The 288,358-nt window shown below is 42.4% G+C and overlaps 1 protein-coding gene across 2 annotated transcripts; it reads left to right on the forward strand.

Moving 5' to 3' along the window:
• The first annotated feature begins 59,114 nt into the window (after window positions 1-59,114).
• MYBPC2 (myosin binding protein C2) lies at window positions 59,115-178,929 on the forward strand. 2 transcript variants are annotated; one of them, XM_089652567.1, is made up of 30 exons: window positions 59,115-59,263; window positions 97,874-97,942; window positions 100,990-101,019; window positions 103,655-103,732; window positions 106,651-106,799; window positions 112,798-112,915; window positions 114,587-114,632; window positions 118,404-118,463; window positions 118,854-119,029; window positions 125,166-125,298; window positions 127,732-127,856; window positions 129,419-129,524; window positions 129,690-129,856; window positions 131,106-131,271; window positions 135,285-135,391; window positions 138,838-138,867; window positions 140,523-140,662; window positions 141,489-141,648; window positions 141,741-141,845; window positions 144,281-144,469; window positions 146,458-146,592; window positions 148,812-148,979; window positions 149,717-149,805; window positions 149,904-150,099; window positions 154,078-154,217; window positions 158,482-158,641; window positions 163,510-163,646; window positions 168,331-168,517; window positions 174,355-174,397; window positions 177,831-178,929. In XM_089652567.1, the coding sequence occupies exons 1-29, from the start codon at window positions 59,242-59,244 to the stop codon at window positions 174,363-174,365; spliced, it is 3,399 nt and encodes a 1,132-aa protein (XP_089508693.1). In that variant the 5' UTR covers window positions 59,115-59,241; the 3' UTR covers window positions 174,366-174,397; window positions 177,831-178,929. The 2 variants fall into 2 exon arrangements, with proteins under 2 accessions (XP_089508693.1, XP_089508694.1); XM_089652568.1 differs by lacking the exon at window positions 100,990-101,019.
• Window positions 178,930-288,358: the final 109,429 nt, after the last annotated feature.

Genomic DNA, 288,358 nt, shown 5'->3' on the forward strand with positions numbered 1-288,358 from the left:
AGAAAAATCTTCTCAAGGCATTGATGAAGCTTCAGGTAGATAGAGACTCAATTACCTCAATGTGAACTGCTCTGGTACTCATACAAGAGAAAAGAACAGCCCAGCGTTTGCTCTCTGCACTGCCTCCTCTGGTCTTGCGAGAAGAAATGTTCCAAGGACCAAAAACGTCTAGGCCCACATTTGTGAATGGAGGATCTGAAGCCAGCCTGTCTGGAGGTAAGTCTGACATCTTCTGGACTTCAAGTTTTCCTCTGATTTTCTTGCAAGTTACACATTTGTTAATCACACTGGAGACTAGTCTTTTACCTCCTAGGATCCACAATCCAGCTGGGCGGACTGCTCCTTCAGTGAGGTGGCGACCTTGATGTGCAACTTGATCGTGGTGATGTCTTGTCAGAAGAACGGCAACGTGATGATTCTTGGGTATGACAAAGGGATGTTTTTCTAGAATAGTCATATCAGCTGCGGGTAGACGACCTCCAAGTCTCATCACTCCATCTTCATCAAGGACAGGGTTCAACTTTTTGAGCGGGCTGTGTTTAGAAAGTTCTTCTTTCTTGAGAAGACATTGAATTTCTTCCTTGAAGGCTTCCTGCTGAACACATCTGATAATGGTGACATTGGCTTGCTCAAGATAGTCATTGTTACCCTGGTCAACACTGGCTGTTTTGCTGAAGGATCTGGCCAAGCAGATGAGTTTCCCTATGGCACAGATGAGTGACTTCCAGCTGGAAAACCTTTCGAACCTACATGAGCCAAGACCTTCTCTGTTGGTTACTGAGGAAGTCACCAGGGTCTTCTCTGAAGCCCGCCTCACTACCTGCCCCCTAGACCCTATCCCCTCTCGACTCCTCCAGTCACCCCCCTCTTCCCTCATCTGCTCCCTCACCCACATCTTCAATCTCTCCCTCTCTACCGGCGTATTCCCCTCCCCCCTAAAGCATGCGCACATCACCCCCATACTCAAAAAGCCCTCCCTGGACCCCTCTGACCCAAACAACCTCAGACCCATCTCCCTGCTGCCACTCACTTCCAAACTCCTGGAGCGCTTAGTCTACAACCGCCTAAGCGCCCACCTAACTGACAACAACCTCCTTGATCCACTACAGTCCGGCTTCCGTCCCCTACACTCCACCGAAACCGCCCTCCTCAAAATCACCAACGACCTACTTACCGCCAAAGCCAAAGGCGACTACTCTGTCCTCCTCCTCCTGGACCTCTCCGCGGCCTTCGACACAGTTGACCACCCCCTCCTCCTTAATAAATTATTCTCCCTTGGCGTCAGAGACACCGCTCTCTCCTGGTTCTCCTCTTACCTATCCCGACGCTCCTTCAGCGTTTCCTACAATGGTGCCACCTCCCCTTCCCTCCCCCTCTCTGTTGGGGTCCCCCAGGGCTCTGTCCTTGGACCCCTTCTCTTCTCCATCTACACCTCCTCCCTTGGCAAACTCATACACTCCCACGGCTTCAACTACCATCTCTATGCTGATGACACTCAAATTTACCTCTCCACCCCTCACCTCACCTCCACTTTCTCCGCCCGCATCACTCACCTCCTAAACGACATCTCTGACTGGATGTCGCTCCATTTCCTCAAACTCAACCTCTCCAAAACCGAGCTTCTCGTCTTCCCTCCTGCCCGCGCCCCCCCCCCCATCCTATCCATCACTACTAACATCACCACCATCAATCCCGCCCCGCAAGCCAAAGTCCTTGGGGTCATTCTGGACTCTAACCTCTCCTTCCAACCTCATGTCAAATCACTGACAAACACATGCAGGCTCCACCTCCGCAATATCGCCAAAATACGCACCTTCCTTACCCCAGACACCGCTAAACTACTTGTGCACTCCCTGATTATCTCACGCCTTGACTACTGCAACTCCCTCCTCACCGGCCTACCCCAGTGCAAACTCTCCCCGCTTCAGACCATCCTGAACTCAGCTGCCAGACTCATCCACCTCACCAGCCGCTCCACCTCTGCCACCCCCCTCTGCCTCTCCCTCCACTGGCTCCCTATCGCCCAACGCATCAAATTCAAACTACTCACTCTGACCTACAAAGCCATTCACAACACTGCCCCTAACTACCTCACCGACCTGATTCCCAAGTACCACCCTACCCGTACCCTTCGCTCTTCACAGGACCTCCTTCTATCTTGCTCCCTGGTCTCCTCCTCACACGCACGTCTGCAAGACTTCTCCAGGTCCTCCCCCATCCTCTGGAACTCACTACCCCAATCCATCAGACTGTCACCTTCCCTCCTCACCTTCAGGCGCTCCCTGAAAACCCACCTCTTCAGGGAAGCCTACCCCACCCTCACCTAACTGCTGCTCTCCTTCATTCCTCCTACCACTCCATCCCCCACAGCCACTTCCTCCTGTACCACTACCCCCTCCCTCCCAGATTGTAAGCTCGAAAGAGTAGGGCCCTCTTACCCCTCGTGTGCTGTTCGTAGCTGCTGTAATGTTTCATGAATTGTCCCCCCCTCTATTGTACAGCGCTGAGCAAACCCTTTGGCGCTATATAAACTCAATGTAATGTAATGTAATGTAATAATGGTTAGAGTCTTGTAAACTGCAACTAGAGGTCTTACCTCTTTGTCTTGGTCTGGTTCTACAAGCTGAAAAGTTCCTTTCTGATCAGTCTCTTCAGTTTCTGGTCCAGTCAAGAAGGATGGACCTGTGAACCAGTTAGTCTGTTTGAGGATAGCAGCTGGTACCAGTCTAGTCCCATGGTCAGCAGGGTTCTTGTCTGTACTGATGTGATGCCACTGTTCTGGACTTGTACACTTTCTGATACGTGTTACTCTGTTTGACACGTATGTGTAGAATCTTCTTGAAGCGTTGTGGATATAACCTAAAACAATCTTGCTGTCTGTGTAGAAGTTCACTGCATGGATCTCGATGTCCAGTTCAGCAATGAGTAAGTCTGCCATCTCCACAGCTAGGACAGCAGCACAAAGTTCTAAGCGTGGGACCGTGTGAGCAGGTCTTGGAGCCAGTTTGGACTTTCCCAAGATGAATCCTGCATGACTTTGTCCCTGAGTGTCTATGACTCTAAGGTAGGTTACAGCTGCTATAGCCACGGTGGATGCATCTGAAAACACGTGTATCTCTCTTCGTTTTGTAACAGACAAAGAAACAGAAACGTATGGTCTTTGGATGCTAAGTCGCTCAAGCTCCAGCAAAGAGTCTTTCCACAACTTCCACTGCATTTCTTTCTTTTCAGGTAGAGGTGTGTCCCAATCACTTTGTTCTAGCTCAGTTGTAATCTCTCTCAAAAGAGCTTTGCCTTGCATGGTGATGGGCGCTACGAACCCCAAGGGATTGTAAAGACTGTTGACCGTAGACAAGACACCTCGCTTTGTGAAAGGCTTCTCTTCCCTGGATACTCGGAAGGTGAAGCTGTCAGTCTTCAAGTCCCAACTAAGCCCTAAGCTTCTTTGAAGAGGTGGTGAATCTGTACCTAGATCTAAGTCTTTGAGGTCTTTTGCACGGTCTTCTGCTGGGAATGCTTCCATGACTTTGCTGCTGTTGGAAGCCACTTTGTGCAGTCTTATGTTAGATTCTGCTAGCAAGTCTCTAGTGCTTTTCAAAATGTCAATGGCTTCTCCACTACTGGAGAAGGAAGCAAGTCCATCGTCTACATAAAAGTTTTTCATAACAAATTGTTTGGCTTCAGGGTTGTGTCTGTCACCTTGCTGCGCTGCTCGTCTCAAGTTGTAGATAGCAACAGCTGGTGAGGGACTGTTCCCAAACACATGTACTTTCATTCTATACTCTGATACCTTTGTTGAGGTCGTTGTCTTCATACCATAGGAACCTCAGGTAGTCTCTGTGGTCTTCACGGACAAGGAAGCAGTAGAACATCTGCTGTACATCTGCTGTTACTGCAACAAGTTCTCTTCGGAATCTGATAAGGACTCCAAGAAGTGTGTTGTTTAGGTCTGGTCCACTGAGAAGTACATCATTAAGGGAAATACCTTCATGCTTTGCACTGGAATCAAATACTACACGTATCTGACCTGGTTTTTGAGGATGGTACACTCCGAATATTGGCAAGTACCAGCGTTCTTGTGTTTCATGCAGTGCTGGTGCTTTTTCAGCTTGATCATTGTCAAAGATCTTCCGCATGAATTCTTGGAAGTGTTCTTTCATGCCTGGCTTTCTTTCAAGAGTGCGCTGCAATAGTGCAAGGCGTTTCTCTGCTTGCACTCTGTTGTTGGGAAGACGATGCCGTGGTGTACGGAATGGTAGTGGGGCTACCCAACTGCCTGCTTTGTCTTTGAAGACTTCTCTGTCCATGATTGCAAGGAAGAGGTTATCTTCAACAGATGGTGCTAGTTTGTCATCATCTTGAGTTCTCTCAAACACTTTGTGGCCTAGCTGATCTGAATCTTCAGCTGAGGCTGTATCTTCCAGGAACCTCTGGATGTTCTGGGGATGTGTTGGGTTAGTTTCTCTTTAATCTGCATGCTGTTGTTACATGGGCAAAGACATGATGTGCGACCGTTCTGCAGCAGATTTGTTCTGTAGACATTCACCTTTGCGGGTTTGTGAAGTCCGTCCAGACATACATTTCCAACGATAACCCATCCAAGATCAAGACGTTGAGCAAATGGTGCATTGTGCGGCCCACTGTATTGTTCTCTGACCTTGTGCACTCTCAGTATGTCTCTTCCTAGTAGGACGATTGCAGCATCTGGGTTGAGTGTTGGGATCTTGTCTGCTATTCGCACGAGATGAGGGTAATGACGTGCCACTTCAGGTGTGGGAATCTCTGACCTGTCATCTGGTATCATGTCACATTCTATGAGGGTAGGAAGAGTCATTGTGTCTTTCCATCTAATGACTCAATGGTGTAGTTGTTTGCTCTTCTCCCTGATGTCTCTATAACTCCAGAACATGTCTTCAAGGTGTATGGAGTTGAACTTCCTTTGTCACCGAAGAGGTCGAAGAACTCTGTCTTTGCTAGAGACCTGTTGCTTTGTTCATCTAGGACTGTATACATCTTCACTGCCTTTTCGCTGAGACCGTTGGGATACACTTTGACTAAGCATATCTTGGAGCATGATCTAGAGAGTCCTGGTTCTGTACAGATCTCAGTACACTTTGAAGTTATCGCTGGTGTTGCACTTTCTTTTTGCTCCCCACCATGATCTTCTTGAGTTGCAGGAACTTCTGATCTCCATGGTGGTGGTCCTGGGTGCAGTGCTGACAGATGTCGGTCATTGTTGCATTCTGTGCACCGTATTTCTCTCTTACAGTCTTTTCCAAGATGTTGCATTGAGGCGCAGCATCTGAAAAAAAATGTGATTGTCTTTAAGGTAAGCCTTTCGCTCCTCTAATGTCTTACTTCTGAAACTGCAACATTTTCTTAGTGGATGAGGCTTGTTGTGTATTGGGCACTGTTTGTCTGGATCCTCAACTTCCTTGCTTGTGTTGTCTTCCTGATTGGCTGCAGCCTCAGGCGGGATTTCTGTCTTCCGCACAGACACTGTTGCTCTGCGTTCTTTGTAGTGTACTGGCGGCTGCTTCTCTGTCCTTGGGGAGCTTGCAACTCTCTTGTTCAGGAAGGCGAAGCTTGGGTCATTGCGTGTCTTAGCTTGGTCTACAACGAATTCAGCGAGGAAGGCAAACGGTGGAAATGCAACTCGATAGTCTTTCTTGTATCTGGATGCTTGAGAGACCCACCTTTCTTGCAGGTTGAAAGGGAGCTTCTCGATTTTGGGCTCTACTCCACGTGCTGTGTCTAAGTATAAGAGACCTGGCAGAGTTCCACTAGTCTTTGCTGCTTCTATCTCTAGGAGTAGGTCTCCGAGCTCTCTCAGCTTCTGATTGTCTTTGTTTGTCATTTTCGGGCAAGTTTCAATTTTCTTTAAAAGTGCTTAAATTACTTCAGGTGACCCATAGCAGTCTTCCATTCTCTGCCAGACCATCGCAAGTCCTGCTGTTGCATCATGGACATGCACTGACCTGATTCTTTTGGCCTGCTCTGAGGACTCTGGTCCAAGGTATTTGGCGAGTAGGTCGAGCTTCTCTCTGTCTGTCAGCTCTAAGTTTTGGGTGCTGCTTAGGAAGGATGACCTCCAGGCCCAGTAGTTTTCAGGACGATCGTCAAACTTCAAGAGACCAGTGCTCACCATCTCACGGCGCATCAGGTATTTCGACACGTCTGTAACCCTTGCTGTGTCAGGTGCATTTGTTCTGGGTACAAACGCGGGACTACTGGCTGATAGTGACTGATGGGTTCGTTGAGGTATTCGACTAAGTCTATTTTGGTCAGATGGTTGCTCTCCTCTATTGTAGTCTAGATCTGGTTTTGCACGAGGAGAGGTTATATTGCCATCTACTTGGTTTCTTAGCGTGTTGGCGGTTTGGTATCTGAGCCTGTGATTGGTTGACTTATCACGTGGCGGTTCAGGTTCAGTCTTGTAGTGATGCGTAACATCAAAGCTGTCTGCTCCCAACTGTGTCCTTGATGGTTTTGGTGCGTCACTAGACTGTTTATCAGGGTACAGGGTTGCTTGTGATTGCACGTACTCACGGGTGCGTTGGAATGTACTGAGAGGTGTTATCAGGGTTTCCAGTACATAGCTCTCTACAAACTGAATATCTGCAGCTCTCGCGAGAACTTCGGCTTCAGCTATGGCTGCTGCAGCTATTTTCTGTTGCTGAAGTATGTGTAAAGAGTCTTGTACTTCTGCCTTTCTCCTAAGCGTTTCTGCTTCTCTCCTTTTCATTTCAGCTTCCCCTTCGGCTTGTCTCTTTTTTATTTCAGCCTGACTCTTCTTTATTTCAGCTTCCCCTTCTGCTTGTCTCTTTTTTATTTCAGCTTCCCCTTCTGCTTGTCTCTTTTTTATTTCAGCTTGACTCTTCTGCTGCTCTTCATCTAGGTAGCCTTGCTCTTTCATAAGCTCTGCTTCCTGTATGGCATAGGAGGCCATGGCGCATGCGGCCTCAGCCTTGGCTTTTGCCCTGGCGGCGATAGCGCTGACTGAAGACAAGTTTGTGACGCTAGAATGTCTGGAACTTGTATGCTTACTCCTGGCTGCCCCAGCACTGACTGACAATAGGTCTGTGACGTTTGAATGCCTGGAACTTGAACGCTTAGATCTGGCGGTTTCTGCTTTGGATGACGACAGATCCAATTTGTTATAAGTTCTCGGCATGCTGCATTGTGACCTAGTTTCCAGGGTACTGTGCATATTTTCTTCCTGTTTGCACGAGATTTTAGGAAGGGTTAATTTAGTGATATCTTTCATGAAGCTGAGTTAGTTTCACTTTGCTATGCCTTAGACTGGCTGTGCTGTGGGGATTTCACACACACGTGCTGCTGTATTAACAGTTAAGAGTATTTTCTGTGTTGTGGGGCTTGCTGTAGCGTTTTCACACAATGTGCTCTGAAGTAACCGTGTAAGTCTTTTTACTGTCCTGCCTTCTCTGCAGTTATGAAAGAGTTACAGAGGGTAACAGGCAGTATAACCTTTGATGTCCACACAGTAAAGAGTCGATGATTGATAACCGATGATCTTTTACTGATAACATGTGACATAGTACATGAAGTGTGGATATGAATGAATATGAATGAATGTGTGGTAAAACTGGAATACAACAGAATAAACAGATATGAGTACATATCTAACTACCTAGCAATATGCACAACATTCCTCAGTACATAGGAGGGGTACTTACAGACTTTGGGGGTCTAATCAAGCCCATATATGAAGAGAAAACAGCATCCCACATCTACTCTCATAGTAGAATTTCTTCAGTCTGAAGAGATGAGGTCACTTCCTCCCAAGTTAGCAGACAGGAAGTCTCTGGCCTTAAAGGGGACAGACACTGCTGAATGCTAAAGAATGCCTTGTGTAATACAAGGCAGCACAAGTGCAGTGCAAATATATCAAACTCTTATACGTCACCCACCAAAAATGTAAAAAATAAAAAAGGAAGGAATCAAATGTGGAATCCAAAAATTGTGAATTCAGTAGTTCTTCAATTATGAGGGAAATTACGGATGTGGATATCAAACACCACCAAACTACTTAGTGATAAAGCACACAGTACCTCGATGTACAACAGAGGGAGACTTACCAGAATCATATGACCCCCAATTAAGAGTGGTCAACCAGCACTTGTGTATCAATCCAAAGATATCCAGCTTTCCTCATAACTACATGCCAAACGATGGTACTGCTGCATTATATCAGATTGCTGTGCATATAGTATATACTCAGTTGGACATAGTAACATGAAAAAGAAAAGACATGCTCTCCTTTGTGTAATCCCAATTAAAACACCAATTTAATGTAAATGCTCTGACAATGAAAAGATGGCAACCAAGCACTTCATATCATATAAACAACTCATGTCCCAGAATCCAAGATGGCCACGGCGGGATCACGTATGTATAGTGGCGTGTGTTCCATCTCTGCCCTGCTAGTTTCATCAAAGATGACATCATCAAAGATGACATCATCAGAAGAAATAATGATATAACGCAGCAGTACCCTCATTTAACATGTAGTTTTGAGGAAAGCACTGGTTGACCACTCTTAATTCAGGGTCATATGATTTTATTTTTTCAATTTGTGGTGACATACGAGTTTAATATATTTGCATTGCACTATTGTATTTCACATGCATTTTACATTTACCCTAGCGCTGCAATTATGTTTTGTAAAATTTTGCTAAAGCAGTTGATACTGTACATCATAAAGGTTTAACTTGTTTAGCACCCTCCTAGTTTAGCTAGGGGGAGTTAGATCTTAATGGTTAGACAGGAGCTGTTAGCAGCTCAGGTGTAATAGCCAGAGGGGTCAAAGTGTGGTCAGGGCTGAGAGGCTCTGCAGGTCAGCCCCTCTGGACTTTCCCCCTGCTCTGAGGCTTTCAGAGGAAGGCCTTGGAGGCAGTGGGTGGATCTGAGGAGTGGCTGGTTGCACTCTTGAGGGTCCTCATCCATTTCCCAACAGAAGGCTTGGTAAGGTACTGGACTCCCTTAAAAGGTCGGCTTGCTCCTATCACCGCTTAGCACCTTCCAGGTCCTCCCTAACCCACCCTCTCTTTCCTTCCCCTCCTTTGAGGTGCACTGCATCCGACTCTTCTCACCCACCCCCCTAAGGATCGCAGTGATCTACAGGCCTCCCGGATCCATAGCCCGCTTCCTGGATGACTTCGCCGCCTGGCTCCCCTTCTTCCTCTCCTCTGAGCTACCGACCATCATCCTCGGGGACTTCAACATCCCCATCAACGACAACACCCCGGCTACTTCCCAATTCCTCCACCTAACCTCCTCCTTCGCGCTCACACAGCACACTCAATCCTCCACCCACATCGGAGGGAACACCCTGGACCTCGTCTTCTCCCACCTTTGTACCCTCAACCAGTTCTCTAACACCCCCTTCCCTCTCTCCGACCACCACCTCCTCACCTTCTCCATCTCCCCTTCCCCCAACTCCCCCCCTCAAAAATGCCAAACCATCACCAGCCGCAACCACCGCAACCTAACCCCGGCCCCCCTCCACTCTGCCGCCGACTGCCTACACGACAGCATCCTCCCACTGTCATGTCCTGACATAGCCACCACCTTGTACAATGACTCACTGTCAGCTGCCCTAGACTCTCTGGCACCCCTAACCACACGCATCATCAAACCCAGACCGCTTCAACCCTGGCAGACCGACAGCACTAAATGCCTCAAACGTCGCAGTCGCGCACTGGAGAGACTGTGGCGCAAAACCAGGTCCCCTCATACTTTCTCCCTCTACAAATCTGCATTTCTTATCTACACCTCCTCCCTCCACGCCGCCAAGCAGGCCTACTTTGTTAACCTAATAAACACCCTCTCCTCCTGCCCCCGCCGACTCTTCTCCACCTTCAACTCCCTGCTCTCCCCCCCCCCTCCTCCACTCAGTACCTCTCTCACCGCCCACGAGATTGCCACCCATTTCCACAACAAGATTGACGCTATCCGTAAGGACATCGTCAACTTGCAATCTACCTCCCCACCTAGCCTCCTTGCCCCCGTCACCCCTTCATCTCCCCCCTCCTCTGCCCTCACAACCGCACTGCCCCCCTCCTCTCCCAATGCCCCGCCCACCATAACCCCCCCGCACTGCACTCCCTCAGCCCTGTCACTACTGAGGAAGTCGCCAAAGTCCTCTCAAAAGCCCGCCTCACTACCTGCCCCCTGGACCCTATCCCCTCTCAACTCCTCCGGTCACCCCCCTCTTCCCTCATCCGCTCCCTCACCCACATCTTCAATCTCTCCCTCTCTACTGGCGTATTCCCCTCCCCCCTAAAGCACGCGCATATCACCCCCATCCTCAAAAAGCCCTCCCTGGATCCCGCGGACCCCAACAACCTCAGACCCATCTCCCTGCTGCCACTCACCTCCAAGCTCCTTGAACGCATAGTCTACGATCGCCTAAGCGCCCACCTTACAGACAATAACCTCCTTGACCCTCTACAGTCCGGCTTCCGTCCCCTACACTCCACTGAAACTGCCCTCCTCATAATCACTAACGACCTACTCAACGCCAAAGCCAAGGGCGACTACTCTGTCCTCCTTCTCCTGGACCTCTTTGCGGCCTTCGACACAGTTGACCACCCCCTCCTCCTTAATAAACTACTCTCCCTTGGCATCGGAGATACTGCTCTCTCTTGGTTCTCATCCTACCTATCCCGACGCTCCTTCAGTGTCACCTACAATGGTGCCACCTCCCCCTCCCTCCCCCTCTCTGTTGGGGTCCCCCAAGGCTCTGTCCTTGGACCCCTTCTCTTCTCCATCTACACCTCCTCCCTGGGCAAACTCATACAATCTCACGGCTTCAACTATCACCTCTATGCTGACGACACCCAAATCTACCTCTCCACCCCTCACCTCACCCCCACTATCTCCGCCCGCATCACTCACCTCCTAAATGACATCTCAGACTGGATGTCGCTACATTTCCTCAAGCTCAACCTCTCCAAAACCGAGCTCCTCATCTTTCCCCCTGCCAACACCCCCCCCCCCATCCTATCCATCATCGCCAACAACTCCACTATCACTCCCGCCCCGCAAGCCAAAGTCCTTGGCGTCATTCTTGACGCGAACCTCTCCCTCCAACCGCATGTCAAATCACTCACAAACACATGCAGGCTCCATCTTCGCAACATTGCCAAGATACGCTCCTTCCTCACCCCAGACACCACCAAACTTCTTGTACACTCCTTCATCATCTCACGCCTTGACTACTGCAACTCCCTCCTCACTGGCCTACCCAAGTGCAGGCTCTCCCCGCTCCAGACCATCCTGAACTCAGCTGCCAGACTCATCCACCTCACCACCCGCTCCACCTCTGCCACCCCCCTCTGCCTCTCCCTCCACTGGCTCCCGATTGCCCAACGCATCAAATTTAAACTCCTAACCCTGACCTACAAAGCCGTTCACAACACTGCCCCTGACTACCTCACCAACCTGATCACCAAGTACCACCCTACCCGTACCCTTCGCTCCTCACAGGACCTCCTTCTATCCTGCTCCCTGGTCTCCTCCTCCCATGCACGACTGCAGGACTTCTCCAGGTCCTCCCCCATCCTCTGGAACTCACTGCCCCAATCCATCAGACTGTCGCCTTCCCTATTCACATTCAGGCGCTCCCTCAAAACCCATCTCTTCAGGGAAGCCTACCCCACCCTCACCTAACGGCCATCCTCCCTCTTTCCTCCCACCACTTCATCCCCCTCAGCCACTTCCTACTGTACCTTTACCCCCTCCCTCCTAGATTGTAAGCTCGTAAGAGTAGGGCCCTCTTACCCCTCGTACGTTGTTTGTTGTTGTTGTACTGTGCCATGTATTGTCCCCCCTATTGTACAGCGCTGAGCAAACCCTTTGACGCTATATAAACTCGTAGTAATAATAATAATAATAATAAGGTGTTGGAGCCTGCTCAGTGGCAAGAGTGTGTGGTGGAAGAGTTGGAGGAAGAAGTGAAGATGAGGAAGGAGGCTGCCAGGAGGCCTAGTGGGATGAGGCCTGCCTGCGAGCCTGAAGCTGGAAAGGAGGAAAGCTCAGAACTCACTGCCCCGCTGAGCGAGAATCACCTGTATGGCAAAGAAGGAGCAGCCCAGCTCATAGGCCTGTAGCAGCAGCCAAGCCACAAGCGGTACAGGAGAGGATCTGAGTGAGTACATCTGCACCCCTGGGTAGATAGGGGAAGAAGCACTCTGATAGGAAACCAGATTAGCATCCTACTAGTGGCTGTTCACCCATTTAAAGGAACAGGAGCCTGATCCCCTGCTCAGGAAACCTCCAGATTGCTGGGTGAAGAGAAGCATTTCATCAGAGACTGTGTTGTTGCAGAAGAGAAGTTTGTGAATAGTTCCAGGAAGTTTGTCCTCAGTTATCGGTTCCCTTGGGCATCCTATATTACCCCCCCCCCCCTTATCCTACCCAGTTCTAAATCCCCTCAATAATCAAAACAAAAGCTCAAGGACTGGTTTCTGACTCTAATGCAAGCTTCTGTGGAAGATGCAGATTGCCTGGCTGTGCAGGACTATAGGGAGACCCAGATCTCTTAGCAACCCCCAAGGGGGTGGTACTACACTTATAAAACAAGGTATGTTAACATCCAGACAGTAGTGATATATGACTCATACGCTGAATGGTCCAATGTTGTATATTGTGTGCCCCAGGGTTCTGTCTTGGGGCCAAGGCTGTTCAATATGTTTATTAAAAATGTAAAGTTAAGTTTCACTGTTTGCTAATGATATCAAATGCAGTGAAATAAATTGAGCACACAGTGTATCATCATTACAAGTAGACATTGATAAAATAAAGGGTTGGGAAGCTACATGACAGATAAAGTGCAATACTAAGAAATGTAAATTATGCACTTAGTTGCCAAACATACAGTACATATTCAAAATACAAATTAGGAGGGGCTCCCCTGGGAGAATCAGTGATGGAAACGATCTGGGATCTTCCAGACCACAGACTTAGCAATGGCATGCAATGCCAAGTCACAGCTAACAAAGCTAGCTTTCATACTGTCATGCATTAAAAAGAGCGTACATTCAAGAGATAAATCAATAATTCTACTGCTTTACAAAACACTGGCTTGGCTTCATCCTGAATGTACAATTCAGTTTTGGTCACAAATGCTCATAAAACACATTTAATTCAGTTCAGCAAAGGGCAAGAAAATTAATAAAGGGGACAGAAGACCTCGGCTATGAGGTTCAATTGCATTGATTAGTGCAGTGTTTTTCAACCTTTTTTGTGAAAAGGCACACTTTTTTCATGAAAAAAATCACAAGGCACACCACCATTAGAAAATGTTAAAAAAAATTACCTCTGTGCCTATATTGACTATATATAAAGTAATTCTCTTGAATAGGAATCAAACACAAAAATTATTTTATAATTACTTTATTATGAAATAATAAAGTATTTTATAATTGGACCCGGGGGCCGGACCAAGAGTAGATGAATGATGTGTATGTGTCATCCATAGTAAGTATAGTAATATTCCCCCATAGTAAGCATAGTAATTAATCCCCCATATAGTAATTCATCCCCCATAGTAATTCATCCCCCATATAGTAATTCATCCCCCATAGTAATTCATCCCCCATAGTAATTCATCCCCCATAGTAATTCATCCCCCATAGTAATTAATCCCCCATATAGTAATTCATCCCCCATAGTAATTCATCCCCCATATAGTAATTCATCCCCCATATAGTAATTCATCCCCCATATAGTAATTCATCCCCCATAGTAATTCATCCCCCATAGTAATTCATCCCCCATATAGTAATTCATCCCCCATAGTAATTCATCCCCCATAGTAATTCATCCCCCATAGTAATTCATCCCCCATAGTAATTCATCCCCCATAGTAATTCATCCCCCATATAGTAATTAATCCCCCATAGTAATTCATCCCCCATATAGTAATTCAGAGGTGGAGGTGGAGCCTAAAGAGAAAGGGGTGAAGTTTGCAGATGAAAGGGTGAGGCAGATTTAGATGCGGGGGGGTGCCGATTTTAGTCTTGCCTAGGGCAGCACAAAACCAAAATACACCACTGTATGTATATATATATATATATATATATATATATGATATAAAAAGTCTACACTCCCCTGTTAAAATGTCAGGTTTCTTTGATGTAAAAAAATGAGACAAAGATAAATAATTTCAGAACTTTTTCCACCTTTAATGTAACCTATAAACTGTGCAACAAACTGAAAATGTTTGGGTAGAGGGAAGTAAAAATAAAAAAAACTAAAATAATATGGTTGCATATGTGTGCACACCCTTAAACTAATGCTTTGTTGAAGCACCTTTTGATTTTATTATAGCACTCAGTCTTTTGGGGTATGAGTCTATCAGCATGGCACATATTGACTTGACATTATTTGCCCACTCTTCCTTGCAAAAACACTTCAAATCTGTTATACTGGGAGGGCATCTCCTGTGCACAGCCCTCTTCAGATCATCCCACGGATTTTCGATCAGATTCAGGTCTGGGCTCTGGCTGGGCCATTCAAAACTTTAATCTTCTTCTTGTGAAACCATTCTTTTGTTGATTTGGATGTATGCTTTGGGTCGTTGTCATGCTGAAAGATGAAGTTCCTCTTCATGTTCAGCTTTCTAACAGAATCCTGAAGGTTTTGTGCCAATATGGACTGGTGTTTGGAACTGTTCATAATTCCCTCTACCTTGACTAAGGCCCCAGATTTAGCTGAAGAAAAACAGCTGCAAAGCATGATGCTGCCACCACAATGCTTCTCTGTGGGTATGGTGTTCTTTTGGTGATGTGTTCTTTTTGCGCTTAACATATCTTTTGGAATTATGGCCAAAAAGTTAAACCTTGTTTCATCAGACCATAACACATTTGGGATACTTCAGGTGTGTTTTTGAAAAATTTATCCGGGCTTGGATGTTTTTATTCGTAAGAAAAGGAGAGTCAAGGAGAGGCAAGAGTCTTGCCACTCTACCCCATAGCCCAGACATATGACGAATACGCGAGATTGTTGTCATATGTACCACACAGCCAGTACTTGCAAGATATTTCTACAGCTCCTTTAATGTTGCTCTTGGCAGCCTCCCAGACCAGGTTTTTTCTCGTCTTTTCATCAATTTTGGAGGGACTTCCAGTTCTTGGTAATGTTACTGTTGCGCCATATTTTCTCCACTTGATGATGACTGTCTTCACTGTGTTCCATGGTATATCTAATGTCTTGGAAATACTTTTGCACCCTTTTCCTGACTGATGTGTTTTAACAGTGAGATCCCTTTGATGATTTGGATGCTGCGCACCATGGCTTTTGCTGTAGGATGCAACTAAAAAAATGTCAGGAAAGACCTATTAGAACAGCTGAACTTTATTTGGGGTTAATCAGAGGCACTTTAATTGATGGCGGGTGTGTACCGACTCCTTTTTAACATGATTTTGAAAGTAACTGCTTAATTCTAAACACAGCTACATCCCCAGTTATAAGAGGGTGTGCACACTTATGCAACAAAACTATTTTAGTTTTTTTTGTTTACTTCCCCCCTAAAAGATTTCAGTTTCTTTTTCAATTGAGTTGTACAGTTTATAGGTCACATTAAAGGTGGAAAAAGTTCTAAAATTATATTTGTCTAATTTTTTGACATCACAGAAACCTGACAGGGGTGTGTATATTTTTTATATCCACTGTATATATAAAACCTTGGCTGCGCCTACCCTAAAAGCATAATGAAATCTCAGTGTGCAATGTAATATCAATAAATAAATGATAAATGTGAAATAAATCAGCTTATATATAAATAAACTCAGTTCATATCAAATCATCAATAATAGTTTTTGTGTGTCAATAAATGTGCATCCAAAAAAGAGTACAAATATTAACGAAATAAATACGTTCAAAAAGTCTCAATTTATATAATGTCAATCTTCATTTATTGATTTCCTGTGTGTCTTTCACCATCCGTGTTTGTAACCATATTCAGTGATTCCCACCACCATTAAAAATTTTGCTCACCAGAAAGAAGTTCTCATGGTGTAGTAAGTTAAAAGCAGATAAATTTATTAAAAGTATTGCACTTCCAATATAATAAAATTCACAGGTATGAAACTGACAGACAGCGGGGCCGTGGGGCCATGGGTCCCACGTCACTTCTGGTCTCGGGACAGCACCCAACGCGTGTCGTCACATTACTTCTTCAGGGGTACGGGCGGGTGCACACTTTCTTAATTCTACCTTGTCGTGATGGCAGTCTTCATATATTTTGGCCAAAATATAATTGCTTACTGTTAAACCTTGAAAGCACTGATGACTTGGAATGCACTTTTCATTTTCATATATTAAGTTGTAAGAGAGGGTGGGCTTTGAGGAATAATGCCTAGGAGGAGCCAAGGTCTTAAGCTGTGTAAGGGGCCCCAAAATTTCTGTTCACCTGCATCTTGCTCTTCGCATTTTGTAGGGTATACACAGCACACAGCTGAGACATTCATACAAAGTCCTCTCATATGCATGCCCTTAGTCTGCAGTTTGCTGAACATTCACTCTTTATAGAATAAGCAAGCATCTTCGCCATCCATATTTCCCTGTTGGGCTTCAGCATGGAAGATGAGTGGTTTACAGGCAGCTCCACACTGTGCCCCAGAGAACGTCAGGTGTGACGAAATGCATCGATCAGAGCTTGCTGTGATGTCTTCGCGAAACTGGAAATATGCGGGAAGCAATTTTTTATGTTACTGGCCGATGTTTACAAGCGCTTTTACTTCATTTTAATTTGAGTGGTTTACTTTTAGGGGTTTATTGAATAGTACACATATGTGGAGCTTTTTTCTCTATCTTTGATATGTCATATCGGGATGGACACGTAATTGAGGAACCTTCCCCAAACATCTTTGGAGACAAATATGGTGTCTTCTGCCCTCTGATCACTACTAAGATCTGTGAATTATGCACATGCTGACCTTTCTTTAACCAAAAAGTCATACATTTCTGGTAAGTCTTGCATGGTGTTGCCTGGTAAAGGATCCTTCTGTTTTTCTGGGAGATACTCCCATCATATAGCTGTCATTTGGAGCAGCATACTATCCATCACTATTCCAGCCTTTGGGAATATGTTATATATTTTACATTGCACTGGCTGATTCGGACATTTATTGTTTGATGCACAGTTTTTCTATATTTATTTCTAACACGTTTTTGGAATTAGCGCAACACTTAATTAATGCATTTTGTGACTATGATAATATTTCATAATGTGTTTGCAGCTTTTCTAGGGTTTTTATCATTTTTAATTTATCCATACACATAGAAGCATAGTAGCTAGCCTCCAATTTGCTTATTTATGGAAAACGGGTCCAAAAAAAAAAGTCAGATCAAAATGTTTACAAATTTTACATTGTCGTAACAAATTCTGATTGCCATGATGACCACACTGTCTAATTTATAACCTCTATACAATTTTAGTCACATTTTATGGGTTGGTTAAATCACATTTAGTGGAAAAAGGTGGGTAAAAATGTGTTCAGGTTTTTATATCAGTGTCTGTGTTGCTATTTGTGTACACGTGGAGAGATTCTCACTTGCCTCCTGTCTGAATGATGGTTGGTAATGGGAAAGAAAGTTGGGGTAAATCCAAGACATGATAGTTGTCACTTAAATAGAAAGTGATGGGAAATACTTAATAGGGACATTTATTTAGGTGATAATGTATAAATGTTTAACCTCTTGCAGCATATGTAACACATACATGCTTTATTACCCACATGTCACACATATTCATCCATGGCAATCCCTCCACTGGCTTCCGATTGCGCAACGGATCAAATTCAAAATCCTAACGCTGATGTACAAAGCTGTCCACCATACTGCCCCGAACTACATCACTGACCTAATATCCAAGTACCGCCCAGCACGCACACTCCGCTCCTCACAAGACCTCCTTTTCTCTAGTTCCCTGGTCTCCTCCTCCCATGCCCGCCTCCAGGACTTCTCCAGGGTGTCACCCATCCTCTGGAACTCCCTGCCCCAACCCATCAGATTATCACCTACTCTCCTCTCCTTTAGGCGCACCCTGAAAACCCATCTCTTCAGGGAAGCCTACCCCACCCCCTGCTAACTTGCCGACCTCCTCCACTCTTCCTACCACTCCATCCCCCACAGCTATCTCCTCCTGTGCCACCATCCCCTCCCTCCTAGATTGTAAGCTGAAAAACAGCAGGGCCCTCAATCCCCTCATGTTTTGCATTGTATTGGTATTGTTCTGTCACGTTCTGTCCCCCTTTGCAATATACAGCGCTGAGCGAACTATTGGCGCTTTATAAATACTGTATAATAATAATAATAAATGGTATCATAGATGGCACAGGTCTCTAGTAATGATCGGGAGTGAGCTGGACTGACTCCTTATTCTGTTAGAAAAGGGTAATGAGAAATCTCCTCAACACCGATAAAGGAAAACATAAAAACAGAGAACTAACCCCCCCACTCTACTAAATCCACAAAAAAAGTAACAAGGAAGCCAGGATAATATGTTTTAATTAGGTTGGCATGAAATCACGGAGTGCTGAACGACATACAGGGATCTATTTGGTGTTCAGAAGGCATTTGAAATATAAATATTCCAGCTTGTATTAACAGGTCATAATAATACTGTGGTTGTCTTAAATCCAAATGCAGGAAAAGACTTTATGGACAACCTTAATCTTCCAGCAATTTTTATGGACTGTCTGTAAATATCTGAACGATTGGTTATACTGCATGAAATATGGGAAAGCACTAATGTGCAAATATCAATAGAGAAATAGTATAGGATTATGAGATTTAGTTTACAAGTCTGGTTATAAACTGTGATCCAGATTCATACACGACAGGATAGTCTAGGTTTTCTCATAAGATATATTGTACGGTAAGACTCTATTATCGGCGCAGACCAGCAGGCTATAAAACAGACCCTGTTTCAAAATTCTCTATACTTGAATTACAAAGCACTTAAACAATACTTCTTCAAACACATTCTCAGAATAAAACTCCTACCCTGGGTGGTGGCACAACTCTCAAGCCTGTCGCATTTAAATTTGAAAAATCAGAAGGAGGAAATGCTGCACACCTAATCCAGGTAAAGTCTTTTTATTGACATGAATGTTTTACTCTAATCTCCACCTAAGATCTTCTCTCTGAAATATTTCACCCACATGTCTGGGGAGCACAGTGGCTAAATGGTTAGCCCTTCTGCCTGGCAGTTCTAGGGTTGTTGCTTCAAATCCCAGCCACTACTTCACCTGCCTTGAGTTTGCATGTTCTCCCTGAGCCTTTGTGGGTTTCCTCCCACACTCCAAAGACATGCTGGTAGGTTAATTGGAACCTGTCTAAATTGGCCCTAGTATGTGTATGTATGAATGTAATTTAGGGACCTTAGATTGTACACCCCTTGGAGGTTAGAGACTGATGTGAAAGTACAATATACAGTATATGTAAAGTGCTGTATAAATTGACAGTGCTATATAAGTACCTGAAATAAATGTCTCAGTTGTAGTAACTTGTAAGATAAAGATGATAAGATAGCTATGGCTGGGTACAAACATCCTCATCATTACTAAGAAAGTCTAGTTAAAATACTAAAGACTATATTAGCTATACCAGTGTTTTTCAACCCTTTTTGTGCAAAGGCACACTTTTTTCATGAAAAAAATCACGAGGCACACCACCATTAGAAAATGTTAAAAAAATTTACCTCTGTGCCTATATTGACTATATATAAAGTAATTCTCTTGAATAGGAATCAAACACAAAGAAATTATTTTATAATTACTTTATTATGAAATAATAAAGTATTTTATAATTGGACCCGGGGGCCGGACCAAGAGTAGATGAATGATGTGTATGTGTCATCCATAGTAAGTACAGTAATATTCCCCCATAGTAAGCATAGTAATTAATCCCCCATATAGTAATTCATCCCCCATAGTAATTCATCCCCCATATAGTAATTCATCCCCCATAGTAATTCATCTCCCATAGTAATTCATCCCCCATATAGTAATTCATCCCCCATAGTAATTCATCCCCCATAGTAATTCATCCCCCATATTAATTCATCCCCCATATTAAGTCCCCAAGCCCCCCCCCCTGTGTCAATTCACTTACCTTTGCTCCGCGCGTTCCTCTCGCCGTTCCGGTGTAGCATGAAAATCTGTCTCCTATGAGGATCTGTCCCCCTCGACGTATCTGCGCATGTGCCAGTTTCAGGCATTAGCAGCCAATCGGCGATCTCCGGCACATGCGCAGATACGTCGAGGGGGACAGATCATCCTGACAGTATCACACTCCGCGGGCCGGATTAAAAGGTCCGCCGGGCCGTATACGGCCCGCAGGCAGTAGTTTGCCCATTGCTGTTCTAATGATTGGTCTATTTGTGAGCCGAGGCCACATGTTACAGATGAAATTGCAATTTTTCCCACGGCACACCAGACAATATCTCACGGCACACTAGTGTGCCGCGGCACAGTGGTTGAAAAACGATGAGCTATACCATGGCCTGAATAAATTAAAATATTCAGTGATTTACAGTATTTCCCGAAATATGTTAAATGTAATGGAAAACCCACATTCCATATCCAGCTTAAAATCGTTTTTATTGGTACAAATGAAATAAATGGTCTACACTAAGCCTGCCTCACCTTATATCCTCTCACTTCATGCTGTATATGATCTGTGGCATTTTCTGTGTTTAAAGTTTACTTACCTTTCATACACTAGGTAAAAAATTTTTTCCATTTTTATAAAAACAACGTTCATCGGAGTGTGGGTCTTTTAATGCAGTTTAACCACTTGCTGCTCATTGCATTTTTGAACTTTTTCACAGGCATGTTAAAATCAGCATTTTTTGCTGGATACTCACTTAGAACCCCCAAACATTATATATCTTGTGAAAGCAAAGGCCCTGGAGAATAAAATGGTGGTTGTGGCAATATTTATGTTGCACGATATTTGTGCAGCCATTTATCTATCGCAAATTTCAGGAAAAATTACATTTAAATTAATTTGGGTGCACACAAACACAATATAACACCCATTTTTGGTAAAATGTTAAAGATGATGCTACATCAAGTAAATAGATACCAAACATGTTAAGATTTAAAATTGTGCATGCCTGTGAAATGTCAACAAATTATGGTACCTAAAATTATGCATAGACAACACTTTAAAAGCCTTTACAGGTTACCATTTAGAAATCAAATGTGAGCTGTGGTGCTAGAATTATTGTCTTGAATTATTCTTAAAACACTGATGATTGTGGCAATACCTTACATGTGTGGTACAATCACTGTTTGCATAAGTGTGCAGGACTGCATTTATTTGTGAGTATGGAAGGATGGGGGAGCTTTAATTTTTAGAATGTATTTTATTTACATTTATTTTTTTACACTATTTAAAAAAAAAAGTTTTCATTCAAATGTATTGCTATCACAGGGGGTGAACACCACTCCTTGTCAAAGCTTGGGCAGTGACAGGTACGTTTTATTGAAGAGAGAACGTTGCAAGGTGGATGTCTACACCAACCAGACTGCTGTACCTCTGCAGTGCAGCAGCAACCTTTAGCTAGGCTTGATGAAGTCACAGCAGAAAGCAGCAGGTCTGGATCTCAGGCAGCTCTAGTATTAGGCCTCAGGATGATCCCCAGCTCCAGCGGACAGCAGTACGGACAAAGTCTGGACTCAGCAGACTGCAGCAGCTTTCTCAATTCTCCAAAATTGGCAGACATTGCCTCTCATATCTTCCCCTGTATCTTCATCCCTGTCTCTCTCTCCAACAGGACCTTCCCTTCTCCACACAACAGTGTTTCTATCCCATACTGTCTCTGATTTCCTGGGTCTTATAATTTATATGACCCCTTCTGCACACAGGAATGCTGGATTTTGAAGTTTCCTGTGTCCGCTTAGTAATGGAGTTCCTTCTGGCTGGGACCACAATTCCCAGAGTGCAATGCTCTTAACTGAAGATGAATCAGAGTCCACAAAGAAAGAGGGACCCTTTTTCAGCAAGTATTAACTATGATAATGCATTAAAAACCTGCACATTTCAGTTACAATGAGCCTTGTTATACAGGTCTCTGACTAGTCTTGTCGCCACCCCTCCAGCCAACATCATTACATACAATGCAAGACCAACCAAGGCCAACATTCACCACTGGTCATATATTGTACATTATAATATAGGTGTGTCTGTTCCCATTGCAGAGCTGGAGAAAAGAGGACCAGACTGGCGGCTGTTGGTGGACTGTTGGTTGAAATGTGTGTCAAACCATAATTTTTTTTCTCCAAAGTGAGGGAGGATAACACCTCATGAGATATACCTGACAGGGGTTCTAATCCTTTCCACTCTATCCAATGCTAATACAAACCTATGGCTGGACATATACTTTAAAATCAGAAATACTTTTTTTTACCATATCCACTAGAAAAAAAACAGGTATTAGATTTGGTTGGTGGTAGTTTTATAACAAGAACGAAAAAGATGGAAAAAACCCCAGAAACAATGGAAAAACAAGAAGGGGCCACCAAAATCTTGAAATAAATTTATTCAGGATAAAGTATTAACAAGAATGCAAGGTACATCATAAATATAAACATATCACAAAAACACGTTAATCTTATGTATATACCATACATGACACAAGTGTAAATCTCAGTGGTGCACCGAAATGAAAATTCTGGGCTGAAACTGAAAATTCAGGATGCACTTGGCTGAAAACCGAAACCAAAATGGACAGTTTTAAATATATTTTATATATATAATTATGTTATATTCAACTTTTTAATTAATATCATGAATGTACATTAATATGAATTTACAAAATACAATCCAGTAATGTAAAATAATTTTATTGAAAGTAACACAAAAATATTGGACAGAAAATAAAATTAAATATATATAAAATTCAAAAACTTAAATAGAGGCATTTTTGCATTGAAGTCAATAGGGGGCATTTTAGCATTGAAGTCAATGGGATATGATTTAGTATTGAAGTCAATGGGATGAAATTTTGCATTGACATCAATAGGACGAGATTTTGCATTAAAGTGAACGGGATGCGGTTTTGTAATGAAGTCAATATGGGGCAGTTTTGCATTGAAGTCAATAGGATGCAATTTTGCAATGAAGTCAATGCAACACGCTTTTACATTAAAGTTGATGGGATGCAATTTTGCAGTGGAGTCAATAGGGGGTATCTTTGCGTTGAAGTCAATGGGACGTGATTTTGCATTGAAGTCAATAGGAAACGACTGCATTATTACCATTATTGCCACCTTTTTTTCATCTAAATGCTGATAACCCTATTTTCAGTGCATCACTAATAAATCTGGTATATTATAAAAAAGGGGGACTATTCAAAAACAAGTCTCATACATAGTTCCATTAATACTATTATATTTCTAGGGTGTGGTGGACTTTACCATATATGAGTAGAAATTCAGTAGGAGAAGAGAAATGCCAGTTTAGGGAAAGAAAAGAAAATTGAAAGGCAAATGGAGGGGAGAGGAACTGATAGAGGAAGGGTCAGAGAGATAGGGTATCCCCCGTCTTCCACAGGCAGTACTAATAGGATGTTATATTAAAGGGAAAGCATTCTTAGATTTGGTTGAGTGTGAGAAATCCAAGGTGGTAGCCAGATTATGAAAACTTTTTCCATATCTGTCAATTGCAGAAAGCTTCTCATTCACCGTGGTGTCAATGAATTGAGAGAGAACTTCAGAGAAGTTTATTGTAGGTGATTTCCAAGAATGCGCAATTGTTTGTTTTGTGGTGTTAAAGAAGTTATTAATTTCATAGAGGCACGTGGCATATTAGATGGAGGTTTATTAAGTAAAGCTTCTATTGGGTCTTTGTGTAAGTTACAGACCAAAATTGAATATATTAAAGTGTAGACCTTGGTCCAAAGTCTTTGGATCCTAGGAAATTCCCACCAAATATTAACCATTGTGCATTCCTGACCACATGGAGAACCATTAGGCACCTATTTAGCAATTCTAGAGGGTGTAGGACACGATCTGAAGATGGATTTACAAGAATTGTCTATGCCTAAGATATTAAAGGAAGATTTTGCAGTAGAGGACCATATTTCTCATTCATCTTCATCAGATTATGTTTTCCCAAGTTCCTCTTCCCATTGGAGAATACATTTACACTTTGGATTAGATTTAGAATTTCTGACAGAAGTTAGTATCGTGTAATATAGTATTAATATTTACTAACTTTTCAAATGTTAATAGAATATATATATATGCATGTACAGTATATAACAATATGTACCCCTGTAGTTACACTGACCTAAAGCTACCTGTGTGTTAAAGTGGTTGTAAACCCTTACAAATACCCAGTGAAGTGATTGTCCCCCTAGATAATTTGTGCCTGTTTATCTGCAGTATTCTATTCTCCGCATCTGTTCAAAGTGCTTAATTTTAATGCTTGTCTGAGTGTTCAGAAAAAATGGGGCAGAGAGCTGAAATTACACTCTGAGCTCAGCGAGGAGAGTTCTTATTCAGTTGAGGCTATCACTCTTCTGCAGTTCTCTCCCCTGTCACCATTTTTCTCTTGGTGTCAATAAAATTTGTCAACAGCAGACAGAAATGACACTTGAGCTCCTAATTGAGACAAGTGCACACTTTGTTCATATTTCATGTCTGAGAATTACTACTTTAAAGTGAATTTTGTGTTGCATTGAAATTTTATGTCAAAACAGTTGAAGTCAGTATTCAGATAACAGAAAACCTTCCAGGGAACTTCTTGGCTTGGTTCACACTAGTGCGGGTGGAAGTCACTGGGGGATTAGCAGTTCAACCAAAGGCAACCACCAGCACACAAAACACGGGACCCACAGGTGGCTGCCATTAATCTTAATGACACACCGCCCGTATTATAAATCATACCTTCACTGGGACCTTTTTTTATTTTTGTGTCATGCCAATACAAACAAAAGAAATAAACATGAGAATGCCTAAACATATGTAATTGCAACAATTTTCTAGGCAAAGTGGTGCATTATCTGACACTATCAAATGCAGGGTTTCCAATATTTATGGCCATGAGTGTATGTGGCACTTTTTTGATGCATGAAACCAATTGTTTTTTAAATATGTTATTTATTAGTAGGTATAATCTACAGAAAACATAACATTTTTAAATTTTCAAGAAACACAATAATATAAGGAATTGTTAAATTATTTATGTTTGTGCTTAATTTTTTTCTTGCTGAAATACTGGCCTTGAGTTTTGTCTATGCGTTGTGCTATAGATGAGCTCAGGTACGTAGCAAGCCACGTCATCTTTCACTGGTTAGGGTTGTCCATTGGATTAATCAGACAAAGAGAATGTCTGTAGAGTCCACAATCTCCATTTTCCTGTTCTCTGCATTATGATTTTACTGTATTGTAAGTTAGAAATCTTGTTGATGCATGGGGATCAGATTTTTTACAAGATGTCCAATTCAGATATTAATGTGAAAGAAGTTTGTTCCATGTTTCATGTAGTCCATTTCATTTTTTCCTGCAGTTCTTGTTAAGAAATCCTGTTATAACACATCTGACCTCTGTATAAATTTGTGCTATTAATTCACTAATGTGCTTTACTGGTCCAGGGATCTTCTTGGCAAAGAGAGACATCCAGGACTCTAGTTGAACAGAAGTGATCAAGAAAGAATATATAAATGTAAAACATGTTGACCACAACTGGTAAACAACACCACAGGCCCACCAAAAATGTGGAATATCTACTGACTGACAACAACCTCTGAAACAACTGCTATCTTAGGCTCCGTTCACACCAGTGCGTTTTTTAGTGATTTTTGCAGAAACACACTACAATCCCTTTAACATGGTTTCCTATGGTACATGTTCACATCTATGCTTTTTTGAGCTGTTGCGCTTTTGGAAAGGGTCAAGGACTTTTTTGAAAGCAAAAGGCAGTGTTTATGCTACAATAGAGTTCAATGGAGAAGCTCTGAAATGCATGGTAGTGCATTTTTGCCATGTTTCTGTAGCGTTTTGCATTTTTCTTCTGCCCAGCAACAAAACAAATTTCACTTTAACAAAAAAAAGAGTTGAACAAAATGTAAAAGGCTGTAAAATGCATTAAAAACGCATATAGAAAAATGCAAACTGCAAAAGCACTGGAGAACGCATCAAATGCAAAATGCATATATGTGAACCAAGCCTCTTTGAGGCTTTGTGTGGCATTTATACTATTCCTATAGGGCTGAATAGTCTTTTTTCTTTTTTATAATGTATAATGAGACCTTTCACCTTTAGGAAAATACACCATTATAGTTTGTATAACGTTAGTTTCCAATCTTTCTTACCATTTAGTAATAGCATCTATGTATTTTGTTTGTTGCATGCCATATCAGAAAATATGATCATTTGGCCTTTCCCAAATGGTTGTTTTGAGAGTCTTTCTTGAAGCCCATGAGTCTTAAGGGGGAATATAATCATAGTGTATTACGGTATATAGTTTAGCTAGGATTTTTTTTCTAATTCTAGGAGTTCTGAAATGCCACAAAAAGCAGTGATATGTGTAGCAGTCAATCAAGTTTGCTCTTATAGACAGATGGGCATAGAGCCAAACAGATAAAGTATCATGGAGAGCATGTTTATTTAAACGGTATTGTAAATTATTTGTTAAGGGTGTGGAAGGCTTAGTGTCAGTGGAAATGTAAAGACGGCATCATCTGTGAGGGGGGCAACTTTGTATTCATTATCTTGTAGAGAAGAATAATAGGGAGCCTTGACTTGTACCATGTCTAATGGAAAAAGCTAGATGAGAATCATCTGATGATCTGAAGCTAGATGAGAATCATCTGATGATCTGAAGCTAGATGAGAATCATCTGACAATCATGGTGTATAGATGTATGACCGATTTGAAGAATTGGTCAATGAAACCATAGTTTTAGAGAATCAGATTTTGCCCGCCAACTCTTTTAAAAGCATTCTCAGCATCTAAAGACAGAAGCAGGGAAAGTTAGATACCGGATTTTAGAACTGAATTGAACAGGATAGTCAATTATATAGGGAGAGGAGGTTTTTACTGTAATATATATATGATAGGCATTCAAGTGAAACTGGGACTTCACAGGTATAAAGAGGGATAAATACACTGCTCAAAAAATTAAAGGAACACTTTTTAAACAGAGTATAGTATCAAGTCAGTTAAACTCCTGGGATATTGATCTGGTCAGTTAACAAACAGAAGGGGTTGTTAACCAGTTCCCTACCTTGCTATAGCTGAAGGACAGCTACAGCGCAGTTGCCTGGTTCTGTGACGACGTCCATGGACGTCATTCCAGAACACCCCCCCTGCACACCCCTTAGCAGCGTGCACCCCCTGGCGCTGGAGATCTCTGTGTCCTACAGACACAGCTGATCACGGGATAAGGTAAACTGCCAATCACGGCTGCCTTTTACCACGTGATCAGCTATGTCCAATGACACATAAGATCACCAGTAAATGCAGTTGCCGGTTATCGGCTGCACTTTCCTCACGCTATCACAGGTCAGAGAAGTGATCGGCACTGATCATCAGGGCACTGATGATCAGTGCCCAGCAGTGCCACCCACCTGTGCCACCCACCTGTGCCCAGCAGTGCTGCCCACTTGTACACATCAGTGCCACTCATGTGTGCCACCCACATGTGCCCTGCAGTGCCACCCACCTGTGCCCAGCAGTGCCACCCACCTGTGCCTTGCAGTGTCACCCAGCAGTGCTACCAACCTGTGCCTAGCAGTGCCACCCACTTGTGCACATCAGTGACACCCACCTATGCCTAGCAGTGCCACCCACCTGTGCCCATCAGTACCACTCACCTGTGCCCATCAGTGCCACCCACCTGTGCCTAGCAGTGTCACCCACCTGTGCCCAGCAGTGCCACCCATCAGTGCTGTCCAGCAGTGCCGCTCATCAGTGCAGCCTCATCAATGCACAACAGTGAAGAAGAACAATTACCTGTTTGCAAAATTGTATAATAGAAATTGAAAAACTTTTTTTTTTTACATTTTTTGCTCTTTTTTTGTTTATAGCGCAAAAAATAAAACACCCAGTGGCGATTAAATACCACCAAAAGAAAGCTCTATTTGTGTAAAAAAATGATAACAATTTCATATGGGTGCAGTGTCGCATGACTGCGCAATTGTCATTCAAATTGCAACAGCGCTGAAAGCTGAAAATTGGCCTGGGCAGGAAGGGGGTAACAGTGCCCAGTAGGCAATTGGTTAATCAGTTTCAGCTGCTTTGATGTTAATGAAATTAACAACAGGTGCACTAGATGGGCAACACTGAGATGACCCCAAAAACAGGATTTTTACAGGTGGAGGCCACTGACATTTTATTTCCTACTCAACCTTTCTGACTGTTTTTCAATAGTTTTGCATTTGGCTAGGGTCAGTGTCACTACTGGTAGCATGAGGCGATACCTGGACCCTACAGAGGTTGCACAGGCAGTCCAACTCCTCCAGGATGGCACATCAAGGTTCGCTGTGTCTCCCAGCACAGTCTCAAGAGCATGAAGGAGATTCCAAGAGACAAGCAATTACTCTAGGAGAGCTGGACAGGGCCATAGAAGGTCCTTAACCCATCAGCTGGACCAACTTCTGCTCCTCTGTGCAAGGAGGAACAGGATGAGCACTGCCAGAGCCCTACAAAATGACCTCCAGCAGGCCACTGGTGTGAATGTCTCTGACCAAAGAATCAGAAACAGACTTCATGAGGGTGGCCTGAGGGCCCGATGTCCTCTAGTGGGCCCTGTGCTCACTGTCTAGCACCATAGAGCTCGATTGGCATTTGCCATTGAACACCAGAATTAACAGGTCCACCAGTGGCGCCATTTGCTTTTCACAGATGAGAGCAGGTTCACCCTGAGCACATGTCTCGTGCAATTTTAGTCAGACCACACTCTTATGGTGAACAAATGAAGTGTTTATTCACATCATACACATGCATGGGCCAGTCCAGGGGAGGACTGGCCAACGTTTGCTATTTTAGAACGGTTATTTATACTGTGTAGGAGGCACAAATGTGGTTGGTCAACATTGTTAGCAGCTTGTCACCATATCTAATTTGGAGTAAATGACCAAGTATGGCATGTCACATTATAACTAGACAACAAACAAGGTGCAGGGCAACCTTTGACATATGTTCCCAAATGGTCATGTCAGAAAACATTTTTAGCGTGCTTGTTTTAGCTATTTTAAAAGCTTCTGATGAGTTCATGACCCAGGTTTAAACCATAATATTTAAACCAGCAGTTACAGTGTAGTTATATATTTATTTGATATCTCCTACTTCCTTAACAGTTCCTCCTTTGTTTGCATCTGGCAAACATAATACTCATTCATACAAAATTTGTGTCTTTCCTCAGTTTGTCATCTGTAGGCCTCTGTTCCTCAAGGAGTTCTCCTGGTCCCACGATTTAGAAAAGTTCTGGTTCTAGCAACTTTATTCTATGGGAGGACATACCTTCTTACCTACCCATAGTCCTGCTAAAGCAGCGGCACAGTTGCCAGAGAGGAAATTTGTTTATCACATAATCAAAAATACATTTTCCAAACAGTGAGTTTATCTACTCAACCTAAGGACTTTCTCCAATAAAATATCAGTAAAAAAAACATTTTCCTATTCTTTCATGAATGCAATCATCTTACTGAGCATTCATTAAGATTAGAGATGAGCGAAGAAATGAAAAATTCGATTCGACTGATTCGGCGAATTCGTGGACAATATTCGATTCGAGTCGAATAAATTCGCTGTGAATTTAACTTAAAAAAGGGTGTTTCTAGGCTTCAGAGAGACTTAATATTAGTGCAGAACACTGTACCTTTAATTTAAATGCCCTTGGAGTCTGCTGGGGAAGAGAAATAATACTGTCAGTCAGTATGACATGCAGATGAGTGCCGTCGATCTTAGAATCACCGCACACTTCACTCATTTGGGCAGTCACGGGGCCAAAACCAGAGTGTGGCGGTGGAGGCAGCAGCAATGGGAGGCCATACAGCACCCTATGACAAAAATGGAAACCACCAGCAGTGTGAGGAGACCTGAAAGTGGCACATGGCAGAGTGTGGCGATAGAGACAGCAGCAATGGGAGGCCGTACAGGGACCCATGACACACTCTGGACCTGGCAGCAGCATGAGGAGGCGGTACAGGGGCCCATGACAGATTACGGGCCTGGCAGCAGCATGAGGAGTCGGTACAGGGGCCCATGGCAGATTACGGGCCTGGCAGCAGCAATGGGAGGCCGTACAGGGACCCATGACACACTCTGGACCTGGCAGCAGCATGGGGAGGCGGTACAGGGGCCCATGACAGATTACGGGCCTGGCAGCAGCATGAGGAGTCGGTACGGGGGCCCATGACACACTCTGGACCTGGCAGCAGCATGAGGAGGCGGTACAGGGGCGCATGACAGATTACGAGCCTGGCAGCAGCAACTTGGACAGGAGGACGTTCAGCTTCTGCACCGTCGGGTGCGTGCTCGCAAACTGTTGTCTCTTGGAAACGGATTCCAAGAAAGACTGCTGACGGAATCCGTGAAGAGGAGTAGCAGGAGAAGGAGCATCTGAACGAGCGGAATATGCCAACAAGCGACAACAGTGGCCCATGACAGATTACGGGCCTGGCAGCAGCATGAGGAGTCGGTACGGGGGCCCATGGCAGATTACGGGCCTGGCAGCAGCTATGGGAGGCCCGTAATCTGCCAGCACCCTATGACAAAAAATGGAACCCACCAGCAGTGTGAGGAGACCTGAAAGTGGCACATGGCAGAGTGTGGCGATGGAGACAGCAGCAATGGGAGGCCGTACAGGGACCCATGAGAGACTCTGGACCTGGCAGCAGCATGAGGAGGCGGTATAGGGGCCCATGGCAGATTAGGGGCCTGGCAGCAGCTATGGGAGGCCCGTAATCTGCCAGCACCCTATGACAAAAAATGGAACACACCAGCAGTGTGAGGAGACCTGAAAGTGGCACATGGCAGAGTGTGGCGATGGAGGCAGCAGCAATGGGAGGCCGTACAGGGACCCATGAGAGACTCTGGACTTGGCAGCAGCATGAGGAGGCGGTATAGGGGCCCATGGCAGATTAGGGGCCTGGCAGCAGCTATGGGAGGCCCGTAATCTGCCAGCACCCTATGACAAAAAATGGAACACACCAGCAGTGTGAGGAGACCTGAAAGTGGCACATGTTTGGGGCATGATTCATGGCGGATTTAGTCAGTTGTGTCAGGAACTGGTGGTTTGAAATCCAGACTAATCCACGCCTGATTCATTTTCACAAACGTGAGTCTCCCCACACTTTGGGTGGACAGTCGTGTCCTCCGCGGAGTTGCAATACCTCCTGCCGCACTAAACACGCGCTCCGATGCCACGCTACTGGCCGGGCATGACAGCCTTTCAAGGGCAAATTCAGCTAGTTGGGGCCAAAGGTCAAGTTTCGTTGCCCAGTAGTCAAGGGGATTGTCTACCTCGGTTGGCAGGGTGCTGTCCAAGTAGGCCTAAGCCTGTTGTTTGAGGTCCTGCTCCAGGTCCACCTGATGCTGCTGCTGCTGCTGCGGCTGGTTAGTAGTTTCCTCACTGCGCTGGTGAAGAAAGCTACTCATCATCGACTGCAGACTGAGGCAGCCGCTGCTGGTGGAGCTGCCACTGCTCCTACCACCCCACCCCTCCCCTGCTGCCATGGCAGCGGAACACGAGCGCACAGGGCCCACAGTGTCTGAGGATGGACGTTGGCGCAGACAGGCAGAGACCAGCTGACTACATAGGTGTTTTTTATAGTACGTTATTTTGGCCTCCCTCTCAGCAGGTGTGAAAAAGGCCACCATTTTTGAACGGTAGCGAGGGTCCAACAAGGTGGACAGCCAAAAGTCATCCCTCTGTCTGATGGTTATTATTCGGCTGTCGCTACGCAAGCAACCGAGCATGCTATGGGCCATTTGTGCCAAGGAATGCGAGGGACTCCCTGCCTCCATCTCCACAGCATACTGCCACGGTGCGTCTAGGTCCTCTGTCTCCTCTTCCTCCTCCTCTACCAGATGCTCCTGCTCCTCCACTCCTGTCCGCTGAGTGGAAAAACCACCCATTTCACTCAATAATTCCTGAGCACCAATGTCCTCCTCTACCTCCTCCTCTTCTTCCAGTCCTGCCCCCACAGGGGCCATGTGGCGTTGAGATCTGTGCGCCACGTCTACCGCACCCTGACCAGCCATTGTTAACAGCATTTGTTCCAGGACGTGCAACAGAGGAATGACGTCGTTCATCCCATAGTCCTGCCGACTCACGAATAGCGTGGCCTCCTCAAAGGGCCTGAGCAAGCGCAGGTGTCACGCATGAGCTGCCAATGGCTGACATCTAAGTTACACAGGGAGTACCTTTATCTGCTTTTAACATCAGGAAATCTGTGATGGCCTTTTGCTGTTCGTAAAGGCGGTCTAACATATGTAGGGTTGAATTCCACCTTGTTGCAACGTCACAGCATGAGGAGTCGGTATAGGGGCCCATGGCAGATTAGGGGCCTGGCAGCAGTTATGGGAGGCCCATAATCTGCCAGCACCCTATGACAAAAAATGGAACACACCAGCAGTGTGAGGAGACCTGAAAGTGGCACATGGCAGAGTGTGGCGATGGAGACAGCAGCAATGGGAGGCCGTACAGGGACCCATGAGAGACTCTGGACCTGGCAGCAGCATGAGGAGGCGGTATATAGGGGCCTACGGCAGATTAGGGGCCTGGCAGCAGCTATAGGAGGCCCGTAATCTGCCAGCACCCTATGTCAAAAAATTCAACACACCAGCAGTGTGTGAGGAGACCTGAAAGTGGCACATGGCAGAGTGTGGCGATGGAGACAGCAGCAATGGGAGGCCGTACAGGGACCCATGACAGACTCTGGACTTGGCAGCAGCATGAGGAGGCGGTATATAGGGGCTTATGGCAGATTAGGGGCCTGGCAGCAGCTATAGGAGGCCCGTAATCTGCCAGCACCCTATGTCAAAAAATTCAACACACCAGCAGTGTGAGGAGACCTGAAAGTGGCACATGGCAGAGTGTGGCGATGGAGACAGCAGCAATGGGAGGCCGTACAGGGACCCATGACAGACTCTGAACTTGGCAGCAGCATGAGGAGGCGGTATATAGGGGCCCATGGCAGATTAGGGGCCTGGCAGCAGCTATAGGAGGCCCGTAATCTGCCAGCACCCTATGTCAAAAAATTTAACACACCAGCAGTGTGAAGAGACCTGAAAGTGGCACATGGCAGCAGAGTGTGGCGATGGAGACAGCAGCAATGGGAGGCCGTACAGGGACCCATGAGAGACTCTAGACTTGGCAGCAGCATGAGGAGGCGGTATATAGGGGCCCATGGCAGATTAGGGGCCTGGCAGCAGCTATGTGAGGCCCGTAATCTGCCTGCACCCTATGTCAAAAAATTAAACACACCAGCAGTGTGAAGAGACCTGAAAGTGGCACATGGCATGAGAGACTCTGGACCTGGCAGCAGCAGGAGGAGGCGGTATAGGGGCCCATGGCTGATTAGGGGCCTGGCAGCAGCTATGTGAGGCCCGTTATCTTGCAGCACCCTATGTCAAAAAATTTAACACACCAGCAGTGTGAAGAGACCTGAAAGTGGCACATGGCAGCAGAGTGTGGCGATGGAGACAGCAGCAATGGGAGGCCGTACAGGGACCATGACAGACTCTGGACTTGGCAGCAGCATGAGGAGGCGGTATATAGGGGCCCATGGCAGATTAGGGGCCTGGCAGCAGCTATGTGAGGCCCGTTATCTTGCAGCACCCTATGTCAAAAAATTTAACACACCAGCAGTGTGAAGAGACCTGAAAGTGGCACATGGCAGCAGAGTGTGGCGATGGAGACAGCAGCAATGGGAGGCCGTACAGGGACCCATGAGAGACTCTGGACCTGGCAGCAGCAGGAGGAGGTGGTATATAGGGGCCCATGGCAGATTAGGGGCCTGGCAGCAGCTATGTGAGGCCCGTAATCTGCCTGCACCCTATGTCAAAAAATTTAACACACCAGCAGTGTGAAGAGACCTGAAAGTGGCACATGGCAGCAGAGTGTGGCGATGGAGACAGCAGCAATGGGAGGCCGTACAGGGACCATGACAGACTCTGGACTTGGCAGCAGCATGAGGAGGCGGTATATAGGGGCCCATGGCAGATTAGGGGCCTGGCAGCAGCTATGTGAGGCCCGTAATCTGCCTGCACCCTATGTCAAAAAATTTAACACACCAGCAGTGTGAAGAGACCTGAAAGTGGCACATGGCAGCAGAGTGTGGCGATGGAGACAGCAGCAATGGGAGGCCGTACAGGGACCATGACAGACTCTGGACTTGGCAGCAGCATGAGGAGGCGGTATATAGGGGCCCATGGCAGATTAGGGGCCTGGCAGCAGCTATGTGAGGCCCGTTATCTTGCAGCACCCTATGTCAAAAAATTTAACACACCAGCAGTGTGAAGAGACCTGAAAGTGGCACATGGCAGCAGAGTGTGGCGATGGAGACAGCAGCAATGGGAGGCCGTACAGGGACCATGACAGACTCTGGACTTGGCAGCAGCATGAGGAGGCGGTATATAGGGGCCCATGGCAGATTAGGGGCCTGGCAGCAGCTATGTGAGGCCCGTTATCTTGCAGCACCCTATGTCAAAAAATTTAACACACCAGCAGTGTGAAGAGACCTGAAAGTGGCACATGGCAGCAGAGTGTGGCGATGGAGACAGCAGCAATGGGAGGCCGTACAGGGACCATGACAGACTCTGGACTTGGCAGCAGCATGAGGAGGCGGTATATAGGGGCCCATGGCAGATTAGGGGCCTGGCAGCAGCTATGTGAGGCCCGTAATCTGCCTGCACCCTATGTCAAAAAATTTAACACACCAGCAGTGTGAAGAGACCTGAAAGTGGCACATGGCAGCAGAGTGTGGCGATGGAGACAGCAGCAATGGGAGGCCGTACAGGGACCCATGAGAGACTCTAGACTTGGCAGCAGCATGAGGAGGCGGTATATAGGGGCCCATGGCAGATTAGGGGCCTGGCAGCAGCTATGTGAGGCCCGTTATCTTGCAGCACCCTATGTCAAAAAATTTAACACACCAGCAGTGTGAAGAGACCTGAAAGTGGCACATGGCAGCAGAGTGTGGCGATGGAGACAGCAGCAATGGGAGGCCGTACAGGGACCCATGAGAGACTCTAGACTTGGCAGCAGCATGAGGAGGCGGTATATAGGGGCCCATGGCAGATTAGGGGCCTGGCAGCAGCTATGTGAGGCCCGTTATCTTGCAGCACCCTATGTCAAAAAATTTAACACACCAGCAGTGTGAAGAGACCTGAAAGTGGCACATGGCAGCAGAGTGTGGCGATGGAGACAGCAGCAATGGGAGGCCGTACAGGGACCATGACAGACTCTGGACTTGGCAGCAGCATGAGGAGGCGGTATATAGGGGCCCATGGCAGATTAGGGGCCTGGCAGCAGCTATGTGAGGCCCGTTATCTTGCAGCACCCTATGTCAAAAAATTTAACACACCAGCAGTGTGAAGAGACCTGAAAGTGGCACATGGCAGCAGAGTGTGGCGATGGAGACAGCAGCAATGGGAGGCCGTACAGGGACCCATGAGAGACTCTAGACTTGGCAGCAGCATGAGGAGGCGGTATATAGGGGCCCATGGCAGATTAGGGGCCTGGCAGCAGCTATGTGAGGCCCGTAATCTGCCTGCACCCTATGTCAAAAAATTTAACACACCAGCAGTGTGAAGAGACCTGAAAGTGGCACATGGCAGCAGAGTGTGGCGATGGAGACAGCAGCAATGGGAGGCCGTACAGGGACCCATGAGAGACTCTAGACTTGGCAGCAGCATGAGGAGGCGGTATATAGGGGCCCATGGCAGATTAGGGGCCTGGCAGCAGCTATGTGAGGCCCGTAATCTGCCTGCACCCTATGTCAAAAAATTTAACACACCAGCAGTGTGAAGAGACCTGAAAGTGGCACATGGCAGCAGAGTGTGGCGATGGAGACAGTAGCAATGGGAGGCCGTACAGGGACCATGACAGACTCTGGACTTGGCAGCAGCATGAGGAGGCGGTATATAGGGGCCCATGGCAGATTAGGGGCCTGGCAGCAGCTATGTGAGGCCCGTAATCTGCCTGCACCCTATGTCAAAAAATTTAACACACCAGCAGTGTGAAGAGACCTGAAAGTGGCACATGGCAGCAGAGTGTGGCGATGGAGACAGCAGCAATGGGAGGCCGTACAGGGACCCATGAGAGACTCTAGACTTGGCAGCAGCATGAGGAGGCGGTATATAGGGGCCCATGGCAGATTAGGGGCCTGGCAGCAGCTATGTGAGGCCCGTAATCTGCCTGCACCCTATGTCAAAAAATTTAACACACCAGCAGTGTGAAGAGACCTGAAAGTGGCACATGGCAGCAGAGTGTGGCGATGGAGACAGCAGCAATGGGAGGCCGTACAGGGACCATGACAGACTCTGGACTTGGCAGCAGCATGAGGAGGCGGTATATAGGGGCCCATGGCAGATTAGGGGCCTGGCAGCAGCTATGTGAGGCCCGTTATCTTGCAGCACCCTATGTCAAAAAATTTAACACACCAGCAGTGTGAAGAGACCTGAAAGTGGCACATGGCAGCAGAGTGTGGCGATGGAGACAGCAGCAATGGGAGGCCGTACAGGGACCCATGAGAGACTCTGGACCTGGCAGCAGCAGGAGGAGGTGGTATATAGGGGCCCATGGCAGATTAGGGGCCTGGCAGCAGCTATGTGAGGCCCGTAATCTGCCTGCACCCTATGTCAAAAAATTTAACACACCAGCAGTGTGAAGAGACCTGAAAGTGGCACATGGCAGCAGAGTGTGGCGATGGAGACAGCAGCAATGGGAGGCCGTACAGGGACCCATGAGAGACTCTGGACCTGGCAGCAGCAGGAGGAGGCGGTATATAGGGGCCTATGGCAGATTAGGGGCCTGGCAGCAGCTATAGGAGGCCCGTAATCTGCCAGCACCCTATGTCAAAAAATTCAACACACCAGCAGTGTGAGGAGACCTGAAAGTGGCACATGTTTGAGGCATGATTCATGGCGGATTTAGTCAGTTGTGTCAGGAACTGGTGGTTTGAAATCCAGACTAATCCACGCCTGATTCATTTTCACAAACGTGAGTCTCTCCACACTTTGGGTGGACAGTCGTGTCCTCCGCGGAGTTACAATACCTCCTGCCGCACTAAACACGCGCTCCGATGCCACGCTACTGGCCGGGCATGACAGCCTTTCAAGGGCAAATTCAGCTAGTTGGGGCCAAAGGTCAAGTTTCGTTGCCCAGTAGTCAAGGGGATTGTCTACCTCGGTTGGCAGGGTGCTGTCCAAGTAGGCCCAAGCCTGTTGTTTGAGCTCCTGCTCCAGGTCCACCTGATGCTGCTGCTGCTGCTGCGGCTGGTTAGTAGTTTCCTCACTGCGCTGGTGAAGAAAGCTACTCATCATCGACTGCAGACTGAGGCAGCCGCTGCTGGTGGAGCTGCCACTGCTCCTACCACCCCACCCCTCCCCTGCTGCCATGCCAGCGGAACGCGAGCGCACAGGGCCCACAGTGTCTGAGGATGGACGATGGCGCACAAAGGCAGAGACCAACTGACTACATAGGTGGTTTTTATAGTACGTAATTTTGGCCTCCCTCTCAGCAGGTGTGAAAAAGGCCACCATTTTGGACCGGTAGCGAGGGTCCAACAAGGTGGACAGCCAAAAGTCATCCCTCTGTCTGATGGTTATTATTCGGCTGTCGCTACGCAAGCAACCGAGCATGCTATGGGCCATTTGTGCCAAGGAATGCGAGGGACTCCCTGCCTCCATCTCCACAGCATACTGCCACGGTGCGTCTGGGTCCTCTGTCTCCTCCTCCTCCTCCTCTACCAGATGCTCCTGCTCCTCCACTCCTGTCCGCTGAGTGGAAAAACCACCCATTTCACTCAATAATTCCTGAGCACAAATGTCCTCCTCTACCTCCTCCTCTTCTTCCTGTCCTGCCCCCACAGGGGTCATGTGGCGTTGAGATCTGTGCGCCACGTCTACCGCACCCTGACCAGCCATTGTTAACAGCATTTGTTCCAGGACGTGCAACAGAGGAATGACGTCGTTCATCCCATAGTCCTGCCGACTCACGAATAGCGTGGCCTCCTCAAAGGGCCTGAGCAAGCGGCAGGTGTCACGCATGAGCTGCCAATGGCTGACATCTAAGTTACACAGGGGAGTACCTTTATCCGCTTGTAACATCAGGAAATCGGTGATGGCCTTTCGCTGCTCGTAAAGGCGGTCTAACATGTGTAGGGTTGAATTCCACCTTGTTGCAACGTCGCAGATCAGGCGATGCTGTGGAATTCCGTTCTGCCGCTGCAGCTCAATGAGGGTGTTCTTTGCGGTGTAGGAATGGCTGAAATGCATGCACAGTTTACGTGACATTTTAAGGATGTCTTGCAGTGGGATGGTGGATTTTAGGAACCGCTTGACAACCAGATTGAACACGTGAGCCATGCATGGCGCATGGCACAACCTTCCTTGACGCAGAGCAGACACCATGTTCTTTCCGTTGTCAGTCAACATGGTTCCGATTTTTAGTTTGCGCGGAGACAGCCATCTGTCGATTTCTCTGTTCATTACACTCAGCAGTTCCTCCCCTGTGTGACTACGTTCGCCAAGGCATACCAGGTGCAGCACAGCGTGACACCGTTGCGCCCTGCACATGTGATATGCCGGTCGGGTAATGGGACTTGGCACGGGGGTGGCGGCTGAGGACACGGCGGAAAAAGAGGTGGTAGAGGCGGACATGCTTGCTGGACCAAGGACGTGCAAACGTGGAGGCAAAAGCGTCGTGACCTGTCCAAGTTGCTGGTGCGGCTGTGCCGGCACCACGTTCACCCAGTGGGCCGTAAATGACATGTACTGTCCCTGACCGTAGTTACAGCTCCACACGTCGGCGCTGCCGTGCACTTTGGCAGAGACCGACATGCTCAAAGACTGGCCCACCATCTCTTCTACATGTGAATGCAGGGCTGGCACTGCCTTTTGGGCAAAGAAATGACGGCTTGGCACTCTCCACCGCGGCGCGGCACAAGCCATCATTTCTCGGAAAGGTGCTGAGTCCACCAGTTGGAAAGGGAGGGACTGCAGCACCAGCAACTTGGACAGGAGGACGTTCAGCTTTTGCACCGTCGGGTGCGTGCTCGCAAACTGTTGTCTCTTGGATACGGATTCCAAGAAAGACTGTTGACGGAATCCGAGAAGAGGAGTAGCAGGAGAAGGAGCATCTGAACGAGCGGAAGATGCCAATGAGCGACAACTCCCCTCAGCAGAGGTGTTGGAGCCTTGACTGGCTGATAGAGGGCGATTGACGACGTCGGGTGACGGAGCAAGTAACGGAGCGGGTGATGGAGCGGGGGCTGGGGCAGGCAGAACCGCCGTATGTTTATCACGGTTTTCCCAGGCCACCGAATGGTGACGCTGCATATGCTGACGCAACGCTGTAGTCCCAACATGGGCCCCCTGGCCACGCTTGCATTTCTGGCCACATAGTCGACATACGGCTACGTTTACTTCCTCGGGCGGCTTGAGGAAAAATTGCCACACCACCGAGTAGGAAACTTTGCCCCCGCTACTCTTCACTGGCTGACTGCTACTTCCTCCGTGCGCACCGGCACCACTACTGGCCGTGGTGGTAGGCTGCAGTGGAGCTGGTGCTCTACTCCGTGGACGTTTGGCTCCACTGACACTGATGCGACCCTGCTGCTGTCTCCTGGGCAACCCACCGACTGTTTTGCTCGCTGCCAAGCTGCCACCCTCTTCTCCTGATGATGCGGAAGAAATTGCCTGATGACGACGAGGCTGCCAAGTGCGATCAACCTCCTCATCATCAAGTAGGGTCTCCGCCTCACTACTAGCCCCCTCGGCTGCGTCTGGGTCAGGAGACAGACCTGTCTCTAGACCGGCTACCGAGCCACTCTCCTCGCCAGTACTTGTTCGCTTGGCTGCTGAAAAGGCCGATGTCTCCCCCCGTTCCTGACCGCCCTCTGTTAGCTCTTCCTCACTGTACAGTGGGGCTGAGCCCACAGCATGCGATACTTCGCTTGGTGAGGGAACAGCAAAGGACAGGGGCAGGTAGAGGACACGTGATTTCAGTGGGCTTGGTCCCGGGCCATGCCAACTAACTGTTGTGTCTGACGTACCCACCGACCGTTGGCTGTAGGTGTCAGAGGTGACCTGGGAAGAGGAAGACGACCGAGCCAACCAATCAATGACGGCAGGGTTGTCGGTGGAGACACGACCGCTGGATGACACCGGGAGCACTGGCCTCTGGCTGCGAATACTGCTGCCTCGACCCCTTCCTCTGCTGCCACGTCTGCTCGCTCCTAAAACATTGCCTCCTCTGCCACTCCTCTGCATGTTGTCTGACATACTATTTAATTCAACGATTAGGTGTCCCTGAGTAACAATTCTCTGGCACTCAGTAACAATTCTGTCTGTCCCTGAGTATGAATTCTGTGGCCCTGAGTAACAATTGTGTGTCTGTGCAAGTAACAATTCTGTGTCTGTGCAAGTAACAATTTTGTGTCTGTGAGAGTAACAATTCTCTGGCACTCAGTAACAATTCTGTCTGTCCCTGAGTAACAATTCTCTGGCACTCAGTAACAATTCTGTCTGTCCCTGAGTAACAATTCTGTCTGTCCCTGAGTATGAATTCTGTGGCCCTGAGTAAGAATTCTCTGGCACTCAGTAACAATTCTGTCTGTCCCTGAGTATGAATTCTGTGGCCCTGAGTAACAATTGTGTGTCTGTGCAAGTAACAATTCTGTGTCTGTGCAAGTAACAATTTTGTGTCTGTGAGAGTAACAATTCTCTGGCACTCAGTAACAATTCTGTCTGTCCCTGAGTAACAATTCTCTGGCACTCAGTAACAATTCTGTCTGTCCCTGAGTATGAATTCTGTGGCCCTGAGTAACAATTCTGTCTCTGTGCGAGTAACAATTCTGTGTCTGTGCAAGTAACAATTTTGTGTCTGTGAGAGTAACAATTCTCTGGCACTCAGTAACAATTCTGTCTGTCCCTGAGTAACAATTCTCTGGCACTCAGTAACAATTCTGTCTGTCCCTGAGTAACAATTCTCTGGCACTCAGTAACAATTCTGTCTGTCCCTGAGTAACAATTCTCTGGCACTCAGTAACAATTGTGTGTCTGTGCAAGTAACAATTCTGTGTCTGTGCAAGTAACAATTTTGTGTCTGTGAGAGTAACAATTCTCTGGCACTCAGTAACAATTCTGTCTGTCCCTGAGTAACAATTCTCTGGCACTCAGTAACAATTCTGTCTGTCCCTGAGTATGAATTCTGTGGCCCTGAGTAACAATTCTGTCTCTGTGCGAGTAACAATTCTGTGTCTGTGCAAGTAACAATTTTGTGTCTGTGAGAGTAACAATTCTCTGGCACTCAGTAACAATTCTGTCTGTCCCTGAGTAACAATTCTATGGCACTCAGTAACAATTCTGTCTTCCCTGAGTAACAATTCTCTGGCACTCAGTAACAATTCTGTCTGTCCCTGAGTATGAATTCTGTGGCCCTGAGTAACAATTCTGTCTCTGTGCGAGTAACAATTCTGTGTCTGTGCAAGTAACAATTTTGTGTCTGTGAGAGTAACAATTCTCTGGCACTCAGTAACAATTCTGTCTGTCCCTGAGTAACAATTCTCTGGCACTCAGTAACAATTCTGTCTGTCCCTGAGTATGAATTCTGTGGCCCTGAGTAACAATTGTGTGTCTGTGCAAGTAACAATTCTGTGTCTGTGCAAGTAACAATTTTGTGTCTGTGAGAGTAACAATTCTCTGGCACTCAGTAACAATTCTGTCTGTCCCTGAGTAACAATTCTCTGGCACTCAGTAACAATTCTGTCTGTCCCTGAGTATGAATTCTGTGGCCCTGAGTAACAATTCTGTCTCTGTGCGAGTAACAATTCTGTGTCTGTGCAAGTAACAATTTTGTGTCTGTGAGAGTAACAATTCTCTGGCACTCAGTAACAATTCTGTCTGTCCCTGAGTAACAATTCTCTGGCACTCAGTAACAATTCTGTCTGTCCCTGAGTAACAATTCTCTGGCACTCAGTAACAATTCTGTCTGTCCCTGAGTATGAATTCTGTGGCCCTGAGTAACAATTGTGTGTCTGTGCAAGTAACAATTCTGTGTCTGTGCAAGTAACAATTTTGTGTCTGTGAGAGTAACAATTCTCTGGCACTCAGTAACAATTCTGTCTGTCCCTGAGTAACAATTCTCTGGCACTCAGTAACAATTCTGTCTGTCCCTGAGTATGAATTCTGTGGCCCTGAGTAACAATTCTGTCTCTGTGCGAGTAACAATTCTGTGTCTGTGCAAGTAACAATTTTGTGTCTGTGAGAGTAACAATTCTCTGGCACTCAGTAACAATTCTGTCTGTCCCTGAGTAACAATTCTCTGGCACTCAGTAACAATTCTGTCTGTCCCTGAGTAACAATTCTCTGGCACTCAGTAACAATTCTGTCTGTCCCTGAGTAACAATTCTCTGGCACTCAGTAACAATTGTGTGTCTGTGCAAGTAACAATTCTGTGTCTGTGCAAGTAACAATTTTGTGTCTGTGAGAGTAACAATTCTCTGGCACTCAGTAACAATTCTGTCTGTCCCTGAGTAACAATTCTCTGGCACTCAGTAACAATTCTGTCTGTCCCTGAGTATGAATTCTGTGGCCCTGAGTAACAATTGTGTGTCTGTGCAAGTAACAATTCTGTGTCTGTGCAAGTAACAATTTTGTGTCTGTGAGAGTAACAATTCTCTGGCACTCAGTAACAATTCTGTCTGTCCCTGAGTAACAATTCTCTGGCACTCAGTAACAATTCTGTCTGTCCCTGAGTAACAATTCTGTCTGTCCCTGAGTATGAATTCTGTGGCCCTGAGTAAGAATTCTCTGGCACTCAGTAACAATTCTGTCTGTCCCTGAGTATGAATTCTGTGGCCCTGAGTAACAATTGTGTGTCTGTGCAAGTAACAATTCTGTGTCTGTGCAAGTAACAATTTTGTGTCTGTGAGAGTAACAATTCTCTGGCACTCAGTAACAATTCTGTCTGTCCCTGAGTAACAATTCTCTGGCACTCAGTAACAATTCTGTCTGTCCCTGAGTATGAATTCTGTGGCCCTGAGTAACAATTCTGTCTCTGTGCGAGTAACAATTCTGTGTCTGTGCAAGTAACAATTTTGTGTCTGTGAGAGTAACAATTCTCTGGCACTCAGTAACAATTCTGTCTGTCCCTGAGTAAGAATTCTCTGGCACTCAGTAACAATTCTGTCTGTCCCTGAGTAACAATTCTCTGGCACTCAGTAACAATTCTGTCTGTCCCTGAGTAACAATTCTGTCTGTCCCTGAGTATGAATTCTGTGGCCCTGAGTAAGAATTCTCTGGCACTCAGTAACAATTCTGTCTGTCCCTGAGTATGAATTCTGTGGCCCTGAGTAACAATTGTGTGTCTGTGCAAGTAACAATTCTGTGTCTGTGCAAGTAACAATTTTGTGTCTGTGAGAGTAACAATTCTCTGGCACTCAGTAACAATTCTGTCTGTCCCTGAGTAACAATTCTCTGGCACTCAGTAACAATTCTGTCTGTCCCTGAGTAACAATTCTCTGGCACTCAGTAACAATTCTGTCTGTCCCTGAGTAACAATTCTGTCTGTCCCTGAGAATGAATTCTGTGGCCCTGAGTAAGAATTCTCTGGCACTCAGTAACAATTCTGTCTGTCCCTGAGTAACAATTCTCTGGCACTCAGTAACAATTCTGTCTGTCCCTGAGTAAAAATTCTGTGGCCCTAATAACGTTTCTGTGGCCCTAAGTAACAATTCTCTGGCACTGAGTAACAATTCTGTCTGTCCCTGAGTATGAATTCTGTGGCCCTAACTAGCGTTTCTTTGTCCCTAAATAACGATTCTGTGGCCCTCATTAACAAGTCTGTGTCCCTGAGTAATGGTTCTCTGTCCCTAAGTAACTTCTCTCTGTCCCCAATTCTCGTTTCTGTGGCCCTAACTCTGTCCCTGTCCCTAGTACAGAGCGGTCTGCCTCTGTTCAATGACTGCAGGCAAATGAAGATTTCCAAAATGGCCGCTATATATACCTCGACCATTACACAGTGCTGGCTGGCTGGCTGCTGATTGGCTGATGCGATCACATGTCGTTGAGGAATGCATTATGGGGCAGCGCGCCTTGTCTGCGCGCCTTCCCCGACATCCCCGCTCCGTCGCCGCACATGTCAGCCGCCATTTTCGGAAAAATTTCGATTCGCGCGTCCGAATTAGGCTGTTTTTCGGATTCGGCACGAATCGAAATTTTTCCGAAATTCGACTCGAATTCCACTTCGGATACTTCGATTCGCTCATCTCTAATTAAGATATGCAGAATTGGGGTAAGGCTAGTTTCTCCAGAAATGTGAAGTGTTCCTACTACACAAAACATCCCAAGAGAGAGAGTGCACCCATTTAGAGTTCAAATAAAAAGAATCACGTTTGATGAAAGTCCACTTTTGCAGGAAAATGGCTACACACCTTACCGATAGTCCGAGTTCATATGTTTAATTGCACCAAAGCATTGATGTTCCACAGAGCTTGAGCAGCAGCTGGAGACTGTAGCAAGGTAACAAGGACATCCATTCTTCACCGTATGAAAGGCCCACTCGAGACAGGGCAACATGAAATAAGCGACTAGCTGGACTTAAGCAATTTTGTCAGGCTAAAAGGCAGTAGATAAGCAGCAGCAACAACAGCTTTCTTGGAAGGCCCCGTTTAGCTCAGGAAGCAGCTTGTTTTACCAAACAGTGACATTTCCTTTTTGGCAGGTGACCAAATCGCAGAAATCCCCTGGAGGCTGTCATCTCAGAAGGGGTAAAACTTTTCCACAATAGGAGGTGTGAATCCAGGTGGGCTTAATTTCACCCTTTACATAGCAGTAGTCAGCAAGACCTGGTGAATTTCCTCCCAATTGAGGCTGCAGAGGCTCCGCAAAGTGCTGCTTGACCATTTCTCCGTCTGTTGACGACTGGCCGCACAGCAGGAGGTAAGCAGCGACCCCTGACCTGGACAGAGCTAACACAGACCACGGACGCCGCTCACTTCCCACTGTGTGGCTATGTCTAAAGAAGGACCAGCAGGAGTTCACTGAAGGGACAACAGTGGCCTCTCTCCTTCACTGGCAGGCACACTATGACAGGTCTGTAGTGGCGGTGGATTGGGCTGTCTATTTGCTGGATGGGCTGTCTCTTTGCTGGATGAGCTGTCTCTTTGCTGGACGGGATGTCTCATTGCTGGACGAGTTGTCTCTTTGCTGGACGGGCTGTCTCTTTGCTGGATGGGCTGTCTAATTTCTGGTTGAGCTGTCTCTTTGCTGGATGGACTGTCTCTTTTGCTGGATGGGCTGTCTATTTGCTGATTGAGCTGTCTCTTTGCTGGATGGGCTGTCTCTTTGCTGGTTGAGTTTCTCTTTGCTGGATGGGCTGTCTCTTTCCTGGATGGGCTGTCTCCTTGCTGAATGGGCTGTCTCTCTGCTGGACTGGAATGTCTCTTTGCTCAGTTGGGTCAGGCAAAGAGACAGCCCAGTCCAAGAAGGGACATCCCCATCCAAAAAAGAGACATTCCTGTCCAGCAAAGAGACATCCCTTCTCTTTGTGGATGGGGATGTCACTTTGCTGGATAGGGATGTCACTTTGCTATATGGGGATGTCTCTTTGCTGGATGGGGATGTCTCTTATGTCTCTTTGCTGGATGGGGATGTCTCTTTGCTGGATTGGGCTGTTTGAATATATATGGGGCACTGTGATTAGAGTTCTAGGAGCACTGTGATATAAAGGCAATTGCGCTGTAAAGGAGCAATCAATACAGTGCCCCTTTACAGTGCAGTCCCCTTTATATTACAGTGAGGAGGATCGACTCCATGAATATTCTGTCACCACCTGCCCCCGTGAATGCCCTTGCACCCCCCCTCCCAGAAATTGACTGTTTAGCCTAAAATGCCCAGGCCTATTTTTTGTCCCAGTCCGGGCCTAAGTCTTAGTACTGAGACAGCGTAGAATGTCTCTTAGCTCAGCATCTGGCAAAACACTTTGGAATGCTGGTCAGTTAGTGCATGACACAAATGCATTACAAGTCTACTCGAAACTTCAAAAGATGTCAGTTATGAGGAAAAACAAAGTCCAGTCTCCGGTCCTTTATCAAAAAAGGTCGTTAAAAAGTAAAAAGGCTTCCTAGGTGTGTGCCTGATAAGTGTTAGCCTCAGTGCATCCATCCATTTTCATTGATTTAGCAACTTGATCTTTTCAAAGCAGCAATATATCTGTCGATTTTCTCACAAATCTAGAGGGGACAACACATTTAGGGAAAACTGCTAAACCCCCTCCCACCCCCACCCTTTTATAGTAGTTCAGCTACTACATCCTAAGTCATAAACTACTTCCACATACACAAAACATACATAGTCTTAAACTCTAATGAGCAGGGCCCTCTGTTTCCTCTTGTACCATATTGTATTGTAACTGTAATGTCTACCCTCATTTCGGAAAGCACTGCGCAAGCTGTTGGCACTATATAAATCCTGTATAAAAATAATAATAATGAATAGTCATAGAAACTATACTTATTCATTGCCTTTCTCTTTTCCTTGCATTATTTCCCAATACCTTACCTCATTTACTTTGTAAACTGTATATATATATAAATATATCTATGTGATATAAGAGCATATGCAACATAACTTTCAGAACTAAATTGACCAATAAACATAGAGGAAAAAACTATAGATCATTATCAACACTTTCCATACCCTGTGTGATTATCATAAGCAATGAGTAAAGAGTAAAGCATCATTTATGACAACAAAGCCCAACATTTGAGTTTGGAAACAGACCATGAACAAACTACACATGCCCATTGTACATTTCAGAAAATGTACAATTTTGTGATTGGCTCCTGTATTTCTTGCATTAACAAAAGAGAAATTTAACTTCTGCAAGAGACAACTGGTGTGGTCATTTGAACACTCAAAGTTGTACCCATAGATCAGCAATGAATGTACTGAATGGTGCAAGTAAGATCAAAAGAACACAAACTTTGCGTCCCATTTGTTAAATACTACTTAAAATACGCTGAGGACATTTTTACCCCATAATCATATTAATACCTGACTAAATGTCATCATTTCAATTACTTAAAGCGGAGCTCCACCCAAAAGGGGAAGTTCCGCTTTAAGGACTGCTCCCCATTAAGGATTGGCACCTTTGGCGGGCGGGGGGGAGCGGGCACCCGGATTTGACAGGTACCCGCTCCCACTTCCGGTCCGATCGCCTAGGAGATGGGAAACGGAAGGTGTCCTCCCTCCCTCCCTGTAGTCTTTTGGGACACGTGACATTCATGAAGTGCAGCACTACTCGAGCATGCGCAGTTGGTACCCAGCTGTGAAGCCGCAAGCTATCACAGCTGGGTGCCCACACTGAAGATGCCAGCCTCCTGGAATACAGGATGGCTGGTGAAACGGGCTGCGGGGGACACACCTCAGGACCGAGGGACACACCACGGGACCGAGGGACAGGTAAGTGGCTATTTTTTAAAAGACAGGAGCTACAATTTTTGTAGCTCCTGACTTTTATTTTTTGACAGGGTGAGTAAAACTCCGCTTTAAGCAATCAATCAGGGTCCTTTCATAATCAGTATTTACAGGTTTTCATAATTTCACATGCTAATGGTTGTATGTTTTTTGACCAATCTTCTTAATACCGCATATCATTTAAATTTCAATTCATACACAAAAAAAAACTTGCTCTATTAAACCTATTTATAAGCATTGGTAAAACACCAGTTGAACTATTATATCACTGTCAGTGTCATTTCATTGTCCCTCATGAATCAGTGTAAAAAGTTTCCACACTTGAAAGGGGGAGTTCCGCTTTAAGTCTTTGTCCCCCGCTCCCCATTAAGGATTGGTACCTTTGGGGAACAGGTACCCGAATTTGACAGGTACCTACTCCCACTTCCGCTGTGATCACCCCTCCCTCCCCGTAGTCTTTTGGGGCACGTGACAGGTCTCAGAAGACTACGAGACCATTCACAAAGCGCAGCGCTTCTCGTGCATGCGCAGTGGGCACCCGGCTGTGAAGCCACAAGCTGTCCCAGCCAGGTGCCCACACTGAAAATGCCGGCACCAGGGAGAGAAGACGGCCAGTGAAACCAGCGGTGGTGAGGACACCACTGGACCGAGGGAAGGTAAGTGACTGTATTTTAAAAGTCAGCAACTACACTTTTTGTAGCTGCTGACTTTTATTTATTTTTTTTTTCAGGTGGAACTCAACTTTAAGGAATAAAGCAATAAAATAACACTTCACAAGTTAAGATAACAAAAGAGAACTCTCAGTAGATAAATGTTCACCCCATGTGAAAAAATAAAGGTTACGTAATTTGTTGACACTTTTGCCTGTAAATTGGATCAGGTAAAGTATGTTGTAATGTCTTAGTAATTTCTCCATCTTGAATCAAACCCTTTGGGGTAGATTTACTGAATCTGGAGAGTGCAAAATCTGGTACAGCTCTGAATAGAAACCAATCAGCTTCCAGGTTTTATTGTCAAAGCTTAACTGAACAAGCTGAAGTTAGAAGCTGATTGGCTACCATGAACAGCTGCCCCAGATTCTGAGTGTTCCAAGTTTAGTAAATCAACCCCTTTGAGTCTAAAGCAGCATCGACAAACTTTGGAAAGGATACCTATCTTCCATAACTGTGTCAGTCTCTCATTTCTAAATTATACACATTGACAGATTAAACAATTTGCCCAAGATTTACATTATGTACACTTTCTCTGTCTGTAGATCAGGTCTTTACAATTGTTTTACACAACCATTAATTATCAATTAGCAAAATGAAGGTGACAGATTTTTAAGACGTTCCTATAATTTGACAGACCAAAATATCCGTCAAGCGCAACACAGGGGTCAGAACTCTGCCTTCTGCAGCACCTGTCAGCACTGTCAGCTGTATCAATATTGTCACTGATCTTAAGTATAGAATTGGCCTAAATTAAGGACAAGAATACACAGGCTGGAAAAGGGAGGTTAAGCTTCATGTCTCATCTCAGGTCCTCCACCAAATGTCAGCAGTATAGGCATGTACATTTTAATATTTCTTTTCAGGCTTATTACTCTGTCCCCATTAGCTAATCAGCATTTTTTGAACATATCAGACCTTAGGCCCTCATTGTAAATTCTATGTTCTCCTGTAAAAACAATAATAATCATAGCATTTTATATTACTGTAGAATTTGTTTCTTACTCCTTTACACCATTATTCTATTACACTACTCCAAACTTTGGAATTCAGCACCTCTTTTCCCTTTTTCTGCAGAACTACAATCTCAGCTTGTCAACTTGTCACAGTTTACGGTGGAGAAGACACTCTGATATATTCTTACAGTCTGGGGGGTCTAGTAAAAAGTCACACATAGGCATTTAAAAACAATGACACCCCTCCCCACCCCCCTATCTCAAAGTTCTCTGTGGCTTAAAGCTGAAGAGATTGGGCACAATAAAGTTCAGACATTACAAATTGCTGTATCCCATTGATATAACAACTACTTAATAGGCAGGAGAGAGTTTCCCACCAGCGCTTTCATACAGCATCAAACACTGTTGGCAATACATCCACAAATTGCATTAAAAAAAAACTTGATAGCCACTATGGCTTTGACTGAATGCAGCAACATATTACATAATATAAATAAAAGAAGGGACCTAAACAGTCTTCCATCTCATCATATTTATATTATTACAATACTATTACTATTTTTATGGTTCCATCTGTACAGTTCTGCTGTACTCGGGTGAACACTGATTTAGGGTTATAGGCTGCTCTGCTTTTCACAATAAAAGAGAGCAACCCCCAAAAATTCATACTTTAAACATACAAAAGAGGAAACATACAAACGTACAAAGGAGGAAAACTGCCTTGCAAATTATGTAAATTCCCAAACCTACAGAGTATATATAGCAGAAATGGAAAACTGTTATGTTCTATGAAATAAACTATTTAGACAATTCTACCATCAAAAAAAAAAAACATAAATTGTCTTACGGCACCACCTGGTTGGAGTTTGCATGTTCTCCCTGTGCCTGCATGGGTTTTCTCCAGGTACTCCAGTTTCCTCCCACACTCTAAAGACATGCTGGTAGGTTAACTGGATCCTGTCTAAATTGGCCCTATTATGTGTATGTACGAATGTGAGTTATGGACCTTAGATTGTACACCCCTTGAGGGTTAGGGACTGATGTGAATGTCACACCAACAGATCGTCCCAAAGAGACTTGGCAAGGAGAGAAGAGATTTAAAGGTAAAAAGCTTACCTTTCGGTGCAATTGTCTTATCCTCTCCTGCAAATCTCTCTGAACTGATCAGATAGCGATGTAAGTGCCCAACTATTCTCCACCAAACTGTTGTGGAATTTTAGTCAGACCACACTCTTACAGTGAACAAATGAAGTTGTCACATTATAACTAGGCAATAAACAAGGTGCACAGTAACCTTTGACATATGTTCCCAAACGGTCATGTCATAAAACATTCTTAGCTTTTCAGTTTTAGCTACTTAAAAAGGTTCTGATGAGTTCATGACCCAGGTTTGAACCATAATGTTTAAACCAGCAGTTACAGTGTAGTTATGTATTTATTTGATATCTAAGGCCTACTTCCTTGACACATGTGACAGATGTGAAAGGGTCTGGAGAAGCTATGGAGAATGTTATGCTGTCTGTAATATTGTTCCGCATGACCGTTTTGGTGGTGGGTCAATGATGGTCTGGGGAGGCATATCCATGGAGGGAGACACAGACCTCTACAGGCTAGTCAATGGCACCCTGACTGCCATTAGGTATTGGAATGAAATCTTTGGACCCACTGTCAGACCCTACTCTGGTGCATTGGGTTCTGGGTTCCTTTGGGTGCACGACAATGCCTGGCTTCATGTGGTGAGAGTATGCAGGCAGTTCCTAGAGCAGGGGTGGGCAAACTTTTTGACTTGAGGGCCGCAATGGGTTCATATATTGGACCCGGGGGCCGGACCAAGAGTAGATGAATGATGTGTATGTGTCATCCATAGTAAGTATAGTAATATTCCCCCATAGTAAGCATAGTAATTAATCCCCCATATAGTAATTCATCCCCCATAGTAATTCATCCCCCATATAGTAATTCATCCCCCATATAGTAATTCATCCCCCATATAGTAATTCATCCCCCATAGTAATTCATCCCCCATATAGTAATTCATCCCCCATAGTAATTCATCCCCCATATAGTAATTCATCCCCCATAGTAATTCATCCCCCATATAGTAATTCATCCCCCATAGTAATTCATCCCCATATAGTAATTCATCCCCCATAGTAATTAATCCCCCATATAGTAATTCATCCCCCATAGTAATTCATCCCCCATATAGTAATTCATCCCCCATAGTAATTCATCCCCCATACAGTAATTCATCCCCCATATAGTAATTCACCCCCATATAGTAATTCATCCCCCCTATAGTAATTCATCCCCCATAGTAATTCATCCCCCCTATAGTAATTCATCCCCCCTATAGTAATTAATTCCCCATATTAAGTCCCCAAGTCCCCCCTGTGTCAATTCACTTACCTTTGCTCCCTACTCTGGTGCATTGGGTTCTGGGTTCCTTTGGGTGCACGACAATGCCTGGCTTCATGTGGTGAGAGTATGCAGGCAGTTCCTAGAGCAGGGGTGGGCAAACTTTTTGACTTGAGGGCCGCAATGGGTTCATATATTGGACCCGGGGGCCGGACCAAGAGTAGATGAATGATGTGTATGTGTCATCCATAGTAAGTATAGTAATATTCCCCCATAGTAAGCATAGTAATTAATCCCCCATATAGTAATTCATCCCCCATAGTAATTCATCCCCCATATAGTAATTCATCCCCCATAGTAATTCATTCCCCCTATAGTAATTCATCTCCCCTATAGTAATTCATCCCCCCTATAGTAATTAATTCCCCATATTAAGTCCCCAAGTCCCCCCTGTGTCAATTCACTTACCTTTGCTCCCTACTCTGGTGCATTGGGTTCTGGGTTCCTTTGGGTGCACGACAATGCCTGGCTTCATGTGGTGAGAGTATGCAGGCAGTTCCTAGAGCAGGGGTGGGCAAACTTTTTGACTTGAGGGCCGCAATGGGTTCATATATTGGACCCGGGGGCCGGACCAAGAGTAGATGAATGATGTGTATGTGTCATCCATAGTAAGTATAGTAATATTCCCCCATAGTAAGCATAGTAATTAATCCCCCATATAGTAATTCATCCCCCATAGTAATTCATCCCCCATATAGTAATTCATCCCCCATATAGTAATTCATCCCCCATAGTAATTCATCCCCCATAGTAATTCATCCCCCATATAGTAATTCATCCCCCATAGTAATTCATCCCCCATATAGTAATTCATCCCCCATAGTAATTCATCCCCCATATAGTAATTCATCCCCCATAGTAATTCATCCCCATATAGTAATTCATCCCCCATAGTAATTAATCCCCCATATAGTAATTCATCCCCCATAGTAATTCATCCCCCATATAGTAATTCATCCCCCATAGTAATTTATCCCCCATACAGTAATTCATCCCCCATATAGTAATTCATCCCCCATATAGTAATTCATCCCCCATAGTAATTCATCCCCCCTATAGTAATTCATCCCCCATAGTAATTCATCCCCCCTATAGTAATTCATCCCCCCTATAGTAATTAATTCCCCATATTAAGTCCCCAAGTCCCCCCTGTGTCAATTCACTTACCTTTGCTCCCTACTCTGGTGCATTGGGTTCTGGGTTCCTTTGGGTGCACGACAATGCCTGGCTTCATGTGGTGAGAGTATGCAGGCAGTTCCTAGAGCAGGGGTGGGCAAACTTTTTGACTTGAGGGCCGCAATGGGTTCATATATTGGACCCGGGGGCCGGACCAAGAGTAGATGAATGATGTGTATGTGTCATCCATAGTAAGTATAGTAATATTCCCCCATAGTAAGCATAGTAATTAATCCCCCATATAGTAATTCATCCCCCATTGTAATTCATCCCCCATAGTAATTCATCCCCCCTATAGTAATTCATCCCCCCTATAGTAATTCATCCCCCATAGTAATTCATCCCCCATATAGTAATTCATCCCCCATAGTAATTCATCCCCCATATAGTAATTCATCCCCCATAGTAATTCATCCCCCATATAGTAATTCATCCCCCATAGTAATTCATCCCCATATAGTAATTCATCCCCCATAGTAATTCATCCCCATATAGTAATTCATCCCCCATAGTAATTAATCCCCCATATAGTAATTCATCCCCCATAGTAATTCATCCCCCATATAGTAATTCATCCCCCATAGTAATTCATCCCCCATATAGTAATTCATCCCCCCTATAGTAATTCATCCCCCCTATAGTAATTAATTCCCCATATTAAGTCCCCAAGTCCCCCCTGTGTCAATTCACTTACCTTTGCTCCCTACTCTGGTGCATTGGGTTCTGGGTTCCTTTGGGTGCACGACAATGCCTGGCTTCATGTGGTGAGAGTATGCAGGCAGTTCCTAGAGCAGGGGTGGGCAAACTTTTTGACTTGAGGGCCGCAATGGGTTCATATATTGGACCCGGGGGCCGGACCAAGAGTAGATGAATGATGTGTATGTGTCATCCATAGTAAGTATAGTAATATTCCCCCATAGTAAGCATAGTAATTAATCCCCCATATAGTAATTCATCCCCCATAGTAATTCATCCCCCATAGTAATTCATCCCCCCTATAGTAATTCATCCCCCCTATAGTAATTCATCCCCCCTATAGTAATTAATTCCCCATATTAAGTCCCCAAGTCCCCCCTGTGTCAATTCACTTACCTTTGCTCCCTACTCTGGTGCATTGGGTTCTGGGTTCCTTTGGGTGCACGACAATGCCTGGCTTCATGTGGTGAGAGTATGCAGGCAGTTCCTAGAGCAGGGGTGGGCAAACTTTTTGACTTGAGGGCCGCAATGGGTTCATATATTGGACCCGGGGGCCGGACCAAGAGTAGATGAATGATGTGTATGTGTCATCCATAGTAAGTATAGTAATATTCCCCCATAGTAAGCATAGTAATTAATCCCCCATATAGTAATTCATCCCCCATAGTAATTCATCCCCCATATAGTAATTCATCCCCCATAGTAATTCATCCCCCATATAGTAATTCATCCCCCATAGTAATTCATCCCCCATATAGTAATTCATCCCCCATAGTAATTAATCCCCCATAGAGTAATTCATCCCCCATAGTAATTCATCCCCCATATAGTAATTCATCCCCCATAGTAATTAATCCCCCATACAGTAATTCATCCCCCATATAGTAATTCATCCCCCCTATAGTAGTAATTCATCCCCCATAGTAATTCATCCCCCCTATAGTAATTCATCCCCCCTATTAAGTCCCCAAGTCCCCCCTGTGTCAATTCACTTACCTTTGCTCCGCGCGTTCCTCTCGCCGTGTTCCCGCGCCGTTCCGATGTAGCATGAAAATCTGTCTCCTATGAAGATCTGTCCCCCTCGACGTATCTGCGCATGTGCCAGTTTCAGGCATTAGCAGCCGATCGGCGATCTCCGGCACATGCGCAGATACGTCGAGGGGGACAGATCCTCATAGGAGACAGATTTTCATGCTACACCGGTCTTCAGGGCGGACTGTGAGAGGAGCCTAGCTCCCCTCACGTTCGTCACGCTGCCCCGCCTACACACATCCTGACAGCCATCCTGACAGTATCACGCTCCGCGGGCCAGATTAAAAGGTCCACCAGGCCGTATACGGCCCGCGGGCCGTAGTTTGCCCATTGCTGTCCTAGAGGATGAAGGAATTGATACCATTGAATGGCCCCCACGTTTGTCTGACCTAAATCTAATAGAACACCTCTGGGATATCATGTTTCAGTCTATCCAAAGCCGCCAGGTTGCACGTCACACTGTCCAGGAGCTCAGTGATGCCCTGATCCAGATCTAGGAGGAAATACCCCAGGACACCATCCGTCGTCTCATTAGGAGCATACTCTGATGTTGTCAGGCATGCATACAAGCACATAAGGGGCCATACCAACTACTGAGAACAATTTTGAGTTGCTGCAATTAAATTTCAGCAAAATGGACTAGCCTGCTGCATCATTTTTTCACTTTGATTTTCGGGGTGTTTTTGAATTCAGTCCTCTGTAGGTTGATAATTTTCATTTCCATCAAACGATGGGGCATCCTTATGTTCCTAACACATTACCCAGTCTATATCAGTATAAATATAGGAAAATGATAATTTTCCCCATTGAGATCTGATGTGTTATATATATATATATATATATATATATATACACTGTATATATCTGTATATATATACACAATATTGCCAAAAGTATTGGGACCCCCTCCAAATCATTTTATTCAGGTTCCACAGTCAACTGTTAGTGCTATTATAACAAAGTGGCACGGCCACTTTACCAAAGCAACTCAGCCACGAAGTGGTAGGCCACGTAAAATGACAGAGCGGGGTCAGTGCATTCTGAAGCGCACAGTGCGCAGAAGTCACCATCTGTCTGCCGAGTCAATAGCTGAAGACCTCCAAACTGCATGTGGCCTTTAGATTATCACTGCAACAGTGTGTAGAAAGCTTCATGGAATGGGTTTCCATGGCCGAGCAGCTGCATCCAAGCCTTACATCACCAAGTGCAATGCAAAGTGTCGGATGCAGTGGCATAAACCATGCCATCACTGGACTCTAGAGCAGTTCTCTGGAGTGATGAGTCTCACTTCTCTGTCTGGCAATCTGATGGACATGTCTGGGTTTGGCGGTTATCAGGAGAACAGTACTTGACTGACTGCATTGTACCAAGTGTAAAGTTTAGTGGAGCGGGGATTATGGTGTGGGGTTGTTTTTCAGTCATTGGGCTTGGCCCCTTAGTTCCAGTAAAGGGAACTCTTAAGGCGTCAGCATACCAAGACATTTTGGACAATTTCATGCTCTCATCTTTATGGGAACAGTTTGGGGATGGCCCCTTTCTGTTCCAACATGACTGCGCACCAGTGCATATGCAGATTAGCACAACAGTATGTAGAGAGCTTCATGGAATGGGTTTCCATGGCCGAGCAGCTGCATCCAAGCCTTACATTACCAAGTGCAATGCAAAGCATCGGATGCAGTGGTGAAAAGCACGCTGCCAGTAGACTCTAGTGCAGTGGAGTCGTGTTCACTGGAGTGCCGAATCACGCTTCTTTGTCTGGCTATCGGATGGATGTGTCTGGGTTTGGTGGCTGCCAGGAGAAAGGTACTTGACTGACTGCATTGTGCCAAGTGTAAAGTTTGCTGGAGGGGGGATTATGGTGTGGGGCTGTTTTTCAGGGGTTGGGCTTGGCCCCTTAGTTCCAGTGAAGGGAACTCTTCAGGCATCAGCATTTGAAGACATTTTGGGCAATTTCATGCTCCCAACTTTGTGGGAACAGTTTGGGGACGGCCCCTACCTGTTCCAACATGACTGCGCACCAGTGCACAAAGCAAGGTCCATAAAGACATGGATGAGCGAGTTTGGGGTGAAAGAACTTGACTGGCCTGCACAGAATCCTGACCTCCGCCAGATAGAATACCTTCTGGATGAATTAGAGCGGAGACTGCGAGCCAGGCCTTCTTGTTCGGCATCAGTGCCTAACCTCACAAATGTGCTTCTGGAAGAATGGTCACACATTCCCATAGACACACTCCTAGACCTTGTGGACAGCAGTCCCCCTAATACATTTGAAAAGCTCTGGGCCCCCTGGTTGGATAACCCAGGTCTATGCCTGATCGATCTGGTTATGGTTATTCTCCGTGACTAATGTATACTCAGGGTTATTATGTTGTTTTGCATACATATCTCTGCCTAGCCCACCAGGGCTTAAGTTAAGAGGATGTCACTTCTCTTGTTGTCTCAATAATAGTGGTCAGTGTTAATAATGCCAAACTTTTTTATCCCTGTATTGTTCATTACTACGGAGTAACAATAGATATGCTTGCTTTACATATGTTCTATTGACCTTTGTAATTGCTGTGGTACTGTTTGTTCCATGTTTTTTACTAATTTTTAAAAAATCTCTGATGTAAAAAAAATTAAAAAATTACAAAGGAAAATGTCAGATGACATTTTCCTTGTGGCTTCTATTTTAAAAGGGGTGTATGTGCTTATGTAGACTCCCCCATCCCTCTTCTCCCAAACGTTCCTTTGGATCTGTTATATATTTTAATGGGTGACCCCAAGTGAAAAAAAAATGTCCCCCTAAAAATCCATAACCAGACCCTTTATATAAACATGCAGCTTGGCTTAGGGTGTACGAGTGTGTCTGAACCATACCAGGCCACATGCCGTCAACATCGGAAGGGTGTTGATGATGACCAAGGCCTCTTCTCCACAACCTTGGGACACTGGCTGCGGGGGTCTGCTGTTGCGAGGGCTTACTGGAATATATTTTAAAATAAGGTTGCATCAAGACACCACCAACACCCACATGAATGAGAAGGGATACAAAGTATCCCTAGTCATTCACAAAAAAAAATTGAATCTAGAAATAAAGACAGTCAAACGCTGTGACAAGTCCTTTATTATGAATAAAATCTCCCAAAATGTCCCTCATTGTAAATCCATTGTCAGTCACAATGCCCACTGAAATTAAAAACCCAATGGACCCCCAGTACACATGCCTGATTCTGACTCTACTGCTCTCAGAAGTCATTGACCATCAAATTTGACCAATGATCATATTTGGCCAGTCGTGTCCCTGCCATCCCAGCTCCTTTGCTAACGTCACCAGGGATTTCCAGCCATGTAAGCCAATGTGCCAGTGATGGCGGTGGTTTCCAGAACCTGCTGCTTCCTTAGGAACCATTGACAGCAGGAAGCTGCCATATATAGAAATGGTATAATATATAGCTTCTATATATGATGCTTGGCTAAAGCAACTGAATGGGCAATAGTCTGAATGCCTGAGCAGCCAAAGTTCAGTCTGCACCTAGGCTTGGCTCAGAGTGCATCATGTCAACAGTGCTCCCTGTATAATCAAAGACTGCTAACTGCCTGGCAAAATGGGAGAGTACAAAATCCGATGTAGTTGTGCATGGTAGCCAATCAGCTTCTAACTTCAGCTTGTTCAATTAAGCTTTGACAAAAAAAAACCTGGAAGCTGATTGGTTTCTCTGCAGAGTTGCACCAGATTTAGCACTCTCCAGTTTTAGTAAATCACCCCCTGTGTGTCATGTAATGGGCCTAAAGACATACCTACATGGGGGGAGGCTGAGGGAAAGAGGGCTGATTCCAGATTTTAGCTTTAAGATTTTCAAAGGGTCTTATAATATAGGAATGGAGAGCTGAAAGATGGGCAGTGTACTATGATCAGCAGGAGTCACATAATGATGTTTGGATTAACCTAAAATAGCTATGAGTAAACATGTAGTTTTTGCAACAGTATCTTTAATTACTTAGACTGCATACGAATTTTCACTCACCCAGCTGGGTGTACACAGGAAGCAATTATTGTAAAAGTTTAACTAGCTTTCTTAACAGCCGCTCAAAACAGTTTCTACCTGTTTCATTATTGTTTTTATTGTTTTCAAAATTAATTTACATTGTAGGGAGTGCTCTTACAGACGCACATGTTTTTTGTGGATATTTATGACCACAGAGAAATCAATAAGCTGCAGTTTGCACCCCCTCCTCATTCTTTTCTGTCTCTCAATACGTTTATGTGTAGGAGCAGCTGGTTCTTCTATCACACTTATAGCTCTTCTGCTCAGCTGGAAGCTTCTTACAGCTTTTCATGAACAAATTCAGATCCTGTCTCCTCCACTCTGATACTATTAAGGCCACAGCAAGCATCCCCCCCATCAAGAGTTTTAGGGAAGTTTATGGAACAGCTTAGGAATTTTGGCAACCAGCTCCAGGGGTCAAGTGACATTTATCAGCGTCTCCCAGGAGAGGAGAGACTGTCTTTAAAGAGACTAGGAGAACCTTGACGAGGGAGTTTGTGCCTGGACCCAAGAGGAGAGTGACACAAGCATGCCTGAACCAGCAAAACCGGGTAGGATAGTCTCTCCTGTGTCCATTACTGCCTTAAAGACAGAAATAATTACTCAAGCTTACTCTTAATTGCTGAGGTGGAACCTGGTATCAAACAGCCATCATCTTTACAAAAGAAGAGCCTGCTGGAAAAATGTAATGAAGTTTAAAGAGCAATGATAATGCACAGTTACCCATAACAACTGACCAGACATCAGTTTCCATGAGTTTATATAGACTAGAAGAGTGGATGAGGATTCCTGGTCAATTGCTAGGGGGTTAATAATTTTGCACATTGCTCTCTGCTTTACTAATCAGCAATATAGATTTTTTTTTATTAGAACCTCTGGGAAATACAGTTTGGAATTGCAGCACTGACATAGGTCTGAAGACTGTACAGTTACTCTGCATACTGGAGCCTCAGCATGGCATAATAGATTCTGCAGACACACAAACATATGTTATGACTGCATAAGAAGTTACTTGGCCTATTATTAACAGAAAGGTTTAGCCATGAGATATGATTTTTTTCATAATCGTATACTAATATAAATTACTTTTTATGCATCTATAAAATGTTCTACACATCTGTATACATTTCTTCATAAACTTCTGCAAACTAATTCAGTAAGGCAGTGGCAGAGGACTTCAGGTGTGCAATGGGTAAAGACCCAAAACAACTAATCACATTTCAATCATTTTATTTACCAGGATCTAAATGTTGAAACATTACTTCATAGGGATGAAAGAGGAGTGTTTTCCAATAATATGCATAGTTTTATTATTTTTGTAAACTTTATACTCAGAAAATATAGAGGTTTGTCAATTTATTTCTGGTGCCTGGAATTATGACACTAAGCTTTTTAGTTACTGCAAAACAGAAATCCAGGTACCAATAGATCTTCTGCAGCTGAATAGCTTTCCAGAGCGAGCCTGTCACAAATGTTTAAATGTCTAGTTAGTATGGAAAATTTAAATACAATTTCCTTAATAATCTATACGTACTGGTATATTTTCACAAATCTGATGAATATAGAAGTGATGGCTGAAGCAGGATTCTACTCCTTTTTCTACTCCAAAGGGGCACTGGCAGAACAGGAAAAGGTGCAGGATTACTTACATAAATGTACTGTATGAAGAAATCCATTTCCATGTGTACATTTAACTAATTAACAAATATACTGTATATAGCTGCTATGTAATCTATTAATCAATTACCCATATGTTCATGTTGTTAATATTTTTTTAGTAATGTTGTATGTTAATGAATTAATCAAGCGTATTTGTACCAGCAGTTCTTGCCAAATTATGCAGTGTACATAGAAAAAGGCAGAACTTTACATTTCCTTCCCAGATATACTCACAACTTACAGTTTTTATGTTTTTGAGGTTTTAGAATTTTTTTTATGTAAATGGAACATGTTGTTGAAGGGTAAAGATTAATAGCCTAATTTTTTTTAGCTATGATATCTCTGCTTACAATGATGTAATGGCATGTGACAATGATCATTTAAGTGCTCATATGCTTTAGGTGCATCTGCTTTTCATTTCATTCTGTGACTTCCATTCACAGAAGAACAGAGTAGGTCACTGGAAAGCCCACAAAAAGTATCAAATAAGAAACCCACAGGTTCCTCCTAGTCGTGAAATGTATATCACATCAACAGACAGGTTTGGGGGCCTAGGAGCTGCCCCTTACCACAGGGGCCCACAGTATTTCACAGTATTTCCATGACTGTTGTGTTTGAAAATCTTGATAAGTTATGATGAATCATAAAGCAATGGTTTATGACATACAGCACATGGAAAATACATGTAGTGATCATTTGCAGGGATGTTGTTTATATAAATAGTACATTACAATATAGATTTCATTGCATAGTGGTTTGAAATACCAGGGAAGTTGACATGGTGTCATAGGACCTCGAGTGCCATTCTTTCCACTGAACTCCTAGTGAAAATGATATAAAGAGGCTCTTGAACTGTGGGTGATAGCATGGCATATAGAGATGAAAAGAAAAGCATTGTTGTGTGGACAGGTGATAAATTCCAGAAGTAATTAGTGTTGTCAAGTAAATCCTCCCCTGATCAAACATACTTCTGAATAAAGCCAAAGACAATTGTAGGATGTAAATAGGCTACACAGCTTATCCCCCAGATCCTGGCAGTATTTGGATGAAGTTGTCCTTTGGCAATATTGAAATGACTTCTGACTGTCACTTTGCCATTGTAAACCTTTTTGTTGAGATGTTTATTTAAAATGCATATGTTTCAGAGATACAGGCCATTACCGACAATGTGACATTTTAATTAATGTGTATATTGGTATTATGTTCTGCAGTACTTTATATGGAACTATCCAACTTGGTTTTAGACCAGTGGGGTTTTCAGTCCAATCTCTTCACTACACACTTTCATAGAAGCACACTTACATGCCATTTCATTTAAAAGGTCAGTCCACATGAAAGTGATATTTTGGATACTTGTAAAGCCTTATGGGCTCAATTAGCCCATGGCACCTTATGTCTTGGATATCCAAAAGCAAGATCTCTGTTCTATAGTCCCCAAATCTTGTGGTCTTGTTAATGGAGGATTTTTGGGTGTTTCCACTTACCCTAGGATGTTCCAGCTTCTTCTGTTGCATACTCAATAATATAAAACAATGATTATATTCAGCTTGAAAGTGGGAGCCCACCAAAATGACTTTCACAGATATATTAATATTACAGTGTCTGAGAGATATAGGAAATTGTGATGTGCTTTACTGCTCCTTTATCTACCAATAGGTGATTTATCTGTTTTGGTCAAGTAACCTAAACAGTTTTGGCGTTTACAAGGCAATAGAAACTAAGGGGTTTATTTACTAAAGCTGGAGACTGCAAAATCAGGCTCACTTCTGCATGGAAACCAATCAGCTTCCTGGTTATATTGCCAAAGCTTCATTGAACAACCTGAGGTTAGATAATGATTGGTTTCTATGCAGAAGTGAGCCTGATTTTGCACTCACCAGTTTTAGTAAATAAACCCCTATGGGTCAATTTTTTCCCCACATCCATGGTCTTATTTAATGATCAAGCCACAGTGTATGAGTAAGCTGTGTTAAAAGGAAGGAACAGGCTGTAAAAAAAAGTTCACTACTCTTATATGGAGTTTCTTTTTTTTCTGGCCAGCCTGGCATCTTTGTCTATATAGCCAACAGAGCTGTATGCAGAACAGGCACTGTGACTGTTGATAAGAGTCACAAGACTTTCTGTAGCTCAGGAAACATGCTACCATCTTCTTTTCTCTCGTTATGTGGCCTTCATAGTTAAAAAAGTAGTACTGCACACAAGATATGGAGCCTGTAAAAAAAAAAAACTTTTCCCATGTTTTTCTAGAGTAGTATGACACTTTAAAAGACCCTGAACACTAAAACTGGGAGTGTTTTAAGACAACAAGCCAGCCAGTGTTCCACCAGCCAAAGCTAAGAATGTTGGTCTTGCCATTTTTTATTATTTGCAAGCACAGCAATTCAGCAATTACAAAGTGGTATGACTTGTAACCCATGAGTAAAAAAATATTATCAATGTAATCCCAGTTTATCCAAGATCATTTTTTAGATATTTATAACTTATAACTATGAATGCAGGTAGAATAAGATGGAAAAAAGGGCAATCTCTGTATTACCTGGTTTTCAAGACTGGTAGTACAGTTTTGCAGTATAGGTGTCTGTTTATGACACAGAGAATAGCTGCGATTCAGAGGATCACAGCTATTCTCTGGTCATTCACAGTTTATGACACTCAGGAGATCAGTGCAGAACTGTTCAGCTCTTCACTGGAGATCTGTGTTCTCCCTCCACATTCTCTAGCCCAGAGCTGGAGAATCGGAGGGACCGCAAACTAAGCAGCGATAATTTACCTCTGCTTAGTAAACTGATCTTTTACTGTAATCTCGCGAGATTATAGTAAAATCGGCTGTTTTCCACCGTTTGTAGACTGTTCTCCAGCATTTGGAGACCGTTCTCCCTTCGTTCGGAGAACTGCTTCATAAAAGGCATTCACAGGAGAACTGTGTTCTCCGAGAATGCCGGAGAACTGAGCAGCTATCATTTATCGCTGGTTCATAAACGGACACCATAGTGCTGTATAGTGATTATTCATTTGAAAGGTTTTCTGCATTTGGCGTTATTACAACTTTTAAAATTCTAATCAAATTATGTCACAGTGGGGTTTATTTACTAAAGCTGGAGAGTGAAAAATCAGGCTCACTTCTGCATAGAAACCAATCATCTTCCAGGTTTTATTGCCAAAGCTTAACGGAACAAGCTGAGGTTAGAAGCTGACTGGTGTCCATGCAGAAGTGAGCCTCCAGCTTTGGTAAATAAACTCCAATATGTCTTTTAATCTTACCAAATCTGTAAAGATTAGCCCATACTGGTGGAAGATTGTATTTCTCCTCTACTGTGGGTAACACTATTTCTGTTTTGACTTGTTTAAAGAAATGTTCTCTAATGACGACAGGTACTTATAGTATTACTTTAGGTACTTATAGTATTACTTTAGCATTATTTTAGTTATGCGTTCTTTATATAATTAGTTAGGCTACATGATGTTCCTTTCTCACATACTACTATTCAATTGATGCTATCATATGGGAGCTCTGTGGATGATCGCCGCAGTTTCTGTTATGGGATATGCGTGACATTATCTTGAGATGCTGGCATTCCATGCTCCACAAGAACCAGCTTTACAGTGCACAGGGTATGCTGAGAGTTTTAAGAGCAGCTTGGCAAGAGGCTTAGGAAGAAATCAAATACATTGGTGGCATTAGGTAGTCATAAATCAGAAAGATAGTATTTCAGTTTGTTTTGATGTGCCTTTTTGGAAATGGTTTTGGAGTAGCTGTGACATTTTAAGAAACTCATGACACTAGCAAAATACAGAGTACTTAAGTCATTCAAATAATGGTTGTTAAAATGTGAAAATTATAATTCATCTATTTCAGTAAATGCTGTTGGATATATTATACCATATATAGTCGAGTATAAGCCGAGTTTTTCAGCACATTTTTTGTGCTGAAAAACGGCCCCCTCGGCTTATACTCGAGTCAACGTCTGCAGGGGGGGCGCGAGGCTCCATCAAGGGGGGTGCGTACAGGGGTGGGCAGAGGGCTGCTGTCTCTTACCTGGCTCCCACGATGATCCATCCAGGAAGCGCTGCTCCTTCCGTCACTCCGGCCACTCCCTCACTCCTGCCGCTCGGCTCCGCCTCCTCACCGGTGATTGGCCGCCAGAACTGTAGCTCAGGAAAGGTACACAGGCGGCCAATCACGGGCGAGGAGGCGGAGCCGAGCGGACCCGCGAAAATCGAGTGAGGGAAAAGCCGGTAAGTGTGCAGTGCAGAGGTGCTGCTGCAACCACATATGCTGGCTGCAGCAGCACCATACTGCAACAGGGGTCAGCAAGTGTCATTGGTGTCAGTGGGAGGAATAGTGCCGCATCATTGGTGTCACTGATACTAATGATGGGGCATTATTCCTCCCACTGACACCAACGATGGGGCACTATTCCTCCCACTGACACCAATGATGGGGCACTATTCCTCCCACTGATACTAATGATGGGGCATTATTCCTCCCACTGACACCAACGATGGGGCACTATTCCTCCCAGTGATACCAATGATGGGGCACTATTCCTCCCACTGACACCAATGATGGGGCACTATTCCTCCCACTGACACCAATGATGGGGCACTATTCCTCCCACTGATACCAATGATGGGGCACTATTCCTCCCACTGATACCAATGATGGGGCACTATTCCTCCCACTGACACCAATGATGGGGCACTATTCCTCCCACTGATACTAATGATGGGGCTTATACTCGAGTCAATAGTTTTTTCCCAGTTTTTTGTGGTAAAATTAGGTACCTCGGCTTATATTCGGGTCGGCTTATACTCGAGTATATACGGTATTCATTGCAAGACGTCTGCCTTTTAAAGACATTTTCCAGTAAATTATTCCAACTTAGAAGAGCTTTCTACCTCAGGGTATACTGTTCATTAGCAAAATATAAAAGTTGATGTTGCTGACCTTTTTAAAAATACTAGTTCCCCTTCTGGTAAAGCAGGCTATACACCAAAGGATTTTTGTTTGCAAATTCTTGTTTTCAGAACTTCCGTTCCAGTTTCCAATAGTTATTGGACAAGCATTTTCAGTCGTAGTGATCAACAAAATCAAAGAAGCAGGTTGGAAACTTTTTCTTGAATGAATGAAATCCTAACAATGTACAGTATGTGGTTGTTGTTTGGGAAATTCCATTCATTCTAAAATGGAATGTTAAAAGCAAACTCAATTTTAACAACAAAAATGGTCAAGTCTCTGGTATTTTTAAATGTACTGATTAGTTTTTTGTATATGAATACTCACATGAAAATCTACCAGTGTATGGTATGGTGTGACTTCAATACTTTTAGTCACTGACCAGGAACAAGTATACTCTTGAGAAAATAGAAATATGAGAACCTATGTACGTGTTCTGAGGCTCAAAGTATTGAAGCCAGAGGGCTAGCATGTCCTTTTCCATCTTTATAAAGTTCCATTACCTTGTTACGCAGGACGTTTGACAGTTCTTGTCTGATCCCCATGGCTCAGTATCTAGCCTAGTTAGTGCTTCCATGTAACTAACAAACTCATTGACTATTTATACACTGACACTAATTGCAATTTAAAAAGCCAAAGATGTGGGACATTAACCTCTAATTGGCATTTTAACCCGTGTGTGTCACCTTGTGTGTCTGTACCAAGGCCAAACATTCCAGAGTATGTAAACTTTTGATCATGGCCATTTGGATAATTTCTGTTATCATTATGATTTAAAAAGGAGCCAAACAACTATTTGATAATAAATGGCTTCATATGATCATCATCCTTCAATAAAAGTGCATTTGTTGGCATGATCAGTCATATTTTCAATATCAGCGCCAAAATGTCACAATTTCTGCCAGAGTATGCAAACTTTTGAGCACAACTGTACCTATAAGTCAGGAGCTGCACATGCGCATTAGCATACCACCAGGGCATGCAGCGGTGAACTCCTGTGACCACTATGTCCATCGGATACAGCGGATCACAGTGCTTGGAACCTGGCAGCTATGAACGGCCAGGGTATCATGTGATTGCTAAGACCGCTCATAGTGATCACATAATAACAATGTAAACAAACTGTCATGAATGAATTTCCATTCATGACCAACTTGTTTATGGTTGTGATCTGAAAGCTCAATTTGTTTAAAATAAATTATATAAATTTAATTTGGGTAAAGTGCTGCATTACAGCACAATTGCCAGTTAAAATAGCTCAGTGCTGAATAGCAAAAAAATGTTTACCTTATTTTGGTTCCCTTTCTTTCCCAATGTTCTCTGTCACCACTTACAACATACTTGCTCCTGAATGCAGAAATGTCTGATTTCATCTGCAGAGCTGCTCTGGGAGTAATAATGTATGGTGGCTCACTTTAGCAGAATTAATTAAGGCAAGGAACAATATTCAAGTTAATCAATATATAATATACTATTGAACTCTACCACTCACTGATAGTATAGTCAGCACAACGCTTAAATATGAAATGGGCTCCAGTCAAAAACACAGAAGTGTGTTGTTTTATGAAAATGTGATTCACCATGACTGTGAAAATTGGTGGCAATGACTGATAAAGTGCTGGCTGCTTTACTATTGCTGGATCTTCACATGAAGCCATGCCTGCAATGCACCATAAGTCTAGGCTTTCTGGAAGGGATTGATGACTTCTCTTTTTTTCTACATTGGTAGACCAACTTCAGACAATTGAAATCTGCTTGGATGGTGCCAGTTATTACATATTTTGCTTTGCAAAAGCATACAGAGTGTGCATGTCTATCTTACTGTCACGCAAAGGAAAGATCTTCCAGCAACTGGATTGTGCTTTTGTGTCTTACAAATGTCTGTCTAAATGCAATGTTACCCATTGTCCTAATCTGACCATTATTTGAGTATGTTGCTTTAGACAGGGTTGAATAGTTATGTTTTGAAGAGGGCACAACAAGAAACTCCCCTTGCAAGTGGGACTCCCCCCACAGTGCAATGGTTATTTATTTAATTGTTTTTATTTATTTATTTTAGGTATTTATATAGTGCCGTCAATTTATGCAGCGCTTTACATATATTGTACATTCACATCAGTCCCTAACCCTTAAGGAGTGTACAATCTAAGGTCCCTAACTTACATTCATACATACAAGGGCCAATTTAGACAGGATCCAATTAACCTACCAGCATGTCTTTGGAGTGTGGGAGGAAACTCACACAGGCACAGGGAGAACATGCAAACTCCAGACAGGAGGTGCTGTGGCTGGGATTTGAACCAACGACCCTAGTACTGCCAGGCAGAAGTGCCAACCATTTAGCCACTGTGCTGCCCACTAGTTTATGCCTACGGGAACAGGAAAACGTTCTTAACAACCCTGGAGATATTCTCGAGTGTATCCCGGGGTAAAGTTTCAGCACCACAAGCGGTAACCTCGAGCTAAACTTGGGATTACCCTGCAGCGTTGCTCTGGGATTCCTTCTGCACTTACCTTGTCCTTCGCTCCCGCGATGTCCCCCCTGCAGAGTCCCCAGACATGTCCTCCGGCCGGGAAATTTAAAAATGTTGAAAAGTGACATTCACTAAATACACTAGAATCACATAGTAAAACATTAGTGTATCAAAGCATTTCACATACATTTTGTCCCTAGTGCCTTGTCCTGTGTCCTGCCTGCATTTTTACTGTTCTTTCTGCCTTGAAACTGAGAAATGTCCATGGCGTCCAAAAAGCGTCCCTTTAAGTCAAAAGCGGTTTTAGCCTGGCTAGAGAACAGCGATAGTAAATTAGAACCACTTGCCCAATTGAGTGATAATGATTTGTGGGGAAATTCGTCATCAGACACTGAAAATGATTTTGCGACTTTGCTCAGTGATGTGCGAACTTGGTGCTATATTTCAAATTTCAGTGTTTTTGGTTTGATTATATTATTGAATTAAATTTATTATTATTATATATGATTATTTTTTTGATTATTTATTAAATTATAACTTATGATTTCGTGTTTCAAATTTTAACATGTTTACTAGCCTCTTGTTCGGACAGATTTCAGTGAGTTATTCCTAAAAATTACAGGCCTACAATAAAAACAAACTACATATTTCCATGCAAAAAAATGTACTGCTTTGAGCACAGAAATACTGACATAATCAGACCACTAGGGAGGCTACACTCTAGTCTGTGGGCAGTCCCTTGGCATCCTCACTTATAATGCAGGGTCATTGGTCCTACATTGTATTTGATGATGTGACATTGCCTATGCCTGTTGGAGCGTGAGCATGTTGGAGGTGCAGGACCTGGTCAAACAGCATGGAGGGAGCCTGAAAGAGTGAGGGATCAAATAAATAAAAATCTTTTTTTCTAGGAACCATAGGCATAAACAGGCATTGAACCCTTGCAATGTGGGGGAGCCCCACTACAAGGGGAGTTTTTTGTTATCCCAGGAGTTCAGCTAATCTAATCTGATAGACATGGGGGGGGGTTTACTAAAACCAGTGCACTCAAATTCTGGTGCAGCTGTGCATGGTGTCTAACTTCAGCTTGTTCATTTACTGTAAGCTTTAGCGATAAAACCTGGAAGCTGATTGGTTTCTATTCAGAGATGCACCAGATTTTACACTTTCCAGTTTTAATAACCCCCCCCCCCCCCTCTATATATGAGCTTCTACTGCTAACCACCTTCTCTGGATACAACTTGCCTGGCTGCCTCTGGCTTCAACATTTTGACTCACAGATACAGAACAAGCATGAAAATTAGAAAAACATTTATATTACAAATAAAGGAAAAAAAGAAGAGAAATATGTTATCCACACAGTTCATAACAAAGTAAAATAGAAAAATGCCATATCTGAACATTACATTTTTTAAACTCTAAAACCTTTAAAAAAGAGTTGACGATCACTGTTATTGATTGCCTCTTTGCTGGAGCTCATTTACTGCACGAATATGTCTTTTTAGCAATTATGTAGGTTAGCATATTGCAGCTGTTGAATATTGTAGTAGGTGTTTATGAGTTACATATCGGATGGCACTTATAATTGGAAAGTCTTATGTTCCTAATGGTATAGATGAATGGTGTCTACATGTTACAGTCCGGGGCTTCTTTTGCTATGACTGTATAGTTACAGACCTCTAAATGTTAAAATAGTTGGAGAAGACACTTGCTGATGTCAATTAGGAACTGGGACATGAACACATTTAAGTACAAGTAGAGTTTCTCTTGTTAAACACCTGAATGTGGCAGGCCAAACAGCACAGGTCATTTAACTTAGCACTCAGACAAGGCCTTTGTACTGGGCACAGAAAAAACACCTTTCATAGTGTAGCAAGAGGTCTACTGCAAAGGAGGAAGCCTTGAAAATTAAACTTGTTTCCTCCTACTTTGAAGAGCTTTTGTTCATTGTTTTAGGTTGATGGTACTGGTTTATACTATATGCGCATGTTCCCACACGTTTCAGTTTTGACAGCAAATTCATTTCAATAGGCTGCCAAATATACCGAAATGCTAAAAAAGAACTGCAAGCACTATTTTTTCAGGACACGCTGCACCAAACCACATGGTACTGTGATGCATTTGTGAGATGTGTTATGTGCTTGGGTGTAACTTTATTTTTTTGCAATAAAAAATACATTTTTTTTTACTTAACTATACTAAGACCCTGCATGTCTCCTCTGGCCTCCACTCAATGTATTGCTATGCAGACCGCATTGCTTCTTGGTTGCTGTGCTAGCCAATAAAAGTGGCAGCAGTGACCCGTACGTGACATCACACACATCGCCTTCCAGGTCACACAAAGAAGGGGAGGAGAGCAGATGTTTGTCCATTCTCCTCTCTCCTCTCCTCCTGCTGGCACCAGCCATGGTGCTCCCTGGCCCGTAGGTAGGCAAGCTGGGTCGAATATATGGCGGGAGTGCACGCTTGCAAGGGGCACCGGTACTGGGGGCTGTGGAAGCAATCAACGACAGCGCAGCCACCCGACTGCTTCCCCCTGACAGGCAGGAGTCTGCCTGTCAGTTTTATAGACAATCCGGTGGCTGCCACCTGGCAGCGATAGGGTTACATTTCTAAGGACTATACATCCCATGATACCTTGCTGCCTGCAAGTAGGGATTCCTATACTGTGGCTTCCTCCTGAAACTCCTCCTCTCAGCACCTCTGTAGCTCAGAAGGCAGACTCTGCGAATTATGTGACACAGCAGTGCCTACTCACAGGGCATAGTGAATACATGTTTCAGATTAATAGAAGAAGGCTAAAAATAAGTGAAATGTAGAAATTGATTTTGATTTTACATTTTGTATAGATTTGGATATTTGGATAATTGGATACAATTTTAATTACACCCAACAACCAGAATATTTCGTTGTTGGCACATGAGTCTTGGCTTGTGTCTGGGAAAATGCATGCATAGATTTGTCGCAGGCTAAATGAAAAAAATCTAATAGATTCCTTCATCCGTGCTAAACAGGGTAATTGGAGGCATCTCCAAGCAGCAGTGAGACTCACCAAACTATTTTCATTGCCAAGTTATTGGGCAGCTGGGAGCGCTGTATCATACTGTAGTAGGAACAGCTATTTACAGTATGCAATACTTTGTTCTTCAACAGTATAGGCAGCTTATCATCTGCTACCAGAACAAAATCGAGTCAGACTGAGTACTTCTCAATTAATACAAAGCTTTCTCTGATTGTCAGAGGTGGAGTTTGTGATATCATTTGCCCACCTGTCCACTTCGACCAATCAGAAGAAGCCTAGTATTCAAAACCTGGGCTTTGACTTTAAGTGGCTATGTGAATTCCAGCATCTTGGCATCTCTTGGATGTTGTTGTTCTTATTACTGCTTCTTTTTTGCACAGCAAATGGAGCTTCATGTCTCTAGAACAGCCTTTTTCAACCAGGGTGCCTAGGCACCTTGGTGGGCCTTCTGTCTTCTTCAGAGGTGCCTTGGCAAAATGCCTAAAAATTGTATACAAGTCAGCAAGTGGATCAATCCTGCCTTTTAGTACACAAAGTCACAGATTTTCATTGTGCACTTCTATGACCTTCTAGTTGCCGGCATTCTAACAACTAACGACATCATCAGTTAATAAGGAGGATCTCGGGTGCATACACATCATTCTTGTTTGACTCTCCCCTGCCCCTCTTTGTCAGCCCCTGCCCCTCTCCATAAGCCCCTGTCCCTCTTCATCAGCACTGGGGTCACATTAGCAGAGTGAGGGAGGTAAAATGAGAGAGACGCACTGGAATAAAAGTCAGTACCAGTGTACAAAGGTGTATTTGCTTTGGAAGAATAAACCACCTCTAAAGGTGGGTGTACTGGATGTGTGTAGAATAGTTTTTTACATTTTAGATTGGGGATTGAGATTGTGAAGAATTTTAAAAGGTGCCTTGAGATTATCCATAATTTTAAAGGGTGCCTTGAGATTATCCATGATTTTAAAGGTTGCCTTGACTGAAAAAAGGTTGAGAAATATTGATCTAGAGAAAGAAGGAATGCCAGGTTTATCCATTTTTGGTATCATCTAAAAAGCTTTCCATAAAGGGTAAAGTAGATGGGGATACCACACAGACATAATCCAAATTTTGCCTTCTTTTTCCTCCAAGCAACTGTTAGAGCTAAAGGAAAATACATGTTTTCACACAGGTTGGGTTTCCGAAAAATTGCAGTGCAGCTTTATTAAGGGAAAAGTTAATAAACATTTCCTTGCTATATATACCCTCCTTTATTTTATCAACCTGATAAAACAGTATGACATATTGCCAATCAAACTTTTGAATCTGTATATGCAAACTTTATGTGCTCTGCTCACAGCTATGACCTCTTGTATTGATGGAAAGAGGGGAATGCCTTTTCAGTTCTATTGCTGTCTGCTTTGCCCTTGTACAATAGTGATGTTAATAGACATGCTACAGGTCATTAAACAGTCTACTGTCTAACTACCTCAGGGATTTACTGAAGTGTAGACATGACCTTTAACTTTTACTATGTTATAATATCTTTGTGATGGCTATGACATACCCAAAGATAGACAAAGGTTAAATAGGCAATAATATTGTCAGACACAAGATGAAACGTTGAAAGGTTGCAATAATAGTATACTATTTCTGGTTTAGTAGTTTCATCTCTCACATTAATACTACCATCTAAGATGAGACACATCTGTGTATTACATCATAGAAATGATGACATTTACAACATATAATAAACACACTGAATTTAGAGCTCCACAAGCTCACTCTACAAGCTCATCAGTACTATGGATCATGTTTATCAGGTCTGGGTCCCTGGCTTTAAATTCTACCCAGAAGTCTATTGCATTGGCATTTGCACTTTTTTTCCTTAAAAAAAAAACTTTTTTTTATCTTTTTGAGTCTCATTGAATATCAATGCTGCTAATAGACATGTGCATGCCAGAAATTTTAATTTAGTTTAGTTTGGATGCATTTGTTCATTGAAAAGTTTTGTCATGTTTGTTGAATCGATTAGTTTTCAGAATCCGTTTTGAACCCTGGCACTTGTTTCATTATTATTGTTATTATTATTATTATTATTATAATACAGCATTTATATAGCGCCAACAGTTTGCTCAGTGCTTTACAATACAGCAACAATACAGTTCAATACAAGAGGGTTTTTGAGGGCCCTGCTCCTTGGAGCTTACAATCTAAGAGATATATTTGTTGGTCTGGGCAGATTTGAAAAATGTAGCAGTTTTTCCGGAAAATTGCTATATATTCAATATATTATTGAATCAGATGAATTGGAATTGGAAGAATTCAGTATTTTCTGATGCTAGTCCAACCTGCCAAGAAAAATAGCATGAGCTGATTGAACAATATGGACTGGTGTTATGTGCATCAGAATTAACGAATGGAATGAAATTCAGATCCATCCTCTATCTGAATCTGAATTCTATTCTTGAATGTATTCTAATGAATTAGAAAATGGAATTAATTTCCCCATGGGTGTGAACTACGATCGCATTATTTAATGTCATCTGAATAAAACAAATGCATTTGTTAAACTTGTTTAACTTTTTCCACATTCATTGACATTTGATACTATGTCCATTCGGAGATTCGTATACATCCAAATCTCCAAAAATGACATTTGTGCCTGAAAAACAAATCATAATGAAACAAAACGCACATGTCTATTTGCAGGAGCAAATTGGATCATGCTTTTCTGGGGTTTTTTTTGCCTTCTTCTGGATCAACTGTGGGTATAGGATTATAACTTTTTTTTTCTTTAATGGTTGAACTGGATGGACGTTTGTCTTTTTTCAGCCAGACCAACTATGTAACTATGTCTAGCTGCTAATCTTATCCAGATTTTTTAATACACTTGCTTACATGCACTTAATACAATGATATTTAAACTTCTTGCTAAAAAATTCCTAATGTGAAATTTAGACACAAAATCAAGCTCATGCATGTATTAGGAATTCTGGCATGAAAAGTGAAAAAAAAATAAATAATTGGAGCCAATAAGGAAGGTTTCTTCCTGTTTTCGTCTAATTATGGAAAAACGTGGATAGTGTTCCCCGGCTGATACGTAACTTCCTGTGATGTCATGTCCTGTCCTTGGAGCACAGGCCACTTTCAACTTTTGGAAGGGCGACAGCAATCTTCCAAAGCAATGATGAATGTACCTGGTGCCAGTTAATAGACACAAATTCATGTGTATGAGTGCATTGCAAAAAGTTGTGTATATGTTTTAATAAAGTCAGCTGCTTTGTTCAGATAACATCTTTCCCTGTTATTGTCTTTGGAGTGGTGGTTCATAATACTAGGAAGTTCTGAACCCTGGCATACCTGAATTTGTGGGTTTTTTGCAAAGAGACACAGCAGGCTTGTCCCAAAAAGCATAGAGAGACCTATCTAGCAATAGAAGGTCAAACCCTTGTGGTGAGTGTAAATCCATGGGGGGGTCACTGAGCACATTTGAAGTGGGCACGTGTCATATTTATTTATAGGCACATGAGCATCTTATCACAATTATTGGACTACAAGCAACATACAGTATACATGTGGGACTTATTGGCTCATTGGACATTATCTGTTTCTCTTTTGCAGTTTGTCAAGTGGTTTCATGTGCCTATTATTATAATTTCATCAGTTATTTATTGGTAATAATAATATTCACAATTTTGTAGTGATTGAATTGCTAACACTTTTCTACTTCAGCAGCTCTGTCTGTTTATGCATTTATAAGGTTTATTCTTTGTTATATGTGTCTTACTGGGGGAGATTTCCAGTGTCCCATCTAATAGACACAACATGATGTGAGAGGAAATCTGTACCAAACAAGGGGAATTCTCCTTTGAGGCAGTTGACACCAGAGCATGTGTCCCCATTTGAAGATTTTACCTCCATTCTCATACTGGCGACAAATGTAAACTTTTCTATTTTCCATCACTATCTGTCATAATAAAAATGGTTACCACACCAAGTACAGGAGACACAGGTAGCCATAATTTTGACAGGGTTTTTTTCAAAATTAAAAAGAAAGTACATATGCACTTTATGTAAATAAACACGTTGTTTGTGGCAATTGGCTGTTCAGCATTTCTCTATTTAAATCTTGAGACTTGAATATATTGTAGGCAGTTTGCATACCTCTGGGCCACCAATATGTACATTTTAAACTCGTATATGGTATGCGTGCTGAGAGAAAACCTAATACCATGTCACAAGCTCTTTTTTTTACTCCAAACATTGTCTCCTATTTCAAGATGCCATTAGCCTGATGTCTATAGAATGGAACTGAAGACTATGTGATGACTAGAGGTTAAATGTCAAAAAGATTATGATTACTCGTACTGACAGGGGATTTGATACCAAGCAATATTTTTACATACTGGTCTGTGTTTTTTAATTTTAGATATTTCTATCATTCATTTTCATATACTTACTTAACGAATGATGAAATCGTCCAGGTTGAACCAACTAAAGGAAATAATTTTTTGTATATAGAGGATATTTTAAATCTCATGTCTGATAACTTTTAATATTTAATATTAACTTATAATTATCCAAATTTTTTTTTCTTAAATTAGAAGTTTATTTGACTTTATCACAAAGACAGCTTTGTTTGTTTTTCTCTATTCAGTATATTTGGACTCCCCCAGTCTTTTGAGGGCAGCAAGGTGTGCATGGGCAGCACAGCGGCTAAATGGTTAGCACTTGCGCCTGGCAGTACTAGGTCGCTGGTTTAAATCCCGACCATGGCACCACCTGCCTGGAGTTTGCATGTTGTCCCTGTGCCTGCATGGGTTTCCTCTGGTTTCCTCCCACTCTCCAAAGATATGCTGGTACGTTAATTGGCTCTTGTCTAAATTGGCCCTAATATGTGTATGTATGGATGTGAGTTAGGGACCTTAGATTGTACACTCCTTGAGGGTTAGGGACTGATGCTAATGTACAATATATATGTAAAGCGCTGCGTAAATTGACGGCGCTATATAAGTACCTGGAATAAATAATAATAATAATAAATAATGTGCATTATGTATTGACATGGAAATCAAAAACTGTAGTTGATATATTTGCTTATTTATTTATTTCAGGTACTTATATAGTACTGTCAATTTACGCAGCGCTTTCAATATATATATATTGTACATTCACATCAGTTGCTAACCCTCAAGGGGTGTATAATCTAAGGTCTCTAACTTACATTCTTACATTAACATACTAGGGACAATTTAGACAGGATCCAATTAGCCTACCAGCATGTCTTTGAAGTGTGGGAGGAAACCCATGCAGGCATAGGGAGAACATGCAAACTCCAGGCAGGTGGTGCCATGGTTGGGATTTGAACCAACGACCCGAGTACTGCCAGACAGAAGTGCTAACCATTTAGCCATTGCTGTAATTCTCTTACACATTAAGTCAATTTTAAAACTGGGATGCATTGGCATGTATTTTCTTCTGATACACCAGCAAATATCAGAAGCATTTATTCTCAAATGTCCAAAGTGTATGAGCACCATTCTACCTTGGAGTATACTCCTTCTTTTAAAGTACAAGTATGTCCCCTGCTCCATTCTTCATATCACAAAATAAATTAATCCAACAGAAAGACTGTTCTAAGCAACTGGACTAATTTGAAAGTCAAAGAATGCAGATTTTACTTTTAAAGTCCTCATGAAGAAGAAATAATCTGTTTTTAATCTTCCAGCACTTACAAAATGTAAATATCAGTTTTGGGTAGAATGGACCTTTAACCTACACATTGCCCAATTACAGCAAGTGACACTCAGAAGTGTGAATCCTCCTTTTACTTAGGCTATACCCCTATGTTGATGGGTGACCTATGGTGGTACTGGGGCTGACAATCAGGCAGGTTAAAAAACCTGGCTTGACTCCTACTCTGATAAGCTGACGCCAGCTTCTGCCCTGCCTGCTCCACTCACCATAGGATAACAACTCATTTCTAATCACCCAGCATGTGTGCAAGTCCACAGAATGTTCTGCTGAAAGGTTGCAATGGTGGCAGTCAGATCATGTCTATATACAATCGATTATGTAAGGTGAGATTTTTAATTTCAGCAGTTGTTGATCAGAGAGGCTAGCTACCAAAAACAGAGATGTAGAAGTGGAAAACCCAGATACTGCTGCGCTTAGGGATAGACTCAATGTCATTAGGACCACATAAAAAAATTCTTGGGATATTATTATTATTTATTATAGGTACTTATATAGCGCCGTCAATTTACGCAGTGCTTTACATTTATATATTGTACATTCACATCAGTCCCTAACCCTCAAAGGGCGTACAATCTAAAGTCCCTAACTTACATTCATACATACACATACTAGGGCCAATTTAGACAGGAGCCAATTAACCTACCAGCATGTCTTTGGAGTGTGGGAGGAAACCAGAGTACTCGGAGAAAACCCATGTTGGCACAAGAAGAACATGCAAACTCCAAGCAGGTGGTGCCATGGTTGGGATTCAAACCAATGACCTTAGTACTGCCAGGCGGAAGTGCTAACCATTTAGCCACTGTGCTGCCCATGCATGCCTTGCTGCCCTCAAAAGACCGGGGGAGTCCAAATATACTGAATAGAGAAAAACAAACAGAGGGCGCACCGGCCCAGTGCATTACCTTAAAAGTATGTTTATTGAATGATAAAAATAGGTGTTGTACTCACAAATAGTCAATAAATAAAAGGCACATCATGAAGGAACAGCTCTAATTTGCACTGCGTGTCTGTCTGTAATGAGAACTCTGGACATCCAAAAGGTTGACGCGTTTCGAGGACTAGCCTCTTCCTCAGAGCTCTGACTATTTGTGAGTATAATACCTATTTTTACCATTCAATAAACATACTTATAAGGTAATGCACTAGGCCTGTGTTTGTTTTTCACCAAAAACAGAGATTTACAGATTTACTAAAGGCAAATATACAGTTCACTTTTTTACCCAGAGCTAAGTGAATGAAGCAAAGCTCTGCTGACTTCCATAACACAACCATGTGCAAGAAAATATGCAATTTTTATTTTGTTTTGCTTGCTATTAAGTAAAAATGTCACAACATTCACTAAATTCTGGTAAAAATTCCCTAGCAAACTGCTTCTTGCCTTGAAAAGTGAACAGCCTATTTGCCTTTAGTAAATCAATCCCAGAGAGAGACACAGAAAGTATGCAAAAATTGTGAATCTCTCATAAAATTTATATGGGGGTTGAACATAAACACAACAAAAAATATATGCTCATTGAAAATCCACTTTTGTTTTTCCATAAAGGCAAACCCCCTGAACAGCTAGAAAGCAGGCCACCTATACTGACTGCAGCTGAACTAATCCTTCACAAATTTTATTATGTCTTAATGGATTTGCTAATTAGAGATGTTTACATTAACAGCAGCAAACAGCTAATTATATCCTGGTTGCTTGTTTTACACACAGACTGTCGCCAGGTTCTCTCTGTCCCAAATAGGCGAGAACTCAGAAAGGCAGCAATCTGAGAAGGGGATCAAAAGGTCAGCCTGGTCTGAGAGGAGGAGTAGGGGCTCTCCTAAGGAATAGAGACTTTCAGGTGTGGGGACTTTAATTAGCTAAGGATAGACTGGCGAAGTATTTGCCACATGAGACTCTATCTTATAACTCGATGCTGCAAAACTGAACTCATACTGCAATCCATGCATTCTTACTGCTGTAACCATTTAAGTGGATTGATTACATATTATTAAAGACAGACAGATGAAAGGAAATTATATAGTTGAATATGGACTTCAGAAACAGAACTGAAGGTGTCATTTTAAATTTACGTTTAGTCAGTGTAGTGGCTGATTTACAGCTGAACTCCATTCTGCCTAAAGAAAGCACAGCCTACAGGCATTGGGCATTAATAGAGCAATGTGTAGAAATAAATGTTTTTAGGTGTGTTTTCCTCTTAGATTGTAAACTCTAACGAGCAGGGCCCTCTGTTTCCTCTTGTACCAAATTGTATTGTAACTGTAATGTCTACTTTCATTTTGTAAAGCACTGCGCAAACTGTTGGTGCTATATAAATCCTATATAATAATAATAATAATAAGTGTGTTAAGTGGCCTATTTGTCTTATCAAAGTTTGGGTAACAAGATACAGTGCCATAGGTGTAGATTACAAGCTGGCTCACAGATTGTGATTAAGCATGATCTCAGGCACATTTGGATCCCACTCTAAACCTACCTGAGCTACCCCACCAGGAAGCTGTCGCTGCACGAGGCCAATCAAAAGTAGCCAAGACATTTCACACTTTAACCACTTGCCGCCCAGCCACTGTACATATACAGCGGCAGGGCGGCACTTGCAGGCAAAACCACGTTTTAAAACGTGTGTTTTGTAAACAAATAGGGGCACCCGCGAGGCGCGCCACCGCCCTATCTGTCCCGCCGATCACCACCACAGATGTGAGTCGCTGGGTCACAGCCGCTCTTTAGCGGCTGTTTCCCGGTGATCGGCGGCAAACAGTGACAGACAGCACAGCTGCAGTAGCTGTGCTGTCTGTCACTTCCCTGTCAGCTCGAGGATGAGCTGATCAAGAAAGAACAGTTTCTCTTTCTCGATCAGCCTTGTCCCGTCCAGTACACACCCCCGGCCCCTAGTAAAACACTCCCCTCACTCCTATAACCCTTCCCTGCAAAATAAAGTTAACCCCTTCCTCCCCAGTGCCATTAGTACAGTGTCAGTGTTTTTTTTTTTACACTGATCACTGTATTAGTGTTTTTGAGGATGTCAGTGACCCCAAGTCAGTACCCCCCAATGTCAGAATGTCCGCCGCAGTCCCGCAGACCCGCCATAGGTCGCTGGTTGCTGCCATAAGTCCCTGATCGCCACCATAATTCGCTGATCGCCACCATTATTAGTATAAAAAAACCCTAAAAATCCCAGTATCCTTCCCGACATTGGTAAACGCTATAACTTTCACGTAAACCAATTAATTTACACGTATTGGGTTTTTTTTTAGCAAAGACATGTCGCAGAATGCATTTTGGCAGAAATTTATGACTAAATTTGATTTTTGCATTTTTTTTTACTGAACATGTTTTATAGCAAAAAGTCCAAAATATTGTTTTTTTTTCCTCAAAATTGTCATCCTTTTTTTTATAGCGCAAAAAATAAAAACCGCACAGGCGATCAAATACCACCGAAAGAAAGCTCAATTTGTGGGGAAAAAAAGGATGTAAATTTCATTTATGTACCGTATTGCATGACCGCGCAATTGTCCGTTAAACTAGTGTAGCGCTGTATAGCAGAAAAATGGCGTAAATTGCAGTATTTATACCATAGTTTGTAGACGCTATAACTTTCACATAAAGCAATCAATATACACTTATTGGGATTTTTTTTTACCAAAAACATGTAGCAGAATACATTTTGGCCTAAATTTATAACCAACTTTGAGTTTACTATATATTTTTTATAGCTGAAAGTAAAAAATATTGTTTTTCTTCAAAATTTTAGGCCTTTTTTTGTTTATAGCGTGAAAAATAAAAAGCGCACAGATGATCAAATTACACCGAAAGAAAGCTCTATTTGTGTGAAAAAAGGACGTAAATTTCGCTTGGGTGCAGCATTGCATGACCGCGCAATTATCAGTTGAATTAGTGTAGCGCCGAGTAGCAAAAAGAGGCCTGGTCATTAAGGGGGGTAAATCCTCTGGAGCTCAAGTGGTTAACAAGGAGTACATATATATGCAGCATCAGAGCGGGGAATGCCTCAAATGCTTAAGGCAGTGTGCAATGACAGTTATTATTATTAATATTATACAGGATTTATATAGCGCCAACAGCGCTTTGTTCAGCGCTTTACAATATAACGGGAGTCAATACAGCAACAATACAGTTCAATACAAGAGGATTAGGAGGGCCCTGCTCCTTGGAGCTTACAATCTAGGAGGGAGGGGCTAGTGCTACAAAAGGTGACAGTTTCCTAGCAAGATATCTCAGGTGGGTTCGGATCTGAACATGCTTGCTCATCCCTACTTGTGATATCAAAAAGCACTCCTGCACCCATTTCCAGAGGCAGCATCTTATCAGATGGACTGTGAAGAGGAGTTTTGCCCCATCACTATACTGTTGCTGCCATTTTTGAACTGAAGCTACCAGATAGATGTGCTCTATACAGTGGTGTATTTAGGTTTTGTGCTGCCCTAGGCAACACAAAAATTGTCTACCCCCACGGACACCGACCAGCACAACCTCCCCTTCCCCCTCCCGCGGAGAGAGCCTGACATTGACCAACAACACCCCTGCCCCCCACCCGGGAGAGCCTTCCACTACCCCTCCCCAACCCCAGCGATAGAGAGACACTCATTTTCACAGTTCTGAACATCCCCGGGAACAAGAGCCAGGCTCTACATACACCATCAAGCAGCCCACAGCCTCTCTCGGATCCCACCTGATTCCCATCGTGCACGTGTCCCTTCTTTTATCCCTTCTTCTGGGGGCAGGTGCTGCCCCCCTGAAAAATGCCACCCTAGGCAAGTGCCTTGTTTGCCTTGTGGTAAATATGCCCCTGGCTCTATGCTCTTGGCCAGGGTGGGAGATCCCACACCAGAGAAATTGGACCTCACCTAACCTTGTTTACATGCTGCCATCTTTCACATGTTTGTAAATTATTTTAATCCTTTATTATTAAACAACTTTTATTCTACTATTACACTATTAGCTTCTTTTGCGCTGCTTTTTTTGGCTTGCCTTTTACATGTAGTTGTACCAGAAGCCCCAGCATCTAGCTACCCAGGTGACTGTGCGCAATCATTTTCCTGTGGATAAAACTATAAATAGGAAAAGAATTTAACTGTGTGTACACTCTTTTGGGTTGCTTTATTAAAGGCAAATAGGCTGTTCACATCAAAGACAGTTGTATTTGTAAGAGAATTTTCCCCAGATCTTAGTAAACAAGAAGCTCTCTTGATTTCCATCATCCAATCGTGTGCAAGCAAAAATACTATCTTTTTTTTTCCTTCATTCACCAAGCAAATTCCCCTGCAAAGTGAACAACCCATTTGCCTTTCGTATATCAGCCACTATATGTAATGATTTGCAAGCTTGGTTGTTGGTTCATGGGCTAGCTGTGTGGATCTGCACACTTACCTCCACTAACTAGACATTCCACTGTATTGCAGCATGTTTGTGCACCAAGCTCTACACCTGCCCCTAATCAGCATTTAAAGTGATATAAAATCATTGTTTTATTTATTTTTTTATGTTAAAAAAGAAGCCTAGAGCAACCTAAAATAGTGTTCCTTTTCCCTGAAATTTGTCATTTCCATGTCTTCTAGCTGCTCCCCTGACTGACTCCCTATTTGTGGGCTTCTTCTTAGCTGGCTGGGTCTTAAGGAGACCCCCATGCATGTTTGCCACCAGCCAGAACCTGAGCTGGACTGTGAGCATCCATAGACACATGCAGCATGTGGCAAGCCAAGTACCTACTTCCTCCTCCTCCCAAGCCTGTCACTCCCTCTACCCTCAGAAAGGCAAGTAAGGGGAAGCAGTGCCATGGGACCTGGAGCCAGTGGCAATGAAGAGAGGAATACGTCTTTGCTTTTTGAGAGGCTTGTATAAAGTATGCAGATGGCATTATTTATCATACTTATGTGGATACATTTAGGTAAAGAACACCATGCTTTAATAGCTACTTTAAAAGTGAGGGCAGTTCAGCCCTTGCTTTATGGTTACTATGTGCTTTATATTACTGTCTGGTATTGACTTAACTATGTTTTCTACCTCTGCCTGCCACCTTCTCTGTACCCATAATACCTCTACACCCCACATAAAATCATTTTATAAATTGCGTTTTAAGCTGGCCATAGCTGGATAAAAATTCAGTGGGTTCATTTAGTTAGATCAACTTCTGTTTTATGAGAATGTTGCTGTTGCTGATCAGCTGCAGCCACTGATCAATGGTGTTCCTGCTTTCAGAATACAATGTCCCAGTGGGAAGAAGTCCTCTATCCCCCTCACTTGTGTGGATGGAGAAGTACATTTTGTTTTGTTTTTTTTTCAGTCAGCTCACTGATCTTCGCCATTGTACACTAGAGTTCTACATTAGCAGAAGGTGACATTGCACACTTTCCAAGTTACACCCATTTTCCAGACAAGGCACGTGTCCCTTTGTTCAACATAGGTAGAAAGAAAACCAAACAATAACTCCTGAGAATGCCCACACGTGCTTTATAGCTGTAGAGATAACATTGCCTCAGAAAAAATGGGGCAGCATTATCTCTAAGCCCTGGTTCACATCTGTGCAGTAGTGCGGGCGGCGATTTGCGTGGGCATGAGAGCCCATCCATTTGAATGTACTCCCATGCCCCGGGACACACAGGGAAGAGGTCCCTGCACTACTTTGGAAAGCGCAGCCCACATGGGAACCTAGTATCATTAGGAATAATGGCACCCACCTGCGGGTCCCGCATTCCTCTGTGTGGGTGGTGTGGCTGCAGGTATTTGTGCGGGTACTGCAGTGGCACCACCCACACAGATGCTCTTTGCCTTACCTTGTCTTACCTGACAACATTACATGGCTAACTCTCATGGACCTATCACTATGCTAAACAATCTCCGCAGTCTCACCAATCTTTCACACATGTGATAAGAGTGAAAGTCCACATGACTTACTCCTGCTAGTGGAATAATCTCAAATGTGTCATACAAATTTGTGAAATTGCCACATGGTGGTTCCTCTTGCAGTGAGCTTGTTTTTTGCTATCCTGCTAACTTGTATATGAGACTCAAAATAAATGATCTCCAACAGTTTTGTTTTTAGCAAAGTTCTGGAGCCACAGAAAAGTTCCACAGGGTAAAATCAATTGTATTGTTCAGTACAAGCACAGACACTCCATCAAGGATCCTCCATCCAGGTTCTATGGTTAAGCCCCCTCATGATGATGTTGAGACAACTAAGAGAACTGTCATATAGTGCTGGAAGATGGTCTCCTAGGTTGGAAGGCACTCATCATGCTACTAGGGAAGAGCTGATGGTCACCAAGAGTAAGCCCAGTACTAATGAGATTGATGGATTAAATCAGACAGGACATCTTGATGGAGATGGAGATGGAGATCAAAAGCTGTAAAGACATCATCACCATAAGAACATGGGATGTATGAAGTATGAACCAAGGACAATCAAAAGTTGTTAACCATTTGACCCCCGGCCAATAGCCGTATGGCGTCTGGAAAAATGCACTAGCTTTCCAGGAGGCCGCCATATGTCGTACTCCCGCACATGTGCAGTTCGTGAGCTTGCAGAGCCTCGCAGCGGCGCGATCTGTCACCGGCCATGAACCTCGGACACGGCCGATGACAGATCTGAGTGTCGGCCCCGTTGCTGGTACCATGTGACCTGCTGTGACCAATCACATCAGGTCGCGTGACAGTTGTATACAATGGATGGCTTCATTCATGCCATTCATTGTATACTAGTGTCTAGCTGTGAATGGTCACATGCACATGTCATGTGATTAGCTGTGGCCAAATCACAGCTAAGCACAATAAAATAAAAAAAAACCCTGAATGCATCAATGGCATTCAGGTAAATGGTAACATTGTACTACTTTGGATATAGTGAAATATGAAAAACAAATCTTAGAAAAAAATATAATAAAAAATTTAAAATAATAAAAAATTAAAAAGAAAAATTAAAAAAAATATATATATTTTTTTTCACACTGTCACCAGTCAGTGTCCCTGATCACCGCCATGCCAGTTATATGATGACGCTGTACTGCACTGGTGACAGTATGTAAAAAAAAAGTGAAAATAATTTATTTTATTTTTTCATTTTCCGAAAAATTATGACAAAAAAAATACAACTTCAAAAAACTCACCATGCCTCTTATGAAGTACGTCGGACTGTCTACTTTGCAAAAAGGGGATTTGGGGGATATCTGTACTGTTCTGACATTCTTGGACCTCAAGAAATTAGATTGGCTGTCAGTACTTCAGGATTGATCAATATTCAGATCTATACCATAGTTTGTGAACTCTATAACTTTCCTACAAACTAAAAAATACATCCTAATTTGGGTTATGTTCACCAAAGACATGTAGTAGAATACATCTTGGCCTAAATTTATGAAGAACAATTATTTATTTGCAAACTTTTATAACAGAAACAAAGAAAAACGTGTTTTTTTTTTCAAACTTTTCAGTCTTTTTTTGTTAATTTAGCAAGGGATAAAAACCCCAGCGGTGATTAAATACCACCAAAAAAAAAATCTCGTTGTGTGAAGAAAATGATAACATTTTAGTTTGGGTACAATGTTGTATGACCGCGCAATTGTCATTCAAAGTGTGAGAGCGCTGAAACATGAAAATTGGCCTGGGCAGGAAGGTGGTAAAATGCCCGGTATTGAATTGGTTAAAGATCAAATGGATAAAGCCAACATCGATTTATTAGGAATCATGGAACTCAAATGGACAGAACAGGGACACTTTAAAATGAATATTGGATTTGCTTTTCTGGTCACGATACTTGCAGGAAAAATGATATGGCATTCATCCTCAATATTTAAGCATTCGAAGAAGGTACTAAAGTAAAATAAAATCTACAAGGAAACCACTGTGTGCTACCACTATCTTAATCTTAGGCTTTCTTCCAAAAAAATCTAATATACAAATGAGAACCTAAAACAAATAAACAGAGCTGCTGCAAATACAAATGTGTTCCCACACCACAAATGATAATTAGCAAAGTACTGTGTTGCACTGCACAAACACAAATCTTCATATGCAAACAAAATATAAATGTGAACATAAGTGCTGCACTCAAAACTGACTAAATATTTAAATACAAATTAACGTGAATAAACAAACATTAAGGTAAATACAATATCAGATATACCGAATAAAGATTTTCTTTACTCTAGCCAAAATTGAAGTGCTCTACCTTCAATCTATTTTAAATATTCCACAAGCATCTATGATACCAGTGCACAATATAAGTAGCATGCATCAAAAAGATACAAATCAAAATGTGTTTACAATATTGTGCTCCACCCAAAGCTGAATATTCGCGCAGAATTCATGAGATAAAAATACAAGTTCTTTATAAAAGACCTTATGACGGTGAAATATTTCCATGCTCCGCCCTAAAATAATTGTGCTCCTCCACTGACATAAATGCTCACTCACCTGGGTACTGGACCTCTATATATGAACCAGCTTCAATAAATAAACCTTATTGCTGCACACAAATAACTAATGCCAGTAAATAGAGTTTGTAACCATGGGAACTTAACCCAAATAAGCAGAATACATTGCCACCATGTTATTAAAGTAAATAAAGTTGGTAACCATGGGAACCAAACCAAAAATAACAAAACAACATGCTGCCATAATACCAAGTAAGATGGCTATTTGCAAAGGCCAATAAACCACAGATGGTAAAAATTAGTAAACACAAACAAAATATGATTAATAAACAGCAGTATATAAGTAAATTAAACAAAATACTAAAAAAATTAATATATACATGCACAATTAATAAACGGTGTTGTAATCTAATACCACTAGACATAGACATATATCGATATGATAACCTTGGATAACCATGGAAACCTGCTAACAGCTACAAATAAAGCATGACAATAATAATAATTACTAATAAATTTATGTTAAATTACATGCAACGTGAGATCATAAAAAATATATTATTAGATAAAATAAGATATTATATTTATTTATGAACAACTTCCAAATGCAATAGATCTAGCAGAGAATCAATATTTACTGATTAGCATGGGAGACTTCAATGCAAAAGTAGGATGCCCAACTGAAGAGATGCAGTGGTTGGAAAGCAAAGTCTAGGAGAAAGACATGAAGCAAGTAATAACTTTGTACAGTTTAGTAAAACTAATCAACTGTCCATCATGAACACACAATTTCACACAAGCATCGACTATACACATGGACCTCTCCAAATGGCAGGCATCATAATCAAATTGACTACATCTGCAAAAGCTAGAGATGGAAATCTGCAGTTTTGACAGCAAGGACTAAACCTGGAGCTGATTACAGAAGCAACCATGAGCTTTTGACATGCAAGGTCAAGGTAAAGCTTCGCAAGAGCATTAGAGGCCCTCCAATATATGACATTGAAAATATTCTACAAGATCCCTGGATTAAATTAAAGAACAGAGTTGCCGTTCTTTATACAGGAGATAAAAAGCCCAAAGACTTATGGAATGACATCAAACCTATAATTAATGAAGCAACTGAAAAAACATTACAGATGAGGGAAAAAGCCAAGAAGTCACCTTGGATTTCGGAAGAAACTAGGAAAGTGGCAGAACAAAAAAAGACAAGCCACAATTTCTGGTGATAGAGTGAAAGTATCACAAATGAATATTTTGACACCAAGTTCGGAAAGATAAAGAAGGATATGCCAAGGATATTTTTAAGAACATTGAAGATGAGCATGTAAAAGAAAAAAACAGTTTAGCTTTTCAGGACATTAAGAATTTTAGTTAAAACCTAGATTCCTAACCTACTGATACTGATTGATCCAGAGAACATCAAAAGGAGATTATACTGAAAATTTTAATAAAAAAAGCAGCGTAGATAACATCGAAGAGCTGAACCAGAAAGTGATGCTGAAGATGAGCCAGATATCCCTAATGAAAAAGTCTTAGCAGCATTTGATGATTTATCGGACAATAAGTCATTATGTATTGATGGTATCCCAACTGAGTTAATCAGAGGCTTTGAAGGTGTTAACATGGTCCTTACTCAGATGTGCCAACAGATCTGGAAGGAAAAAACATGGCCATGTGACTGGAGAAGATCACTGTTAATTCCTATACTGAAGAGAGGCGAAGCCAAAGTTTGTAACAACTACAAAAGTATTTCATTAATATCACATGCAAGCAAAGTATTGGTGAAAATAACGTGAGAACTACCTGAAGCTCAGGCTGGGTTCAGAGAAGGCCAAGGAACAAGAGACACTATTGCCAATGTTAGATGGATATTAGAGAAGTACAAAGAGTACCAAAATACCACATACTTTTGATTCATTGACTACAGCAAAGCGTTTGATTGTGCGGAGTATGATAAATTGTGGAGGACTTTGTTGAAAATGGGAATACCTAAACACATAACTCATTTGCTAAAGAGTCTCTGCAAAAAATCAAGAAACTGCAGTGAGAACTGAATATGTCAACACTGACTGGTTTCCAATACTAGAGGCCTCAGACAGGGATGCATCTTGTCACCTTACCTCTTCAATATACAGTATATAAGGAGGCCATCTTCAGAAATGCAAATTTGGAGGAAGAGTCTGTTGGTATCAAAGTTGGTGGCTGAAACATAAACAACCTGAGCTATGCAGACAACACAACACTCATTACCAGCAGCAAAGAGGATATGCTGTATTTACTGAGAAAAGTCAAAGCTGAAAGTTGAAACATGGGATTAAAATTGAATATAAACAAGATTAAGATCATGAACACAGAAAATGATGACAATTTTGAGCTTGATGGTGATAGAATAGATGTTGTAAAACATTTAAATCTCCTGGGCTCTTTCACAAACAAGGAAGTAACTAGTTGTGACAACATACTCCGCAGAATAGCACTTGTAGCTACACAATGAAGAGTCTTGACAAAGTATTCAAACGTAAAGAAATTATTCTTAAAACAAAGATCAGATTTGTCCATGCACTTATTTTCTCAGTTGTCAATTATGGCATTATGGCTGTACACAACTAAAACTGGACATAAAGAAGATCAACTCAATTGAGCTTTGGTGCTGAAGGATGATTTTATGTGTGCCGTGGACAGCCCATGGGACTAATAGATCAATTTTAAAAGAGATCAAACTGGCAATGTCACTAGCAGCCAAAATGATGAAGTTAGGACTGACCTATCACTGTGTTACACTGTATTAGAAGAGAGAGACCACTGGAGAAGAAAATAATGTTTGGGAAGATCAACGGCACCAGGCGAAGAGGGAGACAAGCTACTAGATGGTTGGCAAATTGACTACAGTTGTGGGGATGACACTGGAAGATCTCACCAGACTAGCACAAAACTAACTTCTTTTTAGATATTTCATTCATCAAGTCACTGGGATTCAGATTCAAGTTGACAACACTAAATAAAACAGACTGGAATGGTCCATGGCTGAGGACCATGAAGTAGCTTAAGTACAGAGAGGCATACTGAAACAATCCACGGTTCCATGAAGTAGCTTGAGAACAAGTAAAGAGGCTCTACTCACAGGATCTCTGGTGAAGTAGTTTAGTATTCAGTCCAAAGGGCTCCCTCCTTCACAGCTCACAAATCCATACCCTCAGTTTGGGTAAAAAGACACTCTCCTAAGGGCCCAGGGCAATTTAACAGCATCCTAGCTACTATTTTTGCATGCCTCCCCAGGGATTGGGGGATTGGAACGGCTTTGCTCAGTATTCAAGCTGGTCATTTGAACTCTCCCGCCCTAACTTCAAGAAATGTATTCTAGAGACAGGGGGAAGCAATTGAACTCTCAGCATGTGATACCCTGAACAGACCAAACTAAACAACCACTGCTCCTCTGAATACAGGGCAAGCCAAAAACTAAATTTACCTAACAACCTAACTGGGAGGGAGCGCCATATATATGAGCAATCTTTGTTACGTCACAATATTCAATCTCTTTTTCTTCTTGTGTATCTTAAGGAATATCAGCAGCCATATTGCACCTGAATACCCTAATTCTCTGATTGTCCTGTGCCTTGTTCACATTTAGTAGTGTAGAAGGACCAATAAAATTTGTTAACAAATTGGTTAGTTGGTTGGAAAGTATGGACAATCTTTTTTATTTTCTAGTCATACAATGATATTACATTATTAGTGTCATTATTTAATAGTTTTTGAATAAAAAACAAATATTAACTGTTTAAAGGTTGAACTCAAATCAATGGAATGCTAGACTAGAATATACAGTCAGGTCCATAAATATTGGGACATCGACACAATTCTAACATTTTTGGCTCTATACACCACCACAATGGATTTGAAATGAAACGAACAAGATGTGCTTTAACTGCAGACTGTCAGCTTTAATTTGAGGATATTTACATCCAAATCAGGTGAACAGTGTAGGAATTACAACAGTTTGCATATGTGCCTCCCACTTGTTAAGGGACCAAAAGTAATGGGACAATTGGCTTCTTAGCTGTTCCATGGCCAGGTGTGTGTTATTCCCTCATTATCCCAATTACAATGAGCAGATAAAAGGTCCAGAGTTAATTTCAAGTGTGCTATTTGCATTTGGAATCTGTTGCTGTCAACTCTCAAGATGAGATCCAAAGAGCTGTCACTATCAGTGAAGCAAGCCATCATTAGGCTGAAAAAACAAAACAAACCCATCAGAGAGATAGCAAAAACATTAGGCGTGGCCAAAACAACTGTTTGGAACATTCTTAAAAAAAAGGAACACACCGGTGAGCTCAGCAACACCAAAAGACCCGGGAGACCACAGAAAACAACTGTGGTGGATGACCAAAGAATTCTTTGCATGGTGAAGAAAACACCCTTCACAACAGTTGGCCAGATCAAGAACACTCTCCAGGAGGTAGGTGTATGTGTGTCAAAGTCAACAATCAAGAGAAGACTTCACCAGAGTGAATACAGAGGGTTCACCACAAGATGTAAACCATTGGTGAGCCTCAAAAACAGGAAGGCGAGATTAGAGTTTGCCAAATGACATCTAAAAAAGCCTTCACAGTTCTGGAACAACATCCTATGGACAGATGAGACCAAGATCAACTTGTACCAGAGTGATGGGAAGAGAAGAGTATGGAGAAGAAAAGGAGCTGCTCATGATCCTAAGCATACCACTTCATCAATGAAGCATGGTGGTGGTAGTGTCATGGCGTGGGCATGTATGGCTGCCAATGGAACTGGGTCTCTTGTATTTATTGATGATGTGACTGCTGACAAAAGCAGCAGGATGAATTCTGAAGTGTTTCGGGCAATATTATCTGCTCATATTCAGCCAAATGCTTCAGAACTCATTCGACGCCGCTTCACAGTGCAGATGGACAATGACCCAAAGCATACTGCAAAAGCAACCAAAGAGTTTTTTAAGGGAAAGAAGTGGAATGTTATGCAATGGCCAAGTCATTCACCTGACCTGAATCTGCTTGAGCATGCATTTCACTTGCTAAAGACAAAACTTAAGGGAAAATGCCCCAAGAACAAGCAGGAACTGAAGACAGTTGCAGTAGAGGCCTGGCAAAGCATCACCAGGGATGAAACCCAGCGTCTGGTGATGTCATGCATTCCAGACTTCAGGCTGTAATTGACTGCAAAGGATTTGCAACCAAGTATTAAAAAGTGAAAGTTTGATTTATGATTATTATTCTGTCCCATTACTTTTGGTCCCTTAACAAGTGGGAGGCACATATGCAAACTGTTGTAATTCCTACACCGTTCACCTGATTTGGATGTAAATACCCTCAAATTAAAGCTGACAGTCTGCAGTTAAAGCACATCTTGTTCGTTTCATTTCAAATCCATTGTGGTGGTGTATAGAGCCAAAAATGTTAGAATTATGTCAATGTCCCAATATTTATGGACCTGACTGTATAACTGCATGTATGGATGGGTTTATATTTCATACTGCACTAGGCCAACTGTCTTGTTCCACCCTAGAAGATTGAAGATTAGCTAGCCTGACTATTAAAATTAGACATCTTGACACATGCTAATGCATGGGTGGAGATGCTGTGACCGTTTCCCACATTGCATCAGCCAACCTAGCCCAACCATTGGAAAGGCTAACTGACACCCAACTCTACTAGCAGTTCAGTTTTAATATACATAGAAATGTTGGTCTCATTCAGTAACATGATGTGAGTGGCTGTGTGCCAGCCCCTTGAATCCTTGAAGACCTCAGCCACAAATTAGGACATCATCATGGGAAGAAAGGGAGGCAGTCATGTTTCTAATTAAAGTCAGTAGGATGGGAAATCTACAACTGTGTGTTTATGTGGACAGTCCTGTTCTTTTTATTTTCCCTGCATAATTCCCACTCAATACATTTGGAATACAGCATGTAAAGCCTAGTGCATATAGCTGATTGAAGAAGGTCCCACAGTATCAAACAAAGCTTAGTTTATTTTGATTGAAAATGTTCCTAATATTCACTGAGTCCTGAGGGCAGCATTTCTGTGCTCACAGAACTTGCTATATAGTTATATGCAAGCACATAGAGCAAGTGCTATCCATTTGCACCAAGCTGTATTTGGAAGTGTCCACATACACATCAGTCATGTTTTGAGGGCTCAGTAGATCCTATAAACAGCTTCAGCTCAGCTGCACTAGACCTATGGTAAAAGGAGTTTGACGGTACTAGTCCTTTAGAGTTCATGGAAACTTATCTCTACTAATTCTAATATGACAAGCAAATCTGCAGTATATATTGGACATTAAACTAGCAGGAATAGCACATTCATGGTAATGAAATCTTCATATATATTTCATATATATAAAGTTCCAGTTAACATCCCACAGCGGAAATTCCAGGATCAGCATGTATTAAATCCATCCCAGTTTATTTTTGAAGTCATGAGCTAAGATATCAAGTTTATTGTGTTTGGCAAGCATTATATAATACTAGTTGTCAGCAGCTGATTAAAGCAAACGAGCATTTATGGGGAAAGTTTTTTGAACAAAATTTGACTAACCTTATGCAAAAGTAAATACTATTCTTAGTACCTACCATTTCAATGTCGTAATCACTCACACTTATGAATTAGCTGTTCACGAAATGCAATACATGGTATATGTATTTGCAGTGCCATTTATTTTAAATGGAATCACACTGCACATCTCCAATGCACCACAATAAATGTGCATTTCAGTAGATTTCAGAGAAAATCTAATCTTACATGGATGTCACCAGACCAGAATACCACTGGGAAATGTATCTTCATCTTCTGTTCCAGTGAGAGATATAAAATTTTGGGCTTCACAATGTATAACTGGGCAAATAGGGAGGGTGAACCTACCCATCAGGGACGCAGACAGCACTGACAGGGGTCCTAACCTCTTTTCAAGCAAAAACTTAAAAAAATTGGACTAGAAAAGTTTAACTTAACAGTACCAAGATGTATTAAAAATAAATGATGCAATATATAAAACAGGCTATTAACTTTTGCCCTAGTTCATCTCAAACCATAGAGATGTCAGAGAGAGAAAGCTCAACTGGGCAAATTCTTCTACTTTGCAGAAGCTTGATTTAAGCATTCACACTCCCTACGTTGGCATCCTCATATTTCACTACAGCGGAGCTGTTGCACAGACATTCAATATTCACAAAACTATAATGTTCTGTAAATCAACATTGTGAAAAGCATAGGTTTAGTGTGGATTAACCAGTATAAGTGGTTGAAAAGTTTTCTTTCCCTCTAAACATGACACCTTTCCCCCTCTTTAATCTGTAGTGAGTAAAAAAATGATAAACATGTGAAACATTCATTGAAGTTCAGCTATGGACTTTGTGGCAGCATGAACAGGCAGGCACTGCAACAGCTGCTTGTTCGTGTTGGGTATCTCAGAAAGAAGAAAGAGGAACAGAGAAGAGGACGTGCAAGGAAATCTGTCTACTTCATTGTATGTAAAGCGTATGGAACTAGACCGCATACCTAAAAGCATGCCTTGACTTATTTGGAACCTGTAATAAAGGGGTGTGAGGTAAAGAGCGGATGGTAAAGAGCAGTTATTGAAAGCAAGCGTTATTAATACATCTCTTTTTCTGATGGTTCAGCAATATGTAAGATTAAAGATGCTATTTTAGGAGACTTGCATCAGCGGAACATTTTAACCAGACTAGTCTGCATCTCTTTATTAATATTTAAGAAATGCAATAATAAAATGTATATATTAATATTTTTGGAAGTTAGCATACAATTCTACAATAATCAAATTAAAACTAAAGTTGAATATTATTTAAACTTCTTATAAATAACTTAGAAGTACGTGATTCCATATTTTCTGCAGTGCTTCAGGATCGGAGTTTAAATAAACAGTTTTTTTTTTCCAGTTTGTTGAAAAAATACTAACTATATACAGATAAATACAGATGATGTACAATTTTAAAAATGTAAAGCCAACACTTTATTTTTTTGGGTAGAATAGGAAAAGGTTAAAACCCTGTCAGTTTTTTTTTTTAAGTCAGTGTTTTGTTTTGTTTTGTTTTTTGCAGAAATTACTTATTTTTTATGCTGTACATGTAATAAAGCTAATTGTGGCCAGCTTAAAATATGAATTGCTCTGTAGATTTTTGCTGGACCTTGTAAAAATAACATGAAATTACAAAATGGCATTGGTATCAATAAAAGACTGCAAGTCGTAAAAATCTTTAAATAATGAGTTTTGTCTTAATATGCAAAACATAAGATTAGTAGAGTGTCATATCAAGGCATTCATGCACTATACTTCACACACAAGAGATGTAACCAACTTAGACTGCACCAGACTGAAAACTTAGAGCAGCCTTTCTCAGCCAGGGTGCACAGGCACCCTGGGGTGCCTTCAGGCTTCTTCAGGGGTGCCTTGGCAAAATGCCCAAAAATGGTATACAAGCCAGCAGATGGATCAATCCTGCCTTTTGATACACAAAGCCACAGGTTTTCATTGTGCACTTTTATGACCTTCTAGCTGCTTGCATCCTAACTACTAATGACATCATCAGTTAATAAGGAGGGCGTCGGGTGCATGCATGTCATCCTTGTTTGGCCCTCCTTGCCCCTCTACATCAGCACTGGGGTCACATTAGCAGAGTGATGGAGAGAAAATGAGAGTGACACACTGGAATAATAGTCTGTAAATGTGCAAAGGTGTATTTGCTTTGGAAGAATAAATCACCTGTAACGTTGGATGTACTGGATGTGTGTAGAATCGTTTTTTTACATTTTAGATTGGGGTGCCTTGAGATTGTGCAGAGTTTTAAAGGGTGCCTTGAGATTATCCATAATTTTAAAGGGTGCCTTGACTGAAAAAAGGTTGAGAAACACTGACTTAGAGTTACAAACTTTTGCATGATGAGGGAAAGACTGTGATATTTGGCTGCATCACAAGGAAAATTTTACTTGACAGTGCCCATACCAGTACCCTTTTTTCAGATATTGGCTGATTACAGTATTTCACTTACTTTTGAATCATTACCAATAGCAATTAACCAGCATGAGTAATGATGTGACCTTGCTTGTTCAGCACAGGAAAGAAAAAAAAGAATGCTATAATGAAAAAGTACAAAAACTTTCTTAAACTTTTCCATGACCAGTAGCTCATTTGGCCTCCTGGCTGCCAGAGGTTTGATACGCTTCAGTTTGCTTTCAATCGGTGGGTGCTGAGCCTGCTTATTTGACAGCTTTGTTTAGAATTTTCTCTCCTTCTCTGCCAGTGATCTGAAGAATTTCTGTGAAGTTTAAAGACTCAGTCACCTGTCTCCCACGTATTAAAAAAGGACTCACAGATTTGAAGAGCGTAATACAGTTTGAATCTTTATATAGACTTTGACTCAGGGGTCTACCATTAGAGGATGCAGCTTAATATCAGTGGTGACACAACAAAGACATTGCTAAATGCTAGTGATGTTACAATAGCTTGCTGGTAAATATCAGGGATACTTTAGTATGATGTTGCTAAATGCTTACCATAAGTGTCTCTGCTTAAAAAAGCAAAAACCTGAAAACAAAACTGCCACCTCTGAAACAAGTACATCAGACTGAAGCTGTCTTTTCCTGGACACAAAGGGGTCTATGTATAACATCTATGAATGTGACTTATACCATATATTCTCTGGCAGATAATCTTCCAGGTCTGCATGTTTTTCATAACAATTATTGCTTCTCCACCAGTGAATGTTTGGTGAAACTCACATCCATTGCTTTATAAATTGACCCAAAAGTGTTGGTTTAGCATGGTTGCATCAAGAGTGACATTATTGTACAGTTCATTGTTACACTGATCTGGATGCTTACAGCAGAAACATATTGGGGGGAATTCAATAAAGCTGCTGTGCCACTTTTCTGATGCTTATTTATTTATTTCAGGTACTTATATAGTTATTTTACACAGCGCTTTACATATAAATTGTACATTCACATCAGTCCTTAACTCTCAAGGGGCGTACAATCTAAGGTCCCTAACTTACATTCATACATACAGATACTAGGGCCAATTTAGACAAGAGCCAATTCACCTACCATTATGTCTTTTGGAGTGTGGGAGGAAACCAGAGTACCCGGAGGAAATCCACACAGGCACAGAGAGAACATGCAAACTCCAGGCAGGTGGTGCCGTGGTTGGGATTTGAACCAACAATCCTAATACTGCCAGGCGGAAGTGCTAACCATTTAGCCACTGTGCTGCCCACATATAAAGATATGATGTTAATTCCTCTTGTTGCTGTCTTACCCCAAATTCATGAAGCATTTGCGAAATGTTTGGTTTTGACTGCGACTTGTTCACCAATTTCAGGTAGTTCTAAAATGTACAACTTTTACATTGTATCACATTGAATGCAACGAATTCAAAAGTGGAGCTAATTAAGACAAACCATTTTGCATAGAGAAACACTGTCTCAGATAGATTTTGCAAACGTTTCTCAAGTGCATTCTAAATGTCGGGCAGCATGAGCCAAATTCAACTACAGGTTCTAGACAGGTACATGAATTTGGCACAGTCTTTACCACTTTTTGAACACATGAGAGACACTTTCGCACAATCTGTCTGTGCTACTCTTTATGAATTCCAGGAAATATTTTTTCCAATTAGTGAAATGCTGCTTATGCAATCTTTCATTGGTGACACTTGTAGTTCAGAAGATCAATTTGTATTAATATCTCAAAATAAGAACCAGTCATTTTTAAAATGAAACGCTAAAATAAAAATACAAACTTAAAAACACAACTCAACATAGCTACGACTATTTGCAGGTATGCATGTAAAACAATCCATATCGGCACATAAAATAAAAAAATTCACAAATTTTGAATAACTTTTTACAATATTTTGAAAAAACGTTCTGAATACTGCTACTTGTGAATCTTTGGTTTGTAAGTTATTATAACATTTTGTCATTTGTTTTATTAAACTCAAAAACTATAGGAGAAAGCTCAGAAATTTCTGAAAGTGTTTGTTGCTGAACCACTGATTTTAGTTCTTCTAAGTCACTGGTCTAAAACAAGTGTGCAGATCAGTAAGCGTAGAGAAAAGTCAAAAGTTCTTATCTGCATGCTTGTTCTATGTCAGTGACTAAGTACTAAACAGAGGGTCAACATGACAGCTGGACAGCTAGCATTTTCAGGAGAGGTCATCAGTGAAATTCTTTTTGTATGAAAGGTTCTCCTTCACATCCTTTTCCAAGGGTCTGCACTTTTAACTGTCCTAGAGTAATTCCACTTTTGCCTGGAAAAAAGAAATCCCCTCTGGGTGATAAAATGTACATTGCAGAAATGTTAACACATTTTGTTGCAGATTCCTGACAGTTTCTGCTCTGAAGAAATAGCCTTTGTTTCATCATATGCTTTGCAGACTGATTCTGAATGGGAGGTCCTGGTTTCATTATAATAACCTGGTGCACTTTTAGTGTTCTGATGAGAAACTCTTCAGGGACTGTATCCCTTCAGAAGCATTAAACCCTTCTGGAGAGGTAATATCTCTCCAAAGCTGAAATTCCTATTGCAAGAGATGCCTAAAACGTGACTTGTTACTTAGTGCAGACCTCTAGTAAAATCACTGAGCCAGGCACACAATCAGAAATGACAATTTTGGGTGTGTTCTGTTCAACAACGCTATATAGAAAGCCTCCAGGTTGCCATATTGCATTGAATTCTAGAGAAAATTACAGCTCTATAAATTGAAAAGGAAATTTAATTTTTGTTAATAGACAATTACAATGTATTATTTTTTTTCCACAAAAGTGCAGTTATTTTGTAATGATATTCAGTGATTTCCAGCTCCACATAACTTTAAATCTGCTGTGAACAAATCTACCTTTTGCTTTCTTACTTGTTCGCTGACTGTTTTTTTTTTTCAGGTATTAAAAAGGCTCCTGCTCCTGGGAAACCAGCTGCAAAACAGCCGGCCCCAAAAGAGGAGCCGAAAGGTAAGCATCCTTGGAACAATAACTTTGTATTTTTGCAAAGCTGTAAGAGATGATCATGAACTTCCAAATTAGAAACACACTGAAAAGTGATAAAGAGGCGATAATAAAACTGAATATAGATTTGATTTTTACATGTTAACCTGTCTAATAAAACCAATATTGAAATGTCTATATACAATATGTCTAATATGTCTATAATACAAAATGTCTAATAAAACCAATATTGAAATGTAACTGTTAATCTGGTTGTGATGATTTATTTGTTATTAATGGTAACCTGTGCAACACGGTACTATGTAACACTATGTATTATGTTGTTTTCGTTGCAGTTTATATTTGTATTGTATATGTCTAATTTTTGGAAATGAAAACAGCTGTTCTCCTGTGAGTCTGTTCTGTTGATATGGTATGTTGAAGATTAGTATGTGGTCAATCATATGTACAGTTGGTGAAATGTTCAGTGTTCAATTTGTTTTGGAATATCAGCTTGATGTCTAGCTGAGATTGTGCTATTTTGTAGCTAAAATAAATGTAGAGAAATGTAAAGTAACATATTTCATAGAACAGTAATTTACTCATAGCAAGCTGGTTCAAATTCCTATGATGCAGCCAACATGATAAAGGGTTCTTCAATTCTGTAGTAAACATGGACCTCTGGTTCGGACCCTTCTGTTTAAAACAACATATTCAACATACAGCATTAATATTTTACTGTGAAGATAGAAAAAGCAAACTCTACTCAGTAGAACCTCTAAGCAAGGTAAAATTATACAGAAAGACTGCATGCTGGCAATCTAGTAAGAGCATGCCACCAAAGAAACATTCCAGGCTTTAAAATATTTCAGTAAACTGTCTAGCTTACTTCTAAGTAGAAATGCTAACTGTCGATCATGAAACGCCAATGCCAAAGATGGGGTTTCAGTTAGACTTGGGTTATAGCGGCAGGACATTCTATAAGTTTGCTGATTTGTTTTTCCAGGAATATTTTTAATTGAGTAGTTACCCTTTTATTGGAGCTGTGCATTTTGATGGACTGGGGTAGCCTGTTCCAGAGAATACCTTGGGAGCAAAACCCAGTGGTTACTCAAACAGTATTTAGTAAAGATATAGTTTTAAGATTTATAGAAAGTTGTACAAACGTTTTGATATTATGAAAGGTATGTTACATTTTATATTGCATCTATGGTAAAATGGACAGATCGTTCAAACTACAATATATGATAAATGTAGACTGTGCCTTCCAATACCTCCCAGATCCTCCATCCACCTTATAAAATTGTACAAAGTACAGTCATCAGATGCAGATAGATGAAAGTCCTTACTCTCCCACCCACTTACCCAGGGCATTATTATTGATTGAGCTCAGCTATACAGAATATTGCCCAGCCTGGTTGAATGCACAAAGCTGAGGATGAAACCAATGCATCCATGGACACTTCAAAGAACAACAAAACCTTGAAGTATTTAGATATGATCCTTCGCAGACAGTGAAAACTCTGACTTAACTGCATCTGAGGCCTGCACTTCTATTTTATGATTTGATGGTAAAAAAGATAGGGTTACAGAAATTAATTCAGTAAAAACAGAAACACATTTATTAAAATAAAAAAAACTTGTTTTTATTAGGAGTGAAAGTAACAGTTTACAGAAAAACTTCTATTCTCTGATGACATGATAAAATATTTATGGAACTTGGTGCATAGGAACTGTATTCAGTATCCGCCAGATTCTTGTTAACAATTTTCTCTTTTTGTTACTTAAATGAAACAGAGCTTTGAATATTATTATACTTATTATACTTTGGCCAAAACCAGTAAATTGGGCCTGAGCTGGTCAGCCATCTTATAGGATTAATGCAAATCCCATGACTGTTGATAATCCAGAATCAGGCAAGTTAAATGTAATTGGTGGTGTAATGCCTGCTTCTACTATTAAAAAACTGCTTCAACTATGTTTCTGTTCTGGAAAGTCATAGTGAAGTTGAGTGTCTGGGTTTAACAGATATATTCACAAGCATTTATGAGAAAAACTGGTAATGATTTGATGGCCCAAACTGGCCATCGAGCTCAGACGGTCTTTGGCCACTTTTATTTCCCCTGTGCACCCTTTCATAAATGCCGTCTATTAAAACAGTTTGACCTTGGCACATTAATAATACACAAGGAAGTTCAAAGCAGAGCATGCATTATTAGTGTGTCCATTGTATGTTTTGTGTGTTTTTTTAATGTTTAAAATGTTAGTCTTGAACTCAACACTGTTGAACTAGCCTTTCGTCTTTTCCATCCTACTCTTTCTCACACCACAGCAAGAATGTATCTCACAATTAATTAATAATGATTAATACCTAATAATAACAAGATACTACAAGTCATACTTCATTGCCTTAATTACAGTATGACACCAACAGGCTTATTTTAATAAAGCAGTGCAAAGAACAGCAATCATGCTTTAAGTGACAAGTACCAATTAGATGTCAGTTTCCAACAATCTATAGTAGAAACAATTAAGATTATTTGAGTCTGCACATTGCTCTTTTTTTTATTAAATAAGCTCCTATAATATATAACTACAAAATTCACACAGATTACGTGTATAGCTGGCTGTACAACAATAGAGTAATATAACTTTATATACAGTATAACTTTATATTACTTGTTGTATTTCCTTTCATGTGTTGGTTTGTCAATGTCTTAATACATGTGCCTGTAGTTTGGTGCTATATGTGCATGGCTGCATGTAATGTTTCGAATGTCATCAGTGAAGTCCCAGAAGACCCCAAAGCTTTTTGATTTGGGTGATGACTTTGAAGATCCATTTTGGAGTCGGGTCTGAGTAGTATCTGCTGTCACCATGGAGGACAGTGAAAAGTTGAAGGGTTCAACACATCTGAGGGCCAAGGTTTCATGCTGCTCGGTTTTATGACGTCATTTCCAGCTGTACAACTTGATTCTTCACCTTGTGTAGAAATAACAGGGTTTAAAATACAAGCCATTCCATTTCATTTGGTCATCAATTCATCATGTCAATTTTCATTCTTTAATTTACAGAAGTCGTTGATGAAGAACTTCCACCAGATGGTAAGTTTCCCAGCACCAGATCAATATCAACAGATAAAAAGTCCAAGTCAATGAAATATTTGCTGGGGTACTCCAAGGCAGAAGAAAATATGCCAGGAAAATTCTTATCACATCAGCTTAAGAAGACATACATCCTTGCGGAACTCGTCTTTTTGAATGTGACTACTGGAGAAGTTTTCCACCTGCTATAATGTTTTGTTAAGAGAAGTGTGTGTTGGATCAAGAATATAAGTTTTTTTTGTGGAAATTTTTTTTGGTCCAAATAATTTTATGTCTTGAACTGCTATCAGTTGTTAATTGACAAAACATCAGTATTCATCTCACTGTTATAATGAATCTGAAAGGGAATTTGAACTTTGCTCCCAAGCTCACCAATATGACAATTCAGTTCATGCACTTTAGTCATCTATGGATGGGAACAAATTATTGATACATTTGAATGCTATCAAGCATTGTATCTCAGTGATACATTTAACTTGGTAAAAAAATGAAGTACAAGTATGCGGATATAATTATATGAAAAACTATATTTTGTAACATGAAGCACTGATCAGGCAGTATACACAGTAAAGCTTTCTTGAGCACTAAATGTGCTCATGAATCATGTCTATTAATGAATATTCAACTGCAGTACTAAGTGAAACAAGAAAAAGAAATCTTTGCAAATTTAGAGGAAGTCCCACCTTTGACAGCCGTCATGGGACCAGGTGTCTTTATTGGGGGAATTCCCGTATACTCCTTTCCTGGCAACAACTGTAAAATGTTAATTTCCTTTTAAATTCTGTGACAACAGTGAACAGGTTAGAAAGTGACAACAAATGTTTCCAGCATATTGACAGTAATAATTAAACCCCCCCCACACACACACAAACACTCGAAAATTGTAAAAATTACTTTGGTTGGATCTCCACTAATAATGGAAAAATCCCTTTTTCTGCAAGAGCGTAGACAACAGCCTATGCTCTCTGCTATCTGACTCAATTTACTGCTCATCTTAGCGCCATGTCACAATAACAGGCTATCTGACAGCTACAAATCTCTCAGCTTTATTTCTCTGGGGATTTGTAGCTACCTACAGGGTCAACTCTTCACAGGGGTGGGCGGACTGACAAGTCATGGGGCCCCCGGGCAATAGGGGATCATGAGGCCCCTGTGTCCTCACTCACACTCATACCACACCCACAAAAGCCTATGAAAAGGTACTAGGGGCATCTCATGGGGCCCCCTACTGACCCCGGGCCCTCGGGCAGTGCCCAAGTGCCCAAATGGTCAATCCGCCCCTGACTCTTTACACTGCTTATAATAATATACATTTCTAATATTAGGCACAATAGACAAATAACACCTCATATTTTAGATAGAGCTTGAGATTTGACTAATATATCCTTTGGACTAAAGTACATAAAACCCACCACATAGATATACAGTTATGTATATGACCAAAAATATTTCCCATCCTAAATCTGTTTTTCTTGCTGAAGGATTTGTAATTTTCTTCAGGCAGAAATGTGATTTCCTTACATACTTCCCTTCTCAGTGGACACAATTCATAATTTGAGTCATTGGAATTGATTTTCTGATGAAACCCAGGCTGTTCCCTTAGTAAAATGAATATTTACTTTGCAAGGAATTTATCACCTTAAATGTTACAAGATAATACATGCAGTATACATCAGCTTTCCATTATACTTTCTTTCCTTCTGTTTATTTAGAATTCAGTGTATTAGTTCTTATAAATACCTTAGTTCAAAAGATCCACACCTACCTTGATTTTCTATATACCTGTGTCTACAATGTATTCTGCTCTCTCAATATTCAGATAAATCAATTCAGATGCACTGAGAGCAGAGACTACAAGTATAGAAGGTGATGTACACTGAGGATTCCTGTTATTCGTGGAATCATTCAATCCTTGTTTTATACAACTGCTGTCCAATACACCTCATTATTTACAATTGCTTAAGTCCTGATGAAGGGGGAGTTGTGACCCCCTGAAACATGTTGGCTATATCCTGTGACTTGTCAAAATAAATACATTTTTTTACTTGACATAGTACAAACCCGTGGCACTCTCATTCTTTTATACAGTATATTGTTTTACTGCTCTGGAAACTCTTGGGGATATCCTGGTTGACAAAGAGCTGCCTTTAATAAGTATACATCATATTATTTTTCATCTATTGGTGGGTTCAGAGCTACACCAACATGTCTTTTGAATCTTGTACATAAGGAACATCTGAGATCCTGTACTATGAGAAACGAAAGGTGAGCCTAGGAACAGTTACTATTCACCCCTGATCTGTCACTGCATAGATCCTGTCCTCTAACACACAGGACAAGGGCACTGAGAATCTATCCCTTTACAGCAGAATTATAAAAAACATTTTATATTCACAGTATTTCAACTGTGCACCTAGTCCCCTTTCAAACATGCTTTTAAAGTATTATTAGAAATCCTACTAGCATAAATTTACAAAGATGTGGAGAAGCCACTTGCCAAAAGCTATATGCCAATAAACAAGCATGGCCCTATTCCAATGAGAGAAACAAAAGACTTTTATACAAATGGCATATTTCATCCTGCTATCAGTCATTCCACTGAACTTAACTAACATTGTTGCTATTTGATTTCTAGACACAAACCCAGACGACCGTGCTCCTGAACTAACTGGGCTGTTTCTGCATAAACCAGAAAATATAAACATAGAAGCCGGTATGTATGGAGTAAAGAATTTAAATTACTTGGATGTTATAGTATATCTAAAAACTAACTAGGTCATTTTTAGTTTGCTAAGCAATGTGCTTTAGGACATTTGCCATTTTGTCAAAATAAATCACAGTTTTTACCAATGTTTTCATGATTTCTTGTATCTCAGTTGTGCTCTTTCAGTCATTTTCTGTCTTCATGAATCTAGAATCAGCTACACATCCTTAGCCCAGGATGGGGTTCTTGATTGTGATAAAGGTGGACCTTGCTTGTCCATTATGTTTTAGCATGACCATTTATTGCCCCCATTGGAAGCTCATGGTATAGGGTGACAATGCTGGTGCACAATCAGAATTCAGATGTCACACCATAGCAGGCAGTTCTTAAACAAAGGCCTTTTTGGGATAATTGCCAGGTATTATTTTAATTAAACCTGCAAATTCAAAAAGATTAAAAACTTTTTAAACTACATTAACATACAAGGGTTGTTCCTAAAGTAATGCAAAAGTGGGTATGAATTTATATAGGTCATATAAATTTCACATTTTGGTAGAGTAAGTCTTCCTCCAAAGTACCCCTTCTTCCTCCGCCTTTTCATTGCAGGTTAATAGTGGATTCCAAGTGGAAAGAATGTGCCATCATTGATTTCCACTCTCTGACAATTTGTATTAGTGTTTACAGTTGATGTTTTCCCACTGTGTGGTTTGTCTTCAGTGATGGTTTTTCCTTCTTTAAACTTCTTATTCATATGTGCACATTGCTTTTGTCACTGATGTCATCTTTAGAAACATTCTGTAGCCTTCTATAGATGTCAAACAGCCTGTACCCCTCCTTCTTCAAAAAATCAATGATGGCAGGTTCTGCTTTGATTCCATTTTTTACCTGCTATGAAAAAGAACACTATACTATAGAGGAAGAGTTAATCTACCAACATGGGAAATTTGAAGAACCTATATAAGCTAATAAAAAACTTATTCTCACTCTTGCATTACTTTCAGTACAGCCCTCATACAGTACAGCTTATATGAGATTTTAGCCACAGTTGCCCACCCCTAGTATAGACCCAAATATGCTGGTAAATATTGTAATATGTATTATATACCCTGTACATAAATTGTACAATAAAAAATATCACTCTACCAGTCAATTACATGTTTGTCTAACCAGCAGAGTTGTTCACAAATTGGCCTCACATGTCAGAAGGGCACAACAGCTCAGGACAAGATTTGATTCCTTTCTATTATAACTACAGGGGCCCTTACTATTTTATTAGGGTCTGCTGATAAAATAAATTTTTCGAATATTACCAAGTGTTGAAGAAGAGTTGCAGGCCTAAGAGATGGCCTATTATACCTGAGCTGATTGTAGCCTTATTAGTGCACTTGCAACCTGCTCCTGTGGTTCTTCCAAGTATATTGGTGCTGGGTTGTTTGGGTCGAAGTTTATATTAATATGTATACAAGTGGTAAGGATACATTATAACAGAGCCTTCATCAATTCATGAAGAAGTGGACATTGCATAGAGACTGCATAAATCCTGTCATGATAGGTCTTGACTGTAATATACACATGGAAGCAGCTATGCCTGTATTTGCTCGTTAACCAAAATGTGTAAAGATGCTTGACTGATGATACAAATGTACGTAGATGCTTGAGGCGTAAGGGCTTAGGCCTATTATATTATAATACAAAGACGGTATTGGGCTCCTGGGATGCTCCTGTGGTTTTTCCAAGTACAGTATATTGGTACTGGGTTGGCTGGGTTGAATCTTGTATTGATATATAAACAAGTGGTATGGATGCATTATAACACTGCCTCTATCAATTCATGAAGAGTGGCTATTGTATTGAGACTGCACAAATCCTGCCTTGATAGGTTTTGACTGTAATATACACATGGACGGCAACTATGCCAATTTTTGATAGTTGACCATATATATAAATGTACATAGATGCTTGAGGGGTAGGATATTGTTGGAGGCAGTTGGTTATATGTACCTCAATACTGATGTAATATTACTTGATCATTGGTATTTTTTATTGTATGATTTTATTAGGATGTATAATAAATATTACAAGTCTTACTTTTATATTTAGGTCTATACTATTGTAGTACCATAAAAAGTTCCTTTGCAACAAGGTCTCAGGTTATGTCAATCAGTTTGGGATGGAGGTACTGTGAATTTGGTGGCATCTATACCCCAATCATTACTTTACTAGGTTAGACAAAAATCTAATTTCTGTGATTAGGGGCAGAGTAGGAGATGGGGGTGGATTTAGGCTAAATTGCATTTAAGGAGGAGGAGCTTAATGGATAGGGCCATAGTCAAAGTAAAATACAAATACAGCATATAGTCACTGTCTAGACTGTGTGTCGTGTTTCAAGAAACTCAGAGCTAACTGTCCTACACACCTAACTTCCCTAATATAGCCTTCATCAGGGGTGGACTGACCATTTGGAAACTCTGGCACTGCCCGGGGTCAGTAGGGGGCCCCATGAGATGCCCCTGGTACCTTTTTCATAGGCTTTTTAAGTTTGGGCAAGGACACAGGGGCCCCATGATCCCCTATTGCCTGGGGGCCCCATGAGTTGTCAGTCCGCCCCTGGCCTTCATCATTAACATTCATGTTTGGGTGACACCCCCTCCACCAGCATTAGCATATACTGTATACACACATATTAGCAGAGTAACAGAACATCTTTTCAGGGAAAGGACTAATATGAATTTTCTGTATAATGATGTGTAATATGCTGCTATTCCATAAATGCAGAAAATAAAAATAATGAAATAAAACAACTATGATGTACTATAAATGCATTGGTTCAGCTTATAAAAATTTTAAGCTTATAAAACTCCAGCTAAATAATATTTCACACTAAAATACAGAAAGGAATTGGTAATGCGAATGATTTATTTTTATAGGAAAAGATATCCTTCTAAGTGCGAGTGTTGATGCCAGCCAGCTGATTGCGAAGCCAACAATAAAGTGGTTTAAGGGCAAATGGCTCGAACTGGGAAGCAAAAGTGGAACCCGTTTCCAATTTAAAGAAAATGTTGAGAAGGAGAAGAAGGTAATAACGTATAGAATGATATGATCGTACCAAATACAACTTGCTATCTTTTTTTTAATTTTGTGCTAACTATGAAATCACATAAATGGTTTTCCCCTAAAGAAAACCACAAACAGTGTTAAATATATTAGGTCAAAAAAAAGCTTCCATCCATCCCTTTGAATTTTCTTGTTGCCTGGTTGGCCCAAAAAATGCAGCCCAAGAGCTTACAGCTTGAAATCTCCTAAAACTCCAAAATATCATTGCAGGACGACATGTAACACAACAGTTGTTATTAAGGTTTATGCATCTAAAAGCCTTCTGGAACAAAGTGCTTTGGACTGAGAAATCAGAGAGTTGTGGGCCCCAAAAACAGAAGACAAGTTTGATGCAAAATGAAAACAGTATTTCAGGAGAAGTTCCTCATACCAACTGTGAAGCATTGAGAAGGAAATGTTATGGTTTGGTATGCTTTATTGCTTCAGGGTACATTCATGACGTAATCTACGATATCTGAATCATATCAAAGTGTGCTTGATGTGTAGAGATGAGCTGCATATACCTGAATTCATTTTGAGACAGGTTCAACATTACTAAAGTTCGGCCAGTAATGACTGTTTTTTTGGCTTGTAGGACAGGGATGGTCAAACAAATGGCATGGGGGACTGAGCACTACCAAAGCAAAAAAAAAACTAAAGCTTGGCAGATCAGTTGCTTAAATGGCATCTTTAAAAATGTAAAATGTCTTTAAATAGCATGCCTGGGGGGGTGGCCTTAAAGTGGTATTACACTTAAAACCAAACATTTAATATATTGCAGCTTACCGATCATAGATAGATGTGGTGGCTGCATTAGTTTTCTTTTTTTGGGGCCTTTTCCTTCTGTTTTTACCTGGTGATCTGAACAGTAACAGACAAGGGACACAGAGGTACATTGGGACAGTAGCATTGTTAATCTTGGGGTTGGGGAGTGTTAGATATACTATCAGATTTAGATTCACTAACAAATTGAAGCCAAACTCCTGCTCACACTTACAGTAACCATTTTTTTTAGTTAAATGTTTTATATCATGAATAAAAACTGATCATTGTAAACACCTATGTAGTAGTAGTAGTAAATAATTTATCTCATCCCTCTAACTGCTACATCTGCAATAGAGCATATTCTTTTGAAAAACAACAGACTTACTGGCCAGATCACCACGTGAAATAGGGGCAGGAAAGTCTAAAAAAGAAAATTAATGCAACCATTATTTCTAGGGTTTGGCATGGATATCAACGGGGACCCCCCTGTGGTCTTCTCATTATTAATCCCCTTTGAGTCTGGTATAAGTTTTAAGGAGGAACCCCACACAAACAAATTGGAAAAACTTTACACCCTCCTTTAGAGATGTTGAATTTATATCGCCCGACGCCAGGGACATGTAGTTTCAGTCACCAAGCGGGTAGTTTTTTTAACCTTTAGACCTGCAGCTGCACCCCCCGCCTTCCCCTTGCTCCCAGTTCAGCAGGTGCCGATGGGTATAGGGCACCTGACCTGGAAGTGAGGTTGTGATGTTACTTCCAGGTCCCTATTTACAGATTTCCTGGCCATCGAGGCCAGGAAAGAATGTAATGCAGTGCAATCTGTGGAGCAGGGTCTTTTAGACACTGGATGTCTCAATAAAGAGAACCTGTCACCAAAACTTATCACATAGGGGACTTTTTGTCCTCTATGTAATGAAACAAAAAAAAGTTAAGTTAAAGGCTTTCAAAGTGTTGCCTATAGAAAATATAGGGTGCTAAAATTTCTCGCCATTTTACAAGAGCACGCAAATTTAACATTTGACATGTTAGATACTTATTTACTCGGTGCAACCTCATCTACATTTTACCAAAAAATTGGGTAATACACTTCTTTTTTGTGCCCTAAAATTAACTTAAGTAGTTTTTTTCAAAAATTTCCACACCCCTTTTCCTCATATTCCATATCAGACTCTTATCCAAGCATACAGCCTCTTTGGGAAGGGGGGGTGTGCATACTGCCCCCTTCCTGAATCACACTAGGCCACATGCCCTTAACAGCAGGGGTACCTTGCCAAGAATGTTATTGGCTGATTAGCAATTTGTGTTAATAAGCAAGTAAACAGGTGTACTTAATAAAGTGGCCGGTGATTGGGTATCACCTTTATCTGTAGGTGCAGTTTGCATGAAGATTGACTGTATGACTGGCTAAATATGTTGAAAAAGTCAACAATTTCAATGGGATGTACCTACTTTTTAATTAAGTTGAGTGACGGCATCCAGCACCCCTTACTCTGTGGAAACACTTCCAGGGACTATGGCAAGTACTGTATATCTGGCCATCAGAGTCCACAAGGGAAATGAGAAGGCAGGGGTGACTCATTCCCCCTAGTCCCAAGTTTAATACAGTATTTGTGTAGACTGATACTTATAAATTGTATGTAAAGGCAAACCTTGTGTGACGGAAGCGTAGGCAGGACAGAACGCACAAAGAAGATGGTAACACACAAAGCTTTATTGGACTATGAAGGGCACTCAATCAGGACAGTTCATGGCACTCTGCAACATATGGCTTGTAGGGACACTGACGGTAAGCAGGCTCGCGGGGACTCAGCGGGACTTTGGCTGGGGGTCTAACCTCAGCACAGCTCCCACACAGCTCTCTAGGAACAACATCAGGCTCACTGGGTCTCAGAGGGACCTTGGCTATGGGGTCTGGCCTCAGCACAGCTCCCACACAGCTTTCTAGGGACAACATCAGGCTCACGGGGACTCAGAGGGACCTTGGCTATGGGGTCTGGCCTCAGCACAGCTCCCACACGGCTTTCTAGGGACAACATCAGGCTCACGGGGACTCAGAGGGACCTTGGCTATGGGGTCTGGCCTCAGTACAGCTCCCACACAGCTTTCTAGGGACAACATCAGGCTCACGGGGACTCAGCGGGACCATGGCTATGGGGTCTGGCCTCAGCACAGCTCCCACACAGCTTTCTAGGGACAACATCAGGCTCACGGGGATTCAGAGGGACCTTGGCTATGGGGTCTGGCCTCAGCACAGCTCCCACTCAGCTTTCTATGGACAACATCAGACTCACGGGGACTCAGAGGGACCTTGGCTATGGGGAGTCTGGTTTGGGTAGCGATGGCTCAAGCCCTCAGGGGGCAGCCGAGGTAGCTATACTCCGGGCACGCCATTGGGCAGTTCAAACAAGGGTAGTCTGAGCACACAATAGGGACAGTTCATAGCAAGGGTAGTCTGAGCACACAATAGGGGCAGTTCATTACAAGGGTAGTCTGAGCACACAATAGGGGCAGTTCATGGCTTCTAGGAACACTCACAATAGGCGGCTTGCAGACTCTCAGCAGCAGGCGGCTTCCAGGTAGGTAGGCGGCTTGCAGACACTCACAGTTCCGGCAGGGATGTCCTGGCTCATAGCAGGCGACAGAAAGGGGGGGATGAACCTCCTCAGCACACAGCAGAGCGGATAACCCAGGCCCCAGAGTATTAGGCAGGGTATCAGGGGGGCCCACAGCAAAGCAGTTATAGCACACAGCACAGCGGGTAATCCGGGCCCCAAAGTATTAGGCAGGGTATCGTGAGGCCCACAGCAAAGCAGTTCTAGCACACAGCACAGTGGGTAATCTAGGCCCCAGAGTATTAGGCAGGGTATCGTGGGGCTCACAGCAAAGCAGTTCCAGCACACAGCACAGCGGGTAATCCGGGCCCTAGAGTATTAGGCAGGGTATTGTGGAGCCCACAGCAAAGCAGTTCCAGCACACAGGCACAGTGGGTAATCTGGGCCCCAGAGTATTAGACAGGGTATCGTGGGGCCCACAGCAAAGCAGCTCCAGCACACAGCACAGCGGGTACTCCCAGCCCTGGAGTATTTAGCAGGGTGGCAGCGGATAATAGTCCTGACCTTTGGGGGGGTGGTCTCCTGCAGAGTGCCCAGCAGTTACATCAGCGGAGGTCCGGTCCCCATCCAGACCTCCCACGACAGTGGTGGCGGCAGGCAGAGAAAGAGACTGGCCGAGTCCTGCGTCGGCCTTTTAAAGCTGGTTGGATGCTGGGGCAATGAGGCATGCCCCCTTGACTCGGGCCACGCTCTCGTGAGTGCGGCATTTGTCACTAGCGGGCGCAGAGCGCGGGAAGCCCATTGCCCGTACTGACCTCCCGGCGGCCCCCTGCTGGGGGGGGGGTCACAGCTCCTCTGGCTAGATTGCCGGGGGGGCTGTGATCCCCGCCGCAGGGGTCCCCTCCCCCCATCCTGCACAGCCTGCTTCAAAGGCTGTGTGCAGGATGGGAGGATGCAGCGAGGGGGGAGGGAGGGGGCAGCGAGCAGGGACAGCAGGCACACCGTGACACCTTGTTTTCAGTTTTGGATAACATAGGGAAGGTTAGACCATTTGTCATGTTTATTGATGTCTGCCAGTCTATAGTCAGCTTTACTTTGCACAGGTTTTATCTCTTCTCTACTCTAACCAAAGCTAAGAAAAACATTTTGGCTACACATGGCCTTTGTGAATCAGATTTGAATTCCAACTTAAGCTAAACATTTATATTTCTGTCTGTGTCCCCATTATATTAATTCCTTATGTTCTGTCTGACACTTTTGCATTAGGAAGCAATGGTAAATCCCTGCAGAAAGGATATACACAGTGGTGTATTATACAAGGGTGCAATGTGTGCAGTGCTCACGGGCCCTAAGGGTGGGGGTGCCTACTGTGCTCTAACACACAATACACACATAGAGGGGCTGCTGCTCCACCTGTGCTTCAAAATGTTCCATCTTCTTTCTTATGCACCCCCCAGTACTGATCTCCTATGACGTCTCTGCAGATGCCAGCTTCTCCTCCTCTCCCTTCCTACAGGCTTGGAATGCTGCAGGGAAGTCACGGGGGATTGAACTCTAAGGGCTCATGTACACTGCAGCTGATAAACTCATGTTTAGGAGCTATTCAGCGTTTTTTTCAGCAGCCCCTGAACTCACTCTAATGTTTTCCTATGTGTCCATGTACACATCTTCATTTACAGTCGTTTACAGGCATTTGAGTTTACAGTCGTTTTTTTGAACGCAGAAAACTTGCGTTCAGCAGTTGATTTTATCACTGTTTCAAGCGCAAAATGCTTGTAAACACGGCTAAACGCGAAAAATCGCGCTTATAGGCGTTCGTTTTTTTAACTCTTCCAGTTCCTGATGCTGTCCAGAGGCTTTTTTCATAAGAAAAAATGCATGCAAAGCGTTTTCAAGGTACTCAAATGGACAAAACACTGAACACAGGATGTTCCTAGCAAGCTTGTCACACATTGTAATGACCAATTCACACCTCAGACCTCTCCCACCCTTGGAAACAAAAGATATGTTAATGACCATTCACACCTCAAATTCCTCATGAAGACCCCCTGCCAGGTGGCCTTAATGACTCACTCCACCAGACACCTTCCCACCCTTGGAACAAAAGATATGTTAATGACCATTCACACCTCAAATTCCTCATGAAGACCCCCTGCCAGGTGGCCTTAATGACTCACTCCACCAGACACCTTTACCACCCTTGGAAACAAAAAAAGTGTTAAGGAGCAACTCACACCTAAGCTAATCTCAACACATACTGCTCTCTCTGCTTCTACTCTCTGTATTTCTCTGAAACAGTCTGAAATAGTTAATAATTTACCACTTTTCAGTGCATTCTGGGCATTTGGGAGGTTCTCCTGTGCTTATCTTTAAAAAACAATTCTAAACGCAAACACGCATAAATACGTTATGCAAAAGCGGCTAAACAGACGTTTTTTAACCAACGTTTTCCAGCAGTCAGTTTACATCGTTCAGAAGTGTCCCGTATACATGGGGCCTAAAAATCGATTTCCCCCCCCCTCCAGACACACAGCAATAAAAACATAGTCTTTCCACCTGATCCAAAACATAAAAACATGGCTGCAGTTGGGCTATACACATAAGGAAGGAGAAGACTGCAGTCACATTTACATATGAAACATCTGTACTGTTTCTTCACAGATATATCATTTTGAGCTCAAGATCCTCAAGGCAATTACAGCAGATGCTGGTGGTTACAGATGTGAAGTGGTTTCCAAGGATAAATGTGACAGCTGCTCCTTCAATATTGATGTGGAAGGTACATACATTTATTACATTTTTTCAGTCTTTGAAAGCTTTTTAAGCATGTGGTGCTAACACTTTAAGGCCACATTCAGATTTTGTGTTGGACAGACCAGCAGTGCAATGCAACATATAAAAAAATGTCTAGACTTTTGTTTTGGTTCATTGTATGGCATGTACGCTGTAATACTCTGCAATGTGGATACTGTTACAGTAGGGCCCTGAGGTGCCCCTCAAAATAAATGACATCCCAACACACTACACTGGGGTTCATACATTATCACAACTCAAACACATGAACCTGGCCCCTAAAGCCCCCTTTACATTACTAAGGGAACCCACTTATATGAATTAGCTGCCACCTTTTTAACACATGGCAACATACATAGCACTGCAGTAAAGGTTCATCAGCTCCCAGTGTACTTGAGTATTGGGGTGCCAATTGGAAAAATTAGCACAGCAAAGGACCTCACATGTGCATGTGCATAACTGACAGCATTAATGCGACATATAGGTGTGAAAAGGGGTGAAATATTTGTATCTTTTTGGTTTATTATATATGAATGTATAAGGGCTACATACTGCATATGACAACTGCAGATATAGCTTTTTCTTCCTGCCTAAAAGAGAACCATAGCCAAAGCTTTTTTTAGCCATACATCTCCTGTAGGTCACAGAAGTGCACTTATTTTTGCTCTCCTGTGACTCAGAATGAGCCAACAGTGAGCTATAGCCCACTGTCAGCTGATGTGAAGGAATCATTCCAGGCTCTGAGTAGATTCCCAGCAATTGTGCCGGAGTCCACCCAGCTGCCTGATTGACAGCTGGCTCTGCCTTTCAGTCAACTGCACCCAACCACACCCAGCCTCCACAGTCCAGTGCTCCAGTAGAGCTGCAGGAGCAGAGCGGAGAGAGAGGTTACAAAAAGTCACTGCTCTCTGATCTGAGCAGAAGGAGAACTGAGTGATCAGTGGTCATGTGATCCCTCAGTTCTCGGTCTTTGAACAAACATGGGACAGCTGCAGCATCCCACTGATGCTGCGGCGCAGAGATGAGTATGGATGTTTGCTGGTACTTTAACAGCTTTGCTGATAAAAATGAGCTTTGTTGCTAATGTAATTAAAGATTATATGGCAGCTCTTTTTTCCCAGCAAAGGTGGAAACTTTAATCTTATTGTAAGTCTATGGGGAGATAACTACCAATAAACTTACACTGAAACACTGCGTATGTGCAAGAACCCCGCTGTGCTGATGATTCCTGGGTGTAGCAAGCATCTGGACACTTACTGGTGTGTCCTCTACCTGAGATCCACTGAACACCATGGTTCATCTCACTAGTTAATACTTCCTGTAGTGATGTACAAGCCAGCAGGCTTTGGCTTCCCCAACCAACTGAGCACCTAAAATTGCTGGTAGAGATACAGTCTAATATTATGAAGCCATTTGTTTCATAAGGAATGATTTGCATGGCTACACTCTCTATCCTAAAATGAGGTGGAACACAAAGATACCTTTTATTTTATGAAGGCTCTAATGTCCTGCTGACTAGTTTAGTGGAGGGCATTTGGATTCTTAAAACCCACTCAACCTGTCTGTTGATACATTCTATTGAAATTTGAAATGTTTGGGTTTGTTAGATGCAAAAACTACAGCTGATGGTGGATTTTTTTTTACATTTCTTATGCAGCTGCTTCATCAGAAGATGTTAGTGTTTTAGAATCTTTCAAGAGGACGTAAGCATTTGTTGTTCTGTTTTTCTTGTTTTGTTTTTCTGTTTTTCTTGTTTTGTTTTTCTGTTTTTATTGTTATTATAATTATTAATAGTACAGACCTATAAGGCTCACTCAGCGTTTTAATAACGCCGGTAGCATTAGCAGTGTAAAGTTTTAGTGTTTTTGCATTAGTGTTTAGTAGCGTTTGGCTGTTTTTCCGCGTTTGTGTTTTTTTAACACATGCAAAAAAATTTTGCTCTTTTTTCAGTGTTTTAACAGCTAAAAAAACTCCTTTAGAAACTCACTAGTTCTGGGGTTTTTTTAAAGCCAAAAAAAATGTCTGTGAAAAAACGCTGATTAAAGCCTTTGTGTGCATGGACACATAGGATAACATGCTGGGGAATTTACTGGCTGTAAATAAAAATTCCAAAAGCCAAAAACAGCCGCTGTAATAATGTCCAGTGTGCATGAGGACTAAATGTTAACCTAAAGCTTTGTAATTAAAGCGGAGTTCCACTTACCCTGTCAAAAAATAAAAGTCAGCAGCTACAAAAACTGTAGCTGCTGACTTTAAAAAAACAGCCACTTGCCTGTCCCTCGGTCCCGCGTTGTGTCCCCTGCAGCCCGTATTCCAGGAGGCCGGCATCTTCAATGTGGGCACCCGGTTATACAGCTTGCGGCTTCACAGCCGGGTACCCACTGCGCATGTGCGAGTAGTGCTGCACTTCATGAATGGTCCTGTAGTCTTCTAAAAAAAGACTACAGGGAGGGAGGACACCGGACATTCGGGTACCCGCTCCCCCTCCCCGCCCCCCAAAGGTGCCAATCCTTAATGGGGAGCGGGGGAGCAGTCCTTAAAGCGGAACTTCCTCTTTTGGGTGGAGCTCCATTTTAACTACTATTTTAACTACAGTGGTGTAACAATAGCCATGCAGCTGCTGTGGGGATTGTGGTAGGAGGGAGACCCCATTAACAAGATTGCTAAGATTGTTTTGTTTTCAGTATAGAAGGGCTGATGGCAGACCTTAGAATCATTGCTAATCACAGACCCTGCTATGTGCAGCAAGAGACAACTGCTTAGCTGTCCTAACGGTTTTGATTGATTGATCTCTGAACTTCGACTACAGATTGAAATGAATCCTGTATGCCTTATGTAGTTACAAATCCAACAGTTTCTCCTCAGCTAAAGCCTTAAAGGACAGCTGATGTTTGTAGTTCTACAAAAGAGTTTAACTCCTTCCTTTCCCCTCCTGGCAGTCCATTTAATGATCACATGCACGGGAGCCTGTCCTGTGAGCTCCCACCTCTGTCACAATGTTGGGAGTGCACTTTCAACATAGAAATCTAGGCAGCTATAAATGAATACAGCATGTGCTGCATGTGGGTGATGAAGCCTGACCTCCCTGCCACCGCACATATGCATTACGTGGTCAGCTACATAGCAACATAGCTGGTAGGGTTAAATATAGACAGAAGTCCATCCAGTTTATCTGCTTCTGCCCTACCCTATAGCAGAAATACTGCTACACAGCATCACGGGTGCGCAAAATCACATATATATATATAATTTTTGCAGTTTTGGGTGGGGGCACGCACGCACCCTACCCGTGCCGCTATTCGCTGCCTCGGCTTTCAATCGCTGGCACTTAGCGATCTCCGAGTAGTGCCGACGTGGAGAAACCTGTGTATAAACAACACAGATCTCTCCCCTGTCAGCTCTTGCACACTGCTTTGTATGGCTCTGTATAGCAGAGCCATACAAAGCAGTGTGCTTACAGTGTAAAGCACACAGACAACACACAGTAAAACAGCACACAGTTAACCCTTTGATCGCTCCACATGTTAACCCCTTCCTGCCCAGTGCCATTAGTACAGTGTCAGTGCTTTTTATTAACCTCCCTAGCGGTCTGATTATGTCCATATATCTGTGCTCAAAGCGGTACATTTTTTTGCATGGAAATATGTATTTTTTTTATTGTAGGCCTGTAATTTTTAGGAATAACTCACTGAAAGCTGTCCGAACAAGAGTCTAGTAAACGTCCCGGGTATGTTAAAATTTGAAACACAAAATCATAAATTATAATTTAATAAATTAGCATAAAAAATAATAATATAATAATAATAAATTTAATTCAATAATATAATCAAACCAAAAACACTGAAATTTGAAATATATCACCAAGTTCGCACATCGCTGAGCAAAGTCGCAAAATCGTTTTCAGTGTCTGATGATGAATTTCCCCCATGAATCATTATCACTCAATTCTGCAAGTGGTTCTGATTTACTATCGCTGTTCTCTAGCTGGTCTAAAACCGCTTTTGACTTAAAGGGATGCTTTTTGGATGCCATGGACAGGCAGGGCACAGGACAAAACACTAGGGACAAAATGTATGTGAAATGGCTTGATACAGTAATGTTTTACTATGTTATTTTAGTGTATTAGTGAATGTCACAAAATTTCATTTTCAAATTTCCCGCCGTTCCGTCCTCCTGTACGTCCCGACGCTCACAGGGGACGGAACCCAGATGACAGATGCCGGCATCCGCCGGAGTACATTACAGGGGACGCTGCAGGAGGGACATGCAGCGCCGCATGGTATTTCCGAGTGTAGCTCGGGGTTACCGCTTTTGGTACTGCAACTTTACCCCGAGCTACACTCGGGAATACCGCCAGGGGGGTTAATGTACATGGGGTGTCAGTGAGCGCAATGGGTGTGTAGAAAGGTATAAGCTGCTGACACTAAAGGACCCCCCTTGGTATCCTCACTAGTGAATGAAATATAAAAGGTGCAGCGCTAAAGTAAATGAATCAAATGAAATACATCTAAAACATGTGCACATATATAAATAAATAATAAATGATGATAAGGTTGAATAGAAGCAGCATTAGAACAAATAGCAGCAATATTAAAAAGCAGACACAGTGAGACACTCTGATCAGCGCTACCAGTCTAAAGTGTGAGAGTTCATGAGTTATTGATATAGCAATAATTAATATACTGATAACTGTGGTGATGGTATCCATGACACTGAATGGCCAGCGTTGGGTGATATAAAATGAATAATGACTGATGGTGAACATATATTAAATGACAAAATTGCGATAAACAATAGTTATAAAAAAAGTCCAGAAAATAAATCCATGAACAGGTGACATTCAGTGCTGGTGAATCCGTGAAAAGTATTCCTTTATATTCACTCACCAGAAGCGCATATAAAATGCACATGAACAGCTGGTTTCTTCCCCAGGTAAGTCAGGTAGCCCACCCTTCAGCCATAGGACCATGAAGGCCAGGATGATCTCAGATAGAGATGATGACACCAAGCAGCATGCAAACCGCAATGAGAAATCCTGAGGAGTTAGCTCACAAAAGAGCCAAAGAAAATTGGCTAATAGTGTAGTACTTTATTAAAGGTAAAGAGTATCCACGTGGAGAGTACAAACAAACAATTATAAAACAACTCACTAAGGTGGTTGCCGGACCTTCACGTGACCTCGGCAGCGTGACGTCAATGCGCAGGCGAAGGAATAAAGCAGTTGAATATGCTATATTTTTTATTTGCTATTTTGTTCGCCAGAAAAGTAGAGTTACCTTTTGCATTTTTGACTTTTGGATTGATTACTTGTATTCAGAGACATAAACAATGTAGGAGTAAGAATCCAAAATATAGCTCAGAAAACATGTTAGAGAGGGGCACATGTCACATAAGGAGAAGTTAGAAAAAAAAGTTCATATGTACAGATGATCCAAAATAGTATTCTAACAAATGTAATGTTTTAATGCTTGTAGAGGTGAACAAAAGGATGAAAATGCTGGTGAGCTCGACTTCAGTGCATTACTCAAGAAGAGGTATGAATAGAAAAAATAAGACGTTCATAAATGCGCTTAATGCAGACATTTCAAGTTTAATTTGTGTTTTATTGATGACTGCACTGATCTAAGTACCAAAAGACATTATTTCATTGTGAATTGACATATCAATTAAAACATAAATAATAATAGCTTGATATATTTAGTAATCAGTGTATTATAGATTCAGACACCTATTAACTCTAATAAAGGTACCAGAATCCATTTTTGAACTTGTAAATTGTGCCAATGACATTAAGAAAAGCAGCAATTAAAAGCTAGAAACTGTCTGACGTATAATTTACTAATGCTTCTCTAACACGTTCGCAAGTTTCAAATGATTTCCTAAGTATTCAGGTGTATTACACAGAATATTGTTTTGGATCTTAGGGAAGAGAAGAAAAAAGAAGAGGAACCAGAGGGAATTCCTCCAGATGTCTGGGAAATATTGAAGAAAGCCAAACCAAGCGAATATGAAAAAATTTGCTTTCAGTATGGTGTGACTGACTTAAGAGGCATGCTGAAGCGTCTGAAGAAAGTAAAAGTTGAAATTAAAAAAAGTGCAGGTAATATAACCAATCATAAAAAATTTTTCCATGCGACATAATGCATGCACAACTTAACTAGTTTATTCATTTACATCTCATAATGAAACATAGAACAATGATGTTGAGAATATGCACATTATTTGCTTGCTTTTTAGATATTCAGGCAGTGGCTAAAAACATGTAAAGTGAAGCAAAAATATCACTAGTATAGTCATACAGAATGGATAAAGCCTCATGCACACTGATGTATTGTAATCACTGTTTCTCCTGACAGGAGAAAATCAGCATTAAGACTTTTTCAAACCAGTTTAGCAGAGTTTTATGTTTGGGCCTTTATTTATTTCTTAGGATGGAATTTTTATTTATTCTGGCCTTTGAAATGAATAAACGCTGAAGTGCTAAACGCACCTAGCGCTTAGGCACATGTAGACAGGTTTAGCAGGGTTCAGTGTTTTTTGTAGTCAAAATTCCCTCTCCTGAATGCCATTTTAGGGTATTCAGAAAACATCTTCTAAAGTCCCCTGCTACTAAACTGCTGTAAGTGTCTATGTGTGCATGGACAAATAGGATAATAAAGAGAGGAGTTCAGGAGCAGAAAAAAACTCACAAAGACGTCAGTTTAGGAGCTGTAGTGTGCATGAGGCCTAGGTTACCCACATGGAAAAAAAATATATTTAAAATATATTTTTAAAATATTATGCCCAAATACATTGACACAAATTTGAAATGCTACAATTTTGGCCATATTCAATATATTTCAATAAATGTATATATATATATATATATATATATATATATATATATATACTGTATGTTTAAATGCATTTTTATTACAAAATATTTGAAAAATATTTTTTAAAATACATTTCAAATATACTGGATGTCTTTAAAAATACAAATCTACATTTTTGGAGTGCATTTACAAATATATGTAAAAATATATGTTAAAATGACATTTTTATGTTAGAAAAATCTGAAGAATATATTTTTTTAAAATATATATTTTTAAAAATATATATGTTTTTAAATGTATCCTTCAGATTTTTTTTTACATATATTCCATATGGGTAAGTCTACCCAAACTAATATTTCATGTGTGAGTAGATGACAATCTGCTAAATCTCACACTGACCTTCTGGACTACAGTAGAGACTTTGCCTTACAAGGTTTCCAGTTTAGTTGACTTGCACTTGGAAAGCTTTTTCTTTCTGCTGCAGATGTGGAATCCACTGCTGCATATTTCATACTATAATATAAAAAAAGAATCCAGTGTGAGAATGCGAGACAGTGTGACCCATATTGACTTATAGGGGGAGATTTACCAAAATTGGAGCATTTAGTATCTGGTTCAGGTAGCCAATCAGCTTCTAACATCAGCAGGTTTAATTAGGCTCTGACGGTAAAACCTAGAAGCTGATTGGTTTCCCTACAGAGCTGCACTCTCCTGTTTTAGTACATTTCCCCATAATCTCCTCAACAGTTGGATAGACCATGGATCGGGTGCAGAATCTCCCAGCTGAAGTGCCTGATTGCTATAAGTAGCTGTGCTGATGTTTACTTGATGGTGAAATATTGATGTCTACTGATATTTAGGTTGTTTTTGACTATCAAAATGGCATTTAAAACTGATAAATATTTACTTGGTTAATGAACATAATGGATGGAAACCTATGACTGTGTCACACACAGGGAAGGCATACATGTTTCCTACAACACAAGTCAGCTATACTTTGGGTGACAATCCAGCTATAATTTCTGAATACCGCCCTATAACTGTGAGACACACCATGTAGGGAAAATGCCATTTACTGCCCTCTTCACTGCTTGGTACAACTGAAGGACCTCAGGACTTCTGAAATTTACTATGACCAGAGAACCACAACTAGACTCAACAGTTCATGTATAAGAGAGATCCTTCTGCACATGCACACTGCTTCTCCAGTCATTACATTCGACTGCCCCCAGAAGCAGGTGCCCCAAATAACCATACACCACATCCAACCTGTAGCATTGCAAATGCCAAGATCAGGAATTTTCCCATAGGTTGGAAAGCCAAACTTCATCACACTGTACAGTGAAATACTACTTTTCTACCTTAGATGACTACGCTCCCTGTACTCTGGGTGATCTCAGGTTGCAAATTATTTAGCCAATTCAAATGTAACTATATATGTATATGCCCAGGCCTATGTCTTTTAGCAAAGTATTTATGAAGTCACTACCTGGTGATCAAGAAACTACACTTAGATAGGGATAAGGTTTGATTCATCAAAAGCTGAACTTGCAGCAAATTTGAGTTTGAGCTCATGGGCAGTTTTTTGGGGGGAACAGCCCTGGTGAATTTTTACAAGCATCCATAATGCTGTGTGCACCCTTTACCCAGCTTTCTAAAGTGACTCATTTTAGATATTCATGGTGTTATGATCAACAGCTACCTGTCCCTATTGGTGAATTAATATGTTTGAAGCATATTCTGGCTTTTAAACATGAAAGGAAAGCTGCTTCTGCAACATCTGTAAATATCTTACGGAGTGGGGGATAGTGAACAGTTAGGCATTCATTATGAGATCTGTAATTGAAATGTGCATCATATTATATTATATATTCAGAAGAAGATCTATACAAAAATGTAATTTCAGTTTTGTGTGTTGAATTTAGCAGTAGAGCTAAAATAGAACATTAATAAGAGTGAAGTACCTCCTGCGCTCCTATCTAAGTCCCTAAAAAATATATTAATATTAAAGAGAATGAAGGTACAGCTGCCAACATCCAATCATTTACCTGGTGATCTATACGTGAATATTGCAAACCAGTAGTGAGAAATGTGAAAAGCACAATCACAAATACAAATAAAATATGATGCTTCATATAGAAATAGTATAACAATACATCATAAGCTAAATAAACAACATAAATGTAAACAAACCAAGCAAAGTGGTAAAACCTCTCCGACCCTGCCTTTATAAAGAGGTCAGATGATAAAGTGAATAACCCCTAAATGTGAAACAACAATAATAAAAACTAATTCTATAGAGTGCCGAAAATGTTCACACAGCTGTGTGTGAAATAATCCTAATGAATCATTAGTGTACCAAGAAAAGTCCAAATGGGACTAATGTATCAATTGTGCCCCAAAATGATCCTAAAGTGGATCCGAAAGTGATGGGAAAGAAAGAAAAAACCTTTAAACAGAGTCCAAATGGGACTAAGCACCAATAGTGCTCAAGTGCTGACAAACCCAAAATGCACTTGCTGCATAAAATGATTCCCCCAATCAACACAAATCCCAAACAATGTGAAACACAAATACTACATAACGCACCTAAACGATGCATGTGTGATGATAAATACAAATGATCACATAACGTGCATACAAAAATCAGCAGAAAAAATGCATGACACTAAAGTGCATTTGCTAAACATTAAATGCAAATAAAGTGTCCAGTGTGATGAAAAAACACCATAACTTCTATTCGCTGAAAAAACCCTCCTGACGGTGGATGATAAGTGTGCCAGGTGACAAGAAGGTATCCAAAATTAGCTGCCATTCACGCTCACCTCCTTGTCTCAACCCGCACAATGCTAAAACACTTTTAGGATCTCTACAAAGGATCCTCCATGTGTGGAAATCCTCTGGAAACTTGTCACTCTCCCCACAATGCTCTCCCCTCAAGTGTAGGTTTACTGGTAGTAGACCTCCTCTCCAGGAGGATATGAAAATTTGGCCAATTATGTAAGCCACAGAGCCACATCACGGCACCCCGATATTCTGTGGTCCTAACTCTACAAAGTTTGCAAAAAAATGTGTTTTGACCCTGTGCGGGTCGAGAAAATTAAAAACAAATTCTTGCTTGCATATGATTGGATGTTGGAAGTCAGCAGAGCTTCTCCTCATTTACTAAACTCCGGAGAAAATGTCCATTCAAAGTGCAACTTACCTTAACCACTTCCCATCCGGCCTATAGCAAATTGACAGCCAGGCGGGACTTTCACTGTTCTGACTGTGTGGCCGCGCTGAGGTGCAATCTGTCATCGGCTGTGTCCTGACTGATCAGTGTACCTGACCAATCACAGCAGATCACACAACAATTGTAAACATTTAATGGCTTTGATTCATGCCATTCACTGCATACAATTGTTTTACTAGCTGTGATTGGTCACCGCGATTACATGGTACAGACAGGGCCAATCACAGCTGTACCATGTGATTACCTGTAGCCAATTACAGCTAATCACTACAAAAAACACTGAATGAATCGATTTCATTCAGTAAAATGCTTGCTTGTAGCAGTGAAATTCACTGCTATAAGCAATCATAATGTGGAAAAAAAAATCCTGATTACTTCCCCAGAGTAGTACACAGTTACTATGATAACAATATATTGCTCTGGTCACAGTGTGTTTAAAAAAAAAGAAAAAAAAATTTAAAAAAGAAGAAAAATTATTTTTTAACAAATTATTAATTTATTAATTAATACTGTCACCATTTAGTGTCCCTGATCACAGCCACACCAGTCATATGATGACGCTTTATTACACTAGTGACAGTATGTAAAAATAACATATCTCTTCATTTTCCAAAAGCATGCAACCAAAACATTACAACTTCAAAATACTTGCCATGACTCTTGCTAATTACCTTGGACTGTATACTTTCAAAAAAGGATCATTTGGGGGATATCTGTATTGTCTAGACATTTCTGGACCTCAAGAAATGAGAGGTCGTTTGTACATCAGGATTGATCGATTTTCAGATACAGTATATACCATAATTTGTGGACTTTATAACTTTCCTACAGACTAAATAATATACACTGATTTGGGATATTTTCATCAAAGAAATGTAGCAGAATACATTTTGGCCTGAATGTATAAAGAACAATTACTTATTTGCAAAATTTTATAACAGAAACAAAGAAAAACGATTTTTTCCCAAAAATGTTGGGGCTTTTTTCATTTATGTAGCTAAAAAAAAAACCCAGTGGTGATTAAATACAATCATGAATCATGCTTCTCTGTCTGGCAATCTGATGGACGTGTCTGGGTTTTGGCAATTGTCAGGAGAATGGTACTTACCTGATTGCATTGTACCAAGTGTAAAGTTTGGTGTGGGGTTGTTTTTCAGGGATTGGGCTTGGCCCTTTAATTACAGTGAAGGGAACTCTTAAGGTGTCAGCATACAAAGACATTTTGGACAATTTCCCAACTTTGTGGGAACAGTTTGGGGATGGCCCCTTCCTGTTCCAACATGACTACACATCAGTGCACAAGCAAGATCCATAAAGACATGGATGAGCGAGTTTGGGGTGGAGGAACTTGACTGGCCTGAACAGAGTCCTGACCTCAACCCGATAGAACACCTTTGGGATGAATTATAGCGGAGACTGCGAGCCAGGCCTTCTCATCTGACATCAGTGCCTGACCTCATAAATGCTCTTCTGGAAGAATGGTCAAACATTCCCATAGACACACTCCTAAACCTTGTGGACAGCCTTCCCAGAAGAGTTGTAGCTGTTATAGCTGCAAAGGGTGGGCCAATTCAATATTGAACCCTACGGACTAAGACTGGGATGCCATTAAAGTTCATGTGCATGTAAAGGCACGAGTCCCAATAGCCCAATGCTTTTGACAATATAGTGTATGTAGTAGATATGGCTTTTTTAGCTGTATTATAATCAGAATATGCTTCATATACTGTATATAAATTTAACACGAAAATGGATAGCTATTACTGGTAACACGGTGTAATGAACAGCTCAATTTAATTTAAAAAAAAGAAACTTAATCAGTTTCTTTTTTGGAACTGAAATAACATTGCCTATTACCCCCACAAATGGCCAGAATTGACTAGGAAGATTTGCACCCTCACCCCACAGACATCAATGCTATTTGAATGAAATGTAGGACATTTTGCACTATTTGGCGAAAAATCATGCAAAACAAGCTTTACAGAATTTGCTCATCAATAATCTTAGATACTATCATGACATCTTCCAACTCTACACATCAGAAAAAAATGTGCATTTCAAAATGCCTAAAATTATATCCTAACACACAAAAACAGAGACGTTTTTAGACATATCACACAAAACTACCAAAAACAAATATTCTGATTGAAACATAATAATACGTTTTTCTACTTCCTGTTTTCAAGCATTTACAAAGAAACTGGATCCTTGCTACTCAGTGGACAAAGGCCAAAGGATCAAAATGTTTGTGGAGGTTGAAAACCCTGATACTGTAGTGAAATGGTTTAGGAACGGTCAAGAGATCAAGCCTAGTGCAAAGTAAGTAACAATAAATCTGCTTCTAAATCTGACTGAGTATATCTTAACTTCTAGTTAAGAAACGTGTCATGCAGGGACAGTATGCAAATAAAATGTATTTCTAAGGCCTTGTGCACACTGCATCTCTTAACGTCTTTTCTCCTAGCATGAAAGAAACAGCTTAAAAAAAGCCTAATTTTGCAAATTCATTTAGATGTATCAAGCGTTCGGCTGTTCATTTATTCCATTGGCCAGAATATTGGTTTATTTTGGCCATTGAATGAATGCTCAAACACTAATTGTACCTAGCGTTTAGGCGCATTTAGACGTGTTTAGATAAAAAGATCAGTGGTGTCAGTGGAAAAGTATCTGAGAGGCAGAAATGCTCATTGCTCAAGGAACCCATAGTAACCTCTAGAGCAGGGGTAGGCAACCTGCGGCTCTCTATTATTATTATTATACAGGATTTATATAGCGCCAACAATTTGCTCAGCGCTTCACAATATAACGGGAGACAATACATTAACAATACAGTTCAAAACAAGAGGGATTTGAGGGCCCTGCTCCTTGGAGCTTACAATCTAGGAGGAAGGGGCTAGTGGTACAAAAGGTAGTAACTGTGGGGGATGGACTGGTTGGAAGAGTAGAAGATTCCAGTATTAGCTGAGGGCAAGATAGGCTTCCCTGAAGTGATAGGTTTTCAGAGATCGCCTAAAAGTGAGCAGAGTAGGCGATAGTCTGATAAATTGGGCTAGAAAGTTCCAGAGGATGGGGAAAGCTCTGGAGAAGTCTTGGAGACAAGCATGGGAGGAGGAGACAAGGGAGCTAGAGAGTAGGAGGTCTTGCGAGGAGCAGAGAATACGGTTTGGGTGATATTTGGAGACAAGATTGGTGATGTAATTTGGGGCAGAGTTATAAATGGCTTTATATGTTATTGTTAGTGTTTTGAATTTTATCCATTGGGCAATGGGAAGCCAGTAGAGGGATTGGCAGAGAGGGATGGCAGATACAGAACGGTTAGTAAGGTGGATGAGTCTGGCAGCAGCATTCATGATAGACTGAAGAGGGGATAGCCTGCGATGAGGTAGGCCAATGAGGAGGGAGTTACAATAGTCAAAGTGAGATATAACAAGGGAGTGAATAAGTTGCTTAGTGGTTTCCGAGGCTCACTAGCTGTTGTGGAACTACATTTCCCATGAGGCATTGCAAAGATTACAAAACTGACAGTTACAGCTATGACTTGCAGAGGCATGATGGAACTTGTAGTCCTGCAGCTCTCAGGTTGCCTACCCCTGCTCTGGAGGAACCCTGGTTGAGAAACCCTGATTTAGACAGCCCTCTAAGCTAGAAAAGAGAAGGGCACAGTGATTAAGAAGTTTGTAAAATGCAAATGAGACTCAGTTCGTATCTAGACAAGAAAAAAAAACTTCTTACTCACTAAACTGATCATTTTCTTCTTAGTAATGAAAGTCTGTTTATGATTTTCTGCACATTGATACTATTCAGGTCTATTTTTTAGAACATCAGGCATACTGAGATACTAGGTTAATTTGAAATATTCATATACAAAATATGTTTGCTTGATCAAAAAAAAACATAAATAGTAAACCTATTAAAGGGTATAACACCTGTCCGAGAAGCCAATGATGGAAGCTTCTGCTTCCAAACTCTCAGGCTATGTGCTAGTTATGGAACAACCACCTTGTCACAGTGATACTGAATACTGTAGGTGCCTAATGCTGGAACTAATAGTTATGCAGCATATTAGATAATTCCTTTTAAAAGTTGGGATTGTACTTACTACAATAATGAGATCTTTAATGACTTCACTGAAAGTGAGCCTATCAGTCTTTTTAAGCTTTTAAAGCTGTCATTTAGATAGGAATATTTTTGCTAAGTTACATTGGTTCAGCTTGGACCAATGTACGTAAGCATGTGCCATACCTAGATAATGGCTGTGGAAGCTGAAAATCACTGTAGTGGGTATCGTGCTAGAGTGATCACAGCTAGCCTCCGAGTCCTGTGTTGAGCAGCTGCCCTGATGTCTAGTGAACACAAAAGGTCACTTGCTCAGCATGGATGCCATTTAGAGAACATGTCGCATTTTCTCAATGAATGCAAAGCATTCTCTGATTGGACAAGATGAAGATTGTGACATCATCACTCCACCTCAGCCAATTAGAAAACACTTTGCACTAATTGAGAAAAATGCAAAGTGTACGCTGAAAGGTGGTCGGTAAATACAGGCATATTTTATGCTGTATGGTCATACACCTGTATTTATGTTGTTTGCATGTAGCCCAAAATTGACATGTCAAGTTGACAGATGGCAAAATATTTAAGTTTCAAAATATCAAGTGGTCATAGTTTCTTTGTACGTGGAAAACTGAGTTTATATTTGCAAATTTGATATGTCTACTCCTTTCTCTTAAACAAACAATTGTATCGTTATAGATTTGTGTTTGAGAATGTTGGCCTAAAGAGGGTACTGACCATTAACAAATGTACTCTGGCAGATGATGCTACCTATGAATGCATCATTGGAGATGAGAAATGTTACACCGAGCTTTTTGTCAAAGGTAAACTTTTTTGTATTAAAGTTCATAAATGGGTAAAAATCAATGGTAGTATGATCATACAAACTTTTGCAGTATAACTAATGTGCCTTGGATCTGCAAAGGTGCATTACTGTTTGCATATACTGTAAATGTTGTGCATTTAGTCCTGTAATTATTCATCATAAAAAATCATACATTTTAAATGTCAGCACCTCAGATTTTAAAGCAGTAGCTATAGATTCCAGTGGACATTTGAGACATCCCAAAATGCCAGGCATAGTCAATAGTCACAGACATTTCTGATCTCCTATATAGATCTTATAGTGTCTCCTATGAGGAATAGCCCAGAGGGGGGAACATGCTGTAAACATGATGCGGGATTATGGATACATATCCTTACATTTCCCTTGTTCTGTGTATCAGAAATCAGGACTCATAAATATTGTTCGTGCCAGCAGTTGGTATATCAGTCCCCTTAGTTTTTTTCACAAAATAAAATCTGAAAGTGATAAGGCTTTGATACCACTTGTGATAGAGTTGCTATACATTCTTGTTTGTGTCAGGAATTAGTTCCCTTACAGCCCCTACTTGTCCATGGAAATAATTAAATGTGGGGTGGTAAGTCACTGAAAAAGATTACTTTTTTAAGGAATGCCTTTTTTTTAAGAGGTTTTACTGCCATACAGATGTATACAAAGATGACAATAGTATATGCACTACATAGGTACAAATATAAAGATAAGGCAGAGAATAGTATAAAAGGCTTCATCACTAACCGTGTATACAGGAACAAGTATACAATGTTTAGGTTTTCATTAATTGTGAAAGTATTAAAGTTTACATCAGGGCAAAAAAAAAACATTTATGACATCTATGCAGTATATGCATAATTTCCAGTGTTTTTTTCCTTTTGTTTGAGCTGCCAACAAAGTGTCTTCATTGCACTGTAATCCCAAGCAGCACTACAAACCCTGCCTGTTGGACCCCAGAATACCCCCATTTCTGTCCCACCCAACATGCATCCAATGATTTTGTTCCCTGTAAAAAAAAAGTGCTGCCTTTACTCCCAAGAACCTGCCCACACAATGTGTATAGGAAAATGGTTCTTTGGGATAAGCTAATATAGATAGGAACTGACCTTCTAGCAGCTGCCACTGTTAGAATTTTACAAACCTGGTGATGGTATCAAAGGGAGTATAAAATATGTTTCCCAATACAGGATCAAGGTAAAAAAGGAATGTTTGGGCATGCTCCAAAAGGAAGGGGGGGGGGTACATTTTAGCAATGCTTAGACATACAGTACACTTTAAACTACCTAAAACTTTCTTAGAATTATTGGAGACAATAATGGTAAGACCTCTTTGCTTTGTTTCCAATCATACATATCTCCTGCAGACTTTTAGAGGGGGTGGGACACTTTGTTGTATATTTTATTTATGGTACATTATGGAACAGGCGTCTGCACAGAACAAATGCATGCTTTACACCAATATGTTTTATTCCACTATTGTATATAGGAAGTAACAGCTTTACATTCATATCCATGCCTGTGATAACCAGATAACCAAAATGATTCTATACAGAGCCTCCTGTAACAATCATAAAACCACTTGAAGATCAGCAAGTATTTGTGGGAGACAAAGTAGAGATGGAAGTGGAAGTGTCAGAAGAGGGAGCCCAAGTTATGTGGTATGTTCGTTTTGCTAACTTCTTTCCCAAACATTATTCTCATGAATCGGATAAGTGGCATTTTCTAAGATTCCAATCACTGTCAATCAAGTCACTGTAGCCAATCAACTTGTTAAGCAAAGTGTTTAAAGTTCATATGTGGGCATCTATTTCATTCTTGACTAGGATGAAAGATGGAGTAGAGTTAACTCGTGAAGAGACCTTCAAATATCGATTCAAGAAGACTGAAAAAAAACACATTCTAATTATCAATGAATCTACAAAAGAAGATAGTGGCCGATATCAAGTGATGACCAATGGAGGAAAGTGTGAAGCTGACCTTATAGTTGAAGGTATGAATGGGTCTTGGCTAATATGCACATTTTAAGAATACTTACGTCTTTTTATCAGGTTTGGTGACATACAAATAACTAGACCGACAACAAAAATTAGATCTAGATAAGTAGATATAGATACACATCTCTACCTCAGATTGCTTCTTTTTATGTTTTCTCAATAGGCAGTGGTAACTTGGGCAGTTTTTTTTTTGACTTATACATTGATTTTGTTATAAATAGTGCGACTGGTAAAATGACACTGACAGTCTTCTAATAAAGCATATTTATTTACCTCTGTAAACCCTATCCTTAGAAATATGAGCCATGTACGGAGTAGTACAAGAAAATAACAGATGAGAAAAAAAACTTCAACAACTTTGTAAATTGGTCCTTTAATCTGGTTTCTGTTGGGGAGAAAAACTTTGACCTACCCAAAGATTACATGTTGGTAAGGGTTTAGTGGCAAATGGATCTCTCTATTTAGACTCCTACAGCCTGTATTATTTTTTTCCTGCTACTATCTATGGCTCATATAATATGCCGCTTTAATGCTAAATGCATTTCTAGAATAGTGATGTACTACATAATGCAAATGAGAAGTACAGGAGACATAGATGCTGGTTCCTCAAATAAGTAAGATTTTTACTGTGGTTTAGGCCTGTCACCATCTTTCTGACAAAAGCGTGGGGGATGCCGGGTATGAGAAATATCAACGGAATGACGCTACAACTCAGTGCAGTAGCGTCTACTTACGAGATCTGGGTTACTCGACATTCCCTTGAATCTTGCTGGAAGGATGGTGATGCAAACCCTTACCTAGGCACTTTGGGTAACATCGGAGTAAGGCAAACATGTTAATGAAGTGTTTTGCCCCCATAGCTGTTTTTTGACAGTTTAGTGCAGCAAATTAAGGTGAAGGAGGAGGCCCTAACTGAATAAGCAGACCTTACTATTTAGGGAGCAAGGTCCTTTAAGTTGTAGATGGCTTAGTTTTAATTAACACAAAAGCTATTTACCGCATTAGAATGTAAGTGTCTTGTTTCTTTTACACAGCCTAACCTCAGCCACCTGTCAAGGTAACATACATTGAAAGATTAAGGGTTAAGGTGAAATGGTTGGAAGTTTCTCGAAATTTTAAAAAATCAAGGACAGGTTTCATCTTCGCTGTATCTTTAGATTCATAACTTTGGTACCTTTGTAAATATTACAAGCCTTATACAGATCTCCTTCCAATAAACTCACGATATTTGCTTACAACCTGCAGAGAAGCAGCTGGAAGTCATACAAGACATCGCTGACCTGACTGTAAAAGCAACAGATCAAGCTATCTTCAAATGTGAGGTGTCTGATGAAAAGGTCACTGGCAAGTGGTTTAGGAATGGAGTGGAAATCAGACCAAGCAAGCGTATCACTATGACTCATAAGGGCAGGTAATGTTTTTTTAGGCAGTCTTCTACACAGCTATTATACAGTACTCCTGTAAACTGTTAGGCCCTTTTCAGCAAAGTGTTACAGTTATCGGTGACAACTTACCAGTGACAGGATCAAGAACAGAGAAATTGTATTGTTTTGTATCCGTTGCATTCCTCACAGGCTTGCCCACAATGCATGTAGTGTTCTGTAGTGAATTGGTGGTTTGCACCACTGTGCAATCATAGGAAAATAATTATATTTATCAGCACACCTTGGCATAGTGATAATCTTGTCCTTTATTCACATAAGGCAAAAAGCATCACGGGTTGATGTTTCGGGACCTCATAGAAACCTTTTTCAATGCAGAAGAATGCCCTAACATGAGACATAGAGCTTAAGTAGTATCAACATCCAATTACGTGTGCTGTTGAAGATCCTTATTTTTCTAGGATCATTTCCTTTTTTGTCCACACAACTGCACATTAGATATTTTCTTTTTTGGACCATTATCTGTAAACCCTAGAGATGGTTGTGTGTGAAAATCCCAGTAGATCAGTAATTTTTTAAATACTCACACCAGCCTGTCTGGCACCAACAACCATGCCACGGTCAAAGTCACTTAAATCTCCTTTTTTCTCCATTCTGATGTTCGGTCAGAACTTCAGCAAGTTTTATTCACAACATCTACATGCCTAAATGCATTGAGCTGCTGCCATGTGATTGGCTGATTAGCAATTTATGTTACCAAGCAATTGAACAGGTGTACCTAATAAAGTGACCAGTGGGTGTATATAACAACACACTGCAAAACTAGTACAACAGCATAGAAGATGTAGACCACGGGCAATGGGATTGATCTATTAAAGCATCACGGGTTGATGTTTCGGGACCTCATAGAAACCTTTTTCAATGCAGAAGAATGCCCTAACATGAGACATAGAGCTTAAGTAGTATCAACATCCAATTACGTGTGCTGTTGAAGATCCTTATTTTTCTAGGATCATTTCCTTTTTTGTCCACACAACTGCACATTAGATATTTTCTTTTTTGGACCATTATCTGTAAACCCTAGAGATGGTTGTGTGTGAAAATCCCAGTAGATCAGTAATTTTTTAAATACTCACACCAGCCTGTCTGGCACCAACAACCATGCCACGGTCAAAGTCACTTAAATCTCCTTTTTTCTCCATTCTGATGTTCGGTCAGAACTTCAGCAAGTTTTATTCACAACATCTACATGCCTAAATGCATTGAGCTGCTGCCATGTGATTGGCTGATTAGCAATTTATGTTACCAAGCAATTGAACAGGTGTACCTAATAAAGTGACCAGTGGGTGTATATAACAACACACTGCAAAACTAGTACAACAGCATAGAAGATGTAGACCACGGGCAATGGGATTGATCTATTAAAGCATCACGGGTTGATGTTTCGGGACCTCATAGAAACCTTTTTCAATGCAGAAGAATGCCCTAACATGAGACATAGAGCTTAAGTAGTATCAACATCCAATTACGTGTGCTGTTGAAGATCCTTATTTTTCTAGGATCATTTTCTTTTTTGTCCACACAACTGCACATTAGATATTTTCTTTTTTGGACCATTATCTGTAAACCCTAGAGATGGTTGTGTGTGAAAATCCCAGCAGATCAGTAGTTTTTGAAATACTCAGACCAGCCTGTCTGGCACCAACAACCATGCCATGGTCAAAGTCCCTTAAATCTCCTTTTTTCTCCATTCTGATGCTCGGTCTGAACTTCAGCAAGTTTTATTCACCACATCTACATGCCTAAATGCATTGAGTTGCTGCCATGTGATTGACTGATTAGCAATTTATGTTACCAAGCAATTGAACAGGTATACCTAATAAAGTGACCAGTGGGTGTATATAACAACACACTGCAAAACTAGTACAACAGCATAGAAGATGTAGACCACGGGCAATGGGGTTGATCTATTAAAGGCAAATAGACTGTGCACTTTGCAAGTGCAGTTACACTAATTTTTCCACACAGCTTAGTACATGTAGTGAAGCTGTGCTGATATCCATTATCCAAACATGTGCAAGCAAAAATACTCTTTTTTTTTAATTTCCTTGCACCTGAGTGGGTATTCTTCACAAACCTTCATCATATTCCCTAAACTCTGAGGAAAATGACCACAACTGCACTTGCAAGGTGCAAAGTCTATGTGCCTTTAGTAAATCAACCCCAATGTGTCCAGATGAGTAATACTCAATAACAACCACAAATCATATAAAAAACATACAAAGATGAGAAGAAGAAAATAAGAGAAAAAGAATATAGAGGAAATACCACAAAAGAAAAAAGGTAAGCATATGCAGATGCAGTCGTATAGACTTGAGCCCCAAAGGTGATCAGGAATTATAGTATAATTACATTTTGGGTCAGTAGAATTTCACTTGTACATTATTCCCCCATTAGTCTATATATCTTATAAATGATTGTGATAACTGTTGCATTTCTTTTACATGCTATACTCCCTCCTTTCTTTTAAAAAGATGAGCAAAGAAGCCGCTGGATTTTCAATAATACACTATATTGCCAAAAGTATTGGGCCAGCCCTCCAAATCATTGGATTCAGGTGTTCAATCACCTCCATGGTCATAGGTGTATAAAATCAAGCATTAATGCAGGCCATATATGGGTCGAATTCCAAACGAATCTTCTTTAGAAAATGGGAAATTTTGTGCATTTTCGACCCATGTATGACTGGATTTAGGCATGAAGACTGCTTCTACAAACATTTGTGAAAGAATGGATCACTGGAGCTCAGTGAATTCAAATATGGTACCGTGATAGGTTGCCACCTGTGCAATAAGTCCATCTGTGAAATTTTCTTGCTACTAAATATTCCACAGTCAACTGTTAGTGGTATTATAACAAAGTGGAAGCAACTGGGAACAACAGTAACTCAGCCACAAAGTGGTAGGCCATGTAAAATGACAGAGCGGGGTCAGCGCATGCTGAAGCGCACAGGGAGCAGAGGTCGCCAGCTGTCTGCAGAGTCAATAGCTAAAGATCTCCAAACATCATGTGGCTTTCAAGTTAGCACAACAACAGTATGTAGAAAGCTTCATGGAATGGGTTTCCATGGCTGAGCAGCTGCATCCAAGCCTTACATCACCAAGTGCAATGCAAAGCATCAGATGCAGTGGTGTAAAGCACGCCGCCACTGGACTCTAGAGCAGTGGAGACGTGTTCACTGGAGTGATGAATCACGCTTCTTTGTCTGGAAATCCGATGGATGTGTCTAGGTTTGGCGGTTGCCAGGAGAATGGTACTTGCTTGACTGCATTATGCCAAGTGTAAAGTTTGGTGGAGGGGGGGATTATGGTGTGGGGTTGTTTTTCAGGGGTTGGACTTAGCCCCTTAGTTCCAGAGAAGGGAACTCTTAAGGCATCAGCATTCCAAGACATTTTGAACAATTTCATGCTCCCAACTTTGTGGGAACAGTTTGGGGATGGCCCCTTCCTGTTTCAACATGACTGAGCACCAGTGCACAAAGCAAGGTCCATAAAGACATGGATGCGTAAGTTTGGGGTGGAGGAATTTGACTGACCTACACAGAGTCCTGACCTCAACCTGATAGAACACCTTTGGGATGAATTAGAGTTGAGATTGTGAGCCAGGCCTTCTCGTCCGACATCAGTGCCTGATCTCATAAATGCGCTTCTGGAAGAATGGTCAAACATTCAAACATTCTTCATGGACAGCCTTTCCAAAAGAGTTGAAGCTGTTATAGCTGCAAAGGGTAGGCCAACTCAATATTGAACCCTATGGACTAAGACTTGGATGCCATTTAAATTAATTTGCATGTAAAGGCAGGCTCCCCAATACTTTTGGCAATATAGTGTATATTCTAAAGTCTTATATATAGATATTACCTGTAATTGTTAGATAATCTCATAATGGCCAGAGCAGTGGGTATGGAAAAACTGAAGTGGAGAACTTTTTATTCTCTAAAAGAGAATTAAGGTATAAAGAGGATATTACATTTACTTTACAGAATCCACAAGTTGGTGATCGATGATGTCCGACCAGAAGATGAGGCTGACTACACATTTGTCCCTGATGGATTTGCTTTGACTCTCTCTGCCAAGCTCAACTTCCTTGGTTAGTAATGTGCACCCTAGAACAATATATTAGACCATAGTATTATGTTTTAATCTCCGAGCTAACCTACCTCCCTTCCCTTCGGACCTAATTTATTTAATTTCAGTTACATCTTTAACCTTATTTAGATAAGATATAGGCGATTTTAATAAAAAATGGTTGATGGAGCAGGGAAACATTTGAACTGTTGTCTAGGCTGGGTTTACACTATATATGTAGACACACCTCCAAATGATTGAGCTCCATTAAACCCAGTGAAGTGTACCGTTATTGTTCACTTACAACCTTATGGCAACAGCTTGAGTAAGACCACCTTCAATTTCAGTATAACTATTCCTGTGCACACAAAGTAAGGTCCAAAAAACACGTTTTGATGAGTTTAGTGTAGAGGAATGCAACTGGTCTGTGTTCAGCCCCAAACTCAGCCCTACAGAACACTTTTGGGAGGAATTTGAATGCTGATTGCAAGCCAGGTCTTCTTTTCTGAAGTCAGTACCAGAAGGGTACAGACTGGTTTGCCCACAAAGGGAGAGGGGGGTGACTCTATGATGGTTTTGGAATAGTATATCGAATTAGTGTGTATAGGTGTGATGTGTAAGTTTATACAAATAGTTGACCATATAGTGTATCTCAGAAGCCTGTAGGTACAGAGTCTCTGTGATCTTTGCAAATCTACAAGAATATTTCATGTTTATAATATACAGTTGTGACCAAAATTATTCAACCCCCACTGAAATTGAGTGTTTTGGCCAGTTTGACATTGCTTTTGATCATTCAGTCATCTTGCTTACATTTACATTAAAGAGGCACTTGTAGGTCAGACAAATATAACATAACAGTTATAATGAAATAACCACAAATGTCTTTTCTGTGCTCACAGCATTATCAGTTTTATTCAACCCCCAAGTGACATTCAATCTTAGTACTTAGTACAGCATCCTTTTACAGTTATAACAGCTTTTAAACGTGAAGCATAGCTTGACACAAGTGTCTTGCAGCGATCTACGGGTATCTTCGCCCATTCTTCATGGGCAAAGGCCTCCAGTTCAGTCACATTCTTAGGCTTGCGCACTGCAACTGCTTTCTTTAAGTCCCACCAGAGGTTCTCAATCGGATTTAAGTCTGGTGACTGCGATGGCCACTCCAAAATGTTCCAGCCTTTCCTCTGCAACCATGCTCTAGTGGACTTGGAGGTATGCTTGGGATCATTGTCCTGTTGAAAGGTCCAACGTCTCCCAAGCCTCAGGTGTGTGACGGACTGCATCACGTTTCCATCCAATATCTCCTGGTACTGAAGAGAATTCATGGTACCTTGCACACGCTGAAGCTTCCCTGTACCTGCAGAAGCAAAACAGCCCCAAAGCATGATTGACCCTCCACCATGCTTCACAGTAGGCAAGGTGTTCTTTTCATCATAGGCCTTGTTCTTCCTCCTCCAAACATAGCGTTGATCCATGGGCCCAAACAGTTCTAATTTTGTTTCATCAGTCCACAGAACACTATCCCACAACTTTTGTGGTTTGTCCACATGGCTTTTGGCATACTGCAGTCGACTCTTCTTATTCTTTGGAGACAGCAAGGGGGTACGCCTGGGAGTTCTGGCACGGAGGCCTTCATTACGCAGTGTGCGTCTTATTGTCTGGGCTGAAACTTCTGTACCCACATCTGACAAATCTTTTCTCAGTTCCTCAGCAGTCACACGGGGACTTCTCTCCACTCTACGCTTCAGGTAGCGCACAGCAGTCGAAGTCAGCATCTTCTTTCTGCCACGACCAGGTAGCGTTTCAACAGTGCCCTTTGCCTTGAATTTGCGAATGATGCTTCCTAAGGTGTCTCTTGGTATGTTTAACATCTTTGCAATCTTCTTATAGCCATTGCCCTTCCTGTGAAGAGAAATCACCTCTTCTCTTGTCTTCCTGGACCATTCTCTTGCCTTCACCATGTTTGTAACCACACCAGTAAATGTCTAGAAGGAGCTGAGTATCACAGTCATTTTAAAGCTGCCTAATTGGTGCTTATTATGCTTGATTGCTGCTCGGTGACATCCACAGGTGTTTTCAATACCTGATGGAAAGCACCTGTATGAACCTCTGTTCTTCAGAGTGGTAGTCTTTAAGGGGTTGAATAATTGTGGCAATGAAGAAACCACATAAGAACCATTTACTACTGTATTACATAAACAATTGATGTCATTTTAGTTGCATTTGGGTAGTTACAACGTCCTTGTAGGATTTGATTCTGAATACAATTCCAAATGTACACTATAGTCCCTAAACCCCTTTACAGCATTGGGGGTTGAATAATTTTGGTCACAACTGTATGTAAAGTCAACATTCCTTCTAGTTTTGGATAGTTTTACATTTTTTGTAGTTTTGGATTTGCCTGTGTTCTTACTGGGCAATTCACCGTCTCCACTTTGTTAAAGTTATCACAGGAACAGGAATAGAGAAGAAATCTTCAAATGGGGACACCTGTTTAACCATTACATATCTTAGAGGGCAATTCCCTTTGGAGAGATTTCCTTTAACTTTCTGTTGTGTCCCCAAGGCAGGAAGTAAAAGGAGATCTCTGCAATAGGACACAAAATAATTAAATAAATAAACTGACGTGGTGTATCCCTTTTCTACTCTATTCAAAACAAAAAGATTTAGGACATTTTACCATGTTCATGGTACACACCTTGTATAATGGTCAACGTGGTAAAATAATACCTATAGGACTTTTGTTTATGGAACAGTTTAGCTAAACAAATTAACCACAATATTGAAGTCAAGATCATAGTACAATAAAATCTCACTGTGGTATGCAGATATTTACTAAACTGGTTACTTTTAACTAAAATGTTGAAGAAAATGTAGAGAATATATTTTTTTACATAAAAACATTCCTAATGTAACACTGTTTTGATAAAGAAATATTTCACTGTGAAGTTTATCAGTACTCAAAACTAGATTAAAACATGCACATCAATAGAACAATAGAATGTCCTAGCACATGTAACTGTTTCTGGAATTATTGTGGCACATGTGAAGACTGTTGGTCACTTGTACCTTAGTCACACCCTATCCCTTTATTGCCACTTACCCTCACTGTGTACTTACAATCTGCCGGTTCCAAATCTCACTTTCCTATGCAGGGATGGAAATTCAGTTGTTTCAGAACATCAAGTGCTATGTGTCCTTTCCACCAGATTTGCATTAATTCAGATAACCATTCAGAAACAAGGGGGCATATACATAATTTCTATTCTGCAATAGTAACCAAACCTTTACTGCTAAGGACAGGGAAGTACTGTTCTTCTGCTGTCCATAGCAAGTTGACATTTTGAAGAGATAGGACAGATTTTACAGACAGCATAGGTGATAGACGCGCTATTGTGTGCATTGTCATAGTGATAACATGTAGTCCTACTCTCACTAAAATATTTTTTTTCTCCTTTTTCACAGAGATCAAAATTGAATATGTTCCTCGCCAAGGTAAGACTTAGAGCATAACTGGGAAAAGTAGAAATCTTCTATTCTTTAAAGTGGTAAAGTAGTTTTTTCTTCTTCACATGTACCTACAGGTAAGCCTATAATAAGGCTTACCTGTAGGGTACTGTTTATATATCCTAAAAGTGCATTGTATAAGAGATATTTACTTGTAAAGGAGCATCGATGCATGCTCTCTGATGGAACAGCATGCCTATGCTGCTCTTTCAGAGGTGTGTGCTGTAAAAAGTGCCTCCCACATGCATACGCAGGAATGATGTAATCGCAGCTTGGCCATTCAAGCCGCCAGAGCCCACAAAGCCGGAAGAAGGACCAAGTGAAGATGGAAGCCCTGTCAGCAGTGACAGCATGCCCCTGGAAGGCTTTGTTTTAAGGTAAGTTTCACATAATGTGCTAGTATGCAATGAATACTAGCACATTACGCTATTGTCTTGCAGGTTTGATTTTTTTTTTGCAAAGGTAGCAGTTTACTACCGCTTTAATGCATATTTGCAATACCGTGCTCTCCTGCATCTTGTTGCTTTTATAATTACTCATAGTTTAGTTCCAGATTTTGTCTGAAGCACCACCTGAAATGTACTAAGTGCATCCCTATTAAACAGTGAAAATGCATTGTTTCGTAATGCTTTGGCTTTAGGCTACCGACAACTAATACTGGCAAAGGAACTAGTTAAATATACAGGGGTTAGGCAAAAAATGGAAACATTACATGATTTGCAGGTGTGAAAGTGAAGATATGTTTTGCATTGAAAGTGGAAGTGATATAACATTTTTTCACTTTCACTGTGTAATGAGACACCTAGCTAATAGGTGGGAAGCCTCAATTTCATCATTCACTGCGTGCACTGCTATTAATATGGTTTCATGTCAGAGCTTACGGCGTTTCAAAGAGGGAAAATTGTTGGTGCCGCTTAGCTGGTGCCTCTATGACTGAAGTTGCCAATTTATTTGCAGTGTTGCAAGGTGCAGTATCAAAGGTTATGTTGGCATATAAAGTTTCTGGGAAAACGTTGTCTAATAAGCATAAGCGTGGACGACATAGTCAACTGACTAAAGGAGACAAAAGGACATTGCACAGGATTGTGACCCCAAATAAGAAAACAACTGATGCAAAAGTGACTGCACTTCATGGGACTGAGATTATTTTGCGTATTTTCCATTTACCTAGAGTTCAGCTTTAGCCTTCAGCCTTGCACTCAGGTAAATGTTTACAAAAATAGCAAAAATTGTGCTAATGTGTAATCTGCATCATCTCATGGTGAAAAGTATACCTTATGGTACCACTCCAAGCTATGGATGGAAGGAAAAAGATCACCCCACCGGAAAGTGAGAAGAGGAGAGCATGAGTCCGAGCGATTCCAGTGTTAGACAATACAAGAGAAGGGATGGACGCTGCTCAACCGACTCCTGGAGTCCAATGTTAAAAAATGGCCTTAGCTGCCATTCTGGCCACTCCCTCTGATGTGTTTTGCCCCACCCATGGGGACTTGGTCACAGAGGTGAATAGCCTCCATCTCTTCACATGCATCATCTCACATTGACAAAAATGAATTCATTTTCTAGTGTACTGACTAATTACTAATTCTATACTGAATAAATCTTTGCACATTTAAAATAAAATATTTTTTTCACATCTCTAGAACCCCCCAAGATCCACCTTGATTGTTCTGGAGGTGAACATGTCAACACTATCATTGTTGTGGCTGGAAACAAACTTCGCTTTGATGTCCCAATCACTGGAGAGCCTGCACCAACGGTTGCATGGTTCAAAGTAGACAAGGCAAGTCAACAGCAAAGGTTTCCAATGTATATTGAATAGGTCAGTCCACAAAAAAAAAAAATTTATTTCACTTGCACACAGAAGCTGGTCGGGTGAGTTAATTCTGGTTTCTTATATTTCTAGAAAGGACTGACCACTTGCTCCATCACTAAAAAAATGTTCCTAAGGTGTTTTTATTTTTTCTCTATGATGGTGGACACACAGCTTAAAGTGGAACAGCAGTCAAATAGCTAAAACACAGTTGAAATACATAAATGTTCACTGTTTTACTTGCCAAATTATTTTTTATTTTTGACAGACATTTCTCGTGATGCACACACTTCTGCTAGCCAGTATGATAACTCTTCTACTTTCTGGTTTAGCATTACTGCTTCCTGATTTACTGCCAAAAGAGGAGAATAGAGGTGGAAAGGTAACATAGGAAGCTGCCTGCTGAACCAAAAAGATTAATTTACCAAAAAATGTGTGCAGTGTAAAACAAAAATGTAAATCACAATGCTGGCTGTCCGAATTACAAATTCTTTTGCAGGTAAAGGCATAAATATATAAATATTTCAATTTTGTATTTAGTTGTCCGCCTGAAGTTTCATAACCTCCACATCTTCTCTGTCTTAATTTCCTAGAATTTAGAAGTTAATACCTAATGGTTTTTCTAACACAGAAGTTTAATTTAGAACTTCTAAACCACAAATGACATTTTAGATTTAAAGAGCTTAGGTTGAACAGTAGTAAAAATCAAACTCAATGTTGCAGAAAACAATAACAACAGGTCCATAATCTGTGTTTTTTTAGTATCTCCTTATAGCCTAATATTTATGTCTTTCAGGAGATAAAAGATACTGAAGGAAGGGTTCATGTAGAACTTAGAACAGAATTAAGCAGTTTAGTAATTGAAAGTGCAGAACGATCCGATGAAAGCACATACAATATTGTGGTAACCAATCCAGTTGGTGAAGATAAGGCCACCTTGATTGTCAAAGTTGTTGGTAAGATTATTCTTAGTTTCATCTCCATAAAGCAGAGTACATGCTGCTTAATGGTAATTCCACTTCTAACCTAGATTTTTCTCATCTTTAAGATGTCCCAGACCCACCAGAGAATGTTCGCATCACCAGTGTCGGTGAGGACTGGGCAAGTGTTATTTGGGACCCACCAAAATATGATGGTGGAAAAGAGGTGACAGGTGAGCAAACCAAACAGTTTTACTGGTTTCATAACTAAAATATATAAAGAACAGAATTTAAAAAAATGACAAACAAGTCATATGGGCAAATCCAAGCAGGTCATATAAATAAAAAATGAGAAACTATTTTTTGCATCTTTTTTCTTGGGCACATCAGTTGGATGAAAAATGTTTATAAAATGTTTGAACCAGTAAGAAGAAACAAAGGTGTTGACTTACTAAAACTGGAAAGTTCAAAATCTGCTGCAGCTCTAGGTTTTTTGTCAAAGCCTAATTGAACAAGCTGACGTTAGAAGCTGATTGGCTATCATGCACAGCTGCAGCAGATTTTAAACTCTCCAGTTTTAGTAAATCAGCCCCAAAGCCTCTCTCATACAATATTGAGAGTTATTTACAACAAATTTTTCAACATATACAGTAACTTTCGCCGATTTACTAACAGACACCTCAGACTGGATGTCACACCACTTCCTAAAACTCAATCTATCCAAAACTGAGCGCATAATATTTCCTCTCCCACGTGCCTCTTCCTCTGATTTCTCAATTTTCCAATCACAGCCAGTGAGCCAATGAGGAGAGAGAGAGGGTAGGGCCGAGCCATGGCTCTATGTGTGAATGGACAGGAGAGCAGAGGCTTGGGATGGTACCTGCATGGGTGCCCTCAAAGCAAGTTGCTTGCTGTGGGGGCACTTGGCAGAAAGTAGGGGCCAGGAGTGCCGGCATGGGACCAGAGAAAAGGAGGATAGGGGCTGTTCTGTGCAAAACCATTGCACAAAGCAGGTAAGCATAACATGTTATTATTTTTACAAAAAATGTGCTTTTAATATCATTTTAATTCCATAAGATAGGAATATTCCATTAAGAAAAGCCTGTCTGGTGTGTCCTCAGTGTAGTTTTTCTCCTGTCCAACTAAAAGGTCAGTGCCAATACTTCAGCAGTCAAAAGGTGCCTGAACATCTGTGTTTTTATATAGCAATATTTCATTTTTTTATCAACAATTAAATGTTTAGCATGGTTGGTTTAGTTAATAAAGATCAGAGGTGGCTCTTTAAATAGGCAAATTAGGCAGTCGCCTGATGCCTCGTGCTCACAGGGGCTTTGCGGCCACCCAATTTTCATAACGCAGTGCAGGGGATGGGTTGGGGAGAAATTGCCACCAGTGTGGGGGGCCCGCATGTTCCACCACTGTGGGGAGGGGCCTCCCCCCTATTCTTGTTAGAGGCATTGAGTCAGGTTGGGGGATTGTACACTGTGGCTGAGGGGGGTAAAGCACTCACTGTCACTGCCATACTGGACTGCCCACCTATCCTCTCCACCCATTGTTGCAGAGTCCAGTGGCAGTCTGTCATCTCTATCCCCACCACTGCTACTGATGTCACCCCTATCCCCCACCACTACTGCCACTGATGTCAACCCTATCCCCCCATCACCACTGCCACTAATGTCATCCTTATCCCCCCACCACCACTGCCACTGATGTCATCCCTATCCCCACCATTACCACTACCACTGATGTCATCCCTATCCCCCCACCACCACTGACATCATCCCTCTCCCCACCATCACCACTGCCACTGATGTCATCCCTATCACCACCATCATCACCACTGCCACTGATGTCATCCATATCCCCACCATCACCACTGTCACTTATGTCATCCCTATCCCCCCCATCACCACTGTCACTGATGTCATCCCTATCCCCCATTAACACTGGCTGATGGGTGGATGGGGGATGGGATCCGTGTCAGTTGATTCCCCTTCTTTTACTTGCTCAGTGTGTCTCTATCTGCATCTGGCTTCCTTCACATGCATCCAGTGATGCCTCTCCATCCTGACATGGGAGTCTCCTTGCAGAATGGAGAGAGCTCCTCCCCCTTCACTCTACTGACTGTCAGCTGGACAGATTTTTAAGAGAAAGTGTGGGGGGTACATGGAATGGAAATATACAAACATTGCTGGTAACTTTTAGCTTAAAAGGTGGAGCTCCACCCAAAAGGGGAAGTTCCGCTTTAAGGACTGCTCCCCATTAAGGATTGGCACCTTTGGGGGGTGCAGGTACCTGAATTTGACAGGTACCTAATCCCACTTCCGGTCCGATCACCTAGGCGATCGGAAGCGGACGGTGTCCTCCCTCCCTGTAGTCTTTTGGGACACATGAAAGGTCCCAGAAGACTACAGGACCATTCATGAAGTGCAGCGCTACTTGCGCATGCGCAAAGAGTACCCGGCTGTGAAGCCACAAGCTATCACAGCCGGGTGACCACACTGAAGATGCCAGCCTCCTGGAATACAGGATGGACCGAGGGACATGTAAGTGGCTGTTTTTTAAAAGTCAGCAGCTACAGTTTTTGTAGCTACTGACTTTTATTTTTTGACAATGTGAGTGGAACTCCGCTTTATGTGGAATTTTCTTATATTTTTTTTGTCTTTAGGCTACCTTATTGAAAGGAAAAAGAAGGGCAGTCAAAGGTGGATGAAGATGAATTTTGAAGTCTTCACTGATACTTCATATCAATCAACAAAGATGATTGAAGGCATCATGTATGAAATTCGAGTCTTTGCAGTCAATGCCATTGGCATTTCCCAACAGGCTAACACGTCCAAGCCATTTATGCCAATCGGTGAGTGAGTAAGCATATTGTCTTTAATAAACTGACTAAAAGAATTTAAAAAATGAATGAACTAAAGAGTAAATTTCACATGGATGTTTGGACTATATTCTGCTTACATTCTGTAACTGGCAATATTGTTACAGAAAATTACCTGGCCAGAGAATGACACAAGGTGTCACAAGAATGACACATTAATGGTTGAACCATGCATTAGTATGCTACCTATTGCCAGTCTGTATCAGGGGCGGACTGACAACTCATGGGGCTCCTGGGCAATAGGGGATCATGGGGCCCCTATGTTCTTGCCCAAACTCAAAAAAGCCTATGAAAAAGGTACCAGGAGCATCTCATGGGGCCCCCTACTGACCCCGGGCCCTCGGGCAGTGCCCGAGTTTCCAAATGGTCAGTCCGCCCCTGGTCTGTATGCTATTTCTGTCTCTCATGAGATGATTACCAGTTATGTTTAACTGACCGAAACAAATCATTTTCTGCTGAGTTAATGTATAGAACTGGAACATAGAAAAAGCACTTGGTCCCCTTCTACTAAGTGGCCCCATTGTGGATTGAAAGAGCCTCTTTTGTTGGGCTTATCTTCACCCTATTCTGAAGCCCAATTTATGGACATTCTTGTTGGGGGAAGGACAGCCAGCTCTGAGCACTCCCATTATATGCTGGTTGTTCTTTTGCTATAATGAAAGAACAATCAATGCTGCATCGACAACACTGATTGTTCAAGCATAAGAGCAAAAGATCCCTCAGGTGCTTTGTGATCTATCTGCAGGTGCTTGTAAACACACACAGCCCCAGCAGATGGATCACACAGTGCCACTGAGCTGTGTCACTATTATGAATGAACAATTGGCAATGGCAGACCAGTGCTGCGTATGGCACCACCCCGCATTGCTGCCTGTTCATTCACAAAAGAGACCACACAGTGTTGTGGCACTTTGCAATCCCACTACCAGGGCTGTGTAATTACAAGTAGCTGCTGATAGATCTCATAGCCCTGTGCGATCTGTGGGGAATAGCAGTGCTGGTCTCCAGAAGGGCCCCTGCTACCGAAGGCCAGCACTATCATTCACAAATCTATTTCGTTGCCAGCAGTGTTGTCAAAAAGAACGGGACAAACTGTCCAACCATGCAGCTTAACAACTGAAGAACAGATCCAAACAGGACCAAGTGCTACATGTACTTGGTCCCCTAAAGGATTAAGGAAAACATTTAATTGTTCTTGAGACAGTGTAAAACAGCTGGCTATGACAAATAAGCAGATTTCAGTTTAAGCGAATAGAAAAACAAAGAAATGCATCCCATAGGTCTGTTTGAGTAATGGCTTTTATTTCGGGGACCTTTTTCATCCTATGTGGTTGCTGTTGTTTACGGAGTGAAATAATTGTAGTGAAATTAAAATAGTGAAAAGAACGTACTGTACACTACACTTTGAAGGAACAGTGTTGTACGTCTTGGACAGAAAGTATTTATGACTATATAACAGCTCTTCCTCTCATCTCATCTTCATTACATGGGGGGGGGAGTGTTGCTCTGTAGTCCACAGAGAAATCTCGTACCAATGCTAACTGACAACAGTACAGGCCAGTTATCAGCTTACAATATTTCTGGCAGGGTCGAACAGTATTTTTTACATTTATTGAACAGATATTACAAAATGCTTTCAATAATGCTGAATATTTCACAGACGAAAGGGGAGCAAATAAGAGATATTCATTGTTGGGGTGTATATATACTTTACACATCAACCCTTAAAGACCTCCACTTTTAGCAAAAACAGAGGATTCAGTGGAGAAAAGTGGTATAAATCAGCATTGCTCAAATGTATGGTCCTGATCCACCAATTCACTGGCTGTAAGTTCTTGTGTGATCTACAGAAAACTTCTGCATTTTCCTTATACATCATGTGTCTGCATCATATAAGCATTATTAACCCAAGAAAAATGGCTAAGAATTCAATTAAAACATTTACAATATCTGTTTATCAGCTCCTACTAGTGAACCTCTACATTTGACGGTTGAAGACGTGACAGACACCACCTGCACTTTGAAATGGAGACCACCAGATCGTATTGGAGCTGGAGGAATTGATGGTTATCTAATTGAGTATCGTAAAGAAGGATGTAAGTTCACAAAGGTTTATAACTTGAGCAGTCAGATTGTCACTTATTAGCAGAAGCACCCAGTATATTGTATTTGGAATCATGTTTTATTTTTATATTTATTCCATATTAATATTTCATTAGTCCACTATTATGGAATTTATTTTAGGGTCATATATGTAACATAAACTGACTTTAAAACCTCTAACTCATTTTGAACATGTGCTATATTTTCTCCTTATTGGAGTAGATATTGTGTAAATCTTTGCTACTAATTTTCCAAATTTGAAAATTATTAAATTTTTTTTCTAAAAAAAGAAAGATGGCCAGATGTAGAAGTGCATTGTGTCCCTGGGAACCACTGTGTTTAGACTCCTTCATAAATGCCACGTGCATCCTCATACATAAATAGGTCTGTGAAGAGAGGTATGGAGAGATTGTGGCAAACAGATTTGGTACCACCCTTGCTGTAGGGGAACAATAACTGCAGGAGATTTTCAACTAATTGATTATATTTCACAGAATGATTGATCTGGTCATTGTGTAAGTCCCATAGATGTCAGATGTCACCTAACCAGACTGTAAACACCATAGGAATCATTAATCTCAAGTTGGTGCTCAGTTTAGGTCTTTCCCCGGTATTCCTGTGATTGTGTAGTTCTCCAATCTGAATAAAGCGAGCAACCTGACAGAAATTTATGAAAACTAATTTACAATTTGACAGTCAGCAAGATTAGCCAGCAAGATTATTTGGCTAAGAGGTGAACAGAAAACAAAAATTAGTGATGAAATTATGTTATTTCAATCGGCCTTATTCTTATTTACTCCCCCACCTTACATGTATTTGCATTCCCTGGACATTGCAGTTTCTTAATAAAATGGATTATAGCGTATGTCAAAGGAAAATAAAAACATTGTTCACTGCTGTGATACATGCACATTACCCCACATTTTGTTCCTTTTAACACACTGCTAGTACAGAAAAATACCTTCTATTTTGACATGACAACACAACTCTGAATTCCTTAGCACGTGGTGTCAGCCCTGCCTACTTTCATTTATGATCAATTACACAGATCCCTCCTCATCTCTATAGGCAGATAGCAAACAAAGTTGTCTGTTCACAAGATTTCTAGCAAACTCAACAGGTATTTGTTTGCATTTATGGGACAGCAGCACAGTGGCTAAATGGTTAGTACTTCTGCCTGTCATTACTAGGGTCACTGGTTCAAATCCCAGCCACAGCCCCACCTCCCTGGAGTTTGCATCTTCTCACTCTACTTGCATGGGTCCCCTCTGGGGAACTCTGGTTTCCTTCCAAAGACATGCTGATAGATTAATTTGATCCTGTCTAAATTGGCCCCAGTATGAATTTAATTTAGGGACCTTAGACTTTACACCCCTTGAGGGTTAGGGACTGATGTTAATGTACTATATATATGTAAATTGATGGCACTCTATAAGTACCTGTAATAAATAAATAAAAATGGGACAGATAAAACACTTCCAATGGTCTATTTACCAGACCAAAGTTCATTGTTTGGGTTTACATAACTTCATGTCTTATCATATAGTGTGTTCCTAATTTATTTGATTAGTGAATAGATTCTTGGTTAACAGTATGAATCTGATGCCAGTTTTTTCTGCAGATAAACAATGCGAAGTACATCATTGTGGTGATTATTTAAAATGATATTAAACCCATTAAGAATGTGCATGTCTCATATACTGCAGAAGCTGCAAATCATTGTATCTTCCAGATCCTGTGCTGAGCAGCTTCCCTTCTGCATTGTAACCACAGGGGTTCGTTCATACACAGAATGCCTTGCATTTTTTTAAATAAATACAAGATGCTCCCTAAATGGACAAGGTGGGGAGGTGGGGCAATCATAATCTTCACCCCATCCAAACAGAGAATGCCCTCATGTATTAATTGAAAAAATTACAAGACTTTCTGTGAATGGCGGCAGTGCAAAACAAGCAACACCTGTGGTTGCTATGTAGAAGGAAAGCTGCTCAACACAGGACCCAGAAAATTGCTGCTTCACTGTTCTGGCCCTGATTACTACAGCGATTTGCATCTTCCACAGCGATCGCTCAGGTGTGAAACATGCATACTTACATGGTTCAAATTTACACCTTTAAAAAAACAGAAACTGCCATGTCAGGGTTTAATCATTGGAAGAAGACTGTACACAGCTGAAAAATCCAGCCTACATTCTCTAAATGTATTTTCACAGCTACTGAATGGATAACTTCCAACCAAGAGCTGGTAGAAAGATGTGGATACACTGTGAAGGATCTTCCAACTGCAGAAAAGGTTGAATTCCGTGTCGTTGCAGTGAACATTGCTGGAAAGAGTGAACCAGCGTTAATGTCTCAGCCTGTCACTATTCGGGAGATTGTGCGTAAGTCTCAAACAAATAAGACTTCATGCTTTAGATAATATCAGTTCAAACACTCCATAATTTCTTTTTTTTATAAATATTACCAGTACATCACAAATGAGTGTTGAAGAATTATGAGTTTACAGACATACATTAAAAAATAATAAACATTCATTCCAGCTTATGCACTGAGTTGGTTTTTGAGGATCGCGTGGTCAAAAGAAGGTCTCCTATGCATCCAAAGCAAATAGTGACCAATTAGAATACTCTTTTTAATTTTTCCTTTTAATGAAAGGTAAAACCTACCGTAATTAGATGCCATAATATTCCCACATTGGGGGTTGTTTTCTCCAGTTTTCATGAACCACCTCAGTGTATTAAAAAGTGTCCTTCATAAATAGGAAATGCTTCTCCAAGAAAGCCGTAACTGTCCATCCTTCCTTTGCAGAATAGACGTTCCATAGAAATACTCAAACCAATACTTTATTTCACTGCGAGTGAATTTACTGGCCAGACACAAATATGCAGTCTGTGGCATTGGAGTTTCTAAGCAACACACTGTATTTGTTCTAAATTAGTTACTTGCAGTAAAGCTGCAGGTTCAGCTAGACTGCTTTGAAACTTGTATCGGAATATGGGGCTCTGAGAATGGCTGCTTTTTTGATCAGTGGTATCACATTTCTTCTAATACCATACTTCCTTTTATATAAGTGCATAACAAATTTTCTTCTCATTTGTACTTTATTTTGATTTACCAGAACAACCAAAGATTCGCTTACCTCGCCATCTCAGGCAGACATATGTCAGAAAAGTTGGGGAGCAAGTCAATCTAGTTATTCCGTTCCAGGTAACTGTATGATGGAAGTAAACTAAATGGGTAAAAAGGGACGTTTCCAGTATTTTACTGCAACAGTTTTATCAATTCTGTATTAATTAAATTTACAGGGAAAACCAAGGCCAATGGTTACGTGGTCAAAAGAAGGCCAACCCTTGGACCCAAAGCAAATCAGTGTAAGAACTACTGAAATAGACACTATCCTGTTTATCCGATCTGCTGAAAGAAGTCACTCTGGAAAATATAGTCTCACTGTGCAGATTGAAAACATGCAAGACACTGCAATAATAAACATTCGTATTGTAGGTAAGTCTGTAAGGAAACAGATGATGTATTGCCAACTACCGGGTTAAATGTTGTATACAGTATAAACGAATATACCTTTAATATCTTTACATATAGACATACATGAAATTGAAAGGTTTGGCTTTGACAAAATGTCTGAAATTTGGGACATTTGTGCAAAATTTCACTTTGCAGCAAAATGCCTTTGGGTCAAAGGTAAAAGGTAAAGTTACATTTTTGGGGGACTTTTAAAGGGTACAATGAGCTTTAAAGTATGCCTAAAGGCAATTTTTGGCTTTGGACAGACTGGAGAGGGATTAGAACACCTATTAGGTTTTTCATCATGTTTGTGCCCATTATGGTAATTCACCCTTTCTATTTATCATGTTTACCATTATCACCAGGAATGTAAGTGAAAGAAAATCCAAAATGTTAGGTTGTTCCCAGAATTATTCAAATGGAGACACTAGTTCTAGTGACCCTGGTGACAACCAGAGATTCCCTCAATTTGGATGGATTTCCTCTTGCTTTTTGTTCTGGCTATGGGACAGGAAGTTAAGGGCAATCTCCCCAATGGAAAACAAGAAAAAAAAACTAGCAGGGGTTATACCCTCCTGTGACGGAGGGTAGGCAGGACAGAACACACAGAGCAGATGGCAAACATACAAAGCTTTATTGAGACAACAAAATGACAGTCATTCAATAGGGAAATGGCAGGGAGGGTGATCTCGCCAGTAGGGGGACAGCAAGGAGGGGCTATAACACTTGGAGTCCAGTATCGAGAGCAAAGAAAAAGTCTCTGTAGCAAACTGTAATCCAACAGGGGGGTTAGGGGATCATCACAGGGACAGTTCAGGTAAAACAGGGGAAAGCATATGCCCACGGATCCGACAGGGTGTCCAGTCTACCAGGGATAAGAAAGTAAGACACATGTACCTGTTGGAGGACCGGGACAGGCGGGGGGGTCTCTCCCTTTGGGCTGGGGGTCTCAGGCCGGCTGGCTTGTGCGGTCTCCCCCCTTTGGACTGGGGTCTCAGGCAGCAGGCAGGCAATCTCCCCCCTTTGCTGGGGCCTCAGGCAGGCTGGCTTGTGCAGTCTCCCCCCTTTGGACTGGGGCCTCCGGCAGAAGGCAAACAATCTCCCCCCTAGGCTGGGGTCTCAGGCAACAGGCAGGCAATATCCCCCCTATGCTGGGGTCTCAGGCAAGGCTTGCAGGCAATCTACCCCTGGGCTGGGGGTCTCAGGCAGGCTGGCAGGCAATCTCCCCCTAGACTTGGGGGTCTCAGGCAGCTGGCAGGTAATCTCCCCTCAGCTGGGGTCTCAGGCAGGTGGCAGGCGATCTCCTACTAGGCTTGGGGGTCTCAGGCAGATAGCAGGTACTCTCCCCTTAGCTTGGGGTCTCAGGCAGGTGTGGGCGATCTCCCCCTAGACTTGGGGGTCTGGTTATGAGGGTCCCGCCACAGCTGGGCTCCCTCCGTGACTGCACAGCAGAATGGATCATCGGAGAGCCCGGCATCAGCCTCTTAAGCTGATGCAGGACACTCTCCGGTCGTCCTGGTAACTGGGGGTGGGCCGGGGGCGGCGTGCCTCATCACCCAGCAACAAGGCATGCCCCCTGGACACGGGCTGCGCTACTAGTGAGTGCGGCCTTTGTCCGGAGGCATCCACAAGAGCAGGAACTCCTCGTGCCTGCGCTGCGGATGCTGGGATTGTGCGGCGTCAACCTGACGCCGTGATCCGGAACATCTCTGCAGGGGGTTCGCAGGGAGGTGTGAACCTCGCTATCTTGTCCCCTCCGCCCTCCCCAGATGGGAATAAGATAGTGGCAGAGGTGAGAGGGGCCGTGCCTCTCGTCCTGCCGCGGCTCTTTGAAGCCGAGCCGCGGCAGGACGAGAGACAGCAGGGGGTCACCTCAGATGCGGGCCAGCGGAGGGCGCTTACTGTGACACCTCCCTTACACTATCCAAAATGAAAAAATAAAGTTTTGCCTTTATATATACAATGGGCAGCCATATTTACTTACATGCACATGATTTGCCGTGCTATGGTTATGCTTTACTGCTTCATCTGAAAATGCATGTCTATGAGGATGATTTACTAAAGGAGTTGTTCCCACAATAAATTGTGTGCAGATTCACTTCAATTATCCACTAATGTGAAAAGTAAATCCCTGCTTATTTTTTCATGTGCAAATGATTGGAAAATTGAAGCGAATATTCTCAAAACTTTTAAGGCTCCTTTACCCTTGCGATTGGGGGGAGGGTAAAAAACATGTGGTTGAGTTGCCTTTTTTTCTGCTCCCAACTTCCCCCCTTAAGGCCTATTGACAGCAGAAACTGCAAGTAACTGTGCATTTTTTCCTTGCATGCATTTGGCACACGTTTTACATGCAGTTGATGCACTTTTTTCTATATGCAATTGTCCTGTGGGTTCACTTCCTAATTCTTTCTTTCCTTGGGCTTCTATGCGCACTGTGATGCATTGCAGTGCATTCACATGCTTTTTGTGCGTTTGTAGTACAGAAAAATGCAGTGTGCCATACTTTTCTGCACTGCACTGCACTGCACTGCAATGGTGTTAACTATGCCCCTAGGATAACCTGGATTTTGGACTGTTTATATAGTTGGAGTGCAGTCCAAAACGCACTCCAAAAAATGTAAAAGGGCCCTTAAACTGCAAAGGCAGCAAACTGGGGTACACACATGCAACAGATACAACATATTTTTTTCTGTCTCCCTGTTGGGAGGATTTACCATGTCTATTTGTCCTAGTGACCATTGTTTCCAGGACTAAAAGTGATGGTAAATTCTAGAATCTGAATTATCACCAGAAAGGAAAGTGAAAAAGTGTTTCAATGGGAACACGTATTCCAGTGCCAACTGACTTATAAACATTTTACTCACTGCCTCCTCTGTTTACAGTACAGTCCTGTTCTGTATGGCCTTTGGAATATGTGTGTAGTTCCATTTGTGCTTTGTCTACAGGACATAAAGTGAAGGGACATCTCTCCGATGTAACATACATTGATAAGGATACTGTCTACCTTTTCTATTATAATTGTCAGCATCAACAATGTTGCATCTACTATAAAATGACCATCCATTAGGAAGAGATATACTTTAATCCTTAGAAAATGTAACACTCCTAAATGTTTTCTTGTCCCCATATTGCTGACTGATAGAAGAACTACAACATTTAAAAATAAGTGTGCTGGATACCTGCAAAGATCAAAGTTCTACTATTTCAACTATATTTAACATCATTTTTGGACATAGTCCAGCAATGGCTGCATAAACCCCCTTGCCCCTAGCTCTATCGCAGCTACAGAATGTGAGAGGTTTATTTTAATCCTTCCTAATTCAGAGTTGTAAGTGTGAATTTACTAGTCCTGAATTGGTCATGAAGGCACTCCTGCCGTTCCAAGAACTTGGCAAGCTTTTCAAATGATGATACTACCCTGCATGCTGGCGTCATGTCAGTACCTTGCTGCCAAAATTTTCTATATTTCATCATATGCATTTTAAATACACACCAATTTCAAACAGAGAAAGAATGAATGGAAAATAAAACATTTGAATGTATTGTGACAGTATACTGAATGTAGGACATTAAAGGAAACCTGTCGCGAGGCTGCCACTACTATATTATAATAGTGACCTCTTGTGAAAATGAAGTAGCCCGACTGTTGATCATCTTGTTTCATTTAGTTTAGATGCCTAGGATAAGCAATCAGACAAGGATTTCTGACTTTACACTAGCCTTCCTGGTCTACATACTTCTGTCTGGTTAGTTAAAAAACAACCGGCATTTTCAGACAGAGGTCAGCAATGACAATTCCTGTATTTCACCTGTGATGGGTTTACTTTAGAGCGTGTCTTTGTATTTGGGCAGATATTTCTGTGGAAGGCCGTAAGTTGCTTTACATACGGTATGAGGGCATAAATAGACCTTATTGGCTTATATATATGTTTAAACATATATTTTTTATTATGTTCGCAGAGAAGCCTGGGCCTCCACAAGTTGTGACTGTCAAAGAGGTTTGGGGTTTCAATGCCCTGGTGGAATGGCAGCCACCAAAGGACAATGGAAATTCAGAAATCACAGGCTACACTATACAAAAGGCTGACAAGAAGACAAAGGTACATATACCTAAACAATCCTACTCTGGCTGATTTATAACAATAAAACCTTGAAATGGCCTTTGGGCTACGTTCACACTAGCTTTGTCAGCAGACCTTAGACAGGCGTTTGGGAAGAACCTCTCAAACACCTCTGAAAATTCTGGCACATGGCAGCACACAGTGCTGTTCACACGGAAGCGTTTGTGTCGCGGCAAAACTGACGTCTCTGGTAGAGTCAGGAGGAGTTGAAGCCTCCCAATTAAGTCTATGGTGCCGCTGTGCAAACGCCTGGCCAGCGTTTGCAGTGCAGTTGTGACCCGGTTGCGAGGCGCATGCGGAGCGTTAATACCATTTAAACTTCATTATAGGAGTTTGTGGTGCGGTTTTAACACTTGGCAAAATGCCTATCAACCGCCTCAAAACCGCGCATAGGGCGTTTTGGGAGCGTTTGCGGAGCGTTAAAAATGCTTCACAAACGCCTGTCTAATGCTTGTCAAACGCTATAGGGGCGTTTGGCAAGAGTTAGAAATAAAGTCAAGTGTGAACGAGCCCTAATGGAGAAAAATTAACTTGGGTCTGAACCTCCTCTTACACAGTAATAGGAGGACCTGTCTGGGACATCTTCAGTGGAAAAATTGTTCAGTGCTGGAAGTGGCCACAAAGTAAAGGAGGGCTGCACTTTGATGGGTGTGGACTTTAATTAAAAGACAACTGCAAGTTGTCAGTTATATTACAGAAATGCAACCAATAGTAAGTGTATCATCAACTAAATATGCTATGTGATGAGCATAATTAAAGTAGAAATCTGGTCTAAACCTATCTAATCGTAAACCTGCTCCCACCCCCATTCTAAGCCCTATACTAACTACCCTTTAAAGAAAAGATGTGTATACTTACCTAATATAAGGATGCTCCGATCCAGTCACCTGATCTTCCCAGTGGCGGGCTTCAGGGTAGAGGAGAGATAGCTGCAATGCCTGGGCAGAGACGTCACCCTATGGGGCCTCCATTGTCCTTCCTCTCTCCTGATGCCAATGCTGGGAGCCGATCACATGCTGCAGCTATATTTAGGTATGGAATTACTGGCACAGATAGTAGAACCTACCCTAAGGCACTCCTCATACTAACCATTCCTGTCACCCCTTAAAGCAGAGCTCCACCCAAAAGTTGAAGTTCCACTTTAAGGACTGGTCCCCAGCTCCCCGTTAAGGATTGGCACCTTTGGGGAGCGAGGGGGGAGCGGGTACCCAAAACTGACAGGTACCCGCTCCCACTTCTGCTGTGATTGTGCCTAGGCAATCAAAAGAAAAAGTTGTCCTCCCCCCTACCTCCACCTATTCTTTTCGGACATGTCACAGGTCCCAGAAGACTACAGGACCATTCACAAAGTATAGTGCTACTCGCGCATGCGCAGTGAGCGCCTGGTTGTGAAGCTTCAAGCTCTCAGAAGCTGTGAAGATGTTGGCACTGGGAACACAGGGCGGCTGATGAAACTGGCTGTGGAGGGGACATCGCGGGATCGAGGGACAGGTACGTTTCCTGTCAGCAAGTACAGTTTTTGTAGCTGCTGACTTTTTAATTTTTTTTAATATTCACTGGAACTCCACTTTAAGCTGATATCACATTTGCCATCCCGTGGCTGGCCAGAACTTTCAATTGAATTTGAAGTCAAAGTGCACTGAAATCTTAAGAGTCCAAAGTAAGGTTTTACTCCAAATACACTGTTAAAAAATTTAAAGGAACACTTTTTAAACAGAGTACAGCATCAAGTCAATTAAACTCCTGGGATATTGATACGGTCTGTTAAGTAGCAGAGGGGGTTGTTAATCAGTTTCAGCTGCTTTGGTGTTAATGAAATTAACAACAGGTGCACTAGATGGACAATAAAGTGATGACCCCCAAAACAGGAATGGTTTTACAGGTGGAGGCCACTGACATGTTTTTCCCTGCTCATATTTTCTGACTGTTTTTCACTAGTTTTGCATAGGACCAATGTCACTACTGGTAGCATGAGATGATACCTGGACCCTACAGAGGTGGCACAGGCAGCCCAACTCCTCCAGGATGGCACATCAATACGTGCCATTGCCAGAAGGTTTGCTGTGTCTCCCAGCACAGTCTCAAGAGCATGGAGGAAATTCCAGGAGACAGGCAGTTACTCTAGGAGAGCTGGACATGGCCACAGAAGGCGCTTAACCCATCAGCAGGACTGGTATCTGCTCCTTTGTTCCTTCTAAGGAAGAACAGGATGAGCACTGACAGAGCCCTACAAAATGACCTCCAGCAGACCACTGGTGTGAATGTCTCTGGCTAAACAATCAGAAGCAGACTTCATGAGGGTGGCCTGAGGGCCCCATATCCTCTAGTGGTCCCTGTGCTCACTGCTGGGCACCAAAGAGCTTGATTGGAATCTGCCATTAAACACCAGAATTGGCAGGTCCGCCACTGGTGCCCTGTGCTTTTCACAGATGAGAGCAGGTTCACCCTGAGCACATGTGACAGATGTGAAAGGGTCTGCAGAAGCAGTGGAGAACATTATGCTGCCTGTAACATCATTCAGCATGACAGTTTTGGTGGTGGGTCAGTGATGGTCTGGGAAGGAATATCCATGGAGGGATAAACAAGCCTCTGCAAGCTGTACAATGGCATCCTTACTGCCATTGGGTATTGGGATGAAATCCTTGGACCCATTTTCAGACCCTACACTGGTGCACTGGGTCCTGGGTTCCTCCTGGTGCATGACAATGCCCGGCCTCATGTAGTGAAAGTCTGCAGACAGTTTCTGGAGGATGAAGGAATCGATACCATTGAATGGCCCCCACGCTCGCCTGACCTAAATCCAATAGAACACCTCTGGGATATCATGTTTTGGTCTATCCAACACGGCCAGATCCCACCTCAGTCTGTCCAGGAGCTCAGTGATTCCCTGGTCCAGATCTGGGAGGAAACACCCCAGGACACCATCCGTCGTCTCATTAGGAGCATGCCCCGACGTGGTCAACCTTGCATACATGCACATGGGGGCCATACAAACTACTGAGTACCATTTTGAGTTGCTGCAATAAAGTTTCAGCTAAATGGACTAGACTGCTGCATCATTTTTTCACTTCCATTTTTGGGGTGTCTTTGAATTCAGTCCTCTGTAGGTTGATATTTTTCATTTCCATCAAACGATGGGGCATCATTACATTCCTAACACATTACTCTGTCCATATCAGTATAGATATCCAACCTGATATTTTTCCCCATTGAGATCTGATGTTTTTTCAAAGTGTTCCTTTAATATTTTTGACCAGTGTATTAAATATAAGCACCAGTATGTTTCGGGGGCCACACATCACCCCTTCACCAGGGCTGCAACATGAAAAAGAGCAAGAAAAATTTAAATAAAAATAGTTATTTGGCAGGGATAAATTAATAAAGTCACATGTAAGTATTTATATACATACTGTATATACACATGGATCCATAAGACTGAGTGGATTATGCTATTATATCCATCCAGTTTCCAACTGTATTACAGCTTTATCTAAATCACCACCTCTAGGGTATGTATGTACATGCCTCAATGCAAAAAAAATAAATAACTGAAGAATCTAAATTATATTTAAGGTCTTCATGTGATCTGAATGGAGTTGAAATCTTCCCATTTTCCATGGCATAAACATGGTAATCAATGCAGGACCTGAACCAATGCTTGGTTTTACCAACGTGGAAGGTTCTGCATCTACAAACCATAAAACCATCAGCGCTGAGCGAACTATTGGCACTTTATAAATACTGTATAATAATAATAAGATATGCAGTGCCAGTATTCTAACAAGTGATATATAATGTTTTAAGACTCAACCCATCTGGTAAGTTAAATGTACCCCCTCTAATATCCATCTACATTGGGTTCAGAAACCACATGTAAATGTATGCCTATTGCAACAGGGGTCCTCTCTCTCTTTGTTCCCTGCTAGTAGCTATGGACTAAAGAGTCACTGATTGTCTTGGAATGCTTGTAAACTAAAGCTGACTTCTGAGTAATTTATTTACTTATGATGGGATCACATGTAGAAAGATACCATCGTTTCCAGTTAATGGATTGAATAATTTTGTGGTCACCATGTAATTAATATTGTGTATACCATGTAATTAATCTTTTGACCCTACAAAAGATTACACTGAAATCCTTCTCCAAAATGTATTGCTAGATTTTTTAATTTTCTGTTAATCTAAAGAAAAAATTACATTTAGAACAAAGTTCTAATGTTCACTTTTTTTATCTAATTCTCAGGAATGGTTCACAGTATATGAGCACAATCGTCAGCCACGATGTACAGTGTCTGACCTCATCATGGGAAATGAATATTACTTCAGAGTGTTCAGTGAAAACATAGTTGGCCTTAGTGAGAACCCAGGAGTCACCAAGAACACAGCCATCATCCAAAAAACAGGTAGGTGTAAATTAACATCCGGAAACACATGTACAACTAGGCACCATAGCTTCATAATGTAAGATTTTTAGGGGTTTTTTATCATTTACTTTTACCTATAAAACCTGTTAGTACTAAACTTCCTGTCCTAGGGTGACAACATTCATCATGGTACTGTATCTATGGAGGATCACTGTTGTCACTTTAGGACAGAAGATGTGTTAAGACTATAGAACACCTCCTCTTTCCATAACGTAGGCGGAATTGTTTTTTCAGTTCATTGAGAGTACTGGAGAGGGAATAGGACGCATAAGTTTACATGATAATAATTAAATAACAAAATGTTTTAAGTGTATGTTTAACAGACCAAAATAGAACATACTGTATACTGAACATATAGTTCATTGTTCATTATCAGAAAATACGGATGCTTATACTGATATGTTGTAAATTCAAAAAGTCCAACGCCTAAATTTATGCAGCTGTTTCTTCAATCAATCAACAGGTAAGTATCTCCAGTGGATTCAATCTCAAAGATTCTTACCAGATTTTCTGACCCATACACCAATCAATGGGTCTAATAAAGCTTTTTTTTTCATTCCAATGTCTCTGTCTTCTTTAAACCTCTTCAAAATCTCTCCAGTGTATACCCCCAAAAAAAAAGGCTCATATAGTGCAGAATCTTCAAAACTGAGATGAGTTTTTCTGTTTGGTAAGGATTTAGACAAAAGGGGAATCACAAAGTCACTGATCACTGGTGGTTTTGTAACCATGCATGATGGTATGCATGCAAGTGATCACACGAGTGAAAACTGTATTACAGTTTGAGATTGAATCCACTGGATATACTTACCTGTTGATTGGTTGCAAAAATAGCTGCATATATTTAAGCACTGGACTTTTTGAATTTACATACTGAAATTCAGTAGGGGCATTATTGTGCAGTCTAGCAGCTGTTGGGGACACTTGAGCGCTGGTTAAAGACTTTTAGTATCACGATGTATTAGCTTTGTAAATTTTGCCTCGTGTGTACCATTATCACTGCTTTTCACGTGCAGTGCAGGACCAATGACAGTAAAACTTGCTCATAGATTGGTACGTATCACACATCATTCTAGAGGAAATATCCTATTGTGTATCCCCATTCGTATTTAAGTATTACCATGAACTGAAGGTAAGTCAGTGATCAAAGTCTTATCAAGAGGATCTTGTCAGTTAAAACATCTGTAAAGAAGAATCTCTGAGTGATGCACCTCACACCCAAAACATAAAAAAGTTAAATAGTGTATATTTGTATAAAAAATTCAAGATTAGTTAATCTATGTCCAAGATCCCAAGCTGCAATAATTTACAAACCATCCAAACATTTACCACCTAATGTACATACACACAGAAAAGTGTCACACATTTATCCTATTCAAACAACAAGCAAACATTGGCAAATTATGTGTTGTGTTTTAATTATAATACTCCTTTACATGGAATTCTCATCAGCCACATTTGAAATTTTAAGTAAAAATGGCATCCAGTGCATGTACAAAGGCCTTTGAAAAGTATGCAAGATTAGATGATCTTTCAGAAATCTGGTATAACAGTAACCTCAGATAAAATGGGTCCGCAATGTTAAAGGCAAAGCAGTCATACGGGAAGTACAACCAGCTGTTGGTACTCTTGTTTTGCAAAGCTGGAGTCTTGTGTTCAGTTCTTTACTAAGTGTATTTCTTGCCTTTCAGTATATATTTGCATATTTACTTCCAAAGTCCAAAATATATATCTTTGAGTCAGACCGGGACTGGCCACAAAATCCATTGGGCATGCAGCTGAGGCCGCCGGGCTGCATGTCCCAGGGTCGGGAGTCACATGCATCTGAGCTGCTTGGCATGTGCAGCCATTGCTGGAGCCTTCGATTGGCCTTTTCTGGGGTTTAATAATTCATTTAATTGTCTCTAATGTCATCTGAGTCTTGTAATATAAGAAATGATTGGAGGGACGTCCTCCATACTAATTACCTTGTATGTATGGCAGAGTCTCTATGTAATGTATCTGGGTGATACAATCGTGTACAGCTACCATACCATGTACTATACACAGATGATTGGCGTTTCTGGTCATATGTCCGAGTCTAGGTGATATTGGGGTTATCATGAATCCAGGTGATTATATGGTCATTATGAGTGTTGGTAATATATGTGAGGTTACTATGAGTCCGGGTGATTATATATATGGTTATCTGTAACTCCAGGTGATTATATATAGGGTTATTATGAGTCTGGGTGATATATATGGGGTTATTGTGACACAGGGTGAATATATAGGATTACTGTGAGTCCAGGTGATTATATACAATATGTGGTTACTATGACTTTGGGTGATTATATATAGGGTTATTATGAGTCTGGGTGATATATATGGGGTTATTGTGACACAGGGTACATATAGGATTACTGTGAGTCCAGGTGATTATATACAATATGTGGTTACTATGACTTTGGGTGATTATATATAGAGTTATTATGAATCCAGGTAATCATATATATGGTTACTATGAGTCCAGGCAGGCCGAGATGTATACAGAGTCTGAGAGCTGTGTATGGAGGGATGTGGATGAGAACGATCATAGAGAGGTAAAGAAGGCATTGACAGAAAAGAATGATAGCGACCAAAGAGGAAAATGTTGATGGATAGAAGGGACGGAGAATGATTCAGAGAGGAGAGTGGCAAGGATGAAGGTGCAGGAGAATGTTTAGGGTGCAGAGCATGCATTTATGGAGCAGAAGAGTCTACACTCACTGGACACTTTATTAGGTACAACTGTTTACTTGCTTGGTAACACAAATTGCTAATCAGCCAACTACATGGCAGCAATTCAATATATTTAGGCATCTAAACCTGGTGAAGACAACTTGAAGTTCAAACCGAGCATCAGGGAGGGGAAAGAAAGGGTATTTAAGTGACTTTGAACATAGCATGGTTATTGGTGCCAGACGGGCTAGTCTGAGTATTTAAAAAACTGCTGATCTGCTGGATTTGCACGCACAACCATCTCTAGGGTTTATAGAGAATGGTCCGAAAAAGAGTAAATATCCAGTGAGTGGCAGTTGTGTGGAGGAAAGTGCCTTGCTGATGTCAGAGGTCAGAGGAGAATGGGCAGACTGGTTCGAGATGATAGAAAGGCAACAGTAACTCAAATAACCACTCGTTACAACCAAGGTATGCAGAATACCATCTCTGAACATATCACATGTCAAACCTTGAAGCAGATGGGCTACAGCAGCAGAAGACCACACCGGGTGCCACTCCTGTCAGCTCAGAACAGGAAACAGAAGCTACAAATTGTACAGGCTCACCAAAATTGGACAATAGAAGACTGGAAAAACATTGCCTGGTCTGATGAGTCTCGATTTCAGCTGCGACATTCAGATGATAGGGTCAGAATTTGGCGTAAACAACATGGAAGCATAGCGCCATCCTGTGTTGTATCAATAGTTCAGGCTGGTGGTTCTTGGCACACTTTGGGCCCCTGATTACCAATTGAGCACCGTTTAAATGCCACGGCCTACCTGAGTATTATTGCTGACCATGTCCATCCTTTTATGACCTCAGTGTACCCATCTTCTGATGGCTACTTCCAGCAGGATAATGCACCATGTCACAAAGCTCAAAACATCTCAAACTGGTTTCCTGAACATGACAATGAGTTCACTGTACTCCAATGGCCTCCACAGTCACCAGATCTCAATCCAATAGAGTACATTTGGGATGTGGTAGAATGGGAGATTCGCATCATGGATGTGCAGCCGAGAAATCTGCAGCAACTGCGTGATGTGATCATGTCAAAATGGATCAAACTCCCTGAGGAATGTTTCCAACACTTTGCTGAATCTATGCCACAAAGAATTAAAGTGTTACTAAACCCACAACAGTAAAATCATTCTGTATATGCAGTAAAGCATGCTTGTTATACCTGTGGAGCCTATGGAGGGTAATCCTCTGCATTGTATAAAAATGCTGTTTGATCCTGACTTCTCTGATCTTCCCCTTCTTCCAGTGCCCCCCTCTTATTTCCTGATAAGACAAATGGTGTAGAGATACTCTGCACATGCTCAGTTTTGTGTGTATTGCTAGATAGCTTTTTTTTCTTTTCTTGGGAGAGTGCATGTTATCAGCACAGGGCCAATCAGCTCTGTCCAGACAGAGGTCAGAGGTTCTGCATCCTCCTAGTGCAGAAAGAAAACTCCTCCTACAAGCTTTAACCAGTGCTCTGCTGAACACTGATAGAAGTCACAAGACTGCTCTAACTGCTGATGAGAAAATGTATTTAGCAATTTATATTTACTAAAATAATTGCATTTCCATGTTCTGTGTTCTGAGTGAGACCAGATATAGTGAATGCAGGGTCCTGGGTTTAGTAACACTTTAAGGCAGTTCTGAAGTCAAAAGGGTGTCCAACCTGGTACTAGCAAGGTGTACCTAATAAAGTGGCTGGTGAGTGTATATATAAATAACTAAAAGACATTGAAAAACCTGTAGTTGTCATCATTTGTAATTTGGTTAAAAATATAAATAAAATGGCCTGGTCAGTCTAAAATGCCTGGGCCGATTTTTTGTCCCAGTCCGGGCCTGCTTTGAATATAGTACCAACATTAGATTTTTAAAGCTCCTTTTAGGAGATGGGGAGAGGGACCAGGGTAAATGTACTCTAAAGGAAAGTGTTTCAGAATTGTTTCTCTTTTTATAAATAAATACAAAATATTTTTGTTTTTATAAGGACTGTATGTACAAAGAAAAACATGCTAACAATACAGTGACCCTTTTTTCTGTGTATTACGGTATATTTTGTTAAAAATGGCATTTTTTAGTTATTAAGGTGATGTCTTGCTTTTCCCCAGGCCTGATCTATAAGCCAACAGACTATAAAGAACAAGATGTCAGCATGGCTCCGAAGTTCCTTACACCTCTTATAGACCGCTGCGTAGTGGCTGGATACAGTACAGCACTGAATTGTGCAGTTAGAGGTCATCCAAAGGTATGCTATTGTCTCTAATGAAAGACCATAGCTCTTAGTTGATTTACCCACAGGTTTATTTTAAAGGAGAACTCCGGGATAGGCAAAAAAATCATCTATTAGTACCCCCCTACACAAAACACTAACCAATATTTTGAAAATCTTTACCATTTAGAAGAAAAGTCTAACTGAATTTCCATGACCTCATCTCTGTAAGTCAAAAGATAACAGCATCTGATCTGTCAAGGAGGAGGTGTACCAGCCGGAATTCCATAATCTCCTCTCCTCTCTCTCTGCAGTAAAAGGAAACTACAGTTCCCATCAACCACAGAGAATTGTAATAAATGTGGGCGGGTACACTAAGCCTGTACATGTCAAATGTGTCTTAGAATCTTGGTCCACCCACCACTGCAAGTGGGGCTGAATTACATCACTGTTTCCTGGAGAAAGAACTACAGAAGAGATGTGCCAAGACCAGTGGCTGGGGGCATAGGAGGCATAGCAGCCACTGGTCTTACAAACAGAAAACCAAAAGAAAATTAATGGTTTGATTTAAAAATGAATAGTGTATATCAGAGTAACTACTGATTGAGCTAGAGGATGGATGACATATTTAGTGAAGGAAGGAAATCAGTAACAAGGACATGAAAAAAGGTTTTGTCTAGAGTTCTGTTTTAAGGGCCAACCTACCCAAAACTGATACATTTGATTTTGGTAACTGCAGTTAAACCACCTAATAGTTGGAACTTGAGACAACCTCCAAGTTCCTAGGTCTGCACAGTTGCCACAACCATTGAATTTCCATATGGTGTGGCATACAAAAGGAAAAGTGAGAACACCCAGTACACAAAAGAATAAACAGAGCCAGGAACTATAGCAGACTATGTTGACTGTGCACCTCATATTGCCTTATTGTTGATATGCTGGTCCACATAGACAATCTTCTCCTGTGACCTCACAAAAGGAGTAGGCACACCCCTTTTGAGGATGTGCGTGCGTGCGTATGAAACATGTCAAGGAGGAGCCACACGCCATGACGTCACACCATTGGAGCCGCCCAAAGGTCCAGTGGCTATCTTAGTGAGTGGCTGTTCAACCACATTGTCTTTGAAAGCCACTATTAAGCTTTTTTAAGCACAGATTTTTACATTTACCTGGATGATCATCTAGCCTTTAATTTTTATACAATAAATAACACTATGAGGATTTTTTGTTATTGACTCTGACTTGAGCTAAGGATTCCTAGGACCCTAGTGGAAGCGTGGCTGCAGAGGAGACTTGTGTCCAGAGGAGGGATCCTGGTTCCATGCTGTCTGGCAGATCCATTTAAAGGGGTTTCCTACCGATTCATATTCAGCTTATTGCGCATTAATCATGCGCATCTGGTGAGCGCGCATTTCTTACAGTCTTCCACATGGAATAAGTCACATGGATTTATTGGATGTCACAAGTGCAATGTAACTTTATGGAGCACTGTTATGTTGACCTGATCGCGTCAAGCCTGCACTAATCTATGAACACTTCTCTTGATAAAAGACTGTTCACATGATCACATTTATGTTTGGTGCCTAAATTAGCGCTTTATTCACTTATATTATTTATCACAATATAATCTGGATGATTTGATTATTATTGATTATATTACATATTTTATTTTAATTCATATATAATATTCTAGCGCTGCACTGTTTCTTCATCTTGACTTTATTAAAACTACAAAACCAACAACCCTAGACTGTTTCTTGAGGCAAGAGAGCAACTACCGGGAAAAGGAACCCAGGCATATTGCCAGCGGCTCCTCCGGGGATAGCGCTACAGCTGTAAATTCCATATCTTGAAGTACAGTACAGGATACAGGATGTGTAGTCAAAGCAAGGGCATCCCTAGGGTTGGTGTCACTTGGTGACACCCCCTCTCTCTCTGCCCTCTTTCTCTGCCCTCTTTATCCCCCCCTCTCTCTGCCCTCTTTCTCCCCCCTTCTCTCTTTCTCTCTCTGCCCTCTTTCTCCCCCCCCCCCTCTCTGCCCTCTTTCCCCCCCTCTCTCTTTGCCCTCTTTCTCCCCCCCCCCCTCTCTCTCTGCCCTCTTTCTCCCCCCCTCTCTCTCTGCCCTCTTTCTCCCCCCCCTCTCTGCCTTCTTTCTCCCCCCTCTCTCTCTCTGCCCTCTGTATCCCTTCCTCTCTCTCTGCCCTCTTTCTTCCCCCCTCTCTCTGACCTCTTTCTCCCCCCCCCCCTCTCTGCCTTCTTTCTCCCCCCTCTCTCTCTGCCCTCTTTCTCCCCCCCCCCTCTCTGCCCTCTTTCTCCCCTTCCTCTCTCTCTGCCCTCTTTCTCCACCCCCTCTCTCTCTGCCCTCTTTCTCCCCCCTCTCTCTCTTCCCTCTTTCTCCCCCCTCTCTCTCTGCCCTCTTTCTCCCCTTCCTCTTTCTCTGCCCTCTTTCTCCACCCCCTTTCTCTCTGCCCTCTTTCTCCACCCCCTCTCTCTCTGCCCTCTTTCTCCACCCCCTCTCTCTCTGCCCTCTTTCTCCACCCCCTCTCTCTCTGCCCTCTTTCTCCACCCCCTCTCTCTCTGCCCTCTTTCTCCACCCCCTCTCTCTCTGCCCTCTTTCTCCACCCCCTCTCTCTCTGCCCTCTTTCTCCCCCCTCTCTCTCTTCCCTCTTTCTCCCCTTCCTCTCTCTCTGCCCTCTTTCTCCACCCCCTCTCTCTCTGCCCTCTTTCTCCACCCCCTCTCTCTCTGCCCTCTTTCTCCCCCCTCTCTCTCTTCCCTCTTTCTCCCCCCTCTCTCTCTGCCCTCTTTCTCCCCCGTCTCTCTCTCCCCTTTCTTTCTCCCCCATCTCTCTCTCCCCTTTCTTTCTCCCCCGTCTCTCTCTCCCCTTTCTTTCTCCCACCTACCTACTACATGAAGCTGCAGTGCTGTCACCAGGGTCTGGGGATTACACACTGACCTGCTGCATACTCTGCCCGACCCTCCAGCTCTTCGACTTCAGCACCCGTGGCAGGGATGTGGACCTGCCCCTCTGCTGAAACTCCAAGGAGGAGAGGTGTCCGAAGTGCCTGCCTCACTGTCCGTCCCCTCAATGCTTGCTTATTTCAGCAGCGGCACATACAGGGATGGACTGAGCCTCTCATGGGGCCCTGTAGTGACCCCGGGCCCTCGGTCAGTCCGCCCCTGGTGGAGCGGGTCCGGAGTCACCCCGTGCAAAAGGTGTCGCCCGGTGCAGCATGCACCCCTCGCACCTGCCTAAGGACGCCCCTGAGTCAAAGACCATGATATACACACCAAACATTTTTACCCACCCATTGAATGCCAGCGTTCCCAATAGTTAAATCATTACAGAGAAAGAAATGTTCAAAGCACTCCTAATTCTGAATGTGATTTGGAATGCCTCTAAAATCCCATCAAAACTTCTTTCTCTGTTTATGTCTAGTCATAGAACATGAGTTATATGTTGCTACATTCAGATGATTGAATACCTGCAAAAGCTTTGCTGGGTATGCCCCCCGATGCACCCTCATATAATCCCATCCACTCTGTGGGACTCCAGTTTTGTAGCAAGCAGTTAGGAGAAACAGAGAACAGAGGGGAGGGATGTGTGTCCTGTATTGTATTCCAAGATAGGGAATTTACAGATAAATCAAAATACCCATTATCCTAATTGTACAATACAGGACACTGAACATATAGACATAGACCATGGGATGTTCCCAAGCAATAAACTGAAAGGTGGACAACAATGGCAAACAGGCCCGCAGGGATCAATGGACCCAAAACTTTCAGCCGAAGCAGAAGAGTACAAATGTCAACTGTCCCAACCTATAACTGGCCTTTGCAGCATGGAGCACATGGAAGGGTGACACATGTCAAAAAACAACAAAGAAACATTCCCAGCTAAACTTACTATCAAGCCTGCAATCAACTGAAATATCCTGTCCACGTTCACGTTAAAAACAGGGGTTTAGTTTGCACATTTGCAAATGCCTAAGCTGCAGAGCCAATTCACAGCACCCCAATATCTGCAGTTCCTAACTTTATAAATTTTGAGAGCCTCCATAGTAGAAGCACATGTATAATAATGGATAGATTGAGGGCAGGTAAGCCTGGAGGGAGCCCATCCCTCCTTAAAGGCACAGGGGCGCACTGGATACCCAGCATATAGCACAATGGCAGCAAAGGTTTCTAGTGCGCCCCCTCACCAATATATCAACAGTACAAACAAATGGCAACTGCCCCAACCTATTACTGGCTTTTGCAGCAAGGAGCACATCAAAGGGCAACGTATCAAAAGAGGCCTGGAGATCTGCCTGGTAAAACTTTAAGAAAGTATGAACAGAATACCAGGCTCCCAGGGCTTAGTGATTGAGGTGAAACTCTACAGATGTCCATCATTCAAACATGAGCAGGCAAAAATGCTGTTTTTTATTGTTCTTACAAATGATTGGGTATTCTTTGCAAAGTAAAACACCCTATTTGTTTTAAAGCTCATATCAGCCGAATTCAAGAAGACTGACAAATTTTAAGCATTTCCCAATGCTTACAGTTGTGTTCATTAATCCAAGTCATGATTATAAAAGGAGTTGTGGAATAAAAAAATAGAGTGCATGTTTTTTTCTATCATTTGACCTTACATAATTGTGGGTTTTCTACATGTGCAAATTAAAGCAACTGTTCTCCATTATAGTATCACATGTGTTTTCTGTTCTTATTTTACAGCCTAGAGTGATCTGGATGAAAAATAAAATGGAAATTAGAGATGATCCTAAATTCCTAATGAAACATAATCAAGGAGTTCTGACACTGAACATCCGCAAACCAAGCCCATTTGATGGGGGAACCTACACCTGCAAGGCCATTAATGATCTGGGAGAAGCTCAAGTAGACTGCAGATTGGAAGTTAGAGGTATTAGAGTGTGTTTCAGCATGATTCTTATTTTCTGGTAGAGGTGGACTCATTTAAGCTCAGTTTTCACTTTTTATGCATGCCGAAATATAATTATTATTAAGACAGGAGAGTTCAGTGGGCATGCTGGACTGCTGGAGAGTAGGGTTGCCACCTCATCTGTTTAAAACCGAACACATATTAATTACACAGGTTCTGAGGATAATTTAATGCAGACAAGGAACTGAGTGAGTTTAATTACCACTTTAATCAACCACAGAACCTGTGTCATTAATATGTGTTCGGTTTTATAGTGGTGAGGTGGCAACCCTGGAGAGTCAGGCCGCTGCTATGTGTGAGACAACCATGGTCTGACTCTCCTACGAGCTGCCAGCAAAGGGTCTTTTATCCCTTTCTGCAGCATTTAGTAGTTTACTAAAAGTAAAAAAAGTAAATATTTATTACTATATATGCAGCCTGACTGCATTACAGTAATAAAACCTGAGAATTCAACTAGGCCTCAGTTACCAGTACAACACCAAATTATTTTTAGTAAAGCTTAAATCATCTAAATCTTAACATCTGTAAGAAGATGAATCTTTCTTTCTCATACTGTAACATACAGTATTTGATTCTGGCCTCTAGAAACTTTCAAATAGGGCTTGTTCACACAGGCAGCTGGGGGAGCAATAAAAACAGGTGGTTGAGCCATGGTTTTACTGCATCCTTTCCCTCCACCTAATCAAAGAAATGCAGCTGTACCCATGCCCCCATATGCCACAATACTTTGAAAAAGTAGAACAGGTTGTCGCATATGACAGGTGGTATTGCCACCAAACACAACACATTCAAGGGAATGGGGCCACGCCCCAACTGCCCTGCAAGCGTGAGCAATGCATGCGATTGTTGCACGGTGGTTTGGCATTTTGACGGTTAAAGCAGGCAGTGAGGAGGCAAGAGATCAATGTTAGAAAACTCTTTAACTGCTTCCCGATGGCCCTATAGCAGATGTACTGCTACAAGGCGGCCCAGGTGCGCAAACTCACGTATATATACATCATTTTGCATTTCAGGGTAAGGAGTACGCGCTCGCCATTTGCGGCTGCGGCTGTCAATCACCGGGTCCCAGCCGGGGAATAATCGCCGGCGCCCAGTGATTGTCGAGCATCTCCAACGGGGTGAAAAACTGTTTGTAAACAAAACAGTTCTCTCCCTTGTTAGCTCCTGCACACTTTTTTAAATGTTTTTACTGGTCGTGTTTAATAGCAAAAAGTCAAAATATTCTTTTTTTTCTCCAAATTGTCGGTCTTTTTTTCATAGCACAAAAATAAAAAACACACAGGCGATCAAATACCACCAAAAGAAAGTTCTATTCGTGGGGGGAAAATGGCAGAAATTTCATTTGGGTGCAGTGTTGCTTGACCGCACAATTGTCAGTTAAAGTAACGCAGCACCGTAACGCAAAAAATGGCCTGGTCAAGAAGGGGGGTAAATCCTCAGGAGGGCAAGTGGTTAAAATCTAACAGTATCGCTCCCTGTCTGGTTAAATATGTAGCTGGATGTAGTTGTGCTGTAGCTGATTGAGAAGATAATTCCACCTAACCCCCCCGTCCTCTACCACCCTCATGCCTACTGCTGCCCCTTCCTTATGATCTTCCTGAAAAAGACATGTTGTTCTTTAGAGTTTAATGTGGGGTTGCCACCTCATCCCTTTCAACCCGAACACATATTAATTACACAGGTTCTGAGGAGGATTAAGGTAATAATTACACTCATCTAGTGCCTTATCTGCATTAAATTATCCTCAGAACCTGTGTAATTAATATGTTTGGTATTAAAAGGATGAGGTGGCAACCCTAGTTTAACATGTAAGAAAAATAAGATGACTACCAAGAACTGTGTACTTTATTGACAGTAACACAAACTTGCAAAATGTTGAAACACAATATATCACAGGCCCCCTTTATAAGGGCCAATTCACAACTATGCAGTGCGTTTTTGGTGCACTACATTTTATGCACGCTTTACATGTATTTTAGGCATCCTATTACTGAACTCTATAGTACGTGTGCTTGGTGAAAGCGCATCAAAGATGTAGCATGTCGAACTCTTTTAGGCTAAGTTCACACCTATGCAGTTTGCATTTGACTTGTTTCTGCATTGCGTTTTGCGTTGCATTTTGTTTTTTTGCACCTGCTTTTTTGATGCATTTTGCATTTTTTTTCTTGTTGCTAGGCGGATTTAAAATGTAAAATGCATAAAAAATTTAACAAACGCACAACATGCTTTTCTGCAGCATTTCCATTGAAATCTAAAGAAGCAAAAAAGTAACTTTTTGCGTTCAAAAAAGTTCCTGACCCTTTCAAAAAAATGCATCGGGTGAAAACGCAGAGATGTGAATGTGTCCCTTAGGAAATCATGTTAAATGGATTGTAGTGCATTTCTGCAAAATGCTGTGGAAAACCCTTAGGTGTGAACCTAGGGTTAATGCACTGCACATAACACACACTGGTGTGGATGGAGCCTAAGCCATGATTTACCCCCAGTTCACATATATGTGGCAGTGCTGGCTGCGTTTTGCACGGGCACAAGAGCCCATTCATTTGAATGGACTCCCGTGCCCGTGACATGCAGGGAAGAAGTCCATGCACTTCTTTTGAAAACGCAGCTCACACAGGAACCTTGGTTCCCAGTACGGTTGCATTTTCCAGTGCGAGCGGCGTGCCATTAGAACTAATGGCACCCGCCCGCGGGTCCGCATTTCTCTGTGCGGGTTGTGCGGCTGCACGGATTTTCATGTGGATCCGCAGTGGCACCACCCGCACAGATGTGAACCTAGGGTTATACCTGAACATTTTGTAGTCTGAATTTCAACAACCAAAATCCCACGCCTTTAAATTGTGCCTATTTGCCATATGAACGTTCAGACACCTGTTGCTTGAAGCTCAAAAAGCTGCATGAGCTACTTTAAAAGCAGAATGGGACATTTCTGCCCACATAGATTTCAAAAGTTTCACAATACAGTGTTTCTTTATATAACAATTTGTATAGCAGCTGGAACTTGGCGAGGCCACACATGCTGGAATGCTAGCAGTGAATCTGCATGTACACACTTGGGATTTTTAAGAAACTTTGCCATCTAGTGCTCATTATTGTGAACAACGAAATGATGCACAACACTTGTCAGATGGCCAATGGTCTTACAGCTAAATAGTTTTTTTTTCTTAGGGTGGAATTATTTAGGTAGGCATATTCTGTTTAAGCTGTTTTTATTCAGTCGAGCATTTAATATACCATCATGTGATCAACTTACTTCAGAAAGTACAAATTAGATTACTTTAACACTCAGTGATCTGGAAAAAAAGATTAAGAGACTAAAAACAATTCTAATCTGTATCATCACTTCTTGTGATGGATGAGGATTAAATAAAACCTGTAAAATCTATTAAGAAAATTATGGGCACTATAAAGTGCCTGCTATGTTATAAGAACCATACATTAGATGAACTAGATGGACCGTTTTTTTTTTGTTTTTTTAACCACTTTGCTAACGTGGTATAGCCAAATGACAGCTACAGTGCTGTAGTCCAATTCTGGGATGGCGTCATATGACGTCCTCCCAGAATGTGCCCCCCACACGCCCACCAGCAGCGTGCACCCAGCGCTGTCTGTGATTGCTGTGTTCTTTGTAGTTTGATCAGCTGTGCCCAATCACAGTTGACCTCTATGTAAATACATTTGCCGGTTATCGGCAGTACTTTCCTTGCCATGTCACAGCATGAGGAATGTAATGTCGGTAGCCGGCAACTTTCAAAGCAGACATCTGCACTGATAATTAGGGCACTGATTATCAGTGCAGCCCCAAAAGTGCCCAGCAGTGCTGCCCATCAGTGCCCAGTAGCACTGCCCATCAGTGCCTAGCAGTGCTGCACTTCAGTGCCCAACAGTGCTGCCCAGTAGATCCCAACAGTGCTGCCCAGCAGTGATGCAAATCTGTGCCTGTCAGTGTCACCAGTCAGTGCTCTTCAGTGCCCATCATTGCCAACTATCAGTGTCCATCAGTGCCGCATAGCAGTGCATCATCATCAGTGCCTCCTCATGAATACCCACCAGTGCTGCCTCATCAGTGCAGCCTATCAGTGCCCAACAGTGCTGCCTATCAGTGCAGTCTCATCAATGCACATCAGTGAAGGAGAAAAATGTTATAATGTTATAATAGAAACAAAGAAAACCTTGCTTCTCCCCACTTTCCCTCCATGTAATAGTGCTCAGAGTCTGAGCCAGCCCAAGTCCTGCTGCATCAGTTACTTTGATATGTGTCAGTAACGATTTTTACATCTCAAAACAGTTTTTTAATGGGATGGATACAGTTGTACAAATTTAGAAAAGATACGTTGCCACTTTGTAAGCAGTGAAACAAACACTGAACAATAAGTATCCGTCCAACTAAGACATTCAATGACAAAAAAACAAGAGCATACAGCTCTACAGCAGTTGAGAGACACAAGAATCAGAACAGTACCAGCCCCTCACTTTTCTAATGGGCTCAACTCACTAGAAAAACTCAGAGCATTACAAGCCTAGGATATATACCAAAAATTCAACACAGCTCCTCCCTAGCAAAGCTCTGCTCCCTCAGTACAGCTCCCCCCATTACAGCTCTGCCCCTCAGTACAGCTCTCCCTGTCCCTAGCACAGCTCTGTACCCTCAGAACTGATTCCCCCTCCCCCAGCACAGCTTTGACCCCTCAGTAAAGCTCCCTCCCACATTACAGCTCTGTCCCCTCAGTACAGCTCCCCCTCCCCAGTATAGTTCTGCCCCTTATGTACAGTCCCCCCCCAGTACAGCCCCCTAGGTACAGCTCTGCCTCCCCAGTACAGCTTTCCTCCAGTACAGCTCTCTCCCCCAGGTACAGCTCTGCCTCCCCAGTACAGCTTTCCTCCAGTACAGCTCTCTCCCCCAGGTACAGCTCTGCCTCCCCAGTACAGCTTTCCCCCAGTACAGCTCTCTCCCCCCAGGTACAGCTCTGCCTACTCAGTACAACCCCTCCCCCCTGAATACAGCTATGCCTCCTCAGTACAGCTCCCTCAGTACATCTCTCCCCCCTCAGTACACCCCCCCATACAGCTCTTCCCCCAGTACAGCTCTGCCACCCCAGTACAGCTCTCCCCCCTCAGTACACCCCACCATACAGCTCTTCCCCCTAAGTACAGCTCCCCCCAGTACAGCTCTGCCACCCCAGTACAGCTCTCCCCCCTAGAGGTGTAGCACTGCCTCCTCGGTACAGGTCTGCCTCCTCAGTACAGTTCCCCCCTCCAGTCCAGCTTTGACACCTCAGTACAACTCCCCCAGTACAGCTCTGCCCCCTCAGTACAGCCCCCCCAAAGCACAGTTCTGCCTCCTCAGTACAGCTCCCCCTCCCCAAGTGACACCCCTATCCTCCCTTGTCTACACCCCTGGACACTGACAGGGAGCAATACTCTCCCCCTCTCCCACACCATATTGTTCCAGCTGTTGTTCAGCCCTAGTTTATATAAGTATTCAACAAAGTATAGTAATATATAAAGTTGAGAATCAGCTGAAAAAGAAACAGAGAATCCATCATATCTTTGTATATCATGCTCTCCCAAAGAGATAACTCTGTATAAACAAATAACATCCAGTGACATCGTTAATAAAACATTTAGAAGTATGAACAAAAGCAAACATTATAACGAGATGTTAGTGAGAATTGTCTTTGTTTAAAATCATGACTTGTTATACAGCTTATTTGCCTGTTTTGGCTTCAACCCATAACTCAGTTGCATAAAACATGATGGTGCACAGCTGCTGAATTAACTTTGTTTTCTCTTTGCAGTTCCCCAGTAAAATGTGCTTCATTACCATTTATAAAAGTTACGGTGAGTATATTGTGCAAATGCATTTGGAGTTTTCAAGGCAGTGTTGTGTCCAATGTGAGCTAGCAAGACCCCCAACTAACCTCCAAATTACCACCTCCAACCATCTGGCTGCTTTGTTTGTTTTTATGTTCCTCCTTTATTAATGACATTTCTTAACAGAAACCTCAAATAGCAGAAAGCAAGCTGAAACTGTAAAATACCTGTCTGGAAATGATTTATCAGTCTTTTCTATAATGGTCTTGTTTGTATTACTTGACAATGGCCCAGAAACATGCTTGCTGGTATGCAGCTATTGGTATGCAATAAAAAGACACTGGAATGGTTTTCTGTGCAACAAATCTTGTTTTGGGCCACTTTGTTGCTAAATCACTTGGCTCCTAGAGTGTAACCTGTCCTTTTAATATTTTACACAAAGAGCCACCTACTTCAGAATTTTTAGTACAGTCCAAAAAAGTTGGGACACTGTGTAAAATCTACATTCTATGTATATTTCCCAAAATATTTCCAAAAAATAATAGAAACCTCTCAGCTTATAGTGTACAACCCAAAATAAATAATATGATATGATTGGATGCATTAGGAATGAATACAGGATCAAGCTTTGTATTTGGCTCTAATAGAGAACCTATGTTCTTCATGGTTTTACCATATGTTGTCTTGTAAAACCATGAAGAATAAAGGTAAGACCATGAAGAACAAAGGTAAGAACATGAAGAACAAAGCTAAGACCATGAAGAACAAAGCTAAGACCATGAAGAACAAAGCTAAGACCATGAAGAACAAAAGGTTCCTTATGAGAACCAAATACAAAGCCTGATCCTGTTTTAATCCCCAGTGAATCTAATCATGTCACAATTCCGTTTGAAAAGTACACAATAAGCAAATAAGTTTCTATTATGTTTTGGAATTCTTTGCATACTTACAAGTGTTTTAGAATTGTTTAATTTAAAAGTCAACAGCTACAAGAACCATAGCTACTGACATTTAAAAATAAGGTATTTACCACTGCCTGAGGGTTCTGTGCTATTTTCCTGCAGTTGGATTTTGCAGGTCTCCGGCACAGCCATTTTGGATATGGGAGTCAACTGACTTTGTGAGGAATCACAGGCAGCTCCCCACTGTGCATGCTTGAGATCATGTGGTGCTACTCATCCTGTAGTCTCCTGGGACATGTGACATGTCCCAGGAGGCTGCTGCTGGGGGCGTGGGCATGGGCGGACTGGAAACTCTGGCACTGCCCGAGGGCCCGGGGTCAGTAGGGGGCCCCATGAGATTCCCCTGGTACCTTTTTCATAGGCTTTTTTGAGTTTGGGCAAGGACACAGGGACCCCATGATCCCCTATTGCCTGGGGGCCCCATGAGTTGTCAGTCCGCCCCTGGCAGGGGGCATACATAAGTGCATGTTATTCTTGCCTAAGCAAGAATTATGGAAATGGAAGTGGGTACCTGTCAAAAAAGGTACCTGCTCCCCATAAAAACAATGTCAAAAGTGTTAGGGGTAGGCAGTTGAATAAGCAGCACTTTCACTTTTGAGTGAAGGTTCACTTGAAGGACATACTTTTTTTTTTTTGGTTGTCTGCAGTCCATTTTTTAATTCATCCTGCGCTAGTTAATGATCTGTATTTGCTTCTGTGGTTTGCCTGCAGTCTGCAAAGCCCCATAAACAGATGCAGAATAAAGAGTTTTTATTTATCTATACCACCACCTTTGTATGACCACGGGAAAACGCAAAACGTGTCAAAACCGTGGCAAAAGTCCAACTGAGAGCTGACATAATGACACTGCCATCTGTGGCAGATGTCACCATAGACTCTCTGCATCCAGGGCCAATCATTTGCAGGTAATCACTGAATTATAATAATCAGCCACGAATAGCTGCAGGAGCTGTCAGCCTCCTATTGTTTTCAAAGCAAAAATATGGTGAGAGAGGTCTATGGCTACTATCATTCCTAAAAATGTAACCAAATAAGGAAATATCCCCTTATGTGGGACTTTAAAGGCAGCACCGATCAATGAGCAAAAAAAACCAAAAGATGTAGAATAAATATGACCATAATTGTATTTAAATTCCAATAAAAGACAATACAGTAACAATTTTATGATCATAGTTACATGCGATTGCATACAAAATATTACACATGGTAATTTACAGTCAACACTGACACATTTCGAGAATAAAAAGACTTCTCTTCTTCAGGGATCTTCTTCAATCAGCAATTGCTGACTATAATATATTCTATAATAAAAAACATAATACATATAAACATCTTAAAAAACATGTTAATACAAACATTATTATTATTATTAATATACAGGATTTATATAGCACCAACAGTTTGCTCAGCGCTTAATATAAAGGGAGACAATACAGCAATGATACAGTTCAATGCAAGAGGGTTAGGAGGGCCCTACTCCTGGGAACTTACAATCTAATAGGGTGGGGCTGGTGGTACAAAAGGTAATAATGGGGGGATGGACTGATGGGAGAAATTGAAGATTTGGTTATTAGCTGAAGGCAGGATAGGCTTCCCTGAAGAGATAGGTTTTCAGGGATCGCCTAATAGTGGGCAGAGTAGGTGATAGTTGGATAGACTGGGGTAGAGAGTTCTAGAGCATGGCGGAGGCTCTGGAGAAGTCCTGGAGACGAGCATGGGAGGAGGGAGGGAGCGGAGAGAACAGTTTGAGTGATATTTAGAGACAAGATTGGTGATGTAATTTGGGGCAGAAAACATTATATTCATTGCAAAATGACATACTGACCCATATGTTTAGGCTTGTTTCATATGACCACGTAGATGCATAAATGCAAGGAAACTGCAAACTGCTGCTCATAATACCACAGCATGTTTTTAAGATGTTTATATGTATTATGTTTCTTATTATAGAATATATTATAGTCAGCCCACGAAAAACTGAGAGATCTTTGTGCTAACTAAGCAACAATAGTACAGCGATCTCTCCCGCTGTGCCTTAGAGTTCTGATAGGGGAGCTCCCCCCTGTACAAAGACACTAATCAGAGCTTGCAGCCATTGGCTGCAAGAGCTGATCAGAGCCTGGTTTGCTGGTGCCAGCATGTCCCTTCAACAAAAGCCGGTCTTTAGAATGGCTTCTGTCGGAAGGACAGCTGTACACATGGTTGGAATGTGGTTTCGTTTCCTGCTGAACTGGCCGATATTTGGACCATGTCTACCCAGCTTAAGACTGTAAACTACTTGAGGGCAGGGATTGATGTTATTGTATTATTATGTCGTTCTTATAAGAAAACCAGGGCAGGCCTTTCAACTTTAGAAAATAATTAAAATAAATCTGATAAAAAGATATTTTATACTTTTGCTTTAGGTGATCTTTACAAATATTTTTGAATCAGCCAAATTTATCAATTAAAAAAAGTAAATTCACTTAATTTGGTTTTGATTTGTATTCCCTATGCAGGTTTGGGATGAATCACTTGCTGGCCTTCTACATCGCAACTGCAAAGACAACAGCCGAGCAGTGTCTTCGTCATCCTGCTAGTTGTATTACGTCATTTGTGTTACTTTGTTGTTTTGTTTGTAGGCTTGGACACGTCAGAAAATTCTACTGGTTTCATAAGAACAAGCTGTTCCTTCCCTTTATAACAGCAGCCTGAGACTAAACACAGAAGGCTTCACTATTACTTACAGTAATAGTAGTAGGGTTGAGTCAGCCACTGACTCTCCTGTAGATTTCTCAGGTCAGTTGGAGTCAAGTCTGGAGTTCTCAGCTCAGCTCCTCTTCCACAAGAAGTCATTTTGAAGGGAAAACTCCAGGTTTTTTTTTTGCCTTTTGCTAAAGTTGGAGTTTTCCTCTTGAACCCATTGCTGCGTACTTTAAGAAATCAAATAAATGAATAAACTAAGAATCAAACAGAGATGTTGACCTTGTCATAATGGTTTTGGCAGGTGGGTGGAGCTGTGAACAGCCAGGCACAGATCCTACTGCCAAAGTTCCATAGAGATCTAAGCCAGTAGATGATTTATCCTGCTGGCGCCCACCCAAAACTAAAACCTCAGTTTGGTGGGGCTTAGCCATTAAAGCAAATTGTAGTTTGTTTATCTAAAGCTGCTTTATGTTCCATCAGATTCATATTATAATTGCTTAAAATTTGTAAACAGGCTGCTGAAGTTTGTTTATGCTATCACTGTGCACACTGGCTGAGAAGAGCAGTAAATGGAAATTGCAATAGATTGGATCACCCAAGTTTTTAAGGCTTTGGCCTAACTTTTTTCTGGGAATTTACTACTGTGTTATGTTTTCAGAAAATATACAGGATGCATTTGTAGACATGTAAGTCTCATACATCTATATCTCATATTTCTATATAATTTAAATTATTGAGAGATTTTTACTAACACTACTGAATAGATAGTGAGAGCACCCATCAGTCATGTATCTGTCTAATGTAATGCAAATTTTCCTGATAGGTTGACCTTATTGAACATTTGATCCTGTTCGTAACATTCTTGTCCCATATATTGGCTACTGTACCATCAATAAACTGTTTTGTATCCTCTGCTGGTCATTTTGGTGAGCTCTATTCTGTCTAGCATAAAGCCATGAGATCAATAGATCAACTTCTCATGAACAGGAATGGACATAGAAATGGATACGGACATAGATGGATAGAAATTTGTCTGGTTCCTGCTGAATCGGCTGAATTTCAATCCATGTATGGCCAGCTTTGGACTACAATGCAGGAAGGGATCTAATGACCAAATAACAATACAAGGTCTTTTATAGATAGACAAATGCTATATGGGGTCAAGTGCATTCAGCTTGCATTTGAGATGGTTCTGAAATCCTTCTGATGTGGTTCTGGTAGGTTGAGCTGCTTTGGAGTGGATTGCATTATCCTTGGTTTATTTGATAAGAAAGAAGTTCTAACACAAATACACACAAAAATATGAGTTATAACTGTATTGACATTTTTGTTTACTTTGAAAGTTATTGTATGTTTGTATTACAAACTTATATTTTTAAGCAAAATGCAAATGACTGCTTGATTGTATTGAACTTTAATTTGCATTGACATCTCTTTGTGGTACACCTAACATACAGTAACTTATCAATCTTATATTAGATACAGAAGAGGTTAAGCAGTGTTCATAAAGAATTTCATCTCTTCCTCTCCTCTGTAGTTCAGTTTGCTTTAGTATGTGAAGGGTTACCTAGGTGCAGAGGCGGACTGACCATTCAAGCACTCGGGCACTGCCCGAGGGCCCAGGGTCAGTAGGGGGCCCCATGAAATGCAACTGGTACCTTTTTATAGGCTTTTTTGGGTGTGTTTTGAGTGTGGGCAAGGACACAGGGGCCCCATTATCCCCTATTGCCCGGGGGCCCCATAAGTTGTCAGTCTGCCCCTGCCTAGGTGTGTTCTGGACTGAACCCTTAGTCTAGACAATGTAAAGGTAGTAAATTTTTGTGGGGCTATATATTCAATATGAGTAGAATCTAACAGGGATATTGTGATATAATTGCTTTTTGAAGAAGATTTGCAGAAAAGCAGAAGAATGGGATTTGACTTCTGGAATCAATCCAGAATCTATGCATCAAATGTATAAGTTGTGAGTTGACCTAGCTTTATCATACGCCACAGTGGTATGGCTCCTCTAAAGTCTTGCATATGCCTTTTTGCAATATATTGTAAATACATATTATGTATAAAAGATTTTTATGTTGATCTATTTTAGGTAAATACTATGAATATTATCACATGCACATACCTTCCAGATGATGGTTGGCTATCTAGCCCTTTTACTTATTCAGCAGCTCTGCTAAAGATTTATTTAATTTGTTATTATTGTTATTACTATTAATTGTAAGGCTTCCTCGGTGACTTCTAGAATGCACAAAATTTGCTGAATCTAATGCATATACAATGTGACTGCTTAGATTCAAACTTAAATAATTAAGAGGCAAGTAAGTGCAAATCCTTTTATACTGTTGACAGTCACCCATTGAGTTCACATGCCAAAAGATTGTGATGAATACAAGTGGGTACATATTTAACCTGCTAGAATGTAAAAGGGTTCTTTTACCAAGCTGAATTGTAATTTTAAAGTGATACTAAACCCACAACAGTAAAATCAGTCTGTATATGCAGTAAAGCATGCTTGTTATACTCCCTGTGGAACCTAAGGAGTTAATCCTCTGCATTGTGTAAAAAGACTGTTTGATCCTTTCTTTTCTGATACTCCCCTTTTTCAAGCGACCACCACTTCTCTCCAGTCTGAACCATAGGCATACATATGCTCAGTTTGGTGTATATTGCTAGAGAGGTTTTTTTTCCTAGGGAGAGTGAATGTGATCAGCATAGGGCCAATCAGCACTGTCCAGACAGAGGCCAGGGGATTTCCATCCTCCTACAGGCTTTAGCTAGTGCTGGGCTGGACACTGATAGATGCCACAAGACTGCTCAAACTGCTGATGAGAAAAGGTATGTAGCAGTTTATATTTGCTAAAATAATTGTATTTCCATGGTGTGTGTGCTGTGGGAGACCATATAGAGTGAATGCAGGGTCCTGGGTTTAGTAACACTTTAATGACAGATCAATTTTCTTTCAAAAATTGGTGCTTTGTCAGATAATCTATTGTACAATCCTTTTTAATTAGGTTTTATGACTTGCTGTCACAATTGGCATACAGGAGTTCTGTTGGCTGATTAGTGGTGCACCTGCACCTCTTTAAAGTTGCACTCAAGTTGCACTTGTTACTATAGGTAACATGAGTTAGAATTTCAGTGTTATTTATTTTCAATAAGAACATTTAAAACACCACTTGAAAGCAATTCATGTAATAAGACAAGGGAGAACAAGCTTTGTTAAACAGAGTTTAGTAGGGGACCTACAGGTAATTTTATGACTATAGTAGTTATAATGGCATCATATTATCCAGATAGTTATTCTTTTATGAACATGTATGTGTTATTTACTTGTAGTAAGTGCATCTTGATGCTAATATACAATGTGACTGGCTGTAGAGGCTTTGCAGTCTTCAGTGCACACATCCGGGGGAATGGAGCAGCTATCGTCACTGCCAGCATTCACAGACACATGATTCATTGACATTTCTCTCCAGAGCATTGCTACTCAAATGAAACAGTATGCTGCAGTGTTATCAAGTCCTTGTCTGTCAATAAAACTTCATACAGACAAGAGTTGTTGGACTGTTTATTCAAGGAAGTTGCAGACCCAAAGAGGTGAGATGACACATGACTGCATCATAAAGTCATTGAATGTGTAAGAAGTAATAGTGGGAGCATTGTTTCTAAGACAATGAGAGCACACATTGCTGAAACCTCACCTGCTTACAGGGTAAATACCACACCTACAATATGTGGATTAAACATCTGAAAGCTGCCCGAAACAAAATCGAAAGTTTATATATATATATATATATATTGGAGAGTCAGCCTGGGGGAGGGTTAAGAAGGGAGTTAATTATAGAGGGCAAGTACTTCCCCTTCAAGTCTGTTTATTAAGCAGCTGGTCAGAGAGGCAGATTGATGGAAGTTTTGCTGTCTGCAGTGAGGAGACCTGGATGCAACCTGGAAGTCTCCAAGTCTCCATTGTCTGACTTTGACCTGCTGGATGAGCTTGCCACGGAGACTTTGAAATACTGTGTGTGCCGTGGCTGGAACGCTGAAAGTTATTCATATAGAACTGTATTGTACTGATGGGAATATTTACCTGTCTTGCTTGTGCTGAATCTGAAGACAAAGCTTGTAACTTTTCTTTTTAATGAAAAATAAAGTGGATTTTAAGTCTGCCAAGAGCCTGTTTACCCTTCGGATCCTGACAAATTGGTGGAGGATGCAGTTGGCAGTTTAAGGGGTGAAGGCCAATCCCTTGTCCTGGGTTAAAGCTGCACAGACTATAAAAGTGTCAGAAAAAAACAATGGAGGAATTGGTTAAGCAATTAATACTGGAAAATACGTAAGCACAGCCAGTTATGAGAAGGCACAGGCCCGCCATGAACAGGCCCTAGCACAGACAGTCGCTGTTCAACAAGATACAAACTGCCTACTGATTGAACAGATAGCAGGTTTACAGAAGACAGTGACCCCAGCAGGCTGAAATGGTGAGAAGTGGCCCCATAGTGAAGGGTGACCCGTAGGAGGCTGTGCAGAAGGCTTTACAAAAGATGACAGATAATCTTGAAGCTTATTTGGTACTGAGAAAGTATGGATGGATGTGCTGGCCCTTTTCCTGACTGCAGATCCCCAACAGGTGTACTGTGACTTGGCCCCAGAGTCAGCGCAAGACTATAAACTGCTAAAGGCAGAAATACTAGCCAGACTGGGGGCTGTTGCTTTGAGGGCGAGCTGAGTTTATGCCTGGTGATTTCATGAGGCTAAGCCTGCCCGTTCACAGCTTTATCATCTAATGCACCTACTTCAGGATTGGCTGAAACCTGAGGACAAGACACCCACTCAGATTGTGGAGCAAGTTGCACTGGGCCAGTTTTTACATGGTCTTCTTAAAGGAGCTGCACCAATGGGTAGCTCAGTTAGAACCCCACTCCCGGGATGTGATGGTTGCCACAATCGAACAGTACAGCTGTGCAGAAAGTCTGTGTGAGGGCCCTTCTGCAACCAGAGAGCTGGGCCAGACCAAGGAAGCACATTCCAACGCCAAGATGTCACCTGTTGACCGCATGGTGTCTGCTCGAGTGCATAACATTCCTGCCAGGAGCACCCCAGCACCAAACCCTCCTATCCAAAGCGGGATGAGCCAATGAAATACGACATGAGTTGATGTTGCTCTATGTATGCTTATGCAGTAGGTGCTGTGAAAAGTCTAAATACCCATCCAAGTGTGTGGTTCAGATCAATGAACAAGAGGTTGACTCGGAGAGTTTGGTCACCCTTCTCCGATCAGACAGGTTGCACGGAAAGCTGATACCTGGAGAACAGGTTGGGGTGGTCTCTGTCCATTGTGATGTCAAAGACTATCCAGTGGCCCGTGTAACCTTGTCCACATCAACAGGAACTGCTACATTAAAAGTTGGAGTGATCCTCATGACTTGTTAACTGGGTTAGACCGTCCCATATTTTGCGTCTTTCATGAACAAAAGCTCAAGGGTCCCGGGGCCTTCCCTAAAAAAGAGGAACCTGCAGATTAAGTAGCTTATACAATGTTTCAGTTTGTGAATAATGATGATGTGTGTCAGGAGATGTGTAAACCTGCAGAAACTGACCAGGTCCCCTGGAGGTGTTTGCAGGATTGGAAATGGAGACTCCTTCCACTGAGCCAGTCTTGACAGATCTTGTGGGTTTCCCAGGAAGTTTTTTTAGTGCTCTAATGAAGGACTACACTTTGATCCCTGCCAGGGAACAGGTCACAATGCTAAATGGTGAGCCATAGCAACCTGGGGCGGATATGCGATTCTCCCATTTTAGCCCATGGTCATGTACTTGGGGTTCACCTTGGGGCAGCTAAAACTCAGGAACGTGCCTACATTGGTTCTATTGGCCTGGTGTATATAGGGAAATTAAGGACTTCTGTGAGTCCTGCTCAACTTTGAAAAAAACCACCCCAATGCCCCATTTTTGCAGTCCGCTGGTATCGCTTCCTATTATCAAGGTGCCCTTTGATCAAATGGCCATTGTCTTTGTGGGACTCATACCCAAGTCAGCTAGGGGACACCAATACATTTTAGTTGCCCTTGGCGATGTCATCAGATATCCGGAGGAGGTCCCTTTAAGAAATTGCTCATAAAAGGTCATTTCAAGGGAGTTGTTTCACATGTTCAAGAGAACAAAGCTTCCCTCTGAGATTATGATGGATCAACGTACCCCCTTTATGTCTAAAGTGATGAAGGAGCTCTGTAAACTGTTTAAGATTAAACACTTGTGGACTTCAGTGTATCATCCACAAACTGATAGGTTAGCGGAGCGATTTAACAAGACCTTAAAGGGGATGCTAAAAAATGTAGTTGAAGAGGATGGTCGTGACTGTGATTGTTTGTTGCCTCCCTTGTTGTTTGCCATATGGGAAGTACCCCAAGCCTCCACAGGGTTCTCACCCTTTGAGTTGGTATATGAGAGACACCCATATACTTGACATAGTGAAATAGACATGGGAACAAGAAGCTTCCCCTTATCAAAGTGTAGTCCCCTTATCAAAGTGTAGTGAAACATGTTGCACAAATGCAGAATTGAATGACAAAAGTTGTGCCCATAGTTAAGAAACATTTGCAGGCTGCACAAAAGGCCAGTATCAAGTGTACAAACAGTCTGCAAAGGTCAGAGAGTTTAAATCTGGGGATCCGGTTCTTGTGTGCCTATGGTGGAGAGCAAGTTTCCTGCAAAATGGAAGAAAGACGGTGGGGGGAGATATGTGGAGAGTCAGCCTGAGGCAGGTTTAGGAGGAGTGGCATTAGCCTTTTTACCCCTCGGATCCTGACAATATATATATAGACACTCACAGCACTGCTCAAAAGTAAAAAAAATGCTACTTTTTTTTTTGCTGATTAAAAAAATTAATCCAAATGAAATCAATAATTGGTGTGACCACCATTCACGTCCACAGAGTCAATTCTTAAGTTTTAGATATACAGTATACAGTACTTGCACTCTGTTTTTGAAGACAGGTAGGTTGTTCTAAACATCTTGGAGAACTAACCATTGATCTTCTGTGGATGTAGGCTGCCTCAAATCCTTCTGTCTCTTCATGTAATCCCGGACAGACTCCATGATGTTGAGATTCACGCTCAGTGGGGCACAAAGCATTATTTCCAGAACACTTTGTTCTTAAACACTGAAAATAGTTCTTAATGACATTGGATGTATGTTTGGGGTCATTGTCCTGCTGCACAATACATTTAGGGCCAATAACATGCCTCCCTGATGGTATGGCATGATGGATAAGCATCTGCCTGTATTTCTTAGCATTGAGGACACCATTGATCCTGAACAAATCTCCAACTCCATTTGCAGAATTGCAGCCCTAAACTTGCAAGGAACCTCCACCCTGCTTCACTCTTGCCTGCAGACGCTCCTGCCCCTCGGCAAGCAAACTGACTGCTACAGCCAAATATTTAAAATTTTGATTCATCGGTCCAGAGCACCTGCTGCCGTTTTTCTTATGTTTTTGTGCATAGTTGAATCGTTTAGCCTCGTTTCCACTTCCAATTTATGATAACACAGAAGGGTGCAGAAAAACTGCAGCAGGAGCTCTGGACTGATGAGTTAAATTTTAAAATCTTTGGCTAGTTTTCAATAGGTTTGGCTCAAGGCCTCACTGCATACGGTTTTCATAATAAAAACATTTTTGTGATTCTGTTTCATATTTTTCTGCTCAGAGATCCTATCTGTTGCAGGCTGAAAACACTAAGCCAAGTAAGCAAAAGCCTAGTGCGCATGCTCCTTCAGTTATCAATCAGGCTTCCTAGACCTATAGGTAGGCCCAAGGCCAACTGAAGAAAGTCTGGTAAATGGGTGTATGCCCAAGAATCCTCCGTGTATAGACACTGCATGCAGCCAACTTTAACTCCGAAGTTGCTGTTGAGTACTATCTGCTAAATTCTTTCATCCATGTGTTACCACTGCACAGTGACAAATCTGTGCCTCATCATAAGTAGCCTGGAATTAAGGAATACACTCACTTCTAGGACTCTATTTAAAAGGGACTGCTGGCTGTGTATGAGTATTGTTGAATTATTGCTCAGTCATTTAAAAGGGAACTCCTGCCCAGATTTAATATATTGTGTTGTTATTTTGCCTGTGGCATCAGGACTTAGAGGGGCTGACTGACCTACTGGATGTTTGTCAGTTTCAAAATAAGGTTTACTGGTATCCCTGTCTCATTGTACAGAGCTATAATTTTGTTTAGGTCTAAGCTTAGCATCGTGGGTAAATATTCACAGTTGCTCTTGGGGTTGAGGCAAAGCAACAGGGGACCCAAATATTCAAGATGTTCCGTTGGGGGTAGCGCTATATGTGTATAGAGTTTTTTAGCTCCATTGCTACCACTCCTATGTCGCAGCTATCTAGCAATCCCTACATAGCACCTATGAAAGTTCAGACTGGAAATCAGACTTTTGAAGGTAGAGTTGATTTTTGCACAGTCCATCCAGATACACTGACATTAGCCCTTGTTTTCAGATTAGCAGGAACCCATTTTTTTCCATTGGCTGTGGTCAGGAAATAGAAAAATGATAATTCAAACCACTGAGAATAAGTTAAGTAAGCTAAAGCAAAAATAGTTTTTATACAATAGTTTTCTCAGCTGTTATCTATGGATTATTAGTAAGCTGTGACATGGGAACAATAAAGAGCTCACAACAGCGTCTGTCCACATGAGTACTGTTGGATGGGATGGAAGGGGATTGGCATGACTCACTTTAACCAAGGGATCCTAATCACGTTTCCTGACATGCAGATGATAACTATAGGGGTCTATTGTGTATACGTGTGAAGTAACATTATCAGAGTATTAAACAGCAAGCATGTAAAACTGTTGACGTTTCACAAAGAAAAATCCAGAATTATTCTGTACCAATTCTTTTTAGCCACAGAGTGGAACAATTTGACTGCCAAAAGATCTTCCTTCTGCCCACTCTCATATTATTATTATTATTATTATTAATATTATACAAGATTTATATAGCACCAACAGTTTGCCTAGCACTTTTCAACATGAGGGCAGACAGTACAGTTACATTTCAATACAGGAGGAATCAGAGGGCCCTGCTTTTTAGAGCTTACAATCTAGGAGACAAAAGCACATATTGTACCATCAGCAGGTACAGTACACAAACATTCTCTCTTCTGATCTCTTCCCTTCATCTCCCTGAACATGCCCATTTTTAACAGATGGACGGATGGTGTAGGTGAACACTTCTGTATGCCAGCAATTCCAATAAATCATTTTTTTGATCATATCATTGGGATTGCTGCACTGACAAATCTACGCTTCATTACAGATCTTTACTGTATAAAGCACCAACAATTTATGCAGCTTACCGGTTTACCTATTGTACATTCACATCAGTCCCTGTCTTCAAGGAGCTTACAATCGAAGATCCCTACCTCACATGAATCCACACATATACTAAGGCCAATCAAACTACCAGCATGCCTTTGGAGAATAGGAGGACACCCAGAGGAAACCCATGCAAAGACAGGGAGAACATACAAACTCCAAGCTGGTGGTGTCCTGAACCCTGGTTCTGCAAGGCAAAAGTTCTAACCACTAAGGTACTCTGCTGCCCATGGTTACATAGTATAGTGGCCAAGTAACACTTTATTAACAAACTATGTTTAGCAATTAAAGATGTAAATACTTTTCATGTGCTGGAGTCCTACAGTTACATTCTTGTTTTTTGGAAGGATAAAAACTAATAGTCAATGTAAAATACATCTGTGTACATATATTCTTATTTTTCACAGTTATATGCCCCCCCACTGAAAAAAAAATCTACCTCTTCTAGAGCTACCGGTGCACTGAACTGAATCAAACTTCAACAACAACTAGAAAATTGGACACGGAGAAACTTCACTTTTTTATCTTTAATCTCATTTTATCGGTCTCTGCAAGTCACAAGATCAAGGAACGAATTACTTTTAACTCAGATGCTAAGTGATGTAAAAGATATTTGACCGCACAACATATTCATTATTTTAATTAGATTCATATGACACCCACAGCTGCTCACATTCTTGTGCATATAAAAGAGGATGAAATGCATTCCTCGCTGAAGCATTAGTACAGAGGATACAGTAAACCTGATGCACTGTACAGGATAATAGTTGTTAGCTTTGTCTGGTTTAATTTGGGTTCGGAATTTAATGCTAGAAACGTGAACTGAATGTTCATTTAAATCATTCTGTCTGGGATTCTGGGGCTGAGATTTCCCTTGTTAAATAGCAGCACTGTTGATGACAACTTAGATTTTAAAAAATCTTTTTAACAACAAGAACACTCTGAAAAGACAAAAAGATTTACCTCAAGAGAGCCAATTTGCAGTGTCAATGACCTCTCTCCAAAACATGGACTGTAATGAATATTGTCAACAAAAGACACCGAACATGAATGTATAGGTAGGTGTATAGAGTGCTGCTGAATATAAGAGAGGTTCCCTTAGGCCTTGATCACACCAGTGTGTAGAGGCCTGAGTTTTTCTGCACGTATTCTACAAGGGCACAAAGAAAACAGTTGTTCTCTTTGTGTCCTGTACACACCACAACATTGGTATTATGTGCAGATTTTTTTTTGTGCAAGAATCTGCAACGTGTATAAAACTCATTGCCACTGATTGAGACTGATGTAAAAAACTGATGTAAACTCATGTCTCTGCAAGTGAAATCTGCAGGATTGTTCCACCGGGTTTCTACTTGTATGGCGTGAACAACAAGGCCTCAGTTGGGTTTACCTATTAGGTGTTGTAAAGAGTAGGGAGTTGACATGGAGATGCCCTTTGTCCTGAGGTAGAAAAAGGTAACATGGCTAGGTTATGAATTGAGATCAGTTTAGAGAAGGAAGAGTACCATAAAGAATATTATTATTATGGGAGGAAAGATTAATCCCATTATAAGACCAGACACAAATTTTTCTATCCTCAAAAGAATAAATCACATTGTTGTGTATCATACTTACAAACAGGGGTGGACTGACAACTCGTGGGGCCCCTAGGCAATAGGGGATCATGGGGCCCCTGTGTCCTCACCCACACCCAAAACAAACTATGAAAAAGCCAATGAAAGGTACCAGGAGCATCTCATGGGGCCCCCTACTGACCCCGGGCCCTCGGGCAGTGCCCGAGTGCTCGAATGGTCAGTCCGCCCCTGCTTACAAATATAACATTCATCAAGAGACAAAAATTAAAAAGATTATTGTATTACAACAATAAAAAACAATATACAATCAAAGTTAAACATAAGGTTGAATATAAGCCACCAAAATGGCAAGACAAATGATTCTTAGCATATCCTCATCCATTGATGTCCACCAAGTAGACACATAATAAAGGTTTTTTAGCTAAGTATAACAATGAGTATCAAGAACCTTTATATGCACTGTGAGGCTATCAGGCTATCATAATTGAAGATATGGTCAATTTCTCTATTGTGTGAATATTCAGTGTTCAAAAAACACTGGATAGAGTACTATTCCATACGGTGGATTGAATGATATTCCACAGATTGTGTAAATCATCTAAACATCATGAGCTGTAAACTTTATAGAGGCACCCATTATGAGTGCTTGATAATGGAAAGTCATGTACAGAAAGCTGTCTCAGGGCTGGCTCACACAAAAACACAGTGCGGGAAAGGTGCATTCCATATAAGTTTCCTGCACTGTGTTTGAAAGTACTGACCTTGCGATCTGCAGGCGGTTGCCAATCTATTGTTTTCGCCACCCCAAAGGCAGATCACAAATGCAGAAGGGGGATTTACTTATAGTGGTTCACACAGAATCCGGTGCAGCAGTGCATAGTAACCAATCAGCTTCTAGGCTTTATTATCAAAGCTTAAAAGAGAAGTTCAGGAATAGAAAAAAAAATAAATTATATTCACCTAGATGGCTACAGCACCGATCCCAGCTGCATCTATCCCCTGCTTTCTCTACACTGACAACTGAGTGATCAAAGACTGCTGATTGCTCAGTTCTCGTTATTCACTGAGCAGAGAGCCGGTGACTGTCAGCCACCGGCTCTCTGCTCTGCCCCTCCAGCACTCACTGGATCTCCGGGCTGTGGAGGGGGTGGGAGCAGTGGGCTCAGGCTCTCAGCAGCTCTATGATAGGCTGAGCTAGCTGCCAGTCCAGGCATCTGGGTGGATCCTGACATTAAAGTTGGGATCCTTCCAGAGCCTGAACTGGCTGAGTGATGTCAGCCGACAACAGGCTTTAATCTGCTGTCAGCTGTCAGCTGAATATAGGTCACAGGAGTGCAGAACAAACTACAATCCTATGGTTTATAGCTTTGGACGTACTTCTCTTTCAACTAAACAAGCTGAAGTTAGAAGCTGCACCATATTCTGTGGGCACCAATTTTAGTAAACCTCCCCCGTGTGTTTGCAGGCACCAAATCGCATGGTATTGCAGTTCCATGCGATTTGGTGCAGTGCATTTTTAAAAGCAGTGCAAGCACTACTTTTTGCATGGTCCAATGTGTTTTACAGTTCATTTAAATCAAAGGGGTGTCAAAGCACTCTGTGATCCCTGTGTGAACCGGCCCAAATTCATGTGATCTCAAAAGTGTAGATAGCTATTATCCATGAAAACTAGGCTTATGGCAATCATCATGTATCAAACACATCTTGAATATCTCAGCTGTAAATTAGTATAGAAATCACTCTAATATGTTGCCATGTCTGGTGTATAACCATAGATAGACTAATTAGCCCAAAGGCAGTTAAAACTGGAATATCACCAAAGATAAAGTTTAGCCTGCAAAGTGTGAGTGTAATGCATTGCACTACTAACAAAAGTGACTTTATCAAGCAGAGAACAGTGTCTTCTTTTGTATAATTTAGAAGGCAAATCAGGTCATATTAGATTTTTTTATTGTTATTAGGTAGGTACAACACCAACATGTCCCAGGTATTATAAGCACCCTACCTCAAAACAATACTGAATTTAAAAATAAAAATACCAGCCATTCTGTTCTCACTACACATTAGCCTGTGGTCCGGGTGCAGACTGGCATGCAGCTAAAGCCTGCGATCTTTCAATAGATCAGAATGTGTGTCATTAAGTCATTTTACTGAAAATGTATAGATAAACAGGGTGATGTGAACAAACAACCAGGAATGTAATGAAACAAAAAGAATATCTGAGCTGTTGGTGGGGTACAAGTGTAATGCCTGCCCCGTACACATGATCAGAAAATCAGATGACAAAAATTGCTTTCGTAGGGGTCGTTCGTACAGTTTTCAAAAGCCAATCATGACAGTTCATGCAACAACATCCAAAGGAACAAGCACAAACATTTTTCTCGTATGATAACAGCGCAAATGATTTTCTTTTAATTGGTACAGTATTTGTCCGAAAAAAATCAAGAGATCAAGACCACGCATGCACAGAAACGAAAGAATACATTACAGTACAATACATTCCGTCACTTCCAGTTGTATTCTGTCGTATGAGAATTTTTTTAACTTTTGTAACCTCTTCATTTTCAATATGAGACTAGCAGCCAACAAAACACAAATGATAAATCGTCCGATTATCTGACCGTGTGTACTTGACATAAATCCAACGCTTACATACCATGCTGCCCCAAAGGGGGAAGATGAATGCTGCCCTACACATGTACTCCTCAAGATGGTGGTTGGGCTTTCCAAGATGCACCTCTTTATCTTTTTCTAACTGAAAAGTCATGGGATGTATAGAGAGAGGCATTGCAGGTGTTGGACACTGCTAACCAGTCTTATGTATGAATGTTGGAACAGTGCTCTTTGACCACTAGGTGGAGCCCAATTCAAGGATGAATATTAACAGCATTAATAAATTCTATGCTAGACATAACAACAACAACAATAGACAACAATCACAATATTCCCAATACCAATATCAGCAATGTGTCCAATGAATAACAAATGAGATTGTGTAAATTTTGAAAATAAAATAATAAAAAATTCTGAACAAACAAAAGGGATATGAAAAAGTGCTAAATCATATGCAGATGTACCTGTGACATCATGTAACCTGCAGACCTGCGAAATAAATTACTTTGGGACAGTACCTATCATGTTTGAGGCTCTAAAGGTAGCAAGGGCAGTGAACACAATCAGTATGGATCCTATGCAACAAAGCAGACTGGGAAAGATAGAGGGTTTATGATAAGAATACCTGATATGATGGCAATGTTAATGCAGGTGAAATAGTAGCATATACAAAGTGTGAATTGAGATCAGTTTGGAGAGGTAGCCTAAAAATGCAATAGGTTTCTAAGAGGGGAGTGAGCATGACAAAATATTGGTAGGAACATGTGTGATGAGTAGTGGAGGTAAAGGTAAACTGAAGGGAAGTCATGAGTTGTTCATGACTGTTGGTGATCACCCTCTAGGCTTATAATACCAATGCTAACTAAATTACCATCACAATTATACATTATATTATAATAATATATAACATAGTAAATTAGATACACAGAATATATCTGGATGAGGGGCGGACTGACAACTCAAGGGGACCCTGGGCAATAGGGGATCATGGGGCCCCTGTGTCCTTGCCCAAACTCAAAAAAGCCTATGAAAAAGGTACCAGGGGCATCTCATGGGGCCCCCTACTGACCCTGGCCCTTGGGCAGTGCCAGAGTTTCCAAATGGTCAGTCCGCCCCTGATCTGGATACTAACATTTATAGGTAAAGGTGATCCAGGGAATATCCGATTGCCTCTCGGATGATCAGGAAGGAATTTTTTTCCCTGCAGGTGCAAATTGGATCATGCTTTGCTGGGTTGTTTTTGCCTTCCTCTGGATCAACTGTGAGTATAGGATTTATAATTTATTTTTTTTATGGTTAAGTTAGATGGACTTTTGTCTTTTTTCAGCCACACTAACTATGTAATTATAACATTTTCCATAGTCATTATTTGCAATAGCATTGGCATCTGGTTTCTCAGCATGGATATTCTTCTCCTGTTTTATCATCATAAGCGGGACAATAGATTGGATAGGATATGACACATATAATATGTATAGTAAGTATTTTGGAGGGGGGCTGAGCAGCATTTGCATAACATACAAATACTTGGGTGACCACTGATGAAGTAGCCCCTGTGCATGTGTGTTACTTTGCCTTGGCACTCATCTCCATTCTCAGCATCTTACAAATGTTTGGGAATATCCGGGACTGTGCATTGAATTGGTATATACCACAGTCAGTGTTCAGATAACCAAAATTTGCTAGCAAAAAAAAGTGGCTGGAAGCGACTTATATAGTCTTTCAACAAGAAAACTCTACCTACTAGCAATTTTTTGTTTGCAAAGTTTAATTCCACTTCAACTACATAGTATTTTCTAGGCTTAAGCTGAAAATGCATACAAAACTGACTTAAAAGACGTGTACTTTTAGGACAGATATCCTAATTAGGGTCAAACATTCAACACCAACATGCATTTCAGTTCTTCTGCAATACAAAATATAATATATGAAAGAGATAGAGACATAATTTTGTTCCTATAAAAGGCATATTATACAACACATTAAAACTCATTATACCATAGCATACCTAGACAATAAAGAAAATATACAATGAAGGTTGTAGGAAAACTTTAGGCTTTGGCCCCTTTATTGGGGTTAAATACATTTTGATTATGAAATAAATGTTAACTTTTATTACCAAACAGAACTGCTGTTAACCATTATGAATACATGTTCCTATATCCAATCAAAAATGTTATGGTGCCATATTGCAACTGAATAATATTTTTAAACACCTGGGGAAATTTCTGGGACTTTACAGCACCCAATATAAACACAAATTATATGGTAAAAATTACAAAGCTTTTACTTAAAGTGTTACTAATCCCACAGCCCCTCCCCCTGATTCGGTTTGTGGTAGAACATTCGAATGGACCAAAAGCTCACCACAAACATTGAACCTAATGCAAGTCTATGGGACTCGAACATGCAAATTCAAAAGTGCCAAGGCTTATATGCAAGGTATTGGCCATAAAAGTGGTATGGGGACTTGGGTACTGCCCTGAGGAACATGAATCAGTGAAAAAAAAATTCAAAAAGTACCATTTTTAAAGTGACAGTCATTATTCATTGCTAAATGAAAAATTCCTTTAAATATCAGGCCTGGGGGGGTCCCCTTAAACTACCTGCAAAGTTGCACATCGGTACAATGTATAGAACCTGCTGCAGTGGGACTAACATTTTTTTTTTTAAATGACATGTTTATAAAAAGACAAAATGTTGGGGGTCCCCCCCCCCAACTATACCAGTTATTCTTGATGAGTGCAGAATTGGACCCTGCTCTAAACATTCTAATTATATGCCCTTATCATACAGGTGCAGAAAAATTGGGCCTTGGGTGTTGGTGGTGTCTGAACACTAACTCCTCATAGTTATTATTGCTGGGTGCAGGAATGGGCCCTGCAGTTAAAAATTATTAACAATTAGAGAAAAATGGTGACAAATTGAAATTAGATGCATCTGTCAAACAGGTGCAGCAAAAATTTGGCCTTGGGTGTTGGTGGCGCCTGAACACTTTAACTCCTCACAGTTATTATTGCTGGGTGCAGGAATGGACCCTGCAGTTAACAGTCATTAACAATTACAGCAAAATGGTAAAAAAAATTAAATTATATGCACATGTGAAACAGGTGCCAATAAATTGGGCCTTGGGTGTTGGTAGTGCCCTAAACCAAAAAAATTGTTGGAAATCAGGATTCAGGAATAGAATAGGCAGCATAAGCAGTCTTAAAGGGGTCCCAGATTCCTAACAAATCTAATCAGTTACATCAGCATCAGGGGCAAGATAGTTGCTGTTGATCCAGAACTGATTAATTTTAATAAATATCATCTGGTCAATGGAGTCTGTGGACAGACGTATTTATTTATCCATCACAAAACCTCCAGCAGCACTGAATGTCTGTTGGGAAAGCACGCTGGGTGAGTGGACAGGAAATCCTCCTTTTCCTCCCACTGTTCTGCCTCAAGTGCCCTGTCCGTGATTCCACGCAGAGTGTGCTCCAGCAGAAAGACTAGAGGGATAGTGTCGCTGATGCATTCAGTGTCACGGCTCACCATCCTTGTGGCCTCCTCAAATGGTGACAGGACAGTGCATGCATCCTTTATCAGAAGCCACTGGCATGGTGAAAAGAAGACATGCTCCCCTGAGCCTGTCCTTGTGCTATATTCACACAGGTACTCATTAATGGCCCTCTGCTGCATGTGCAGCCGCTGCAGCATTGCCAAAGTTGAGTTCTACCGAGTGGGAAAATCACAAATAAGTCAGTTGGTGGGCAGGTTGAATTCCCTTTTAATTTCAGCCAGCCGAACACTAGCTGTGTATGACCAAAATGGCCACAGACTTTTCTGGCCTGTCTCAGAAGATCTTGAAAGCCTGGGTATCTGTCCAAGAAATGCTGCACCACCAAATTCAAGATGTGTGCCAAGCATGGAACATGTATCAAGTGTCCCTGTCGGAAGGCGGAGAGAAGGTTGGTGCCATTGTCACATACAACCATTCCTGGCTCAAGCGCCCTGGTGTCAACCACCTCTGAGCCTGCAGAGCTGACAGAATCTCTGGCCCAATGTGGCTCCTGTCCCCTAGACAGACCAGCTGAAGAACTGTGTGGCATCTTTTAGCATGACTGCTTGTGTAGCCCCTTGAACACTTACGGAGCACTGCTGGTTCAGATGACAATTCAGCAGAAGAGGCCAATGAGGCAGAGGAAGAGGAGGGGGTGGAACAGATAGATGTGGCAGAATCACCACTTGCTTTTTAGAGGCATGGGGGCAGAACAAGCTCCAGCACTGAACCCTGTTCTGCATCCTTCCCAGCTGCAAGCAGAGTTACCCAGTGCGCCTTGAAGGACATGTAACGTCCCTGAACATGCCTGCTGGACCACACGTCAGCAGTAATGTGGACCTTGCTGCTGAACATCCTGTCCAACGAGGCCAAAACGTTGCCTTCCACATGACGGTAAAGAGCTGGAATGGCCTTACGTGAAAAGAATTGTCTTTTTGGAACCTGCCACTGTGGTACAGCACATTCATGGAAGGGGGCAGAGTCCATCAAATGGAAAAGCAGCAGTTGTAACATTGGCAATTTGGCCAGACTAGCATGTAGATGCTGAGCATGTGGATGGGTGGGACAGTATTTTTTTTTTACGGTTCAGTAACTGGGGTAGCGAAATATGCCTGCTGAAATCAACAGATGGTGTACTGCTATCAGATGGGGTGCCAGAACCTGTGGCACCCACTGCTGTACCATCACTCCTCTCAGTGGAGGCTGTTGAGAAGACCTGATGTTTTAGAGTATATTTAGATATCCAAGATCAAGAACAAGAAGGAGTCTGCACTTTTTTCGGATGTGGGTCTTTCAGATACTGTTGCCAACAGGCTGCATGGCAGCTTGTCATATGTCTTGTCAAGCATGTGGTGCCCAAGTGGCTGGTGTTTTGGCCATGCTTGATCTGCTTCAGACAGAGATTGCAAACAGCAATGCTGTGGTCTGCTGCACATGTATTGAAAAAAGCCCACACCAGAGAACTTTTGGAAGTCTGCCAGGAGTCAGCAGTGCCCTGCACCCGAGGAGCACTGTCATGTGATGCCATCGGTTGGCTGCCCTTATGCCTGCCCCTGGAGGACATCCTGCCTCTTTGGAGTTCTTCCTCCTCCTCACTTTCCTCCTCTGTTCTCTCAGGCACCCAAGTATGGTCAGTGACCTCATCATCCCCTTCCTCCTTGTCAATGGAGCCAACTTGGCAGTGTGCTGCGGCTGGGGGAACATGACTGCGAATTTCTTTTCAATCACTGGCACCCCCTCTCTGTAGTCTCACGTCACTCCTTTCCTTATCCTGGGAACCAACCAACATCCTCCAGCAGCATGTAACTGACACTATGTTCAAATAATTCAAGTGACTCCTCCATGCATGATGGTGTGGCTACGGCAGGAGCAGCTGTGGTGGACAAGGAGCCTGTGGAATGCTGGTGCATTTTCTACTCCCCCTGGCCATAGTCTTGCCCCTCTAAAGCCTAACGAACAGTAAACTGGCCCTTTGTTTCAAAGGTTTGTAGACTCCTGTCTTACACCAACCAAATAACAGTTTACCAACCATTGCCCACCCACAGTGGGCAACATTACTCAAAAGCTAGAGTTTTTAACCTGGCCTGACCCCACCTTCATGTCCTAAATAGTCATTCTTTACTAATCAGCACTGAAATATCTGAGAAAATGTAGCGGAAACCTGCTTAAGAGACTCTCCAGTTCACAATGGCAAAATGAGAAGCCACCAATACTGAGCATAGATCAGCAAATCAATCAATTCACATTTAATTGTAACCTTACAATGAACTGAGACTCAGGCTTAGAAAACTATAAAACTGGCAACAGTTCAGAGAAAACAATGGAAGTCGTGGCAATTGCAACTTACTTGCAGACAGAAAAGTTTCATGTTATTTAGAAGGTCTAAGCCTGCCAAAATCATTTCTTTTCAGGTGAAGAACAAAGATATAGGGCACAGCCCACATTTGCAACACATAGGACATATGGTTACCCAGCTGTTCCCAATATATACTTCTTATAGCTTGCATAAGTACTTGAATTTTAACAGGAGGAAAACAAGATTCTCCACATCCAGAAAACGTATGAATGTCTGACTATTCCTACCAGTTTTTTAATCATTATACAAGGTAATGCGTAAAAGAAATGCAAAGAACAGGACAGATATAAAGCCTAATACTTGTAGACTCCAACCTAATAAAACACTGAATTCAGGCCTGATGAGTGCTCAATGTAGCAGCTGTAAATGCTGCATAAATTCAAAAAGAATCAGAAGTAATATATTTCAGAGCTAATATTTTTCAGAGCTGAAGCCTAACTGAGCAAAACATCTTTTTGGGACAGATTTAAATTAAGTTGCTGATAAAGGAGAGTCATCAGCATGTGACAGAAAAAGAAGCTGAAGCCTTGTAATTACCTGAAATTGCTGAGTTAAATTGGCCCTGCTGGTTAATATGGATGGCTTAAGGCATGAAATGATAACCACCTACTCTTACCCTGCTAATCCAATTTTGACCTACCGGAAAATGCAAACACTTCTATCCAGCAAGTTAACATCTTACTGCAATAAATCAGAATAAACTGAGTGGGGAGGCAGCTTTGACTAAAGTGTTTCATACGCAGAAGTACAGATTGATTCCATATGATATCACCGGACACGTTGAATGTAATAAGGGATCCATTAGCAACATGGAAACACGGCTTTTGAAATCCTTTCAGGAACTGATTAACCAAAAAGTGTGAATTGCATACAAAATAGTTGTGTGCATTTCTAAAAAGGAAACTCCTGTTAGCAGCTTTGATAAAAAAGCATGAAAACAACTACTTTAATACATTTTATATAAAGGCCAAAAGAGTTCTGCAGTTTCCTCAATTTTCCTCAGTAATGCCCAGTTGCATAGAAAATGCTAATTGTCTACACAAGGTTAATTTAATATTATATCAGAATTAACTGCAATCAAAGAATCTGGTGTTCCAGACATTGTAGACCTTTGATAATCTGCTGAGATAACCCTGACAGCTGGTAAGACAAAGCATCTACTATTACATTTTTTGCTACCCTGAAAATATTTTATGCCTTGTTCACACACAACGTGTCAATGCATACCCTATGTAAGCGCCCTGTTTACCTGCTTGTAGATGCACAGGTATTCCATGCATCCCTGTGCAGGCATTGGGCATCAATTGGGATGCAGAGGCTGCACAGGCATGGCTCCTTCCGGTGTACCGCCCTGAATGCAGACAGTGTGATTCAGGAACGTACACCTGCACCCACATGGATGTCATATTCGGAGCAGCAGCCATGTCTATGGTAACAACATTGGTACTGCCTGCACGGGGATGCATGGGGGTAAACCCGGCTCTCGCATGGGGTAAGCATTGGTACATCCCATGTGAATGAGGTCTTATTTTAACCTAAATATTAAAATGAAGACAAGGAGGGACCAGATATCTAAGCAAAACAGGTAATTGCATAACCCCCCACACAGCAGTCAGCAATAAGATTCTCCTGTTGCTGAAGTGCCATGGCCACAACAGGGAAGAGCTCCAAGAGAACAATATTCTTAGTGATGCACAACAATGGCTAAACCTCCACTCACCATTTGCCAGACTGGAAAGCATCAAATCCAATAGATTCAGCTACATCTGTAAACAATTGCAAACGCTCATCTAAAACAAACTCCTTCTGCCATATAGAATTACTAATTTGTGCCAAACCAGCAGATTCTGGTTTATCTCCTTCACAAGGCCAACAGTCCCTATACCTAAAAGAAGAGAAAATCACAAAATATTGCTCCGGCAGGGTGTCTGACCATCCATTCCAGAAAATGATGAAAAAATTCAAGCAAGACAGTGACCACCCCTTAGGAAGATGCCTGAGACAGAAAAAAAACAGGGAAAAAAGCAGATTTGATGTCGGAATTGACTAACAGGGCCTCTGGACCAAGCAATCCAACTGTTAAAAGAGCTTGATAGGAATTTTGATTTATCAGTGAGAATAGACCATCAGCATATCGATCATCAAAGAAGAGGTTGCCTGGGAAATGACAAATGATGGACTGATGTAAATTCGTTGGGTTCTTCTTTGAAGACTACAGCTAAAGGTAACAATCTAAAATCAGTAAAAGGAGGAACCATAAAAGAGTGCAGAAATCCTCCCTTAAAAAAATTATTTTGATGATTATAGAACACAACCTATCCACAGACTTTAAAATTTAACCACTTCCCACTGGAGGTGTGCATATATTTTTATGTGGCCTCTCGGCGGATCGGATTTACCGCTGAGAGGCCACATATATGCGGCTAAATGTAAACAGTTTTTTGTGCTAAGAGTGCACACCCTGCGTGCTCCTAGCGCAGTTATTGGTGGGTACTGAAAAGCTCTCGATGCATACTTTGGGAGCTTTCCAATCATGTGACAACTGTGACTGCCAATCACAGTGGTCACATGATGGGAATACCCGCCTCCTCTTCCTGGCATTTTAAACCTCTTAAATGCAGGAAGGGGTTAAAACCATAAACAGCCTAATTTCTGAAAAAAAGATAGAATATAAAACACTCATAAAAGCCAATAATGATAAACTGATCGATCAGCTGGTTAGGCACACATTTACCAGGTCATCACTTTTCCCAATCTCACTGGACTCAGTGCTTATGAGAAAAAATTCCCTATCTGATAACAGTGTTTTGCAGAGCAGATTTCAAAAGACAATATAAGGTTCAAGTCCAAAAACAAAAGCTCAAGTACAAAGTTTAAAGTGTTATGGCACCCGCACTGTAATTCTTTAAAGGAAAAGCAAGCCTCTGATATTAAATTGCATGAGAAGCCTTGGAAGATGCAGATCCCTGTGGCTGCCACAGAGAAGATCATGTAGCTAAGCCAAAGGGCCACAACCTTGGAACCCCATTTCGTGTTTGGGAACAATATCAACCTCTGGTGAAAGGCTGCTTTATGCATAAACCAATATAGGGTAGCACATTCTTGTACACATGTAAAACATTATTCAGGGGTTGGAATAGACCTTTAAATAACTCAGACTCCTTTTAGCTCACACGCTAACAAAAATGCAAAAAAAGCCTGAAGTCACTGGATAAATGATCTGTCAACAGCCTTGCAGTGCTTCAAAACTGAAACTTAATGCTGCTTAAAATGATTCTAAAGGCTTATTTGTTTAAAGAAAAAAATAACAAACGATGGCTCCTGCTTCTGTCTCAGCCAATGAGAAGAGAGAGTCCCGGGATAGCCGAGACTCCAGTGCACAACTCTGGATCTAGAGGGGGCATGAGTGAATATTGAGGGGGGCTGAGAGGTGATGCTGCACAGAGAAGGTTTTTTACCTTCATGCATAGAATGCATGAAGGTAAACCTCCCTGAGCCTTTACAACCACTTTAACAATTAATATATTTGAGAAGAGCTAAGAGGAGAATGACTGCACAATCCCTTCCAACAATCATTTCTGGAAATGTAACATGCTGTATACTGGACAGGAGCACTAACCACTATATCGCAGTGTAAGCCGTATACCGGGGTGGGCTCCCCAGGATACAGTGAAGTCACGAACAAGGAAAGCAACCCCAACACCAGCTTTTCCCACAACAGAATTTTACTTAGTTGTGGCAAATAAACACAACCACAAATGCTGGAAACATACAATAAATTTACATACACCCAGCCCAAAGGCTGAGACCCTTGTGCTGCACAGCACGGCGCCTTCTGATGGATGAAGGTAGAAAGTGTAGTAATTTACCTACTGGCGGGCACAACTAAGCTGCCACACCTTACCTGTTATTACCCTAAAAGAGTAAGAATCAGTGTATGGGTGTACGGTATGGGCTAGCCTGCGGTGCAGCACAACTGCTTACAATCTTACACAAATCTACAGTATTCCCTCTCCCATAACTGGTCCTGTAGCATGTGCCTGAGTATTCCTTCTGAGAAAAACGCCAGTCTGGCTTGAGTTTGTGGGATTCTATCAGCTCTCCAATGTGAAATGTCACTTTAAGTTATGGTGTCCTTCCAATGATCAGTAACAACACTTGTGGCCTGACACAAACAGAGACCCTAACTAACTAACTATCAGCCTGGTCTCAGTCTATAGCCGCCAACACTGAAATGAGGTGCGTGCACGATCTTACCGACCCGGGTCTGCTTTGCACCCGCTCGTGACTCTGAACAGAACAAATGTCTCTCCAACAAGCATGCAATATCGCAGTATATGTTGCTTTGTTCTTCTGCTCTCATCAGCATTCCTGGCAGCAATCTTCCTTTGAACAGGATCAGGGTCTTGGACACGATCAGCTTCACTTAGCTGCAGCTCTGGTTACTGAGGGATGCACTCACACCTGGATGTCATCGGATTCTCAGCTCACACGGCCCCTTCATTCAGCATCGTCCAAAACATGGCTGCAGTCTCCTCTTCCTGTTCACCAAACTCTGTGAGAAAACCCCACCTCTTATTAAATATAGAAATATCTATGCAGTCTGAGGCTGTGTTAGAAAAACAGTGACATCTTGTGGGTAACCCGCAGAATGTCACTCCAGAATGTTTAATTTACTCCACACAATCAGTGTTAAAACAATGAGAGCTGTTTCCCCATCTCATAGCAGTACCTACTTTAACTGCAGGGCCCCAGCTTAAAGAAAAATGTAAAGTATTTGCTTATGAGGAGACAAAATTAAGAGTGATATGATCACCTTTTATAAATACATAAGTAGTTCATATTAGAAACTTAGTGGAAAGTTCTTCACTTTGATATCACCATAAAAGGTCAAAGGAACACATTTTATAATTGAAGGAAAACAAGTTTGACCTCCATATAGGTTAGGAGTTCTTTACTGTAAGAGCTGTAAAACTGTGGTATAGTCTTCTACAAGAACTGGCTCTAGCTGACTCAGTAGATGGCTTTATGAAATGGTTAGATGTGTTTAGGAAATAATGTTAATGCAGTGAAATGTATGAATATAATGTTGTTTTAACTACACAGTCAAGCACATCTTTCTTTGGAGAAGAGATTGAAGGGCTAAATAAGTTTCTGCAATTTGGCTGGAGGAAACTGGGTGATACCTGTACATCCTGGCCATCCCACCAAGTGAGTCTTTCTGCAGTTCAATGAATACAGGTGGATAGAGGGTAAAGTTCTATGATATCCACGGGTTTCTCCTGATGGGGTAATGCATTCATGTAAGCTGAACCCCAGGTATGGATTTTATTGCACTGCGGCCTAGACGTTAGCATTTCCGCCTGGCAGCAGTAGGGTTGTTGGTTCAAATTCCTGTCAAGGCACCACTTGCCTGGAGTTTGCATGTTCTCCCTGTGTTTGGGCGGGTTTCCTCTCACACTCCAAGGACATGCTGGTAGGTTAATTGGCTCCTGTCTAAATTGGCCCCAGTATGTGTATGTATGAATATGAGTTAGGGACCTTAGATTGTATGCTTTTTGAGGGTTAGGGACTGATGTGAATGTACAATATGTGTAAAGCACTGTGTAAATTGATGGCGTTAAAGAAGTACCTGTAATAAATAAATAGACGCAGGTATATTGGTCCAGATTGGACCATTGTAAGTATGAATATGTCACGTCTGTGGGACCACTGTCCCACAATATTATTTCCTGCAGTGACTACTACAGTAACTCTCTGCTTCCGCAGCGGTCCCACACATATGGCATATGCATATTAACATTGGACTAATATAACTATGAAATAAAATCTATACCTGGAGTTCAGCTTTAGGATTGCAACACTGTGGATCTCTAGTGCTCGATTGTGGATGATAGTGTGTCATACTGAGTCCTTTGAGCTGTTGTACACCCTAGAGTGTGTCTCCCGGAAAACTGCCATAAGTGAGCAAGCCTTATGTTGATTGTGGTATTAGTAATAAAGCTATATCATTTTTTCTGTCTATATACAGCTAATGTATACTCACATGGAGGTTTTGTTAAGGGCAGAAAGGAAGCCTTGGAGGATTGTCACATTTATGAACACATCATAGCTACTTGGCGTGCAGAACGTTTGCCTATATGGGAGTATAAAACTGGACATTACTAATTCGGACATTACAGTAGTTAATATAACATAACAATCTGACATTGACAAACAAATGATTGTGACTCAAACATTAGTGATGAGCTAATCAGATTAAAATTGACTCAAATAATTTGCCTGAGGTGAATTGCAATAAAGGATAACTCTATCTTTTATCAAAAATAAATAAATGCCTCAAAAAATGTGCATTCGTTATTTTTTTTTTGCAAATGTGCATTGCAACCCTGATCAGTGGATATATCAGTGCAAAATGAAAAAGTGATAACTGCCATGGGAGAGAAGAACCCTCACATGCTGGCAGGGGGAGCGGGGGGTGATTTGGGGGTTGGGGGAGTTCTTGCTTGCAATCATGTTTCACCCAAAATATAGGTGTAACAAGATTTAAAATGTGGAGTTAGTCTTTAAAGTGAATTGTAGGCAAATTTTGATGGATAACTGTGACCCCCTGAAGGATCTGCTGGACAAGCTATTGCAAATCAAAAGGATGGGACACCAGGCAATGCTGTGGGGGACCTTTTCCAATGGAAAAAACAAAACAGCGGGGGAGAGGCATTTTCTTCCTAGGGCTATGAGACTCACATAGAAAAATACACAAATCATATAAATTACAGGTTTGAGGATGATGTAAAACTGTACATGGTTCAGCACAGTTTTAAGGCTAGGTTCACACCTATGCAGTTTGCATTTGACCCATTTCTGCATTGCGTTTTTGCCAAGTTTTTGATGCACTACATGCTTTTCTGTAGCGTTTCCATTGAAGTCTATAGAACCAAACCTGAAACTTTTTGCGTTCAAAAAAGTCCTTGACCCTTTCCAAAAAAGCACCAGGTGAAAATGCAGAAATGTGAATGTGTCCCATAGGAAATCATGCCAAATGGACTGTATTACGTTTCTGCAAAATGCTGCGCAATACGCTTAGGTGTGAACCTAGGGTTAGGGACAGTCTCAATGACACCATACCTTGGCACTGTATTTGTGACTGTGAAAGTAGGTGTTAATACATCACAATTACTGCACACCCTTTACATTCCCAAATGCCATAATTCTTGCAATGTGAAGTGATAAAAGGGAGCTGGGTGTTCCGGGAGGGTAATTGCTAACCTTTCATTTACACTTCGGTCCATACACAATATATTTGGACACAGGCACAATTTTTATACTTTTGGCTCTGTATACCACCAGTATAAATGAAAACGAAACAATCCAAATGAATTTGAAGTGCAGACATTCAGCTTTAATTTAAGGGGTTGAACATAAATATCAAGTACAAATTTTAGGAACTGCAACCATTTTTATACAAAATCTCTCCATTTTCAGGGGCTCAAATGAAATTGAACAAATGAATATAATCATAAATAAAATGTTAATTTGTAATATTTTGTTGAGAATCCTTTACTGGCAATGACTGCCTGAAGTCTGGAACCCATGGACATTACCAAAGACTGGGTTTCCTCCTTTCTGATGCTTTGCCAGGCTCTAACTGGAGCTGTCTTCAGTTGTTCTTTGTTTGTGGGTCTTTCTGCCTTTAGTTTTGCCTTCAGCAAGTGAAATGCATGCTCAATTGGGTTGTGATCAGGTGATTGACTCGGCCATTACAGAATACTCCACTTTTTTCCTTCAAAAGCTCCTGGATAGCTTTTGCAGTGTGTTTTGGATTATTGTCCATCTGTACTGTAAAGCGCCATCCCATCAACTTTGCAACATTTGGCTGAATCTGGGCTGACAGTATATCTCTAAACACTGAAGAATTCATCCAGCTGCTTCTGTCTTCTGTCACATCATCAATAAATACCAATGACCCAGTGCCACTGGAAGCCATGCATGCCCATGCCATCACACTCCCTCCACCATGTTTCACAGATGATGTGTACTTTGGATCATGAGCTGTTCCAAGTCTTCTCCACACTTTTTTCCTCCCATCATTCTGGTTCAGATTAATCTTAGTTTCATCCATCCAAAGAATGCTTTTCCAGAACTGTCTGGCTTTTTTTAGATGTTTTTTGGCAAGGTCGAATCTGGCTTTTCTATTCTTCAGGCTTATGAATGGTTTGCACCTTGTGGTGAACCCTCTGTGGCTGCTCTCGTGAAGTCTTCTCTTGATTGTAGACTTTGACAATGATACGCCCACCTCCTGGAGAGTGTCCTTCACTGGATGTTGTGAATGGGTTTTTATCTACTATACAGAGGATCCTGCTATCATCCGCCACTATTGTCTTCTATGGATGTCCATAACTATAGCTTGAATATGTTTTGGTATATACCTTAAAAATCTAAAATTCTGCTTTTGTCCAAATATATACAGTATATGGACCTAACTGTACTAATATTTTTAGAAGTAAACATTAAATAAAATATAAGATGCTGGCGTTAGTAAAATTACAGTAGTATTATTTATCAAAACAAAGCACACTTACACTTAAAAGCAACATCAGGAAAGTATGGAAGATACCATCCGTCAACATGGAAACATAGCTCACCCAGATAGGACAGACAAGCACCAGCGATGAACAAACGGCAGGCAGACTGTCAGCATCTGTAGCCGCAAACAGAGGTGACCGCTTTCAACAGAGCAGGATGATGTCCGGTGTGGGCGGGCCACTACACTTTTCAGGGGCTGCCCGATTTGTCAAACCTTTGTGCTCGACAAAGGGGTTGGGGCTCCAAGCGGGCAGTTTCCTGTGAGCAGGAAGAATCAATGGACTACAAAAGTGCTCACCAGCGCCCTTGTAGTGCATTAAGAAGTACAAGGCATCAGCTGCAGTTGCAGATGGTACTTGTAGGCATTCATTCACAGCAAACTGTGAATAAATTACAGGCCATGCCACATTGTGACTTCGGGTACAGCACATATGTATTTTCTAATGGCACGCGAATATGCGGCCGCTCGACATCAAGGCCCAGACGCCGAGAAGCCACATATTTGCTTGCGCTCGGCGTCTAGGGGTTAAACACCCATTTTAACCCTTTTAATGCCACCTCTGTACATAATACATAGCGGCAGCATCAGGTTGTGAATAAACACTGCTCGTGCACCAGTAGTTTGTTTACATTTTGAAGGGCTGTTATATTCTGAAATGTAATTTTTAAATGGCACCTACTACATTGCGTCATCATTAGACAACTCAGATGATGACTGAACAGATTGGCCTCGTGATTGCTCTGATGGCCAAATAGGCCCCTTTCTCATAGGGCAAACCCGTGAGCGGATTTGCCTGCTCAGCGGTTGACCTGCCCACTGATCCCTGCTGAGGAAACAGGTGCCAGGTCCATGTATACTCCACTTATGCAGACAGCCTGCTGTTCTCTATGGGCTGTCGGATAGAAATGGACTGCCTGTCCATTTTCATCCAACTGTCATCCGATCCACCAGATGGATGGGGAAGGGATCCTCATCCGTCTGTTTTTAGAGGACAGGATTGGATTGGATGCAGGCGGGTGTAAACGGAAACATGTCCATTTAAACCAACCGTTATATAGAGAGCAATGGAGAATCCAATTGGGTCCGCTTGAAAAATGGACAGGTAGGCCAGATCATTCCACTCATGTGAAAAGGGGTCTTAAGCAATCACAAATGTAAAAAATATTACTGTTTTAATTTGAAAGCCCTCCCCTTCCTCTCACAATGAATGTGGCAAAAAATGAGTGTCTATTTTCAAAAGGCTAAATATGGTTTATAACAGAAAATTTTCTTATTCAAAATTATGGTAAAAAATAAATACCCAGTGGTAAAATAATTGCAAAGTAGGCTCTGTCTCAAAAATATATAACATTTATTTGGTTACAGTGTTATATGAATAATTGTTGGCAGTGAAAACTAATCAAATGGCCTGGTAATAAAGAGGTACAGTATATACAGGCTGGTACTCCAGTGGTTAATTAGTTGCAGTATGTGAATAATGCACATAATATGCAGGAACAAACTTTTACACATCTGTTTTTCTTTGGCATGCAGAATAAAAATAACGTATGATGTCATCAGAGCGAGAAATATTTAAAGAATTAATGAAGGCGTCATTAAAAAGTCAGCATGTGTGAACATGCCTAAATAAAAATTTAAAAATCATTTCACCCTCTTTTTACATAGCTAAGTTAAAAAAGACACAAGTCCATCCGGTCCATCTAGTTCAACCAATAGAAAACAAAAAATACATAGATTAAACATATAGACGAGCTCCATATACATAATTTCTTAGCCACAGTTTTTCCTCCAGCTGGGGAAAACATTCCTTATGATCCCCCAGAAAGTAATTAGATATTCCCTGGATCATCAATCCATGGGGGTATTACCTATGAATGGTAACATCCAGTTATATCTTGTGCATTTAGGAATGCATCCAGCTCTTTTTACTGAGATCTACTGCCCTGGCCAAACCTAGTTTTTGAGGAAGTCTATTCCACATTTTTACAGCTCTTGATGTGAAGAAACCTCTTTTTAAGTGGAAGTTAAATCACTTTTCCTCCAGACATAAAGAGTGCCCCATTGTCCTTTGTAATGACCTTAAAGCGAATACACCAAATTCACGATACGGAGCATTTATGTATATATTCATGGTGACCATATCCCCCCTTAATCGCCTATTTTCAAGAGAATAAATTCAGTTTAGCTAATCTTTCCTTACGGCTGAGTTTTTCCATGCCTCCTATCAGTTTGATGCCCCTGTTTGCTTTTTTTCATAGTTCTCCGATATCCTTTTTGTGGACTGGTGCCCAAAACTGAATTGCATATTCTAGATGGAGACCTCATAATGATTTGTACAGGGATAAAATGTTGTCTTTCTCAGTCCATACCTCATGAATTACAAGAAAGGATTTTCTATCTTTAGAAACTGAAGCTTGGCATTGCCTGCTAGTGTTAAGTCTATGATCTACCAGAACACCCAGATCCTCCTCCACCATTGATTACCCCAGTTTTATTCCTCCTAGTATGTATGATGCATGCATATTTTTAGCCCCCAAGTGCCTAACGTTACATTTATCAACATTAAACCTCATCTGTTGCATAGTTGCCCAATTAAATAGTGAATTGAGATCAGCTTATAAATTGGAAACATCCTATAAGGACATTATTCAGCTGCATAGCTTGGTGTCATCTACAAACACAGAAATGGTACTTTTAATTGTAAAATCTATATAATTTGTATATAATATAAGCAAACAATGTCCCTATGCAGCAAGATCAAATCTGTGTGTTTATGTACTTATAAGTAAAAATGTGTGCGTCTATGCTTATGAGCTATCAAGCAGTTTGTGATTCCATGTTCATGATTAGACAAATGAAAATAAATTTGTGCAGTGCTCAAATCCCTTATCCACTATTGATACTATAAATAAATAAACATACCACTAAATATTATATACATAAATAACGCATGCTGCAATAAATATACATCTCTATTAATCAGTGCATTATATCATTGGTGACCTTAATCCAAGTAAAATTAAAAAACACAAAACCAAATAAAACTCCTCATTACCTCTCAGTGAACTTCAAAAGTCCATTGTAATAGGCCAGTCCAATAAATCCTCCACTTACGATTTTGTAATTTCACCTCTTTCACCACCACTCAAGTGCTTACCCTTGTTGACTGACCCCTGAATTAAAGGAGGTCAATGCAGGCTTGCAATCTATTGCAGCATCATCCAGTTTTTATGAGGCACAAATTCCAAATGATTATCTTTTGGTTCCCAGCTCATAGGAATCACTCTCTTCCAATATTATTATTATTATTATTATACAGTATTTATATAGCGCCAAAAGGTTTGCTCAGTGCTGTACATTATAGTGGGGGCCAGTACATGAGAAAATACAGTAACAAAAGACCCATCTCCCTGCTCCCGTTTGCCTCCAAGCTTCTCGAGGGCCTTGTTCACAACCGTATAAACTGCTACCTCACCAACAACAACCTTCTTGATCCCCAACAGTCTAGCTTCCGCCCACATCATTCCACAGAAACTGCCCTATTAAAACTCACTAACGACCTACTAACTGCTAAAACCAATGGCCACTACTCCATACTCATACTCCTTGACCTTTCCGCTGCCTTTGACACAGTCGACCACCCGCTCCTCCTCAGTAAACTCCACTCCATCGGCCTCCGTGACCTTCATCTATCTAATCCTAAGAAAAAAAGACATCATCTAGTACTCTCTATATAACAGCTTTATTAATACAAGTGTTAAAACATCTATTTACATAAAATATAAGTAAAAAGCATTTTTATATAAAATCTCTCTATGCATCTCTCAGTGCACTATATGCAATGCTTTCTTCTGACTCCTGCACTCTGTGTATTACTTACTCCTGAATCCAGTACACTGTGTTAATTACCCCTGACTCCTGCACTCTGGGTATTACTTACTCCTGACTCCGGTACTCTGTGTTGATTACTCCTGACTCCAGTACTCGGTGTTCACTACTGAACTATGCACTCTGTATTAATTACTCCTGACTCTAGTACTCTGTGTTCACTACTGAATTATGCACTTATGTGTGTTAATTACTCCTGACTGCATTGCATTACACACTCCTCACCCCTGCATTATTTTCTTCTGCCCCATGCACTCTGGGCATGATACAAACCTGACTCCTGCATTCTGTGCATTAGTTACTCCCAGCCACTGCATTTTGTGCCGTACTTACTCCTGCACTCCATATGTTACCCACTTCTGATCTCTATATTCTCTGCATTACTTATTTCTGAACCTCACATTGTTTAATACTGACCTTTTTAGTCTGTGTGTTGCTTACTCCAAACCTCTGTACTCTCAGTGTAACTTACTCCTGACCCCTGCACTCTGTACTTTACTTATTCCTGACCTCTGTATTCTGTGTGTTACTTACTCATGACCCCTGCACTCTGTAAGTTATTTACTTCTGCACTCTGTGCCTTACAAACTCCTGAACCATGCATATTGTAAATTACACACTCCTGACATCTGTACTTTGTGTGTTATTTACTCCATACCCCTGCTTTCTGTGTTAACTTACTCCTGACTCCTACACTCTATGTGTTACTTACTCCTTACTTCTGTACCCTCTTACACACTTCATGTTATGAGCTCTTGACCCCTACATTATTTACTCCTGCTTCATGCACTCTGTACATTACACATGCCTCATACCTGCAGATTGTGTGTTAGTCTGACTGCTGCACTCTGTGTGTCTTTTTAGTCTTGTACTTACACTTTGTGTTTACTATTGACCTGTGCACTCTGAGTGGTATGCCCTCCTGACCTTTGCATTCTATGTGTCATGCTGACCTCTGCACTTTATCCAGTACCTTCTTTTGATCCCAGCACTCTGTGTGTTACTTACTCTTGACTAGAGATGGGAAAGCCTGAAAAAAAGTTTTTTTCTTGTTTTTTTTCTGGAAAAATTGGAAAAAAACTAAGTAGTGAATATGTTCTTTTACAATGATAAGAAATAAATCTATGACATGGTATTCAAACTATACAACATAAAGACCTTAATAATAATATGTATTGTAGCGCTGCTAACAAGTATAAATAATGAAACACACAAATAAATAATGCCATAAAAAACATCAATCCATCAAATTGATGAAGTCACATGACAGTGACGCAACACATCAGGTGTAAGTGGAGGCAGATGTAATCGGAAGTGACGCAACACGGAAGTACATGCCGTGATTCTCTGATTTTAAAAGCAATCTTTTATAATTTGAATGTAAGTGCAATACATTTTATTAAATGCTGGAAAATTTTATCAATATACTGCACTATATGAAGCATATTTGTTTGCATATGGGCGAGGTGACAATGCTCATTTGAGACCGTGGAAGTCCTAAAGATATCACACATCTAATTACTGACCAAAGTAAAGGAAAAGTGGAGAGTCCCTAGTGGTCAGACTAAACGTGGAGATATTTTATTTACATGCAACATAAAAGAAAACTGGAGGTGAGAGTCCTGAGAGCACTGAGGTGGCACTGTAGAGTGCAAAACAAACTTGGAGTACAGATATATGTTACATGGTGTTGGTTCACGCACTTTTTTGAATTGAATGAACTTTAAGAGTTTATTCACATTTATATACATTTTCACCATTTAGAGCATATTTAATATGGGTTTTATTCACAATTATATGGATTGATGGTATTTTATTATGGCATAATTTGATGGATTGATGTTTATATTATGGCATAATTTATTTATGTACAGTATTTCATTATTTATACATGTTAGCAGTGCTACATCACATATTATTATTATTATTTTTCTTTTATGTGGGAACACAGATTGGTGGTAGCAGCAGCAACTTAAAGTAGCAGTCACTATTTTTCATCAATTTATTAACACAATAATTCACATAGTAAAACACTTTATAAAATTGAGTATAGTTGGTGCAGGAGTATCCAGACTACAACATAAATACCTTGATGAAAGATTTCTGAGACTTTATGTAAAGTCTTAAATTATTGCAAGTTCTCTCAGCTGAAGAGAAGTAAATCCTGGAATACAGAACACGTAACACTGTGCTTCTCAATGCAGTTCTCAAACAAGAGAAGTATGCATTTCTGACACTAGGGGGCACTGGAGGGGAAAGGCTCTAGTTTAGTTTGCTTGTGAGCTCCTTTTTGTACCTCCTACAGTTGGGTGATTGTTGGGATGCAGTAGATGATAGTTTCTGTCCTCTCAGGCCTTAACTGACAGGTAAGAGGGTAAATGTATGATGTATGATTCCTAATAATGTTCTCCACCATCCCAACATTATGTTTACCTATTGTCTGGTCAGTAAATTGGAGCTTAGAAACATTTCTGCAGTGCAATTACTTCTGAGAGCAAAGCTGATATTTGCAGATATTATGAAAATAAATATTCTTTTCAAAATGCTACAAGGATGAAAAAAACACATCCTGGCATGCCAGAATTGTCCTAAAAACATGAAAAAATACTTTATGAGATTAAATCAGTGGTGATGGGGGTGGGATCAGTCAACGGATGGGGTCAGTGGTAGTAGTGGTAGGGGGGGATGGGATTAGTGACAGTGGTGGTGGAGGTGGGGAGGGGAAGGGGATCTGTCCACTGATGGGGGTGGTGCGGATGAGATCAGCGGCAGCAGTGGTGGGGGGGATGGGATCAGTGGTGGTGGAGGTGATGAGGGGAATGGGATAAGTCCACTGATGGTGGTGGGGAAGGGAAGGGATAATTGGCAGCAGTGTTGGGGGGGTAGGATCAGTGGCAATGGTGGTGGTGGTGGGGAGGGGAATGGTATCAGTCCACTGTTGGTGGTGGTAGGTATGGGATCAGTGGCAGCAGGGGTGAGGGGATGGGATCAGTGGTAGTGGTGGGGGAGATTGGATCAGTCTACTGATGGGCATGGGATCAGTAGCAGTGCTGGTGGTGGCTGTGGGAGGATGGGATCAGTGGCAGCAGTGGTGGTGGTCAGAGGGGGGTGGGATCAGATGCAGTGGTGGTGGGGAGATTGGATGAGACTAGAGACACCAGTGTTGGTGGTGAGGTATGGTATCATTGGCAGTGGTATTGGGAAGAGATGGGATCAGTGGCACTGGCACTCACTTGCTCTTAATGTCAGTCGATTCCCCCCCTTGCTCAGTGTATCTCCTGGATTGTAAGCTCTAACGAGCAGGACCATCTGATTCCTCTTGTACCAAATTGTATTGTAACTGTAATATCTACCTTCATTTTGTAAAGCTCTGCGCAAACTGTTGATGCTATATAAATCCTCTATAATAATAATCTCTCAGTCTAGCTCCTTTAAAGTGCCTCCTCTCCCAACATTGAGTCTCCACCCTCTCCTCACACAGCAGCGAGCTCCCCTCTCTACACTTTATTGTCCCATCAGCTGACTTTCTCCTCCACTTCGTTTTCCACCTCCTGACATAGCATCTGTCTGCTGCAATGGGTGGAGAGGATAGGCAGGCAGTCCGCTGCGTCAGCAAGTGCAGCATACTATTATCTCCTGACTCCCATCATTACCTCTAACTAGAAATATGGCAACGCAACTGCAGCCTTTGCGACCCTGGTAGTTCCGCCACCGAAAATCCTGTGAACACACTACGCAATATATTCCCATGGGCAATACGTTTAAAAAGCTCAAAATAAAACTAAAGTGGCTCATGGCCAAAGTTAAAGCTATAAATAATAAGAAAAGAGCTTTTAAAAAATATTTTGCAAACGATAGGCAAACCCCATAAAATTCTTCAAATATATTAATATTAAAAAGGTCTGGTCTGAGCATGTAGGTCCTTTACAAAACAATCTAGTGTGGGTGACTGGGGACAAAGAGAAGACACAGATATTAAATACCTTCTTCAGCTCTGTGTCTACAAAGGAACACGGATGAGCTCATGTTCATAATGGACATGGTATTGACACAGCTCCAGATGATCCACATTAGCTCGCAATTGATATGGTCCATAAATATTTAGACAGAAACCAATACGTATCTAGGGAGGTGGTGCTACTTGTGGGGAATCTGACTGGAGGGTGTCATCCCTATCAAAAACATTACAACAGAAGAAATAAAATAATGGGACTTTAAGTACCCCTCTAATGGTCAAATATGCACATGACACAAATATTAAAAGACAATTGTACATAACTTTATTACACTGGTTTTTAAAAGACATTTTTCTCCATTAAAAATATGGAATAGGACGTTGGTTCTACCACTTGTCTTCCTCATGTAGTGGTGGGAAGACTGCAGTTTTGGAGTCCTCCGAGATCCTTGTATGTATGTCGATGTGTTTCGCAGGGTGACCCGCTTCCTCAAGACCTTAGCTCTCAGAAATATGCATACAGTAATCACTAAAATAATATCCGAAAAATTTTAATTTAAACACAATGACATTAGTCTTCACCAAATAACATACAATATCTAATCCCAAAGGAAGGAATGGAAGAAAGGGGAGTGAGGAGGAAGGAAAACAAACAAAAATATATATATATGTGCCCATATGTACCTTGTACAGTCAGAGTTCAATCGCACTCATAAATAAGCATTGTGTTGGTGAGTCAAAGGGGAACCTCGTCCTGGTATGTCTTGCCAGCCCATGGGAAGGCCACCACCAGGGAGATATGATCAACTAAAAATAAAAGGGGGGAATATACATGTGTATACACTATATTGCCAAAAGCATTGGGATTCAGGTGTTCCAATCACCTCCATGGCCACAGGTGTATAAAATCAAGCACCTAGGCATGCAGACTGCTTCTACAAACATTTGTGAAAGATTGGGTCGCTCTCAGGAGCTCAGTGAATTTAAGCGTGGTACCGTGATAGGCTGTTACCTGTGCAATAAGTCCATCTGTGAAATTTCCTTGCTACTAAATATTCCACAGTCAACTGATAGTGGTATTATAACAAAGTGGAAGCACCTGGGCACAACAGCAACTCAGCCACAAAGTGGTAGGCCACATAAAATGACAGACCAGGGTCAGCGCATTCTGAAGCACACAGTGCGCAGAAGTCCCCAACTGTCTGCAGAATCAATAGCTAAAGACCTCCAAATTTCATGTGGCCTTCAGATTAGCACAACAACAGTGTGCAGAGAGCTTCATGGAATGGGTCTCCATGGCCGAGCAGCTTCATCCAAGCTTTATATCACCAGGCGCAATGCAAAGATTCGGATGCAGTGATGTAAAGAATGCCACCACTGGACTCTAAAGCAGTGGAGACTTGTTCTTTGGTGGCAAATCACGCTTCTCTGTCTGGCAATCCGATGGACGTGTCTGGGTGGTTGCCAGGAGAACGGTGCTTGCCTGACTGCAGTGTGGCAAGTATAAAGTTTGGTGGACGGGGGATTATGGCCTGGGGTTGTTTTTCAGGGGTTGGGCTTGGCCCCTTAGTTCCAGTGAAGGGAACTCTTAAGGCGTCAGTATACCACAACATTTTGGACAAGTTTCATGCCCCCAACTTTATGGGAACAGTTTGGGAATGGCCCCTTCCTGTTTCAACATGAATGTGCACCAGTGCACAAAGCAAGGTCCATAAAGACATGGATGAGCAAGTTTGGGGTGGAGGAATTTGACTGTCCTGCACAGAGTCCTGACCTCAAACTGACATAACACTTTTAGGATGAATTAGAGCAGAGACTGAGTCAGGCCTTCTTGTCCAACATAATGCCTGACCTCACAAATATGCTTCTGGAAGAAAGGTCAAACATTCCCATAGGAACACTCCTAAATCTTGTGGACAGCCTTCCCAGAAGAGTTGAAGCTGTTATAGCTGCAAAGGGTGGGCCAATTCAATATTGAATCCCACAGAATAAGACTGGGATGCCACTAAAAAGTTAATGTGCGTGTAAAGGCAGGCATCCCAATACTTTTGGCAATATAGTGTATAAAATATAAGGAATTTCCATACCCCTACTGGGAGACCCACTTCAGGGCTACATCTATCTCTTGATAATATATCTAAATGGAAAGATATAGGGATTTTCCTTGATGTTAAGAAGTTTATAAGTATATCAGCCTACATTATTGCCTAACTCACAGATTCCAGAGTAATACCATTAAATGAGTATCATAAATTGGCCTCCGCAAAAACATTAAAATAGAAGAAATGGAGGTCTTAAATGCACAAGATAGCTCAAGATAGGATCAAATAACTGTGTATGCTTACCTTAGATCAGGGGTGGCCAACATGCGGCTCTCCAGCTGCTGCAGGACTACAAGTTCCATCATGCCTCTGCAAGTCAGTAACTTCCCATCTTTGCAATGCTTCATGGGAAATGTAGTTCCACAACAGCTGGAGAGCCACAGGTTAGCCACTCCTGCCTTAGATGAAATTAAATTATTAAATGCACAGGGATGGTATTGAGCCTATGTATCCTTGCTCCAACTTTGGGACCATGGACAAAAATATAAATCCCTAAAATTACATGTATCTCCATCAATACTAGCCTTACTCACATGAATGTGCCTCTTACGCCTTGTCTTGTCTGTATTTAGACAGAATGAAAGTTAATAAAGCACCTGGAGCAGATGGCATACACCCACGAATCCTAAAAAAATTGAGCTCTGTCATTTCAAAACCATTGTTTCAAATTTTTTGGGACTCTTCAATAACTTGCTTAGTACCACTGGATTGGCATAAGGCCAATATGGTGCCTATATTTAAAAAGGGGGCAAAGTCTTTACCAAGTAACTATATACCTGTTCTTTTAACTTCTATGTTTGGGAAGATACTGATGAATTTTATAAAAGACCACATAGATGAGTTCTTGCTGGAAAAAAATATTTTAAGCAACAGACAGCATGGATTCATGAAAGATAGAAGTTGTCAAACCAATCTGATTACTTTTTATGAGGAGGTTAGCAAAACCTTAGACAAAAGAGTGTCTGTGGACGTGGTATACTTGAATTTTGCAAGTGTTTGACACCATTCCACGCACACGGCTAATGTGTAGGGTAAAGTCTACGGGCTTGGAAAAATCAGTTTGTAAAAGTATAGAAAACTGGCTAGAAGACCGTATTCAGAGAGTAGTGGTCATTGATTCATACTCTGAATGGGCTAGGGTTGTTAGTGGTGTACCCCAAGGTTCAGTGTTGGAATAATATATTTATAAACAATATAGGGTCTAGGATTTCAGTCTTTGCAGATGACACCAAGCTATGCAGTGGAATTATATCCTTACAGCATGTCTCCAATTTACAAGCTGACCTCAATGCACTGTTAATTGGGCAACTATGTGGCAAAAGAGGTTTAATGTTGATAAATATAAGGTTATGCACTTGGGGGCTATACATGCTTCATACATACTAGGGGGAGTACAACTGGGGGAATCAATGGTGGAGAAGGATCTGGGAGTTCTGGTAGATCATAAACTTAATAATGTCATGCAATGCCAAGCTGCAGTTTTCAAATCAAGCAAATCCTCTCTTGTATTAAAAGAGGTATAGATATAATACTTTACCCCTGTACAAATCATTAGTAAAACCTCATCTGTAATATGCAGTTCAGTTTTGGGCACCAATTCATGAAAAGGATATCAAGGAACTGGAGAAATTGCAGAGAACCAAACTGATAAGAGGCATAGAGGAGCTCAACGATGAGGAAAGATTAGAGGAATCAAATTTATTCTCTCTTGAGAAGACAAGATTAAAGGGGGGATATGATCAACATGTAAAATACATCAGTGGTTCATATAGCAAACTCTGTGTAGAGTTATTCACCCTGAGGTCATCACAGAGGACAAAGGAGCCCTCTTTATGTCATGAGGAAAATAGATGTATTCTCCAAATATGGAAAGGCTTTTTCACGGTAAGAGCTGTGAAAATGTGGAATAGATTCCCTCAAGAGCTGGTTCTTTACTAAATGCACATAATATAACTGAATACTAACATTCATAGGTAAAGTTGATCCAGGGAATATCCGATTGCCTCTCAGGGGATCAGGAAGGAATTTTTTCCACTACTTGAGCAATTTGGATCATGCTTTGCTGGGGTTTTTTGCCTTCCTCTGGATTAACTGTGGGTAGAGGATTGTGTTTATTGTATTGTATTTTTTTTCCTTTTTATTGGTTGAACTAGATGGACTTGTGTCTTTTTTCAACTAGACTAACTATGTAACTATGAGCAGATTATATTTCAGAATCTGGAAAGCTAGAATGGAAAAACAAACTAAACTACAAAAGGTGTGAAGGAAGAAACTGATTTTTCTTCAGTTAATTTATATGTTTTTCAATCCAAAAGTTGCACCTCATCTTTGCAAGCATGGTGTGTTGATTCAGAAGCCACAAGTCACATGACAAAAATTTCTTTATTCACCTTGACCAGAGTAAAACAGAAAATACTCACCACAGCTAATAGAAAAAATGGAATCAGAAGGAATAGAAGACTGTTTTCTTTACTGTCCTGTTTCCCAGACTGTCATGTGGAGTCCCCCTCCCATCCAGATTCCAATAAGCCCCCCACCCACAGACCCCACAACCACAGCCAGGGGTTGTCGGGAAGAGGCCCTTGTCCCCATCAACATGGGGACAAGGTGCTTTGAGGGGGGGAGCCTCTTCCACCCCAAAGCACCACCCCGTGTTTAGGGCATGTGGCCTGGTATGGTTCAGGAGGGAGGGGGTGCTCGGTTGCCCCCCCTTTCCTGACCTGCCGGGCTGCATGCATGGATAATGGTCTGCTACGGATTTTGGGGGGGACCCCCACGCCATTTTTTTTTTAAATTTTGGCATGGGGCTTCCCCTCAAAATCCATACCAGACTCAAAGGATGGGAGGGGGGACCCCATGCCGTTTTTAAAAATGATTTTTTAATTGCCGGCAATTCTTTCTTTTATATTCAGCTGTCAGTGGGAACCCCGCTGAAATATTAATGCATGGTTTTCACTACTAAAATACCGCATGACTTAATAAAATAACTTTTTTTAGTTGATTCAAATGGGCTTTTTTTAAAAAATGCTATGCGGCATCCTATCGCATACTTGGATGTGGTAAGATACTGCTTAGTGAATTGTGCCCTGGATATGGACCAGTCAAAAAATGCTTCTAAATGCGGTTAACCGTGTTTACAAGTGTTTACAATCGTTTGGCGTTTGAAACGCCGGTAAAATCTACTCCTGAATGCAATTTTGCTGTGTTAAAAAAGATGACTGTAAACTCAACTGCCTGTAAATGACTGTAAACGACTATGTGTACATAGATATATAGGAAAACATTAGGGAGAGTTCAGGGGCTCTTGAAAAAAAATGCAGAAAAGCTCCTGAACGTCAGTTTATCAGCTGCAGTGTACATGAGCCCTTAGGAGATATTCTACAGAGCAGCAGCCTGCGACATAACTGGCGCATGTGCTCTTAAGGAATGGCATACCTGTGCTGTTCCTTCAGAGCTGTGTGCAGTGGCCTAAATTCCTGCACTCATGTGTGGGACTGATGTCATTGGCAGCGCAGCCATTTAAGCAGCTGTAACCTGGGAACCCGAAAAGAAGACCAGTGAAGATGCAAGCCCTGTCAGCGGTAACAGTGCGTCGCTGGAGGGTTTTGTTTTAAGGTAAGTTTCACATAATAAAGTGGGGCAAGTGGTACAAAAGATTATAACTGTGGGGGATCAGGTGATGGAAGTGATAAATGTCTATTCAAAGGCTTCCACGAAGAGAAGAGTTTTCAGGAATCGCCTAAAGGCAGCCAGAGTAGGGGATAGCTGAACAGATTGAGGTAGAAAGTTCCAGGGGATGGGAGAGGCTCTGGCAAAGTCCTGGAGATGAGCATGAGAGGAGGAGACTTGAGAGTAGGAGATCATGAGAGGAGCGGAGAGGATGGTTTCTGTGATACTTGGAGACAAGATTGGTGATGTAGTTGCAGGCAGAGTTGTGGATGGCTTTGTAAGTTGTTGTTAGTCTTTTGAATTTTATTTGCTGGGCGCTGGGGTGGCAGACATTGAGCGGTTGGTAAGGTAGATGATCCTGGCAGCAGCATTCATGATAGACTGAAGAGGGGATAGCCTACACAAAGAGGTAGGCCTATGAGAAAGGAGTTGCAATAGTCAAGGAGAGAGATAACAAGAGAATGATCGAGTAGCTTTGCAGTTTCATTGGTTAAAAAGGGGTGAATTTTATAGACATCATCTCCACAACAGAGTTTGTAATTTTGGACATTTTATGATTTTTAGAAGCATTGACATGGGACTCCGGAGCCCTCCTTCCCCCTCCCCTCTGTTTCCCTTCCCTTTTTGGTAATGTCCTAAGCCATGTACCAATAAGTGAATTTTATTAAGTATGTGCATACTGTACACTGTTAATAATAATCATGGTCTAATGAAATTTATGATATAGATTTAATTATTCAACAATTTTTTATAGATTGATTTATGCAAATTAATTATACATAATATAGTTTAACTTTTTTTCATTTCATCGTAGACCTATTTATCTATCAATGTATTTAATTATGCATGGTTTTGCTTAAGGATAGTTTCCAGCACCCTGGATTGCACATTAATTCATCCATCTATTTACTTATTTATGCATGTAGCCATCATCTATAAGATAATGAGGAAAAAATTAGGAATGCTTTGAACAAAATTAAAGTGGTTCAAAAAGGCTCAAGGTTTTTTACCTTCATGCATTCTATGCGTGAAAGTAAAAAACCTTCTCTGTGCAGCATCACCCCCAACCCCTCCTAATACTCACCTAATCCCCTTCTCAATCCATCAATGTTCACTGGAGCCTCGGCTGTCCCGGGACTCCCTCTTCTCATTGGCTGAGACAGAATTGGGAGCCATTGGCTCCCACTGCTGTCAATCACAGCCAGTGAGACAATGACAAGAGAGTGGGTGGGGCCAAGCCATCGCTCTGTGTGTGAATGGACACATGGAGCATTGGGTGCCCCTATAGCAAGCTGCTTGCTGTGGGGGCACCTGACAGGAGGGAGGAGCCAGGAGATCCTGCAGGGGACCCGAGAAGAGGAGAATGTAGACTGCTCTGTGCAAAACCACTGCACACAGTAGGTAAGTTTAGACATGTTTGTTATTTTAAAAAAAGCCTTTAGAATCCCTTTAAGTTTAAAATAGCAGTTGGATATGATAAAATCTCACTGGATGTTGAAATGTATGGAGTGGCAAGGAGAATTTTTATGGCAGGTGTTCATACTGATGTAAAAAAAGAAAAATAGAAAGTTGCAACCTATTTGTAAAAGAGAAATAAAGGAGAACATCAAAAGCACTGTGGCATTCAGTTCTCAGTGGTACTAGGCAAAATGTAGTCAAGGATATTGAAAGCCATGGTTCATGAAAAGATGTTGTTACAATAGCTGAGAGAGGACAAATATGGGCTCAGATTTAAATAAGTTAACCAAACCTCGATTTCAGCCCCAGATGAATCTCAGAATAGATCATAGGACACAACATTGAGTCTAGCATATGAATTTTAGACTTAGAGCTGGCATTCAATCTTGTAACATGAAAAGAATGCTGAAGTGTTTTCGAAAGGTGGGGGGAGTCCAAATTGTAGGTATTCAGAATTTGTATAGAATATAGATTTCTATAGAATGTGTAGGAACTATCTCAGGACATCAAAGAACCAAAGCTCTCCACAACAGCTGACATTAGACAAGTGGGCATCCTATCATGGTTGTTGTGCATAGTCCTGATGGAGGACATCATCTGCCACTGCAGCTCCACAACAAGGCTAATTATACTAAGCACCTGGCAAATGCAACCTGTTCACATCAAAGCTGTCCTTTCACGATGATGTTGCTTTCATACCTAGTACGCAAAAAGAAAGTGCATTTCTTTCCTTTAATAAAGAACGAAATTTGAAGAACACCAAAACAAAACAAATTAGAAGCTAAAGACTAGATAAGATATTCAATATGCCGTTCAAGTGAGAGGCTAAGCAGGTGGAGAGTACTATACACCAGCTAACATGGGAAAGCATCAATCCTTTCAATTACATTTCTGGGAGATGCTTTTAGATGTATTTGGAATTACCAAACAGTATGATTTTTATGGACAGCAACACCTGATCTTTTTATCCAGCAGTAGGAGTCCTGAATTGAACAGGGGAAATAGCCACAACAGATCTAAAAGCCATAGGAAATTTGGTCTCAATACAAAATAAAGCTAAAAAAAAAAAACTTTGTAGAAATCAGCACAACAGTTTAAAAGTATAGTTGGTGAGCTTCTTTTTTTACAGTACCATACTCCACTGTCCTAAAAGTTAAATAAAATGTCAAAACAGAGTGCACAAAAACACTTCAAAACTACAAACCTATGTTCTATCAACCCCTTATCTCCCCGTATCCTATTTATTCCTAAAATATTCAAAATATAAACTGCAACAATGGGTTTCGCATGGCAGGTCTTGTAGTAAAAATGAAAGTGTATTATCTAAAAGACAATAGCCACAACAGTTGTGTCAGGGAGCGAGGAGCCAGACACACAAGGAGGTGCAATTAAAGGTAGGTTTATTAATATAAAAATAAGACAAGAGTCTATGCAAGTCCAACAGCAGAAATCATAGCCAAAGCCAGGATCAAGAGCCAGGAAGAATCGTCGCCAGAGCCGGGATCAGGAGCCAGGAAGAATCGTCACCAGAGCCGGGATCAGGAGCCAGGAAGAATGGTCGCCAGAGCCGGGGTCAGAAGCCAGGAGGAGTCTTAGCCAAAGCCGAGTCGGTATCCAGGAAAGCAAAGAGTAGCTAAACAGGAGCTTGTTGCTGTGCAAGAGACAGGACACGAATGCAATGGACAGCTACAAACAGCAGACTTATATGTGATAAGCCGCCACCTCCTGGGGGAGGAGCCGCAGAGGACTGAAAGCATAAAGGATCCCACAATGCATTGCAGACACCTAAGATGGATGCCAGCACATGGAGCAGCACAGCCCTGACGAAAGGTAGGACCTTGACAAGTGGCTTGACATTAGGTACTTGATTAGGTTGCATAATAAGAGGGAGAGATAAGATGGGCTTTATCTTGATATAAACATCAGCATGTATTATTTTAGAAATAATGGCAACAAATATTGTACTGTGGCTGGACAATGCAGCTGGAAGTGGGTATCGGTTCCTGATCTCAGAGTGGGAGATTACCAGCTGCCATTTCTTTTTTTTGTTTTACTTGTTAGTTTTCATTTTTAATTTCATATTTATTTATATATTTTATGTTTAACATTTTTATTTTTTATTCTACCAAGCTGTTTGCACTGCAAGTCCTCCTATATAATATAGCAGAACATTTATGGCCCAGGTTGCCCCCAGACTAAGAGATTCCTAGTTGTCATTTCTTTTTTTTTTTAGTTTTCACTTGTTAGTTTATATTCTGTTTAGTTTTTACTTTCATAATTACTTTTATTCTTTATTCTTTGGTATTGATGTTGTGATCAGGCAGCACACAGCAAAGGCCAAGCACTCTTGCAATTGCTATGCTTTGACAGCGTAATATTCCTCCTTCATTCAACAGCCAGGCACTGGGGGTATAGTTGCAGGGGGAAAACCTACAGCCCACAGTCCTTCCAGGGAAGATTAGGCAAAAAAAAAAAAGAAGGGAGAAATTCTATGGTCAGTGTTAAACACAGCCAGCAGCAAATTTTAACATAGAATCTTACTGCTATAACCTGCCCACCTTTCTCCAAATAAGGATGTCTGAAAAAAACAAACAAAGAAAATGAAAGGCAGGCATGATAGGAAAGGTAGAGGTACTGCTTGGAGAGGTATTAGGTGGCAAGCGCTGCGTCCCTCTTCCACTTCCACCTGTCCTCCTGCTAATGTGCACTTTTCCTCCTGCTCAGTTGTTCAGAGCAGCAACTTTCTTTTCTAGAGCTGATAATACGCTCTTTTCCTTTTCTCCTGCTTATGTGCCCTTTTCCTCCTCCTCCTCCAGGAGTGTAAGAAATAATGTCCCCAAATCAACTCCATGCCTAATGTCTAAATGTCGGTTTCACCAAACACCATTTTCTTTTATGGTCTGTGCTACTCAACAGTGACAGATACCCAGTCACCATTAGTTTGCCAGGAAGGCCATACTTCAAATATCATTATTTTACACAGAAGGCCACCCATGCTGTCCACCAGAATGTGTAATGTAATGAGATAAGCAGAGGAGTAAAACAAGGAGGATGAGGGCTGGAGTGCTGGCTGGGAGGAATGTTGGGGTGCTGATCCTAAGGAGGTGAGTTGGAGTGCTGGCAGTAAGTAGAAGAGTTCAACAGGTTTAAGAGTTTTCATACAAAGACACAAATAGAGGGCGCACTGGCCTACTGCATTAGCTTTTTAAAGGATCGTTTATTAAATAAATAAGTGGTAATATACTCACAAAGGAACAAATGTCAAGGGCACATCATATATAGCACAGTAAGGTCCAGTCACACTGTATGATATCGGTTGTAGGACTCCTGGACCTCCAAATTGCTGATGCATTTCAAGGGCTTGCTTCTGCCAAAGAGGCAAGCCCTCAAAACGCATCAACAATTTGGAGGTCTAGGATTCCCATTACAGATATCATCCAGTGTGACTGGACCTTGCTGTCACACTGCAAGGAACTTGCTGTCACACTGCAAATATATGATGTGCCCTTGACATTTGTTCCTTTGTGAGTATATTACCACTTATTTATTTAATAAATTATATTTTAAAAAGTTAGTGCACTAGGCCCATGTTTCTTTATATGCAATATTCTGGATCCCCCTGGTCCGTTGAGGGCAGCAAAGCCTACAGTTTCCAGGCATCCCACTTGTGGTCTCATACCTCTGTGGAGTCCACCCACCAGCGCAGGAGTATATGTTTATGCCATTCTTTTTCAAGAGTTTTCACCCTTCTGAAACCCCAGAAGCTGTTCATGGGTGTGATGAGATTGGGTGAAGATACTGTCACTATTCCAAAGGGAGTGTGCTGTTAACAACCTCTTTGACACATGGTGCAAGATCAAGGTCTCTCCAATCCTGTAATCCCTGAAAGGAGTGTTTTTACACCACAGTGGCCATGTCCAGGTGCAGGCAGCACTCACAGACAGCTCCTGAAATATATGATTGCTAACTAGATCAGAATATGAGGAGGAGGATTGGGGTGCTGGTAGTGAGGGAGTAATGAGACAGGCTTCATATTATATCTTTTAATTTCAATCTAGTCATGACCCTGGTGGTATAGCTGCAGGGGGATAACCTGCAGCCATAGGCTAACAGTCCTTTTAAAACACAGGGGGAAAGGCAGGAAGCAGCAATTGGGGGTAGGATAGCATGAGGCTGCCCATCATTCTCCAAATTAGTGGTTTTTGGGGCATTATATATATTTTTTTATAGCTAGGGCATTTTTGTGGTAGGCCACAAAAGAGTACACTAGCAAAGCTGCCCTTTGCTGCACATCACCACAAATTTGTGAAATAAAGAAGTGTGCATTGAAGCATTGAATATTTATCCCCTCCCCCCATTACAATATCTGCAAAAAAATTCAGGATATTCATTTTATTAAAACAATGTCAGGTAGATCTAAAGTGAGAGACAACGGTTATACACATTGGATTAGTAAGATGTGTTTATTAATTTTGTTAAACCTTATTTTAGATTTACAATTTTTTATATATACCTTTTTATTATTTTTATTTTTTCCTCATGAAGCCGCCCCTGCCTTATCAAGCAAACATAGGCAGGGGCAGCAATGCAAAACTGTATACAACCTTATTCAACAAGGAAGCCCTGGGCCTTAATTCCACCTTGTCCTAAAGCAAAAACAAAAAACAGATCCTTGAAAGATAAGGCCATTGGCTCAGTCACTTGACTTGCAGAGGTGAAGGCTACAAAGGCCTTCATCATATAGGTGAGAGTAAAGAGAAGACTGTCTCTAATGGATGTAAAAGGACATTTCAAAAGCACACAGAGAACTAGATTAAGTCCTAATTAAGAAGTGAGAGACCAGCAGTCTCTGAAACAAGATAAAGATGGCAGAAACCTGACCTTTAACAGTACTGAGAGTCAAAAGATGGTCCATACCAAGCCATTTTCTCACCCATAAACACTATTGTCACTATTATTAATCACACATCATTTACAGTGGTACATTTTTTATCAGTTTTACTTAGGGCAAAATATTTTTCCTCCTAAGACAGACCCTATCTGATAAAGCAAACACAGACAGGGACAGCAAGGCTTAAATTAAATCCTTACAAGCTATCATATTCATTAACTACTGGGTGTCAAGGATGTTCCACTGGCTGAAGGTGTCCTAATATGCATTTCAGGCAAAGGTTTTACTATAAGAACTAAGAGACCACAGATGAAACAGTGATGCAAAAATGGCCAGCAGCAAGACAATTGTAAACAGCAAGCCTTTGTTCAATTTTCTAGAAACAGAGAGGATAAGCTGGAGCTTTACCAAAAGAATTAGGATACTACAGATGATACAGCAGTGTATTAGTGGCGAACAGCATAAAAGATTTAAAGAACAAACAGCATTTTGGATAGTGTAAAGGTGGGTTATAATCCCTGTAAAGTTTATTTCTTGTTATCTGCACCTCATTGAGGAGATTTCCCTTCACTACCTGTCTCATAGTCAAAACAAGAAGTGAGAGAAAATCCATCTGAGGTGGAAGGAACTCCTGGTTGTCACAAGTGTCACCAGAACTAATGTCCCTAGTGGAAGATATCTCTACTATTCTTATTCAGGGGACAACCCAAAATTTGGATTTTTTTTACTTTTACTTTTGTTTCTAATGGTAAACATGACAAATAGAGAGGGTGAATCTCCCTTACAAGGCCACATACAGCAATAAAAACATTACAGGTGTTGTAATCCCTCTCCACTCTATCTACAATTTAAAAAATAAAAGTTTTGTCTTTAATTATCCTGGAAAAATAGGCTTAGTGGGTTAATGCCTGAATTTTATTTTCTCTATGGGATGGGGAAGGAGGGGGAGCGGGGTGCAGTTAGCCCAGGTTCACACTGATGCGGTGCGGAATTCACAGCGTTTTCTGTGCAAATTCCGCACCGCATCAGAATCACACCTCGTTCATGTGAACCTCTGCAGGTGTGTATGTTAAGTTAACAACACCCCGAAAGTGGTCCGCAAAATGCGGTGCGATGTGCAGAATCGGATCGCATAGGTGTGAATACCCATGTGATCTGATTCTAGTGCGGTCCAAAAAAAGGGTACTGCACCTTTTTGGTGTGGATTCGGTGCAATTAGAGCCATACAAAATGTATGGCTCCAATCGCGCCACACACAAATCACATGTGATTTGCACAGGAATGCGGTGCGGTTCCTGTGCAAATCACACGCGATATACCGCACCGCATATATGTGAACCCAGGCTCAATGTGAGTGATAAAATGTAAGGTGGTTTAGGTGTTCGCTATTCTTGCACTTTTTATTCCTTACAAATGGTGCTATAATAATGGAAAAAACCCAATCAATAGGAAAAAGTAGCTAAGGTGTTGACAACTAAAGAGATAGCTATCAATCAATTGCTGCAAACAGATAACCATTCTTAAAAGGGTTTTTGGGTGCACAGATCTGTAAACCCAATAGGGCACATGAGAAAATGTACCCCAGTAATTCAAAAACTCAAGCATACTTTGTTAAAAGAGATATATAGATACTTAAATCTCATGTAAACTTTAACATGATAATATCAGTAGGAAAGACTATTTTATTTTAATGGCTAGTTTTCCTAAATATAACAACTGGTGTTGATGAATTTAAGATCCTTGCTTTAGCACTTTATGTTATGGGGTGAAACGTTTTGTACCGGTCACCCATGATCTCCTGCCTTTAAATCATCCTGAGACATGCTATGCCAAAAGAGACTATAATCTGAAAAACACTGCACAGGTATATTTTATTGATGTCATCATTAAACAAGAAATTGTAGCCAGAAACAATTAGTTAATATGACCTGTGAAAAAGACACATGTAACCTATAATGCAGCATTCTCCAAACTGCAGCCCGGGGGCCGGATGTGGCCCTTTCCTTGCCTTTTTCCAGCCTTTGGAGCAGTATTTCAGTCACTGACACCAACAATGAGGCCTAATTCCCGTCATTGACCCAATAATGGGGTACTATTTCTCCCATTGATATCATCAAAAGTGCATGATTCCTTTCACTGAAATCAACAATGGGGCACAATTCCTTCCATTCACAAAAAGGATGGGGCACAGTTCCTTCCATTGACACCAACAATAGGGCATAATTCCTTCCATTGATACCAGTGATAGGCCACTATTCCTCCCACTGAAACCAACAATGGGCAGAATTTCTTTCAATAATGCCAACGATGGGGCAGTACTCCTTCAACTGACACCAGCGATGGGGGACTAGTTCACTCACTGACACCAAAAATAGGGCATTTTTTACTCCCGCTTGAAATCAGAACATTTTCTACTCCACTGGCCCTAGTCCAGCCCTCCTAAGGTCTGAAGGACTTTAAACTGGCCCTTTGTTTATAAAGTTTGGAAACCCCTACTATAATACATATGAACAGGGACAGACTGCATGGAGGCTGCAGGATATCAAGAGCATTAATATGTAAAAACCTTAGCTCACCCTACCCCTAAATTCTCCAAAAAACACTGCATTTTTCTACCTGAAAGACTTGCAGTTAGGTTTAAATCTACTTTAGGAGACCAGGCGATGCCTACCGTCACACTCACCTGTTCCATGCTCCAGTGCCAGGTATTTCCTTCTGTGTGCAGCTGCCACTTTCAGCCAGTCAAAGAGGGGATACTGTCTTTAAGGGCTAGAATTAGGGTTGCTCAGTGTTTGAGCAACACATCAACATGACCGTCGCTAGGCCCCCTGTGTTCTCTCCTGTGCCTCTAGTGATCCCAAGTGTTCCTAATGTCTTCAGTGTGTCCCAGCCTGCTTCCAGCCTTGCATTCAAAGTGTATCCCAGCCTGCTTCCAGCTTTTTGTTCCCCACTCTGTATCCATGTTTTCTTTTACTCCATGCACTCCTACCTACGTATATTCCATCTTCCTTCACCTCAGTGTCTCTCTTTGCACTTCAGTTTGTTACTTGCCTACCTGCACCAGTGTGTTTCCCTTGTGAGTGCCAGCCAGCCTTATTATCAGTACCTGTGCACTCCCAGCCTGTGTTTACCATTGGTCTCTCAGTGTATCCCTGTGCTCTCTTGCTATTTCCCTGTGTACCCTGCTGCCTTGTGAGTCCAATGCCCCAGCCCAGCTAGGGAGTTTTCATCTGTTTCATCAGTTACGGCCTGATTGGGTGAGTCGGAGGACCACAACCCGAGTATCGCCTTCAACACAACATCTCCACCTTTAGTCTGGGGTAAGAGGGGGTAAGAGTAAGAATTGCAGATAAATAGAGGTGAACACTTGGTGGATTTGACAGCACGGATTTATAGCACAATTTGTGAGCGTGACTCATTCGTAGAAATTCTAAATCTAAAAAGATAATGCACATGTGTGGTTTATATGCATTTTTGAGGATAAAAAGATGACAATGAAGATATTGGTGTGAAGATGTGAGAATTGGATATCCAAGGAATTAGGAAAGAAGGAGAGATCATACGCTGTTGTTGGTGACGTTTATTGTTTGGACGCTGGGATTTCTCCACCATCTGCCTGCTGCCTCAACCAGTCCTTTTCAGCCACTCCACCTCTGTTGGGGGCAGTTGTTACTAGGGATGAGCTCAAACTTTTTCTGTTCGGACAAAAATGCCCAATCTTACCCAGTCAAACATCATGTACCACTATTATACATGACAGCTTCCCACTGTCATAGGCTGTAAAGGACACTAGTGGTGCCTTCACTTAATGACCATTGATGTAACTGCCCCACTGAGTTGCATGACCAGCAATCCCCAGCCATGTAAGGAAAGGGGTTGAATGCAAGTGATGTCATTGACCGTATATAGTCATGTTCCTATATGGGCAATGACATCACTGGGAGACCATGCACCTTGTATATAACAACTGTCATCCAACAGTGAGTGACAAGTGATTAAGCAGGGTGTGTCTTGGCGATGGTGTTTTTTTTCTTTCGATGGGGCGTCAGCCTTCGGGCATCATGAATGATGTCAATATGCATTGCTGGACTTCGTGATTGATGATGGATTTACACCAATGGGCATTTGTTTTTTTTTTAAATAAAGAACTTGTCAAAAGTTTGGGTGTCTTTATTTCTAGGGTACAACTCTTTTTTGTGAATGAGTAGGGGAACTATGTAACCTATACTAATTCATGCTTGGGGGGAGCATTATCTGAGGGCCCATTTATTATTATTAAAGAGAGTTTACAGATTCTGATAAGCCTTCTCCCCAGACCCCCACAACCACAAGGCATGGGTTGTAAGGAAGGAGCCCTTGTCCTCATCAACATGGGGACAAGGTGCTTTTTTAGAGGGAGCACCCAACCCCGGCATGTGGGCATGTGGCTTGGTATGATTCAGGAAGGGGAAGGGCACATGCTAGCCCCTCCCTTTCCTGGCAAGCCAGGCTGCATACTCAAATTATCTGGTATGGATTTTAAAGGAGTACTTCACAGTTTCCTTTTAAAATTCACACTTTACAGGGTCTGGTATGGATTTCCTGGGGGACAGGGACCTCACGCTTTTTTTTTGTGTAAGGTACTCCCTTAAAATCCATACCAGACTAAAAGGGTCTGGTATGTATTTTGGGGAAAGTTACATTTTTTTCATTCTTGCTGTAGCATGTGCTACAGTAAAAATTACATTTACAAAGAAAACAAAAAATGATGGCAAATTACATTAATTTCCAGCTTCTTTTACAAAAAAAAAAGAAAGAACACAAACTTCTCAAATGTAAAAATACATAGAAGACTCTGAGGAGCGGGTCTTTAAACAAAAAGCCAGCAATTACAGTCAAAGTCATTTGCTGGCAACTCTATTTTCTTTTTAACATTTCAGGGCTACAAAAAAATTCACTGCTCCTGGCTGCGTGGAATTTAAAAAAAATGTTTTTGCATTGGTATGTGTTCACTAGGGCAGTGTCCCCCATGCTATTGTTGACACCCTTTGCATATTGAACATTTTTAATTTGACAGATTTGGCATCCACACCTCACATTTGGCGAACCCCTGCTGAACCAAACCTAGGGCAGTCATCACATCATTAGTGACACCTACAAACCCTGCACTAATCCATCCCTTTGCACTTTTCAGCAGCATTTGCTGTGCTTTACATATCACAGCTAAGTACATTGTAATTATGACTGCTGAGAACCCAATCTTTTATATCAATGGTGTTGACTTATTCAAAAGCCCCCAAATCTGCATTTCTAAGTCACCTGGCCCAAGTTCAAAGGTCAGGAAATGCATTATGTGTAGGTGCGAAATCCAGGATTAGATTGTTTGGTCCACAGATTGGCTGGGTTTGATTCCAACTCATGTCAGGACTGAACCAAAATCTCATCCCTATTTGTTGCTACACTATAGGTATAAAATGTGTCTAGTGGACATTTTCCAGCAATCACATATGTACAATCAGTTCAATGGGTATGCTCCATCTCAGTCAAGTGAAAAAATTGAGTAAAACAGAATTAGGATTTAGGCCATCAGTCAGAACCTGAAAGTATCCCTAATATATTAACAGAATATGGATGGCACATGGGTTGGGCATTTAAAAGGACCAGTCTGGCTTGACAGGTAAAATGCTGTGGAACCCAAACAAGTTTTGAAGTGGAAAGAATAGCACAGAGGGAGCAGTAACCAAAAAGCTTTTGCTGAAACGAAGCAGTGAAGATTTCTAAAGGACAGTCTTTTTGCACTGCGAGGTACAAAAGAACAAAATAAGAAATTAGAGCATTAATTTCCATTATTGGAAAAGCAAGAATATAAGATGGCAAGAGACAAAACAGTACATTTCATGTGAAACATGGACAGAATAAACTCTAATTATATACCTGTACATGTAAAGTTGTGCATCATAGGAATTATTTCTTTCTTGCTAATGCAAGCTGTAGTTTAGGACAGCATAACTGTAAATTATACATTCCAATGTATAATAAAACTTACAGTTCACCCATTCTGTGTCTGTACACCTAGGATCAAACTGTGACAGTTTACCTTCTCTTCTAATCAGCAGTCCTAGGTCATGAGGCAGAATGTAGAAACTGTTTCAGGTTCTCCACTGCCAACCCCAGGGTGCCTCATGAAGCTATGACATTTGATCATAAACAGAGCAGGACAGTTGACATAGAAGAACAGTAAGTATAAATTCAACCTTGATGTTACACCCAGGGCCAGGGGAGATGTCTAAAGTACAACTAGCCATGAGAATACAAAGAGGAAAGTCCAAATATGCACCTTTCAGAAATATATTTTTACATATATTTCAGAAATGTTCTAGATTATATAAAAAGTAAAACATTTTTGATTTTAGTTTTTGTGACAACTGTTGGAAAACACTGATTTCTTCGGATAGGAAAATGATGGTTGGAGCTATTCCACGTGTACCACAAATGCCAATGGAATGCAAATTGCTATGTAAAATTGGCTAGCTTCTGGTTTGCTATTATAAATTGTTGCTCTGACAATCAAAGCACAAGTCTATAAAACTGACATAAAAATCATCCTTTTTTAAGCATCTGCAGGAGAACTATAGACCAATGCAAAAAATTATTGTTGCAATGATCCCTTAAGGTGTTTCTGGAAATGTTGGTTTCTCATAATGTTTGCAGTGATCACCCATCCTGTAACTGGACTGGGTGGTACATCGGCATACCTATAGCAGATATCTGGGGTTTATTAACATAAATACATCCCCTACAGATAAATAATAGCAAAGCACTGGTAAAAAGAGGATTTTACCAATCCAACTGTAGCAACAACTGACCTCAAGATAAGGTGAGGCCAATGAGTGTTCATTTATTGGGAGTCCTCCTGCGCTGCTATGGACCACCCTCCCCTTTCCCTAGTTAACAGCCGCTAACACTCTAACTGATACCCACAAACAGTGTACAAATAAATAATATAATAGTGTAGCGCTTGATAACATATAAAAACAACTAAAATAAATAAATTAGGTACATAAACCTAGTGACAACTCACATAGTGTCTAAAAAATAAGTGCTCTAAACAAGTGTAACTTAACTCATGAGTGAAAAACCTCATAAAACATATTAGTGTTGTAATAACCATTCAGCATAATATTTGTGGTAGTGCCACTCCTAATCAATAATACATGTGATCGTGCCAAATCACTAAAGTAAATGTATTGTCCAATATCCAAAAAACAAATATAAAACAGTGAAGTCCAAGTGATGCTTAAATACACATGCAATGTGTTAACATGGTGTCACTCGTGAAAAATCCACTCTTCCACTTTGGCTGCAATGCCTCCTCACCTCCTTCCTACGACCCCTAGGGGCCAACAAGCCTTTAGGATCAACTTGGATCCTCAGCACTCCTGGATGGTACCTCTCAGGTTATCCTTCTGTTTGTCCTCCTCCACACCTTTCCGCCTCACGGAGACCTCTACTCCAATCCTCTGTAAATCCTCACTCTCACAATGGTGAGTTCAAGAAAAGAAATCCTCCATCAAGACCCAGATGAAGTCACGAGGTACGTGACGTAACGCGTAGGCACGCAGAGACGCAGTTTCCGGAGTCCCGAGTGACGTACTTCCGGTACGGGACGCCATTTTCCTAGAGCCTTACATGAGTGCAGTTTACCCATGCAGGGGAGAAGAAAAACGCTGTACACAATGTGAGTGACTTTCTATTCTATAAATAAAATGCTGGTATTTTAACTACTACACTATGGAGGATTTCTTTTCTTGAACTCACCATTGTGAGAGTGAGGATTTACAGAGGATTGGAGTAGAGGTCTCCGTGAGGCGGAAAGGTGTGGAGGAGGACAAACAGAAGGATAACCTGAGAGGTACCATCCAGGAGTGCTGAGGATCCAAGTTGATCCTAAAGGCTTGTTGGCCCCTAGGGGTCGTAGGAAGGAGGTGAGGAGGCATTGCAGCCAAAGTGGAAGAGTGGATTTTTCACGAGTGACACCATGTTAACACATTGCATGTGTATTTAAGCATCACTTGGACTTCACTGTTTTATATTTGTTTTTTGGATATTGGACAATACATTTACTTTAGTGATTTGGCACGATCACATGTATTATTGATTAGGAGTGGCACTACCACAAATATTATGCTGAATGGTTATTACAACACTAATATGTTTTATGAGGTTTTTCACTCATGAGTTAAGTTACACTTGTTTAGAGCACTTATTTTTTAGACACTATGTGAGTTGTCACTAGGTTTATGTACCTAATTTATTTATTTTAGTTGTTTTTATATGTTATCAAGCGCTACACTATTATATTATTTAATGAGTGTTCATTCTCTTTGCCAGCTGTGTGAGGTCCTGCTTCAAACACACTAGGCATGTAGATGGGGATATTAAAGAGGCAATTAAACAATAGTTAATAGAGATGTGCACAACGGTTAGAATTTGTTTTGTTTCGGTTTCATTCATTAAGTAAATCATTTTGTCACATCATGACTGTTATGTCAGAATGATTCATTTTCAGAACGATTTGTTATTTTAGGAGAGTATATATTAATCATTCTGAATTGATTTGTATTTTTTAAAGTTCTGTTATTCTTTTGTTATTTTGGAAGACTGGCTATATTTGTTTTGACATAATTGATAAATACCTATTCATTTGTTATGTTATTAAATTGAATTAATTTTCCCATTCCCTACTGACTTTGTTTGTTGGGCTATACACATACAAATTAAACGAATGATCTTTCAAATTCAACCCCAATACAAAAAGAATCTTATTAGAATACTCACGCTACAATCAACTCGGATCATTTGTTATTTTGTTACATTATTTCAGATGCTTCAAAACACCAACAAAAGGCCTAAACTATCGCATCATGTCATTCAATTGAAATAAATGAATATGAATGAATGAATTAATTGTCTCATTACAATTTATTTCTAATTCATTGAAATTCATTACTATTGTGATTAGGAATATCGGATACATCTTAATCTCCGAAACATGCAAATGTCATCCCAATTTCAATTTGTAATCAAACAAACCGCACATGTCTACTTAATACAGCAGATTTTAAGTATAAATAAAACAGCACTTCTCAATATATGAATGAGTCCAACAATAAATCTTTATCTGATCAAACCAAAATCACCAAATTACTTTGTGACTAATCCCAGCAACCAGTTTTTGTACAAGTATTACCATATATATTTTTTCCTCTGTGCTTGTTCTCCACAAGAACAGAAAATTTCTTCAATGCCACCCAGTGATTAACACTCCACCACCTTGCAGAGGGCTCACTCACCAAAACAAATGGACCCCATTGCTAAAGGTGAAATGCAAATAATTATAATCATCCACAAATAAGTAAAACCTGGTCTCAAACTCCAGACATTGGTTGTCAGGGTTCCTTATCTAAAAAAAAAATATAGGTCAGCTTGTAAGATGGTGAGTATTCATACTCTCAGAATATACTGTATGCATTCTTCCCAACTTGCTTCCCACCATGGTGTGTCCGGTAAAGTGCAGAGGCTATATCTCATTGGTAGTGACTTTACGCCCTTGTGCAGCATACCACGACTATAGTCTTCACCCAACAACATTGTCTTTATTTCTGATGCCACGACTTAGCACAAAATAGTTATACTTTGAAAAGTAATTATAACACAATCAAGCAAATATATTCAGACAAATGAGTCAGTCTAATCTCTGTAATTTTGCTCAGTGCACAACAAACATGAAGTATATAACTGTGAAGAAACAGATGACTAGAAACTGCATACACAGTAATATGTCAAGCAAGTGTCACCAAGTATGATAATAATATTACCCAGTCCTCAAGCTATTGACATTAAATAAGCTTTAGCAATGTTCTCTAGTGAGAGCAAAGATATCTTAAAATAAAGTTTAGCCTGCTTAGTGTTCAGAAAAATAAATTATTTTAGAAGATCCCATCTAACTGAGGACCCTAATCTGTGTTTTTACAATTTTCCAATCTGGATAATGTCATCCACAAAACACTTGAGTCAGTGTTAGAAGTACTGTTCTTTCTGTGCAGATTTTTGTAAAGATTTTTTGCCATATAGAAAGGTTTGGAAATGCGCAGACAAGTTATGAGTATACAAAATCTTATAGCAACAAGTAGGAGATCTCATATACAATACATTTGACATCAGCGATGTATTAATTCTACACAAAATTTTAATTTATATATTTTAATATATCTTTTGGTGTTCCACAGAGCCAGAGTGGCATGCAAACATTGTCAATTAACAATACTTTACTTGTTGCCACAGTTGCTCACTTGTACATACAGGTAAGCTTATAATAAACCTTACCTGTAGGTACAAGGAATATCTCCCCTAAATGCGCACTATTTAGGAGATATTCACTACCTCTGCAGCCGGTGATGCCACCAGCGCATGGGCACTTCACCTGGTCTTCCTTCCAGGTTCATGTGTCCAGCCGTTTGACTAGCCAGGCCGCGATGACGTCACGCCCATGCATGTACATGGGGACCACAGGCTCGGCATGTCCTCCCTGTCGCACCTATGGACCCCATGTACATGCGCAGGAGTGATGTCATCGCAGCCCAGCCATTCAAATGACTGGAGCCCACGAACCTGGATGAAAGCTTGGGTGAAGATGGAAGCCCTGTCAATGGTGACAGCGCACCACTGGAGGGCTTTATTTTAATGTGCGATGCATACTAGCACATTATGCCAATACCTTGCTGGGGGACCATTTTGTTTTCTTTTTGAAAGTGTACTACCACTTTAATATTTTTGTCTTAGGAAAATGATGCTCCATTACTAATGCTTGCTTACTGCATGCTACTCCTAAGCTTCTGCTGTAGATGTAGGGGTATAGACATTATGTGGGGCTGTGCGGTTTTCTTCGCCTAGTGTCTGATCTCCTAATGATGGTTGCTTCATCTATTAGGTGCAGAGTAATTGCCTGTGCTCCCCATTTGACTACTGAAAAAGTACAAAAATGCATTTTTCCAGAAACTTTTGTTTTTCTGGTTGTTTTTCTGTTGAGTAAATCATAGTGACCGGAATCAAATCTATGAAAGTATCAATGTATAGGTATATATTTATAGTATGTTAGCAAACTTACTGCTATATTAAAACATGTGCATACAAGACAAGTTGTCATATTATCATTACTGTATCTGACGTCATATGCTTCGTTGTCTCTGGCAGAGTAAACCGAGAACAGGCCCAAACCTGTGACAATTCAACACGATATACAGCACGAACCTTCTGTTACCTTTACACATTCCAACATTTTTCTTTAGCCTGTATCACTTTATTATATATTATGCAAAGCATGCAGCAACAGCTCTGCAGCAGAACAATACAATGCTTATAAAATGATGATGGAAACTCAGCTCTTGCTTCTGTCACTTGTACTTACTTGTACTTATAGGCAATATTACAGCTTTTCCATGAAGTAAGATCAGGGACCTATTTACAATTTATTGGGGCCCCATAGGAAAATTGTTATGCCACCAGCAACTTCTCTATGTTACCCCTGGTATGGTCAATTGGAACAATAGTGTAAATGGTTTAAAGTGTATGTCATTCAAAAGCTTTTTTCTTACTTTTGGATGGAGTGGGGAAGGATTACAATCCATGTATAATTTTTACTGCTATCCAAGCCTCTGTTAGAAAGATTTTCCATCTCTTAATGTCCCACTGACAAGGTTTTACCAGATAAGAAGTGAGAGGAACCCTTGGACAGCAACACAGAGTGAAATACAAATAATTTTCTTTAGTGAAGTAGGGAAGGCTAGAACCCCTGTTGTAGATTTTCCCTGACTTCCTCTATTTGGTAATACATTGTCAGCAGCACAGAAAGTGAGGATACATCTCTCTAACAGAGCCCCAGATAGCAATACAATCCTGACAGAAGTTCTAACCCTTCCGCACTTCATTCAAAACTAGAAAATTGTACAATTCAGTAAAGTACTCTTAAAAGAAGGACAGGAAACAGTAGAGCTGAGCAGTCAACATAATCGGGACACCATTAGTAAAGGGACTAATGCTAGGGATATACTGTAAATTGCTAGAGAAGAGCAACAATGAAGGGAATAAACTTTAAATTCACTTACAAACAGTACTTTGCTTATGGCAGCTCACCAGCATTTTTCAGCATCAAGCAATATTTTTGGGGGTATATAATCTTGGGAGTTATTAATCAGCATAATTTCTAGTGCTACTTTATATTATTCTAGAATGTTAAACTAGTAAAGTAGGGAAGGCTAGATTGACTTCTGTACAACTAGCCTGCTGGGCTTTTCTTAATCGATCAAATCCCCTGACTAAAGCCAGCTATTCCCGCTCAATGCATTGGTGGTCAGTGGAATGAAGTTGTAGGCTGGGAGGTGGGGCAGGCTGAACATTCCTCCATGTTTCCCATTAACTCATTAGGAACCAAGTCTGGATCCCAAAAAAGGAAAGCCCCTGTCGTAGGTTCTACTGGACTATGCTAGGAACCTTTAAGAGGATCACTCTACTTTACACACGGGGTACCTTTACTCTGTGCCATTCTCATCAATGCCTTGGGACAAAGCTGAGGCCACCTTCAGAGTATACTCAACCTTAGTGCGGGCCTCTAATCTCAGAGATGAACATACACCATGTACTGTACACTTGCACTGCAACTGTCCTCCAGGTAACTCTTGAGTCCCACACCTTAATTGTTGGCTTGCAGTTTGCAAGGACACGCTTAGCCTTGTCCACATCCATCTGTCCAGTGTTTTTCACTACCTCTCTCACACCTCTGTACAAGATGGGGACCGCTTCAGTGCTGATCTGCTCCCATTGGTATAGGAGACAGACTGCTGGTGAAAGGAGTGCCGATGACATCTCCCTCACTGCTGGAGGCTATCCCACCTACAACAGGCACACACCAATGACAGGCTGCTTGACTGATTGTTAGCTTCCATTGCCCTTGGTAACCACTTACTGTACTGCACCAGGATGACTCTTTAAGTGCTGTATGTATACCCCAGTGTGCCCAGTGACCCAAAGCTGCAAATGAAGTATAAAATGTGGAAGTTACTTGCATTGCACTCCTTTAAGAACTTAAGATCAGTCAGAAAACAAAGTTTCTATGGAATACTCCTTTACTCCTGTGGAACTAGCCACTCATATGGAACCTTTTTGATATTCAGTTTGGTATCTCAAAGCCCAACTTACCAATACGTTGGGTAAACTACGATTGTCCAACTCCTCTTGTAGCCCCACCCCACAGCTCTTTATTCCCCAGTCACGCAATGGAGCCCATGCTCCTGCCTATGATCCTTAGCTCATACAACACTCTTTCTAAATTGTCTTTTTAATAGAAATATTATTGTTCAGGCCTTCAAAAACAAAACTTCTGTTCCTAGGGAATTGCTTAATTTTTGGAATTCGGCTTATGTTGTACTGATTTGTTGTGACATTGATGCCTATTTGGATACTACCTTTTGTTTCCATTACAGAAGTTGTACTGACATCTGTGCTCACCACTCATGGAAAAATGGTTTACAGAGTTGTATGTCAAGATATTTTTGTACCAAGTGTATAAAATTCAATAAATATTGTTTAAAAAAAAAAAAAGAAAACAAAGTTTCAACACTTTACTTGGAAAAAGTGCAAAACATGCACAAGAACACTTCTTCCCTACATCTCTAAACCCAACTCAGGCTTGTGTGCTGCCCTGGCATACCTGCAAAAGACAAAGTCCATCAGTGGTAAGTTCATGTGTATCTGCACAGTCCAGCAACTGTTGTCTTCGAGGTGAACCACAGGCTCTGATGGCCTCCTACATTACGATCGGTTCCAAGATGACAGAAAGGTGTAATGCCATTCTCTTTCAGGCCAAGGATTCACAGCGAGAGCTCTGGGCTCTGTACCACTGTCCCTTCTATAACCCCAGGATCAGTGGGTCGGACCCAAAAAACCCACCAAACAGAAAACCCGGGAACTCAGGTTAACCCTAACCCCCCTGTCTAGGGAAGCACCTAGCTAGCTCGATTCCAACCCACTTACAAAGTCAGCTCCCAAAACTGGAAGTGTGTGGGAGGAAAACTGCCTCTTACCTTGGTTACCAGTGAGAGAGATTTGGTGCCTTATGTTGGTGGTCAGTGGGAAGGCAACAAATCTTAATGTTGGTGGTCTGTGAGAGGGAGACTACTGTATACATTAGTAGTCAATAGAAGATGGCACAAAACAATGGTGGTCTCTGGGAGGGAACCTATTCTTTTCATTGGCAGTCAGTTGGAATAAGACTGCCCCTTACCCTGGTGTTCAGTGGGAGGGAGACAGTTCTTTGTATTTGTGGTCAGTTGGAGTGAGATTCCAAAAAAGAAAAACATCCAAGAGGCATTGAGACTTCAACCATCCTTTATATAAGGTAGTTAAAGAAAAACGATCATTTGAGAAGCTTACTGGCTCTGGCTAGGCAGCTCACAACAAAGAAGGCTACTGTTCAGTGGGCACCAAAGTAGCAAGTCAACCAATGCAAACACCATTAGAGAGAACTTGAGTAGTGATGGGCCGAACACCCCCCTCCCCCCGTTCGGTTCGCTGTCGAACATTCGAACATAAGGAAAGGGGACAATTCACCCTTCGGGTCTGGTATGGATTTTGAGAGGAACCCCCACGCCCAAATTTTTTTATAAAATTGTGTGGGGGTCCCCCCAACAATTATTTTGTTTTATTTAATTTTTTTTTTCATTACAAGGGGGCAAAAAGTCCCCTATATGATGATTTTTGGTGACAGGTTCTCTTTATTGAGACATGGTCTAAAAGACCCTGGATGTCTCTCCTGTACTCCACTGAATGTAATGTAGAGCACATCGCACTGCATTACATTATTTTGCAGCCTCGATGGCAACAACAATAAACAGGGACCCGTAAGTGACATCACAACATGTCAGAAACCAGTGCAGCTAATGCTAATTCTTCTACAGTTAATGATAATTCTTCTGCAACTCACCCCTTTTGAAAAGTAAGATTGTAATCAATATCTCAATGAACAGAAGAACAATTTCCAAAATTGTTACAAAAAACTGAGTTTTATAGAACATTTGTATAGCTCATATCATGAAAGTAAGGTTAGTAATATAACTTGGATTACAAAATCTTCAGTTTTACTCAAATTAGTTGACACAAAAATGAATACACCCCACAACAAAAACTACTACATCTAGTATTTTGTATGATCTCCATGATTTGTAAGGACAGCACCAAGTCTTCTAGGATTGAATGAACAAGTTGGTGACATATTGCAACAGCTATCTTTTTCCATTCTTCAAGAACAACCTCTTTTAGAGCCTGGATGCTGGAGTGATTCTCAACTTGTCTCTTCAGAATTTCCCATAGGTGTTCGATTGGGTTCATATCAGGAGACATACTTGGCCACTGAATAATTTTCACCCTGTTCTTCTTCAGAAATGCAACAATGGCCTTAGACGTGTGTTTTGACTCATTGGCATGTTGGAAAAGTGCACGGTGACTAAAGGTACAGAGTGATGGTAGCATCTTCTCTTTAAAAATAGAGCAGTACATCTGGGAATTCATGACACCATCAATGAAATGCAGCTCCCCAACACCAGCAGCACTCATGCAGCCCCACAGAAGGACACTGCCACCCCCATGTTTCACTGTAGGCACCATGCATTTTTCTTTGTACTCCTCACCTTTGCGACACCATACAGTTTTGAAGTCATCCATTCCAAAAAAATTTATCTTGGTCTCTTCACTCCAGAATACAGAGTCCCAGCAGTCTTCTTTCTTCTTTTTCAGCATGGGTCTTGGCATGTTCTAGGTGGGCTTTTTTGTGCATGGGCTTTAGGAGAGGCTTCCTTCATGGACGACACCCATGCATGCCATTCCTCTGCAGTGTATGCAGTATTGTGTCAGGGAAAGCAATCACCCCAGTTTGGTTTTCTATTTCTTTAGCTAAATATAGCGAACTTGCATGGAGATTTTCTTCAGCCCTTCTCATCAGAAGAGGCTCCTGTCGAGCTGTTAACTTCCGTGGAAGGCCTGGACATCTCTGTGAGATTGTCAGGGAATGGGAAGATCGCCTCGGCGATCGAATCTGCACATGCGTAGAATCCTGACAAGACATACAGGCAGGCAGGCACTAGGACCCAGGCGCGCCTGTCACCAATGACGGCGCCGGGCAGGCACTAGGACACAGGAGCGCCTGTCAGGAGTTGGGCGGCCTATTTAAACCCAGCTCTTGCAATGCTCAAGTGCCGTATGGTCTTACCTGTTTCCTGAAGTTCCTGTGAGTAGATTGTTTGTTGCCGACCCTGCCTGACCCTGATTTGCTGTCTGTCTCCTGTTCTGATCCCTGGCTTGTCTGACCATTCTCCTGCTTAACCCTGCACGTTCTGATCTCCTGTTAATGAACCCGGCTTGTGACCAGTTTATTCCTCTGCCTGCTGATTTTGTACTACGCTGCCACCACTGTTACCGACCCGGCCTGCCTGACGCTGCTCTTGTGACCTCCTCACATCAGACTCTCACCTGCTATACACCTCCAACGGTGCTCCTACCACAGCTGGGTGAACTCAGGGGCTGCGACCTGGTCTCGGCCTGCTCCAAGTCCATCCCCACCATCAGGGGCTCTGGTGAACAAGCAGGTAGGGACTTAGATTCCGCGCCTTGGGGGAATCCGGTCTGTGGAGTGCTAGAGGCTACCGCTGTAGGATCCCTGACAGAGATGGTTGCAGTTAAATTTTTGTTACACTTTGTACAGTATTCTGACTAATAAGTAAAGCTTTGCCATGCTTCTTGTAGCCTTCACCTTTCTTGTGTAAAGAAATTCTTTTCTTTCTCAGGCCTTGTGACATTTCACTTCCATGTGGTGCCATTGCTGACAGCATGAAATGGGAAGGGGTTTTATTTATTAAATAACGTCCTTTCATAATCAACTGTCTGCTGGACACCTGTTTAATGAATAATTAGACTCACCTGTAGTTGAATTCTTGGTAATTAGAATTTTGTCTAAAATTTAGCTTTGCTCCTTAGGCTTTCATTAGGGTGTATTTATTTTTGAATGAATTTGTTAGGAAAAATATTTTTTTTGTGTGTGCAAATTAACAAATCTTGTTTACAATCAATGGCCCGCATTTGTGGGAGTATTTTGTAACAGTGTCCCATAGAAAATGTTGATTCTGAAACGAAAGTAAAGGTTTTCTGACAAATCTGTTTGGGTGTACTCATTTATGCTGAGCACTGTATATGTATATATATATATATATATATATATATATATATATATATACAGTGGGGATCGAAAGTTTGGGCACCCTAGCTAAAAATTTGTATTAATGTGCATAAAGAAGCCAAGGAAAGATGGAAGAATCTCCAAAAGGCATCAAATTACAGATTAGACATTCTTATAATATGTCAACAAAAGTTAGATTTTATTTCCATCATTTACACTTTCAAAATAACAGAAAACAAAAAAATGACGTCTGCAAAAGTTTGGGCACCCTGAAGAATTTATAGTATGCACTGCCCCCTTTGCCAAGCTGAGACCTGCCAGTGTCATGGATTGTTCTCAATCATCGTCTGGGAAGACCAGGTGATGTCAATCTCAAAGGTTTTAAATGCGCAGACTCATCTGACCTTGCCCCAACAATCAGCACCATGGGTTCTTCTAAGCAGTTGTCTAGAAAACTGAAACTGAAAATAGTTGACGCTCATAAAGCTGGAGAAGGGTATAAGAAGATAGCAAAGCGTTTTCAGATGTCAATATCCTCTGTTCGGAATGTAATTAAGAAATGGCAGTCATCAGGAACAGTGGAAGTTAAAGCAAGATCTGGAAGAACAAGAAAAATATCAGACAGAACAGCTCGCAGGATTGTGAGAAAAACAATTCAAAACCACGTTTGACTGCACGATCCCTCCAGAAAGATCTGGCAGACACTGGAGTTGTGGTACACTATTCCACTATAAAGAGATACTTGTACAAATATGGTCTTCATGGAAGAGTCATCAGAAGAAAACCTCTTGTACATCCTCACCACAAAAATCATCGTTTGAACTTTGCAAATGAACATATAGACAAGCCTGATGCATTTTGGAAACAAGTTCTGTGGACCGAAGAGGTTAAAATGGAACTTTTTGGCCGGAATGAGCAAAGGTACGTTTGGAGAAGAAGGGGCACAGAATTTAATGAAAAGAACCTCTGTTCAACTGTTAAGCATGGGGTTGGATCAATCATGCTTTGGGGTTGTGTTGCAGCCAGTGGCACAGGGAACATCTCACGAGTAGAAGGAAAAATGGATTCAATAAAATTTCAGCAAATTTTGGATGGTAACTTGATGCCATCTGTGAAAAAGCTGAAGTTAAAGAGAGGATGGCTTCTACAAATGGATAATGATCCTAAACACACCTCGAAATCCACGGGGGATTACATCAAGAGGTGTAAACTGAAGGTTTTGCCATGGCCTTCACAATCTCCTGACCTCAACATAATTGAAAATCTATGGATAGACCTTAAAAGAGCAGTGCGTGACAGACAGACCAGAAATCTCAAAGAACTGAAAGACTCTTGGCTGGCTACAAAAAGCGTTTACAAGCTGTGATACTTGCCAAAGGGGGCAGTACAAGATATTAACTCTGCAGGGTGCCCAAACTTTTGCAGACGCCATTTTTTTGTTTTCTGTTATTTTGAAAGTGTAAATGATGGAAATAAAATCTAACTTTTGTTGACATATTATAAGAATGTCTAATCTGTAATTTGATGCCTTTTGGAGATTTTTCCATCTTTCCTTGGCTTCTTTATGCACATTAATACAAATTTTTAGCTGGGGTGCCCAAACTTTCGATCCCCACTGTATATATATATACACATACCCGCTTATGTGTACTCTCCTTACATAGAGCCTAGTGTATACCATAATTATCTAAAGTACATGCTACTGTCAGTATTGCTATGGTTACGTCTATCACTTTTGCCTTACTGTGGAACTCCGTCCTCTGATGTTCTACAAATTAATATATTGTCTTGATCCCGTCTGCGTTACGGGAGAACGTACAGGAAATTTTGCACGGACTGCGATCCGTATCTGTCTATCATTTGTTTACCTTTCATACTTCAATAAAACGTTTTTTGGAAAAAAAAAATATATATATACACATACACACACACACACACATTTATTATACAAATAAGAGTGATAACATAATAAATATTCATAAGAAAGAAAGAAATCATGAGTGTTCTTCATTGAGTGACTTTTCAGCTATTAGAAAACTTTCTCCGTATATCTGAATGTGGACTAATATACAGAAATCTTCATGATTGAGCAGATGTTAAAAAAAAAGGATCATGAGGTTTGAAAATGCACTATTTAGGCATATGACTAGAGATGAGCGAAGAAATGAAAAATTCGATTCGACTGATTCGGCGAATTCGTGGACAATATTCGATTCGAGTCGAATAAATTCGCTGTGAATTTAACTTAAAAAAGGGTGTTTCTAGGCTTCAGAGAGACTTAATATTAGTGCAGAACACTGTACCTTTAATTTAAATGCCCTTGGAGTCTGCTGGGGAAGAGAAATAATACTGTCAGTCAGTATGACATGCAGATGAGTGCCGTCGATCTTAGAATCACCGCACACTTCACTCATTTGGGCAGTCACGGGGCCAAAACCAGAGTGTGGAGCCACAGTGTGGCGGTGGAGGCAGCAGCAATGGGAGGCCATACAGCACCCTATGACAAAAATGGAAACCACCAGCAGTGTGAGGAGACCTGAAAGTGGCACATGGCAGAGTGTGGCGATAGAGACAGCAGCAATGGGAGGCCGTACAGGGACCCATGACACACTCTGGACCTGGCAGCAGCATGAGGAGGCGGTACAGGGGCCCATGACAGATTACGGGCCTGGCAGCAGCATGAGGAGTCGGTACAGGGGCCCATGGCAGATTACGGGCCTGGCAGCAGCAATGGGAGGCCGTACAGGGACCCATGACACACTCTGGACCTGGCAGCAGCATGGGGAGGCGGTACAGGGGCCCATGACAGATTACGGGCCTGGCAGCAGCATGAGGAGTCGGTACGGGGGCCCATGACACACTCTGGACCTGGCAGCAGCATGAGGAGGCGGTACAGGGGCGCATGACAGATTACGAGCCTGGCAGCAGCAACTTGGACAGGAGGACGTTCAGCTTCTGCACCGTCGGGTGCGTGCTCGCAAACTGTTGTCTCTTGGAAACGGATTCCAAGAAAGACTGCTGACGGAATCCGTGAAGAGGAGTAGCAGGAGAAGGAGCATCTGAACGAGCGGAATATGCCAACAAGCGACAACAGTGGCCCATGACAGATTACGGGCCTGGCAGCAGCATGAGGAGTCGGTACGGGGGCCCATGGCAGATTACGGGCCTGGCAGCAGCTATGGGAGGCCCGTAATCTGCCAGCACCCTATGACAAAAAATGGAACCCACCAGCAGTGTGAGGAGACCTGAAAGTGGCACATGGCAGAGTGTGGCGATGGAGACAGCAGCAATGGGAGGCCGTACAGGGACCCATGAGAGACTCTGGACCTGGCAGCAGCATGAGGAGGCGGTATAGGGGCCCATGGCAGATTAGGGGCCTGGCAGCAGCTATGGGAGGCCCGTAATCTGCCAGCACCCTATGACAAAAAATGGAACACACCAGCAGTGTGAGGAGACCTGAAAGTGGCACATGGCAGAGTGTGGCGATGGAGGCAGCAGCAATGGGAGGCCGTACAGGGACCCATGAGAGACTCTGGACTTGGCAGCAGCATGAGGAGGCGGTATAGGGGCCCATGGCAGATTAGGGGCCTGGCAGCAGCTATGGGAGGCCCGTAATCTGCCAGCACCCTATGACAAAAAATGGAACACACCAGCAGTGTGAGGAGACCTGAAAGTGGCACATGTTTGGGGCATGATTCATGGCGGATTTAGTCAGTTGTGTCAGGAACTGGTGGTTTGAAATCCAGACTAATCCACGCCTGATTCATTTTCACAAACGTGAGTCTCTCCACACTTTGGGTGGACAGTCGTGTCCTCCGCGGAGTTGCAATACCTCCTGCCGCACTAAACACGCGCTCCGATGCCACGCTACTGGCCGGGCATGACAGCCTTTCAAGGGCAAATTCAGCTAGTTGGGGCCAAAGGTCAAGTTTCGTTGCCCAGTAGTCAAGGGGATTGTCTACCTCGGTTGGCAGGGTGCTGTCCAAGTAGGCCTAAGCCTGTTGTTTGAGCTCCTGCTCCAGGTCCACCTGATGCTGCTGCTGCTGCTGCGGCTGGTTAGTAGTTTCCTCACTGCGCTGGTGAAGAAAGCTACTCATCATCGACTGCAGACTGAGGCAGCCGCTGCTGGTGGAGCTGCCACTGCTCCTACCACCCCACCCCTCCCCTGCTGCCATGGCAGCGGAACACGAGCGCACAGGGCCCACAGTGTCTGAGGATGGACGTTGGCGCAGACAGGCAGAGACCAGCTGACTACATAGGTGTTTTTTATAGTACGTTATTTTGGCCTCCCTCTCAGCAGGTGTGAAAAAGGCCACCATTTTTGAACGGTAGCGAGGGTCCAACAAGGTGGACAGCCAAAAGTCATCCCTCTGTCTGATGGTTATTATTCGGCTGTCGCTACGCAAGCAACCGAGCATGCTATGGGCCATTTGTGCCAAGGAATGCGAGGGACTCCCTGCCTCCATCTCCACAGCATACTGCCACGGTGCGTCTAGGTCCTCTGTCTCCTCTTCCTCCTCCTCTACCAGATGCTCCTGCTCCTCCACTCCTGTCCGCTGAGTGGAAAAACCACCCATTTCACTCAATAATTCCTGAGCACCAATGTCCTCCTCTACCTCCTCCTCTTCTTCCAGTCCTGCCCCCACAGGGGCCATGTGGCGTTGAGATCTGTGCGCCACGTCTACCGCACCCTGACCAGCCATTGTTAACAGCATTTGTTCCAGGACGTGCAACAGAGGAATGACGTCGTTCATCCCATAGTCCTGCCGACTCACGAATAGCGTGGCCTCCTCAAAGGGCCTGAGCAAGCGCAGGTGTCACGCATGAGCTGCCAATGGCTGACATCTAAGTTACACAGGGAGTACCTTTATCTGCTTTTAACATCAGGAAATCTGTGATGGCCTTTTGCTGTTCGTAAAGGCGGTCTAACATATGTAGGGTTGAATTCCACCTTGTTGCAACGTCACAGCATGAGGAGTCGGTATAGGGGCCCATGGCAGATTAGGGGCCTGGCAGCAGTTATGGGAGGCCCATAATCTGCCAGCACCCTATGACAAAAAATGGAACACACCAGCAGTGTGAGGAGACCTGAAAGTGGCACATGGCAGAGTGTGGCGATGGAGACAGCAGCAATGGGAGGCCGTACAGGGACCCATGAGAGACTCTGGACCTGGCAGCAGCATGAGGAGGCGGTATATAGGGGCCTACGGCAGATTAGGGGCCTGGCAGCAGCTATAGGAGGCCCGTAATCTGCCAGCACCCTATGTCAAAAAATTCAACACACCAGCAGTGTGTGAGGAGACCTGAAAGTGGCACATGGCAGAGTGTGGCGATGGAGACAGCAGCAATGGGAGGCCGTACAGGGACCCATGACAGACTCTGGACTTGGCAGCAGCATGAGGAGGCGGTATATAGGGGCTTATGGCAGATTAGGGGCCTGGCAGCAGCTATAGGAGGCCCGTAATCTGCCAGCACCCTATGTCAAAAAATTTAACACACCAGCAGTGTGAGGAGACCTGAAAGTGGCACATGGCAGAGTGTGGCGATGGAGACAGCAGCAATGGGAGGCCGTACAGGGACCCATGACAGACTCTGAACTTGGCAGCAGCATGAGGAGGCGGTATATAGGGGCCCATGGCAGATTAGGGGCCTGGCAGCAGCTATAGGAGGCCCGTAATCTGCCAGCACCCTATGTCAAAAAATTCAACACACCAGCAGTGTGAGGAGACCTGAAAGTGGCACATGGCAGAGTGTGGCGATGGAGACAGCAGCAATGGGAGGCCGTACAGGGACCCATGACAGACTCTGGACTTGGCAGCAGCATGAGGAGGCGGTATATAGGGGCCCATGGCAGATTAGGGGCCTGGCAGCAGCTATGGGAGGCCCGTAATCTGCCAGCACCCTATGTCAAAAAATTCTACACACCAGCAGTGTGTGAGGAGACCTGAAAGTGGCACATGGCAGAGTGTGGCGATGGAGACAGCAGCAATGGGAGGCCGTACAGGGACCCATGACAGACTCTGGACTTGGCAGCAGCATGAGGAGGCGGTATATAGGGGCCCATGGCAGATTAGGGGCCTGGCAGCAGCTATGGGAGGCCCGTAATCTGCCAGCACCCTATGTCAAAAAATTCAACACACCAGCAGTGTGTGAGGAGACCTGAAAGTGGCACATGGCAGAGTGTGGCGATGGAGAAAGCAGCAATGGGAGGCCGTACAGGGACCCATGAGAGACTCTGGACCTGGCAGCAGCATGAGGAGGCGGTATATAGGGGCCTATGGCAGATTAGGGGCCTGGCAGCAGCTATGTGAGGCCCGTAATCTGCCTGCACCCTATGTCAAAAAATTAAACACACCAGCAGTGTGAAGAGACCTGAAAGTGGCACATGGCAGAGTGTGGCGATGGAGACAGCAGCAATGGGAGGCCGTACAGGGACCCATGAGAGACTCTAGACTTGGCAGCAGCATGAGGAGGCGGTATATAGGGGCCCATGGCAGATTAGGGGCCTGGCAGCAGCTATGTGAGGCCCGTAATCTGCCTGCACCCTATGTCCAAAAATTAAACACACCAGCAGTGTGAAGAGACCTGAAAGTGGCACATGGCAGCAGAGTGTGGCGATGGAGACAGCAGCAATGGGAGGCCGTACAGGGACCCATGAGAGACTCTAGACTTGGCAGCAGCATGAGGAGGCGGTATATAGGGGCCCATGGCAGATTAGGGGCCTGGCAGCAGCTATGTGAGGCCCGTAATCTGCCTGCACCCTATGTCCAAAAATTTAACACACCAGCAGTGTGAAGAGACCTGAAAGTGGCACATGGCAGCAGAGTGTGGCGATGGAGACAGCAGCAATGGGAGGCCGTACAGGGACCATGACAGACTCTGGACTTGGCAGCAGCATGAGGAGGCGGTATATAGGGGCCCATGGCAGATTAGGGGCCTGGCAGCAGCTATGTGAGGCCCGTAATCTGCCTGCACCCTATGTCAAAAAATTAAACACACCAGCAGTGTGAAGAGACCTGAAAGTGGCACATGGCAGAGTGTGGCGATGGAGACAGCAGCAATGGGAGGCCGTACAGGGACCATGACAGACTCTGGACTTGGCAGCAGCATGAGGAGGCGGTATATAGGGGCCCATGGCAGATTAGGGGCCTGGCAGCAGCTATGTGAGGCCCGTAATCTGCCTGCACCCTATGTCAAAAAATTTAACACACCAGCAGTGTGAAGAGACCTGAAAGTGGCACATGGCAGCAGAGTGTGGCGATGGAGACAGCAGCAATGGGAGGCCGTACAGGGACCCATGAGAGACTCTAGACTTGGCAGCAGCATGAGGAGGCGGTATATAGGGGCCCATGGCAGATTAGGGGCCTGGCAGCAGCTATGTGAGGCCCGTAATCTGCCTGCACCCTATGTCAAAAAATTAAACACACCAGCAGTGTGAAGAGACCTGAAAGTGGCACATGGCAGCAGAGTGTGGCGATGGAGACAGCAGCAATGGGAGGCCGTACAGGGACCATGACAGACTCTGGACTTGGCAGCAGCATGAGGAGGCGGTATATAGGGGCCCATGGCAGATTAGGGGCCTGGCAGCAGCTATGTGAGGCCCGTAATCTGCCTGCACCCTATGTCAAAAAATTAAACACACCAGCAGTGTGAAGAGACCTGAAAGTGGCACATGGCAGAGTGTGGCGATGGAGACAGCAGCAATGGGAGGCCGTACAGGGACCATGACAGACTCTGGACTTGGCAGCAGCATGAGGAGGCGGTATATAGGGGCCCATGGCAGATTAGGGGCCTGGCAGCAGCTATGTGAGGCCCGTAATCTGCCTGCACCCTATGTCAAAAAATTTAACACACCAGCAGTGTGAAGAGACCTGAAAGTGGCACATGGCAGCAGAGTGTGGCGATGGAGAAAGCAGCAATGGGAGGCCGTACAGGGACCCATGAGAGACTCTGGACTTGGCAGCAGCATGAGGAGGCGGTATATAGGGGCCTATGGCAGATTAGGGGCCTGGCAGCAGCTATGTGAGGCCCGTAATCTGCCTGCACCCTATGTCAAAAAATTAAACACACCAGCAGTGTGAAGAGACCTGAAAGTGGCACATGGCAGAGTGTGGCGATGGAGACAGCAGCAATGGGAGGCCGTACAGGGACCATGACAGACTCTGGACTTGGCAGCAGCATGAGGAGGCGGTATATAGGGGCCCATGGCAGATTAGGGGCCTGGCAGCAGCTATGTGAGGCCCGTAATCTGCCTGCACCCTATGTCAAAAAATTTAACACACCAGCAGTGTGAAGAGACCTGAAAGTGGCACATGGCAGCAGAGTGTGGCGATGGAGACAGCAGCAATGGGAGGCCGTACAGGGACCATGACAGACTCTGGACTTGGCAGCAGCATGAGGAGGCGGTATATAGGGGCCCATGGCAGATTAGGGGCCTGGCAGCAGCTATGGGAGGCCCGTAATCTGCCAGCACCCTATGTCAAAAAATTTAACACACCAGCAGTGTGAAGAGACCTGAAAGTGGCACATGGCATGAGAGACTCTGGACCTGGCAGCAGCAGGAGGAGGCGGTATAGGGGCCCATGGCTGATTAGGGGCCTGGCAGCAGCTATGTGAGGCCCGTTATCTTGCAGCACCCTATGTCAAAAAATTTAACACACCAGCAGTGTGAAGAGACCTGAAAGTGGCACATGGCAGCAGAGTGTGGCGATGGAGACAGCAGCAATGGGAGGCCGTACAGGGACCCATGAGAGACTCTGGACCTGGCAGCAGCAGGAGGAGGCGGTATATAGGGGCCCATGGCAGATTAGGGGCCTGGCAGCAGCTATGTGAGGCCCGTAATCTGCCTGCACCCTATGTCAAAAAATTTAACACACCAGCAGTGTGAAGAGACCTGAAAGTGGCACATGGCAGCAGAGTGTGGCGATGGAGAAAGCAGCAATGGGAGGCCGTACAGGGACCATGACAGACTCTGGACTTGGCAGCAGCATGAGGAGGCGGTATATAGGGGCCCATGGCAGATTAGGGGCCTGGCAGCAGCTATGTGAGGCCCGTAATCTGCCTGCACCCTATGTCAAAAAATTTAACACACCAGCAGTGTGAAGAGACCTGAAAGTGGCACATGGCAGCAGAGTGTGGCGATGGAGACAGCAGCAATGGGAGGCCGTACAGGGACCATGACAGACTCTGGACTTGGCAGCAGCATGAGGAGGCGGTATATAGGGGCCCATGGCAGATTAGGGGCCTGGCAGCAGCTATGTGAGGCCCGTAATCTGCCTGCACCCTATGTCAAAAAATTAAACACACCAGCAGTGTGAAGAGACCTGAAAGTGGCACATGGCAGCAGAGTGTGGCGATGGAGACAGCAGCAATGGGAGGCCGTACAGGGACCATGACAGACTCTGGACTTGGCAGCAGCATGAGGAGGCGGTATATAGGGGCCCATGGCAGATTAGGGGCCTGGCAGCAGCTATGTGAGGCCCGTAATCTGCCTGCACCCTATGTCAAAAAATTAAACACACCAGCAGTGTGAAGAGACCTGAAAGTGGCACATGGCAGAGTGTGGCGATGGAGACAGCAGCAATGGGAGGCCGTACAGGGACCATGACAGACTCTGGACTTGGCAGCAGCATGAGGAGGCGGTATATAGGGGCCCATGGCAGATTAGGGGCCTGGCAGCAGCTATGGGAGGCCCGTAATCTGCCTGCACCCTATGTCAAAAAATTAAACACACCAGCAGTGTGAAGAGACCTGAAAGTGGCACATGGCAGAGTGTGGCGATGGAGACAGCAGCAATGGGAGGCCGTACAGGGACCATGACAGACTCTGGACTTGGCAGCAGCATGAGGAGGCGGTATATAGGGGCCCATGGCAGATTAGGGGCCTGGCAGCAGCTATGTGAGGCCCGTAATCTGCCTGCACCCTATGTCCAAAAATTTAACATACCAGCAGTGTGAAGAGACCTGAAAGTGGCACATGGCAGCAGAGTGTGGCGATGGAGACAGCAGCAATGGGAGGCCGTACAGGGACCCATGAGAGACTCTAGACTTGGCAGCAGCATGAGGAGGCGGTATATAGGGGCCCATGGCAGATTAGGGGCCTGGCAGCAGCTATGTGAGGCCCGTAATCTGCCTGCACCCTATGTCAAAAAATTTAACACACCAGCAGTGTGAAGAGACCTGAAAGTGGCACATGGCAGCAGAGTGTGGCGATGGAGACAGCAGCAATGGGAGGCCGTACAGGGACCATGACAGACTCTGGACTTGGCAGCAGCATGAGGAGGCGGTATATAGGGGCCCATGGCAGATTAGGGGCCTGGCAGCAGCTATGGGAGGCCCGTAATCTGCCAGCACCCTATGTCAAAAAATTTAACACACCAGCAGTGTGAAGAGACCTGAAAGTGGCACATGGCATGAGAGACTCTGGACCTGGCAGCAGCAGGAGGAGGCGGTATAGGGGCCCATGGCTGATTAGGGGCCTGGCAGCAGCTATGTGAGGCCCGTTATCTTGCAGCACCCTATGTCAAAAAATTTAACACACCAGCAGTGTGAAGAGACCTGAAAGTGGCACATGGCAGCAGAGTGTGGCGATGGAGACAGCAGCAATGGGAGGCCGTACAGGGACCCATGAGAGACTCTGGACCTGGCAGCAGCAGGAGGAGGTGGTATATAGGGGCCCATGGCAGATTAGGGGCCTGGCAGCAGCTATGTGAGGCCCGTAATCTGCCTGCACCCTATGTCAAAAAATTTAACACACCAGCAGTGTGAAGAGACCTGAAAGTGGCACATGGCAGCAGAGTGTGGCGATGGAGACAGCAGCAATGGGAGGCCGTACAGGGACCCATGAGAGACTCTGGACCTGGCAGCAGCAGGAGGAGGTGGTATATAGGGGCCTATGGCAGATTAGGGGCCTGGCAGCAGCTATAGGAGGCCCGTAATCTGCCAGCACCCTATGTCAAAAAATTCAACACACCAGCAGTGTGAGGAGACCTGAAAGTGGCACATGTTTGAGGCATGATTCATGGCGGATTTAGTCAGTTGTGTCAGGAACTGGTGGTTTGAAATCCAGACTAATCCACGCCTGATTCATTTTCACAAACGTGAGTCTCTCCACACTTTGGGTGGACAGTCGTGTCCTCCGCGGAGTTACAATACCTCCTGCCGCACTAAACACGCGCTCCGATGCCACGCTACTGGCCGGGCATGACAGCCTTTCAAGGGCAAATTCAGCTAGTTGGGGCCAAAGGTCAAGTTTCGTTGCCCAGTAGTCAAGGGGATTGTCTACCTCGGTTGGCAGGGTGCTGTCCAAGTAGGCCCAAGCCTGTTGTTTGAGCTCCTGCTCCAGGTCCACCTGATGCTGCTGCTGCTGCTGCGGCTGGTTAGTAGTTTCCTCACTGCGCTGGTGAAGAAAGCTACTCATCATCGACTGCAGACTGAGGCAGCCGCTGCTGGTGGAGCTGCCACTGCTCCTACCACCCCACCCCTCCCCTGCTGCCATGCCAGCGGAACGCGAGCGCACAGGGCCCACAGTGTCTGAGGATGGACGATGGCGCACAAAGGCAGAGACCAACTGACTACATAGGTGGTTTTTATAGTACGTAATTTTGGCCTCCCTCTCAGCAGGTGTGAAAAAGGCCACCATTTTGGACCGGTAGCGAGGGTCCAACAAGGTGGACAGCCAAAAGTCATCCCTCTGTCTGATGGTTATTATTCGGCTGTCGCTACGCAAGCAACCGAGCATGCTATGGGCCATTTGTGCCAAGGAATGCGAGGGACTCCCTGCCTCCATCTCCACAGCATACTGCCACGGTGCGTCTGGGTCCTCTGTCTCCTCCTCCTCCTCCTCTACCAGATGCTCCTGCTCCTCCACTCCTGTCCGCTGAGTGGAAAAACCACCCATTTCACTCAATAATTCCTGAGCACAAATGTCCTCCTCTACCTCCTCCTCTTCTTCCTGTCCTGCCCCCACAGGGGTCATGTGGCGTTGAGATCTGTGCGCCACGTCTACCGCACCCTGACCAGCCATTGTTAACAGCATTTGTTCCAGGACGTGCAACAGAGGAATGACGTCGTTCATCCCATAGTCCTGCCGACTCACGAATAGCGTGGCCTCCTCAAAGGGCCTGAGCAAGCGGCAGGTGTCACGCATGAGCTGCCAATGGCTGACATCTAAGTTACACAGGGGAGTACCTTTATCCGCTTGTAACATCAGGAAATCGGTGATGGCCTTTCGCTGCTCGTAAAGGCGGTCTAACATGTGTAGGGTTGAATTCCACCTTGTTGCAACGTCGCAGATCAGGCGATGCTGTGGAATTCCGTTCTGCCGCTGCAGCTCAATGAGGGTGTTCTTTGCGGTGTAGGAATGGCTGAAATGCATGCACAGTTTACGTGACATTTTAAGGATGTCTTGCAGTGGGATGGTGGATTTTAGGAACCGCTTGACAACCAGATTGAACACGTGAGCCATGCATGGCGCATGGCACAACCTTCCTTGACGCAGAGCAGACACCATGTTCTTTCCGTTGTCAGTCAACATGGTTCCGATTTTTAGTTTGCGCGGAGACAGCCATCTGTCGATTTCTCTGTTCATTACACTCAGCAGTTCCTCCCCTGTGTGACTACGTTCGCCAAGGCATACCAGGTGCAGCACAGCGTGACACCGTTGCGCCCTGCACATGTGATATGCCGGTCGGGTAATGGGACTTGGCACGGGGGTGGCGGCTGAGGACACGGCGGAAAAAGAGGTGGTAGAGGCGGACATGCTTGCTGGACCAAGGACGTGCAAACGTGGAGGCAAAAGCGTCGTGACCTGTCCAAGTTGCTGGTGCGGCTGTGCCGGCACCACGTTCACCCAGTGGGCCGTAAATGACATGTACTGTCCCTGACCGTAGTTACAGCTCCACACGTCGGCGCTGCCGTGCACTTTGGCAGAGACCGACATGCTCAAAGACTGGCCCACCATCTCTTCTACATGTGAATGCAGGGCTGGCACTGCCTTTTGGGCAAAGAAATGACGGCTTGGCACTCTCCACCGCGGCGCGGCACAAGCCATCATTTCTCGGAAAGGTGCTGAGTCCACCAGTTGGAAAGGGAGGGACTGCAGCACCAGCAACTTGGACAGGAGGACGTTCAGCTTTTGCACCGTCGGGTGCGTGCTCGCAAACTGTTGTCTCTTGGATACGGATTCCAAGAAAGACTGTTGACGGAATCCGAGAAGAGGAGTAGCAGGAGAAGGAGCATCTGAACGAGCGGAAGATGCCAATGAGCGACAACTCCCCTCAGCAGAGGTGTTGGAGCCTTGACTGGCTGATAGAGGGCGATTGACGACGTCGGGTGACGGAGCAAGTAACGGAGCGGGTGATGGAGCGGGGGCTGGGGCAGGCAGAACCGCCGTATGTTTATCACGGTTTTCCCAGGCCACCGAATGGTGACGCTGCATATGCTGACGCAACGCTGTAGTCCCAACATGGGCCCCCTGGCCACGCTTGCATTTCTGGCCACATAGTCGACATACGGCTACGTTTACTTCCTCGGGCGGCTTGAGGAAAAATTGCCACACCACCGAGTAGGAAACTTTGCCCCCGCTACTCTTCACTGGCTGACTGCTACTTCCTCCGTGCGCACCGGCACCACTACTGGCCGTGGTGGTAGGCTGCAGTGGAGCTGGTGCTCTACTCCGTGGACGTTTGGCTCCACTGACACTGATGCGACCCTGCTGCTGTCTCCTGGGCAACCCACCGACTGTTTTGCTCGCTGCCAAGCTGCCACCCTCTTCTCCTGATGATGCGGAAGAAATTGCCTGATGACGACGAGGCTGCCAAGTGCGATCAACCTCCTCATCATCAAGTAGGGTCTCCGCCTCACTACTAGCCCCCTCGGCTGCGTCTGGGTCAGGAGACAGACCTGTCTCTAGACCGGCTACCGAGCCACTCTCCTCGCCAGTACTTGTTCGCTTGGCTGCTGAAAAGGCCGATGTCTCCCCCCGTTCCTGACCGCCCTCTGTTAGCTCTTCCTCACTGTACAGTGGGGCTGAGCCCACAGCATGCGATACTTCGCTTGGTGAGGGAACAGCAAAGGACAGGGGCAGGTAGAGGACACGTGATTTCAGTGGGCTTGGTCCCGGGCCATGCCAACTAACGGTTGTGTCTGACGTACCCACCGACCGTTGGCTGTAGGTGTCAGAGGTGACCTGGGAAGAGGAAGACGACCGAGCCAACCAATCAATGACGGCAGGGTTGTCGGTGGAGACACGACCGCTGGATGACACCGGGAGCACTGGCCTCTGGCTGCGAATACTGCTGCCTCGACCCCTTCCTCTGCTGCCACGTCTGCTCGCTCCTAAAACATTGCCTCCTCTGCCACTCCTCTGCATGTTGTCTGACATACTATTTAATTCAACGATTAGGTGTCCCTGAGTAACAATTCTCTGGCACTCAGTAACAATTCTGTCTGTCCCTGAGTAACAATTCTCTGGCACTCAGTAACAATTCTGTCTGTCCCTGAGTAACAATTCTCTGGCACTCAGTAACAATTCTGTCTGTCCCTGAGTATGAATTCTGTGGCCCTGAGTAACAATTCTGTGTCTGCGCGAGTAACAATTCTGTGTCTGTGCAAGTAACAATTTTGTGTCTGTGCGAGTAACAATTCTCTGGCACTCAGTAACAATTCTGTCTGTCCCTGAGTATGAATTCTGTGGCCCTGAGTAACAATTCTGTGTCTGTGCGAGTAACAATTCTGTGTCTGTGCGAGTAACAATTCTGTGTCTGTGCAAGTAACAATTTTGTGTCTGTGCGAGTAACAATTCTCTGGCACTCAGTAACAATTCTGTCTGTCCCTGAGTAACAATTCTCTGGCACTCAGTAACAATTCTGTCTGTCCCTGAGTAACAATTCTCTGGCACTCAGTAACAATTCTGTCTGTCCCTGAGTAACAATTCTCTGGCACTCAGTAACAATTCTGTCTGTCCCTGAGTAACAATTCTCTGGCACTCAGTAACAATTCTGTCTGTCCCTGAGTATGAATTCTGTGGCCCTGAGTAACAATTCTGTGTCTGTGCGAGTAACAATTCTGTGTCTGTGCAAGTAACAATTTTGTGTCTGTGCGAGTAACAATTCTCTGGCACTCAGTAACAATTCTGTCTGTCCCTGAGTAACAATTCTCTGGCACTCAGTAACAATTCTGTCTGTCCCTGAGTAACAATTCTCTGGCACTCAGTAACAATTCTGTCTGTCCCTGAGTATGAATTCTGTGGCCCTGAGTAACAATTCTGTCTCTGTGCGAGTAACAATTCTGTGTCTGTGCAAGTAACAATTTTGTGTCTGTGAGAGTAACAATTCTCTGGCACTCAGTAACAATTCTGTCTGTCCCTGAGTAAGAATTCTCTGGCACTCAGTAACAATTCTGTCTGTCCCTGAGTAACAATTCTCTGGCACTCAGTAACAATTCTGTCTGTCCCTGAGTAACAATTCTGTCTGTCCCTGAGTATGAATTCTGTGGCCCTGAGTAAGAATTCTCTGGCACTCAGTAACAATTCTGTCTGTCCCTGAGTATGAATTCTGTGGCCCTGAGTAACAATTGTGTGTCTGTGCAAGTAACAATTCTGTGTCTGTGCAAGTAACAATTTTGTGTCTGTGAGAGTAACAATTCTCTGGCACTCAGTAACAATTCTGTCTGTCCCTGAGTAACAATTCTCTGGCACTCAGTAACAATTCTGTCTGTCCCTGAGTATGAATTCTGTGGCCCTGAGTAACAATTCTGTCTCTGTGCGAGTAACAATTCTGTGTCTGTGCAAGTAACAATTTTGTGTCTGTGAGAGTAACAATTCTCTGGCACTCAGTAACAATTCTGTCTGTCCCTGAGTAAGAATTCTCTGGCACTCAGTAACAATTCTGTCTGTCCCTGAGTAACAATTCTCTGGCACTCAGTAACAATTCTGTCTGTCCCTGAGTATGAATTCTGTGGCCCTGAGTAACAATTCTGTGTCTGTGCGAGTAACAATTCTGTGTCTGTGCAAGTAACAATTTTGTGTCTGTGAGAGTAACAATTCTCTGGCACTCAGTAACAATTCTGTCTGTCCCTGAGTAAGAATTCTCTGGCACTCAGTAACAATTCTGTCTGTCCCTGAGTAACAATTCTCTGGCACTCAGTAACAATTCTGTCTGTCCCTGAGTAACAATTCTGTCTGTCCCTGAGTATGAATTCTGTGGCCCTGAGTAAGAATTCTCTGGCACTCAGTAACAATTCTGTCTGTCCCTGAGTATGAATTCTGTGGCCCTGAGTAACAATTGTGTGTCTGTGCAAGTAACAATTCTGTGTCTGTGCAAGTAACAATTTTGTGTCTGTGAGAGTAACAATTCTCTGGCACTCAGTAACAATTCTGTCTGTCCCTGAGTAACAATTCTCTGGCACTCAGTAACAATTCTGTCTGTCCCTGAGTATGAATTCTGTGGCCCTGAGTAACAATTCTGTCTCTGTGCGAGTAACAATTCTGTGTCTGTGCAAGTAACAATTTTGTGTCTGTGAGAGTAACAATTCTCTGGCACTCAGTAACAATTCTGTCTGTCCCTGAGTAAGAATTCTCTGGCACTCAGTAACAATTCTGTCTGTCCCTGAGTAACAATTCTCTGGCACTCAGTAACAATTCTGTCTGTCCCTGAGTATGAATTCTGTGGCCCTGAGTAACAATTCTGTGTCTGTGCGAGTAACAATTCTGTGTCTGTGCAAGTAACAATTTTGTGTCTGTGCGAGTAACAATTCTCTGGCACTCAGTAACAATTCTGTCTGTCCCTGAGTAACAATTCTCTGGCACTCAGTAACAATTCTGTCTGTCCCTGAGTATGAATTCTGTGGCCCTGAGTAACAATTCTGTGTCTGTGCGAGTAACAATTCTGTGTCTGTGCAAGTAACAATTTTGTGTCTGTGCGAGTAACAATTCTCTGGCACTCAGTAACAATTCTGTCTGTCCCTGAGTAACAATTCTCTGGCACTCAGTAACAATTCTGTCTGTCCCTGAGTAACAATTCTCTGGCACTCAGTAACAATTCTGTCTGTCCCTGAGTAACAATTCTCTGGCACTCAGTAACAATTCTGTCTGTCCCTGAGTAACAATTCTCTGGCGCTCAGTAACAATTCTGTCTGTCCCTGAGTATGAATTCTGTGGCCCTGAGTAACAATTCTGTGTCTGTGCGAGTAACAATTCTGTGTCTGTGCAAGTAACAATTTTGTGTCTGTGCGAGTAACAATTCTCTGGCACTCAGTAACAATTCTGTCTGTCCCTGAGTAACAATTCTCTGGCACTCAGTAACAATTCTGTCTGTCCCTGAGTAACAATTCTCTGGCACTCAGTAACAATTCTGTCTGTCCCTGAGTATGAATTCTGTGGCCCTGAGTAACAATTCTGTGTCTGCGCGAGTAACAATTCTGTGTCTGTGCAAGTAACAATTTTGTGTCTGTGCGAGTAACAATTCTCTGGCACTCAGTAACAATTCTGTCTGTCCCTGAGTAACAATTCTCTGGCACTCAGTAACAATTCTGTCTGTCCCTGAGTAACAATTCTCTGGCACTCAGTAACAATTCTGTCTGTCCCTGAGTAACAATTCTCTGGCACTCAGTAACAATTCTGTCTGTCCCTGAGTAACAATTCTCTGGCACTCAGTAACAATTCTGTCTGTCCCTGAGTAACAATTCTCTGGCACTCAGTAACAATTCTGTCTGTCCCTGAGTAACAATTCTCTGGCACTCAGTAACAATTCTGTCTGTCCCTGAGTAACAATTCTGTCTGTCCCTGAGAATGAATTCTGTGGCCCTGAGTAAGAATTCTCTGGCACTCAGTAACAATTCTGTCTGTCCCTGAGTAACAATTCTCTGGCACTCAGTAACAATTCTGTCTGTCCCTGAGTAAAAATTCTGTGGCCCTAATAACGTTTCTGTGGCCCTAAGTAACAATTCTCTGGCACTGAGTAACAATTCTGTCTGTCCCTGAGTATGAATTCTGTGGCCCTAACTAGCGTTTCTTTGTCCCTAAATAACGATTCTGTGGCCCTCATTAACAAGTCTGTGTCCCTGAGTAATGGTTCTCTGTCCCTAAGTAACTTCTCTCTGTCCCCAATTCTCGTTTCTGTGGCCCTAACTCTGTCCCTGTCCCTAGTACAGAGCGGTCTGCCTCTGTTCAATGACTGCAGGCAAATGAAGATTTCCAAAATGGCCGCTATATATACCTCGACCATTACACAGTGCTGGCTGGCTGGCTGCTGATTGGCTGATGCGATCACATGTCGTTGAGGAATGCATTATGGGGCAGCGCGCCTTGTCTGCGCGCCTTCCCCGACATCCCCGCTCCGTCGCCGCACATGTCAGCCGCCATTTTCGGAAAAATTTCGATTCGCGCGTCCGAATTAGGCTGTTTTTCGGATTCGGCACGAATCGAAATTTTTCCGATATTCGACTCGAATTCCACTTCGGATACTTCGATTCGCTCATCTCTACATATGACCAATGAAAATTTCCTTTGAGTCATCTTTTTCTGTGACAGCATCCTGGAAGAAAAAAAAATATTCTCATTGGTCAGTGCAGTCACATGGTAGCTCTGACCATTTCCTGCTCTTCATTATGAGCATTATGATGGTTATACACTACTGGGTGTAGTACAGATTTCAAGTTTACACTGTATGGACCATTACAGAGGCTGGCATGGGCATCACAGTAGTCAAGAGCATTGGGGGATCTATATTAATCTGTGTCAATAACAAATAAAGGGAAACATATGTAAAAGCTATGGTAAAACCACAATAGAACAGGGGTGGTGTAATAAATGAACAATCTCTACCTGTGTGGATATACTGATCAAAAGATTTAGTAGCCAATAATGCCAGTGTTAAAGGCAGTGTTACCAGAGCTGGTAATGCTTGTAGCTGATGTAGCCAGGTGCCGACTATATCATTATACGTTTCAGGGACATTTACAGATGAGACTATGGTTAATCCTTTTCCCCCTAGTGCCCTGTACTGGAACTGCCACATAACACCCTGTTAGCAGAGTGGATCCAGTTCTTCTGACAGCAGAGAATCTTGGGGCCTGAAGTCCTATAGCCAATACATTCTGTATTCCTAAATGCTAATTGAACAACAACTACCAGAGAGCTGGTGAATGATTCTGGGAGAGCAGATATATTCTACAGCAAGGGACTGGCTCTCTCTCTTGGGCATGGAAGTCAGAGCTGAACACAGGAGGACTGCTGGGACTGTCACTATCCGGTCTTCACACAGACATCTCTGCTCGCTGCGCTGACAGGCCATCAGGCAGCAACTCTGCACATCCCTGCAAACAGCCAAGAGCCTGTGAAAGAACTCTTGTTCCTAGGAACTGTGCTATCCATGGGTATGGTGTGCAGGCAGATGCCCAACCTCTTTCTGTCATCACTCTAGAGACACTGCACGTAGACACTGTTACACCTCAGTATCAGGAGTTCTCTGCTTTGAGCAGTATCACAGCCTGTCTGCTTAAATTTATTGAATCACCAGTATTCATTACTGTTTATGGGCTCCACCATTGCAAGCAGAAGAAAACAGGCACCACATATCAGAAACTTTAAACATCATAGGACTCAAGTTGCAACCTTTAGTTAAATGGACCTCTTCTTTTCTAAGGCCCTTGTTATTCAAATCAGGGTACTTATATCTATTTATGCCTGAGTACCGGCCTGGACTAGCCACAGAGCACACTGGGCATTTGCCCAGTGGGCAGGGCTGCCTGGATGGATAGGAGGGGTGGCGGGGGCAGCATATAGAGGAACCAATCTGTCCATTTTCCTCCTACCACCGCTGAATGCCCTCTTCTCCTCCTCTTTGCCTATAGGCATTCAACAGCTGCAGGAGAGAAATGGGCAGATTGGCTCCTTTATATGCTGCCCGCCTATCCATCTTCTTTCTGCTGCCCCTGGGCTGGTAAATATGTTATTTACTGGTCCCTTCCTTGTCTGAATGGACAGTCAGTGATCAGTGGTGGACTTTGTCCATTCATAACTGAGGCATAGTAAACTGTGTTTACTATACTTCAATGAATGAATGAATGGGAAGCACTGTACAGAGCTATTCCTGTCCATTTATTCTGTGCTGCTGAGGCTGCAGAGATGGAGATTGAGGGTTGTGTCCTAAATCACCTTTCTTTGTCTCAAAGCTGAGATGTTAGGGGTATGTTTAGACCCCTGATATCTCACCAAAGCCCCCCAACAGGGTTCCTAAAAAAAAAGTAAATTAAAATGGTAAAAAATAATACAAAAATAAAATAAAAATAAAAAAACTAGTTACACCAGTGGCCGAACTATCATGGTTGCCCTGGCATTCCATCACTGGGCGTCAAGGGAAGGTCCCAAAAGCTCGGAGCTGCTTAATCTAGAATGCCTAGGCCTATTTTTTGTCCCAGTCCAGGCCTGCCAGAGTAAAGATTTACATAATTCTCTGCATCCACCATTGCGGCACTGGTGGCTCAGAGGGAGCTAATAAGTCTACAAGCCTTTTTTCCCCCTCTAACTGCTGGAATTGCAGTTTAATAGTTGAAGCTTACTACTCATTACTGTATAATTTGTTAAACATTGCTAACTGATTATTACTATTTTACCAGTGTTCAATTTGTACATGTTAACTGGGGATTGTTCATACTAAATCTCTTATTCTCGTGGTCTACTCTTTTGAACAAAATTAATATAGAGATTTTACTAAAGAATTGTGTCTCTTGTATTATTATCATATATTGTTGAAATATGCCTGAACCCAGAGTGTCAGAGGGCTTGCAAGGTCAAGGCAACCACTGGGGACAAGCATGATCAAGCAGCCCCTGCGGGGGTAGCACTACACTATTATTTAAAAGAAGAAAGGCACAGTTAGTAAGTAGAGGGGATATGGGAGATTAGAGATGGGGAGTCATGGGGTGTGTGTCAAATTAACAAGTGAAGTCACATTTGGTACTGCGCCGTCAGCGGCAGAAGTGCAGACAGAAGAGAAGGAGTCAGTATGAGTGAGATTTCACCTTAAATTGATGGACAGTGGTAAGAAGACTGATCCTTACATTGAAAGACAATGGGAGTGAGTGTGCCCCTTACCTCTGTGGTCAGTGGGAGCTCTCCCTGAAAACCAGAGTTTTTCAAGCCTGGGCCTTGCCTGCTAGCTTGGCCCAGGAACTATGCCTGATCCACGGGAAAGTCCTGGGAGGGATCCCCCTGATGATACAGGGCCTAGAGAGGAGGAGGTGGAGGACCTGACTGTGGGTCCAGGCCCTGGTGAGGATGTGGATGTGTACAGACAGAGGATTATCGATTGTTTTATGGCGAATGGAAGAGCTGAGGAAAAACTTACAGTTTTGAAAGCTAAGCATAAATCCTTCAGAGCCAAATACTGCCAGATTTGGAGTAAGAATCGATTGGTCATCAAGCCAGAGCTACAGCAGATGGAGGAAAAGGTAAAGAAACAATCTTTATTGTTGGAAAAGTTGAAAGCCAGAAGTGGAGCCTTTGCAGAGAAGTTTAATAATGAAAAGAGATTTTCCAGCCAGACATCAGTGATTCCTGTGGATCAGCACCTCAGGTAATGGATGACCTGGCTCCATCTACCTCTGCATCTCTCCCCCCATGTCAGGCTGCGGAGTTGTCAGCAGCAACCAGCCAGGGGGTTGAGAGTAAGCATGGCACCCTGACCTTCATCCAGCAGATGGAGTCACCCCTGAGGGCAGACTCATTTGCCTTTTCTGATGATCCGTCAGAAGTCCATGAGGATGAACAGAGGAGGTACAGACTAGCAAAGCCTGTAATGGCGGAGAAGTCCCAGTATACCAAGATGGCTGCTTCCAGCATGTCTGCCCCACCGGCTGTGGTGGATGGTGTCCCAGCTGAGAAACAGAAAGAGAAGGATCTCTGCAAACAACCTGCTGTGGAAGTTTCTACTGTGGAGAAACCCTCTGCAGACATGGAGGGAAAACCCCTGACAGAGATGTTTCCAAACCATCAGAGAAATGTGGATGGATCAGTGCCAAACACCTCGGACATGGATTTTGCTGCTCTGCCTTTGCTGAGACCAGTAGTTCCTCTGGGAATGTTGCAAGCAAGATGGCCACTGGTTGTAAGGAGTCTGCTGCACCTGAGCTCCCGTGTTCCAGAGCTGACAGATGATGGTGGGTGAGGGGACCAGCACAGTGCACCATGTGGAGAGAAAAAGAGAAAACATGGATGTCTGTGATGTTTTACCTGTTGCTTTGTCTGAATGACCTGCATGTTCTGGGCTGAAAGCTCTGACCTGGAGGAGGAGATGACAGCTGGAGCTGAAGTTTCTATCACTGCAGAAGTGAGTACAGACATTGCTGTGAATACTATGAATGTGTCAGCAAGTAATATAACTGGTAGGACTGTTAAAGCAATGGATCTTGGTGGTCGACGTTGGTGAAGGGGTTAATGTTGATGACAAGAGTAAAAATGACATTTCTTCCCCCACTCAGCAGATAGAGGATTCAACATCCAATCTCGTATCTGTACAATCGGTATCTGCACCAGAGTGCAGATTCTGGAGATTGGGTTTAAAGTCTGTGATGTTTTTGCTTTGATCTGCCCAGTTAGCAGTTATGAATATGATTTTTTATTTGTGAAACCTGAAGGTCTGGATCTTTTTTGGAAGAGGTATAGGAGGTGCAGGGGTCTTCAGCAGTGGAGAGGTTTGGTGGCAAAGGTGATTTCAAGACAGCCTTTGATAAAAATCGGCCACGATCCTGGTCCATAATGAATCCATACCAGAAGCTGATTTGGTAGTGTGACTACGCCAATATGGCAAAGTCCTCACCCCACTGCGGAAGGTCCTTGATGAGCTTGGGATATGGACAGGGGCCTGGACAGTGTCGCTGCAATTGAGGGTGCTGGACAATGTGGTTCAGCACCTGCCCTGCTCAGCCTTTCTGGGAAGGGATAGACGGACCATTTTCTATCAGGGTCAGCCTAAGGTTTGTAATAAATGTGGAGAGAAAGGCCACTTTGCATTGTCCTGTACCATCAAGAAATGCTCCCTGTTCCAGGATTTAGGCCATTTGGCCAAAGAATGCACCTAGATTCGGTGCAATTTGTGCCAGCAGCTGTGTCATCCATATAGTCAGTGCCCAGGGGCACTACACAACCTGCAAGGATTGGAGGCTGAACTGCAGAGACTAGATAAAGAAGATGATGCTAGGGAAGAAACTGTTGTTGCCCCCCCTGTGTCTGTTCCATCTGTTGTGTCAGATTCTGTTTCTCCTAGTAATGTCATCCCTGAGTCTGTCCCTCCTGTTCCTAATCCTACTGCTCTTAGATCCTCCAGACTAGCAGAAGCTGCTGGGGGGACGGGTTTAGCAGATCTTCCCTCTCGGCCTACTCCACCTCCTGTACCTGTCCCTTGACAGCGCAAAACGCTGTCACGAGAGTGTGGGGGTGCTGGATGGGGATAGAGCCAATGGGGCTGAGGGAGGGGTGTCCATGTCTCATGTCTCACACCCTGCTGAAGGGGATTCAGCTGATGAGGGGTGAGAGAGGGTTAAGGGGAAGAAAAAGAAGAGGATGAGAAGAGCTGCCTGATTTATCCATTTCTTTATCATCTTTGGATGATGGGGAGTGTCATAGTCTGAAGAGAGCTGTTTCAGGTGATGAGAGTGTGGTAGAGGTTAAGAAACAACTACCCCAATAATCCTGATGGCAGTTCCCGCTCCATTAAAGGTGGTATCAATAATGTCGCCAGCATTAAATCTTCAAGAGTTCTTGATATGCCCTTATCTTTGCTCAGTGAGTTTGATGCTGAGATTTTATTTTTGCAAGAGACCTGGCTCAATACTTTGGCCGATGTCCATCTAGCAAAAAGGGAGTGGAGATGTGGTCCCTCCTTTTGGTCTCTTGTGACTGAGCCTTGCAGCGGAGTTGCGGTGCTTTTTAAAACCAATATGGTAACGACGGGTAATTGAGGTAGAAATGGGAAGATGTATGGTCTTAGACATTTCTGTTAAGGGGGAAGATCTGCGTCTGATTAATATCTATGGTCCACAATCAAAATGGGACAGCAAAAGCCTCCTCACAAAGATCAAGCCCTTCCATTTTACATCCCAGCAGGTTGTCTTTGGAGGTGACTTTAACATCATAATTAGGCCTGAAGACGGGAGGGGTTCCATAGACAGGCTGGGTTATGATAGCGTTTTTCTCAGAGATATGGTCAGAAAAGCAGGCCTGGTAGATGTGCACATTAAGCACTGCCATGGTTTCACATTTCAGAGAGGGAATAGTCAGAGCAGGATAGACAGGTTTTTTTTTTAAAGGAGAACACTACTTTGACTCCTGAGTTGAGGGTGGTGGAGTTTTCTGACCACTGTATGCTGTCTGTGACTCTGAATGCCTTGGACACTCCACCCAGGGGAAGGCATGTCTGGAAACTGAATTTGGCTCTCCTGGATGATGTAGAGGTAAGACAATCCTTTGATGATTTTTTTTTAGGCACAGGTTTCTATTCTGGACTTTTGCAGCAGTAAGTCAGAGCGGTGGGAGCTTGTGAAACAAAGGGCGATTGGACTTTTCAAGGCCATAAGTAAGAAGAAGCAGCTTGGTATGTATATTGCCGACCAGCATTTGAGGCGGAAGCTTGATCGTCTTGTCACGGATGGAGGAGATCCAGGGGAGATCTCTGAAGTGAAGCTTCTTCTTAGGAAGTGTCAATACGACTGGCATGCCTCCTTGGTTCTGGAGAGGGATTATGGGAAATATCACTCGCCTGATCCTTACCAGAGCTGTAAGCAAGACATAACAGTTAAGATGGTCATTGGCCTGAAAGACAGTACAGGTTCCCTGGTGAAGTCCAGATCAGGGATCTTGGAGATCTTTGGGTCATAATATGAAGACTTCCTGGGAAGAAAGGACCTTAGCCAGGACAGGATGGAAAGCTTTCTGGATTCTACTCCAGGATTGGGAAATTGTGCATTACTTTTGATGAATTTGAATTTTAAAGTACAATCTTGGTAATATGTTAGCAGAGACCCCGCCGGGATGGGTATTTTTCAATTTTGGTTTAAGCTTTTTCTTCATTGCTGGGAAGATGGCGGGCAGGTGAAAAGTCTGAGAGTCCGACATAGCAGCAAGCTCCCGACTTATGCTGCCCTGTGTCTGAAAATACTTTGGCAGTGGCAGGTGACTGTGGAGAATATCAGGTCCCTTCCCAGGAAGCTTCTGGAGGAGAGGCTTTTGACTTCTACTTTCAGTGTATCACTGGCCTTAAAGAATTTCCCAGACTCCGTAATGACGGAGGGGTTGAGTTTAAATATTTTGGAGAGAATCTCTTTGAAGTTTAGGGATTAAGCCTGGCTCGCTTTCCATGGAAGGCTCTATGTGAGATGGAACCTGAAGCATCGTCCTGTGGTTGATCGGGATTGTCCTAGATTGGTGTGTGTTGGTAAAGTTGAGTCTATGGACCACTTTCTGCTCCAGTGTCCCTTTAACATAGAGGTTCATAAAAGGGTGGGGAGGGTTCTAGGCATCCCCTTTCTCTAGCACATGAGTTATACAGAGTGGGTGTACAAGGCATTCCCAGCTCCCTGGGACTTTGAATTGGACACACGTTTTCTAGTTAGTATAGTTGTTTGTTACTTCTCTGCGGAAGAAAGTCCTCCTTGTTGAGGTGGTAGTGCACAATATTCTGGGTGAGGTTGGAAAGATTTGGGGTCTTGAGAAGGGCAGGGAGCCTCGGGAGGTTTGGATAAGGGCGTGGAGAAATATAAGACCTGCCTTTGGTGAACTGTCCATCTCTGGGTGAGGGGCACTTTTCTTATGCTGTTTATTTTATTCCCTTAGTTTTCGTTGGTTAAGATATTCTTTTTGAAGAATGGCTGCATGCATAATGGGTGCGGGGTTGTTTCTTGACCTCGCAGGTTTGATGTCTGGTGTAGTGATGTGAGTCTTAGTAAGATTTATTTCCCCCCAGTAATGACATGTTAATTTATGAGAGTTTTTGTGTAAATATGTATATAATTCTTTATTTTTGTATATTCTGTATATGATTTTATGTTTATTGATTGCAAGACTTTTAATAAGGAAAAATTGGGAGGGAGACAGCTCCTTTCATTGTTGGTCAGTGGTAAGGGCATAACTAGCAATTGATGAGGCCCCATAGCAAAATGTTCATGGGGTCCTTCAGTGGCCTTTCTCTGTGACAAGTGGAATTGTCATATGGGACAATTGTGTAATTTATGCTAACATAAAGTACTGTATGTCTAAACTAAGTACAGGCATGATCAGCACTGTGGATAGAAGTTGCTAAGTTAAAAGCAACAGATGGGGTATTTGCATTTTACTTTCATTATCCAGCTAGTTACCCAATAGCTCAGCAGCATTTTTTGCCTAAATTCTAAGACATCCCAGCTCAGTAAATAAATAAAAAAAAAAAATATATATATATATATATATATATATATATATATATATATATATATATATATACAGTTGCAAGAAAAAGTATGTGAACCCCTTGGGATTACGTGGAGTTTTACATGAATTGGGCATAAGATGTGCTCTGAACGTCATCTAAGTCACAACAATAGAAGAACACAGTCTGCTGAACATAATACTACACAAACATTAGATGTTGCCATGGTTTAATTGCACATAACATGTAAACATTCACAGTGCAGGGAGGAAAAAGTATGTAAGGCCCTAGCTTAATGACTTCTTCCAGAGCTAATTGGAGCCAGGAGTGAGCCAACCTTGACTCCAATCAGTGTGATGATATTGGATGTGTTGCTGACAGCTGTCCTGCCCTTAAAAAACACACACCTGTTTTGGGTTTACTGGTTTCAAGAAGCACTGTCTGATGTGAACCATGCCTCGCAGAAAAGAGCTCTCAGAAGACCTACGATCAAGAATTGTTGACTTGCATGAAGCTGGAAAGGGTTACAAAAGTATCTCCAAAAGCCTTGATGTTCATGTGTCCACAGTAAGACAGACTGTCTACAAATGGAGAAAGTTTAGCAATGTTGCTACTCTCCCTAGGCGTGGTCGTCCTGTAAAAATGACTGAAAGAACACAGCGCAGAATGCTGCATGAGTTAAAGAAGAAGTCCAGAGTGTCAGCTAAAGACCTACAGAAATCTCTGGCACATGCTAACATTTTTGTTGACACATCTACAATAAGGAAAACATTAAACAAGAATAGAGTACATGGGAGGACACCACGGAGGAAGCCATTGCTGTCCAAAAAGAATATTGCAGCACGTTTGAAGTTTGCAACCTGGATGTTCCACAGCACTACTGGCAAAATATACTGTGGACAGATGAAACCAAGATTGAGTTGTTTGGGAAGAACACACAACACTATGTGTGGAGAAAAAAAGGCACAGCACACCAACATCAAAACCTCATCCCCACTGTAAAACATGGCGGAGGGAGCATCATGGTTTGGGGCTGCTTTGCTGCCTCAGGGCCTGGACGGATTGTTGTCATTGATGGGAAAATGAATTCCAGATTTTATCAAGACATTTTGCAGGAAAACGTACGACCATCTGTCCGCCAACTGAAGCTCTGCAGAGGATGGGTGATGCAACAGGACAATGACCCAAAGCATACAAGTAATTCAACAAAACAATGGCTGCAACAGCATAGAATACGCCTTCTGGAGTAGCCCAGTCAGAGTCCTGACCTCAACCCGATTGAAATGCTGTGGCATGACTTTAAGAGAGCGATTAACACCAGACATCCCAAGAATATTGCTATACTGAAACAGTTTTGTGAAGAGGAGTGGTCCAAAATTACTCCAGATCGTTGTGCAGGTCTGATCTGCAATTACAGGAAACGTTTGGTTGAGGTTATTGCTGCCAAAGGAGGGTCAACCAGTTATTAAGTCCAAAGGTTCACATACTTTTTCCTCCTTGCACTGTGAATGTTTACATGTTATGTGCAATTAAACCATGGCATCATCTAATGTTTGTGTAGTATTATGTTCAGCAGACTGTGTTCTTCTATTGTTGTGACTTAGATGACGTTCAGAGCACATTTTATGCCCAATTCATGCAAAACTCCACGTAATCCCAAGGGGTTCACATACTTTTTCTTGCAACTGTATATATATATTGCAGAACTTATAAAAGTGCACGGAGCAGTTCAAAAGCCATGTTGTGCAAGAATAGTGCTAATAACCGAATGTAAACTTTGTTTCAAATGTGCAAAGTGTGATAAATGAGTTCAATGAAATGCACAAACAGTCTTCAATCAAGGGAAAAGCAGCATCAGGTAATTTATAGACAGACGGCACATTTTTCCACCACCAGAAAGCTCTTCAACAGAAATAAACTCACCAGACTAATGTGACCAATTAACTAAAGCTGGTCAAAAAATGTTTAGATTCCCTCCTCCTTTTTACACATCTCATATCATTTTATAATATTTTCATAGCTGCTAGTGTGATAAGTAAAAAAAAGTGTTTTTTTTCATCTCACAGCACAAATTGGGGTTTTATTTTATTATTTTAATTTTATTTCATTACATAACTTCTAGGGTTTTTTACATTGGTGGTTAGTGGGAAGTGGACTACTCTTTACATTGATGGTCAGGGAATGGAATACGACTCCTTCCATTAGTGGTCAGTGGCAGGGATGGCTCACTCAATACATTGGTGATTAAGGCAACTAGTCCTTACATTAGTTGTCAGTGGGAGGGAGACTACTTTTTACATTGGGGTTCAGTGGGAAGTTCCCTACATTGGTGGTCAAGGGGAGGCAGACAGCTGCTTGCATTGGTTTAAACAGTGTACATGTGTTTCGACTGTGCATTAAAGAGACCTTTCATGAAAATGGAAGATTTCTTCTATTAATTAAACCCTCCAAAGTCAAATTGCTTACAAAGATATTTTAAAAATAAAGTCATTGCAAAAAATACTTGCCTCTGCCCTGATTTTTTTCACTTCCAAGAGAAGCAGGTAAAGTCATTGAGCCTGGCTTTTCCTTATAAAGGGAGCTTCCGGAAGTCCCCTTTTTGCAAACTTCCACACCCTTTTTTTTGGGGACAGGAGGTGGGCACGAGGCCCTTGTCCCAGCAACATGGGAACCACATTCCTTGAAAGGGGGCACATTGCTGCCATCTTTTGCAAGGATCTGTTTGATGTTAAAAAGGCACGTGGCTTGGTATGGTATTTGAAGAAGGGACTGCACACTCACTGCCTTTTCTTTCCTAGCCATCCAGTTTGCATGGTCTGGTAAGGGGCAACCCACACTTTTTGTTACTGGGAAAAAATAACCTGGGGTTCATCTTAAAAATTACCAAGACCTTATCCAGGCATACAGCCTAGGTAGTCAGGAAAGGGAGGACAGTAAGCATGCAGCCCCTTTTTCCTAAACCATGCCAGGCCACATGTCTTTCAAAATTGATAGGGCTCCTCCTTGTAAGCAGTCAAGCCCCCCTCGCAATGCTTAACCTGTAAAAAAAAAACATTGCAATGCATCTTGTGTCCATGTTGAGGGGACAAGTTCCCACATCTGGTCCGCAAGAGGATGTGAGGGTGTGTGGGGTGGGACAGATATCTAGCCTACAGGGGAAAAAGTACAGGGTACAATGAGTACCCCTTATTACCAATTCACAAAAAAAGTTAAAATTAAATTGACTCCCTCTTCGTGAAAAAAAGTTCTTTAATAAAAAGAATATAATGCACCACAGTGTAAATCCATTTTTATTCATGTGGTACAGAGCCTTATTTTTAAAGGGGGCTTCCAGATTACAATAAGCCTCACGCCCATAGACTCCCACAACCACCAGGTCAGAGTTTTAGAGAAAGAGGCTCATGTCCTCATCAACATGGGGCAGTCAAACACCCATTCATTCAGCTGTTCATACAGGACTCCACACCCACAGCGCAGAAGTCTCCCTCATAATATTTCCTATGCTGACCGAGGGTTCTTATCCTATAGTCTTAGACTATTTTCTATATTGTGAATGTGCACATGGTTGAACATTCTTATAGCTTTTTTTCTCTTACAATCAAATATTAGGGAATATTAGGTTTTCCCAGCAAAAGCCAACAAGGAAACTTTTACACACATTACAAACATTTTGGGTATTTTTTTTTTTGTTATGTTTTCACAAATGTTGAGACATTCAAAAAGCAAATTTATTTTAGAAATAGCCCCCTAACAATTAAAGACAAATTCTACACATTGTTTATTTTAGTTTTGGATATAGCTTAGAACAGTTAAAGTGATTCTAAAGGCTTAGTAAAAAAATATAAAGCATGTCTATACTTACCTGCTGTGTGCAGTAGCATTGCACAGGGCAGCCCGGATTCTCCTCTTCTCGGGTCCTCCGCCAGCGCTCCTGAACCCACCGTTCAGGCTGGCTATGGGGGCACCTGCTGCTCTGTGTGTCCATTCACATATGGAGCTGTGGCTCGGCCCCACCCCCTCTCTCTTCTCATTGGCTCACTGGTTGTGATTGACACCGTGGAAGCCAATGGCTCCTGCTTCTATCTCAGCCAATGAGTAGAGAGAGTCCCGGGATAGCCAGGACTCCAGTGCACATCACTGGATCGAGAGGGGGCTTAGCTGAGTATTAGGGGGGGTTAGGGGTGCTGCTGCACAGAAAAGGTTTTTTTACCTTCATGCATAGAAAAACATTGTCAGAAGCTCTGACTCTTTCCTCACACTGAACCAAATATTTGTTTCCATTCTGTCTGTGTCCCTGTTGAAAAGATCTATCACTCACATGTAACTGCCATCTGTGTCAGTATAAAAATAATACAAGTTTTATATAAGAAAGGATTAATAATAGTACATACAGCCAATGTACAAACAGGTTTTATCATCAAATGGCCCAAAGAGTCCTGGTGGACGTGTTCACATATACCTGGGTATATACAGATATCATTAGAGATACCGCCAGAGCAAAGCTGCAGCAGACTTCAGTTGCAGGGGCCCCTGGGGATGATGGCAATGTGGCATTTTGTTTGGTGTCAAAGACCTGAATATAAGGTCTGCAATGATGGGGAGACCCTCCAGCTATTGTCCACCCAGCCTTGAATGCAGCTTTTCACAAACAGAAACTGTGGTGTGGCACTAAAACGTCTTTGCTTCTTGGTCCCTAGCAACCTCTAATTTGACATGTAGCTGGACCTCTAACTACCAGAAGTGACCACTGGATGCCTAACCTGGCTCTAGCCTATGCTAGTTATTGAGCCCTCAGTTAACACTTGCTATAGAATACCAGACCAGAAGGGACAGGGCTAACCAAAATATAAGGAGCCGCATATAAAACTTTATTGCAATAAACGAACATACAGCAAGGTGACCACTACACACCATACCACTGACTCAGCTATCTGGTATAGTGTGTGAGGTATCATCAACAAGGGGGCAGATATACTTCTGTTACCAGTCTATATATACAGTGTGTATATATATATATATATATATATATATATACATATATACACACATCCAAATTGAAGGAAGGGTTTAGGAATTACAGCTCTTAAGAGTAGACATCCTCCTTTTTTCAAGGGACCTAAAGTAATTGGACAATTGAATCAAAACCTGTTTCATGGTCAGGTGTGGGCTACTCCATTATTTCTTCATCAATTAAGCAGGTAAAAGGTCTGGAGTTGATTCTAAGTGTGATATTTGCATTTGGAATCTATTGCTGTGAACCTACAACATGCGTTCAAAGGAGCTGTCCATGCAACTGAAGCAGGCCATTGCAAGGATTCAAAAACAAAACAAATCCATCAGAGAGATAGCAGCAACATTTTGAGTGGCCAAATCAAAAGTTTGGTACATTCTGAGGAAAGAAGAACGCACTGGTGAGCTCAGCAACATAAAAAGGCATGGACGTCCATAGGAGACAACAGTGGTGGATGATCGCAGGATCCTCTCTATGGTAAAGAAAAACCCATTCACAACAACCAGACAAGTGAAGGACACTCTCCAGGAGGTGGGCATATCATTGTCAAAGTCTTAAATCAAGAGAAGATTTACAACGCAAATACAGAGGGTTCAACGCAAGGTGCAAACCATTCATTTTATTATTATTATTATTATACAGTATTTATATAGCGCCAACAGTTCGCTCAGCGCTGTACATTGCAATGGGAGACAACACATGAGACAGTACAATAACAATACAATGCGATACACGAGGGGTTTGAGGGCCCTGCTCCTTGGAGCTTACAATCTAGGAGGGAGGGGACAGTGGTACGGGAGGAAAAGCTGTGGGGGATGGAGTGGTAGGAAGAGTGGAGGAGATTGGCAATTAACAGAGGGCGGGGTAGGCTTCCCTGAAGAGGTGGGTTTTCAGGGTGCGCTTAAAGGAGAGGAGAGTAGGTGATAGTCTGATGGATTGGAGTAGGGAGTTCCAGAGGATTGGTAAAGCCCTGGAGAAGTCCTGGAATCGGGCATGGGAGGAGGTGACCAGGGAACTAGAGAGAAAAAGGTTTTGTGAGGAGCGAAAAGTACGTTTTGGGTGGTATTTGGATATCATGTCGGTGATGTAGTTTGGGGCAGTGTTATGGACAGCTTTGTACGTCAGTGTTACCATTTTGAATTTGATCCGTTAGGCAATCGGAAGCCAGTGGAGGGCTTGGCAGAGGGGGGTGGCAGAAACAGAGCGGTTGGTAAGGTGGATGAGTCTGGCCACAGTATTCAGGATCGACTGAAGCGGGGATAGCCTGTGGTGAGGTAGGCCAGTGAGGAGGGAGTTGCAGTAGTCAAGTCGTGATATGATAAGGGAGTGAATGAGTTGCTTAGTATTTTCCGGGGTTAGGAGCGGATGTATTTTGGAGATGTTGCAGAGGTGGAGTCTACATGAGTTTGTCAGCGATTGGACCTGGGGCTGGAAGGACAGATTGGAGTCTAGGATGACACCCAGTACTCTGGCTTGCAGGGTGGGACTGATGGTGGCATTGTTGGTCGTGATGGAGAAGTCAGGGGGGGGAGGCGTGGGCTGGGGGGAAAACTAGGAGCTCGGTTTTGGAAAGGTTCAGTTTGAGGAAGTGAAGTGACATCCAGTCCTATATGTTGTTCAGTAGGCTAGTGATTCGGGCGGAGACTGAAGAGGTGAGGCAAGGGGTAGAGAGATAGATTTGCGTGTCGTCGGTATAGAGATGGTAGTTGAAGCCGTGAGAGTGTATCAGTTGGCCAAGGCAGGAGGTGTAGATGGAGAAGAGAAGGGGCCGGAGGACAGAGCCTTGAGGGACCCCAACAGAGAGGGGGAGTGAGGTGGAGGTGGTAGCGTTATAGGTAACACTGAAGGAGCGTTGTGATAGATAGGAAGAGAGCCAGGAGAGAGCGGAGTCTCTGAGGCCAAGAGAGTGTAGTTTTTTGAGGAGGAGGGGGTGGTCGACTGTGTCGAAAGCCACGGAGAGGTCAAACAGTAGGAGCACTAAATAGCGGCCATTAGCTTTGGCGGTTAGCAGGTCGTTGGTGAGTTTGAGTAAGGCAGTTTCGGTGGAGTGTAGGGGATGGAAGCCAGACAGTAGGGGATCCAGGAGGTTGTAGTCGCTGAGGTGGGAGCTTAGGCGATTATAGACTAAGCGCTCAAGGAGTTTGGATGTAAATGGCAGCAGGGAGATGGGTCTAAGGTTGTTCAGGTCAGTGGGGTCCAGGGAGGGCTTTTTAAGTATGGGAGTGATGTGTGCGTGCTTCAGAGGGGAGGGGAATGCGACAGTAGAGAGGGAGAGATTAAAGATATGGGTGAGGGAGCATAGGATGGAGGAGGAGGGAGATCGTAGGAGTTGTGAGGGGACAGGGTTGAGGGGGCAGGTGTTGAGGCGGGCTTCAGAGAAGACCTTAGTGACCTCCTCAGTGGTAGCAAGGTCGAAGGAGTGGAGTGTTAAGGGGGGCTTCAGTGTGAGGGATGTTAGGTGGAGTGGAGGTCTGGACAATGGTGAGGTCGAGGGAGAGGGGTGTTGAGAGGGTTTCCGTGTGAGGAGTGCTAGGTGGGGTGGAGGTCTGAGCAGCGGTGATGTCCCTACGAATTGTGTCGATCTTGTTTTTGAAGTGATTGGCAATCTCGTGGGCGGTGAATGAGGTACTGGGTGGAGGTGTGGGTGGAGAGAGTAGAGAGTTGAAAGTAGAGAAGAGCCGGCGAGGACTGGAGGAGAGGGTATTGATGAGAGTCTCAAAGAAGGCTTGCTTGGCTACGTGGAGGGAGGAAGTGTAGGTGTGAAAGGCAGATTTATATTGGGTGAACGCTAGTTGGGATCTGGTTTTGCGCCATAGTCGCTCCAGCGCACGACTGCGTCGTTTGAGAGTTTTGGTGTGATCAGTCTGTCAGGGTCTAATGCTTCGTGTGGTTAGAGGCGCTAGCGAGTCTAGAGCGGTTGACAGTGAGTTGTTATAAGCAGTAGTTTCCAGGTCAGGGCAGGACAGGGGAAGGATATTGTCGTAAAGTTGATCAGCTGCAGAGTGAAAGGGGGCAGAGTTCAGGTTGCGGAGGTTTTGGCTGGTGATAGTTTGACATTTGGAGGGGTAAGTGTTTGAGGACGAGGAGACGGAGAAGGTAATAAGGTTGTGGTCAGAGAGAGGGAAGGGGGTGTTTGTGAGGTTGTGGGGAGTGCAGAGATGAGAGAAGACAAGGTCCAGGATGTTCCCGTCGGAGTGGGTGGTGGATTGTATACACTGTGCGAGTGCAAAAGAAGAGGTAAAGTGGAGGAGTTGGGATGTAGCTGGGTTATTGATGTTGAAGTCTCCAAGGATGATGGTGGGTAGCTCGGAAGAGAGAAAGAAGGGTAGCCAGACGGAGAAGTCATCGAGGAAGCGGGACACGAGTCCAGGAGGCCGATAGATTACAGCAATCCTCAGGGGGGTTGGAGAGAATAGTCAGATGCAGTGAGCCTCAAAAGGAGGAGAAGGATAGAGAGGGGGGGTTTGGGAGGACTTGGAAGGTGCTCAGCGGTGACAGGAGCATACCAACCCCACCACCTTTTCGACTGCTGGGTCTGGGTGAGTGGGTCCAGATGAGACCTCCATAGGAGAGTGCTGCAGGGGAGGTAGAGTCATAAGCCTGAGGAACAGAAAAGCCAGATTAGACTTTGCTAAAAAAAAAATCTAAAAAAGCCAGACCAGTTCTGGAAAAGCATTCTTTGGATAGATGAAACTAAGATTAATCTGTACCAGAATGACGGGGAGAAAAAAGTGTGGAGAAGATTGGAACAGCTCATGATCCAAAGCACAAAAAGTCATCTGTAAAACATGGTGGAGGCAGTGTGATGGCATGGGCATGCATGTGTATATACAGTATATTGTGGGAACTCGCTTCAGAGTGGTAGAGCTTTTTAAAGCACACAGCAACTCACTTCTTCTTAAGGGCCTTTTTGTCCAATTTAATTTGAAAGAAAATGTCCCGTCACATAAATCCTCCCACGCAGGGGTATCCACATCAAACAAATGCAAATGATATTCAGCCTTCTGGCTGGTACACCAATTTCTGTCTGTCTCCTGCAGACTCTATCCAAAAATGGCTTTCCCACACACAGCTAGCCAATATCACACAGCTTGTCTGGCTTCCACCTCTACTAGGTGAAGCCCACCTGACTCCTGTCTGCCGGGGTGGAGCCCTCCTGACTCCTATCTGCCGGGGTGGAGCCCTCCTGACTCCTATCTGCCGGGGTGGAGCCCAGAACCCTGGTCCTGACTCTATGAAAAGGCCTGCACACACCTGTGCAATCAGTGTAATGGCCATTCCCAAAACCTGGTCCCAGGATTGGAGATTTCATCCCTCCCGGATCTCTTTGAAATCTCCAGGCTCCAGATCCCAAAATGGACCTTACAAACAAAGGAGGAAAGTGAAAAGCCACTTTCCTCTGCATCAAACACTTACCCTGGAGCCCCTCAACCTGCCTTGTTGAGAATCCTGGGTGACAGATTGCCACACTGTCACAATATATATATATATACACATACACACACACACACACAGAAGCTATGGGCAACAATGGTAAACTATTAACGTACAACAAAGGAACACTTGCCTGATAACTCCTGCTTCTGGTCTGGATTAGCAACAGTACTTCCATGGGGACATGTGGTCTGAGCCCTTCTTTGTCTCTCTCATTCCACTACCTTCTTATAGCTGGCCTCCCAGAGAAAGGACGTGCTGATTCATAACCATAATTAACTCTATGATATTAGCAGTTAGGTTATTCACAGATACAAACAAGTCCACTCTACAAAGCTTTGTAGATTCTGTTGGGAGTGTGCCCGAAGGTGTAGATGGTAAAAAGAGACACGAAAAGAGACTGAAGATGTGAGGACTCCTCCTAATACCAGGTTTGTACTTATGCTCATGCACACAAATATACACATGTAGTGCAATGCCCTCTTCTTCACGGAAACATTGTACAAACTAGGATTTTTATTGTCTCGTGATAGCTATGTGCACTTGATTTTTGTTATGATTATTATACGATATCCAAAGGAAAAAAAACTAGCCTAAGTTAGACAGAACCTGAAATTTTAGGAAAAAGGACACTTTTAATTTAGCTATGCCACAATTTGGCGATATACAATTAGACGAGGAGTACACGTTCCATGTAAAACCACCTTTGCTAGTAAACTTCATGTATATAAGCTGTAGCTGTATGTAAGCTGTAGCCAGTATGAGCATGTCTGCACACATTGCAGACATACAGTATATAAATTCTGTTAGGATACAATCTGCATGTCTTTGCATGATCAATGCGCTGGAGTACGCACATATCCTTCAGTACATCAGGCCCAATATTTCAATGTTGAGCTTGTACAAACCAACAACTTTTTCTCAGCTCTATCAATGTATTAGGAGCTCACCCTACTCTGCTCTGTGCATATTATTATGATGTAGTAAAAGGATCGACAGACAAAAATGTTCGTGATGTCAGTCATTGGACTGCATGTCAGCATTTCCCTATTTCAAGGACAGAAGGAAAACAAAATGGCCCTCTCTGTTTTGTAGTTTGATCAGCATCTCATTTTAATACAACATCCTGCTTTTCGGTCAGACTCTGTTCTTCGTAAGTTTTGTATCCATTCTTAATTAAAAACCCTTTTAACCATAATCATTCCTACAGCCACAGTATTTTGCTGACTTGGAGTTAAGAACGTTTTCTACATCAACAGTCACAGTGGTAGTTTGAGCTGTTCTTTTAACTGAGATTGTGCGAATAATGTAGCTCGCAGAAAACTTGGACCTTAGCCAGCTTCTCGCCCCTGGCTAAGCTCCAGAATTAAAAACAGATGGCCATGAAGTTCAATTTATTCTTTTTTTCTATTTCCTCTGCAACTCCACAAAAAGAACAAAAAATAACATATTTTGATTATTTCCCCTGTATCATTTTACTCTTATTGTGCAACGTGCAAATAATCCACATTTATGAAAAATGTACACAACAAAAATGTATTACAAAAGTAACTTTTTCCTTGTAGTAAAATTATTAACTTTTTTATGACAAGTAGTCGTTGATGCACATATGCCTGAGCCAAATTTAACAGCTTTAGAATGCCTTGGGTTAACAATGACAAACCTTAATAGTTAAAAAGGGATTATATGTGGTAAACTGTTTTCAAAAAAACACTGCTCTGTTTATTAACTACAGGGTAATAAAGAGCAAAATTTTTTTTTTTCTATTTTTAGATGATTTATTATTTTTAATACTGTAAATACAGTATTTAACAGATGAACACTGCCCCTATGGCTGCAGTGGCATCTGTGGTTCTATAAGCAGATATCGTCCCTTATTTCAGTTTGCTAAAGTGTTTTTATGAAGCAGTTGCCATACTTCTTTCACCTTTTATTCTTTCATTTTTTTTTCTATCTGTGCTGATCTCTTGCATTTGCTGTGCACTTCCTGTCTACATGCATGGACTTCAGCGATTGCTGCATGGTGTACCGTGTAAGTTCCTAAACAAGGACTTTCATGGCAGGATCACTGGGCTTTATTTTACTGAAATCAAAGAGTTAAAATAATGAAAATTATTTCTAACATGTTAAATCTTATATGAGATTTTAATTTACATATACTCAAGGGCTAAATTTGTCTGTGAGCCTTCAATCTGGATGTTATTACTATGTTATTGCTAACACAGTGAGCACATGATCAAGAATGGGCAGCACAGTGGCTAAATGGTTAGCACTTCCGCCTGGCAGTACTAGGGTCGTTGGTTCGATTATATATTTATTATAAAGTTGTGGTTTGTTAGCCTTTTTGTATTGAGAAGGTTCACAAGTGTATATTTTATTGTTATAAATGTAGAGATGCTCACCAAGTATACGTTTAGATTGTTATCAGGTTATTATTCGACTTTTTTGGGAGCAGCAATCTTTTTGGTTTTTGTTTCACTAAGCACACATAATTTCTTAAAGAATTTTTTTTTTCATTATTAAGAGCCTGTAAATTCACGGAGGTCCGGTCAGGAATATTTTCTGCCAGCAGGTCCGAGTGTCATGTTGGTGCTATGACTTTCACATCACAGTTTCCCGTGCACATCACAGTTCCTCCCCCCACCCCCATTCCTCCACTTTTGCATCATTACAGGTCGCCTCATCAAAGACCCCCTACCCTCATCACAGACTCCCCCCATCACTGACTGCTCAAAGACCCCCCATCACAGACCCCCCAATCAAAGACCCTCTCATTACAGACCCCTCTCATCATAGACCCGTCTGATTGTAGACCCCCCATCACAGACCCCTCTCATCACAGATCCCCCCTCATCACAGATCCCCTCTCATCACAGATCCCCTCTTATTACAGATCCCTCTCATTACATACCCCCCATCACAGACCCCCCCCATCACAGAGCCCTCTCATTACAGACCCCACCATCACAAACCCCTCTCATTACAGACCCCCCTCATTACAGACCCCCCTCATTACAGACCCCTCTCATTGATTAAATGACTGCATGAACCGCCCCTGCTGCCTAGCAACCAATCACTCACTTCCTATCATGAGAAGTCCTGCCCTATGTCCAGACCTGCCATGCTTGCCATCTTGTGCGAATAAGGTAGGAGAGTGAGGGGAGGGGGGAGTGCTGCAATGTTATGGAAGGGACAGACTTGCTTTGCCTCAAATGATGTGCCCTTTCTTGAGGATAATAGCAGCAGCAGCAGGTGGGGGAGCCGGCAGAGGATATTCAGGCAACTATTTGGTGAGGCTGCAGTCCAGAAAGGAATGTTTCTGGGTCCAGATCCGGACCACGGTCCGCCATTTAGTGACGCCTGCTGTAAAGCATTGCACCCATGATCATCACATCACAGGTGCAATGCAAGTCTCCTGAAGACTGTCAGTGTAGCCGTCGGCCCATACATCGTACAAGCAGGCAGTTACTCAATGACAACTTTCAATTTCAATGGCAATGGCTGACAGTAGTTGTAGTTCTCTCACTCACAGAACTCTTTTTTTATATTGTGACAGCGGGTGCAAGGTGAAGATCTCTGGCCCACTGTCACAACAGAGACTACAATAGATCTCCCAGCAACAACAGATCCACCCCAACAACAATAGACCCCTCCAGATACAACATATCTCCCAGCAGCCAACATCATTAGACCCCTCCTGCAACAGTAGATCCTTCCCTGCAACAATTGCCCCCTGCCAACAATAGATCTCCTGCCAGCAATGATAGATCCCCAGGAACAATAGATCTCCCAGCAGCCAGCATCAGCAGACCCTCCAGCATACCGCAGCACCCCTTGCCATTATATACATTCAGTGCTAGAGGTGCCAGAACTGCATTACCCATGTATCCACTGAAAAAAAGCCCTGTGCACATACACAAACTAGTCTAAATTCATTGTAAAATAATATTGGTTCAATACATGTGTCAATAAAACTAGAAAACATGGTTTTCCATTGTCAGTGCTCCTGCAGCAGAGACCAGGACATGGATGTCAAATGTGCAGACTGTCCCAGTGGTTTCATCAGGTAATAAGGATGTGGTGAGGAAGGCTAGGACATATGAAGTATGCCCAAAGTACGTAGACAAAAATGTAGGGGTGTGCCTAATGTGTCCAAGGTACACAAGTGGTTAATTTCAATCTTACCGTATATTGAAGGAAAAGTAAATATAAATCAAATGGGGGTGACTCAGAAGGTATGAAGCTAGATGCAGCTAGTTTTCTTTAAGGCAGGTCAGCAATGGCAGCCCCATATTTATCAATGTGCATAGAGTTGTGAGCATACAGGGGAAGACTATTACTATTAGTGCAACATACTCTGTAAAGGGTTGTATTATTATCATTATTATTCAGGATTTATATAGCGCCAACAGTGTGCGCAGCACTTTATAATCGAAAGGGAAGCAGTACAGTTACAATAAAATAAAATGCAGAATGGTTAAGAGAGTGTGGCTCATAAGAGCTTACAATCTGTCAGGAATGGACTCGCCAGTGGTGGTGGGACTCATCTGCCTTGTGGGCTGCAGTACCAAGGCTGGCCAGCGGGTGCTCTCAGCAGCCAGAATCTCACTCCTTCAATCAGGCCATCACCTGAGGCTGATTGCAGGAGGTGTATTTAAGCAGGACCAGGCCTGTGATCAGTGCCTTGGTGTATGTTTCCCATGAGCCCCTGTACCTGCATGCTGTCTGCTTCCTGCCTGATCCTGCTTTGATCCTGACTCTGAACCTGACTCTGAACGACCTCCGCCTGTCCTGACCTCGGCTATTCCTGACCACTCTTCCGCTCGCTCCTGGTACCCTGTTTGCCTGTTAGCTACCGACCCGGCCCGCCTGACTATGTTGAGCTTTATATATATTATTATTATTATTATTATTCAGTATTTATAAAGCGCCAATAGTTCGCTCAGCGCTGTACATTACAAAGGGGGACAGAACATGTGACAGAACAATACCAATACAATGCAAAACATGAGGGGATCGAGGGCCCTGCTCTTTCAAGCTTACAATCTATATATATATCAGTTTAGGTTTGGGTTTGTTTCACCTTGTTGTATGTATTTGTGTTAGTTTTGGGTTTGGTTTGTTGCACTGCGTTTATGTTTGTGTTGTCCTTAATAAATTATCTTGTTTACACGCTATACCTGAAGTCTGTGTTTCCCTGTGTCGGTCCACACACCTCTGGTCATTCCCGGAGCCCTGACACAATCTAATAGGGTGGGGAAAGTGATACAAAAGGCTATAACTGTGGATGAGCTGATGGAATAGGTAAAAATTAAGTTAGTTGGAGGCATGGGCAGTACAGTGGATAAATGGTTAGTACTTCCACCTGATAGTAATAGGGTCATTGGTTCGAATCCCAACCACAGCACCACCTGCCTGGAGTTTGCATGTTCTCTTTGTGCCTGCGTGGGCTTCCTTCGGCAACTCCAGTTTCCTCTTAACCTACCAGCATGTCTTTGGAGTGTAATTGGATCCTGTCTAAACTGGCCCTAGTATGTGTAAATTAGGGACTTTAGATTGTACACCCCTTGAGGGTTAGGGGCTGATGTGAATGTACAATATATATGTAAAGTGCTGCGTAAATTGACAGCACTATATAAGTACCTGTAATAAATAAATAAATAAATGATAGGCTTCCCTGAAGAAACCTATCATTTATTTATTTAGGGATCACATAAAGGCAGCCAGAATAGGAGAGAGCCGGACAGATTGAGGTAGAGAGTTCCAGAGGATAGGAGAGGCTATGGAGAAGTCCTGAAGATGAACATGGGAGGAGGGAACAAGAGAGCTAGAAAACAGGAGGTCCTGGAAGGAGCAGAGAGGACGGTTTGGGTGATATTTGGAGACATGATTGGTGACGTACAGTAGGTTGTATACAGTAATACATTTATAAATCAAAAACCTGTGCCAAAAGAAAAATATTTTAAACAATTAAACCTTTAACCAATGCTGCTGCTCTTTGTTGACAAACCATCAAACAATATTTATGAAAATAAAAAAACAGCGCAAAAAGATTAAACAAATAAATAAAAAATATATAATGGAAAAAAATGTCCAAATAAATCTATGTGTAAAAATAAAAATCCCAGTCCAAAGAATAAAAAATGTTGCAATCCAATATGCTCCAAAATCAACAAAAGGTGCTGTATACAGAGACTTCAGTGTATTAACACCATCCATGACAACCAACATATACTGCACTCACCAGATATATTGGACTCTCAATAATTAAGAGTCAAATATTCTTTGTGGATATTACAGATCCTTCCAATAGGGGTTCACACTGCTCAGAAGAAGCTCCAACAGAAGGATTTCCCACACAGATAGATTTAACATGAAAAAAACACATTTGGGTCATTTCCTATGACAATTAAATCGCTATCTGCCAATGAAGAGTTCCTATAGCATATGAACTGGCAGCTCAGATGGATTCAGACCAGCAAAGATGGCTCTGGAACGCAGCATCCAGTGTGAGTTCCACTCACCGGATATGACGTCACGGCGTAGCGAAGGAAACCGGAAGTTACGTCGACACGTTTCACACTTCCGCCAGGGCGTTATCAAAGACCTTTGATAACACCCTGGAGTAATACATTTGTACCAAATAATATGGTTTACAAATAGAATACCCAATTATTATTATCATTATTACTATTATACAGGATTTATATAGCGCCAACAGTTTGCTCAGCGCTTTACAAAATGGAGGTAGACATTACAGTTACAATACAATTTGGTACAAGAGGAAACAGAGGGCCCGGCTCGTTAGAGCTTACAATCTAGGAGGAAGGGTTGAGTGATACAAAGGGTAATAGCTGTGGGGGGATGAGCTGATGGAGGAAATAAATGGCGGTTTACTAGGTAGAAGCAGGATAGACTTCTTTAACCCCTTCACGCCGGCCACACACAAATGTGTGGGCTCCCGGCGTCTGGGCCTAGACGCCGAGTGGCCGCACATTTGCGTTCATGTAACAAAAAACATATGTGCTGAGAGCGCGCGCCCTGCGTGTTCCCAGCACATATGTGCGGTACTCACGGAAAGGTCCCGGTCCGCTCTTTCGATCAGGGCCTTTCCCGATCATGTGACCGCCATGACGATGCATCACGGTGGTCACATGATCCCTAAACCACGCCCCACCTGCCCCGCCTCCCAGCGTCTAAAACTCTTAAAGGGCCGGGAGGCGCCGGCGGGAAGGGGTTAAAGAGAAAGGTTTTCAGGGATCGTCTAAAGGTGGATAGATTAGGAGACAGCCGGTCAGATTGGGGTAGAGAATTCCATAGAATGGGAAAAGCTTGAGAGAAGTCCTGGAGGCGAGCATGGAAGGAGGTGAGACGGGAAGCATGTTGGAAGCAGTTGAGAAAATGTCAAATACAACTGTCGTTAACATCCACTGTCACTTCTTGGGCCCCATTGCCGGTGTTCCAGTTTTTCATTCTGCTTATACATGTTTTCACTTGGTAAAACTATGGCTGAGTACAATGAATTAGGGGACCATAATCTAAACTTGAAGCAACAGGGAAAATAAACAAACAGCATATATATGATTTCCTGTGCTTAGGAGTTTTTGAAGGCCTGGGGATTAAAGGTCACGGGGGTCTGCTGGAAGAGGCATTGCAACACGTTCCCTTGAACTGGAACAGCCATAGCAGCAGCATATGTAGCACTTCTCCACACACAGTCCCAGACCAGATGTCTCCTGGAATCTGAAGTATAAACAGCTGCCTCTCCAATTCCTGTCTCCCAGCCAATAACAATCCTCAGCACTAACAGCCTAGATGTATGTGTCTCTAGCTGTGTGTATATGTCCGCTGAGGGTTAATGAATACCAGATTCACAGATTAAGCCTCTTCTTGTACAGAATAAGCAAAAACAGAAGGAGACTTCTTGATACAGAAAAGAAAAGCTGACCCTGTGTAGGAGTAATTATCCGTCATAACATACAAAAAAAAAGATATTAGTCACTTCAAAAGCTATTAAAACGAAATATATACATTTAAATCGAAAGGGGAAACATTTTTATTTTTAATAATTTAATAATAAAATTTAGCATTATTGTAAAACTTACTTGGATGTCATTTTCTTACAGAGTTCCTACATTTTATTTGCTTCCTGTGCGATGATTTTTTTTTCTTTTTTTTACTCTCTGGTGAAACCTGGAAGGCTAAGTCAAGCCATGACTTCCTATAGATTTTGAATACTCCCAACAGTGAGATCTCACTGCCAAAATTTCTGACTCTGTTCCTGTCTACCAAGGAGTTTGGTGTTGCGTTCCCACACATCGGGACAGGAAGTGAAATGTTTGTTATAATGGGGGAATAACAGTTTTAGTACAGCGGGAACCAGGTTAGAACTTCTTACAACATTTTCATTGAGGTCTGTGTTTTCCTGTCCCAGTGAAAACTGTTCCAGAAGTCAGGCAAAATCTCTACAGTGGGGTCAGAGACTACAAAAAATGCAATAATATTAACGTGTATGCCTGGGAAAAAAAAAAAATACATGTAATACAAACTTCTCATACATGCATACCCACATACGTTTTATAGCTTTAAAAAGACTACAAGTATAGAAAGTAACTGTGAAAGTGTTACTAAACCCAGGAGCCTGAATTCACTATATCTAGTCTCCCACAGTACACAGAACATGGAACTGCAATTACTTACCTTAGATTGTACATCCTTGAGGGTTAGGGACTGATGTGAATGTACAATATATATGTAAAGAGCTGCGTAAATTAATGGCACTATATAAGTACCAGAAATAAATAAATAATAATAATTTTAGTAAACATAAACTGCAAGATGCCTTTTCTCTTTAGCAGTTAAAGCAGACTCATGACTCCTAGCTGTCCAGTCGAGCTCAGGTTAAGCTTGTAGGAGGAGTTTCATTTTCACTTATTGTCCTATGAGGCTGCATGACCCCTGACCCTCTGTCCGGACTGCGCTGATTGGTCCTGTGCTGAACACATCCCCCCCCCCCAAGAAAAAAAAAAACCTCTCTAGTAATCTGTACCAAACAGAGCATGTGCAGACTTGCCATTGCTGCTCTGTACTTTGGCAGATGGATTGTAGACAGTAAAAGAAGAGGAGGATCAGAGAAAACAAGATCAAACAGCCCTTTTATACAACATGGAGGATTAACCTCTTAGATTCCACTGTGAGCATAACAAGCATGCTTTACTGCAC

Source organism: Staurois parvus, unplaced genomic scaffold (genome assembly GCF_062004578.1).
Source record: "Staurois parvus isolate SC_StPar_1 unplaced genomic scaffold, SC_StPar_1.0 ptg000686l, whole genome shotgun sequence".
Taxonomy (NCBI): Eukaryota; Metazoa; Chordata; class Amphibia; order Anura; family Ranidae; genus Staurois; species Staurois parvus.

What these genes read in the sequence shown, in the direction of transcription:
- MYBPC2 (XM_089652567.1), top strand. Translation starts at nt 59,242, where the DNA reads ATGCCTGAACCAGCAAAACCGG. An exon ending in AAATATAAACATAGAAGCCG is followed by an intron (nt 103,733 to 106,650) that starts GTATGTATGGAG and finishes TTATTTTTATAG; the next exon opens with GAAAAGATATCCTTCTAAGT. An exon ending in TGAGTATCGTAAAGAAGGAT is followed by an intron (nt 146,593 to 148,811) that starts GTAAGTTCACAA and finishes GTATTTTCACAG; the next exon opens with CTACTGAATGGATAACTTCC.